The 277815-nt window shown below is 54.5% G+C and overlaps 8 protein-coding genes, 1 long non-coding RNA gene, 1 other non-coding gene and 1 pseudogene across 64 annotated transcripts in view; 4 read left to right on the plus strand and 7 right to left on the minus strand.

The window, feature by feature from the left end:
* Positions 1-2058: 2058 nt before the first annotated feature.
* Positions 2059-26784, minus strand: MATK (megakaryocyte-associated tyrosine kinase). Of its 10 annotated transcripts, none has more exons than XM_074025368.1 (15): positions 26517-26784; positions 13045-13176; positions 9140-9362; positions 8887-8946; positions 8398-8511; positions 8185-8300; positions 7876-8095; positions 7212-7305; positions 5680-5745; positions 3790-3889; positions 3625-3709; positions 3467-3540; positions 3082-3277; positions 2603-2689; positions 2059-2515 (listed from the first exon to the last, which is right to left on the minus strand). In XM_074025368.1, the coding sequence occupies exons 3-15, from the start codon at positions 9209-9211 to the stop codon at positions 2276-2278; spliced, it is 1524 nt and encodes a 507-aa protein (XP_073881469.1). In that variant the 5' UTR covers positions 9212-9362; positions 13045-13176; positions 26517-26784; the 3' UTR covers positions 2059-2275. The 10 variants fall into 10 exon arrangements, with proteins under 10 accessions (XP_073881469.1, XP_073881468.1, XP_073881474.1 ...); XM_074025367.1 differs by lacking the exons at positions 13045-13176; positions 26517-26784 and adding exons at positions 9686-9768; positions 10241-10460; XM_074025373.1 differs by lacking the exon at positions 9140-9362 and having other exon boundaries at positions 13045-13113.
* Positions 26785-28997: 2213 nt separating this feature from the next.
* On the minus strand, positions 28998-89382 carry ZFR2 (zinc finger RNA binding protein 2). Of its 19 annotated transcripts, none has more exons than XM_074025378.1 (20): positions 89304-89382; positions 88538-88618; positions 59522-59732; positions 58439-58553; positions 56463-56681; positions 56105-56358; positions 53065-53247; positions 50848-51025; positions 48852-49009; positions 47729-47848; positions 46999-47135; positions 45807-45903; positions 44361-44551; positions 41413-41584; positions 39348-39486; positions 35854-35951; positions 35354-35449; positions 33283-33394; positions 32118-32215; positions 28998-31081 (listed from the first exon to the last, which is right to left on the minus strand). In XM_074025378.1, the coding sequence occupies exons 3-20, from the start codon at positions 59663-59665 to the stop codon at positions 30905-30907; spliced, it is 2688 nt and encodes an 895-aa protein (XP_073881479.1). In that variant the 5' UTR covers positions 59666-59732; positions 88538-88618; positions 89304-89382; the 3' UTR covers positions 28998-30904. The 19 variants fall into 19 exon arrangements, with proteins under 19 accessions (XP_073881479.1, XP_073881486.1, XP_065391450.1 ...); XM_074025385.1 differs by having other exon boundaries at positions 33254-33394; positions 35854-35948; positions 46999-47138; XM_065535378.1 differs by having other exon boundaries at positions 46999-47138.
* Positions 89383-89579: 197 nt separating this feature from the next.
* LOC102135272 (uncharacterized) lies at positions 89580-95974 on the plus strand (annotated as a pseudogene).
* A 4487-nt stretch (positions 95975-100461) lies between these two features.
* Positions 100462-143263, plus strand: ATCAY (ATCAY kinesin light chain interacting caytaxin). Of its 2 annotated transcripts, XM_045378909.3 has the most exons (13): positions 100462-100785; positions 105555-105672; positions 119722-119780; positions 120878-121099; positions 123288-123473; positions 123906-124008; positions 125449-125580; positions 126763-126849; positions 131227-131325; positions 133741-133776; positions 134797-134868; positions 136491-136523; positions 141598-143263. In XM_045378909.3, the coding sequence occupies exons 2-13, from the start codon at positions 105596-105598 to the stop codon at positions 141605-141607; spliced, it is 1116 nt and encodes a 371-aa protein (XP_045234844.1). In that variant the 5' UTR covers positions 100462-100785; positions 105555-105595; the 3' UTR covers positions 141608-143263. The 2 variants fall into 2 exon arrangements, with proteins under 2 accessions (XP_045234844.1, XP_073881499.1); XM_074025398.1 differs by lacking the exon at positions 119722-119780.
* LOC135968468 (uncharacterized) lies at positions 116185-213463 on the minus strand. The gene is made up of 2 exons (XR_010583299.2): positions 213329-213463; positions 116185-116347 (listed from the first exon to the last, which is right to left on the minus strand). It is a non-coding gene; the product is annotated as an uncharacterized lncRNA (long non-coding RNA).
* Positions 152535-161773, plus strand: NMRK2 (nicotinamide riboside kinase 2). 8 transcript variants are annotated; one of them, XM_045379865.2, is made up of 7 exons: positions 152535-152766; positions 157493-157583; positions 158165-158213; positions 158465-158636; positions 159756-159827; positions 160836-160942; positions 161440-161773. In XM_045379865.2, exons 2-7 carry the CDS (start codon positions 157494-157496, stop codon positions 161628-161630), a joined length of 681 nt encoding a protein of 226 aa, XP_045235800.2. In that variant the 5' UTR covers positions 152535-152766; position 157493; the 3' UTR covers positions 161631-161773. The 8 variants fall into 8 exon arrangements, with proteins under 8 accessions (XP_045235800.2, XP_073881500.1, XP_045235798.2 ...); XM_074025399.1 differs by having other exon boundaries at positions 158480-158636; XM_045379863.2 differs by having other exon boundaries at positions 152535-152643.
* DAPK3 (death associated protein kinase 3) lies at positions 176148-193954 on the minus strand. 7 transcript variants are annotated; one of them, XM_065535383.1, is made up of 10 exons: positions 193875-193954; positions 193073-193257; positions 192533-192688; positions 181199-181559; positions 180784-180913; positions 180415-180463; positions 180163-180189; positions 178700-178852; positions 177737-177782; positions 176148-177317 (listed from the first exon to the last, which is right to left on the minus strand). In XM_065535383.1, the coding sequence occupies exons 3-10, from the start codon at positions 192592-192594 to the stop codon at positions 176781-176783; spliced, it is 1365 nt and encodes a 454-aa protein (XP_065391455.1). In that variant the 5' UTR covers positions 192595-192688; positions 193073-193257; positions 193875-193954; the 3' UTR covers positions 176148-176780. The 7 variants fall into 7 exon arrangements, with proteins under 7 accessions (XP_065391455.1, XP_005587595.3, XP_073881496.1 ...); XM_005587538.4 differs by lacking the exon at positions 193073-193257; XM_074025395.1 differs by lacking the exon at positions 177737-177782.
* On the minus strand, positions 197463-206938 carry EEF2 (eukaryotic translation elongation factor 2). The gene is made up of 15 exons (XM_005587540.4): positions 206853-206938; positions 205619-205833; positions 204543-204724; positions 204240-204451; positions 203676-203854; positions 203361-203466; positions 202763-202876; positions 202270-202408; positions 201950-202145; positions 201241-201499; positions 200708-200815; positions 199194-199547; positions 198803-198985; positions 198590-198722; positions 197463-198136 (listed from the first exon to the last, which is right to left on the minus strand). The coding sequence occupies exons 1-15, from the start codon at positions 206853-206855 to the stop codon at positions 197943-197945; spliced, it is 2577 nt and encodes an 858-aa protein (XP_005587597.1). The 5' UTR covers positions 206856-206938; the 3' UTR covers positions 197463-197942.
* Positions 203940-204005, minus strand: LOC123570428 (small nucleolar RNA SNORD37). Its single transcript, XR_006694607.1, has one exon. It is a non-coding gene; the product is annotated as a small nucleolar RNA SNORD37 (small nucleolar RNA).
* Positions 213464-238221: 24758 nt separating the features above from the next.
* PIAS4 (protein inhibitor of activated STAT 4) lies at positions 238222-268509 on the plus strand. Of its 13 annotated transcripts, none has more exons than XM_074025386.1 (13): positions 238222-238287; positions 240713-241001; positions 242973-243399; positions 244270-244365; positions 253925-254009; positions 257306-257347; positions 257665-257815; positions 257955-258083; positions 258166-258271; positions 262370-262443; positions 262685-262845; positions 266503-266633; positions 266746-268509. In XM_074025386.1, exons 2-13 carry the CDS (start codon positions 240918-240920, stop codon positions 267003-267005), a joined length of 1746 nt encoding a protein of 581 aa, XP_073881487.1. In that variant the 5' UTR covers positions 238222-238287; positions 240713-240917; the 3' UTR covers positions 267006-268509. The 13 variants fall into 13 exon arrangements, with proteins under 13 accessions (XP_073881487.1, XP_073881488.1, XP_045234344.2 ...); XM_074025387.1 differs by having other exon boundaries at positions 257725-257815; XM_045378409.2 differs by having other exon boundaries at positions 240896-241001.
* An 8730-nt stretch (positions 268510-277239) lies between these two features.
* Positions 277240-277815, minus strand: part of ZBTB7A (zinc finger and BTB domain containing 7A) — a 19059-nt gene continuing 18483 nt past the window's right edge. For both annotated transcript variants that reach the window (XM_065535380.2, XM_065535379.2), the window contains exon 3: positions 277240-277815. This exon is cut by the window's right edge and continues 17 nt beyond it. In XM_065535380.2, the coding sequence (XP_065391452.1) occupies positions 277340-277815 (476 nt within the window). In that variant the 3' untranslated portion in view covers positions 277240-277339.

Here is a 277815-nt window from a genome sequence, read left to right on the forward strand (position 1 = left end):
GGATGAGTGGATGATGGGTGGATGGATGGATGGATGCGTGGATGGGTGGATGGTAGATGTATGATTGGTCGGTGGATGGGTAGGTGGATGGGTGGATACATGGGTGGATGGATAAATAGGTGGGTGCACAGGTGGATGGGTGGGTGTATGGATGGATGGATGGATGGGTGGGTGTATGGATGGATGGATGGATGGGTGGATGGATGCATGGATGGATGATAGGTATGTGGGTGGATGGATGATTGGTGGGTGGATGGATGGATGGGTGAATGGATGAGCAGATGGGTAGATGTGTAGGTGGATGGATGGATGGGTGTATGGTTGGGTAGATGGGTGGGTGGATGGATGGGGGAGTGGGTGGATGGACACATGGATGAATGAATAGGGTGGGTGCATGGGTGGATGGTGGGTGGATGGATGAATGAGTGGATGGTGGGTGGGTGGATGGATGGATGAGTGGATAGTGGATGGATGGATGAGTGGATGATGGGTGGATGGATGAGTGGATGGTGGGTGGATGGATGATGTGTGGGTGGATGGATAGGTGGGTGGATGTATGGATGGGTGACTGGGTGGGTGGATGTATGGATGAGTAGATGGTGGGTGGATGGATGGATGAGTGGATGGTGGGTAGATGGATGGATGGGTGATTGGGTGGATGGATGAATGAGTAGATGGTGGGTGGGTGGATGGATGATGTGTGGGTGGATGGATAGGTGGGTGGATGGATGGATGAGTGGATGGTGGGTGGGTGGATGGTGGGTGGGTGGGTGGATGGATGAGTGGATGGTGGGTGGGTGGGTGGATGGATGGATGAGTAGATGGTGGGTGGGTGAATGGATGGGTGGATGTTGGGTGGATGGATGGATGAGTAGATGGTGGGTGGGTGAATGGATGGGTGGATGGATGGATGAGTAGATGGTGGGTGGGTGAATGGATGGGTGGATGGTGGGTGGGTGGATGGATGGATGAGTGCATGGTGGGTGGTGGGTGGATGCATGAGTGGATGGTGATTGAGTGGATGGATGGATGAGTGGATGGTGATTGGATGGATGGATGAGTAGATACTGGGTGGATGGGTGGGTGATGGGTGAGATTTTCATGATTGGTTCAGACCATGAAGAAAGAAGCAGAAGTGAGGGACATGCAGAAGTGGGAGAGGCTGGAGCGGGAAGAGAGGGGAACGAAACCTGGGCTGTGGACCCAGACAGGCCCAGATTCAAATCCAGGCTCTACCATATCTTCTTGTGGCAACCCAGCGTGAGCGACCTGCCCTCTCTGGGCTTCAGTGTCCGCGTCTGTGAAATCGGTGTAAACTTGGCACTCACCTCCAGCGGCATTTTGGGGATTTGACCTGAAAGTGCTCAACATGGTGGCTGCCCATGAATGGGGGAGGCAGGAGGAGGAGGGTGGCCTCCCCAGGCCATCCCTAAACAGGGCAGCTGCCACACACACAGACCTTCCTGGGGCTCCCATCATGGGGGCTCCCATAGGGATGTAGACGGCTGGGGCCTGAGAAAGGCATGTGGTGGGAGGGGAGACTTGGACCTTGAGGGCTGCTGGCGGCCTCCCGAGATCCCACGGGTTGGGACGGGGTCCCCACCACTGAATACAGCATCCCCTGGGGGACTGCAGTGGGGAACCCACGGGTAATGGCAAGTGGGTCTCCTGCCCAGAATTCCCCGGGGAACGATGTCCCCACAGTGGCCAGCGGGCAGGTTCCAGCTGGGTGGATCCTCCATGGGCAAAGATGCGGAGGCCCCGTGTGCGGGCACATGGCTGCAGGAGGCAGGGGCTTGGGGCTGGTGGGTGCCAAAGACAAGGCCAAGGATCAGTGGGGTCCCAATTAATCGATCCCATCATGTGGGCTGCAGTGGGTTCCACAGAGGAGGGAGGTGACTGCTGGGGCCAGGGCACACAGGGCATCCGGGTGGGGGGGTGGACCTCTACGGGAGGACCCAGGATGCCTGGCGCCTGGGGGTGTCCGAGAGCAGATCGCCGAAAGCGGCCTCCGGGAAAGAGGGCCTGGGGACAGAGAGAGAGACACAGGCGTCTACAGTCCTTGGAATCCGTCTTTATCGGGGCGATCATCCTTCGCCTTCGCAGGTCTGGGGTGTTCACGGGCCGCCCAGAGCCCCTTACGCGGGCCAGCCCCTGCCGTGGGCACCAGGACGATGCCTTGCCGACCTGGACCCTCCTTGGGCTTGGCCGGTGTCCCCACGCCGCACTGCCCACTCTCTTGGTCCTCTGGGGCCAAGGGCCCCACTGGGTGGGGTCAGGGCTCCTGGCTTCGGGGCGAGGTGGAGCCGTCAGTATCCTGCCCTGAGACGGAGGCGGGGGCACCCGCGCTGCGCAGCTCCCGGGCCAGCTTCTCAGCCAGCTTGCGGAAGGGTGGCCGGCGGGCGGGCTCTGCCTCCCAGCAGCTGCTCATGAGGACGTGCACGGGGCCTGGACAGCCCTCAGGGGGCTCCATGCGATACCCCTTCTCCACGGCTTCCGACACCTCCTTCAGTGACTGTGGACAGCAGGCGTGGGCAGGGGTCAGGGCCACAGCCTCTGGACCTGCCCGGAACCCAGTGCCTCCCTGGGGCCCCCTGCTCACCATTTTAGGGTACGGAGCCCGTCCATATGAGAAGACCTCCCAGAGCAGCACCCCAAAACTCCAGACATCCGACTTGCTGGTGAACTTCTGTGGGGCCCGAGACAGGGGTGAGGAGGGACCCCTCAGGGTTTCTGCTCCAGCCTCTGCTTCCTCCAGGAAGCCCTCCTGGGTTGACCCTCACTCTCCGGTCTCCTAATTGATTCCTCCCCCAACGCCGCCCACAATCGAGTCTAGCTCAGCCTTCATGCATGAAGGAAGTCTGGTCATTCTTCACCTCAGTCCTGAGCCCATGCCTTTTTCAGAGATGGAGAAATTGAGGCCCAGAGGGAAGCTAAAAGGAACAATTACGGGCCAAGAGCTTCCTGGGGAGGCGGAGCCATTGCCCTTGGAGTTTCTGAGAGGCCAAGTGACATAGCCAGGGTCATACAGCAGAGCTGGGGGGACCCCAAAGCCCCAGGGGTGTGTGAAGGAGGGCTCACCCCGTGTTTGAGAGCCTCGGGCGCCGTCCACTTGACGGGCAGCCGGCTCGAGTCCAGCCCTTTCCGCTCTGCTTTGGCCAGGCCAAAGTCGCTGACCTTGGCCACCAGGTCCTCGGAGACCAGGATGTTGCGGGCGGCCAGGTCGCGGTGCACCAGCTTCTTGCTCTCCAGGTACTCCATGCCCTCGGCCACGTGCCTGGGGGGAGCAGGGGGCAGTGGGGGCTCAGGTGCCGGGACGCCTGCATTCACGGCTCAGAAAGCTCTGGGTGCCTGGGCCACAAGCTCAGAAAGCCTCCCTGCCCCGTGCCTCAGTTTCCCCTTGATGGATCTTGGAATCTGCCCCCCGACGACCCCCACGCCCCGGCACCCTGAGAGCCCCACTTACAGGGAAAACTGCAGGAGCTGAGCGGTGTTCACGAGGGCTCGGCCCCGGGTCCGCAGAAAGTTCACCAGGTTGCCCTGTTGGGGGTGGGAGACAGCCGTGGGGGATGTTAGGGCTGCTCTGCCGTGTGGGACCCCCTCCCCGCCTGAGCCCCGCCCCACCTTGCTCACGTGCTCCATGACAATGTACAGCCCCTGGTGCAGGATCACGCCCAGGAGACGCACCAGGTTCTTGTGTTGCATCTTCCTGGGGGCGGTGGGGTGGGCGTGAGGGCGGGGCTGGGACCCCCCCATCCCAGGGTCCCCAGCCCCCACCCCGGGACTCACGTCATGACGGCCGTCTCATCCAGGAAGGCCTGGGCCGTCACGTCGCACTTGATATTCTTCACGGCTACCTTTTGCCCCAGGTACTCACCCTGCAGGACGGCTTGGGGGTGGGGGCAGGGAACGGGGTGAGATCAGGACCCCCAACAAACAGCGACAGAGAGACAAACGGACAGGCCCACTCACACCGGTGCCCATGTAACACTCACACAGCTGCGGGTCCCCACGCTCCCCATCCCCCCCACCCTCACAAGCTCCAGACCCAAGATCAAAGAGAACCGTCTGGTCCTCACGCGGTGGCTCACGCCTGTATTCCCAGCACTCTGGAAGGCTGAGGCAGGCAGATCACCTGAGGTCAGGAGTTCAAGACCAGGCTGACTAACATGGAGAAATCCCGTCTCTACTAAAAATACAAAACTAGCCGGACGTGGTGGCACATGCCTGTAGTCCCAGCTACTCGGGAGGCCGAGGCAGGAGAATCGCTTGAACCCTGGAGGCGGAGGTTGCAGTGAGCCAAGATCGCGCCATTGCACTACAGCCCGGGCAACAGAGCGAAATTCCATCTCAAGAAAAACCAGAAAAAAACAAAACAAAACAAAAAAAACCAAAAACAAAAACAAAGAGAGAACCATCTAAGCCAGGGGTCTGTGAACCTCCACCCCCCAGGGGCCAAATCTACCCTGTCAATTCTTTTTGCAAGACCTTTGAGCTCAAAATGTTTTTTGCATTTTTATTTTTAAAATATTGATACAGGGTCTCACTCTCTCACCCAGGTGAAGTGCAGTGGCATGATCACAGCTCAGTGTAGGTTCAAATTCCTGGGCTCAAGGGATCCTCCCATCCCAGCCTCCTGAATAGCTGGGACTACAGGCATGCTCCACTGTGCCTGGTTATTTTTTTTTTTTTGTACAGATGGGGGTCTTGCTATGTTGCCCAGGCTGGACTTGAACTCCTGAGCTCAAGGGATCCTTCTGCCTCGACCTCCCAAAGTGCTGGGATTTCAGGCATGAGACACCACGCCTGGCTGGTTTTTGGGTTTTTTGTTTTTTTTTTGAGATGGAGTCTCGCTCTGTCGCCCAGGCTGGAGTGCAGTGGCGCTATCTCGGCTCACTGCAAGCTCTGCCTCCTGGGTTCACGCCATTCTCCTGCCTCAGCCTCCCGAGTAGCTGGGACTACAGGCACCCACCACCACGCCCAGCTAATTTTTTTGTATTTTTTTTTAGTAGAGACGGGGTTTCACCATGTTAGCCAGGATGGTCTTGATTTCCTGACCTTGTGATCCACCTGCCTCGGCCTCCCAAGGTGCTGGGATTACAGGCGTGAGCCACGGCGCCTGTCTGGTTTTTGCATTTTTAAATGGTTGTAAAAACAAATCAAAAGATGAGTACTGTTTCAGGACATGTGAGCATTATACAAAATTCAAATTTCTGGCCCATAGTTTTCATGGCCATGCCCATATGTTTACATATTGTCTGTGGTTGCTTTCACTCCACAAGGGCAGGATTCAGCAGCTGTGACAGCAGCTCCCTGACACATGAAGCAAAAAATATTATTACAGAGAGTCTGCTGACCCCTGATCTAAACCCCAGAGTCTTCCAGAATAATAATTTCAGGGAATGGTGTTCCAAACATTCCAAACAGAGGGACTGACCATACAAGACCCTGGCAGTGTGAAGTCACTAACATTGACTGCTTGAGTTCATTGACCCCTCATGACAGCTGCCATTACCCCGTGTTCCAGAGGGGGAAACTGAGGCTCAGAGGATTTGCATGTCTTCAGTTGCACAACTAGTAGGTTGTTAAGTATGGGTTTGAATTCAGCTCTGTGACTGCAAAGCCTCAATATGCACCTCCCACCTTCCTTCAGCACCCCCAACCCGGTCCGCCACTCACCTCCAAATTCTCCCTCTCCGATCTGCGCTCCCAATGTCAAATGCTGCAGGTTCAGTAACCAGCCCGCTGTGGAGTGAAGACCCAGTCAGAGGGGTAATGGGCCCCCCAAACCCTCCCATTGGGGGTTCTACTTGGTGAGAGACTAGGTGAAGTCTCTCACAGTGCTGCAGCTGTGGATACACATTTGAATGGCTGCTGGACCTGGCAATGCCCCTAGGACGTATCAGAGACACCCCACTCCTGGTACCAATTACTGTTGTCGCAACAGAACTATCTCAGGTTGACCTGAGCAAAAACGGGCTTATAGGAGGGATAGTGGTGTGAATGGTCAAAGCTGGGGGCCTGCCTGGCTGAGACCCTCAGATTCCACATTTGCCTTCCAGGAACTCCCTGTCAGGCTCAGGGAGCAGTGCCAGGAAACACTTCAGGTCTCAGGTCTCAAGAGAGAAGAGCTGCCCTTTTCTCTTTGGCTCTCTTGTCCCTCCAAATACCTGCTGGGCTCTTCCCTACACAGTTCTTTACCTCTGACCACTCAGAAACACACACAGAGCAAAAAAAAAGAAAAAACAAACAAACAAACAAACAAACATGGAGACCCATAAAGGTTCCAGAATATTCCAGGGCTCTGGCCTCCCTGACCCTTCTCCCAAGCACTCCTGTGTTGTCCCCTCCACTGTCCTCTGGTTGGTTCTGCAGGCGTTCTCTTCTCCCTCCAGAAAGTAACCCCTCCAAATGCCATGGTCTTAAGGGATCATTGGTCAGGGTGATGCTAGTGTCCACCTGGGTGCCATCCCTGATGGATACAGATTTCCCTGGGAGAGATGTACTTTCGAGGAGACAGACATGGGGTGGGAAGAGGCATTTGCTTTTAACCTTAAACACTGAGGATTTCACTACTCAGGGGCTGGAAAAGCATTTCAGGTGAAGGGAACAGAATAAACAATGGCTCAGAGGCATGAAGGAAAGGATGATCACAGTTGACCTGGGAGGGGTGGATGCGTGGAGGAAGGGCTTTGCAGATGAGGCTGGAAAGGTGGCTCAGGCCATGCGGGCAGGTTCTGGAAGGTAGTGGAGCTGCCGGGCCTCTCTCCCTGGAGGCACGATTTCATGACAGAAAGATAACCTTGAGGCCGCACTCAAGGCCTGGGCTGGAAGGGGGACTCGCCCTCTGGGAAGGAGGCAATCTAATGGGAGGGCCTGAGGCTGGACTGTGGGGAGGGGAGGGGAGCAGATTCACCAGGTGTTGGTAACCTGGCCAAGGAGGGAATGCTGGAGGGTGGGGTGGGTGGAGGTTCAGGGCCAGGTTTCTGGCTCAGATGGTGGATGATGGCAAAGCTGGGGACCTATCAAAAAAAGGACTGATCTGTGTCTGTGGGTACCCCCAAGGCAGCCCACGTCTTCTATCCCATAGTTGGGCATGGAGACAGGCTTGGGTGATCTGGCCTCAGAGGCGCGGGGGCCCCAGGGCCTTTCCTCCCGGGCTGGGCTAATGCGGTCAGGGAAGGGGGTCTGCCCTCCTGGGCGTCCCCTACCCCTGGCCAGCTCCTCCTCGGCAGACTTGGTCCCGTGTTTCCGCTTTGGTCTCACCAGCTTGGTGCAGATAGCGCCCTTGTCCTTGCTGTAATGCTGCAGGATGTGGGGACAGCCATGAGCCCAGCCCCAGGGCGGGGAACCCCGGCATCCTGTCCCCTTCCTGGGTGGCCTCTGGGGAGGGTGGGTGGGACCGGGGAGGAGGAGAAAGGCTGGTTTCCATAGGAACGGGAAAGGAGGCAAGCTAAAAGGAGGCGGAGTCCTCTGGATTGGTATCAACTTGGGGGGGTCCTGGGGGTCCCCAGAGGAGTCACCCTAGTCCCTGGAGGTAGAACCAGACTGACTCAGACCACCTGTAGGATGGGCGGTCCATAGGGATCAACCCCCTGCCCATTTCTGCATTAAGGAGAATCCTACTGTGAGGTCCTCCTGTCTGCCTATCTGAGATGGGATGGGGGCCTGGGGGGCCCCAGGGACTACCCCCTTCATCTCCACATTGGGGAAGCACAGAGCTCAGGGGGATCCCGGGCGATCAGCACAGAGGCAGGGATGGTGCCTGCCCAGCTGCTGGGGAAGGGATAGAAGTCAGGTGACCGGCCCCTCCATCTCTACATAGGGGAGTCTCCAGGGCTGCAGGGATGGGGTGGGGCCTCTGGATGGCAGCACCTCCACCATGTCCATGAGGTTGCAGAAGAACACGGCCTCATCGATGGTGAGGTGGCCGTCGCGGTGCAGCACGCGGTAGTGGATGACGTCACGGCCAAAGCTCACGCACAGGACGTAGTCGCCAGGATGGCGCGCGGACTCCCGCACCAGGAACAGCCCATCCTCAGGTGGCTGCAGCTGCTGGACAGCCTCCTGACCCGAGATCTTCCCGTGGAACCACCTGGGGCCACAAAAGGGGTGGGTTGGACCAGGCTGTGGGGGGCGATCACCTACTGCCCCCCACTCCAGGCCCCTGTCCCGCCCACTCACGGCATGAGGCTGAGCTTGGGGTCCGTGGAGAGGGCCTCCCGCTCCCGCAGCGCCCCAGCTGCCAGCAGCCCCTCCTGCCCGCTGGTGTGGTGCTTGACGCGGTACCAGCTCTTGTTCTGCCAGGGAGGAAGCACAAGGTTGATGTGGGGGGTGTGAGGGTGGTCCTGGTGGAGCCCCCAGCCCCCACGCACCCACACCCTGGCCGCCTCTCACCTCGCAGGCCTCCAGGATGGTGACCACGTCGCCCTTGCGGAAGGCCAGCTCCCCTGGCTTGGGGCGGGTGTGCTCGCATTTGGTGATGCACTGGGTACCCGGGGCCCAGCGCCTCTGCAGAGAGGGCCAGGAGAGGGGCGAAGGGAGGACATCACGGAGATGTGGGGAGCAGAGGCATGGGAGGGGAAAGAGGACAGGAGGGAGAAAGACATAGAGATTGGAGAAGAGCAGAGAGGCAGAGAAAACAGATGCAGACATCTGGGAAGGAGCGAAACGGGGTGAACAGCGCTCAAAGAGAGAAATCGTAAAGTCACAAAGAGAGGACAGGGACAGAAGGTCAGGAAGCCAAGATGACTGAGAAAGGCCAGGCAGAGCCCAGCAGAAGCGGGTAGAGGGCAGAGAGTACAGCCGTCCAGGAAGGGGGCTGAGGGTGTGGCTGGAGTTGAAGAAGGACCCGGGGGATAGAGGAACCAGGCTAGACACACTCACCGTTGGCATCCTGGCTGAGACAGGCGGGGGGTGCCAGGCTCGGAGGAAGCGGGGGCTCACCTGGGGAGGGGGCAGAGTCCAGGTGGGAGTTGGGCTGGGACCCAGGGTCCAGTTCCCACCACTTCCAGCCCAGGCCAGGTGGGGGCAATGGCCAGGTAGGGGCAATGACCAGGCAGGCAGAGAGCCCCCGAGAGGCATCCTGGGTGGGACCCAGAGCTGGCTCCCCAAGTCCCTTTGGGGAAGTGATCTTTACCCGGGGAAGTTCTTTAGCAGAATCACAGCCATGAAATGCCCGCCAGGAAAGCAGGGAGCCTCGCCCCGCCATCGCCCCCAGAGGGAAACTGAGGCAGGGGAGAGGAGCACTGAGCAAGTGGCCACAGTCGGGGACGCTGGGAATGGCCTGCCACAGTCCGGGCGGCTGGCACGGGAGGTAGGGAGCTGGGTGCCACTGGACCGAGCCTGGTTCTTCCTCTTTTCTGGTAAGTAGGCAGGGGCAGGGTGGGGAAATAGGGATGAGTCAAGGTCATTCCCAAAATTCTCTGACCGTGGGGTGGACTGGGGGCAGGGGTGGGTCCAGTAGCCCTGCTGGGCTCCTCCGGCCACCCGCTGAGCCTCTCTGATCCCCCCAAACCCAGGACAGACACACAAAGTCGCTCACTGCTGCAGGGGTGGGGGACCCTCCCTGCCTCCCCCATCTCCAGGACCGCTGGTGGCTGGGAAGTGGGCGGTGCTGGGGGGTGAGTCTCAGCCCCTCCAATATGCACCTCCCCTGAAATCCTCCAGTCCCACGTGTACTCACACGCATACGGATGCATGTACACGCACAGAAACACACGGGGCTCGGACACAGGTGCGCGCAGACAAGCAAATGACCACGTCCACCTGGAAACAGGTGTGCGCACACGTCCCCGCGCGTCCGCGCGCATAAGCGCTCCACACCTGGGAACGTGCGCACCTGTCCCCAGCCCCCGGCACACACACAGCCGCCCCACACTGAAACACCTGGGCGCCAGCACCGGGCCACTCCGGCACGCAGGGCGCTACGCAGGGCCGCGCACACGCTTCTCGGCCACACGCGCACAGCCCTCCACGTGGACGCGCGGGTACACACGCCCGGGGCTCGTAGCCGCGCACACTCGCACCCAGGAAACCCCCGCCGCCACCACGCCGGGTCCGATCTTCTCTGAGCACCCTCCGCCCCAGCCGCGCAACCGCCGCGCGCCCGGGTCGCGCACACTCGCGCGCACACCGGCCCTTCCTGCGCACGTCCCGGACCCACCCCCGCCCAGAGCCCTCGGGGTTTCCCCCACCCCGGCCTCGGGGTCTCTCCACCTCTCCCCGCCGAGGTGCTCACCTGCTTAGGGGGCGCCCCCGGGCCGCGCCCCGCGCCCGCCCCCAGGAGGGCCTCCGCGAGCCGGCTGCGCACACCGAGGCGGTCCCGGCTGCACAACTTGGAGCGAGTTGCTCCGTTTCCTCATTTTGGGGGCGAAGGAGGGTCGGGGAGTGGGGGGAAGCGGGAGGCGCCGCGGCCTGGGAGGCCCCCGCGGGTCCTAGCGCCGGCCGCACTGCAGTCTGCTCCGCGCGCCGCCGCCGCCGCCGGCCCCTCCCCGCCCCGCCCCCGCGGCCCCCGGCGCCTCCCGCGCTCCCCGGGCGGGGTCCCGGGGCGCGCGCGGGCGCCACGCCTGGCCTTGACCCGGCCCTGTCGGGCGTGCACCCCCCCACACACCCTGGGAAGCGGGGTTCTTGGAGCGTGGAATGGGTGCCGCCAGCGCGCGTGGCGGGGGCCGGGGGTGAGGGAGAGTGAGCTGCCCGTCCGGGGAGGTAAGCAAGGCGCCAAGCCCGGACACCCAGAGGATCCTTCGTACTCTGCAATTCCAACTCCCTCAGTGCCGCCCATTTTAGCACCCACCGTCTCAAGGGCTATTGGTGGTTGTCAAAAAGCCTTCAAAAATGTCACTCACTATCTATATCCTTATCATAATCATCAACATTAAGGGAAAATTGGGGTAACAGAATCATCGGGAACTGTAATCATCCGGATGCAAATTTCTTAGAGCTGCCCTCCTCGGAGGGTAAAAGGGGGGCCTGAGAGTTGGGGAGACCTGGCTCTGCCCAGAGGTAGGCGCTACCGCTTTTCCAGCAGGGATTTCCTCCCCCATAGGGAGGGTGGGGGCCCCACCCACTTTCACCTCACAGAACAGTTTGATCTCACTTGGTCTTGGTGGACAGGACCCTGGGCCCCACCGATGGCTTTGTGGTTGGGGTGACCAAACCGCCCAATCCGCTTTCACCCAATGCAGGCCTTTATTTTTATTTTTTATTTATTATTATTATTATTATTATTATTTTTTTTTTTTTTTTGAGACGGAGTCTCGCTCTGTCACCCAGGCTGGAGTGCAGTGGCCGGATCTCAGCTCACTGCAAGCTCCGCCTCCCGGGTTCACGCCATTCTCCTGCCTCAGCCTCCCGAGTACAGGCGCCCGCCACCTTGCCCGGCTAGTTTTTTGTATTTTTTAGTAGAGACAGGGTTTCACCGGGTTAGCCAGGATGGTCTCGATCTGCTGACCTCGTGATCCGCCCATCTCGGCCTCCCAAAGTGCTGGGATTACAGGCTTGAGCCACCGCGCCCGGCCTATTTATTATTATTTTTTTTTTTTTTGAGACGGAGTCTTGCTCTGTCGCCCAGGCTGGAGTGCAGTGGCCGGATCTCAGCTCACTGCAAGCTCTGCCTTCCGGGTATACGCCATTCTCCTGCCTCAGCCTCCCGAGTAGCTGGGACTACAGGCACCCGCCACCGCGCCGGGCTAGATTTTTGTATTTTTTTTTTTAGTAGAGATGGGGTTTCATCGTGTTAGCCAGGATGGTCTCGATCTCCTGACCTCGTGATCCACCCGTCTCGGCCTCCCAAAGTGCTGGGATTACAGGCTTGAGCCACCGCGCCCAGCCATATTATATATTATTATATTATATTATATTATGTTATGTTATGTTATGTTATGTTATGTTATGTTATATTATATTATATTATATTATATTATATTATATTATATTATATTTCCCAGGCCATCCAGGATGCTCTCTCATCTCACTAGCATCAATTTAATCCCAGCTGCAGGCTGGGCCCAGTGGCTCACGCCTGCAATCCCAGCACTTTGGGAGGCCTAGGTGGGCAGATCACCTGAGGTCAGGAGTCCTAGACCAGCCTGGCCCACATGATGAAACCCCGTCTCTATTAAAACTACAAAAATTAGCCGGGCACGGTGGCACACACCTGCAATCCCAGCACTTTGGGAGGCTGAGGTGGGTGGATCACAAGGTCAAGAGTTCAAGACCGGCCTGGCCAAGATGGTGAAACCCTGTCCACTAAAAATGCAAAAATTAGCCTGGTGTGGTGGTGGGCGCCTGTAATCCCAGCTACTTGGGAGGCCGAAGCAGAGAATTGCTTGAACCTGGGAGGTGAAGGTTGCCATGAGCCGAGATTGCACCACTGCACCCCAGCCTGGGCAACACAGTGAGACTCTGTCTCAAAAAAAAAAAAAAAAAAAATAGAGGTGGGATCTGGCTATGTTGCCCAGGCTGGTCTCAAACTCCTGCACTCAAATGATCCTCCAACCCGGGCCTCCCAAAGTGCTGGGATTCCAGGTGTGAGCCACCACGCGATCTCAGCTCACTGCAACCTCTGCCTCCTGGGTTCAAGCAATTCTCCTGTCTCAGCCTCCTGAGTAGCTGGGATTACAGGCACGTGCCACCACACGCAGCTAATTTTTGTACTTTTAGTAGAAATGGGGTTTCACCTGGTCAGGCTGGTCTCAAACTCCTGACCTCAGGTGATCCACCCACCTCAGCCTCCCAGAGCGCTGGGATTATAGGCGTGAGCCATGGCGCCTGGCTTACCGGCCTCAACTTTCTTTCATGGGGTTGTAATTTACTATTAGAAGATCTTTGGGGAGGATGCCCCCGTGTCTATGGTTTTAGCAGCACCCACAGCTTCATGGATCTGGCTGTGGGATAGTCTAGGGTGTGGCTCCCCAAAAGGCTGGGGACGCTGCAGCTGTCCTGTCACGGTCACTGCGGGCCCACCATATATGGCAAACCACCATCACTAGAAGTGTCAAAATACCTGCAGCGGAAAACCCAGCCACCTAATGTGCTTCTCACCAGAAGCTGCTGCTGACCACAGGTGCTCCGCCGAGGTCTGCCTTCTCTTCGTTCGCGAGGGAAATGTCCCTGCATGGGAGGGACATTTAAGACGCTCTAGCACCCCATGGAGACTTTCTCCTCTTCCTCTCTCTGCAAATCAATGATATTTAGTGTCAGTCCTCCCAAGGAACCCCAGGGCTCCTGGCAGGAGGCCTCACCCCAGAAGAAATAATAAGAGGAACCAAAAGGGTCTTGAGCCCAGAGAAGGGCGGACTTAAGGAGCTGGTGTTGGGTTTCCAAATCATCAAGGGCTGGCCTGGGGTGCAGGGAGCTCCTCCAGCTGGGTGGGGACATAGACACTGAGCTGTGCCTGACTCTCAGGGATAGATTTGAGCCTGCGGTTTATCTGAATCAGAGCCACAGAAGGGGTAACTTCAGGAGGGGGTGAGCTCTCTGTCCTGGGAGGCATCCAATAATTGGCCACTTTGCTTTTTTTTTTTTTTTTTGAGACGGAGACTTGCTCTGTTACCTGGGCTGCAGTGCAGTGGCGCTATCTCGGCTCACTGCAACCTTCAGCTCCCAGGTTTAAGCGATTCTCCTTCCTCAGCCTCCTGAGTAGCTGGGATTACAGGTGTGCACCACCATGCCCGGCTAACTTTTGTATTTTTATTTTTATTTTTATTTTTTTTGAGATGGAGTCTCACTCCCGTCACGCAGGCTGGAGTGCAGTGGCGCGATCTCGGCTCGCTGCAACTTCCGTCTCCCGGGTTGAAGTGATTCTCCTTCCTCATCCTCCTCAGTAGCTGGGATTACAGGTGCCCGCCACCACACCCAGCTAATTTTTGTATTTTTAGTAGAGTCGGGGTTTCACCATGTTGGCCAGGCTGGTCTGGAACTCCTGACCTCAGGTGATCTACCTGCCTCGGTCTCCCAAAGTGCTGGGATTACAGGTGTGAGCCACTGTGCCTGGTGCAAATAATTGGCCACTTTGAATCACAAAGACTCTAGGTTTCTTTCAGGCCTCAGAGGTGGCCGCACCTGTTTCTAATGCCTCCTGCCGAGGAGCTGGGGGACTCACCCCTCCCTTATGCCAGCCTGAGTGGGTAGACTGGACTCCCAGATTCCCCCAGTCCTGAACTCCCCACCCTCCACCTCTCATCCTTGGTGACCCCCTGTCAACTTGATTTCAGAAGTTCTCTGATCTGCAGATCACCCTCCTGTTGCAGGCTGGTGACAGAGCAGTCCCCTTTCTGGTGTCCTGGCTGCCTCCAGATCTTCACCTTTCCCTGCATAGCTAAGGGATGGAAATGTGATGGTGGCCCTCCCTCACTCTAAATCCTTCCATGGCTCCCCACTGCCTGCAGGCGAGAGCCTAAAATGCTCAGCCTGGCATCCAGGGCTCTTCATGTTTGGCCTCCAACTGATCTCCCAGGTCCCATTTTTTCTTCTCCTCTCACCAGGGAACTAATATTCTAGTGAGTCCGAACTGCAGGAGTTTCCATGCCTTTGTGCTGGCTGTTACCTCTCCCCTGGAATGCCCTTCCCCCGGTGTCCAGCTGGCCTCTCCAAGCTCACCCTCCCATGTGCAACTCACGTGGCAGCATTTGGGGAAAGCCTTCCTCGAGGACATCCCGACACTTCCTAGAGCAAGGTCCCCCTGAAAGGGCCCCTTGCTAGAGGCACTAGTTCTCTTGTCTCACTGTGTGGTGGGTGCGAGCCTGGCTGTCTCTCTTTGGTCTTGTCTCACTGTGTGATGTGTGTCAACCCGGCCGTCTCTCCTTGGTCTTGGTGACTGAGCCCATTAGCTTGCCCGAGAAAGAGGCCAGACTGGAGGAAACACAGCCAAGAAACAGGGAGAGACACTGAATCCCAAGGGAAGGACTGGTTCCATATCCTTGGAACAAGCGATGCCTGGAATTCACGTGACACCTAGTTTTAGCAGCCAGTGTTTCTTTTTTGATTTCTTCCCGAGGGGGTTCCTGCCACTTACAAACAAAGGGATTCTTAATACTCAAAATAGTACCAGAAGTGGGGAGTTGACATTAACAGACTAATGTGGAATTGCTGAGTCAAATTAGATTGCCCTGATCCCAGCTGGGAAGAGGGATGCCTTGAGCTTCTCTTTCCATAAGTCCATAAATCCGTCTTCCATTCCCTGAGTCAGGCGGCAGTAGGCTTCTGTCCTTTGCAGTGGAACAGCCCAGTGGACACAGTAATCTCTCCACCTCCTCCCCTTCTTCTTCTTCTTTTTTTTGAAACAGAGTCTTGCTCTGTTGCCCATACTGGAGTCCAGTGGCACGATCTCGGCTCACTGCAACCTCTGCCTCCCGGGTTCAAGTGATTCTCCTGCCTCAGCCTCCCAAGTAGCTGAGATTACAGGTCCCCGCCACCACGCCTGGCTAATTTTTGTATTTTTAGTAGAGACAGGGTTTCACCATGTTGGCCAGGCTGGTCTCGAACTCCTGACCTCAAGTGATCTGCCCGCCTCGGCCTCGAAAAGTACTGGGATTACAGGCGTGAACCACCACGCCCGGCCTCCACCTCCTCCCCTTCTTGACTGCTTTTCTATTTCTTTCCTATCCCAATCTCACCATTCTTCATATCCCACTCTCCTCCCATAGATCCCCCTCTGGGTGTCATAATCTGCCTAACCCACTACTCTCCAAATTCCTAGAGATCACTGGGACCAGCCTTCTCATTTTAGAAGTGGAACAGCTGAGGCCGGGCATAGTGGCTCACACCTGTAATCCCAGCACTTTGGGAGGCCAAGGCAGGCAGATCACCTGAGGTCAGGAGTTCAAGACCTGCCTGGCCAACGTGGCAAAACCCTGTCTCTACTAAAAATACAAAAATTAGCTGGGAGTGGTGACGGGTGCCTGTAATCCCAAGTACTCGGGAGGCTGAAGTAGGAGAATCGCTTGAATCCGGGAGGTGGAGATTGCAGTGAGCTGAGATCGTACCACTACACTCCAGTCTGGCAACAGAGTGAGACTCCATCTTAAAAAAAAAAAAAAAAAATGTGGAAAGTAGAACAGCTGAGACCCAGAGAGGCGAGACTACCTGTCCTTAGTCACACAGCTGGCCGGGGGCTAAAACTCAGGCCTGTAGACTCCCCCAATTGGATTGCAAACTTCTCTAAGGCACGGCACCATTCTTATTCTTCTCTACAAATACTGTTGGAAATCGTAGTAGGCAATGAACATAGTAGGTGATGAGTCACGTGACAGGCACTTTACATAATTTATCAATCAGGGCTGGGATTGGCTGCCTGGGATGGAGAACTCCAAATGCTAGAGGCTTGAAATGGATAGAAATGCATCATGACTGAGGCAGGCAATGCTGGACAGTGTCAGGGACCCGGGCTCCTGCGTCTTGTTCAGCCTTTTCAGCACATGAATTTCCAACTCTTTTTTTTTTTTTCGAGACGGAGTCTTGCTCTGTCACCCAGGCTAGAGTGTAGTGACACGATCTTGGCTCACTGCAACCTCCACCTCCTGGGTTCAAGCGATCCTCCTACCTCAGCCTCCCGAGTAGGTGGGATTATAGGCACCTGCCAGCCACCACGCCTGGCTAATTTTTGTATTTTTAGTAGAGATGGGGTTTCACCATGTTGGCCAGGCTGGTCTCGAACTCCTGACCTCAGGTGATCCACCCGCCTTGGTCTCCCAAATTGCTGGGATTACAGGCATGAGCCACCATGTGCAGCCTCACAACTGAGCTTTCTGAACCTGGAGGACAGGCCAGGGTTGGGGGGGGCCACTGCAGCCGGACGTGGGGACACCCGAGCCACTGTGGCCTCCGTGGAAGTCGTCCCTTGCCTAGCCAGTCCTTGACTGGAGTCTGCAGTTAGATCACACTGCCCCAATTAGCATGCCTTTAAATTTAGCTTTCTCCCCCCAGCCAGGGGACTCCGGGATTCAGAGGAGGAACGCTGGCTCTTTCGAGGAAAAACGCTGCATCACTCATTCTGCAACCGCAGTCGCTGTCTGCCAGGCCATTCTCGATTCCTTGAGCGAAGGGCCTCTCGGGGCGAGCTGCTTTGGGTGCCTTTGCTGGAAAACCCTTGCCCCGTCTTCCTCGTCCTTAAGATGCAGCCCGGCAGGTTGTTTTCCAGCCATGTTTGCAGGTTTCATCCGTGGAGACTGGGTCTGCGTCACATCCGGCCTTAAAAGCTTCCCGGCCAGGTGCTGTGGCTCATGCCTGTAATCCCAGCACCTTGGGAGGCCGAGGCAGGTGGATCATCTGAGGTCAGGAGTTTGAGACCTGTCTGACCAACATGGTGAAACCCCGTCTCTACTAAAAAAACACAAAAATTAGGCCGGGTGCGGTGGCTCACACCTGTAATCCCAGCACTGTGGGAGGCCGAGGCGGGCGGATCACAAGGTCAGGAGACCGAGACCATCCTGGCTAACACGGTGAAACCCTGTCTCTACTACAAATACAAAATATTAGCCGGGCGTGGTGGCGGCGCCTGTAGTCCCAGCTACTCAGGAGGCTGAGGCAGGAGAATGGCATGAACCGGGGAGGCGGAGCTTGCAGTGAGCTGAGATTGCTCCACTGCACTCCAGCGTGGGTGACAGAGCTCTGTCTCAAAAAATAAAAAATAAAATAAAATAAATAATAGATAAATAAAGTTTAAAAAGAAAACAAAAACTCGGCCAGGCGCGGTGGCTCACACCTGTAATCCCAACACTTCGGGAGGCTGAGGCGGGCGGATCACGAGGTCAGGAGATCGAGACCATCTGGCTAACACGGTGAAACCTCATCTCTACTAAAAATACAAAAAAATTGCCAGGCGTGGTGGCAGGTGCCTGTAGTCCCAGATACTTGGGAGGCTGAGGAAGGAGAATGGTGTGAAGGGAGGCGGAGCTTGCAATGAGTGGAGATCACGCCACTGCACTCCAGCCTAGGTGACAGAGTGAAGACTCCATCTCAAAAACAAAACAAAACAAAAATACAAAAATTAGCTGGGTGTGGTGGCGCATGCCTGTAATCCCAGCTACTTGGGAAGCTAAGGCAGGAGAATCACTTGAGCCCAGGAGGCAGAGGTTGCAGTGAGCTGAGATCAGGCCACTGAACTCCAACCTGGACAATAGAGTGAGACTCTCAAAAAAAGCTTCCTATGGCTCCCACTAAACTCAGCATGCCTCCTAGCACTTCATTACCTGTGCAGTCCAGTGGCTGTCACCTCTCTGCTCCCAGCTTCTCCCTTGTCTCCCAAAAGCTCAGGCATGGGGCAGCCACAGGACCTTTGCACATGCTCTTCCCATCTCCTAGTACTATGTCCTTCCCCCAGCTCTTCTCAAGTCCAACTACTTCTCTGCACTTTCAGCTTCTCTGAGAGACCCTCCCTGGCCACCCCATAGTGGCCACCCTTAGTCACTCTCTATTGTCAAAGCTGGAATCCCCACCTGTTATCCTGTCTCGCTTTTTATTGTCAATCTCCCTCTGTCCTTGCTTCCCACGACAGACTATATGTTCCTAGTGAGGGTAACAACCAGCCCTGGCACCAGCAACCATTTAGGTCTGGAGCCTGGCACATAAAAGACCCTTACAGAACAAATAAACAGAAGCAGATAAGAGGGTAAAGTCTGAGGAAGGAGGCCCGGCATGAAGGCTCACGCCTGCAATCCCAGCACTTTGGGAGGCTGAGGTGGGAGGATTATTTGAGCCCTAGAGGTGGAGACCAGCCTGGCTTATATAGTGAGACCCTGTCTCTACAAAAAGTAAAATAAATTAACTGGGTGTGGTGGTGCATGCCTGTAGTCCCAGCCACTTGGGAGACTGAGGCAGGAGGATCACTTGAGCCTGGGAGGTGGAGGCTGCAGTGAGCTATGAGTATGCCATTGCACTCCAGTCTGGGCAGCAGAGCAAGACCCTGTCTCAAGAAAAGAAAAGAAAAGAGGAGGGCAGGGGAGGGGAGAGGGGAGGGGAGGGGAGGGGAGGAGAGGAGAGGAGATCAAGTAAGGAGAATGGGAGATACACATTATTCCGGAAGACAAGCCATGTCTACTCAAGAGCAGCTCCTAAATCTCTCCTCCAGGATCCCTCTTCATCCTCCCATGACCTCATCCTCTAACTCAGGGCCCAGCAAACTGTCTCTGTCCTGCTGGCCTCTGTCCCAACTGCTCAGCTCTGCCACTGCAGGGATGCCATAGATAACATGGAAGCCAAAGACCATGGCTGATTCCAATAAAACTTTATTTATGGACATGGAAATTTGACTTTTATATTGCTTTTTCCTTTCCTTTCTTTCCTTCCTTTCTTTCCTTTCTTTCTCCCTTCCCTTCTCCCTTCCCTTCTCCCTTCCCTTCCCTTCCCTTCCCTTTCTTTGACAGAGTCTCACTCTATTACCCAGGCTGGAGCACATTAACGTGATCTCGGCTCACTGCAACTTCTGCCTCCTGAGTTCAAGCGATTCTCATGTCTCAACCTCCCAAGTAGCTGGGACTACAGGCATGTGCCACCACACCCGGCTAATTTTTGTGTTTTAGTAGAGACAGGTTTCCTCATGTTGGCCAGGCTGGTCTCGAACTCCTGACCTCAGATGATCTGCCCATCTTGGCCTCCCAAAGTGCTGGGATTACAGACATGAGCCACCATGCCCGGGCTCATATTACTTTTCATATGTCGTATAATATTATGATTCCGTTTTCCTTCAACTATTTACAAATGTAAAAAAACAATTTTAGCTGGAGGAGTTGTGCAGATACAGAGAGCAGGTTGGACTTGGCCCTCAGACTGTAGTTTGCTCTCACAGTCTTTATTTTCTTATAAGTAGGTGCTTTTTTTTTTTTTTTTTGAGATGGAGTCTTGCTCTGTCACACAGGCTGGAGTGCAGTGGCGCGATCTCGGCTCACTGCAAGCTCTGCCTTCCGGGTTCACGCCATTCTCCTGCCTCAGCCTCCCGAGTAGCTGGGACTACAGGTGCCCGCCACCGCGCCTGGCTAATTTTTTGTATTTTTAGTAGAGATGGGGTTTCACCGTGGTCTCGATCTCCTGACCTTGTGATCCGCCCGCCTTGGCCTCCCAAAGTGCTGGGATTACAGGCATGAGCCACCGCGCCCGGCCCTGGTGCTTTTATTTTTTAATGGAGTCTCCCTGTGTCGCCCAGGCTGGAGTGCACAGGCGTGATCTTGGCTCACTACATCCTCTGCCTCCCCGGTTCAAGCTATTCTCCTGCCTCAGCCTCTTGAGTAGCTGGGATTACAGGCACGTGCCATCATACCCGGCTAATTTTTGTATTTTTAGTAGAGACGAGGTTTCACCATGTTGGCCAGGCTGGTCTTGAACTCCTGACCTCAAGTGATCTGCTCGTCTTGGCCTCCCAAAGTGCTGAGATTACACGTGTGAGCCACTGGCTGTATTTTTCAATCTGTTAAATTAAACCTGCTGATACTCATGGCCTGTAATAAGCTCTCAAGAAGTTTTAAAAAAAATAAAACTCTACCGCTTCTCGGCCTTTTGCCTAAGATCAAGTGTAAAAATAAAACCCAAAATATATAAATAAAGCTCCTCAACTCAGCGATGAGTCCCTCAAGGGTAAGTATATTCTTTTTTTTTTTTGAGACGGAGTCTTGCTCTGTCGCCCAGGCTGGAATGCAGTGGCCGGATCTTAGCTCACTGCAAGCTCCGCCTCCCGGGTTCATGCCATTCTCCTGCCTCAGCCTCCCAAGTAGCTGGGACTACAGGCGCCCACCACCTCGTCCGGCTAATTTTTTTTTTGTATTTTTTTAAGTAGAGACGGGGTTTCACCGTGTTAGCCAGGATGGTCTCAATCTCCTGACCTCGTGATCCGCCTGTCTCGGCCTCCCAAAGTGCTGGGATTACAGGCTTGAGCCACCGCGCCCGGCCAGGGTAAGTATATTCTTGTTGGTATGAATAGCAGCTGAGATTTACAGGGTGTTTTACTGTGTGCTGAAGACAAAGCAATATAATGTGCCTCTCCTCAGGGGTTGCTGTTGCTGTTTTCAAGCATTTACCTCCATATTTCAAAATAATGTGTTTTACACATCCCTTGATTTATCAGTTGGATGTTGTCCATTGACTTCCTATTCCTGAAGGTCAAAATTTAGCTCTCTTAGGCATTCTGCGCCCCCAATAGTTAAATCACAATTTTTGCTTAAATGAAAATTCAGTGCTTATACTATATATTAATATAAATATTATTGACAGTGGAGCAATGTATCCTAAGAACGTTATTTTCTGGGACCTGCTTTTTTATTTCCCTGGAGTTAGTCATCGCCTTGGTTTTATGTGTCTGTGACACTTTCTTTCCCCCAGCCCCTCCACCAGAACTGGCGTCTCCACTCAGGACTGGTTGCTCCTACTGCCCAGCTGTGATCCTGGCCCCTCTCTTCTTCAGCACAAGGGGATTCTTGGGATGTAGCTCCTGTTTCTTGGGCGTGGGTCTTCCTGTTTCTTGGTTTGGTCCCTTGTTTTAGGAATGGGCACCCCCTAGGGTTTCCAGAGAAAGTGTTTTCCTCCTACTCTCCTGGGTAATTAGTGGTTTGGCTGACAGTATTGTGGGTGGATAATTTTCTTTTGCCCCATGTTTTCCAGCTTCTAGTCTTGGGCAGCTGAATGATCAGAAGTTGTCCTGTTTCCTCATCCTTTGCCTGTCCCATGGCTATTCTCTCTCTCTCTCTGGAAGCTTGTAGAATCTTCTTGTTCCCTACATCCTGCACTTTCACAGTGGTGGGTTTGGTGTGGGTCTATTTTCAACTATTGTGCTGAGTACTTTGTGGGCTTTTCATGTGTTCTCTTCCTGGGAAACTTTCTTGAATGATATCATTGGTGATTTCTTCCACTTTGGTTTCTCTGGTGTCTTTGTGGAACACGTTATTGTCATAGGGTGGACTTCTTGGATTGATCTTCTCATTTTCTTGCCTACCTTCCTCCCATCCTCCGACTTTCTACTTTTTCTTCCAACCCTTCTATTGACATTTTAATTTTGACTATTTTTTTTTTTTTTTTTTTTTTTTTTTTTGAGACAGGGTCTCACTCTGTTGCTCAGGCTGGAGTGCAGTGGTGCAATCACAGCCCACTGTAGCCTTGACCTCCAGGGCTCAAGCGATCCTCCTGCCTCAGCCTCCCAAGTAGCTGGGACTACACGTGCCTACCACCATGCTGGCTAATATTTTTTATTTTTAGTTTCACTGTGTTTCCCAGGCTGGTCTCAGACTCCTGAACTCAAGCGATCTGCCTGCCTTAACCTCCCAGAGTGTTGGGATTACAGGCATGCACCACCATACCCAGTGACCATCAGAGTTTTCATTTCCAAGAGCTCTTTGTGGTCCTTTTATCATTCCTCTTGGAAAGACAAACTTGGCCGGGTGTGGTGGCTCATGGAGATCAGGAGTTTGAGACCAGCCTGGGCAACATGGTGAGACACCCTCCCCACATCTCCAGATAATATGTAAATAAATAAAATAATTTCTCAGCCAGGTGCGGTGTCTCACGCCTGTAATCCCAGCACTTTATTTTTATTTATTTTTTTTTTTTGAGACGGAGTCTCACTCTGTAGCCCAGGCTGGAGTGCAGTGGCCGGATCTCAGCTCACTGCAAGCTCCGCCTCCCGGGTTCACGCCATTCTCCGGCCTCAGCCTCCCAAGTAGCTGGGACTACAGGCGCCCGCCACCTCGCCCGGCTAGTTTTTTTTTGTATTTCTTAGTAGAGATGGGGTTTCACCGTGTTAGCCAGGATGGTCTCGATCTCCTGACCTCGTGATCCACCCGTCTCGGCCTCCCAAAGTGCTGGGATTACAGGCTTGAGCCACCGTGCCCGGCCAATCCCAGCACTTTAGGAGGCTGAGGCTGGTGGATCACCAGAGGTCAGGAGTTCAAGACCAGGCTGGCCAAAATGGTGAAACCCCATATCTACGAAATATACAAAAATTAGCCAGGTGTGGTGGTACACACCTGTAATCCCAGCTACTCGGGAGGCTATGGCAGGAGAATCACTTGAACTTGGGAGGTGGAGGTTGCAGTGAGCCACGATCACATCACGGCACTCCAGCCTGGGCGACAGAGGGAGACTCCATCTCAAAAATAAAAATAATAATAAATAAATAAATAAATAAATAAATAAATACAGGCAAACTTATACTTGTTTCCTGGCTGTTATATCCTCTATGATCTCTCTGAGGATAAGATGCATACAGGTTTTGTTTTTTTCTGTTCTGTGTTTTTTTTTTTTTTTTTTGGAGACGGAGTCTCGCTCTGTCACCCAGGCTGGAGTGCAGTGGCCGGATCTCAGCTCACTGCAAGCTCCGCCTCCCGGGTTTACGCCATTCTCCCGCCTCAGCCTCCCAAGTAGCTGGGACTACAGGCGCCTGCTACCGCGCCCGACTAGTTTTTTGTATTTTTAGTAGAGACGGGGTTTCACCGTGTTAGCCACGGTGGTCTTGATCTCCTGACCTCGTGATCCGCCCGTCTCGGCCTCCCAAAGTGCTGGGATTACAGGCTTGAGCCACCGCGCCCGGCCTCTGTTCTGTGTTTTAATCAGGAACATAAGGATTTTTCTAGAACTGTTTTCTTCTACCCTCTTTGTCTCTCCTTCAAGTTACTTTTCTTTTCTCTTTGTGGATTTTGGTCTCTCTGTTGACTAACAATTATGACAGAGTGCTACAGAGCTCACGGAAGCCTCCTCACCACGGGGCGGCTTCACTGTGGGGTGGTTGGCGGGTTGGGGGTGGTCACTGGGCGGGAATCCCAAAACATTAGCAGCATCTGGAAGGCTTTTCTCATAGCCTGGCATCCAGCGTTCTAGAAGCCACAAGAGAGTACGCATCTGGGGTCACTATTTTATGTGTGACTTTAATGGCCTAGGTTTTTTGTTTGTTTTTGTGTTTGTGTTTGTTTTTTTGCAATGGCACGGTGTTGGTTCACTGCAATCTCTGCTTCCCAGGTTCAAGTGATTTTCCTGCGTCAGCCTCTCAAGTGGCTGGGATTACAGGCATGTGCCACCAAGCCCGGCTAAGGTTTTTTTTTTGGTGGAGATGGAATTTCACCATGTTGGTCAGGCTGGTCTTGAACTCCTGACCTCAGGTGATGCCCCTGCCTCAGCCTCCCAAAGTGCTGGGATTACAGGCGTGAGCCACCGTGCCCGGCCTGGTTTTTTTTAAAGACAGGGTCTCACTCTGTCGTGCAGGATGGAGTGCAGTGGCATGATCATAGCTCACTGCAGCCTCGACCTCCAGGGCTCAAGTGATCCTCCTGCCTCAGCCTCTCAAGCAGCTGGGACTACAGGCATGGATCGTCATATCTGGCTATTTTTTGTTTTTTTTTTTTTTAGAGATGGTGTCTTGCTGTGTTGCCCAGGCTGGTCTCAAACTCCTGGGCTCAAGTGATCCTCCTGCCTCAGTCTCCTGAAGTGCTGGGATTATAGGCATGAGCCACTGCACTTGGTCTTAATGGCCCATTTGCAGAGCCCCTCCCTCATCCCTGCCCTCCATGGAGCCTGGGTCCCTGTGCCTGAACCTTTCTGTGCAGCAAGCATTTTAAAATGCATTTTCTTACTGAATTCTCACAGCTCCCTGCACGGTTGGTGCTACCAGTTTGTCCCCAGTTTTATGGAAGCTTAAGACGGTAACATGAGCTGTCCCCACGCTCCAAAGCTGATAAGTTAAAGGACCACGCTGTGACTAAAGCCCGGAGCCCAGAGTCCCCCTCACTGCGTGAAGTGACGGCTTCTGGCTCAGCCTTGGCTTCCCCAAGGAAGGCGATGAGTGTTTGTTGATTGTCTACGGAATAAATGTCAACATCCTCAACGGGAGAAATGGAGAAACCACATGAATGGTGGCCCAGCACACATCACAGGCGTTCAACACACATACGGAATGAATGAGCAGCTGAAAGAACAGGAGTTGAGGCCGGGCGCGGCGGCTCATGCCTGTAATCTCAGCACTTTGGGAGGCTGAGGCAGGCAGATCACCTGGGGTCAGGAGTTCGAGACCAGCCTGGGCAACACAGTGAAACCCCGTCTCTACTAAAATACAAAAAAATTAGCTGGGCATGGTGGGAGACGCCTGTGTTCCCAGCTACTTGGGAGGCTGACACAGGAAAATCACTGGAACCCAGGAGGCGGAGGTTGCAGTGAGCCGAGATCATACCATTGCACTTGAGCCTGGGTGACAGAGCGAGACCTTGTCTCAAAGAAAAATAAAATGTGTCTTGTAAGGTCATGAGAAGAATTAAGTTAGATCGTAAGCACACAGTAAACAGGTGATGAATCAATGTCGTTATGATACCCAGTGAAGAAAAGCAGGAAGCAAGATGGTATAAATGATCCACCCATAAACAACCAGGCATTCAAGAATAGAAAGCGGGATGTCTGGGCGCGGTGGCTCAGGCCTGTAATCCCAGCATTTTGGGAGGCCGACGCGGGTGAATCACCTGAGGTCAGGAGTTTGAGACCAGCCTGACCAATGTGGTGAAACCCCATCTCTACTAAAAATGCAAAAATTAGCCGGGCGTGGTTGCACACGTCTGTAATCCCAGCTACTCGGGAGACTGAGTCCAGGAGACTCACCTGAACCCGGGAGGCAGAGGTTGTGGTGAGCCGAGATTGCACCATTGCACTCCAGCCTGGGCAACAGGAGCAAAACTCCGTCTCCAGGAAAAAAAAAAGAAAAGCAGAAGGGAAATGGAGTGTTCACAGTGGCTGATTGTTTTGTGATGGTTTTGTTTTCCTTCTTCCATTTTTCTGGATTGTCCAAGTTTTTCATAATGGGAAAAACCCAATTCACAGTAAAAACATTTATGTGGAAAAAATACATGTAACATTAAATTTGCCATCATCATTTTTTATTTTATTATTTTTATTTATTTTTTTGAGACGGAGTTTTGCTCTCTCATCCAGGCTGGAGTGCAGTGGCACAATCTCGGCTCACTGCAACCTTGGTCTCTGGGTTCAAGCGATTCTCCTGCCTCAGCCTCCCGAGTAGCTGGGATTATAGGCGTGCACCACCACACCCAGCTAATTTTTGTATTTTTAGTAGAGACGGGGTTTCAAACTCCTGACCTCAGGTGATCCGCCCGCCTCAGCCTCTCAAAGTGCTGCGATGACAGGCGTAAGCCATCGCACCTGGCTGATGCTACCTAATGCATTTCATGTGCAAGACTTGGGAGGGACCATTTTCCACCCAGGGTGGCTTCTCCACCTTAATTAAGACCTTAAGTGGGTCTTAATCCGATCACCCGAAACATCTTCTCTGTCCCAGAAGCTAACCCAGGGAGGCATCCCGGGACAAGACCAATCTTTTCCCAAACGCCCCCTGAGCCTGGCCAGGGAGATGCTGCCTGCAAGACTGATTGTGACTGGGCCGGCGGACTCAGGGCATCTTAGCGGCCGCCTCTCCGTCCTGTCCTGTCCCTGACCTTGCAGATGCAGGTGACAGCCTGCCCTTCCGTTTTTGTCTTTCCAGCCCCGCCTGCCGGATTGGGTTCCAGCCCTGCCCACACGCCGGGTATCATCCCGCCCACACTCACCGATGTCGCCTAGCAACCCGGCTCGCCGCCAGCATCCGCAGCCCAGGTCCCCGCGCTCCAGTGCTCTGGCGGGGAGGGAGGGAGGGGTTGCCTCTCCAGCCCCCTGCAGCCCGGTGTCTTCCCGCCACCCGCCGGCCTGCTCCGGGGACCGCGGCCCAGTGGGACGAGGGCTGGGCAGGACGGGTCAGGAGCGACTGCTTTTCAGGCCCGTGGGCTCCGTAGCCCAGACGGTCCCTCCATCTGCACCCAATCCTTTTGCTAACCAACTGCTTGATTTTGCTGTCGCGCCGCCTAAACTTGGTTTTTTGGAGTTGCTAGGAGGGCCGACTTAACTCTTTGTCAGCGGGGCTGGTTTTCAACCACCTGGTGGTGGGAATCCTGTTTGGCTTCCCGGGGAGCCGGGGATGGGAACGGGAACCGTGGGTGGGAGGCTTCCGAGAGCCGCCTCTCCCAGAGCGTAAGGGAGGAAGCAGGCTGCCGGTAAGGCCTGGGGTTCACAGCAGGGGACGAGGTGCCTCCCACCAGGGGCTACTGTGACCGCCAGGCCTGCCAGGGCGTGCCCCTTCCCCTGTCCCTTCCCTCTGTCCCCGCAGCCTTAGCTGTAGTCTCTCTCCGGTAATGAGATGGAGACAAATTTGAGACAGAGTCTCACTGTGTTGCCCAGGCTGGAGTGCAGCGGTGCGATCTCAGCTCACCACAACTTCTGCCTCCCGGGTTCAAGCGATTCTCCTGCCTCAGCTTCCAAGTAACTGGAATTACAGGCGCCCACCACCATGCCCAGCTAATTTTTGATATTTTTAGTAGAGACAGGGTTTCACCATGTTGGCCAGGCTGGTCTCAAACTCCTGACCTCAAGTGATCCTCCTGCCTCGGCCTCCCAAAGTGCTGGGATTACAGGCACAAGCCACTGCTCCTGGCCGACAAATGGTGTTCTGTTAACCACCAGAAAGAGACACGTCTTTTGGTGTCAGAGCGTGGCTCTAAGCACTGAGGTTGACTCAGTTGCTAGTGTCCACCTGGCCTGCCCGAGATCTGGGAATACAATGACGATCCAAGATCTGGGAATACAATGACGATCCAATTGGTGGTAACAGGCTTCCTGACAGGCAGAGAATTCACATTCTAAAGGGGAAGACACATACCAAATCGTTTCAAAGATGCATGGTTTAAACTCAAGGAACAGGCCAGGCGCGGTGGCTCACGCCTGTAATCCCAGCACTTTGGGAGGCTGAGGCAGGCAGATCACCTGAGGTCAGGAGTTTGAGACCAGTCTGGCCAACATAGTGAAACCCTGTCTCTACTAAAAATACAAAAAATTAGCTGGGCGTGGTGATGCAGGCCTGTAGTCCCAGCTACTCGGGAGGCTGAGGTGGGAGGATTGCTGGAACTCAGGAGGCGGAGGTTGCAGTGAGCTAAGATCGAGCTGCTGCACTACAGCCTGGGTGACAGAGTGAGACCCTGTCTCAAAAAAAAAAAAAAAAAAAAAAAAAGTGGAACTGGAATTGACAAGATATCCTCCTCATGGATTGGCCGGGAGCACAGAGGAATCTGGGAGGGCTCCCTGGTGGTGGTGGCCATCATCTTGGGCCCTGAGTAAATGGCCATGCTGCTGCCGCGATGCTGATGAAGAGAGGGGCTGTGTGTGGACGGAGTGTGTAGGAAGGGAGGTGAAGTTCCCAAGAAATTTGGCATAGAGTGGAAAGCAGGAGAGAGGGTGTGAGGTGGAAGAGGCCAGTGGCCTAGAGGCAGCCTGCCCTCCGGGGAGGCTAAACCAGCAATTCCTGTTGCTGATAGATAATCCCTACTAGAAGGGGACCCCTTGGTGGCTCCCCACCCCCTTCCTTTGGTCTAGGCATGAAACAGCAGTCCCTCCACACCCAGCCCCTGCCACTCCTGTCCCGCCGCCCCCACCCTGCATCTGCCTCCTCCCCACTCTGCTCCCCACCTGCCCGGACAAACACTGCCAGGGAAGTCCTGTGGGCCGGAAGCTGTCAGGAAACTCTTCCACTGTGACCAGGCCTTAGCATCTGAACACCCTCCGCCTGCCTTCTGAGGGTTTGGGAACGTGGCGGGGCAAGTACTCTGTGGGCAGAGCCATCTCTTCCAAACTCAGTGTAGTTACCTCCTCCTCCAGGAAGCCCTCGGGGAGCCTCCGGAGCATCTCACTGTGTGTCTCTAGGATGGGGCCAGGGGAACCCTCAAGGACCGAGGCAGAGAGCTGGGTTATGGGAGACATTGGGACGGGTGATTCTCAGCCGGTGTGTCTGTGTTCCCAGGGGACCCTTGTGAGGGGACAGCCTGAGGATGCCCATGCCTTGGGGAGCAGCCACTGAGCGGTGCCAGCCCCTTGGGACCCTCCCAGTCCACATTCAGGCTGCAGTTTCTGGGAGACCCCCACTCAGGGCCCTGAGAAGGAGGTGAAGAGGCCAGCATTTGGGGTCACCTACATCCCACGGGAAGGACGGCACGGCTCACACGGAAGACAAATGATTTCCTTTATTTCCCCCGCCTCCCAGTTTCCAGGTAGCTCTACAAAGACATTGAGAAAGAGCCACACGCAGGCTGTCCTTCAAACACGGAGAAACAAAACCAAGCCAGTGGCTGGAGCCCACATATGCCCAAAGGTGGACTCTTCTCATTCAATGCCACTGGGCAGCTGGCCATAAAAACTGACCAAGCGGGAGGTTTGAACAGGTTGGGGTGGGGGCTCAGAAGGGGGTGCCCTCACATCCATCAGTGCCAGGAGGCGCCTGCCCACCATGGCCAGCATCCATAGGACGGCGGCACCTCCCCGGGTCCCCCAGGCACGGGTCCTGGGCCCTGCTCCCACAAGGGGGTATTTGGGGACCCCCTGCCTCAGGGCCAGCCGAGGCGTACATCAGGGAGGGAGGGAGGAAGGATGAAAGCTAAACTCCAGGCCTCAGCGACACATGGCAGAGCAGGTTTTCTCTGTGAAAGGCACTCAGTGGTACAGGGCTTAGGGCAGGTGGGGGTGCCTCTGGGCTCCGGGTCTGACTGTCGGGCACAGCTGTTCCGGGGGGAGGCCCAGCCAGGATCCTCATCGCCCGTCGGCTGTGTCCACCTGGCCCTGTGGCCCTCCCAACAGGGGACAAGCCTGGCTCAGGCCCTGCTGACACCCCGGTTGTGGAAGTGTCTGTTTGGAGCAGGCTGGGCTGGGGACGCGGGGATGCCAGCTGGGTGCTCCCCTGGGCTTGTCCTGCACACGTGGTAGGGCCCCAGAACAGGGCCTGATTTCAAATCCATGCCGCAGAAGCATCCAAAGAAAGTTTGTTTGTTTGTTTGTTTGTTTGAGAAAGGGTCTCGCTCTGTAACCCAGGCTGGAGTTCAGTAGTGCAATCTCGACTCACTGCAACCTCGACCTCCTGGGCTCAAGGGATCCTACAGCCTCAGCCTCCTGAGTAGCTGGGACTACAGGCTTGGGCCACCACATCTGGCTAATTGTTTGTAAAGATGGGGTGTCACCATATTGCCCAGACTGATCTCAAACTCCTCGGCTCAAGCGATCCACCAAGCTTGGATTCCGAAGTGCTGGGATTGTAGGCATGTGCCACCACGCCCGGCCCAAAGGAGGTATTTTAAATTCACCCCTTCCTAAACAAGGTGAAGTTAGAGTCAGCAAGAAACTCCCCAGTTTAGAATCTGCTTGCTATACTGCTGGCCCACCTGGCAGTGGGGGACCAGGCCCTCCAGGAGGGGGTGCTGCTCCCGGGGCTGGATGGTGTCATTTCTCTAACAATTTAAGCACGAATGTTAAAAAAAATTTCTTTTAAGTGACAAGGTCTTCTTCTGTTCCCCAGGCTGGAGTGCCATGGTGCAATCACAGCTCACTGCCCTCCTGGCCTCAAGGAATCCTCCAGACTCAGCCTCCCTACTAAGTAGCTGGGACTACAGGTACACACCAACACTCCAGGCTAATCTGTGTGTTTTTTTTTTTTTTTTTTTTTTTTTTACTAGAGACAGGGTTTCGCCATGTTGGCCAGGCTGGTCTTCGACTCCTGACCTCAGGTGATCTGCCCACCTCGGCCTCTCAAAGTGCTGGGATTACAGGCATGAATCACTGCGCCTGGCCACCAACCACGCCAAGCTGATTTTTAAAAATATTTTGGAGAGATGGGGGTCTCACTCTGTCATCTAGGCTGGCCTTGAACTCTCAGGCTCAAGCAACTCAGCCTCCCAAAGTGCTGGGATTAAAGGCATGAGCCATGGTGCCCGGCCTGAAGCACAAGTGTTTTAAAAGAAACCTACAGAGCGTTACTCAAAAGGAAATGACCGTCGTCCAACGTCAGGGGTGATGCTGCCATTGGTCAGTGGGCACACGTCCAGGAGTGCAGGGATGCGAAGGCCCGCAGGCTGGGGAGGCAGGTGGCTCACACGAGCCCCTCTCCATCCCGCTTGCCCCGCTTCTTCTCCCCTGGGCCCTCCTCGGCCTCGCCAGGTCCCCGCTGCCTCTTCTGGAAGCGGGCCCCAAGCCGGTGTCTGGGTGGCAGGAGATCCATGCCCAGGACCTTGTGGGTCTGCCGGAAGGCCAGCATTCTCAGGGCGTGCTGCGGGGCACATACAGCCCATCAGGACCCCTGCCCACCCTGCTCCCCGAGTGCTGAGGACACAGAGGGGCTGGCATCTGTAGCCACTAGCAGATGGGCCAGGCCTATCCTGTGTCCCTCGAGACACTCCCCCTACCTTTTTTTTTGGAGACAGAGTTTGCTCTGTTACCCAGGCTGGAGTTCAGTGGCGCAATCTCAGCTCATTGCAACCTCCGCTTCCCGGGTTCAAGTGATTCTCCTGCCTCAGCCTCCCAAGTAGGTGGGATTATAGGCATGTGCCACCACATCTGGCTAATTTTGTATTTTTAGTAGAGACAGGGTTTCACTATGTTGGCCAGGCTGGTCTCGAACTCCTGACCTTGTGATCCGCCCGCCTCGGCCTCCCAAAGTGCTGGGATGACAGGTGCGAGCCACCCGGCCTGGCCGACATGGCTTCTTATGACTGCTGAGCTTGGGCCACCGCAGGGCCTGAGGAATTTTCGCTTGGTGCTAGCTGACTGCAAGGACTGTCCCAGGAGGCCCCCCACTCCACTGACCACCAGCTCTTTCCACCTCACTGCAGGACCCCACATCCTGCACCGCGAGCCATTTCACTGATCCCTTTAAAAGCAAAATTCAGAAACGTCAGACCCGCTGTGGTTTGGTTTTCGTGCTGCTGGGAGATTTTTCTTATAAACAAATTTGCAAACAAGGAAACCACAGGTGAGGGCCGGACAGGCCGAGCTGCCGGCTACAGCTGGGCTTCTAGGACCATGGTCAGCGATGTGGAGGGAGGACAGTCCCTGCCCGTGAGACTTGAGGTCTGGGCCTCGTTGCAGTGGTGGCTTTGGCTCTGAGCTGCCAGCCCCATGCCACCATGCCAGGCTGGCCCTGTCCCCATGCACGGTCCTGCTACCTACAGGCCACCCTCCTGTTCCTGTACATCTCAGTGGGAGGGAGAGAAGGTGGAACCTGGGCCATTTCGGGGAACACTGCACAGCTGCAAGCTGGAGCTGGGACCTGGGTGTCACCCCTGCCGTGGACTTGGCCCTCCTACCTGGGCGCTGGCGGTCACGTCTTCCCGCTCTTGGAGGGTCATGGGCTCAAGGGCGTCTGTCTGGTCTCTCTCGCAGGGATCCTGGAGTCCAGGCCCATCTTTGTGAGGGGGAGTGGGAACAGCAAAGAAGGCAAGAATGCCCTCATGAAAGACGGTGACAGGGCCGTCCCTCGACGCCATGGGGCCCCAGGGGCCCGTGCAGAGGGCTATGCTTGCAGCCTCTGACCCTCAGGCCTCTCTCAGCAGGTCAGGGTTTCACCGGGCTCATGGGGGAGTCCTCCCAGCCCCTCAAAGCCCGTTGGGCTGCCAGCACCTCCTGGGCTTTGTGTGTGTGTGCCTGTGTGCACCCGTGCATATGCACATGTATGCTGATGTGTGTGTCCATGTGGGCCCATGTGCGCCCATGTGCCCACGCGTGTCCATCTGTGCACGTGTGTGCCCACGGGTGTATGTGCATGTGTGCCGCGTGTGCACCTGTGTGCATGCATGTCCGTGTGTCTGTGCATGCATTCATGTCTGTGTGTGCCCGTATGTGCAAGCATGTCCGTGCATGCCTGTATGTGCACTCATGTCCACGTGTGTGCCTGTGCGTGTGCGTGCCTACACGTGTGCTTTACATAATGGCTCAGGCAACGGGCCCAAAGCTTTATGCTCCCTTTTCACTTGATATCCTATGTCACTAAAAATGACTCAAAAACTCCCTTTTCCGTATCTGACCGCCACCCTCTCACACGAGTGTGTCCTGCCGCGTTCTCTTCCCTCTGCTGGTGTAGAACGCACTGTGCTGGGCAACTCTGCGCCCCCTGTCATCTGAGCTCCTGGCTGTTCCCTCTGGATAATCTTTGGAGGACAGGCGCCGGGGTGGCTCTGTGCCGGGGTGGCTCTGTGCCGCCGCCGGCGGGCGTGGCCACCAGATAACATAACCGTTGTCTCCTGGGTGGAGGCTGAGACCTCCCTTCGGGGACCTGTGTGTCTGTGCCCTGCGTGCAGGGTGGTGTCCTCCATGGCCGGGGCCCTGTCTGCCTTCCTGCTGGGAGCATGTGTGTGTCGTGGGCCGCTCTCGTGCCTGGGCTGGACACTTCCTCTGTGTCTGTGACCCCAGCTGTTTGTACCACGGCCATGGGTTTGCTGCCCACCTTCTGGGCCCTCCGGCCCGGCGACTGACCTGTCAGGAGCGTCCCGGTGGCCACGCACTCCAGGACTCGCCTGACCGCGTCCCCAGGGCCCAGGGGCCCCGCCGCACTGCTCACAGCCTTCTCCACCAGCAGCTCCATGGCCTGGTGGGGACAGAAGAGCGGCTGCTGTGCTTTTGGGGGGTGCCGCAGCCCCTGTCTGCCCGGGAGGTCCTGGGGTCCCTGGGATAGGAGGCCCCCTCGGCTCTTTCTCTAACTCCCACCACCCACTGAACTTCCGCCGAGGAGGGCGGCCCGTGGCGTGGCTCTGCCACCTCCTGGCATGGCCACGGGCTGGTTTCTTTCTTTTTTTTTTTTTTTGAGAGCAGAGTCTTGCTCTGTCGCCCAGGCTGGAGTGCAGTGGCGCAGTCTCGGCTCACTGCAACCTCCGCCTCCCGGGTTCAGGTGATTCTCCTGCCTCAGCCTCCCATATGGGCTGGTTTCTCCATCCCTCCGAGTTTCAGTTTCCCCAGTTGGTCCACAGTAACATCACACACCAGTGTCACGCGCACTGTCTGCCGCGTGGGGCCCGCCTCAGCTGAGGGGAAGGAACCGCCCTACCCCACCACGTCCCTGTGTGGCCAGCTCCCGAGGGCAGGAGGGGATGGGGCAATGCTGGCCTCCACGGCACTGTGTGGCCACCTCTTCAGCCACAGCCGGAAAACAGGTCTCAGGGAACACAGGTTTTCTGCACGTCGGGACAGCCGCACGCTGGTCACCCAGCACGGAGCTGGCTGCTGTGACCTCCTCCCAGGAGTGGAGAAGACGTTTCCCCTAAACAATGGGTGTGAAAGGCCGGGCGCGGTGGCTCACGCCTGTAATCCCAGCACTTTGGGAGGCTGAGGCGGGCGCATCACGAGGTCAGGAGTTCATGATCAGCCTGGCCAACATGGCCAAACCCCATCTCTACTAAAAATACAAAAATTATGTAATCCCAGCACTTTGGGAGGCCGAGGCGGGCGGATCACGAGGTCAGGAGATCGAGACCATCCTGGCTAACACGGTGAAACCCCGTCTCTACTAAAAATGCAAAAAATTAGCCGGGCATTGTGGCGGGCGCCTGTAGTCCCAGCTAGTTGGGAGGCTGAGGCAGGAGAATGGTGTGAACCCAGGAGGCGGAGCTTGCAGTGAGCCCAGATCACGCCACTGCACTCCAGCCTGGGCGGCAGAGCGAGACTGTCTCAAAAAAATGACTACAAAAATAAAAGTAAAAAAGAGACTTAATCTCTACCAAAACAAACAGCCTCTGTACCACGCTGTATTCTGGACGCTGGGCAGTGGGTGGGTGTGGATGAAGGACACGGGCCCAGTGGCGGGGACCACAGGCAAGACATCACTGCAGTGTGGGATGGGGGACACCACTGCAGCGTGGCATGGGGGACACCACTCCAGTGTGGGATGGGGGGACACCACTGCAGCACAGGATGGGGGACGCCACTGCAGGGTGGGATGGGGGACACCCACAGGGCAGGGGAGGAGGCTGGGTGTGGCTGGCTGGCTTGTGGCTGGTGGAGAAGGTCTGGGGACTGGATGGGTTCCTGGGGTCTCTGTGGGGGGCATGGGCTTGGGGCCTGCTCCATGAACCTTGTGTGGGGGGGGTTCTGCTGCTTCTTCTCCCTCCTCTTTCTACCAGGATAGGCGGGGGGTGGTGTTAGAGCCACAGGGGGTCTCCTCTCCAAAGCAGGTGGGTCTGGGCTGGGTCACCCAGAGGCCGGTGTGCAGCCAGTATGGGGAGTCCGGCTTCCGCCCCTCTGCCTGGGCCCCTCTGCCTGGGCCCCTCTGCCCTGGTGCCACGAAGTCGGGCAGACACCGCACATTTCCCTGGCTGGTCCCGCATTTTCATGCGAGGTTCTGGGTTTTGAATAATGGTAGTCAAATGAGGCTGTGGAGAGGGCCGTCTCCCCTGCCCAGGGGACCTCAGGGACTCCCACGGCCTCTCTTGAGTGCTACGTCTCCCGCCGGCTCCTTCACGGGAAAGCGTTTGTCTCTCGACCTGGGCCTGTCACGGCCATGGAGCCCCTCGGGGGTCCCAGTGGAGGGCTGGGCCGCCAGGCACTGCCTTACCCAGGCTGGCAGGGCTGCCCAGGTGGGCACACGCCGGCAGAGGTCCCTCAGGACCCTGATGACGATCACGCATGGCTGCAGGCTGCTGGCTCGAGCCTTCAGGGGAGAAGCACACGGTTCACTTTCGGGGGCTCACACAGCCACATGGTGTGGCGTCGTGAGCATGAACCCCGGGGAGGACAATGGGGAGCCCTGGCGGCCTCGAAGGTGGCAAGTGGAAGCAGAGTCCACTTCCAGATGAGTCCGGTGCCACCAGGCCATTGAGTGGCCACGGGACGGCAGCGTCCCTACCCCCAGGACAGCACCCACTCCTTCCACGTTTCCTGACCCCATCAGCCAGGAGCCAGCGTTGGTTGTCAGCCAGGAAGCTGATGGAGGGCGTCCTGGTCTGCGCTGGGAGCCCATGAGGCTGAGGCGGCCACGCTGGCTCAGGCTGGTGCCTCTGAGACACGTTCCTCAAAGTCACCCCTCTCCCCCTGCTCCACCCCTGCCCCCCTGACCTGAAACCACCGGGCATGACGGAGGGCGGCCAGGGACTCGAGGCACTTCTCGGAGCTCAGGACATCACCTGGGTCAGCCTGAGGCTTCTCCACGCCTTCTAGAAGAAAAACCTCAAGGTGTGCGGGGAAAGCACCTTATCCCGCTCTGCTGCCGACGGGGTGAGGGGCTCGGTTTGGGCCCCTCAATCCTTTCTGAGACACAGTTTCACTCTGTCACCCAGGCTGGAGTGCAGTGGCACGATCTTGGCTCACTGCAACCTCCATTTCCTGGGTTCAAGTGATTCTCCTGCCTCAGCCTCCCAAGTAGCTGAGATTACAGGTGCCCGCCACCACATCTGGCTAATTGTTGCATTTTTAGTAGAAATGGGGTTTCACCATGTTGGCCAGGCTGGTCTTGAACTCTTGACCTCAGGTGATCCTCCCACCTCAGCCTTCCAGAGTGCTGGGATTACAGGCGTGAGCCACTGCGCCCGGTCTCAATCCTTTAGGCCTCGTTTTATCCATCTGGGGAATGAGGGTTCCTCCCAGATTGTCCTGCTAAGACACAGTGAGGACCAGACAAACCGTTCCTGGAAAAGCTCATCATCTGGGAAGTTCTGAGCTTACCTGTTGCTACTGAGGGATTTCAGCCCTGACGCTCTCGCTTAGCCGATGAGGGTGAAGATGGGAAACTAGGAATTAAGCCAGATTTCTAGAAACTTCCACATGCATCATGAAAAAGGAGAAAGTGGGTCAGATTTCAACACGTCCTGTTGTTGACGACAATGGCCCCAGAGTCTGGGAGAGATGTGGGTCCCTTTTCCGTCCCGGGTTATTATTTTCCTTCAAGAATATTTTTCTCAGTTGGGCGTGGTGGCTCACACCTGTAATCCCAGCAACTTTGGGAGGCCAAGGGGGGGCGGATCATGAGGTCAGGAGTTCAAGACCAGGCTGGTCAACATGTCGAAACCCTGCCTCTACTAAAAATACAAAGATTAGCTGGGCATGGTGGCGCACGCCTGTAATCCCAGCTCCTCGGGAGGCTGAGGCAGGAGAATAGCTTGGACTCAGGAGGTGGAAGTTGCAGTGAGCCAATATCGTGCCACTGCACTCCAGCCTGTGCAACAGAGTGAGACTGTATCTCAAAAAAAAAAAAAAGAAAGAAAAAAAAGAATATTTTTCTCAACTGGAAAACAGTAGTTCATTCCTAGAATCCCAGCACTTTGGGAGGCTGAGGCAAGAGGACTGTTTGAGCCCAGGAGTTTGAGATCAGCCTGGGCAACATGGCGAGACCCTGTCTCCACAAAAAATAAAATTAGCCGGGCATGATGGCACACACCTGTGGTCCCAGCCAATGGGGAGGCTGAGGCGGGAGGACTGCTGGAGCCCGGGAGGTCGAGGCTGCAGTGAGCTATGACTGCACCACTGCGCTCCAGCCTGGACTACAGTGACACACCAAAAACCAAAACAGGATATTTTTCTTATTTCATTATATACAACACTGTGGGAGGGCCTGGTTCATTTAGGTCAGGGGATGGTGCCCAGGTTTCCCACTGGTTCACAGCCATCCCCGCTGATCCGTCAGGGATATGACTCCTTTGGGGCAGAGAGGGAAATGGCAGAGGTGTATATGAGGAACGGTTTTGGGTTTTTTTGTTTTTTTTTTTGACGGAGTCTTGCTCTGTCTCCCAGGCTAGAGTGCAGTGGTGCAATCTTGGCTCACTGCAACCTCCGCCTCTTGGATTCAAGCAATTCTGCCTCAACCTCCTGAGTAGCTGGGACTACAGGCATGTGCTACCATGCCCAGCTAAGTTTTGTAATTTTAGTAGTGATAGGGTTTCACCATGTTGGTCAGGCTGGTCTCGAACCCCTGACCTCAGGTGATCTGCCAGCGTCGGCCTCCTAAAGTGCTGGGATTACAGGTGTGAGCCACTGCGCCTGGCCAAATTTTTTTTTTTTTTAGAAATGGGGTCTCACTACGCTGCCCAGGCTGGTCTCGAGTTTCTGGGCTCAAGCGATCCTCCCACTTCGACCTCCAAAAGTGCTGGGATTAGAGAGGTGGGCCGCTGTGCCCGACCTAGAAAGGGAGTTTTAGAAGCTCACCTCCCACCCACCACGCTGGGCCTGGGGAGGGGAAGCGGGGGCAGGAAAAGGCCGACAGGAAGTGGTTTCCTGGGGGGTGGCTCACGGGTCTTCGGTCGCTGATCGGTCCTCACAGGATTTCCGCTCACTTCATCACCCACCCAAGCCAGGAAAGAGCCGCTGTCTAATGGCCGCCCACCCTTAACCCGCCCCCACCACGGCGCCACTCCCCAGCCTCCGCATTTGTGTCAGAGCCTTCCGCTAGCGCTGAAAGCCACTCTCTTCCCCACACTGTACTTAGTTTTCAGATGACTATTTGCGAGGACCAATCGTGGCTTTCCATTTAATGATTCAAAGGCTCTTCTTAAAAAAAAAAACAAACAAAAAATTGAAGCTTTAAAAAACAAATTAGGCCAGGCGCGGTGGCTCACGCCTGTAATCCCAGCACTTTGGGAGGCTGAGGTGGGCGGATCACCTGAGGTCAGGAGTTCGAGACCAACCTGGCCAACCTGGTGAAACCCCATCTCTACTAAAAATACAAAAAAATTAACTGGGTGTGGGGGCGCACACCGGTAGTCCCAGCTACTTGGAGGCTGAGGCAGGAGAGTCGCTGGAACCCAGGTGGCGGAGCTTGCAGTGAGCCAAGATCACGCCACTGCACTCCAGCCTGGGCGACAGAGCAAGACTCTGTTTCAAAAAACAAACCAACAAAAAATACCAAATCGATGGAAAGAGAAACCTCGGTAGGTCACGGCCCTCAGTTATGACCAAAAAAGATTATAAAGGGGGTGAAAGATGATAGAGTTTGGAAAACTGCCCTAGAGACTGTTCTGGAAGATTCCACAGCTGGCTGAGACTTCGGGAGCAAAGACGTGCAGTGTGTTACCAATGGCTGCCTCCGCTGTGGCTGCTGGCCAAGACCCTCGCTGCCCCCAGCCTGGCCCAGCCCCTCACCCACCCTCCCAGGCCTGGCAGGTCTGCCTTTAAGCCCCCCGATCCTCCAGGTTCCTAATCAGTGGTACTGGGACCTCGGTGACTGACGGACAGAGTCAAACTGAGCTTCTACTGTGACCCGGGGGAAATGGCTCAGACCTGTCTATTGCCGCTGGGGCTGGTGTCGCCAGGGCCGGAGAAGCAGGTGCCAGCCCTGGGTCAGGGCAAGGGAGGGGACACGGTGTCACTCGCCCGAGCACGGCCCCTGCAGCCAGGCTCTAAGCCCGTCTGACGCTGTCACCGACTTGCCTCCTCTGCTGCCCGGAGACCCAGCTCTTGTGTGACCCATGGAATCATCGGGGGGACAGCAGTGCTGGAGTGTGGCTGCTGTGGCATTTTCTGCTCAGCGCAGAGGCGGACACTGCCCCAGGCCTGGGTATGGGGAGCGCCCTCGGGAAGCGTGTGGGGGACAGTGGTTGGAAGGAAGGGCTGGGCCGCACCTGGGTCTGTGGAGGGGTCCTCTCGCATCAGGGGTGAGGTGATGGATACAGTGACCTGCATCCTGGGCTCCTCGCAGGAGGAGATGACAATGTTGGCTTCAGGGTCAGAAGAGACCTCATACTCATCCTCGGTCACCATCTGGGAGGGATAAATACAACACAAGGCCACCTTACTGCAGCCCAGATTCATGTGTAAATCAGCCAGGATGTGGTTGGTGTGTGTAAGTTAATCCTGTCGGGTCTCCCACACTTGCTGCCTGGGTGCCAGGCCCTGTGCCCTGTGTCTGAAACCTCCAAGTGACCAAGACACAGCTGCAGCCCTCCAGGAGCACACACATGTAGAGATATGTACAGACAACAGACCCTGTGATATAAGGAGCCTCCATATGTAAAGAACACCTATAATTCAATAACAAGAAGATCAGCAATCCAATAAAACATTGGTGAGTGAAGTAACAGATACTTGGCAGAAAAAGAAACACAAATGGCCCTTTTTACACAATGACACACATTACCCCATAGTCAGGGAGGAGTAAATTAAAACTAATGAGATGCCACCATCTCCTGTCGGAAGGACATAGTTCAAGAGGTCTGTGTCACAGTCTGCTCTTCCTGTCCATGGTCATCACCCTCCATGCGGCCTGTGCTCACACCTGAGCCTGGCCTCCCACCTGAAACCCACCTCTCTCCCCTCTCTCCCCGATCTTCCATCCCTTCCATTCTCAGGGCCTCCCTGCTGCAAGTCAGCCCCCAGGGGCTCTGTTGACATGACTGGGGTGGAGGCTGCCAGCTTCCCCACAGCCTTAGCCATTCTCATGGTACTCAGTTATTGTCTCTGCCACCGGGCTGCAAGTCTTCCAGAAAGCAGGGGCTGTATCTGTCACGTTGTAGCCACTGACATGTTGTAGGTGTGCAGGAAATGTGAGATGCCATCATGGAAGTCAGAGCATGTCACTCCCCTGCCCAAAACCCTCCAGCCTCCCCACTTCCCTGAGAATGCAATCCTAGCTCCTGGTATGGCCTTCAGGCCCAGCTTGATCCAGGCGCCCCCTCATTCCCTCATGCCCACCCCTCCTTGCTCTGGGCCTCCTGCTTTTGGCCTCTGCAGGTGCTGGTCCTTCTATGGGGAACACTGTCTCCCCGACCAGGCGCTGCCCATCCCCTGGGCATCCAGTGTCCACTGGAAAACTCAAAGGAGTAAGGCTGAGTTATCCCAGGGATGGTGACAGACGCTCAGGAAGAAGGAACGACTCTGGGGACCAATTTTTCATTTTTCTTTCTTTTCTTTCTCCTGAGTAGCTGGGATTACAGGTGCCCACCACCATGCCCGGCTAATTTTTCTATTTTCAGTAGAGACACGGTTTTACTATGATGGCCAGGTTGGTCTTGAACTCCTGACCTCAGGTGATCCAACCGCCTCAGCCTCCCAAAGTGTTGGGATTACAGGCATGAACCACCATTCCCAGCCCGATTTTTCTTTTTAAACCTAAGATGATCAATTTAAATCCTCCAGTGTGAGAAGAGTATATGAAAATTCTCTAGAGGAAAAAGTTCAGCTGACATCTCACAGCCCTAAAATTGAAATTGGGTTTTTGCCTTTTCTTACGGCTTCCTAGTCATCATCGCTGCAAATGTTTTCTGTGCAGCTTTAATCATCATTTACTTTTTTTTTTTTTTTGAGACGGAGTCTCGCTCTGTCGCCCAGGCTGCAGTGCAGCAGCGCAATCTCAACTCAGTACAACCTCCGCCTCCTGGGTTCACGTGATTCTCTCACTTCAGCCTCCCGCGTAGCTGGGATTACAGGCGTGAGCCACCAGGCCTGGCTGATTTCTGTATTTTTAGTAGAGATGGGGTTTCACCATGTTGGGCAGGCTGGTTTCAAACTCCTGACTTCAAGTGATCCACCCCCCTCAGCCTCCCTAAGTGCTGGGATTATGGACGTGAGCCGCTGTGCCTGGCTTAATGCTTCTTGTATCTTAAAGTCGTTTAGTAACAGAGGTTCCCTGTGGGGAGAGGGCTGGCAGCCAGACGCCTGGAGCAGCGATGGGCGGGGTCCTGACCTTACCTGGAGCTGCCGGGGCAGCTGCTGGGCGATCCTCCGCAGCAGGCTGTGCGTGGGCTTCTTGGAACAGAGCAGAGCGAGGCGCACGTTCCTGTCCCCGCGCAGGAGGAGGCCTTTCGCCAGGATGCCCACCCGCATGACGCCTTTCAGGACCCGAGCCGGGGGGGCAACGCTGCTGTGGGGACAAAACCACAGACGTGAGCCTTCAGTGGAGAGACGCGGGGTACCCCAGCTGCCTCGCTCCTGAGCGACAGGGACCCTGCCATTTGCAGAGCCCCTCTGTGCCTCGGCATCCTCATCCATGAAATGGGACCAGGCGACTCTGTGGGAGGCGCTTGCGGGATGAAATGAGACACTGTGAGATCGATCTCGGAGGTGCTGTCACCAGGCATGCCTCGGAGTAGCCGGGACGAGTGGCCACACCCATGTTTTCCTTCCCCATGAGCAAACGCTAAGCCCCAGGCCCGCCCTGTGAGGTCTGATGGCTCCAGCGTTCACGGACTCTGTCACCCTGTTGTTTCGGCTCCACATGGTTCAAGAGAGGACAGAAAGCAAGGCTGCATTCTGCCTTTGCTTCACAGGGGTTAAGAAAATTCACAAACTGGCCGGGCGCGGTGGCTCACGCCTGTAATCCCAGCATTTTGGGAGGCCGAGGCGGGCAGATCACTTGAGGTCAGGAGTTTGAGACCAGCCTGGCCAACATGGCGAAAACCCATCTCTACTAAAAATACAAAAATTAGCCGGGCATGGTGGCGGGTGCCTGCAGTCTTAGCTACACGGGAGGCTGAGGCAGGAGAATCGCTTGAACCCGGGAGATGGAGATTGCAGTGAGCCGAGATTATCTCACTGAACTCTAGTCTGGGAGACACAGCAAGACTCCGTCTCAAAATAATTAATAATAATAATAATAATAATAATTAGCTCGGTGTGGTGGTATATTCCTGTAGTTCCAGTACTTGGAAGGCTGAGGCAGGAGAATGGCGTGAACCTGGGAGGCAGAGGTTGCTGTGAGCCGAGATCACGCCGCCATACTCCAGCCTGGGCGACAGAGTGAGACTTGGTCTCCAAAAAAAAAAAAAAAAAAAAAAAAGGCCGGGCACGGTGGCTCACGCCTGTAATCCCAGCACTTTGGGAGGCCGAGGCAGGCGGATCACAAGGTCAGGAGATCGAGACCATCCTGGCTAACACGCTGAAACCCCGTCTCTACTAAAAATACAAAAAAGCCGGGCGTGGTGGCAGGGGCCTGTAGTCCCAGCTACTCGGGAGGCTGAGGCAGGAGAACAGCGTGAACCCGGAAGGCGGAGCTTGCAGTGAGCCGAGATCGCGCCACTGCACTCCAGCCTGGGCGACACAGCGAGACTCTGTCTCAAAAAATAAAATGAAAAAAAAAAAGCAGAGGGCAGGTCCCTGGGTGCTCGTTGTACTGGGACACTTTGCAACCCACAGGTGCGAGGCTCAAATTTCCTATATGGAGTCAGTACTCTATGCTCCAGCAAAAGGAAGCCCTCAGGCCGAGTGGATCAGCCAGACACAAAAGGTCACACGGTGTGCGACTCCGTTTCTGTGAACTGTCCAGCACAGGCCAATCCACAGAGACAGGGCGGGCACGCGTGGGTGCATGAAACAAAATGAGGAGTTTGCTTAATCGGGACAGTTTCTGTCTGGGAAGATGAGACAGCTCTGGAGATGACAGGGGTGTTGTTGGCACAACTGTGTGAACGTGCTGCGTGCCCCTGAACTGTGCACTTAGACAGGTTAACATGCTCGGTGTTGTGTGATGTGGATTTTACCACAATAGAAAAGCATTCAAAGATTAGAGTGAACCTGTAATCACGGCACTTTGGGGGGCTGAGGTGGGAGGATCACTTGAACCCAGGAGTTCAAGACCAGCCTGGCCAACATAGCGAGACCCCTCATTGCTACAAAAAGTTAACAATTAGCTGGGTGTGGTGGTGGGCGCCTGTAGTCCCAGCTACTCGGGAGGCTGAGACGGGAGGATAGCTTGGGCCCAGGGGTCTGAGGGTCAGTGAGCTCCGATCACACCACTGCACTCCAGCCTGGGTAACAGAGCGAGATCTGTTTCTTAAAAAACAAAAAGCGGCCGGGCGCGGTGGCTCAAGCTTGTAATCCCGGCACTTTGGGAGGCCGAGACGGGCGGATCACGAGGTCAGGAGATCGAGACCATCCTGGCTAACATGGTGAAACCCCGTCTCTACTAAAAAATATTTTTAAAAAACTAGCCGGGCGTGGTGGCGGGCGCCTGTAGTCCCAGCTACTCAGGAGGCTGAGGCAGGAGAATGGCGTAAGCCTGGGAGGCGGAGCTTGCAGTGAGCTGAGATACGGCCACTGGACTCCAGCCTGGGCGACACAGCGAGACTCCGTCTCAAAAAAAAAAAAAAAAAGAAAAGCAACAAAAACCAGCAGCTGCCAGAGCAGGAAGGACTTCAACAAAAGGTAACTCCCGCCCGGATGAGTTAACTCCATGGCAATTACTTAGACGTAGGGACCTTCTCGCTTCCTAAGAGTCACAAGGGTTTGGAGCTGATTCACACCGGTGCTCAGTGACACAAACCACTCTGATTACTCAACTACTCCCTAAGGCGGAGAAGTCCGTTCAGAATCACGCTCAGCTTCCTTCTGCCCATGAGGAAACTGAGGTTTACAGAGACTGTCAGTCCCTCGTGAACGACATTTTTAGATGCGCCTTCAACAGCAAAAGGGAACGCTGAGGCATTAGAACCGCGTGGACCACCCGCTGCAAACCAGCCTCGTTCGGTGCCAAGAAGCTCTGAGACCTGGGGAACTTCCCCCTCCCAGGGCTGGAAAGCTGCCGCGGGCCACCGAGGGCTGCGGGCCCATCAGAGCTGGGGGTTCCTGCAAGGTCTCGTCCCGAGGAGCTGACCTTTGTACTGGCTGAGAGCTGGGCCCCGGGGAAGGGGATCTCCAATGACCTGCGCTTGCCGCCCTCTTCCTCTCCACCGCCCTGGTCCTCCTCGGCCAGCGTGTCAGACACCAGCTTGAGGGCCCGCTCCGCGTGGGACACGGCCCTCTGCACGGCGAGGAGCTCCTGCTCCGTGGGGTAGATGGTGGCGTGCTTGCACATGACGTGCCGGTCGTCGCTGGATGCCGGCCGCCGCCCGGGCTGTGGGGAGAGGCCGCACGTGTCAAGGCTGGGCTGTGGGGTCCCTTGGGGAGTGCTGGGCAGGCAGGCAGGTGGGGGCAGGTGGCCGTGGCCAGCCGGGTTACCAGGCAGCAGCACCGCCAGGTGAGAATCCAGTACACACAGAGAGCCCCGGGGTGGGGAACAGGGAAGTGCCTGGGGCTGCCCCTGATGGCTACAGGAAGCTTGGGTCTGAGCGAAGGAATAGGAGGGGAACCTCCGACACCTTTGGCCATACTTTTAAATTTCCAGACCAGAGGCTTTTGAGTCAGCCTGGAAACCCCTTTCTCACAGCAAGGTGCAAATCTGAGGTTCCCATTTAGGCTGGGCGCGGTGGCTCATGCCTATAATCCTAGCACTTAGGGAGGCTGAGGATCACCTGAGGCCAGGAGTTCCAGACCAGCCTGGGCAACATGGTGAAACCCCATCTCTACTAAAAATACAAGAGAGCCCGGCATAGTGGCAGGTGCCCACAGTCCCAGTTACTTGGGAGGCTGAGGCATAAGAATTGCTTAAACCGGCCGGGCGCGGTGGCTCACGCCTGTAATCCCAGCACTTTGGGAGGCCAAGACGGGCGGATCACGAGGTCAGGAGATCGAGACCATCCTGGCTAACACGGTGAAACCCCGTCTCTACTAAAAAATACAAAAAACTAGCCGGGCGAGGTGGCAGGCGCCTGTAGTCCCAGCTACTCGGGAGGCTGAGGCAGGAGAATGGCGTGAACCCGGGAGGCGGAGCTTGCAGTGAGCTGAGATCCGGCCACCGCACTCCAGCCTGGGTGACAGAGCGAGACTCCGTCTCAAAAAAAAAAAAAAAAAAAAAGAATTGCTTAAACCCGGGAGGCAGAGGTTGTAGTGAGCCAAGATTGTACCACTACACTCCAGCCTGGGTGACAAGTGAGACTCTGTCTCAAAAAAAGAGGTTCCCATTGAACCTGGACACTCAGGCTGCAGGGACAGGTTCCTCTGGGAAGAGACAGTAGCAGCCACAGAGGCACGAGGCTCCCCAAGGGAGGCGACCCCCCGGGGCTCCAGGAAGCAGGTTCTCTGTGGCCCAACGGTAGGGGCTGGGGCGCTGGGGCTCCCACCTGTGGAGTGAGGCAGTCCGGGCCGTGGAGCCCCATCCCCTGAGTACTATATGGGAGTTGGCGGGGAGGTCAGGTCCTCCTAAGGAGGTGTCCGCTGCCCTGGGGGGTGTGAGGTTGCCCGCATTTGCACACAGAGGAAGCTGTACCTACCTGGAGTTGGGTGCTGGTGGGTGGCTCCGGCCTGCCCATGAGCAGAGAGTGGGCCCAGTCGGATGGTGCATCCTGGGAAGGCTCCTCCTCCAGCCGCCTGCAGGACCGACACAGGACAGAGCGTGGTCAGGCCAGCAGCGGCCCTGAGCTGGGGGCACATCGGAGACGCTGGGGACTCATGCTCCCAGCAAGGAAGGCAGGGCCGAAGCTTTTGCTGGGGCTCCGCTGCACTGCATGGGCGCCTGCTGTATGCACAGAAGACTGAGGCTGGGAAGGCTGGTGCGGGGGGGAACCAAACACCCCTTAGGCAAAAGAGGCTCAGCCTGGGCAGCCGTAGCCTTCAGGAAGTCCTGGTCCCCTTCCCAATGCAGACCTGCTGCTGCTGGACACACCAGAGTGACATGTTACATCAGAAAATGCTCTGGGACGGACACAGGGGACTCCAGAGGTCAGGGACACTGGGACACCGGGGGTTAAGGGGACACAGGAGACACTGGGGATGAGGGGACACTAGGAGATCAGGGGGACACAGGGGACTCCAGGGGTCAAGGGGACTCAGGGGATACCAAGGGTCAGGAGACACAGAGACACCGGGGTCAGGGGACACCAGGGTTCAGGGAACGCAGGGGCATCAGGGGTCAGGGGGTCACAGGGCACACCAGGGGTCAGGGGGACACCAGGGGTCAGGAAAACACAGGGGACTCCAGGGGTCAGGGGTCACAAGGCACACCAGAGGTCGGGGATACAGGGGACACAAAGGTCAGGGGACACAGAGGACACCAGGGGTCGGGGGACCCAGGGGACACCGGGGGTAAGGGGTCACAGAGGACACGAGGTGTCAGGGTACATAGGGGCACTAGGAGTCAGGGGACACAGGGGTCAGGGGGACACAGGTCACCAGGTGCCTCTGCAGCCGTGCGGTCCAGTGAGTTGGCAGGCAGTGTCCCTGCGCCTGCAGAGGCGCCTGGCACCCACGTGTCAGGTCTGCACACCACCGTGCCTTTGCCCGTCTGCTCTGGAACCCTCTCTCGCTCCCACACCAGGACGTGCCCACTGCCCGGGCACCCGACTCCCCCCACTGCCTGAGAGCTCACACGGGGGATCCCCATAATCTGCAGCGGCGGGCGTCTGGTTCCATGCTGGACCTGCCCTCCCTCGCCAGGCCCCCTTGCCAAGACCCGCAGCCGGGCACCTCCTCTCCACGTGCCAGCGCCGCAGTTGCTCCAGCCGCTCCTCCGCCAGGCGCCGCTGCTTCCTCATCCGCTCCTCCAGGAGCTTCCGAGCCCGGCTGCTGGGCTCCATGGCAATGGGAAGGTCCGGGTTCACTTTCTTCTGGAAAGGAGAGGCAAGGCTCTGAGAGTAGGGACCTTGGTTTAGACAGGGATGCCGGGAGGGTCTTGGGGTGCAGGGAGAGACCCAGAGACTAGAACTGTTGGGCTGAAATCTCCCAAAGCCTTTTTTTTTTTTTTTTGGAGACGGAGTCTCGCTCTTGTCTCCCAGGCCCGTGTGCAGTGGTGTGGTCTTGGCTCATTACAACCTCCGCCTCCCGGGTTCATGCCATTCTCCTGCCTCCGCCTCCCGAGTAGCTGGGATAACAGGTGCGTGCCACCACATCTGGCTAATGTTTGTATTTTTAGTAAAGATTTCACTATGTTGGCCAGGCTGATCTCTAACTTCTGACCTCAAATGATCCGCCCACCTTGGCCTCCCAAAGTTCTGGGATGACAGGTGTGCGCCACCGCACCGGACCCAAGATACACTGTTGAGACGTGGAGCAAGACTTTGAAAACACAGAAAATCACCCCACCCTCTTAAGTTCATGAGATTACACGGGCAGAAGAGGCCAGACCAGAGGCCTCCCAGCGCCCGCCCGGGCCGAGCACACCCCGGACGGGTGTCGGGGCTCCCCCTGCTGGACGCACCCGGTACTGCAGCCGGTGCCGCCGTCCCCTCACGTGCAGGTCCTTGGCGTTAAGGTCGTTGAAACTGCACTCGCACAGCTTACACTGGAAGCGAAGCACTCGCCCTTCCTCGCTGCACACCTGAGACACAAAACAGCTGCACGCACACCAGGCACGAGGCCGGGGGGATGTGAGATGCTACCGACGCCGGGTCGCTGCGGAGCCTTCCTCATTGCTGGTCATTTTGTGTTATGTATGTATTTTCAGAGACACGGTCTTGCTGTGTTACCCAGGCTGGACGGCAGTGGCTCGATCTCGGCTCACTGCAGCCTCAAACTCCTGAGCTCAAGCGATCCTCCCACCTCAGCCTCCCGAGTAGCTGGGACCACAGGCATGCACCACCATGGGAGACGGGAGGATTGCTTGAGCCCAAGAGTTCAAGACCAGCCTGGTCAACATAGCGAGACCCCGTCTCTACAAAAAATAAAAATAAAAAAATTAGCTGGGAGTGGTGGCTCACACCTGTAGTCCCAGCTACTCAGGAGACTGAGGTGGGAGGATTGATTGAGCCATGACGGCATCACTGCACTGCAGCCTCAGTGACAGAGCAAGACCCTGTCTCTTAAAGAATCCCAGGACTGCAGTCAAGGCAGAGGAAACCCAGCCCTGCCTCTTTGGCACGCACAAGACCAACCAGGGTCTGAACTGCCGCTGGCCCGGGAACTGGCAGACCTGGCCCAGGAGCTTGGCTCCACTGCTCAGTAGCCTAGCTTTGGCAAGTCCCAAGATCCCCCAGACCCAGGAAAGGAGCTGGACGGAAGGGCCTCCAACCTCCCGGGGAGCTTTCTCCTGCCCGGAGCCCTTCCATCTTCCAGACAGATGGCTCCAGGGGGCCCCCTGTTGGGACTGCCTCGGCCTGTCTCTGGCCCTCACGAGGCCATATTCATTTCCTGTTGGTATCCGAAATCTGGCACCCAAAGTGTCAAGCGGGTCTTGCACGGGGTTTGGTCTATGGAGGTCTGGCCTGTGCAGCTCGGGAATGGGGATGGGTCTGTAAATCCCACTGGGAGAAGCCGGGTGAGGTCTCGAAGCCTGACCCATGGGAAAGTCCTTCCCTGACCAGGGCTTGACAGCCTCGGCTTACCTCCTCCACATATTCTGGGCCCACCGGCTGCGCATCAGAGCAGCCCAGGGGAGCTTCCTCCGAGCCTCCTTGGGTGGGTGTTCCAGGACCCTCTGACTTGGGTTGGGCCGGTCTCCCCCTCTGGGGTCTGCAGCCTGCTATCTGCGGCTCAGGAGGCCCTGAGGGGAAAAACCATGTCACTGACACCCTGTTCCAGGAGAAAGCACTGTGGCTGCGAACCAGCCAGGTGGCATGGGGTGGAGAGCCACCCAGACCCCAGGCTCGCCTCCTGTGATGTCGGGGGGAACGGCCCCGGGCAGCGACCTCGCTCTCCCTTTCATGCCTGCGTGTGACCCAGCCGAGAAACCGAGGCCAGTTTCAATCCGTCAGTGGGGACGTCCTGGATTTAGATCCTCGCTTGAGGAACCCACTGACAGCACAAAATCCACAGTTAATAGACGATGAAGTATCAGGCGGACCAAGGCTCGTACTTAACCTACCCCCGTTAGGCAAAATTATGGAGCCTCGGGTGAAGTATCAGGCGGACCAAGGCTTGTACTTAACCTACCCCCGTTAGGCAAAATTATGGAGCCTCGGGTGAGACAAGTATCTTTGTTATCAGAATGACTTGATGGTTTGATCTTCAAAATCATGTTGCTATTCAAGAATCAAGGCTGCTGAGGTTAAAAACAGAATGCGGCTCCCTCAGCCCCTGCCCACGCACAGCACGGTGGTCCAGGGCAGAGACTCTTAGACAGACCCAGGTTCCAATCCCACCTCCACCGTTTACGGCTTTTCCATCTACACATTGGGACTGGTGACAACATTGACTTAAATGGGTTGTGGGCTGGGCACAGTGGCTCATGCCTGTAAACCCAGGGCTGTGGGAGGCCGAGGCGGGAGGATCACTTAAGCCTAGGAGTTTCCGACCAGCCTGAGCAACATAGCAGAACCCCATCGCTACAAAAAAAAAAAAAAAAATACAAAAAGTAGTGGGATGTGGTGGTACACACCTGTAGTCCTAGCTACTCAGGAGGCTGAGCTGGGAGGATTGCTTGAGCCCAGGGGTGGGGGCTGCAGTGAGCTATGATCGCACCTCTGCACGGCAGCCCGGGTGACACAGTGAGACCGTCTCAGAAACAAAGCAAACCACGAAAAAAGATTTGTCATGGAGGTAAAGTGAAGCAATGCACACAAAGCAGTGAGCGGATGCCTGGCATTGAATCCTGGTTAATGCGGGCCACCTCTGACAGCTGGGGCTTTGCACGCAGGGAAGGTAGGGTCACAGGCAGAGGGGCGCAAGGAATCCACCTTCATTTCCCGGTACCCACGTAACTCTGGTTCTGAGCCCAGTTTGTTCACTGTGACCACCAGGGTGCGCAGGGGAGCAGAGTCGAGGTGGCAGCCCAGGGAACCCGCTAGGTGCAGGGCGAGGGCTTCCAGTGAACCCCAGCACCCAGCACCAGCCCAAATTCTGCTGGAAGAGGCCAGGCACGGTGGCTTATGCCTGTGATCCCAGCACTTTGGGAGGCCGAGGATAGTGGATCACTTGAGGTCAGGAGTTCGAGACCAGCCTGGCCAACATGGTGAGACCCTGTCTCTACGAAAAATACAAAAATTCGCCGGGTGTGGTGGCGGGCGCCTGTAGTCCCAGCTACTCGGGAGGCTGAGACAGGAGAATCGCTTGAACCCGGGGGGCAGACGTTGCAGGGAGCCGAGATCGCACCACTGCACTCCAGTCTGGATGACAGAGCGAGGCTCCATCTCAAACCAAACCAAAACAAAAAAACTCTACAGGAAGAAATGGCATTACCATTGTATCGGTTCTGCCAGCACTCTCTGGAAACGGTCTCAGAGGGTCCAGGGCGGTGTCGGTCAGTGGGAGGCCCTCTCGCTCCGCTGGACCCGGAGGACGTGACGAAAACCAACTGGATGGTCGATTTTCTCACGAAATGTTCACCGGGCAGGGTGGCCAGGGCTCCTGTGGGTAGGCGAACACGCATGCAGACACACATACCCTCGCGTGAGGCCTTCAAGGCCACAGGTCTCTTGGCCAGTGCTGGCCTGCTCGGGGCACACACGCTGGGGCCGGTGGCGGATGTGGGCTTGGCCTCCACCCTGGGGGTGCTCTCTGCGGCCGGTGCAGGCTCCAGGGTGGGAATGGGCTTCCCCAGTTTGGTGTGCAGCTTGAAGACCTGCAACAGACAGAGCCGGGCTCCTGTGGGAGGGCCGCTCCCAGCCTGATGGCCTTTTCAAGAGGCAGGAAGGGCCTCCACGGGCGGGCAGCGGGTGTGTGGGCGGGCTGGTCCCGGGGACCCCGCCTCTTGTCTCCTCCTGCTCTCTGGATATCACCCACTCCAGAAGGCCCTTCCCAGGTGGCCTCCTGCCTTGCACACGTGCTTATGAGTCCTCTAGCGCGGTGACACTCCTCTGACGTGTGAGCACGTGGCTCACCAGCTCACATGGACGCTCTTCCTCCTCTTCCACCACGTGGGCTGCCAGATGGGGCCTCTCAACCTCCCAAGCCCTATCCTAGTGCCCCCGACTGCCCGGGATTCAGCGTGTGTGGACGGATGGTGGACGTGCATGTGTCCCTGGACGGACACCCACGTTCTGCACGCGCGTGTGCACGTGGTCACATCTGTATTCTGGCCGTGCCCTATTCTCAGCACCTCCGGGTGCAAGGTGCTTCTGGCAAAGGTGTCGTGTGCACAGGGCCGCGGTGTGTGTGCTGGGGACCATCTCAGACACATTTCCAGCTCCGAGTCTCTGACACGCGCTGCACAAGACCTGCCCTGTAACCCCCGACCCCACAATGGGTGGCAGGGCCTGCCTGACCCCCAGACCAAGCCCCAGCCTGTGGGGGTGATGCCAGCCCCTAGCTCTCCGGTCCCCAGGCCAGTGAGTCTCCTTCCCCCGTTTCTCTGCCCCCCTCCTTCCCTCCTCCATGCCTCCCTGCGCATTCCTCTTTCCCCCGTGGCTTCACACAGGCCCTCAGCAAGCTGTCCTGAGCCGAGCCAGGGAATGAGGCCCTGGATGAGCCTTCAGGCAGCTGAGGGAAAGAAGCCAGGTCCTCGGCCAGGCCTCCCAGGGTGGCTCAGCCTGACAGCCCGGGCTACAGCACAAGCCAGCTGTTCCCCTCCCTGCCCTCAGGTGGGGACTCCATCCCCTCCCGGCCGAACTTGACATAACCCAGGCCTTTTTTCTTTTTTTTTTTTTTTTTGAGACCGAGCCTTGCTCTGTCGCACAGGCTGGAGTGCAGTGGCGAGATCTCAGCTCACTGCAACCTCCACCTACCGGGTTCAAGCAATTCTCCTGCCTCAGCCTCCTGAATAGCTGAGGTTACAGGCGTGCACCCCCACGCCCAGCTAATTTTTGTATTTTTTAGTAGAGACGGAGTTTCACCATGTTGGCCAGGCTGGTCTCAGACTCCCGACCTCACGTGATCCACTCGCCTCGGCCTCCCAAAGTGCTGGGATTACAGGCATGAGCCACCGTGCCCGGCCTAACCCAGGCCTTTTTAAGGCCACAGGAGAACAGTGATTATTACAGCAGGGAGTGTGAAGAGCAAGACCCCAAAGGGAACACAGCGTTGGATCTCAAGGCAAACCCTGTCCATCGCCAGGCCTGAACGCCAAGCTTTCTTGGAAGTCTGGGTGTGAGTGTCTCGGCCACTTCATGTTTTTGTGCAATAAGGAGGAACCCCTTTTATAAGCTGAAAGGAGTCCAGGTGCAGTGGCTCACGCCTGTAATCCCAGCACTTTGGGGGGCTGAGGCAGACGGATCACTTGAGCTCAAGAGTTCCAGACCAGCCTGGCCAACAAGGTGAAACCCCGTCTCTACTAAAAGTACAAAAATTAGCCGGGTGCGGTGGTGGGTGCCTGTAATCCCAGCTACTCGAGAGGCTGAGGCATGAGAATTGCTTGAACCCAGGAAGCAGAGTTTGCAGTGAGCCGAGGTCACGCCACTGCACTCCAGCCTGGGGGACAGAGTGAGATTTTGTCTCATGTAAAAACATAATAAAATGAAAAATAAGATAAAATGACTGGAAAGGAGTTTGGATCCTTGAAGATGAGGATGCATGGGCCTGGGCAGCCGGCGCTTGGGCGCGCTCCACTTGGAGAAGCTTCTCCGGGCTCCCTTTGATCTCCGCAGGCATCTCTGTGGGTCCTAAGTGCTGACCTGGGTGCCTCCTCCCCAGGGGTGGCAGAGCCTGGGATGGGTGGGGCCGTACCTTCTGGTGCTTGGCTCCCCGGATGTGGGCCGTGTAGGCGTCTGCCCCAGTGCAGGACACGGCGCACAGGTTACAATGTAGCTGCGCCTGCACCCCGCGCGGGCTCCCGTTGGGCTGCACGCCTGTCTTCTGGGCCGCCTCCTTCTTTCTGTGCTTCTGCCCTCCCAGATGTTCCCGGTAGGTCTGCAGTAAGGGGTGAGAGGCAGCCTGAGTGGGGGTGTGCACACTGGCCACGCCCCCTCCCCTGCAGGCCCCCAGCTTAGCACGCAGGAACTCGGTGGTAACAGACGCCCACTGTCCCCAGCCCTCCATCCCCTGGTGCCACGGAGGTTCAAGTGTCCCTTTATTCTTCTTATTTTTATTTTTTATTTTTTGAGACAGTCTCGCTCTGTTGCCCAGGCTGGAGTGCAGTGGCGCAATCTCAGCTCACTGCAACCTCCGCCTCCTGGGTTCAAGTGATTCTCCGTCCTCAGCCTCCCAAGTAGGTGGGACTACAGGCGCGTGCTACCATGCCCGACTAATTTTTGTATTTTTAGTAGAGACGGGGTTTCACTATGTTGGCCAAGCTGGTCTTGAACTCCTGACCTCAAGTATCCACCTGCTTTGGCCCCCCAAAGTGCTGGGATGACAGGAGCACACCACCGCGCCCAGCCTATCTTCTTACTATAGACTTCTCGAATTTTTTTTTTTTTTTTTTTTGAGACAAGGTTATGCCCTGTCACCCAGGCTGGAGTGCAGTGGCGCTATCTCAGCTCACTGCAACCTCTACCTCCTGGGTTCAAGCGATTCTCCTGCCTCAGCCTCCCAAGTAGCTGGGACTACAGGTGCCCGCCACCACGCCTGGCTAATTCAAGCATCCCTTTATGAAGCCCACGTAACAAACCCACAGGCTCAGACTGCTAGACATAAGGCTTCTCCCTTCTTCTGAAACTCAAGGAGTTTCTTAGGAAAGCATGCTCCACGCATCACGTGTTCCTTTCAGGGGCTGCTGTATACAGAAAATTCTGACTTTTCAGAATTCAACCTCGGAAACCAAGCAAGGGCACCTGCTGCCCGAAGGACAGTCATGTACACTTCCGTCTTAGGAAACTGCTAATAGACACAGGGGCTCCACCCGGGGGAAGCTACCGTGAGTCACAGGCCTACGCATCCGGTACTCCTGGGCCCAAAATATCTGATTGCATCTGGGGAAGCGACAGCCAAGCCCTCAGGCAGAATCCTGGGTGTGCTCCTTAAAATCCTGAAACGAAGCCCACCACAGAGAAGACGCGGCAGGTGGGCCACGAAACCCACACGCCCTGACAATGCCAAGAATGAACGTTCTGCAGACTGAAAAGTGCCCCTGAAAATACTGGGGCACACTGGACACTGCCCGCTCCCCTGAAGGCCACCGGCTTAGCGCTCAGGAACTCAGTGACATCGTCTGGTTTTAGGGAAGAAACATAGGATGTGGGAGAGGCACACATTTTACTGTATGTATGCTCTCTAGAACTTAGGAATCTTTCTTTTTTAGATGGAGTCTCACTGTCACCCAGGTTGGAGTGCAGTGGGGCAATCTCAGTTCACTGCAACCTCCGCCTCCCAGGTTCACGCCATTCTCCTGCCTTAGCCTCCCAAGTAGCTGGGACTACAGGTGCCCGCCACCACGCCCGGCTAATTTTTGTATTTTAGTCGAGACGGGTTTTCACCATGTTGGCCAGGCTGGTGTCGAACTCCTGACCCCAGGCAATCCTCCTGCCTCGGCCTCGCAAAGTGCTGGGATTACAGGCATGAGCCGCCGCGTCCGGCCAATAGGCTGTCTGCGTGCACTTTTGGCGTATTCTGGAATAAGTAGCCACATGGGCTTCAACACATCTTGGTTTGATTTTTGCCTGGGTCACTAAAACTGACTCTGAGTTCCCCAAAGTACTGACCCTTTCTGAACCTCTGGGATTTTGTCTGCCACACAGAGATGGTAGCCACAAGGCAGACATAAGGATTAAATAACCCACATGCGTCTGGTGCAGGGACTCAGCTTGTCATCCTGGCACGATGGGAGGCTGAGGCAGGAGGATGCCTTGAGCTTAGGAGTTCGAGACCAGCCTGGGCAACATAGTGAGACCCCATCTCTACTGAAAATAAAAAAAGTTAGCTGGGCATGGTGGTTCGTACCTGTCTCAGCTACTTGGAAGGCTGAGAGGAGGACCTGAACCCAGGAGGTGGAGGCTGTAGTGAGCTGTGATTGCACCACTGCACTCCAGCCTCAGCAACAGAGCGAGACCCCTTGTCTCCAAACAAAACAAAACAAAACCTCAAACTTGTATCCGAGCACTCTGCAAAGAGGGCCAGGGTCTCTCCTAGCATGAGATGCAGTGGAGAGCTGCCGGGGCAAAGAGCCTGAGACAGGGAAAGGGTGATCTGTGGCGGGAGGGGTCCCGAGCAGGGTCGGGCCCCCCATCCCCAGCTGGGTCAGGGGTCCTGATAGGGTGTCCTGAGCGGTCTCACACCTCTCCAGAGACTCCGCGTCTCTCGCAGTCCAGAGCTTGCTTTCAGAGCATTCAAAACAAAAGATCAGGGTGTGTGTTTTGCAAAGATAGAGCTCTAGGGTCTGATTATCTTTCCAGGAAACGAGCCCACGATCTCTGCGGGGTGATCTGCGAGCTTTAAAACCTCAAGCGGCTGTGTTTGGTAAAGAGTCTTTCACGTGTGTCCCAGACAAGCACTGCCACACACAAGCACACGTGCACCCACACACAGGCGCAGGCACACACATACACACGCAGGCACACATGCGCACACATACACGCACACTCACGTTTGCACACACATATGCACACATATACACATGCATAAGCACACACGCACTTGCACACATACGCACCCTTGCACTCACACACGCACACACACACAAGCGCTTGCACACACAGGCACATGCATACACCATGCAAGTTTAACACCAGACCTTTTTTCAGCAGGCAGCGACCCTGACCCCCCGGCGCTCACATTCGGGTTCAGACCTTAGGAACAGAGAGGTCCCGCCCACGGCGGGAGGGCGACTGACCTGGGGGCCCGCGCAGCTGATCTTGCAGATGTCGCAGTAGTGAAGCTGGAGCTGCCTGGGCCCGGCCTTGGGTCTCGGCAGTTTGCTGGGAAGCGGTGGCTTCGAGTCGGCCCTGGGGCTGCTTCCTGAGCCTGCGGGCGTGGGCGGCGGGGGCAGCTGCTGTGGGGGTCCCGGGGGAGGCGGGGGCTGCGCTGGAGGATAGAAAGGGCTGGCGGCGGAGTACACCGACGCGTCATAGCTCGGGTAGCTTGGTGCTAAGGAGCAGAGAAAACAGTGAGTCGCGGGGAGATGCTGATTCCACTCGAGTTGAAGCGGGGGCCGACCGAGTGACCGCCTGGGCAAGGAACGCTGGTCTTACCCGTGTAGGCGGTGCAGGTGGGATCGTAGGAGGGCGGGGGGTAGGAGGTCACGATGGACGCCGAGGACTCGGGCTGGACGCCTGTCGCCGTGGGATAGGTGTATCCCGAGGACAGGGCGCTGGCTGGCTGTCCGGCCTCCACTCTGGGCGCCTGTTGTGGGGGCTGAGCGCAGCTGTGACCGCCATGGGGGCTGGGCTGCCTGCAGGCCTCTTGGGTCCCTAGGGGACAGGCACAGGCCCTCTGCAGAGCCAGCCCCCACCCCACTGCCCCTCACCTGCGGATGGACCCCGGGCTCAACTGGCTGGAAACGCTAGATGCTTAAGCCGGGACCAGAGGTCAGAGCCTAGGGCCAGGTCCCGGCAGCGACTCGCAGGTGACCTTGTGCCCACCTGTCCTTTCCAGAGCCCAGCTTCTCCCTCCTGCCGTGGGGGAGGAGGGCTCCTCCGCGTCTCCGGCTCCTTCACCCACAGAGCTCACCTCCTGCCACCCGGGGAAAGCTTCCTTGGAAAAAATGTTAGCTGCATTTTAGGTTCTCACTTTCCCTCATTCATAGGCCCACACCTGGCAGAGATCCCAGGGCCCATCTGAACAGCCAGCCCTGAGGCTCACCTGCAAATCTAGGATGATGATGATGATGATGATGATGATGATGATGATGATGATGATTGAGACAGAGCCTCGCTGTCGCCCAGGCTGGAGTGCAGTGGCGCGATCTCGGCTCACTGCAACCTCCGCTTCCCAGGTTCAAGTGATTCTCCTGCCTCAGCCTCCTGAATAGCTGGGATTACAAGCATGTGCCACCATGCCCGGCTAATTTTTCTATTTTTAGTAGAGATGGGGGTTTCACTGTGTTGGCCAGAATGGTCTCGATCACTTGACCTTGTGATCCGCCCACCTCAGCCTCCCAAAGTGCTGGGATTACAGGTGTGAGCCACTAGCCTTTATTTTGTTTTTTTTTTTTAGAGACAGGGTCTCGCTGTGCTGTCCAGGCTGGAGTGCAGTGGTACGATCACAGCTCACTGCAGCTCAGTTCCTGGGCTCAGGTGAACCTCCTATCTCAGCCTCCCGTGTAGCTGGGACTATAGGTGCACACCACCATGCCTAGCTAACATTTTTGCATTTTTTGTAGAGAGAGGGTCTTACTATGTTGCCCACGCTGGTCTCGAACTCCTAGGCTCAAGCAATTCTAACACCTTGATTGGGCCTCCTAAAGTGTTGGGATTACAGGCATGAACTACCTTGTGCCACCTCTAGGATGGTTAAGATGTAACTTTCACCAGTGCAGTGGCTCACACCTGTAATCCCAGCACTTTGGGAGGCTGAGGCAGGCAGATCACCTGAGGTGAGGAGTTCGATACCAACCTAACATGGTGAAACCCTGTTTCTACTGAAAATACAAAAAATTAGCCAGGCATGGTGACACGCACCTCTAGTCCCAGCTACTTGGGAGGCTGAGGCAGGAGGATCATTTGAACCCAGGAGGCAGAGGGTGCAGTGAGCTGAGATCACGCCACTGTACTCCAGCCTGGGCAACAGAGCGAGACTCCATCTCAAAAAAAAAAAAAAAAAAAGAAAGAAAGAAAAGATGTAACTTTCAGGCCGGGCATGGTGGCTCACGCCTGTAATCCCAGCACTTTGGGAGGACAAGGCGGGCGGATCACGAGGTCAGGAGATCGAGACCATCCTGGCTAATACTGTGAAACCCCGTCTCTACTAAAAATACAAAAAATTAGCCGGGCATGGTTGCGGGCACCTGTAGTCCCAGCTACTTGGGAGACTGAGGCAGGAGAATGGCGTAAACCCGGGAGGCAGAGATTGCAGTGAGCCGAGATTGCGCCACTGCACTCCAGCCTGGGCAACAGAGCAAGACTCCGTCTCAAAAAAAAAAAAAAAAAAATAGGTAACTTTCCCAAGGTTTTCCTGTGCTGCAGGGAATGTCTCCTCGTCCGCAGCCCCGACCCTGCAGATGGCTCACCTGGCTGGCAGGAGTCTGTGGCTGTCATGCGCCCAGGCTGGAGGGCAGGAGGCTGGAAGTACGGCCTGTCCTCGTAGCTCCTGGCAGCCACCGACTGTCCGTAGCTGTAACTGTCCTAAGTGGGGGTTTCCGTAGGAGAGCAGCTCAGGCGGCAGGTGCAACGCACCCTGGCCACACTGCACTCTGCATTTAGTCCTTCCCGCAGCGCTGGCTCCTAAGCATCTGCCCAAGACCAGGCCCTGGCCCGGGGGCAGGGGGCACGGGATGTGGCTGACACAGCAGCTCTCATGGAGCTGACACTAATTTCCAAGAGTCCGACTGCGATTTACAGGAGGACTGCGATTTACAGGAGGACGCTGGGTGTGGCAGGAGAGGGTGGGTTTGCAGGGAGAAGCCCCCGAGGCCTTAGCAAGGAAATGGAGAAGGGAGGAAGAGGGTGGGGTCAGGTGGGTGCTGAGCTCGGGTGACAGGTGGCCTCTGATGCCGTTGACCGACACGACCTGGGGACGAGGTGCAGGCGGCAGGGCTGGGGAGTTGGAGCATGGTCATGGGGGACATCTTTGCGACACCAAGTGGGAACACAGTGGCTGGGTCTGCAGCCTGAGTGCCTCGGTTGGGAAGGTGGGATTGTCACCACCCAGCTGTGCCCCACATGCCACAGACACCCTCTTAGAGGCAGGAACCCGGAGCGTGGGGAAGGGGGGGTGAGTCCTGGTCTCTCTGGGGCCAGGAGACTGAGGCCATCTGTCCTGGCCAGGGAGGGGTCCTCCAACCCAGGTGACCCTCGTCCTCTTTCATAGTCACTGCTGAGGCTGGGACAAAGCTCTGTGCTGTCACTGTCCCCACTGCCCCGATGTGGAGGTATGCGTGGGGCCTGTCCCCGAGAGCAGTGGATTCTTTTGGAAGCGGCTCTGCCCTGATTTCTCCCCACTGCAGGTACGTAATGCCAGCAGAAGGGTCCCGAAGGAAGGATCACGGTTAAGAGGCCTGGGAGAAGGAGTAGCTGCGGGGAGCCCACCGCTCTCACCCACGCAAGGCGATCCACATTTCCCGGCAATGCTGGTCAAAGAAAGGACTGGATACCTGGTAGGTAGCCATGGTGGTGGTCGTGGGGACGGGCTCCTGGGGTCGGCAGCCGTAGGTGAACTCCGGGCTGGAGTGGGGCTGGTATCCACCGTACCCTGCTGGGGCAGCTGGGGGAAAGGCCGGGTTCGCGGCGGGGTCCATCCCAGGAGTGGGTTGTGCAGTATAGCTGGCCCCCGTGGTGAGCAGGGGAAGAGTTGGAGTCTGGGCGCTAGAACCACAAACACACACACAAGCCCCACGGGGTTAGAGCGAGTTCTAACCCCACCGGACCTGAGCTGCCCTGCTTGGTGGAGACCCTCCTAGGAGCCCAGGCACAGCTGGAAGCACTTTCCACAAATTAACACCATCTCACAAGAACGCTGTAATGCTGGGACTATCACTGCACCCAATTTACAGATGAAGAAACCGAGGCACTGTCAGTGGCAGAGGTGGGACTCGAACCCATCTGAGTTCCGCTTTGTGGATGATCTACTTACGTGGCAGGGCTTTTTCTGGATTCTTCAAAGAAAACTGAATTTTTTTTTTTTTTTGAGACGGAGTCTGGCTCTGTCGCCCAGGCTGGAGTGCAGTGGCCGGATCTCAGCTCACTGCAAGCTCCGCCTCCCAGGTTCACGCCATTCTCCTGCCTCAGCCTCCTGAGTAGCTGGGACTATAGGCACCCGCCACCTCACCCGGCTAGTTTTTTTGCATTTTTTAGTAGAGACGGGGTTTCACCGTTAGCCAGGATGGTCTCGATCTCCTGACCTCGTGATCCGCCCGTCTCGGCCTCCCAAAGTGCTGGGATTACAGGCTTGAGCCACTGCGCCCGGCCTGAACTTTTTTTTTTTGGAGACAGAGTCTTGCTCTGTCACCCAGGCTGGAATGCAGTGGCGCGATCTTGGTTCACTGCAAGCTCCGCCTTCCGGGTTCAAGCGATTCTCCTGCCTTAGCCTCCTGAGTAGCTGGGACTACAGGTACCCACCACCACACCCAGCTAATTTTTTTTTTATATATATTTTTAGTAGAGATGGGGTTTTACCATGTTAACCAGGATGGTCTCAATCTCCTGACCTTGTGATCTGCCCGCCTCAGCCTTCCAAAATGCTGAGATTACAGGAGTGAGCCACTGCGCCCAGCCAGAAAATTGAACTTTAACAGTATAGTGTCTGGCCGGGTGTGGTGGCTCACGCCTGTAATCCCAGTATCTTGGGAGGCTGAGGTGGGAGGATCGCTTGAGCTCAGGAGTTTGAGACCAGCCTGGACAACATAGCGAGACGTTGTCTCTTCTAAAATAAAAATAAAATTAAAAAAAATTAGCGAGTGTGATGCTACACGCCTGTAGTGCCAGCTAGTCAGGAGGCTGAGGTGGGAGGATGGCTTGAGCCCAGGAAGTAGAGGCTGCAGTGAGCTATGATCTCACCACTGCACTCCAGCCTGAGCAACAGAGTAAGACTCTGTCTCAAAACAAACCAAACGAAAAACAGTACAGCTGTGATCAGTAGCTCTCTTAACCTCCTTGGGGTTGAGACTTCTTTTTTATGACAAAATATTTCAAACAAAGAACCACCAAACAAACGCACATCACTGAGACGGATAAGTGTTAATGTTTGGCTGTATTTGTGTCAGAGCTTATTGCTTAAATAAATAGAATTGAAGCCCACCTGGATCCTATTCCTCTCTCTTCCTCCCTAGGGTTGGTGGCTGTCTTTTGTCCGCTCATGATTCTTAGACTTTTACTATGTATGTATGAAGGTTTTGTTTGTTTGTTTGTTTTAGAGATGGCAGGGCTCGCTTTGTTGCCCAGGCTGGATGGAGCGCAATGGTGTGATCATGGTTCACTGCAGCCTCTTAACTCCTGGGCTCCATGTGAATCTTTATTTCTTTTTTTTTTTTTTGAGACGGAGTCTCGCTCTGTCGCCCAGGCTGGAGTGCAGTGGCCGGATCTCGGCTCACTGCAAATTCCGCCTCCTGGGTTTATGCCATTCTCCTGCCTCAGCCTCCCGAGTAGCTGGGACTACAGGTGCCCGCCACCTCGCCCGGCTAGTTTTTTTGTATTTTTTAGTAGAGAGGGGGTTTCACCGTGTTAGCCAGAATGGTCTCGATCTCCTGACCTCGTGATCCGCCCGTCTTGGCCTCCCAAAGTGCTGGGATTACAGACATGAGTCACCACGCCCGGCCCCGTGTGAATCTTTATACAACACGGTGTTGTGCTTTTCAGTAACGTGTGCAAAATTATGTTCTTATTGTGCATCTCACACTGCAACTTGCTTCTCCAATGGCTGGCAAAAAAAGGACAGAATGCCCAGACATGCACAAAAATACTGTCACCCCTGAATGTCCGTGGGAGATGAGTTCCAGGACTCCCCAGTGGGTGCCAAAATCTTCGGATGCTCAAGACCCTGATATAGAAAGGTGTAGCAGCCGGGCGTGGTGGCTCACACCTGTAATCCCAGCACTTTGGGAGGCCAAGGCTGGTGGATCACCTGAGGTCAAGAGTTTGAGACCAGCCTGACCAACATGGTGAAACCCCATCTCTACTAAAATAGATAAACACAAGATACAAAAAGGTGTAGAATTTGCACATAGCTTCCTGTATACATTAAATCATCTCTAGATTACTTGCCACCTAACGCAGTGCCTGCACATTACTTCATTTGTGTGGATTCAACATGGTACTTGGCATGTGGCAAATTGAAGTTTTGCTTTTTGAAACTTTGTGGAGTTTTTCCAAGTATTTTAGTTTATTTTATATTTCTAGAGACAGGTTCTCACCCCAGACGCCCAGCTAGAGGGCAGCAGCATGATCATAGCTCACTGCAGCCTCAAATTGCTGGGCTCAAGCAATCCTCCCATCTGAGCCTCCTGAGTAGTTGAGACTATAGGGACATGTGACTATGTCCAGCAGATTTTTAAAAAATTTTTAGTAGAGACGAAGTCTTGCTCTTTTGCCTAGGTTGGTCTCAAACTCCTGGGCTCAGGTGATCCTCCCACCTCAGCCTCTCCAGTAGCTGCAACTACAGGTGTGCACCCATACCTGACCATTTTTCCATATATATATATGAGACAGAGTCTCCCTCTGTCACCCAGGCTGGAGTGCAATGGCATGATCTCGGCTCACTGCAACCTCCGCCTCCCGGGTTCAAGCGATTTTCCTTCCTCAAGTAGCTGGGATTACAGGTCCCCGCCACCATGCCCAGCCTAATTTTTGTATTTTTAGTAGAGACAGGGTTTCACCATGTTGGCCAGGCTGTTCTTGAATGCCTGACCTTAGTGATCCACCCGCCTCAGCCTCCCACAGTGCTGATTACAGGCGTGAGCCACCACGCCTGGCCCGTTTTTCCAAATATTTTTGTTCGGCAGTTGGTTGAATCCACAGATGCGGAACCCATGGTCAGGGAGGGCTGGCTAATTAAATCCAGTCATCTTTGATGTTCTGCTGACTCGAAAAACCACAGCACCACACAGTTTTTGTGCATGTTGTTAGAAAGGTGTGTTTGTCATGGTGAGCGGGACAGAACATACTGTATTTAGCTTTAGCCAGCTTGGTTGATAATGTTAAAATATGTAGACATATGGTAGGCAGGCTTCCATCTGTACTTCTGCCCTGGGCCTCCCAAATGTAAAGACTGATTAGTTACATACGCAGAACACGCATCTAAAAAAAAAACAGTTTACTTGTTTGAAACTGTCACGATTCATTCACCTTTTCCCTATTTTCCTTACTACATAAGCGGAATGTGCTTCCAAAAGAAGAATAATTGTTTACTTGTTTGAAAAATATCACAATTCATTCACCTGTTTTCCTTAATTATGTAAGCAGAATATGCTTCTAAAAAAGACTTGTTTACTTGTCTGAAAATATCACGATTCGGGCCGGGCGCGGTGGCTCAAGCCTGTAATCCCAGCATTTTGGGAGGCCGAGACGGGCGGATCACGAGGTCAGGAGATCGAGACCATCCTGGCGAACACCGTGAAACCCCGTCTCTACTAAAAAATACAAAAAACTAGCCGGGCGAGGTGGCGGGCGCCTGTAGTCCCAGCTACTCGGGAGGCTGAGGCAGGAGAATGGCGTAAACCTGGGAGGCGGAGCTTGCAGTGAGCTGAGATCCGGCCATTGCACTCCAGCCCGGGCTACAGAGCGAGACTCCGTCTCAAAAAAAAAAAAAAAAAAAAAAAAAGAAAATATCACGGTTCATTCACCTGTTTTCCTTAATTACATAAGCAGACTAGGCTTCTATAGAAAAGACTGTTTACTTTGAAAATATCATGATTCATTCACCTATTATCCTATTGGTGGACATTGATACTATGTATTATTTATCTCCTGCCGAGTGATAGACTAACCCCACAGAACAACGTAGCTTTAAACACTGTGTCTGTGGATCAGGAATTTGGGACCGGCTCCTCGGGGTTCTGGTTTGGGGTCTTTTATGAGGTTGCCAATAAGAAAGAGGTCAGCGGCGGGCAGCAGGATCTGCCTCCAAGATGCCTTCCTCCCAGGGTTGGCAAGTTGGTGCCGACTGTTGGTGGCAGTCCTTGTTCCTCCCATGCGGGCCTTTCCTCGGGTGGATTGAGTGTCCTCACAACATGGCGGCCGGCTTCCCCCAGAGCAAGGGATATGAGGGAGAGCAGGGGAGAGGGAGGCACACACACCAGGTGGAAGTTGTCCTTGTTATGATGCAGCTTCAGGAATCATTTCATAGAGACGAGTGGCTCACACCTGTAATCACAACTACTCGGGAGATGGAGGCGGGAGGATCACTTAAGCCTAGGGGTTCTAGACCAGCCTGGCCAACACGGTGAAAGCCTATCTCTACTAAAAACACAAAAATTAGCCCAGCGTGGTGGCCCATGCCTGTAATCCCAGCTACTCGGGAGGCTGAGGCAGGAGAATCACTTGAACCCGGGAGGTGGAGGTTGCAGGGAGCTGAGATTGCACTACTGCACTCCAGCCTGGGCGACAGAGCGAGACTCCTTCTTAAAAAAAATATATATATTTTTCGAAAATAAAAAATGTGTAAAAAGGAATCATCTAGCATAACTTCTGCCACATTCCATTAATTAGAAGCGAATCACTGAATCCGACCCGCGCACATGGTGAGAGGCTCCGGCCGCACCTTTGGAGGAAGGCATAGGGAGCAATTTGCAGATGTATTTCTAGACCGCCTCGCATTGTTTCCAACCTTTCGCCATTAAAGCATGCTCCAAGGTTTACTCTCGAGTGGCTTCTTGTCCTGCCTGAGCCCTACACCACCCACAAGCCACTAAGAGTCAACGGCAAAGAGGCCGGGAGAGCTGATTTAGAATCATCAAGATCTACTCCTGGAGCTGGGACCACCCTCTCCTGAGACACCCAGGAGAGGGGTGGAGTCCAAACCAAGCTGGCCAGGAGAAAGGATGGGATGGAGACTGGAAGGACACCCACAGGCCCTCTCTTTGGTTTTGTATGATATACAAGGCTCAACAAGAGGGTATGATCGGCCCAAGCTACAGTGCAGGGGCAGGGAAATCCACGTACGATCGCGGCTCTAGAGCCCTTTGGACTGAGACCTGATGCCTCTTTTGTATAAAAAGCTTTCATGGCCGGGCACAGTGGCTCACCCCTGTAATCCCAGTACTCTGGGAGGCCGAGGCAGGCGGATCACCTGAGGTCAGGAGTTCGAGACCCGACTAGCCAACATGGTGAAACCCCATCTCTACTAAAAGTGCAAAAATTAGCCGAGCATGGTGGCAGGCACCTGTAATCCCAGCTACTTGGGAGGCTGAGACAGGAGGATCACTTGAACCGGGGAGGTGGAGGTTGCAGTGACCTGAGACTGTGCCATTGCACTCCAACCTGGGCAATAAGAGTGAAACTCTGTCTGAAAAAAAAGCTTTCATGGCCAGGTGTGTTGTCTCACGCCTGTAATCCCAGTATTTTTGGAGGCCAAGATGGGAGGATCGCTTGAGCCCAGGAGTTTGAGACCAGCCTGGGCAACACAGCAAGACCCCATCTCTACAAAACAGAAAAATTAGGCATGGTGGTGCATGCCTGCAGTCCCAGCTCTTCAGGAGGCTGAGGCAGGAGGATTTCTTGAGCCCAGTAGGTTGAGATCACACCACTGCACTCCAGCCTGGGCCACAAAGCAAGACCCCATCTCTTAAAATCACAAAGCGTTAGGCCGGGCACGGTGGCTCACGCCTATAATCCCAGCACTTTGGGAGGCCAAGGCAGGCGGATCACGAGGTCAGGAAATCGAGACCATCCTGGCTAACACAGTGAAACCTTGTCTCTACTCAAAATACAAAAAAATTAGCCAGGTGTGGTGGCGGGCGCCTGTAGTCCCAGCTACCCGGGAGACTGAGGCAGGAGAATGGCGTGAACCCGGGAGGCGGAGCTTGCAGTGAGCCGAGATCGCACCACTGCACTCCAGCCTGGGTGACAGAGCGAGACTCCATCTCAAAAAAAACCCAAAAAAAACCCAAAAAAACAAAAAAACCCACAAAGCATTCAGTACTAGGTAGCAAATCGTGAGTCGCTTTCTGGGGAGGAAGCTCCATTCTTCTCTGGCTTCCCTGGGTCCTGAGACCTTGCCCCTCAAACCTGGAGGCCCAGGCGTGCCAAGTAGCACCAGCAGAGGGCTGTGGGCACAAGTGAACCTCAGGTGGAAGGCTGAGCGGAGTCCTTCAGCCCAGGACCGCAAGGAAGGAGCGGGAACCTGTGGAGCTTTCTCTGCCTGCTCCCGCTGTGCCTCCGCACACAGCTTTGTCTCCACCTGGTGGACGCCCCACCTAAGAGGACAGTGGAGGCGGCTGGTTGGCGAACTGGCTCCATGGCGGAGATCAGACAGCCCATGCCGCAGAAGGTAGAGTTTTCCAACTCAGGCACTGCAGACATTTGGGACAACATTCTTCTCTGGGGTGGGTCCTGCAGGGTGCTGAGCAGCGTCCCCAGCCTCCACCCACTTCATGCCAGGAGCTCCCCCAAGTCGTGACAATGACAAATGTTCCCAGTTAAGAACCGATGGTCTAGGACAAGCTCGATGCCAGGGCGTAGCCTTGTGCAGGTGGACAGAGCCGAAGGCTGCTTCCTGCCTGGTCCAGCCCCTACTCTGGAAGGATTCCCAGGACGTTGTGGGCTGGCCTCTGACTTGGAGTCAGGCTTGAGTCAGCACCATGAAGACAGTGAATGAAAAAGAACACGCTCTTCTTGTAGACCACCCTGAACAGCAACGCTCAGGCCTGCTACAGTTTGGAATCCACTGAGCCAGGGTGCAGGGAGGATGGAAGCGTGACCAGCGTGCAGATGGCTGGACATCCGCTGGCTGAGGACGGGTCTCAGCATCCCTGCTGGCCTGCAGGGCAACTCCCGCTGGTTTCAGTGTTACACCCTGTGAACGTCACAGCTGTGAGCAGACTGAGGACTACAAGGTCAGGGTGACGTCAGTCGAGATACCCTTGACCTCGCCGGAGGTCACTGCCCTGTCCCGCCACTCTGTTGTCTGATGGCGGGAATGGAGCGCCTCTCCTGCATAGATAGCAGAGATGCAGGGGGGAGAGGCAGGGAGACCCAGGCACCCTCTGGGAGAAGGAAGGGCATGCCAACTGCTCTGAAGACCCCGGAGGCTCCCCCAGAGGCTGGAAAAGGCCCAGGGAGCCCTGGGAAGGGTACCTGGGATTTCAAAGAGGAGGGGCTCAATGGAGTGTGCTGAGAGAAGCATGGGAGAAATGGGGAGGGCGGGTGGGGCGACTGTCCTGGGTGCTGAGGGACAGAGGCTATGGGGAGTGAGGGGTGGCAGGAGGCAGCTCAGCGCTCTCCACTGCCAGGCAGAACCTGGGTTTTATCCTCAGCCACGAGGAGTCACCTGGACATCTCATGACAAACTTTGGCCTGACTTACGTCCCCCCACTCCCAATTCTTATGTTGAAGCCCTAACCCCCATTTGACTGTATCTGGAGATTAGGTCTTCAGGGAGGGAATGAAGGTTATATGATGTCATCAGGTGGGACTGATCTGAATAGAACTGGGGTCCTTATAAGAAAAGGAAGAGGCCAGGCACAGTGGCTCACGCCTCTAATCCCAGCACTTTGGGAGGCTGAGGCAGGAGGATCACTTGAGCCCAGGAGTTCAACACCAGCCTGGGCAACATACTGAGATCCCATCTCTACAGAAAAAACGACAAAAACAAAAAGGCTGGGCATGGTGGCTCATACCTGTAATCCCAGCACTTTGGGAGGCCAAGACAGGCGGATCACATGGTCAGGAGATCGAGACCATCCTGGCTAACACGGTGAAACCCTGTCTCTACTAAAAATACAAAAAATTAGCTGGGCGTGGTGGCGGGCACCTGTAGTCCCAGCTACTTGGGAGGCTGAGGCAGGAGAATGGTGTGAACCCGGGAGGCGGAGCTTGCAGTGAGCCGAGATCACGCCACTGCACTCCAGCCTGGGCAACAGAGCAAGACTCCATTTCAAAAAAAAAAAAAATGTGCTCGTGGATACTTGGGAGGCTGAGGTGGGAGGCTCGATTAAGCCCATGAGATTGAGGCTGCAGTGAGCTGTGACCTCACCACTGCACTCCAACCTGGATGACAGGGCAGTCTCTTTAAAAAAACAAACAAAAAAAAAAAGAAGGGAAAGAGACACCAGGGGTGCACATGGACAGAGAAAAAGCCACAGGAGGACACTGTGAGGAGGTGGCCATCTGCAAGCCAAGGAGAGAGGCCTCACCAGAAACTACCCCCTGCTGGCACCTTGACCTCACACTTCTGGCCTCCAGAACAGGGAGAAAATAAATTTTGTTTACGTCCCAGTCTGTGGTATTGTTAGGGCAGCCCCAGCCAACCAAGACAGATGGTGATGGTTAGAGAGGGGAGCAGTTAGAGGGAAGGCTGGTTAAGGACACGAGATACACAGGGGCCAGAACTAGAGAGGGTGATGGACAGGGGGACAGAACACATGCGCCATCATGTCACCTGCAGGAAAGCACAGTCAAAGCCAGCTCTCAGCAGTGTAGGGCTTTACAAACACCTAAAACAGGGCCTGGGAACAGCCAAGGGTAATACGTGTCTGGTGACTGTGACCAACACAGTGACCATGACTCAGGAAGGGAACACTTGGCCTGCCTCAAGTCATTGCTTGTGACCCCAGAAGCCACCAACACATGCACATGCATGCACACGCATGCGCACACATGTGCATGCACACACTGCTGGTTATATTCCACTAAGCACGCTTACACGAGGAAGTGGAGCATGGGGTTTGTCTCCAATGGGGCAGCCCGCATCTTCATGGGTCTCACACCCACTCTCAGGGGAGACCATGGCCTGGCAGAGCCCAGAATTTAAGGGAGGAAGGGAGGCAAAGAAGAGTTTTTAAGATGGAGTCAGCCACGTGTAGCCAAATCTGGCCTGCCTGTTTTTGTACAGTGGCAAGCTAAGAATGGTTTTTATACTTTTAAGTGACTGGAAAAAGTTAAAGGGGTAATAATATTTCATGGCATGTGAAAAATTACATGAAATTCACATTTCAGTGTCCAAAAAAAATAAAGTTTTATTGGCACACAGCCAAGCCCATCAGATGACGCATTGTCCGTGGCTCATCTTGCAATACAATGGCAGGGTTCACTAATGTGACAGACATGGTGTGGCTCACAAAGCCAAAGATATTCACTATGTGGCCCTTTACAGAAAAGGTCCGCTGACCTCTCGCTCAAAGCAACGATCATGTATGTCACTTGTGATTCTACAGGCAGGGCTCAGCTGGGCAGCTCTCCTGGCCAGGCACGGCTCAGCTGGGTGGCTCTTCTAGCCAGGCATGGCTCAGCTCGGTGACTCTCCTGGCTGAGGCACGGCTCAGCTGGGTGGCTCTCCTGGCTGAGGCGGGGTTCAACTGGGTGACAATCCTGGTGGAGGTGGGGCTCAGTTGGGTGGCTCTCCTGGCCAGCTGGGCGGCAATCCTGGTGGAGGTGGGCCTCAGCTGGGCGGCTCTCCTGACCATGGCTGGGCTTCTCTGCCCCTGGAAGGCAGCTACCTGTTGGATGGGGCACTGTGGTTCTTCTTCTTGTATCTCCTCCTCCGGCAGGCCTGCCTTGGGTCCTTCACCACGCAGGGTCCCACAAGATGGAGCAGATGCAGGCAAGGTCTCTTAAGCTTGGGCTCAGGGCAGTCACAGCGTCACTTGCACTGCACCCTGTCCAAGGCAGGGCACAAGGAAGTCCAGATGCAAGGGCCAGGGGGGGGCGGTCTCCACTTCTGGACTGGAAGAGTAGCAAGGACATGGTGGGAATGGCATGGATATAAGGGGGATGAAGGATGAGGGCATTTTGGCAACAATCTGCCACATCGTGGTTTCAGGAGCAGAGCCAGCAAAAACACAGCTCCTGGGAAGAACACCCCACAGCATCACTCATACAGACACCAAAACCCAGGCAGCCCAGGGCAGCGGTTCTCAGAGAGGGTAGATTTTGCCCCCAGGAGACACTGGGTGATGTCTGAGGACATTCGTGGTTGTCACCATTTGGGGGAGCTCCTGGCATGGAGTGGGTGGAGGCCAGGGATGCTGCTAAGCACCCTGCAGTGCCAAGAATGACTCCACTACAGAGAATAATCCAGCCCCAAATGTCAAAAGTGCAGCTGTTGGCCAGGTGCAGTGGCTCGCACCTGTAATCCCAGCACTTTGGGAGGATCACTTGAGCCCAGGAGTTGGAGACCAGCCTGGGCAATACAGTGAGACCCCGTCTCTTAAAAACTGCTGCTGTTGGGCCGGGCGCGGTGGCTCAAGCCTGTAATCCCAGCACTTTGGGAGGCCGAGACGGGCGGATCACGAGGTCAGGAGATCGAGATCATCCTGGCTAACACGGTGAAACCCCATCTCTACTAAAAAAATACAAAAAAACTAGCCGGGCGCGGTGGCAGGCGCCTGTAGTCCCAGCTACTCGGGAGGCTGAGGCAGGAGAATGGCGTGAACCCGGGAGGCGGAGCTTGCAGTGAGCTGAGATCCGGCCACTGCACTCCAGCCTGGGCGGCAGAGCGAGACTCCGTCTCAAAAAAAAAAAAAAAAAAAAAAACTGCTGCTGTTGAGAAGCTCAGATCTGGGAGGGACAGGCTAGGGTCCCTGGGGCTGGGGACTAGGGATTAGAACCTGGCTCTGCAGATGGTCGGCAGCCAACACTGCTGCTTCTGCCAGGTCTCAGGTGTGACAGGGCGAGGCCCACAGCCCTCCCCAGGTTCCCAGGGTGGGTGGTCACGCTGATCCCCTCTTGCCTTCTCACAATTTAGAGTCAGATGAAAGCTGTGGCCTCCCGCCCTGCCTTGATCCCCTGAAAATGACAGAGACAGATGTGCCTGTAGTTACCTTACGTTTCCCAGACCCCGGCTTGAGAATCCCTGCTGTCACGGGTGGATCAAAAGGCATTTGTTAAGGTTAAATGGAAAATTTTAGGTTATATATATTTTGCCATCAAAAGAAAAAAAAAAAAAGGCACTCCAGCACACGCTGCATGGATGAACCTTGAGGACATCACACTGCGTGAGAGAAGCCGGACACAGTATGTGATTCCATTTCTATAGAATGTCCAGGAGAGGCCAATTCACAGAGGCAGGAAGGGGATTTGTGGGTGCCAGACCCTGAAGGAGGGGGTGAAAGTGATGGTTAATGGAGATGGAATTTCCTTTTGGGCTAAAGAGAATGTTCTGGAATTTGAAGTAATGGTCACACAGTTCTGTTAATATACTAAAAACCAGGCTGGGTGTGGTGGCTCACGTCTGTTAATACCAGCACTTTGGGAGGCTGAGGCAGGAGGATAGCTTGAGCCCAGAAGCACAGTTCAAGACCAGCCTGGGCAACACAGTGAGACCCTGCCTCTACAAAGTCTCTACAAACTACAAAAATTGGCCTGGCACAGTGGTGTGCACCTGTAGTCCCAGTTACTTGGGAGGTGGAGGTGGGAGGACTGTTTCAGCCCTGGAGTTTCAGGCTGCAGTGAGCTTTGATTGCACCACTGCACTCCAGCCTGGGCAACAGAGTGAGATCCTGTCTCAAAAAAAAAAAAAAAAAAAAAAACACTGTGCCCTGAGGCACAGTAGCCCACACCTGTGATCCCAGCACTTTGGGAGGCCGAGGTGGGCAGATCACTTGAGGTCAGGGTTCAAGACCAGCCTGGCCAACATGGTGAAACCCCATCTCTACTAAAAATACAAAAAAATTAGCCAGGTGTGGTAGGTAGCAGGCTTGTGTAATCCCCGGCTACTCTGGAGGCTGAGGTAGGAGAATTGCTTGAACCTAGGAGGTGGAAGTTGCAGTGAGCTGAGACTGTACCACTGCACTCCAGGCTGGGTGACAGAGTGAGACTCTGTCTAAAAAAAAAAAAAAAAAAAAAAGTCTCGTTCTTTCTAGCCTTTTCTAGCAACTACCACATAACAGGCGCTTCAAAGCCATCTGCAGAGTCTGATTCAGAGACACCGGTGGTAGCTGAGACCAGCGATCACGTGAACACACCAACTCCGGACCAAAACCTAAAGTTGATTATTCCAAAAATGGTCAGAGCTCAGATTCCTACATCCCAGAGAGAAACCACTCAGGGGCTGACATAGATGGCACTAGACAGTCAGGGCAGAGGTCCTGATGTAGAGCCAGTGCCCGTAAACTCTGCAATAAACTCACAGGACAGGAAGCAGCCCTTTTAAATTCTTGCAGAGCAAAAGAGCTGGGCAGAAAACAAGAGCTCTGCTAAACTACATCATGAAGAGGGTTTTTGTTTTTGTTTCTGTTTTCAGGGTCTCGCTCTGTCCCCCTGGCTGGAGTGCAGTGATGCAACCACAGCTCACTGCAGCCTCCAACTCCTGGGCTCAAGTGATCCACCTCAGCCTCCCAAGTAGCTGGGACGACAGGTGTGCACCGCCACATCCAGATGATTTTTCAATTTTTTGTAAAGTCAGGGCCTTGCTTTGTTGCCCAGGTTGGTCTTGAACTCCTGGCCTCAAGCAGTGTTCCCGCCTCAGCCTCCCAAAGTGCTGGGATTACAGGTGTGAGTCACTGCGCCTGGCGAATTTTTTAAATTTTTAGTAGAGATGGGGTCTCACTATGTTGCCCAGACTGGTCTCGAACTCCTGGGCTCAAGCCATCCTCCTGCCTTGACCTCCCAAAGTGCTGGGATTACTGGCATAAGCCAATGTGCCCAGCCAAATTTTTCTTTTTTTAATGTGAATTTTTTACTTCTACTTGAAATTCCAACTTAGCATGAAAAATCATTTGCATTTTCAGAACAAAGGAGGCCATCTTCTGGCTAAGCTGAAAAAAAAAGTCATTATAGGCCTGAGGCACCATTTTAAACATGATGTTGCTTTTTCGGGTTGCACTATGAGGAATTCTGTGTGTACAAAATACCTCAACAGAAAGTGAAAGCAGCCCTGGGCGATCCGGGGACAAATTCATTGAGTAACTGGATAAATACTTCCTGTGTGATTCTGGGGGCCAGCTGCTGTCACGGGCGCTGTCACAGCAGCGGGGAATAACCAAAGTCCTGTCCTCCAGGAGGGCGCTGCACGATAGTCCACGGAGACACGGGGTAAGCAAAATAACTCAACGCGATCTGATGGTTCTCATGCCGTTGGGAAGAATAGGGCAGGCGGTGAGAGCAGGGGATTGCACTTTCTCACGGGCTGGTCATGGCCAGCCTGGTGGGTGAGGAGGATGGTGAAGACACAAAGCTGGGGAAACAGGGAAGCGCATTTGAGCAGAGGGAACTGCATGGGAAGGGCCTGAGGGTGGAATGCCCAGAATCTGGAATGGTCCAGAAGGCAGTGCGACTAGAGCGGAAGGAATGAAGGGAGATGGGGTCACAGAATAAAGGGGGTGGAACAGGGGGTAGAGGACACCATGATGGACTTCACAGGCCATCGCAGGGCAGAGAATAAAGGGAGTGGAACAGGGGACACCGTGATGGATGTCACAGGCCATCGCAGGGGCTCCGGCTTGTCCTGAGACCCCACGGGGGTTTCCAGCGGAGGAGGGACACGGGCTACATTGTGATAGGGCCTCTTTGGCGCTGTGCGCGGATGGAAATGGGGGCGAGAGCAGAAGGAATCGTGCAGGTCCAAAATACAGACGAGGCAGGCTGGCGCACGGTAGAGGCGGTGCGCGTGCAGGGGCGTGCGCTCAAGGTCAGAAGAAGGAGAGGAGACTGGGCTGGCTCCTCAGTTTGGGATCCTGACGAGGGACTGCAGGCAGCCCTGCCTGCCGTGGGGAAGTCAGCAGGATGAAAGGGTTTTGGAGAAGCGCGCAGGTGTTTGGACTTGGATATGATCAATCTTTGAAATGCCAGTCAGACATCCACAGAGCGTGCTGCACCGGCCGCTGTATGCAGGGGACAAGACTAGAGCTCCAGGGAGAGGCCTGAGCCGGAGTCAGAAACTGGGTGTCATCGATAGATAATATTTTTTAAAGATTGAGATAAGTCCACACTGTAACATCTCCGCTTTAAAGTGCACCGTTCGGTGGCTTCTAGCACATTTACAAGGCTGTGCAAACATGCCCTCTACCTAATTTCAGAACGTTTCCACCACCCCAAAAAGAAACCCATCCACTTCAGCATTCTCTCCATCCCTCCCCAGCCCCCAGAACCACTAATCCATGTCCTGTCTCTGTGGATTTGCCTGTTCTGGAAATTTCATAGGAAAGAATCATGCACTATACAGCCTTTTGTTTTATTTATATTTTAGAGGCAGGGTCTTGCATCTCAGGCCATCTGTGTGGCTGCAACAGAAGACCCCAGCCTGGGTGATGTACAGAGAGCAGTATTTCATTTTCTCATAGTTCCACAGACTGGGAAGTCCAAGATCAAGGCGCTGGCACCTGGTGTCTGGTGAGGGCCTTCCTCCTGCACCCTCACACGGCAAAAGAGCAAGTGAACCAGCCAGCCTCCCCCTGCCCTGCGTGATGCCCCTTCATGAGGGCCCAGATCCCATTCACAAGGAGCCCTCATGGCCTAACCACATCTCTTTTTTCAGGTAGTGTTTTGCTCTGTCTCCCAGGCTGGAATGCAGTGGCATGATCATAGCTCACTGCAGCCTTGACCTCCTGGGCTCAAGCGATCCTCCTGCCTTGGACTCTCAAAGCACTGGGATTACAGGTGTGAGCCACTGGTCCAGCCCCAAGCATGCCTCTTAATGGCCCCATCTCTTAATACTGAATTTTGGAGGGGACACAAACCACAGGTACCAGGTGACCAGAGACCACCCCTGTAGCCTGAAGCCCCCTGGAATGAGCTAGCCAATCCCCAGGTGTGCCCTGCCCCACCGTGCCTGGAAACTCCAATAAAGGCCATGGCCTCAGCCTGCCCTTGCTCCTGCTCCTGCCCAACCCGTGTTCCCCCGGTGTGGTGTGGCGAGCCCCTTCTCCTGCAGCAAGCATCGGTGATAAATTCCTCTTTCAACAGCACGGGCCTCCTGTGTCACCACTTAGTCACTCCATAAATGACAACCCCATGGTTACCAAATGAGCCATTCTCCATGAACAAGAAGGTGAAGGAGAGAGGTTGAGAGTGTGAGGGATCATGGGCGGGGACTGGGAGGACACCCATAAAAACTGGCGCCAACTGGCCGGCTTCCAGACCTGGCTCTGCCCACTACGGGGCTCTGAGTCCCTTATTCTTAGACTCAGTTTACTCACCTGTAAAATGGGAATAGCTAATTTGCTATGGGGATGGTGTGATGATTAAACAAGAACTCACAGGCTACGGGGCCCACCATGTGGCAGGAGCTTCGGATGTAGCCCAGGGTGGCCAGAGTTTCCTTTTTTTTTTTTTTTTGGAGACGGCATCTTGCTCTGTCACCCAGGCTGGAGTGCAACGGCACCATCTCAGCTCACTGCAACCTCCACCTCCCTGGTTCAAGAGATTCTCCTGCCTCAGCCTCCCCAGTAGCTGGGAATACAGGCACCTGCCACCACACCCAGTTAATTTTGTATTTTTAGTGGAGACAGGGTTTCACCATGTTGGTCAGGCTGGGTCAAACTCCTCACCTCAAGTGATCTGTCCACCTCGGCCTTCCAAAGTACTGGGATTACAGGCGGGAGTCACTGTGCCTGGCCCCAGAGTTTCCAATTTTAAGTGATGCTAGGAACCAGAGGTTTTGTGAAATCTTTTTTTTCTTTTTTAAGACGGAGTCTCACTCTATTGCCCAGGCTGGAGTGCAGTGGCATGATCTTGACTCACTGCAACCTCTGCTCCTGGGCTCAGGTGATTCTCCTGCCTCAGCCTCCCAAGTAGCTGGGACTATAGGTGCACCCCACCATGCCCAGCCGAATCTCCCACTTTTAAATGCTGGCAACTAATTCAAATAAAGCAAGCAGAAAGCTGACTGCACAGGGGTGAGAACCAAACATGGCCTGCAGGCTGTCAATTTTCAAAGTCTGACCCAGACTGAGGAGGTGAGAGTGAGAGTTGAGAAACAGGTATAAAAAGTCACAACTTTGGGAGGCCGAGGTGGGCGGATCACAAGTCAGGAGATCGAGACCATCCTGGCTAACACGGTGAAACCCCATCTCTACCGAAAATACAAAAAATTAGGCCGGGTGCAATGGCTCAAGCCTGTAATCCCAGCACTTTGGGAGGCCGAGACGGGCGGATCACGAGGTCAGGAGATCAAGACCATCCTGGCTAACACGGTGAAACCCCGTCTCTACTAAAAAAATACAAAAAACTAGCCAGGCGAGGTGGCAGGCACCTGTAGTCCCAGCTACTCGGGAGGCTGAGGCAGGAGAATGGCGTAAACCCGGGAGGCGGAGCTTGCAGTGAGCTGAGATCTGGCCACTGTACTCCAGCCTGGGCAACAGAGCAAGACTCCATCTCAAAAAAAAAAAAAAAAAAGTCACAAACTGGCCAGGCGCAGTGGCTCACACCTGTGATCCCAGTACTTTGGGAGGCTGAGGTGGGCGGATCACTTGAGGTCAGGAATTCGAGACCAGTCTGGTCAACACAGCAAGCCCTCATCTCTACTGAAAATACAAAAATTAGCTGGGCACAGTGGCTCACACCTGTAATCCCAGCACTTTGGGAGGCCGAGGCAGGAGGATCATTGGAGATCAGTTCAAGACCAGCCTGACCAACATGGTGTATACAAAAAAAAAAAAAAAAAAGCCAGGCATGGTGGTGCATGCCTGTAATCCCAGCTACTCAGGAGGCTGAGGTATGAGAATCGCTTGAACCCGAGAGGCACAGGTTGCAGTGAGCCAAGATTGCGCCACTGCACTCCAGCCTGGGCAACGGAGTGAGACCCTTTCTCAAAAAAAAAAAGAAAAAAAGTCATGAATTTACTCTCAGTAAAGCCTGCCCGTAACCCATGAGCCCAGGCTGTTTGCTGCTGCTGCTGCTGTTTGGAGTCACCTTTTCCTGGAAGGAAGCGTGCCACTGTACCACGCCAGAGATGGCTGCCGTCTCCATGACAACAAGCACGCGCCGGTGCTGCCTGCCTGGGAGGGGAGAACAGCGCGGGCGGGAAATGGAGAGCCTGGGCTAACCTGGGCTTACAAACTGTGGTGACAAACGTCTACAAGTCCTGCCTGGCACTCCCACCTTCAGGCCCCAGGCTAATGTCTTTTGATGGCTTTCTGGTCAGAGAGTTTGTTTTGGGAAGTCAAGCTTTTTCAGGTGCATCCTTCTAAGCTGAATTTTGGGATGCAAAGCTGGCGAGCCCCACTGATCTCATTCTGTTCATGTGGCCGCCAAGTTCAAGGGGACGTCGAGGCCTAGGGGATGGAATGGACCCATCTGAGCCACCCACGTCCCCAGGCCCAGAGCTCTTTCCGTGGGGCCATGCTCTCGTTTGCTCCGAAGGGACGGAGTAGGCTTGGGTGTGGTCCACACTTCAGACGGACACGGGTGGGATCTACAGGTAGAGGCAGGTGGCGAAATGTCTTAGGGACAGCCAGGAAGATGGGTCATTCTCTCTCTGTGTATAATGATTTCTACTGAACACTGCATTGAATAACTCAATGGGAACACACACACACAGAACCCAAAAAACATTTAGAGTCCAAGGAAAAACTCAAGTGGAAATAAAGATTTTCCTAGAATCACAGGCTGAGAAATGTCATCGTTCGTTCTTTCTAAAAACAAGGACTTGGCCAGGCGCAGTGGCTCACACCTATCATCCCAGTGCTCTGGGAGGCCAAGGCAAGAGGATCACCTGAGGTCAGGAGTTCAAGACCAGTCTGGCCAACATGGTGAAACACTGTCTCTACTAAAAATACAAAAATCAGCCAGGCACGGTGGTGTGTGCCTGTAATCCCAGCTACTCGGGAGGCTGAGGGATGGGAATCACTTGAACTCGGGAGGCAGAGGTTGCAGTGAGCCAAGATCACGCCACTGCACTCCAGCCTGGGCGACAGAGTGAGACTCCATCTCAAAAAAAAAAAAAAAAAAAGCCACATAATTAAAAACAAGGACTCTTTCTTCCTGAACACAGCTCATCACCTATTTCTCTATCACCCCCATGGCAGACGGAGATGAAGGCTGAGGCCACCCAGCTGGAAACGGAAATATCATAGGCCCTGTGATGGTTAATACTGAGTGTCAATCTGATTGGACTGAGGGATGCAAAGTATTGTCCTGGGTGTGTCTGTGAGGGGGCTGCCAAAGGAGAGTCACATTTGAGTCAGTGGACGGGGAGAGGCAGCCCCGCCCTCACTCTGGGTGGCCACCATCTAATCAGCTGCCAGTGCGGCCAGGGTAAAAGCAGGCAGAGGAACGTGGAAGGACTGGACTGGCTCAGTCTTCTGGCCTCCATCTTTCTCCCGTGCTGGGTGCTTCCTGCCCTCGAACATCAGACTCCAAGTTCCTCAGTTTTTGGACTCTTGGGCTTACACCAGCAGCTGGCCAGGGACTCTCAGGCCTCTGGTCACAGACTGAAGGCTGCTCTGTTGGCTTCCAGACTTTTGAGGTTTGGGGACTCGGACTGACCCACCCCTGGCGTCCTTGCTCCTCAGCCTGCAGACGGCCTAGCTGGGACTTTACCTTGTGACTGTGCAAGTCACTTCTCCTGGATAAGCTCCCTTTCATGGAGACCTGTATCCTGTGAGTCCCGTCCCTCCAGAGACCCTGACTCATCCAGCCACCAACTTCCGTGACCCTGGAGAACACCCGCACTCCAGCGTTCTGGCCTTGGCGCACCCAGGTGGAGGGCGCAGTGCCTCAGGGGCCAGAGAGACAACGTGCCCTGCCACACCAGATGCTGATGCACCCAGTCAAGTCCTTCATCAGGGAGAGTATTTTCAAGTCTGTTTTACTGGCAGTAAGATGATGTTTCAATTGCTGTGTGTACACACACCACACACACACACACACCCCAGAATTTCATTTTTTGGCACTTCTGTTCACAGGGGTTTTATATTCAAAATGCATCTTACACATTCATACCCATAACAGTTCTGATTGTAACCAGTTTTTTTCTTTCTCTTTTTTCTGACCATGAAACCCTTAGGTGCAGTCTCCACGTTAAATGCCCATTTCAGATCCAGAAACCCCCAAGATGTCCCAACGTATCAGAAAGGAGTTCTGTTAACTCAATCCTTGGGAAGATACCAAAAGGACTTTTTTGCTTTTTGAGTCAGGGTCTTGCTCTGTCTCCCAGGCTGGAGAGCAGCAGCACAATCATAGCTCCCTGTGGCCTCAAACTCCTGGGTTCAAGTGACGCTCCCGCCTCATCCTCCCGAGCAGCTGGAACTACAGGTGTGCACCACCATGCTTGGCTAATTTTTTTTTTTTTTTTTTTTTTTAGAGATGGGGGTCTCACTATGTTGCTCAGGCTGGTCACAAACTCCAGAGCTCAAGCGATCCTCCTGCCTCGGCCTCCCAAAATGCTGGGATAACAGGCGTGAGCCACTGCACCCAGCCCGAAAGGATTTTATTATCCCAGGCTCACTTTCAAACCGTCTTCTTTTGAATGGAGTCAAGAAGCCAGCTCCAAACCGGGACCCGCCTGGTTCCTCAGGACGGAGCCACCATAGGGCGTCAGGTTCTTGAGGTGGGAACTGGATTCCAGAGCCTGGGCGTCAAGTTTCCCGAGCCTCAGGGGCGAGCCAGGCTGTGCAGCAGTGGGACTGATGGGCTTGTCCTCTGCTCTGAGAAGGAACATGGTCCCATGTGGAGGCGGCTGCGTGGTGAGCCCCACCAGGCAGGTGGGGTTTTGAGAACACCATCCTGACAATACCATGCCGATCACGCCAGAGAAAGCATTAGCTACGTGCCCTCCCAGAAGCAGCAGCGGCTCACTATAGCAACAGCTTTTTACTCTTGTGCACCAAACTGGCCCACATCTCAGGAACAAGGAGGGGTCGTCTCCTGTTCCAGCCCTCTCCTGCTGCTTTAAGAAACCGAATGGCCTGCAGAGCCCCGTCTGTGCTGGCTCATGAGCCGCTCATGTCAAGGGCAGGACAAGATGGCAAACCCCAGGTTCTAATGAGCAACTACAACCGGCCTCGAACCACCAACCTGGACTCAACCAACGACTCAAAACAACAGACACCACTGGCTCTTTATACATCCACGGCCAAACGACACTTAAAACAATAGACACTCCTGGCTCTTTAGACATCCACAGCCCAGTGACACTCAAAACAACAGACACCCCCGGCTGTTTATACATCCATGGCCCAACGACACTCAAAACAACAGACATCCCCAGCTCTTTATACATCCATGGCAAGGGCCTGGGGACATTACAGGTCACTCTGCTCCCGAGGGACAGAGCTCACCACAGACTTCACCTCCTGAAGCAGGACTGGCCTTCCCAGATCCACAATGACGCAGAATCAAAGCCATGCCGCCTCTCCACTCTCCACCAACCGCGACAAGTAAATGACTTGCCGTAGGTCCATTTAAAAAGGCAAATGGAACTTACCTTAGGGGAGAAAAACCTGCCCAAAGCAACATATCCACCAAAAAAAGAAGTGTCATTCCCCAAAATATTTACAAATTAACTTTCTAGCTAAAAGAAATCTGGCAACTTTAAAATTAAAGTTGAGCCGGGCGCGGTGGCTCAAGCCTGTAATCCCAGCACTTTGGGAGGCCGAGACGGGCGGATCACGAGGTCAGGAGATCGAGACCATCCTGGCTAATACGGTGAAACCCCGTCTCTACTAAAAATACAAAAAACTAGCCAGGCGAGGTGGCGGGCACCTGTAGTCCCAGCTACTCGGGAGGCTGAGGCAGGAGAATGGCGTAAACCCGGGAGGCGGAGCTTGCAGTGAGCTGAGATCCGGCCACTGCACTCCAGCCTGGGCGACAGAGCGAGACTCCGTCTCAAAAAAAAAAAAAAAAAAAAAAAATTAATTAATTAAATTAAATTAAATTAAATTAAAGTTGAACAGAGCACGGTGGCTCACCTGTAATCCCAGCACTTTGGGAGGCCGACGCAGGTGGATCACTTAAGCTCAGAAGTTTGAGACCAGCCTGGCCAATGGCAAAACCCCGTCTCTACAAAAAATTCATTTCGCCTGGTGTGGTGGTGTGTACCTGAAATCCCAACTACTTAGGAGGCCAAGGAGGGAGGACTGCTTGAGGCCAGGAGGTTGAGGCTGCATTAAGTTATGATCGCACCACTGTGCTCCAGCCTGGGTGACACAGTGAGACCCTACCTCAAAAAATAACTGAAATAGGGCTGGGCACGGTGGCTCACGCCTGTAAGCCCAGCACTTTGGGAGGCTGAGGCAGGCAGATCACCTGAGATCAGGGGTTTGAGACCAGCCTGGCCAACATCGTGAAACCTTCTCTCTACTAAAATACAAAAATTAGCCGGGTCTGGTGGCATGCGCCTGTAATCCCAGCTACTGGGGAGGCTGTTTGATTGCCTGAACTCGTGAGCCAAATGTTGCAGTGAGCCGAGATCGCGCCACTGCACTCCAGCCTGGGCAACAGAGTGAGACCCTGTCTAAATAATAATAATAATAAAATACAAAGAGTATGAACACAAGGTTTACAAGTCCCCTTTCTAAGTGTTTTCCTTATTTTTCTAGGGCTGCCTATTTATCTTGATCAGGGCCTTTGTCCCATGACCCCCAGAGCCCCAGGAAAGAACCCCGATATTCATTACACTCACGTGAAAAGACTGTTTTCCAGGGCCATTCGAAAATGCTTTTAAATCTGATGTATTTGTTCTGATCATTCTAAATACACATGTTGGTAGACCCAGACAAGAGACAAATACAAAATAAAACTATTAAAAATCCAGAAACAGAGAATATGTTTAGGGGAGGAAAAAAGTCTCCTAGGAATTTACTTCTGCCCCAGTGTGTATGAGCTAATTTTCGGTTCTTTTTTTTATTTTCTTTTTTTTTTCTTTTTTGAGGCGGAGTCTCGCTCTGCTGCCCAGGCTGGAGTGCAGTGGCCAGATCTCAGCTCACTGCAAGCTCCGCCTCCCGGGTTCACGCCATTCTCCTGCCTCAGCCTCCTGAGTAGCTGGGATTACAGGCGCCGCCACCTCACCCGGCTAGTTTTTCGTATTTTTTACTAGAGACGGGGTTTCACCGTGTTAGCCAGGATGGTCTCGATCTCCTGACCTTGTGATCCGCCCGTCTCGGCCTCCCAAAGTGCTGGGATTACAGGCTTGAGCCACCGCGCCCGGCCTGGTTCTTTTTTTTATTTTGAGATGGAGTCTCACTCGGTTGTCCAGGCTGGAGTGCAATGGCGCAATCTCAGCTCACTGCAACCTCCACCTCCCAGGTTCAAGCGATTCTCTTGCCTCAGCCTCCCAAGTAGCTGGGATTACAGGCACCCACCACCACACCCAGGTAATTTTTGTATTTTCAGTAGAGATGGGGTTTCACCACGTTGGCCAGGCTGGTCTGGAACTCTTGAGCTCAGGTGATCTGCCTGCCTCAGCCTCCCCAAATGCTGGGATTACAAGTGTGAGCCACCACACCTGGCCTAACTTTTGGTTCTAAAACAAGATGAAAAAACAAAATCCACACTTCAAAAATATTCAATCTACCTAATTTCTTGTATAGGAGCTCAGACCCCAAGTCCTATTATTTGAAAAGGTTTCCAAAAAATATACTTCAATCCAAGTTTTTACCTGCAGCCAGCAGCTGCCTCTCAGATTCTCTTCTGAGGAGTTCAGCCTCTAACTCAGATTCTCTTCTGAGGAGTTCGGCCTCTAACTCAGATTCTCTTCTGAGGAGTTCGGCCTCTAACTCAGATTCTCTTCTGAGGAGTTCGGCCTCTAACTCAGATTCTCTTCTAAGGAGTTCAGCCTCTAACTCAGATTCTCTTCTGAGGAGTTCGGCATCTAACTCGTATCTCAGCCTTGCTGAGAAGGGCTTGAAAAAGACCACAGCGGCACTGGAAGGGGCAAGTCCCCCTCGCTCCTGCAGGGTCGTGCGCCCTGAAAGAACAGGTGCAGCGGAGGCGCAGTGACTGATTAGGATGTGCAAACAGCTTGAGGGGTCCACGGTCTCACTTTCCTGGGGCTTTCTGGACCTAGTGGTAGGAGTCCATTCAGGGGCATGCGCCCCGGCCCCCATGGTGGTGACATCGGATTCTCCAGGGCAGCCTGTGCTCCTTGGACCTAAGCTCAAAGGGACGGGGCTGGCCTTGGCGGGTGGGGTTTCCACTGGAAGGACCTGGAGGCCTGCAGGAGGGTGAACGTGGCGTCTGGGCTGGGTATGACCAGGTTGGCTTCCTTCTGAAGCCAGTCGCAGCCACACCTGGCAGACAGGGGCTCCCATCGGAGGTATTAGCAGGTTCTGTCACCGGCACTGGGCTGCCAAGCTGCTCCCACGGTCAGCATGGGCTCCGGGTCTTTCTCAAGCTACCTGCTGCCCAGGACACATTTCTGAGAGAGATGGGTTGGGTCACCATTACTTTCCCAGTGACACGGGGCCATGTGCTATCTCAATGTCCCCACTGCGGGGAGGGGCTCTTGTTTTTTTGTTTTTTTTAGACAGGGTGTCGCACTGTCGCCCAGGCTGGAGTGCAGTGGTGCGATCATAGCTCAATGCAGCCTCAACTTCCTGGCCTCAAGCAATCCTCCCTCCTTGGCCTCCCAAAGTGCTGGGACTACAGGTGTGCACTGCCATGCCCGGCCATGTCTTTTTTAATGTTTGAAGGATGTAGCCCTAAACTACTATCTGACCGGGCCCGAACTAGCAGAGCAGGGTGCAGGTGACAGCATAAAGGATGGCAATAACACAGTCTACCACAGGTGCCACTGCTAAGCTGACATGGTCAGGGCTGGGTTCGACACCATGGCTGCCTCTCTAGGCTCCGGCAGCCCTGACTGTGAGTGAGGCACTGGCCTGGGCTGATTCCTAGCCGAGGCGACCACTGGGCCCCCACATCAGTCCAGTGACTTCCCCCAAGCCTCAGTTTCCTTATCAGCAAAATGGGCTTCACAACACCAATCCCAAGGATCACGTGAGGGCTCAGTCAGTATCAGGTGCCCGGGACTCACCTCACACGGAGAATCAATAACCAGCAGCGAGCATCCTGCCCATGACTAATAGAGTGTGATGGCATTCCAACCCTGCCTCCCACTTCCTGAAGTTCTCCAGGGGAAGGAGTCCAGCTTATAATGTATGCTAACAGTGTCAGAATTTAATTGCAGGGAGGAAGTGCCTGTAATCCCAGCACTTTAGGAGGGAAAGGCGGGAGGTCCCTTCAGGCCAGTTCAAGACCAGCCTGGGCAAAATAGCAAGACCCTATCTCTACAAAAATAAAAATCGCCAGGCATGGTGGTGTGCACCTGTAGTCCCAGCCACTCCAGGAAGCTGAGGTGGGAAAACTGCCTGAGCCCAGAAGTTACAGGCTGGAGTGAGCCGAGCCTGTGCTACTGCACTCCAGCCTGGGCAACAGAGTGAGACCCTGTCTCACAAACAAACAGACAAACAGACAGACAGAGATTCTCTGGACAGGACATTACATTTTGGTGTAAGAATTACACCAAATTTCTTACATTTTGGTGTAAGAATTACACCAAAAGCCAGTAGTCCTCTAACTTAGATTTAACAAGAATGCAAAGGCACAGCTAGCCGACTGTGTAATACTGGTGGAACTATGACAAAACCGCTAAACGAAGAGAAAGGTAACGGCAGAGGCCGCCGCCCGTCACCTCCCACCACTCTGCATTTCTAACACGCCGCTTTGAGCTCTCACTGCTTCATGACCAGTGTGACTTAAACATTACAGACCCTGTTGGAGCTCCTCAGCTATTCTCAGCTAAAAAACTGTGCTCGGTGCTAATTTTTTTTTTTTTTTTTTTTTTTTTTTTTTTTGAGACAGAGTCTCCCACTCTGTCACCCAGGCTGGAGTGCAGTGGTGCAATCTTGGCTCACTACGACCTCCGCCTCTCAGGTTCAAGCGATTCTCCTGCCTCAGCCTCCCGAGTAGCTGGGATTACAAGTGCCTACCACTACATCTGGCTAATTTTTTGTATTTTTAGTAGAAACGGGGTTTCAACATGTTGGTCAGGCTGGTCTCGAACTCCTGACCTCAGGTGATCCGCCCGCCTCAGGCTCCCAAAGTGCTAGGATTACAAGTGTGAGCCACCGCGCCTGGCCTGAGCTCAGTGCTAATTAAAAGCACTGCTGCATTCACTTTTCCACATGGGATTAATGTTTCATTCTGAATACTTGCAGCACTAATTCAACTTCTAAAAAAACTATGAGATTCATAAGACCATATAAAATAAAATAAAGATAATCAACATTATCAACAGGTAACTGTAAACTTTTCTCATACCTTCAAGAGTGAATGTGCATCCCATTCTCACTGACCAACAACTAAGCAGCTCAGATACCAACCCTATTTATGGATGAAAATGTCAAGGAAATTCCTACCCAGGGCTATGATTATCATTTTTTGTTCATTTGTTTTAGAGACAGTGTCTTGCTCTGTTGCCCAGGCTGAAGGCCGGTGTCACAATCCCAACTCACTATAGCCTCAAACTCCTGGGCTCAGGTGATCCTCTTCCCTCTGCCTCCCAAGCAGCTGGGGACTATAGGTGCACACCACCACATCTAGCTAATTGTTAATTTTTTTATAGAGATGGGGGGAAAGGTCTCATCATTTTGCCCAGGCTAATCTCAAACTCCTGGGCTCAAGGTGGAGGTGGCGCGATCTCGGCTCACCGCAAGCTCTGCCTCCCGGGTTCATGCCATTCTCCTGCCTCAGCCTCCCGAGTAACTGGGACTACAGGCGCCCACCACCACGCCCAGCCAATTTTCTGTATTTTTAGTAGAGACGGGGTTTCACCATGCTGGCCGGGCTGGTCTTGAACTCCTGACCTCATGATTCGCCTGCCTCGGCCTCCCAAAGTGCTGGGATTACAGCATGAGCCACCGCGCCCTGCCTGGTTATCAATTTTATAAGCTAAGAAAACCTACCCAGCCGGGCACGGTGGCTCACGCCTGTAATCTCAGCACTTTGGGAGGCCGAGGCGGGCAGATCACAAGGTCAGGAGATCAAGATCACGGTGAAACCCCGTCTCTACTAAAAATCAAAAAATTAGCCGGGCACAGTGGCGGGTGCCTGTAGTCCCAGCTACTCAGGAGGCTGAGGCAGGAGAATGGCGTGAACCCGGGAGGCGGAGCTTGCAGTGAGCCGAGATCGCGCCACTGCATTCCAGCCTGGGCAACAGAGCAAGACTCCACCTCAAAAAAAAAAAAAGGAAAACCTACCCAAAACTCCTAAAAAATAAATTGCCATCTTTGTTTTGGCAATTCTTGAAACAGGCTTTTGTAAATACTGCTGTCCAAATGCTGCCATAAAATTGGTACACAAAATCTGTTATCTGATCAGTTTTCTCATGGCAGGTTATATAAAACATAGGTACTTTTTTGTTTGTTTGAGACAGTCTCACCCTGTCGCCCAGGCTGGAGTGCAGTAACGCAATGATCTCAGCTCACAGCAACCTCCACCTCCCAGGTTCAAGCGATTCTTCTGCCTCAGCCTCCCAAGTAGCTGGGATTACAGGCGTGCGACAACCTGCCTGGCTAATTTTTGTATTTTTAGGAGAGACAGGGTTTCACCATGTTGGCCAGGCTGGTCTCGAACGCCTGACCTCAAGTGATCCGCCTGCCTCAGCCTCCCAAAGTGCTGGGATTACAGTCATGAGTCACCACGCCCGGCCAAAACTTATATACTTTAAAAGCAGCCAATGTTTCTAAACAAAAGTCATTTCCTGCAAGAAAGAATGTCTAGTTAACCTAAAGTCATTCAAATAATGCATATCATCTTGTTTCAAGGTTTTATGAGACTGAAATGCATTTTGCTATGATTCCAGTGTTATTTTGAGTTTTAGTTCATAGCTTACTCTTTTCTTAAGGAAGAACACATTCTCCCTGGAGCAATTCTAAGGAGGGACTAACTCAACAACTCAACACCGGGTTCGTGGCAGTTTCACACCCTTGGTTATGTGTGTACTATATCACCTAGGCCATCAGAACACAGAAGGTAGCTGCACTAAAATGCTAAAACGTATAAGCACATTAATTCAAATCAAGACAGAAGCGGCTACTGAAGTTTAGCAATTACCTATTTGAACAACGTAAATATTCAATTTCTCCTGTGGAAGGTAATTTTAATAGCAAGCATAATATTCAAGTGATTTTCCACGTCTGATGGAAGAATGCGAGGGAGAAAGAAAGAAGAGAAAGAGAAAAGAAGGAAGAGCTAGCAGGCAGAGGGGTGGAATGTGTCCAGAAGTTTCTACCAGCCTGGAGTGCTAGCCGAGTCAAGCCACTTTAACTGAGCACCGGCCAGCAAAACACCACTGAGGATGAAGAAAGCAAAAGAGAAGATCAAAGAAAAATTAAACGTTCCGTTCTGGGAAATCAGCAGGTCATAGATTCTTTCCCTAATAGGAAATCCATTACTAGCCAAGTACTCCATCGGAGAAACCACTCCAAGCGCAGGCAACAGGTGCACTCCTCATTCCCACAGCCCTAGTTTCCAAGCCCTGGGTGGTTTCTCTTTGTGATTCCACTGGAAAGGGCACAGCAATATCACAGCCACTGGTGGAAGGATCGGCACTGCCGCTCCACCGCTGGAGGCTGAAACACCAGCCTGGATCTCTCTTCCACGTGCTGAAATGGAGTAGGAACACCGAGGGGGAGCAAAGACCCCGGAGCTCAGCAGACGCCCCTCTATGAGGTGCCCAAGGGGTGGTTTGTATCTGTGGGGGCTCAGCAGGGGCTGTGACCCACAAGGTTATAGCAAGCTAGCAGCTGGAAACCGACACAAGGGTGACACGCAGAAATCATCAACTGTTGTGGGGGGGATCTGCTCCCTCCAGAGATGCCAGCCCTGGCTTTCAGACTGGGACTCTAGTCTTGGGGGCAGACGGAAGGGCTGAAGATAGCAGAGATGCTCCGAGGAGCAGGCCTGGGAGAAGAGTGTAGAGTGTGTGTTTGTACATTCAGGGTACAAACTTACCCTGTGTCCCTACCCACTGAGCCCTCCTGCCCCTGGCCAGTTCCCAGTGTGTCCCCATCCCCTGCCATCTCTCCTCCAGGATCCTTTCTCTCTCTCCCCTCCCAAACGACTAGATATTTAAGACCTAGAAAAGGATCATAAATACCCAAACACTCAGTGCCCTTTCTCCCACCTCACTGTCCCAGAAGGGTCCCAGTTCCCTGGAAACCCAGGTGCCCACCCTCTTATTTGACCTCAGGACCTCCTCCCACATCTTACTGGCTTCCCGCCAAGTCTCTGTCCCCGTTCCCCAATCAGGCCTCAGTTCCCCACACCAACCTCTGTTTCTGCCCCTGCCTGGGGTACCCTCCCAGGTCTCTGCCTTCTCCCCTACCCCCATCATCAGGGTCAGTGAACCCTACAATCGAATGTGGCTGTCCCCTGCCCAGCCGGGAACCCTCCCAGCTCTCTGCCTTCTCCTCCTCCAGCAATCGGGGGTTAACACCCCTTTGCCCTTCCCCTCCTCCTGCCCAGCCGGACACCCTCCCAGGTCTGTATTCTCTTTCCCTACCAGCAATCAGGGGTCAGCTCCGCTCTAGCCCTCCCCTGTTCAGTCAGGCACCCTCCCAGGTTTCTGTCTTCTCTCTTACCCCCATCAGCGGCCAGTTCACCCTCGACTGTGGCTTCCTCCTGCCCAGCTGGGAATCCTCGCTGATCTGTTTTCTCCTCCCCTACCAATAATCAGGGGTCAGCTCCCCTCTGTCCATCCCCCTGCCCCGCCAGGCACCCTCCCAGGTCTGTGTCTTCTCCTACCCCGGCAATCGGGGGTCAATGCCCCTCTGCCCTTCCCCTCCTCCTGCCCAGCCAGACACCCTCCTAGGTCTGTGTCTTCTCTTCCCCTACCAGCAATCAGGGGTCAGCTCCTCTCTGCCCATCCCCACCCCCTCCCCGGCCAGGCACCTCCCAGGTCTCCTCTCTGCATTGGGTCAGTTCCCGTCCCCTCCCCCTCCTCTACTCTGTCCCTCCCCCTCCCCGGCCAGGCACCCTCCCGAGTCTGTTCCCTCTCGCTGCCCCCTCCTCGGGGCGTCCCCATCAGGGGCTGACCCCCTCACCCCGCAGAGGCCCAGGCCCCCTCCCACTTCAGAAGCCCCCTCCCGCTCCCGCCGATAGACACCGTCGGCTGCAGAGACGTCTCAGCCGGAGCCCCGGAGCCCGCGTCCCGCCCGGTGCCGAACCTGAGGCAGCCCTGCCGGCTCCTCCCGGCGCCGCGGCTCTCCACAGGCCAGGGGTCCAGGTTGGGGCTGGGGCTGGGGCTGGGGCCGGGACTGGGGCTGGGGCCTGGCCCGGGCCAGGTGCGCGGGACGGGAGGAGGGGCAGGCGGGGTCCTGGCCAGGCTGCAGGAGCCGGGACTGTTACCTGTACTGCAGGCCGCTGCCCTGCGCGAAGCCGAAATAGTGACTTGCAGCCATCTTGGCGTCTTCCCCGAGCCCGGCGTGCCCCCTGACGTCACCGGCCCCGCCCCCGAGCCGCGTGCCGCTCGCGCCCAGCCACGCGCCCCAAGCCCCGCCCCCTGCGCGAAGCCCGCACCTTCTCGCTTCCTTCTCTTAGGTTGGGGAGACACCGCCTCGTGACCCGCCCGGCAACGAGGCCCCGCCTTCTACCCAGAGCCCCGCCCTCCTCTTGACTACCGAAATGTGGAGGTCTCTGCTCAAGCCCCGCCCATTCTAGAAGCCCCGCTTCTTTTTTGGAGCCCCACATTCCCTTTAACCACTCACATATGGAGGTATCTGATCAAGTCCTGCCCATGCTACAAGCCCCGCCTCTTACTCAGAGCCCTGCCTTCCGTTTACTCACTCATAGGTGGTCTCTGCTCAACCCCCACCCATGCCACAAGCCCCGCCTTTTTCTTGGAACTCTGCCTTCCCTTTAACCACTCAGATGTGGATGTCTCTGCTCCAGCCCCATCCATGCCACAAGCTCCGCCTCTTTCTCGAAGCCCCGCCTTCCCTTTAACCACTCAGATGTAGAGGTCTTTGCTCAAGCCCCACCCATGCCACAGGCCCCGCCTCTTACTTGGAGCCCGGCCTTCCCTTTACCCGCTCAATTACGGTCTCTGCACAAACCCTGCCTCTGTTTCCGAGCCCCACCTTCCCTTTAACCACTCAGATGTGGAGGTTTCTTCTCAAGCCCCACCCATGCCACAAGCCCCACCACCACCACAGCCAGCTAGTTTTTTAATTTTTTGCATCTAGCCTCAGAATGATTCTTCAGGAGGCCCCATGGTTTCTGCCTCCTGTGTTCACAACCTGATATAAATAAATGATAGGCCAGGCACAGTGGCTCACATCTGTAATCCCAACATTTTAAGAGGCTGAAGCAGGAGGATCTTGAGTCTTAGGAGTTTGAGACTAGCCTGGACAACATAGCAAGACCTCGTCTTTACAATTTTTTTTTTTTAAATTAGCTGGACGTGATGGTACATGCCTGTGGTCCCAGCTATTCAGGAGGCTAAGGTAGGAGGATCACTTGAGCCTGGGCGGTCAAGGCTGCAGTAAGCTGTGATTGTACCACTGCACTCCAGAGTGAGACCTTGTCTCTAAAAAGAGAAAAGAAAGGGCTGGGCGTGGTGGCTCACGCCTGTAATCCCAGCACTTTGGGAAGCCAAGGTGGGCAGATCACCTGAGGTCAGGAATTCAAGACCAGCCTGGCCAACGTGGCAAAACACTGTGCCTACTAAAAATACAAAAAAAAAAAAAAAAATTAGCCAGGCCTGGTGGTGCACACCTGTAATCCCAGCTACTTGGGAGGCCAAGGCAGGAGAATCACCTGAACCTGGGAATCAGGATGCAGTGAGCCGAGATCACACCACTGTTCTCCAGCCTGGGCAACAGAGTAATACACTGACTCAAAAAAAAAAAAAAAAAGAAAAGAAAAAAGGAAAAGAGAGGAGAGGAGAGGGGAAGGGAGGGAGAGGAGAGGGAAAGGAGAGGAGGAGAGGAAAGGGAAGGGGAGGGGAGGGGCAGGGAGGGAGGGAAAGGTAGGAAGGCAGGGAGGGAGGGGAAAGAAAAGAAAAAAGAAAAAAGAGAGAGAAATAATTGAATGAATAAATAAATAAATGGAGGCAAACAGACAAATGTCTTATGTAGAAGAATTCCTAATTTGTGTAGCTACACTGCCCTTAAGGAGATAAAGAGTAACTCTACACCTCTTGAGTGTGGGCTGTGCATAGTGACTTCCTTCCCAAGAGTGCAGCGTGGAAGGAGGGGGAGGGAGAGTCACTTGACAATATTGAAACCTGACAAGCAGCAGAGCGTTTGGCGGTCCCACAGATCTGTCTCCTGCTTCAACAGTGTTTGGACGGAACAGATCCGGGAACTCTCTTCCAGCCTCCGACCACCCTCCGATTTCCTCTCTACTTCCAACCTCCAGGACCATCTTCTCAGTCCTCTCCTGCTTCTCGGACCAGCCAACACCGTTTCTGTGGTTAGCTCCTTCTTGCCGACCAACCGTGTGCTCCCAGATTCGTCAGAATTATTCCATCGCCTGGTCAATTTGCACCTGCGGGCCTCCTACACCTCCTCCCTCCGCGCTTCTATTTCCACCACCATGATGTGGCTCCGGAAGGCGGGGGCCACTTCTTCCATGAACTGGCCAAGGAGAAGCGCAAGGGCATTGAGCGCCTCCTGAAGATGCAAAACCAGCGTGGTGGCCCTGCTCTCTTCCAGGACTTCCAGAAGCCAGGTCAAGATGAGTGGGGTAAAACCCTGGAAGCCATGGAAGCCGCCATGGCCCCGGGAACGGCATGGCGACCAGGGTCTTTTGGATCTTCATGCCCTGGGTTCTGCCCCCACAGACCCTCATCTCTGTGACGTCCTGGAGAGTCACTTCCTAGATGAGGAAGTGGGCGGCACGCGGTGGCTCACACCTGTAATCCCCGCACTTTGGGAGGCCGAGGCGGGCGGATCACCCTAGGTCAGGAGTTTGAGACCAGCCTGGCCAACATGGCAAAACCCCAACTCTACTAAAAACACAAACATTAGCCGGGCGTGGTGGCGCACGCCTGTAATCCCGGCTATTCAGGAGGCTGAGGCATGAGAATCGCTTGAACCCTAGAGGCCGGGGTTGCAGTGAGCCGAGATCACGCTACTGCACTCCAGCCTGGGAAATAGAGTGGGGGGTCTTTGAACGTTAGACTCCAAAAAGCATCATAAAAAAAAGAAGAAGAAGAAGGTGGGTGACCCCCTGACCAGCCTCTGCAGGCTGGCCGGCCCGGAGGCTGGGCTTCGTATCTCTTCGAAAGGCTCACTCTCTTTTTTTTTTTTTTTTTTTTTTTTTGGAGACGGAGTCTTGCTCTGTCGCCCAGGCTGGGGTGCAGTGGCCGGATCTCAGCTCACTGCAAGCTCCGCCTCCCGGATTTACACCATTCTCCTACCTCAGCCTCCCGAGTAGCTGGGACTACAGGTGCCCGCCAACCCGCCCGGCTAGTTTTTTTGCATTTTTTAGTAGAGACGGGGTTTCACTGTGTTAGCCAGGATGGTCTTGATCTCCTGACCTTGTGATCCGCCCGTCTCGGCCTCCCAAAGTGCTGGGATTACAGGCTTGAGCCACCGCGCCCGGCCAAGGCTCACTCTCAAACACAACTAGGAACCTACTGAGCCCAGCAACTTCTGAAGGGCCCCTCATAAAGTAACAGGGCTTCTGCCTAAGCCTTTCCCTCCAGCCACTAGGCAGTTTTTTTGTTTATTTGTTTGTTTGTTTTGTTTTGTTTTGAGATGGAATCTTGCTCTGTCGCCCAGGCTGGAGTGCAATAGCACAATCTCAGCTCACTGCAACTTCCGCCTCCCAGGCTTTGGTGATCCTCTGACCTCAGCCTCCGGAGTAGCTGGGTTTATAGGCACACGCCAGCACACCCAGCTAATTTTTGCATTTTTAGTAGAGACGGGGTTTCACCATGTTGGCCAGGCTGGTGTCAAACTCCTGAGCTCAGGTGATCCACCTGCCTCTGTCTCCCAAAGTGCTGAGATTATAGGCGTGAGCCACCACGCCCGGCCCAGTCTATGGTATTTTGTTGTAGCACCCTGAACAGACTAAGATGCCCACTTTGAACACTAGACTCCAAAAAGCATCATAGAAGTCATGGGCTTCTGTTAGATGGGTGTGGTGGCAGGTGCCTCAGGAAGTTGAGGTGGGAGGATCACTTGAGCCCAGGAGGCAGAAGTTGCAGTGAGCCAAGATCACACCACTGCACTCCAGCCTGGGTGACAGAGCCAGACCCCCTGTCTCCAAAAACAAAAACAAAAACAAAAAACAAAACAAAAAAAAGGGATCGGGCGCATGCCTGTAATCCCAGCACTTTGGGAGGCAGGCGGATCACCTGAGGTCACGAGTTCAAGACCAGCCTGGTCAGCATGGTGAAATCCTGTCTCTATTAAAAAATACAAAAATTAGCCAGGCGAGGTGGTGGGTGACTGTAGTTCCAGCTACTCAGGAGGCCAAGGCAGGAGAATTGCTTGAACCTGGGAGGCAGATGTTGCAGTGAGCTGAGATCGTGCCATTGCACTCCAGCCCAGGTGAGAGAGTGAGACTCGGTCTCAAAACAAAACAAAACAAACAAAAAGGAAGTCTTGGGTCTTGGGCATCTATGAACTTTTGCTTTGCTGAAGTCTTTCAAATCAGTTGGCTTTTTGACAATGGAGTATTACGAGAGCATTAAAGTAAGAAGTGCATTCAGCAGGTACAGGACTACTAATTCTTGGACAGGCTCCATGGAGAGCCCAGGGTGCTGCAGGAAGCCACATTTGATGATTTAGCGGATGGCACTCTTCCATCTGTATCTCCATGACCATGTGTGGCCACCAGGAATGGTCTGGTGGGTCTGGCCAATGCAGCTCCCCCTGCCATGCCCTGGCTAAAGTCCAACAAGGTAATTAATTGCACATGGCCTCTCTCCAAGTCCCTGCCATTCTAATTAGGTAACGAAGGCTGCATCTCTTTACAAAGGATCTGTTGTAGTGTTTTCTCAGGCTTGCATTTTTTCTCTTATGTACTACAAGGATTGTGCCAAATGCTTTCCATGCAAAATGTAATCTAGTTCCCATAATAGCCTTCAGAAGGCACTGGCTCATGCCTGTAATCCCAGCACTTTGGGAGACCGAGGTCGGGAGTTCGAGACCAGCCTGGCTAACATGGTGAAACCCCATCTCTACTAAAAATACAAAAAAATTAGCTGGGCATGGTGGTAGGTGCCTATAATCCCAGCTGCTCAGGAGGCTGAGGCAGGAGAACCGCTTCAATCCAGAGGGCGGAGGTTGCAGTGAGCTGAGATCAAGCCACTGCTCTCCAACCTGGGTGAAAGTGTGAAACTCTGTCTCAAAAAATAAAACAAAACAAAAGAAACAAAAAAACAGCTTTCAGAAGTAGACACGGGCCAGGCATAGTGGCTCAAAGCAGTAACCCCAGCTACTTCGGAGGCCAAGGCAGGAGGATCGCTTGAGCCCAGGAGTTTGAGACCAGTCTGGGCAACACAGGGAGACCCCATCTCTACAAAAAATACAAAAGTTAGCCAGGTGTGGTGGCATGTGCCTGTAGTCCCAGCCACTTAGGAGTTTTTTTTGAGATGGAGTCTCACTCTGTCGCCCAGACTGGAGTGCAGTGGCGCGATCTCAGCTCACTGTAGCCTCCACCTCCCAGGCGCAAGCGATTCTCCTGCCTCAGCTTCCCAAGTAGCTGGGACCACAGGCGCGTGCCAGCATACCCAGCTAATTTTTGTATTTTTAGTAGAGATGGGGTTTCACCATGTTGACCAGGCTGGTCTCGAACTTCTGACCTCTGACCACCCACTTTGGCCTCCCAAAGTGCTGAGATTATAGGCGTGAGCCACCCCGCCCGGCCTGTATCAGGCATTCTTTTAGGGCAGAATTTTTCCTGCTCAGTACTGTGGACATTGGGACCAGATTGTTCTGTGGATTGGGGCCTTCCTGGGCACTGCAGGGTGCTGAGCAGCGTCCCTGGCCTCCACCCATTCCATAACAGCAGTATCCCCCAGTCGCAACAATCACAAATGTCCCCAGAAATCGCCCGGTGTCTGCTGGGGGCAGAATCAACCCCCCCGCTCCCGCCAGGTGAGAGCCACAGGTCTAGAGGTTAAAGATACAAAATTGTGGATCTCTCATCTCACATGAAGCTTACATTACAGGTGACAAAGGGACAGATAAACAAAAACATATGCAAAGCAACACATGGTGCCAAGTACTATATATGTTTGCTATAATTTTATTGAAGATTTTTTTATGGCTAGGCACTGTGGCTCACACCTGCAATCACAGAACTTTGGGAGGCCAAGATAGGAGGCTTATTTGGGCCTGGGAGTTTAAGAGTAGCATAAGCAACATAGGGAGAATCCATCTCGAAACAAAGAAGGAAGGAAGGAAGGAAGGAAGGAAGGAAGGAAGGAAGGAAGGAAGGAAGGAAGGAAGGAAGAAAGGAAGGAAGGAAGGAAGGAAGGCCGGCTCTTCCCGCCATCTTGGCTCCTGTGGAGACCTGTTGGGAACGGGACTTCCAAAAGGAACTATATCTGGAAGGCTGTGGTCCAAGGCCATTTTTGCCAGCTATAAGCGGGGTCTCCAAAACCAAAGGGACACACAGCTCTTCTTAAAATTGAAGGTGTTTATGCCCGAGATGAAACAGAATTCTATTTGGGCAAGAGATGCGCTTATGTATACAAAGCAAAGAACAACACAGTGATTCCTGGTGGCAAACCAAATAAAACCAGAGTCATCTGGGGAAAGGTAACTCGGGCCCATGGAAACAGTGGTATGGTTCGTGCCAAATTCCGAAGCAATCTTCCTGCTAAGGCCATTGGACACAGAGTCCGAGTGATGCTGTACCCCTCAAGGATTTAAACTAATGAAAAATCAATAAATAAACGTGGATTTGTGCTCTTGTAAAAAAAAGGAAGGAAGGAAGAAAGAAAGAAAGAAAAGAAAAGAAAAGAAAGAAAGGAAAGAGAGAGAGAAAGAAAGAAAAAGAAAGAAAGAAAAAAGAAAAGAAAAAAGAAAAGAAAAGAAAGAAAAGAAAAGAAAAGAAAATTAGCTAGGTATGGTGGTGTGCGCCTGTGGTCCCAGCTACATGGGAGGCTGAGGTGGGAGGATCACTTAAACCCCAGAGGCTGAGGCTCCAGTGAGTTGGGATTGTGCCGCTGCACTCCAGCCTGGGCAATAAAGCAAGACCTTGTCTCAAACAAACAAACAAACAAACAAAAACGAAAACTAAGGCCAGCTTCAGTGGCTCATGCCTGTAATCACAGCATTTTGGGAGGCCAAGGTGGGAGGATTGCTTGAGGCCAAGAGTTTTGAGACAAGCCTAGGCAACATCGTGAGACTCTATCTTAAAAACAAAGTAAAAAACAAGTCTGGAAACGTCACAAATTCCACCCATAAGATGGGCTGGTTGAAGAAACTGTAGAATTTAGTATATGCAGCTGTAAAACAGAATCAAGATTAGCTTTAGATGCTGGTTGAAGTGATCTCCAGGATGTATTAATAACTAGGTAAAGAAAAGTGTGTAGTGTGTGAGTGTGTGCAGGTGGGTGGCTGTGGGGGTATATGTGGGCGTTGTTATAAAAGTATTATATATATAATATATATATAGTTATGTTAAAAGAATGAAAAGAAAGAGCCAAGACTGCAGATTTTATGTGTGTGTGTGTGTGTGTGTGTGTGTGTGTATATGTTTGTGGGGTTTTTTGTTTTTTGTTTTTTTTAGATTGAGACAGAGTCTTGCTCTGTCACCCAGACTGGATTGCAGTGGCGCGATCTCGGCTCACTGCAACCTCTGCCTCCCGGGTTCAAGTGATTCTCCTGCCTCAGCCTACCGAGTAGCTGGGATTATAGGGACCACCACCCCGCCTAGCTAATTTTTGTATTTTTAGTAGAAACGGGCTTTCGCCGTGTTGGCCAGGCTGGTCTCAAACTGCTGGCCTCAAGTGATCCACCCGCCTCAGCTTCCCAAAGTGCTGGGATTACAGGTGTGAGTCACTGCACCCAGCCCACAAGAACATTTTCTACATGCTCACCTTCAGAAAAGTTTCGAGATCCTACAAAATCTAGCCCTTTGTGCCTTTCCAAACTAATTCCTCAGGGGTGGCCAGCACAATAATGGCTCCTAAAGATATCCACACCCACTGGGTGTGGTACGTATGCCTGGGCAAAATAGCAAGACCCATCTCTACAAAAATTTTAAAAATTAACCAGGCGTGATGGCATATACCTGTAGTCCCAACTACCAGGGAGGCTGAGGTAGGAGGATCGCTTGAGCCCAGGAGGTTGAGGCTGCAGTAAGCCATGATCACACTCCTGTACTCCAGCCTGGGCTACAGAGCAAGACCCTGTCTCAAAAAAATTAAACTAAATTAAAAATTTTCCATTTTTAAATTAAATGAAAACAGACAGGGTCAGGTGCAGTGGCTCACACCTGTAATCCTAGCACTTTGGGAGACCAAGGTAGGCATATCACCTGAGGTCAGGAGTTCGAGACCAGGCTGGCCAATATGGTGAAACCCCATTTCTACTAAAAATACAAAAATTAGCCTGGCGTAGTGGTGGGTGCCTGTAATCCCAGCTACTCGGGAGACTGAGGCGGAAGAATCGCTTGAACCCGGGAGGCGAAGGTTGCAGTGAGCCGAGATTGCACCACTGTACTCCAGCCCGGGTGATAGAGCGAGACTGTGTCTCAAAGGAAAAAAAAAAGAAAAAGAAAAACAGACGGGGAACCGAGCTCAGGTCACACGCTGTGGCTTCTTGGTGTTGGCTCTAGCACCACGGACAGCTCCCGGGGCCTTGGTGGACTGGGGAGGAGCTGTGGCTCTTTAAATGCCAGTCTGGGCAGGCCTGTCTGTCCAGAATACGCCGTCCTCCCTCTTTTTTATTCATCTAACTCCACTCACTCCTCAGGGGTCTCACTCATACAGTCACCATCCCTGTGCCCCACCAGGAAACCTCCCCAAGGGTCCCCCAACCTGCACCACTCCAAAGATGTCTCTAGATGGGCCCAGACTCTTGTCCACCTGTTTCTCTCAACTGAATGGGAATTCTTTTGTTTTGTTTTGTTTTGTTTTTTGAGATAGAGTCTCACTCTGTCACCCCACCTGGAGTGCTGTGGCTTGATCTGGGCTCACTGCAACCTCCACCTATCGGGTTCAAGCGATTCTCCTGCCTCAGTCTCTCAAGTAGCTGGAATTACAGGTGCCCACCACCACGTCCGACCAAGTTTTGTATTTTTAGTAGAGACGGGGTTTCAGCATGTTGTCCAGGCTGGTCTCAAACTCCCAATGTCAAGTTATCCTTGGCCTCCCAAAATGCTGGGATTACAGGTGTGAGTGGCCTCCCAAAGTGCTGGGATTACCTGCCTGGCCTCAACTGAATGGGCATTCTAAGAGAATTCCCAATCCTGCACACAAAAACAGCATGAATTAACTGTCTTAGGGAAGCTGCGCCTTTGCCGGCCGTGAGCTGAGAAGAAGCAGATACCTCAGAGGGAGGGCGCACAGGCGGGTGATGACAAGAGGGGCCACAGCCGCAGCCCCGCGCAGGGGAGCCCATCACTAACTCCGCACCCCACCCATGCACAAAAGAGGTGGCAGGCACTTGCAACCTTCCTCAGAGGCAGAATCCACCCCTAGCAGCATCCTCTTCCACCGATGCTCTGGAGGCCTGGGGAGCCTGAGAGATGCCCGCTGCACCCGGGCAGGGCTTGCTTTGTTTGCCAGCAAGGAGAGGACCATGAGTAATGGGAATTACTCACATCTTGTGCCCAGTGCCCAGCACAGGGACTAACCGAATCCACCCCTCAGTTAACACAAGTGTCTCTTACAAGACCTCTGCTTTCTCCAGCCAGGAGATGTGAAGCCCAGCTGTGTGCCGAAGTCTCTGGGGTCTCTGTTTCCCCATCTGGGCTTTCTGCCTCTGCTGTGGGCAGGTTGCCTTCATGCCTTGGAGGGGTGCAGACCCCCATGCAGTGGGTGAGGCTGACAGCCTAGGTGGGGTGTCATTGAATGTCATGGAGGGAGCCAGCCTTCATGCACTCTGCCTGCGTTTCCTGAACAGCTTTGCACCAGGAGTTGCTACTTTGTGCGGAGAATGTGCGATGAATAAGACCAACTGAGCCTCTGCTCTTCGAAAATGTATATTCTGGCCGGGCGCGGTGGCTCACGCCTGTAATCCCAACCGTTTGGGAGGCCGAGGTGGGCAGATCACCTGAGGTCAGGAGTTCAAGACCAGCCTGGCAAACATGGTGAAACCCCGTCTCTGCTAAAAATACAAAAATTAGCCAGGCGTGGTGGTGTGCACCTGTAATCCCAGCTACTTTGGAGGCTGAGGCAGGAGAATCACTTGAACCTGGGAGTCGGAGGTTGCAGTGAGCCAAGGTCGCACCACTGTACTCCAGCCTGGGCAATAGAGCGAAACAAACACATAAACAGCTTTTCTTGTGCCCCAGCACTATGTTTAATGCTGTCTATGCATTATCTCATAACGTGAAAAAGCCATAGCGGCTCCATTTCACAGATGAGGAAAACTGAGACCCGCAGGTAAGATCATTCACATCCCCTGGTCCACCAGCTGGAGAGTGGCTGGGCTAGAGTTTAAACTCACTTCCAGTCTGACTGCAGGGCCTGCACGCTCCACCCTACCATCTTCACTGTGTCCTTGAATTCCTCCAGGGTGAGGTCACACCGGTGCACAACTGCAGGGGGCGCCGTTCCCACAGCAGCCTTGCAGAGCGAGTGTGCCTGATAAACTTCTGCCTCCCCTGCACCCAGCCCTGTTTAGGGCATGAGGCTCCATCCACTGTAAATGACCATCTAATAGACCCACAACATGGTGACCTGGGCACAGTCATTTCTTTCTTTCTTTTTTTTTTTTTTGAGACAGAGTCTCCCTCTGCCTCCCAGGCTGGAGTGCAGTGGCACCATCTCGGCTCACTGCAACCTCCGCCTCCCGGGTTCAAGCGATTCTCCTGCCTCAGCCTCCCGAGTAGCTGGAATTACAGGCGTCCGCCACCACGCCCGGCTAATTTTTATCTTTTTAGTAGAGACGGGGCTTCATCACGTTGGCCAGTCTGGTATCGAACTCCTGTCCTCAGGTGATCCTCCCTCCTCGGCCTCCCAAAGTGCTGGGATTACAGACGTGAGCCATGGCACCCGGCCTGGGGACAGTCATTTCTTTGCCTGCACAGACTTTTTGGGGGGATGCCACCCCTCACCCCTGCTCCCTTTGCAAGGAGAAGTGCCAAGAGGACCTTCCTCAGCCCTCCCCACCCCCGTTCTCTAAGGAATGAGGCCATCTCGCCATTTATTTATTTATTTGTCCGTTGTTTTGTTTTTAAATCTGTGATGCGCCATCAGAAAATGATTTCTGCCTCTGCCCCTGGCGTGGCTTTAGGAGATGCTTGTCTGTCAGCCAATGGAGAGGACCGGATTCTGGCAGGGGGCTGTGCCTTTCGGTCAGGCCGCCACCCCCCACCCCCTCCTCCCTGCACACAAAAGCAGCATAAATTAACTGTCTTCGGGAAGCCGAGCCTCTGCCAGCCGTGAGCTGGGAAGAAGCAGCTACCTCCGAGGCAGGGCGCGCAGGCGGGTGGCGATGAGAGCGGGCGCAGCCGCAGCCCCGCGAGGGGGAGCCCACCGCTAACCCTGCACCCCACCCACCCCTGCACAAAAGAGCTGGCGGGCGCTGGCCACGTCGCCCTGGGTGACCTTCCTCGGATGCAGAAGCCGCCCCTGCGAGCATCCTCTTCCTCCCAGGCTCTGAAGGCCTGGGGAGCGTGAGCGATGCCCAGCTGCACCCGGGCAGGGCTCGCCTTTGTTTGCCAGTAAGGAGGAGAGGCTGTCTCAGCTGCAGAGGTGAGTGCGCGCATCTCCCCTTCGCCCAGGATAAACCGTCTCCCTGGAAGGTTTATCCGGCAGCCTTTTGCCGCCTCTAAATCCCTTTCCAGCAGATGGGGCGGGTGGGAGCAGAGAGCCACGGTCTTGTGACTCCGTGAAGGCCCTCACATCCGTGTTCCCGGTAGCAGGGGAAACCGTTCCCCGAGCTGCGCCCGGCAACACAGTTTACCTTCCGCGCGCACCGTTCCCCTGGAAGGCAGATAAGTGCACCATTTTCAGGACACGCTGAGAGCTTGGGCGGATGAAAACCTCGGCTTCTCTCTGGGACGCTGAAATAGACCCATCCTAGCCCTGTGTATTTCCTATTTATAACGCTGGGAAGGCCACCAGCTGCCGATTTGGGGGAAAAAAAAAAATTAAGTATGTCGATAAAGGCTTGCCTGTGAGGTGGGGAGGAAGGGGGTGGCTTATGGTTTAAGACCCAGATGCCTCCTCCTTATCGGAACTCGTTTGTGATTTGCTAATAATCAGACCTCAGGGCTCAAATGAGCGCTTCACTCTGGTTCCTTGATGTCACTGTCTTCTTTTGGCCGTCCCCAAATGCGAAGCCAGGATCTGAGTGCAGGAGCGTCCGGGGCCCACTGAGGACCCACCACACCCCATCCTTAGAAGACTGTGGAGTCAACGCCTGTGGCTGCAGCTGGCAGGGGGTGGGGGTCGGGGGCGGGGCTGGGGGAAGTGTTCCTGGGGGCTGAGGTCACACCCAGCTCTGTATAAGGAAGGCAGAGGCGAAGACCCGCTTCCTCCGGAAAGCAAACGCGTTTCTACTGCCGACGAGAACTTACCGTCGCGGGAAGGGCCTGGCTGGCAGCTGCCACCCCCGCCCCTCACCCCATAGCATCCAGGAGGGATTTTTTTTTTTTTTTCCATGCTGCGTGTTACTGTCCCTCCTCCAAGAATGAATGACGACATTGAGGACAGAGAATCGAGTGAGAAATGCTCACCCTGTACGGGGGAGGGTCTAGTTTTAGCCGTCCCCTCCCCCACTTCCTCATCTGACTGAGGCTGCCTCTGGGTCCTTCCTTGGTAATCCACCGTCCCCGATGTAAAGCCGATATCTAAGGCTGGGGGGCTGCAGGTAACCTACTCCGCAGAGAGGCAGTCAGGACGCCATGCGAGTTGGGGGCCTTAGATGCTTTATGTATTTGTTTTTTTGAGACAGGGTCTTGCTATCTTGCCCCGGCTGGTCTTGACCTCCTGTGCGCAAGCGATCCTCCCGAAGTGCTGGGATTACACGTGTGAGCCACTGCCCCCAGCCAGATGCTTTATTTATTTATTTATTTTTTTGAAATAGGGTCTCTGTTGCTCAGGCTGGAATGCAGCAACACGATCAAAGCTCACTGCAGCCTCGACCTCCTGGGCTCAAGCAGTCCTCTCACCTCAACCTCCTGAATAGCTAGGACCTCAGGCACCAGGCACCCAGCACCATGTTTGGTTTTTGTATTATTATTATTTTTTTTAGAGATGGAGTCTTGCTATGTTGCCCAGGCTGGTCTTGACCATCTGGGCTGAAGCGATCCTCCTATCTTAGCCTCCTAAAGTGCTGGGGATTACAGGTGTGAGCCACTGCACCAGCCAGATGCCTTATTTTATTTTATTGTTTGAAATAGAACCTTGCTCTGTTGCTCAGGCTGGAATGCAGCAGCACGATCAAAGCTCACTGCAGCCTTGACCTCCTGGGCTCAAGCAGTCCTCTCACCTCAGCCTCCTGAATAGCTAGGAGCTCAGGCACCAGGCACCCAGCACCATGTTTGGTTAATTTTTGTATTTTTTTTTTTTTAGAGATGGGGTCTTGCTATGTTGCCCAGACTGGTCTTGACCTTCTGGGCTCAAGCAATCCCCCTATCTCAGCCTCCCAAAGTGCTGGAGATTACAGGTGTGAGCCACTGCACCCGCCAGATGCCTTATATTTTATTTTATTATTTTATTTTTTGAAATAGAACTTCACTCTGTTGCTCAGGCTGGAATGCAGTGGCATGATCATACCTCACTGCAGCCTCGACCTCCTGGGCTCCAGCAATCCTCCCACCTCAGCCTCCTGAATAGCTGGGACCTCAGGCACCCACCATCATGCTTGGTTAGTTTTTGTAAATTTTTTGAGAGATGGGGTCTTGCTATGTTGCCCAGGCTGGTCTTGAACCCCTGATCTCAAGCGATCTGCCCAAAGTGCTGAGATTCCAGGCATGCACCACTGCACCCAGCCCCCAGATTATTTAAAAAGTGGATCTAGCGGCCAGGCGCAATGGCTCACGCCTGTAATCCCAGCACTTTGGGAGGCAGGCGGATCACTAGGTCAGGAGTTCGAGACCTGCCTGGCCAATATAGTGAAATCCCGCCTCTACTAAAAATACAAAAATTAACTGGGCATGGTGGCACGCACCTGTAGTCCCAGCTACTCAGGAGGCGGAGGTTGCAGTGAGCCGAGATCGCACCACTGCACTCCAGCCTGGGTGACAGAGCGACTCCGTCTCAAAAAAAAAAAAAAAGAAAGTGTATCTTGCTACTCAGGAACTGTTGAGAGGACACACGGAGGTAATGGAGTGTACCATGCTCTGTAATGACTGCCGGACACGGACCTGAAATCCTTTTGCAAACACGGGAATGCACACAGAAATGACTATTGCCTTTAAGACGAGATTTCTCCACCTTGGATCTATGGATATTTGGGGCCCAGTCATTCTTGGTCATGGGAGGCCATCCTGGGCACTGTAGGGTACTGAGCAGCACCCCTGGCGTGCCCCAGGGGGCACTCCTTTCCCTCAGTTGTGAGAAAAGTGCCTCTAGATGATGCCAAGTGTCCCCTTGCAGGAGGGGTGGCAGAAATGCCCACAGGTGCAAAGCACTGGTTTCAAAGCACAAAACAGATGGGGTTGGTTGAGTCATAAAATGCCGGTATGTTATATCCAAAAGGTATCATAGAGGTCATCTCTAATTCAACTCTTGTTCACAGAAGGGGAAACTGAGACCCAGAGAGGGAGATGGTCTGAGAGTCCATCATGCCCCAGAGCAGACCAGAACTCAGTCTCACCTGGCAGCTCTGATCCTGGCCCCCACCTAGACTGCTTCCCCCTGCCCACTGAGCTCCTTAGAACAAGAAAAACAAAGCTGGTGTGGGGGGTGGGGTGGTGCAGTGGCTCACGCCTGTAATCCCAGTGCTTTGGGAGGCTGAGGTAGGAGGATCACCTGAGCCCATAAGTTCAAGACCAGCCTGGGTGACATAGCAAGATCAGAAAAATTAGCCAGACATGGTGGCACATGCCCATGGTCTCAGCTACTTGGGAGGCTAAGGCAGGACGATCGCTTGATCACAGGAGTTGGAGGCTGTAGTGAACCGGGATCACACCACTGCACTCCAGCCTCGGTGACAGAGCAAGACCCCATCTCTAAATAAATAAATAAATAAAGTGACATTTTGTGGTTAGTAAAGATGAGGGTCTTCTTTCTAACCCCAGTCTCTTTCCACACTGTCTTTGTGAGCCCTGGGATCAGAAGGTCACTTGGACTTGCTTGAGGGAGGACAGAGGGGCAGGACAGGTAGCCTGGTAGAGATGGCAGATAGTGATGGGTTAAGCCTACTGGATTCTCTTTGAACTTGGCATTCCCAGCAGGGCAGCTGAAGTATATCAGCCATTCACACTTTAGTATGAATGATGGTTCGGATTTCTTGCTTTCTAGTTGAGGTCCAAAGTACAAGAGGGAGGATAAGTCTATTTGGGTCATGGCTTACCCTGGAGAAGGTGGATTTCAGAGTTTCCAAGGGAGCAGGACTTGTATCCGAAGGCTCAGCCTCTCGCCCACGTTCAAACTCTGAACCCCACTGTGCATCCTAAGCTTTCTGTGCCTCCGTTTTCTCATCTGTAAAACAGGGGAACCTCATGGGACTGGGTGACGGTTCAATAAGAAGTGTTGGCCGGGCGCAGTGGTTCACCCTTGTAATATCAGCGCTTTGGGAGGCCGAGGCAGGAGGATTGCTTGAGCCCAAGAGTTTGAGACCAGCCTGGGCAACATAGCAAGACCCAATCTCTTAAAAAATATTTTAAAAAATTGCCCAGGCATGGTGGTACACACCTGTGGTCATAGCCACTGGTGGGGGGGCTGAGGCAGGAGGATTGCTTAAGCCGAGGAGTTCAAGGCTGCCATGAGCTATGATTGTGTCCCTGCACTCCAGCCCAGGCAACAGAGCAAGAGCATGTTTAAAAAAAAAAACAAAGAGCCAGGCTCAGTGGCTCACCGCTGTAATTCCAGCACTTTGGGAGGCTGAGACGGGCAGACCACTTGAGCTCAGGAGTTTGAGACCAGCCTGGCCAACATAGTGAAACCCCGTCTCTATTAAAAATACAAAATTTAGCTGGGCATGATGGCTCACACCTGTGATCCCAGCACTTTGGGAGGCGAAGGCAGGAGGATCACCTGAGGACAGGAGTTCGAGACCAGCCTGGACAACATGGCGAAACCCTGTCTCTGCAAAAATACAAGAATTAATCAGGCATGGTAGCAGGTGCCTGTAATCCCAGCTACTTGGGAGGCTGAAGCGGGAGAATCACTTGAGCCCAGAAGGTGGAGGTTGCAATAAGCTGAGATTGCACCATTGCACTCCAGCCTGGGCAACAGAGCAAGACTCTGTCTCAAGAAGAAGGAGAAGGGAGGGAGAGGGGGAGGGGGGAAGAGCTGCATGGGGTAGGGCACTGTCATTAGGATTATTGTCCAGTAAAACCCATTCTTTTCAGGGGTCACCCCTGCTTCAAGCCGGTGCCTCTTTCCGGCTCCTATGGGGACCACAGAAGCCACGCTCCGGATGGAAAACGTGGATGTGAAGGAGGAATGGCAGGACGAAGACCTTCCCAGGTAGGACTTCCACACGCCTGAGTCAGCCGTCGGGGGAGCAGGTGTCTCTCCCAGGTGGGACGCAGGAGCCAGGCCGTCTCTAAGTGGGAACGGCCCGGGGCTGGCCTGGTTCCATCTCCGTGTCCTCATCTCCCGCACACTCTGGGAGGGCTGAGGCCCTGTGTGTGAGTGTTCTCTGTGGTTTCACAGTGGAGTAGTCCAGGCCAGGCACATAATGGGTATTTGCTCATTCATTTAAGATTCATTTCTGTCCTCCCTGCCCCAAGGCTCCAAAGGAGCCCCCACCTCTACACCATTTTAAGAGTTCTTAACATTCTGGCCGGGTGCAGTGGCTCATGCCTGTAATCCCAACACTTTGGGAAGCCGAGGCGGGTGGATCACTTGAGGTCAGGAGTTCGAGACCAGCCCAGCCAACATGGCAAAATCACGCCTCTACTAAAACTACAAAAATTAGCTGGGCATACCGGGAGTGGTGGCTCACGCCTGTAATCCTAGCACTTTGGGAGGCTGAGGTGGGAGGATCACAAGGTCAGGAGATTGAGACCATCCTGGCTAACACGTTGAAACCCCATCTCTACTAAAAATACACAAATTAGCCGGGCCTGGTGGTGGGCGTCTGTAGTCCCAGCTACTCCAGAGGCTGAGGTGGGAGAATGGTATGAACCCGGGAGGCGGAGCTTGCAGTGAGCTGAGATCTTGCCACTGCACTCCAGCCTGGGTGACAGAGTGAGACTCCATCTCTAAAAAAAAGAAAAAAAATTAGCTGGACATGGTGGCAGGCGCCTGTAATTCCAGGTCGAGGCAACATGGTGATTTATTAGCAGCTTTTAGGAGACACCTAACTCCCCTAACATGCTGAATTTTTTTTTTTTTTTTTTTTTTTTTTTTTTTTTTGAGTCTCGCTCTGTCCCACAGGCTGGAGTGCAGTGGCACGATCTTAGATCACTGCAACCTCCGCCTCCTGGGTCCAAGTGATTTTCCTGCCTCATCCCCCCCGGGGAGCTGGGATTATAGGCGCCTGCCACCACGCCTGGCTGATTTTTGTATTTTTAGTGTAAATAAATAGTAGATACCGGGTTTCACCATTGTTGGCCAGGCTGGTCTCGGACTCCCAAAGTGCTGGGATTCCAGGTGAGAGCCACCAAGCCCGGCCCCTATGCTGAACGTTTTGCAGAGATAGCTTGTCTACACTCCGTTTCCCCACCACAAGGAGCCCCACAAGAGCACAGGTCTTTGTTTAGCTCACTGCTGTATCCCAACATAAGGATAGTGCCTGGCATACAGTCGGCGCTTAACAAATATTGGGTGACAGGTGCTGATCACTAATCAGAATAAGAAATCACAGGGGCTGGGTGCGGTGGCTCACGCCTATGATCCCAGCACTTGCAGAGGCTGAGGCTGGGGAAATGCTTGAGCTCAAGAGTTCGAAACCAGCCTGGGCAAGTTAGTGAGACCCCATTTCTACTAAAAAAAAAAAAATAGCTGGGCATGGTGGTGTGCACCTGCAGTCTCAGCTACTTGGAAGGCTGAGGCAGGAGGATCACTTGAGCCCAGAAGGTGGAGGTTGCAGTGAGCCATGATTGCACCACTGCACTCCAGTTTGGGTGACAGAGCAAGACCCTGTCTCTATTTATTTATTATTTATTTGTTATTTTTTTTTGAGATGGAGTCTTGCTCTGTTGCCCAGGCTAGAGAGCAGTGGCGCGATCTCTGCTTGCTGCAAGCTCTGCCTCCCGGGTTCACGCCCTTCTCCTGCCTCAGCCTCCCAAGTAGCTGGGACTACAGGCACCCGCCACCACGCCCGACTAATTTTTTTGTATTTTTAGTATTTATTTCACAGTGTTAGCCAGAATGGTCTCGATCTCCTGACCTCGTGATCCACCCACCTCAGCCTCCCAAAGTGCTGGGATTACAGACGTGAGCCACCACGTCCAGCCGCCTATTTCTATCTAAAAAGAAAGAAAGAAAAAAAAAAAAAAGGCCAGTCGCAGTGACTCAGGCCTGTAATCCTAGCACTTTGGAAGGCCGAGGTGGGCGGATCACAAGGTCAGGAGTTTGAGACCAGCCTGGCCAACATAGTGAAACCCTGTCTCTACTAAAAATAAAAAAATAATAAAAAATTAGCTGGGCATGATGGCAGGCGCCTGTAATCCCAGCTACTCAGGAGGCTGAGGCAGGAGAATCACTTGAACCCGGGAGGAGGAGGTTGCAGTGAGCCGAGATGTACCACTGCATTCCAGCCCAGGTGACAGTGCGAGACTCTGTCTCAAAAAAAAAACTACGTGGAAAGGAAGCTGTGCGAATTTGCTGTTGAGATGTGTGACTCCGATTTGCTGGCTAGAGATAGCCGCTCATCCCCCTTCCCTTTCAGAGCCAGGAATTCATCCATCCGCCAGACACAATGCCTGCGGGTCAGTTATAGAAACTACTGGGTGAGGTTCAGTCAAAAAAACCAGGTGTGTTCCGCCTGAAAAAGAGAATTTGAAAAGAATCTCCAGGCCGCCCACAGTGGCTCACGTCTGCAGTCCCAGCAGTTTGGGAGGCCGAGGCGGGCAAATCACTTGAGGTCAGGAGTTTGCGGCCAGCCTGGACAATATGGCGAAACCCCATCTCTACTAAAAATACAAAAATTAGTTGGGCGTGGTGGCAGGCACCTGTAATCCCAGCTACTCAGGAGGCTGAGGCAGAAGAACTGCTCGAACTCGGGAGGCAGAGGTTGCAGTGAGCCAAGATCGCACCACTGAACTCCAGCCTGGGCGACAGAGTGAGACTCTGACTCAAAATAAATAAATAAAATAAAATAAAATAAAAATAGTCAGGTATGCTGGTGTGCACCTGTAGTTCCAGCTTCTCAGGAGGCTGAGGCAGGAGGATTGTTTGGACCTGGGAGATTGCAGCAATGAGCTATGATCACACCACGGCACTGCAGCCTGGACAACAGAGCAAGACTGCATCTCTAAGAAAAATAATAAAAATTTTAAAATAATGTCATTTCAAGCAGCACAGCATAAACAAAGGCACATAAGCTTTGGGATCAGACACCCATGGTTCAAATCCCAATTCCCCAGCAAGTTTGCTCTGCCATCTGGGCTACCTCTTTGGGCGTCTCAGTGCCTCTGTTTTCTGATCTGTAAAATGGGACAATAATCTCCCGCACACCAGGTGGTTGTGGAATTTCGATGAAACAGCCGACATGGGCTGTGCAAATGACGAAGGCAGCACAAATAAATAATCATCTCCAGTGTTACTATTATTATTAGCTCCCTTTCCCCCTACTGATGTTTTTTTCTTTTTTTTTTTTTTTTTTTTTTTTTGAGACAGAGTCTCACTCTGTCACCCAGGCTGGAGTGCAGTGTGCGATCTCAGCTCACTGCAACCTCCGCCTCCCGGGTTCAATTGATTCTCCTGCCTCAGCCTCCCAAGTAGCTGGATTACAGGCACCCGCCACCACGCCTAGCTCATTTTTGTATTTTTAGTAGAGACGAGGGCTCACCATGTTGGCCAGGCTGGTCTCGAACTCTCAACCTCAGGTGATCTGCCCACCTCAGCCTCTCAAAGTGCTGGGATTATAAGCATGAGCCATTAGGCCCAGCTCCACTGATAATTTTTTTGTTTGTTTGTTTTGAGACAGTCTTGCTCTGTCACCTAAGCTGGAGTGCAGTGGCACAATCTCGGCTCACTGCAACCTCCACCTCCCGGGTTCAAGCAATTCTCCCACCTCAGCCTCCCGAGTAGCTGGGATTACAGGCACCCACCACCACACCCAGCTATTTTTGTATTTTTGGTAGAGACGGAGTTTCAACATGTTGGCCAGGCTGGTCTCGAACTCGCAACCTCAAGTGATCTGCCTGCCTCGGTCTCCCAAAGTGCTGGGATTACAGGCGTGAGCCACCCCACCCGGCCTCTGCCGATAAGTTTAAAAGCTCTTGTCTCACCCAAGGCTTCTTGAGACAAAGACCGAGGCTGAGCGCAGCTGCAAATGTGAGCTGGAGGCCGTTCTGGAAGGGGTGAGGCCAGCGGGAGCGGGAGGAGGGAGTGCTTCTGGTGGATTTCTTACAGCTGCAAGGCTGCTCGCCCCCCCCCCCCCCCCCCCCCCCCCCGCTGCAGCAGCTCTGCGTTTGCAGGACAGCGGCCTCGCTGTGCCAGCCTGGGCCCCACAAGCTACGCCTTTGCCAACAGGGCACTTCCTCCACGAGGCTCTGTCTTCCTCGTCTCCGGAGGGACTGAGTGCAGCTCCTCGGTGCAGGTCCAGCTGCGGCCACACATAACCACCTCTGTCTGCTGCAAAACAGCTCACAATTCTATTTCTTCCAGCCCAGCCATCCCCTCCCCTGGGGACTGCAGAAATGGTCTTTGTACTTCCCCTAAGGATGTCGGACAGAGCTCTGCATGGCCTCTGTCCTTCAAGCCCTTTTTTTTTTTTTTTTTTTTTTTGAGACAGAGTCTCACTCCATCACCCAGGCTGGAGAGCAGTGGTGCAGTCTCGGCTCACTGCAACCTCCGCTTCCCGGTTTCAAGCAATTCTCATGCCTCAGCCTCCCAAGTAGCTGGGGTTACAGGTACGCACCACCACGCCTGACTCATTTTTGTATTTTCGTTAGAGACAGGGTTTCACCATGCTGGTCAGGCTGGTCTTGAACTCCTTACCTCAAGTGATTTGCCTGCCTCGGCCTCCCAAAGTGCTGGGATTACAAGTGTGAGCCACCGCGCCTGGCCTCCTTCTAGCATCTTCCTTCACTCTCACCCTTCTGCAGCCTGCTACGGAGCTAGCGCTGAAGGCAGTCCAGAGATTGCTTGCTGCCTCGATTTCTCCATTCATTCATTCTGATGCTATGCACTGACTGTATACCAGTCCCTTATAGCCTCATAACCCAATGCAAGGTGGCAGCTGGGTTCATGGTGCTTCTGACCAGGTCAGGGAGGGAAGGGGAGCTGTGATTCCTGGCTGTGAAGGGTGAGGAGGGATGAGCCGGGGAAGGAGGTGGGGTGTAGGGGCCCCGCATTCCAAGCAGAGAGGACAGCATGTGCAAAGGCCCTGGGCTCAGTGGAAGCAGGTTGAGGGACTGAAGAAGGCTGTGTGGGGAAACTGAGGACTGGGGGAGGAGCTTGCCCAGGGCATCATAGCCGAGGAGTGTCAGGTGCAGTATGAGTTGCCTCACAGCTCCCTCTGCTCTCTTCCCCTCACAACTGAGTGGCTGCCGGTTTTGTTTGCTTGCTCGTAACTTTTTGTTTTTCGTTTTGGGTTTTTGGGGGGTTTTGTTTATTTATTTGAGACAGAATCTCGCTGTAACGCCCAGGCTGGAGTGCAATGACGTGACCTCGGCTCGCTGCAACCTCCACTTTCCAGGTTCAAGCAATTCTCCTGCCTCAGCCTCCCGAGTAGCTGGGATTACAGGTGCCCACCACCATGCCCAGCTAATTTTTATATCTTTAGCAGAGATGGGGTTTCACCACATTGGTCAGGTTGGTCTCGAACTCCTGACTTCAAGTGATCCACCCACCTCAGCTTCCCAAAGTGCTGTGATTACAGGTGTGAGTCACCATGCCTGGCTGCTTGTAACTTTTTTTTTTTTTTTTGAGACGGAGTCTCGCTCAGTTGCCCAGGCTGGGGTGCAGTGGCCGGATCTCAGCTCACTGCAAGCTCCGCCTCCCGGGTTCATGCCGTTCTCCTGCCTCAGCCTCCCATGTAGCTGGGACTACAGGCGCCTGCCACCACGCCCAGCTAAGTTTTGTATTTTTAGTAGAGACGGGGTTTCACCGTGTTAGTCAGGATGGTCTCGATCTCCTGACCTCGTGATCTGCCCATCTCGGCCTCCCAAAGTGCTGGGATTACAGGCGTGAGCCACCGCGCCCGGCCAACTTTTTAATTAATTTTTTTTTTTTTTTTTTCGAGACAGGGTCTTGTTCTGTCACCCAGGCTGGAGTGCGGTGATATAATCATAGCTCACTATAGCCTCCATGTCTCAGGCTGAGGCGTTCCTCCCACTGAAGCCTCCTGAATATCTGGGACCACAGGCATATGCCACCACACCCAACTATTTTTTATTTTCTGTAGAGACGGGGTCTCACTGTGTTGCCCAGGCTGGTCTCAAACTCCTGGGTTCAAATGATCCTCCCACCTCGGCCTCCCAAAATGCTGGGATTACAGGCATGAGCCCCTGTGCCTGGCCTGTTTTGAAATACTTCCAAACTTGGAAAAAAATTACAACAATGATATAAAGAATATCTGCACACCTTTAGAAGGATTATACAATTGTTAACATTTTGCTCCTTTTATATCAAAGTCAGCCCTTGGGGCTGGGCACAGTGACTCACATCTGTAATCCCAGCACTTTGGGAGACCAAGGCAGGCAGATCACCTGAGGTCGGGAGTTTGAGACCAGCCTGGCCAACATGGTGCAACCCCGTCTCTACTAAAAATACAAAAATCAGCTGGGTGTGGTGGCGGGCGCCTGTAATCCCAGCTACTGGGGAGGCTGAGGCAGGAGAATCGCTTGAACTCGGGAAGTGGAGGTTGCAGTGAGCCGAGATTGTGCTGCTGCACTCCGGCCTGGGTGACAGAGCAACTCTATCTCAAAAAAAAAGAAAAAGTATCCTCAATTGTCCCAATAATGTCCCATGTCCCTGTTTAGCTAATGCCCCACTCCAAACCCCAGATCCAAGACCCAGTCTGGGACGACTCGTTGCATCAGATTGAGTATACTGGGTTGTGTGTCTACTGGGGCGTGCGTCTCACCAGGCACTGGGACTTAAACTTCTGTCTTCTGGGGGAATACCATCCAACCCACCTCAGCAGGACGAAGCCACGCTGTGCATCTTGCATATGGTGGGACCCCCACATTCTTTTTTTTTTTTTTTTTTTGAGACAGAGTCTTGCTGTCGCCCAGGCTGGAGTACAGTGGCACGATCTCAGCTCACTGCAACCTCCACCTCCCCGGATCAAGCAATTCTCCTGCCTCAGCCTCCCTAGTAGCTGGGATTACAGGCACGCGCCACCACGCCTGGCTAATTTTAGTATTTTTAGTAGAGACGGGGTTTCGCCATGTTGGCCAGGCTGGTCTCGATCGCTTTACCTCGTGATCCGCCCGCCTCAGCCTCCCAAAGTGCTGGGATTACAGGTGTGAGCCACCACGCCCGGCTGGGACCTCCACTTTTTACCTGTGTTGCCCATCACGGAATTTGAAAGCCGACTCTGCAGAGGGCTAAGTGGATGTATTATACCCCGGGGCCATGGAGAGGATCTCCAGGTCTGGAGAGTCTGAGGTTTTCCTGGAGCTTGTGGAAGTAACAGGATCTCACCTGATCTTGGAAACTGCAGCTCCATGAACAAGCGGGGAGAGCTTGCTCCACCCATGTTTGGGAGCAGCGGGTCCTCCTTTAGGGAGCCTGGAGCCCTGCCAGGTCGGCTTCTCCAGTTCCGCCTGATCTTAAACCTTTCCTGAACATCCACTGCAATGGGCGGCTCAGCCTCAGGACCTCATCCCATCCCTGCCACACCGCCTCCCCCTGGCCCTCCCTCCCTCCTTTTTTTTTTTTTTTTTTTGAGACGGAGTCTTGCTCTGTCGCCTGGGCTGGAGTGCAGTGGCCGGATCTCAGCTCACTGCAAGCTCCGCCTCCCGGGTTCACGCCATTCTCCTGCCTCAGCCTCCCGAGTAGATAGGACTACAGGCGCCCGCCACCTCGCCCGGCTAGTTTTTTGTATTTTTTAGTAGAGACGGGGTTTCACGGTGTTAGCCAGGATGGTCTCGATCTCCTGACCTCGTGATCCGCCCGTGTCGGCCTCCCAAAGTGCTGGGATTACAGGCTTGAGCCACCGCGCCCGGCCCTCCCTCCCTCCTTACCCTCCATCCTCCAACCACTCCCTCCTCTCCCACTGCTCTCTCTGCGCCAGGCATCCTGTGTCTGCTTTCTGATGTGCCCTGGAACTTGGCAAGCTTATTCCGGTCCCAGAGCCTGGAACTCTGCACTGCCTTCCATCTGGAGTGCTCTTGCCTGGTCTCTGCAGGATGCCAACGTCATGCTTAAAAGTCTACACTTAAAAGTCACTTCCAGACAGGCACAGTGGCTCACTCCTGTAATCCCAGTGCTTTGGGAGGCGGAGGCGGGAGGATCACTTGAGCCCAGGAGTTCAAGACCAGCCTGCAAGACCCCATCTGCAGAAAAATATAAAAAGTATGTTTTTTATTATATTAGCTGGGTGGCCGGGCGCGGTGGCTCACACCTGTAATCCCAGCACTTTGGGAGGCCGAGGCGGGCGGATTACAAGGTCAGGAGATTGAGACCATCATAGCTAACACGGTGAAACCCCGTCTCTCCTAAAAATACAAAAAGTCAGCCGGGCGTGGCGGCAGGCGCCTGTAGTCCCAGCTACTTGGGAGGCTGAGGCAGGAGAATGGCGTGAACCCAGGGGGCGGAGCTTGCAGTGAGCCAAGATCATGCCACTGCACTCCAGCCTGGGCGACAGAGCGAGACTCCGTCTCAAAAAAAAAAAAAATTGCCAGGCGCGGTGGCTCACACCTGTAATCCCAGCACATTGGGAGGCTGAGACGGGCGGATCACAAGGTCAGGAGATTGAGACCATCCTGGCTAACAGGGTGAAACCCCGTTTCTACTAAAAAATAGAAAAAATTAGCCGGGTGTGGTGGCGGGCGCCTGTGGTCCCAGCTACTCGGGAGGCTGAGGCATAATGGTGTGAACCTGGGAGGCGGAGCTTGCAGTGAGCTGAGATCTGGCCACTGCACCCCAGCCTGGGCAACAGAGTGAGACTCCGTCTCAAAAAAAAAAAAAATTAAAAATTGATCGTTTTAAAGCTCATGATTCAGTGGCAGAGTCCATTCATAATGTTCTGCAACCCCACATCTATCTAATTTGAAGACATTTTCATCACCGTGAGAGGAAATCCTACTCCATTAAGTCAACCCCCATTTTCATCCCTCTCCCCCAACCCCTGGTGACCACATATCTACGTCCTGTGAAAATTTACGTGTTCTAAACATCTCTCTCTCTTTTTTTTTTCCTTTTCTTTTTTGAGCAGGGTGTCATTCTTTCACCTAGGTAGAGTGCAGTGGTACAATCATAGCTCACTGCAGCCTTGACCTCCCAAGTTTGAGCAATCCTCCTGCCTCAGCCTCCTGAGTACTTGGAACTAGACATGTACCACCACACCCAGCTAATTGTTTTGTATTTTTAGTAGAGATGGGCTTTCGTCATGTTGCCCAGACTGGTCTCAAACTCCTGGGCTCAATGAACCTGCCCGCCTCAGCCTTTCAAAGTGCTGGGATTACAGGCATGAGCCACCACACCCAGCCAACATTTCATGTAACTGGAATCACACACTGTGTGGCCTTTTGTGTCTGGCATCTCTCACTGAGCATGATGTCTTCAAGGTGCATCCATGCTGTGGTCTGTGTCAGAGCCTCATTCCTTTTCAGGGCTAAATAGTATTCCATTGAATGGGTATACCACATTTATTGATTCAGTCAGCTGTTAATGGACTGGTTGGTTGTTTTTGAGATGGAGTCTCACTGTGTCCCCAGCCTGGAGTGTAGTGGTGCGATTTCGGCTCACTGCAAACTTCGCCTCCTGGGTTCAGGCGATTCTCTTGCCTCAGCCTCCCGAGTAGCTAGGATTATAGGCATGCGCCACCACGTCCAGCTAATTTTTGTATTTTTAGTAGAGACAGGTTTCACCATGTTGGCCAGGATGATCTCGATCTCTTGACCTCATGATCTGCCCACCTCGGCCTCCCAAAGCGCCAGGATGACAGGCGTGAGCTACTGCGCCTGGCCGTCAATGGACTCTTGAATTGTTTCCACTTTTTGTTTTTTATGAATTATGCTCCTATGAACATTCAAGTATGAGTTTTCGTGTGAACAGATGTTTTCATTTCCTTTGGGAATCCGCTCCATTTTGATCTTTGCCATGAACAGGAGGAGGGTGACATCTGATTCCTCCTTTACCTCCAAGCCCCGTAGATGCACTGGAGACGCAGTGGTTACGCAAAAACATTTGATGAATGGAGAAAAGACAGAGGGAGGAAAAGAGAGAGGGAAAAAAACATTTGATGCATGGGTGAATGGGCAAAAGAGAGGGAGGGAAAGGGAGAGGGAAAAAGCGTAAATAGGTTTATGCCCCAAAAAGGTTACCAGCTCGTGCCCTAAGTGGAACAGAAACGAGGGGAATAAATCTTTTTTTTTTTGAGACAGAGTCTCACTTTGTTGCCCAGGCTGCAGTGCGATGGTGCGATCTCGGCTCACTGCAACCTCCACCTCCAGGGTTCAAACGACTCTCGTGCCTTAGCCTCCCGAGTGGCTGAGACTGCAAGCACGCACCACCACGCCCAGATAATTTTTGTATTTTTTAGTAGAGACTGGGTTTCACCATTTTGGCCAGGCTGGTCTTGAACTCCTGACCTCAGGTGATCTGCCCGCCTCAGCCTCCCAAAGTGCCAGGATTACAGACATGAGCCACCACGCCCGGCCAATAAATCTTTTTTATTTTTATTTTTATTTATTTATTTTATTTTATTTTTTTTTTTTTGAGACGGAGTCTTGCTCTGTCACCCAGGCTGGAGTGCAGTGGCCGGATCTCAGCTCACTGCAAGCTCCGCCTCCCGGGTTCACGCCATTCTCCTGCCTCAGCCTCCCGAGTAGCTGGGACTACAGGCGCCCGCCACCTCGCCCGGCTATTTTTTTTGTATTTTTTAGTAGAGACGGGGTTTCACCGTGTTAGCCGGGATCGTCTCTCGATCTCCTGACCTCGTGATCCGCCCGTCTCGGCCTCCCAAAGTGCTGGGATTACAGGCTTGAGCCACCGCGCCCGGCCAATAAATCATTTTTTTAAAGGAAAGGAACACGCATTCCACCGCCCTTCCTGTCTAAACAGCTTGCCTTGCAGCTGAGCCAGGAATGTTGAGTTACAGAGATGAATTAAGCTGTAGCCTGGCTTCCCTGAGTCAGCACGCCCTGCCGCTAGGACCTCTGGCAGCTCCGTGCAAAATGTTCTGCCCGGAATGGAATATTTCCCAGGGTAGCCAAAGAGCCAGAGCTCCTGGGTCAAACTCGGGCGGCAAGGGCTGTGGCTTCAAGAAGTGGTCCGGGGCCAGGTGCAGTGGCTCACCCCTATAATCCCAGCATTTCCGTCTCATAAAAAAAAAGAAAAAGTTGCAAAGTTAGTACAAGAATTCCTGCAGACTGGGCACCTGTTTTCTCCCATAATTAACATCTTATATTAGCTGTGTATATTTTATATTTGTCACAATTGATGAATCAATATTGATACTATTGGTTATTGATAACCAACACTGATCAATAACGATATTGATCAATGTTGGTTATTAGTTGCCAAAGTCCACGCTTTTTTAGATTTTCATAGTTTTTCCTAATGTCCTCTTTTGCTTTTTTCTTTTCTCTCGTTTTTTTTTTTTTTTTTTTTTTTTAAGAGACAGGGTCTCACTCTGTCATCCAGGCTGGAGTGCAGTGGTGCGATCATACCTCACTGTAGCCTCCACCTCCCGGGCTGAAGCAGCCCTGCCACCTCAGCCTCCAGCGTAGCTGGGACTACAGGCACCACCATGTCCAGCTAATCTTTGTATTTTTTGTAGAGACGGAGTTTTGCCATGTTGCCCAGGCTGGCCTACTGTCCTTTTCCTTCTGCCCCACAACCCCATCCAGGATCCCAGATGACATTTAGTTAACACATCTCCTGACACTCCTCTGGACTGTGGCGGTCTCCCTGTCTTTCTTGTTTTGATGCCCTTGATATTTTTCTTTGTTTGCTTGTTTGTTTTGAGATGTAATCTCGCTCTGTCACCCAGCCTGGAGTGCAGTGGCACGATCTCGGCTCACTGCAACCTCCGCCTCCTGGGTTCAAGCAATTCTCCTGCCTCAGCCTCCTGAGTAGCTGGGATTACAGGTGTCCTCCACCACGCCTGGCTAATTTTTGTATTTTTAGTAGAGACGGGGTTTCACCATGTTGTCCAGGATGGTCTCGAACTCCTGAGCGCAAGTGATCCTCCCACTTCAGCCTCCCAAAGTGCTAGGATTACAGGCGTGAGTCACTGCGCCCGGCCCATCCTGTATTTTTTGGAATGACATCACTACACACAGCCTACAGAGAGTTATCCTTCATATTCTTCTTTTTTTTTCAGATGGGGTCATGCTCTGTTGCCCAGGCTGGAGTGCAGTGGCACAATCTCAGCTCACTGCAAGCTCCGCCTGCCGGGTTCACGCCATTCTCCTGCCTCAGCCTCCCGAGTAGCCGGGACTACAGGCGCCGCCACCAGGCCTGGCTAATTTTTTGTATTTTTTAGTAGAGACGGGGTTTCACCGTGTTAGCCAGGATGGTCTCGATCTCCTGACCTCGTGATCTGCCCGCCTCGGCCTCCCAAAGTGCTGGGATTACAAGCGTGAACCACCCACCGTGCCCAGCCTATCCCTCGTCTTCTTGAGGGCAGATCTGTACATAAACTATTTTCAGTTCTTCTGCACAAGAAATGTGTCTCTTGTCTGCTGTTTATTTGTTCAGTGACTTATTATATCCGTATGGACTCGTAGACATGTATTTCCTCTCTTGGGTGATATCAATATTGCATTATGTATTTGGTTGCACAAACTGGTTCACCATTGACACAGATCTCTTCTGGTTGACTCAGGTTTTTGTGGGGTTTTTTATTTATTTATTTTTAACACTTTTTGCTGCATTTGAGAGTCAACAGCTCATCAGAGACCAAATCTCGCAGGGTTGCCCTAGAGAGAATTCAACTTCTTAACATATTTCCAAGTTTTTGAAGTCATGTGCTCTCTGGGGAAAACCTTCATTCTCCTCAAGCCATCCAAAAATCTCCAAAAATCTTAATATTAATTTGATGATTAAAAGGAGCCCTTCAGGCCGGGCGCGGTGGCTCAAGCCTGTAATCCCAGCACTTTGGGAGGCCGAGATGGGCGGATCACGAGGTCAGGAGATCGAGAGACGATCCCGGCTAACACAGTGAAACCCCGTCTCTACTAAAAAATACAAAAAAATAGCCGGGCGAGGTGGCGGGCGCCTGTAGTCCCAGCTACTCGGGAGGCTGAGGCAGGAGAATGGCGTAAACCCGGGAGGCGGAGCTTGCAGTGAGCTGAGATCCGGCCACTGCACTCCAGCCTGGGTGACAGAGCAAGACTCCGTCTCAAAAAAAAAAAAAAAAAAAAAAAAAAAAGGAGCCCTTCAGCCCTGATGCATTATAATTTTCTTCCTCTGCTAAAGAAAAAACATGCTGGCCAGGCGCAGTGGCCATCACGCCTGTAATCCCAGCACTTTGAGGCCGAGGTGGGTGAATCACAAGGTCATGAGTTCGAGACCAGCTTGGCCAATATGGTGAAACTCCGTCCCTACTAAAAATACAAAAATTAGCCGGGCATGGTGGCGGGCACCTGTAGTCCCAGCCACTTGGGAGGCTGAGGCAAAAGAATTGCTTGAACCCGGGAGACGGAGGTTGCAGTGAGCCGAGATTGCGCCATCGTACTCCATCCAGCCTGGGTGACACAGCGAGACTCTGTCTCAAAAAAAAAAAAAAAAAAAAAGAAGAACGAATGAACGAACAAAAAGAAAAAGAAAAAACGTGCTGCTTGTGGTGGCTCACGCCCGTAATCCCAGCCCTTTGGGAGGCCAAGGTGGGAAGATAGCTTGAACCCAGGAGTTCAAGAGCAGCGTGGGAAACATAGCGAGATCCCATCTCTACAAAAAACTACAAAATTAGCTAGCCATGGTGGTGTGTGCCTGCAGTCCCAGCTACTCAGGAGGCTGAGGCAGGAGGATCTCTTGAGCATAGGAAGTTGAGGCTGTAGTGAGCCATGATCACGCTACTGCACACCAGCCTGGGTGACAGAGTGAGGCTCTGTCTCCAAAAAAAATGTATATATTTAAGTCCAGTGATTCTCCAGAACTAACTGCGTTTTGCTTTTGTTCTTGTCTGACTTGCCTGGCTGGACCTGTCTGGGCAACTCCACTGTCCTCTGACTGAATCTCTGGTGCCCGGCGACTGATGCCCATTCCTGGATGGGTCCGTAGGCCGCTCCCAGAAGAGACGGGGGTGGAATTGCTTGGCAGCCCGGTAGAAGACACATCCTGTAAGTTTCCACGTCCACAGAAGGGCAGAAATGAGCTCAGTGCTTCTGGGTTTCAGCCCTGCCTGGGGCTGTAACTGTAGAAATGTCACAGGCCACACCGTGGGCAGAATGTTCCGTCCTGGGGTCTACGGTGGAAGTGGCTGTGGTGGGTGAGAGACACAGTGGACAATGGCGCTGTCGTGAAGCCAGCACGCCGTGTTGCTGTGTGTCCCTGTGCTAGTCACTCAGCTTCTCTGTGCCTCCAATGCCTCATCTACTAAATGTAGGTAGTGAGCTTCTCGCAGAGGGGGCATGTAAGGATTAAATGAGGTGATGCCAAGCGCCCTGGAGGCACAAAGTCAGCACAGCCAAGGGCACCCTGGGAGGCTCTGCTATCCAGAGCTCTAAACATATACATTTTAAGGTATAATACATTATATTGGACCCAAATATATACATTTTTTAGGAGACCAGGTCATAACTCTGTCATCCAGGCTGGAGTGCAGTGGCGTGATCCTTCCTTTATTTATTTATTTATTTATTTATTTTTGAGATAGAGTTTCGCTCTGTCACCCAGGCTGGAGTGCAATGCTATGATCTCAGCTCACTGTAACCTCTGCCTCCTGGGCTCAAGTGATTCTCCTGCCTCAGCCTCCCAAGTAGCTGGGATTACAGGTGCCCACCACCACAACTGGCTAATTTTTGTATTTTTAGTAGAGACGGGGTTTCGTCATGTTGGCCAGGCTGGTCTCGAACTCCTGACCTCAGGTGATCCGCCCGCCTTGGCCTCCCAAAGTGCTGGGATTACAGGCGTGAGCCACCGCGCCAGGCCAAAGTCAGGCTTTGAACTCATGTCTACCCAATGTCCAAGCATCCATCTTTAATCTCTGAGGCAAGTGCCCCGCCCCTGCCCACAGGACAGTGGTTATAACATTCACCCCGTCAGGATGATGCCTGCTTAATTCTGCCCGCCCCCAACAATGGCATGGACACAGAAGGAAGCCTACCCTCTCTTCCCCATTCCTGTATGATAAAACAGCTTCCACCAGGTAGGAAAACGGGGAGGAGGTAAAAGAGAGAAAGCAAAGATTTTTTCCGTGTTTCTCATTTCCCTGCAGCTCCTCCCAACACGCTAAACTTCAACGGAGCGCATCGTAAGAGGAAGACGCTGGTGGCCCCAGATATCAACATTTCTCTGGATCAGAGTGAGGGATCCCTGCTGTCCGATGACTTCTTGGATACCCCTGATGACCTGGATATTAACGTGGATGACATCGAGACCCCCGATGAGACTGACTCGCTGGAGTTCCTGGGGAATGGCAACGAACTGGAGTGGGAAGGTAAAGTTCGGGGTCTCTCGGGGGCCTGCGGGAGGGCCCCCACCTTTCTGTCTCTGGATTCCTATAGGCTCAGAGTCACAAGTGGGGCAGGGGCTCTAAGCTGTCTAGCCTTAAATCCAGGAGATCAAGGCTGCAGTGAGACGTGATCATGCCACTGCACTCTAGCCTGGACAACAGAATGGGACCCTGTCTTAAAAATAACATTTTTGCTGGGCGCGGTGGCTCATGCCTATAATCCCAGCACTTTGGGAGGCCGAGGCGGGTGGATCATAAGGTCAGGAGATCGACCTCATGATCACCGTGGCTAACACGGTAACACCCTGTCTCTACTAAAAATACAAAAAATTAGCCAGGCATGGTAGTGGGCACCTGTAGTCCCAGTGACTCGGGAGGCTGAGGCAGGAGAATGGCGTGAACCTGGGAGGCGGAGCTTGCACTGAGCCGAGATCATGCCACTGCAGTCCAGCCTGGGCGACAGAGCGAGACTCCATCTCAAAAAAATAAAATAAAATAAAATAATAAAATAAAATAAATAAAATAAAATAAAATATTTTAAAAAGAGTGAGACCCTGTCTCAAAAATAAAATTTTTTTTTTTTTTTTTTTTTGAGACGGAGTCTCGCTCTGTCGCCCAGGCTGGAGTGCAGTGGCGCGATCTCGGCTCACTGCAAGCTCCGCCTCCCGGGTTCACGCCATTCTCCTGCCTCAGCCTCCGAGTAGCTGGGACTACAGGCGCCCGCCACCACGCCCAGCTAGTTTTTTGTATTTTTAGTAGAGACGGGGTTTCACCGTGTTAGCCAGGATGGTCTCGATCTCCTGACCTCGTGATCCACCCGCCTCGGCCTCCCAAAGTGCTGGGATTATAGGCTTGAGCCACCGCGCCCGGCCTAAAAATAAAATTTTTTAAAAAGAGAGCGAGGTGGGCCTGGGCGCCATGGCTCACGCCTGTAATCCCAGCACTTTGGGAGGCTAAGGCAGGCAGATCGCGAGGTCAGGAGATCGAGACCATCCTGGCTAACACGGTGACACCCCGTCTCTACTAAAAATACAAAAAGTTAGCCGGGCGTGGTGGCAGGTGCCTGTAATCCCAGCTACTCGGGAGGCTGAGGCAGGAGAATGGCGTGAACCCGGGAGGTGGAGTTTGCAGTGAGCCGATATCACACCACTGCACTCCAGCCTGGGCGACAGAATGAGACTCTGTCTCAAAAACAAAAAAAAGAAAAAAAAAGAAAGGGAAGGAGGGAGGGAGAGAGAGAGAAAGAAAGAAGGAAAGGAAGGAAAGAGAGAGAAAAAGAAAGAAAAGAATTAAGGACCGGCCAGCACGGTGGCTCAAGCCTGTAATCTCAGCACTTTGGAAGGCCAAGACGGGTGGATCACGAGGTCAGGAGATCGAGACCATCCTGGCTAACACGGTGAAACCCCGTCTCTACTAAAAAATACAAAAAACTAGCCGGGCGAGGTGGCGGGCGCCTGTAGTCCCAGCTACTCGGGAGGCTGAGGCAGGAGAATGTCGTAAACCCGGGAGGCGGAGCTTGCAGTGAGCTGAGAACTGGCCACTGCAGTCCAGCCTGGGCGACAGAGCGAGACTCCGTCTCAAAAAAAAAAAAAAAAAAGGAATTCAGGACAATGCAGTGTCTCATGCCTGTAATCCCAGAGCTTCGGGAGGCCAGGGTAGGAGGATTGCTTAAGGCCACGAGTTTGAGACCAGCCTGGGCAACATATCGAAACCTTATCTCTACAAAAATACAAAAATTAGCTGGGTGTGGTGGTGCCCAACTGTAGTCCCAGGTATCTGGGAGGCTGAGGCATGAGGACCGCTCTCTGTGTGCCAGGCTCCTGGGAGAGTAGAACCCAGGCACGCATGTCCCGAGTGCCCTCGTGGTTTGATGAAGCAGATGCGTTCACCAGCTCTGAGAAGCTCCAGGACACAGGTCCTTAACCAACAGAGCACCCTGGGAGGCCAGCAAAGGGAATGTCCAGAAAGGCTTCCTGGAGGAGGCGGCATTTGAGCCAGGCCTTGAAGCGGGAGTGGGAGAGGAAAATGGGTCAGCAGGGCAGCCAGGTGGGGAGAAGAGAAGGACGTGTGGGTTCCGGCACCAAGGGACACGGGAGAGGGGAAGGAAGGCTGAGTGGGAGGGCGGGAGGTATCTGGACTCGCATCCATGCGACTCTTCCCCTCCTGCTTCTAGATGACACCCCCGTGGCCACCGCCAAGAACATGCCCGGGGACAGCGCAGATCTATTTGGGGACGGCACGACGGAGGACGGCGGTGCCGCCAACGGGCGCCTGTGGCGGACGGTGATCATCGGGGAGCAAGAACACCGTATAGACCTGCACATGATCCGGCCTTACATGAAAGTGGTCACCCACGGAGGTGAGACCTGCCCCTTGGCGCCCCCTTGGGGCTCCAGCCCGGCCCGTGGGGCATCAGGAGGCTCGTCAGTGCCCCTCTCTGAACCTCAGTCTCTTTGCCTGATGCACTGGGATGTTAAGCCGTCAACTCGCTTGGGGTGGACGGACTATGGGCAAGGTGTGCATGGCCAGGCAGGCGCAGTGAGGGCTCCTGATGGTCACTGTCACTCCCCAACAAAGGCAGAGACTGGCTGAGGGGTCACTGGCTACTGTGGCTCAGAGCCTTGCCCTCCGGAGCGTGTGGGCACCGACTGGCTGAGGGGTCACTGGCTATTGTGGCTTAGCGCCTTGCCCTCCCGAGCGTGTGGGCACCGGGACGTGGTGGGTGGTGCGCAGGAGGCAGCTCAGGGCTGGGAGAGGAGTCTGACGTTGCCGACCAGCTGCCTCTCCGCAGGGTACTATGGCGAAGGCCTCAACGCCATCATCGTCTTCGCAGCCTGCTTCCTTCCAGACAGCAGCCTCCCCGACTACCACTACATCATGGAGAACCTCTTCCTGTGAGTCCCCGCCCGCGTGGGCAGCCTTGGGCCAGCTCTGACGCCTCCCTGGACGCAGGGGCACCAGGTTGCAAGGATTGCATTGTGGGCCTAGGAAGCCTGCCTGGCACCAAGGAAGAGCGTGGCGGCCACAGACCTTGATCTGAGTCCCTGCTGGCCCTGAGGCTCACAGTGGCTTTCCTTCTGGGCCACCCTGTTCTCCTCACCGTCCTCCTCCTCTTCCTCCTCCTCCCCTTCTTCCTTCCCCCTCCTCCCCTTTCTTCTCCTCCTCCTCCCCCTCCCTCTTCCTCCTCCCCCTCCCCTTCCTCCCTCTCCTCTTCCTTTTCCTCCTCCCCTTCCTCTCTCTTCTTTTCTCCTCTTCCTCCTTTTCGTCCTCTTGTCTATCATTTACTGAGCAGTTACTCTGTGGCAGCCGTGGGCTAAGGGGTTCCCATCTGCTAACACATCCCACCCTGACCACAGCCCTGTAAGGCAGACGCCATTCCCTCCATTCTACGGGTGAGCACCCTGAGCACAGAGAGGCTGAGTCACTTGCCCAAAGACACACAGGTGTCATTTTATGATGACAGATACAGGCAATACGCACACAGCACCTGATAGCTGATATGAAGAGCTCATCAATCATGACAACTCTTATCATTGTTATTAGTAAGATTTCCATCTTCAAGCCGGGCACAAGGCCTCACGTCTGTAATCCCTACAGTTTGGGAGGCTGAGGTGGGAGGATCGCTTGAGTCCAGGAATTTGAGACCAACCTGGCCAACATGGTGAAACCCCATCTCTACTAAAAATACAAAAATTAGCCAGGCATATTAGCGGGCGCCTGTGGTCCCAGCTACTTGGGAGGCTGAGGCAGGAGAATCGCTTGAACCCGGGAGGCGGGGGTTGCAGTGAGCCAAGATGGCACCACTGTATTCCAGCCTGGGTAACAGTACGAGACTCCGTCTCAAAAAAAAAAAAAAAAAAAAAAAAAGCAAGGTCTAGAGACCAGCCTGGCCAACATAGTGAAACCCTGTCTCTACTAAAAATACAACAACTTAGCTGGGCTTGGTGGCAGGTGCCTTTAATCCCAGCTACTAGGGAGGCTGCGGCAGGAGAATCGCTTGAACCCGGGAAGCGGAGGTTGCAGCGAGCCAAGATCGCACCACTGCTCTCCAGCCTGGGCGACAAGAACGAAACTTCATCTCAAAAAAAAAAAAAAGCAAGACTCAATAAAAGGGTAACTGCCCTAGGAGGCTGCCCGCTGACACTCATGTGGAGTGTGCTGGGATCATCCATGTCCGCTCCCACCCTGCAGTCCGCCAGGACAGCAGACAACACCAGGACCAGTGCGGCTGGCCCAGCCAGGGCAGGGGTGGAGGCACGCGGGGTCGGCACCACAGGTGTCCTGACGCTGGACCCCTCCATGTTGGGTCCCTGCCTTCTGTGCCCCGTGAGCAGGTACGTCATCAGCAGCTTAGAGCTCCTGGTGGCTGAGGACTACATGATCGTGTACCTGAACGGCGCCACGCCCCGGCGAAGGATGCCGGGGATCGGCTGGCTGAAGAAGTGCTACCAGATGATCGATCGGAGGTGAGGTGGGGATGCCTCAGGAAGCACAGCGGGGGCATGAAAATCACACAGGGGGCCGGCCTTGGTGGCTCACACCTGGAATCCCAGCATTTCGAGAGGCTGAGGTGGGAGGGTCCCTTGAGCCCAGGAGTTTGAGACGAGCCTGGGCAACAGAGCAAAACCCTGTCTCTACAGAAACACTTATAGGCTGGGCGAGGGGGATCACACCTGTAATCCCAGCACTTTGGGAAGCCAAGGTGGGCGGATCACCTGAGGTCAGGAGTTCAAGACCAGCCTGGCCAACATATAGTGAAATCCTATCTCTACTAAAAACATTCAAAAATTAGCTGGCCGTGGTGATGAATGCCTGTAGTCCCAGCTGCTTGGGAAGCTGAGGCAGGAGAATCACTTGAACCCAAGAGATGGAGTATGCAGTGAGCCAAGATCATGCCATTGCACTCCAGCCTGGGCGACAGAGCAAGTCTCTGTCCCCATGAAACAGTCACTCCCAATTCCTTCTCCCCAGGCCCTGGCACCCCCCATCCTACGTTCTGTCTCAGTGAATCTGATGACTCTAGGGACCTCCTAGGACTGGAATCACACAGGATTTGCCCTTTTGTATCTGGCTTTCCTCACTGAGTGTGACGTCCTCAGGGTGCATCCACATTGTAGGCTGTGTCAGAGCCTCCTTCCTTTTCATGGCTGCATAATATTCCATTGCATGGACGTACCACATATGGTTTGTCCATTCCATTCATCTTGATGGGCAAGGGCTGCTTCCACCCGGGGTTATCGTAAATAGCCTCAGAGTGACATTAAAATTGAGCCAGCAAATCCGTCCTTGCACCCAGGTTAGTGGAGGGAGGCTCCAAGGACAGGCTGGTCCCTCCTAGGGCATTAGGTGGTGAAAATACAATCTTGGCTGCTCAAATAACTGCCAGCCTGGTTCACCTGCTCTGCACCATGAGGTCTCTATCTACCTCATCCACCTTGGGGTCTTAGGGACTCAAAGGGTGTGTCTTTATCCCACCATGGGACCCCCATGTCTTGGATGGGGGCAGGGATTTGACAGGTACCTGGAGACCACATGTGAAATGAGCAAAGTGACGAATGCTTGCCTGTGGCTCTCCCGTCCCACCCAACTCCTCCCTCCCGAGGGCTCGCCCCAGGAGCCCATCTTGCTTCCTTTGCGGCCCCACACAGATTGCGGAAAAACCTGAAGTCCTTGATCATCGTCCACCCCTCGTGGTTCATTCGGACTGTGCTGGCCATCTCTCGCCCTTTCATCAGGTAAGATGAGGAGGCTACAACCCGAGTCTGGTGGCCTGAGTGTGTGTGAGTGTGTGTGTGTGTGTATGCATGCATTTGTGTGTGCATCTGTGTGTGCACATGTGTACGTGTGTGTGCATCTGTGTGTGTGTGCATCCATGTGTGTGTTTGATCTGCATGTTCCAGCTTCTCTATGATGATACGTATTATTGCTTTAAACAGTTTTAAATTGCACACAGCCAGGCACCGTGGCTCACACCTGTAATCCCAGCTACTCAGAAGGCTGAGGTGGGAGGATCGTTTAAGGCCAGCCTGAGCAACATAGCAAAACCCCCATCTCTACAAAAAATACAAAAATTAGCAGGACATGGTGGTGTGCACCTGTAGTTTCAGCTACTTGGGAGGCTCATGTGGGAGGATGGCTTGAGCCCAGGAGGTCAAGGCTGCAATGAGCCGTGATCAAGCCACTGTACTCCAGCCTGGGTGACCGAGTGAGACCCTGTCTCAAAAGAAAATCAGCCATGCATGGCATCACACGCCTGTAGTCCCAGCTACTCAGGAGGCTGAGGCAGGAGGATCACTTGAGCCCAGGAGGTAGAGGCTGCAGTGAGCTATGATCGCTGCACTGCACTCCAGCCTGGGAGACAGAGCAAAACCCTGTCTCTAAAAATAAAAAATATATATACATAAATAAATAATATGATTAATTAACAACAAATTTAAAATGTAAAACTATATATATTCTATAATGTGTATCATAGTTAACTACGTTAAGCATAGAGTAAAACAGATCAAGGGAAATAAAATTAGGCATGTTAAATGCCTTATTCAATCCAATAAAATGTCATGCAAATTTAATTTAATCTGATGCAAAACACTGAATTGAATAAAGATTCCTAATGTTCATGTTCCCAGTTACAAATCTGGGATGAGTGAAAGAGACGACAGGACACATTCACAGCAGGCACGATTTTCAAGGCAGACTCTTTGAACATGCTGTTTTCAAGGACTGCTAAGTACCCTGAAGGGGTTTATTTACATATTAGCAAAATGAGATGAGGAATACACTAATTATGGATCATTTGCACTAATAATGAATCACGCAGGCAAAATGGCAAACACGCATTTCAGTCTAAGAGAATTGCACTTTCTCCTCTATATTCCAGAATTCAGAAACATAGATTGCCTTTGCCTTTTTTTTTTTTTTTTTTTTTTGAGACAGAGTCTCGCTCTGTCGCCCAGGCTGGAGTGCAGTGGCCGGATCTCAGATCACTGCAAGCTCCACCTCCCGGGTTTACGCCATTCTCCTGCCTCAGCCTCCCGAGTAGATGGGACTACAGGCGCCCGCCACCTCGCCCGGCTAGTTTTTTGTATTTTTAGTAGAGATGGGGTTTCACCGTGTTCGCCAGGATGATCTCGATCTCCTGACCTCGTGATCCGCCCGTCTTGGCCTCCCAAAGTGCTGGGATTACAGGCTTGAGCCACCGCGCCCAGCCCACCTTTGCCTTTAATGCAGATATTGGGTTGGTGCAAAAATAATGGGAGTTCTTGCCACACATTTCATTACAAAAACTACAATCACTCTTGCACCAACCCAATAATTCTATTCTTCACAGGGCGCCATGGCTCATGCCTGTAATCCCAACACTTTGGAAGGTCGAAATGAGAGAATCGCTTGAGCCCGGGAGTTCAAGACCAGCCTGGGCAACATAGCAATACCCTGTCTCTACAAAAAAAAAAATTTTTTTTAATACGGCCGGGTGTGGTGACTCAGGCCTGTAATCCTAGCATTTTGGGAGGCTGAGGCAGGTGGATCACTTGAGGTCAGGAGTTCCAGACCAGCCTGGCCAACACAGCAAAACCCCATCTCTACTAAAAATGACAAAAATTAGTGGTGGCTCACGCCTGTAGTCCTAGCTACTCGGGAGGCTGAGGCACAAGAATTGCTTGAGCCTGGGAGACAGAGGTTGCAGTGAGCTGAGATCAGGCCACTGCACTCCAGTCTAGGTAACAGAGCAAGACTCTGTCTCCAAAATAAATAAATAAATAAATAATAAAAGAATTAAATTCTATCACTTTTGTTTTATTTGGCCATGGAGAATGTTGAAGATGTAATTTTTTTTTTTTTTTTTTTTTTTGAGACGGAGTCTGGCTCTGTCGCCCAGGCTGGAGTGCAGTGGCCGGATCTCAGCTCACTGCAAGCTCCGCCTCCCAGGTTCACACCACTCTCCTACCTCAGCCTCCCAAGTAGCTGGGACTACAGGCGCCCGCCACCTCGCCCGGCTAGTTTTTTGTATTTTTTTTAGTAGAGACGGGGTTTCACCGTGTTAGCCAGGATGGTCTCGATCTCCTGACCTCGTGATCCGCCCGTCTCGGCCTCCCAAAGTGCTGGGATTACAGGCTTGAGCCACCGCGCCCGGCGAAGATGTAATTTTTGACTCTACAAAGGGGGAAGGAGCTGTAAGCTATCCCCATTTAAAAGCCAACAAGACTGGAGGCTGATTATGGGCTCCTATACAACCCTGAGGTTTCATGATTATATAAATGAAAAGGAAATTTCTGGCCGGGCGCGGTGGCTCAAGCCTGTAATCCCAGCACTTTGGGAGGCCGAGACGGGCGGATCACGAGGTCAGGAGATCAAGACCATCCTGGCTAACACGGTGAAACCCCGTCTCTACTAAAAAATACAAAAAAAACTGGCCAGGCGAGGTGGCGGGCGCCTGTAGTCCCACCTACTCGGGAGGCTGAGGCAGGAGAATGGCGTGAACCCGGGAGGCGGAGCTTGCAGTGAGCTGAGATCCGGCCACTGCACTCCAGCCTGGGCGACAGAGCGAGACTCCGTCTCAAAAAAAAAAAAAAAGAAAAGGAAATTTCTATTTGTGCCACGATGATCTAAACATTCGGCACGTGGCCGGGCGCGATGGCTCAGCCTATAATCCCAGCACTTTGGGAGGCCAAGATGGGTGGATCACCTGAGGTCAGGAGTTCGAGACCAGCCTGGCCAACATGGTGAAACCCCATCTCTACTAAAAATACAAAAATCAGCCAGGCATGGTGGCGCATGCCTGCAATCCCAGCTACTCGGGAGGCTGAGGCAGGAGAATCGCTTGAACCCTGGAGGCAGAGGTTGCAGTGAGTTGAGATTGCGCCATTGCACTCCAGTCTGGGCTACAGGATAAGACTCTGTCTCAAAAATAAATAAATAAATAATTTAAATAAATCTTTAACCTCTAAAAATACACATAAAACACCAGGCACGGTGGCTCACACCTCTAATCTCAGCACTTTGAGAGGCTAAGGCAGGAGGATCGCTTGAGGCCAGGAGTTGAAGACGAGTCTGGGCAACAGAGCGAGACCTCCATCTCTACAGAAAAATTTTTTTTAATTAGCCAGGCCTGGTGACACGCACCTGTGATCCCAGCTACTCGGAGACTGAGGGAGGAGGATCACTTGAGCCCAGGAGGCCAAGACTGCAGTGAGCCATGATTGCACCACTGCACTCCAACCTGGGTGACAGAGTGAGACTCTGTCTCTAAAAAAAAAAAAAAAAGAATACCATGATGTGCTGGTGACGAAACACCAGGTGGTACCAGATGGCCAGAGCTCAGGGCTGGACAGGAAAGAACCATTCATCCCTAAAGAACAGAGAATTGGGCCAGGCGGGGTGGCTCATGACTGCACTTTGGGAGGTAGAAGCGGGCAGATCATGTGAGGTTAGGAGTTGGAGACCAGCCTGGCCAACATGATGAAACCCCATCTCCACTAAAAATACAACATTGGCCGGGAGTGGTGGTATATGCCTGTAGTCCCAGCTACTCCGGAGGCTGAGGCAGGGGAAATCGCTTGAACCTGGGAGGCGGAGGTTGCAGTGAGCCGAGATAGCACCGCTGCACTCCAGCCTGGGTGACAGAACGAGACTCTGTCTCAAGAAAAAAAAAAACAAAACGAGAATCAATTGGCAGCCCCACGTGCCCCCTTCTTGTGCCCAACTGAGTGTTGGCTGTGCCGTCCTGTGCAGTGACATGGAGGGAAAGCATTCTTGGGGAAAAGTAACACAGACGAGCAACTTTTAGATGATGGTAAAACAGCCTGTAGAGCCTAAGACCATCTCCCTGCCTCCTGACTTCCTTCCAACAAGATCCTCATTGCAAGAACCCATGTCGAGTGCATGGCCCTGCTTGCAAGGGCCTCGGGGCAGACCCGGGGTCTCCACCCCATTCATGGGGTGCAGGAGAATTAAGGCTGTCATCGGGCGCAAGGGAGGTATCGTCATCTGCCCTGGGGCATCCTGGAGTGGGGTCCTGTGGGCATCCCTGTCGCCACGGCTCTGTCTGGACCTAGGTAACCCCCACCCCACGGGTTGCATTTCAGACCTCTCTCTCCTTCTCCCCTTGCCAGTGTCAAGTTCATCAACAAGATCCAGTACGTGCACAGCTTGGAAGACCTGGAGCAACTCATCCCCATGGAACACGTCCAGATCCCAGACTGCGTCCTGCAGTAAGTGGCCCCACAGTCCTCCCCGCCGTATTAGTCCATTTTCGTGCTGCTGATAAAGACCTACCTGAGACAGGGCAATTTACAAAAGAGGTTTAAGGGGCCGGGCTCGGTGGCTCACGCCTGTAATCCCAGCACTTTGGGAGGCCGAGACGGGCGGATCACGAGGTCAGGAGATGGAGACCATCCTGGCTAACACTGTGAAACCCCGTCTCTACTAAAAATACCAAAAAACTAGCCGGGCGAGGTGGCGGCGCCTGTAGTCCCAGCTACTCGCGAGGCTGAGGCAGGAGAATGGCGTGAACCCGGGAGGCGGAGCTTGCAGTGAGCCGAGATCGCCCCACTGCACCCCAGCCTGGGCGACAGAGCGAGACTCCGTCTCAAAAAAATAAATTAATTAAAAAAAGAGGTTTAAGGTAAGGGACTCACAGTTCCATAAGGCTTGGGGGAGGTGTAGCTCCCAGTCATGGTGGAAGGCGCATATCTCCCACGGCGGCAGACAAGAGAAGGCAATTTGTGCAGGGAAATTCCCCTTTATAAAACCATCAGATCTCGTGAGATTTACTCACTATCACGAGAATAGCACAGGAAAGACCTGCCCCCGTGATTCAGTGACCTCCCACCAGGTCCCTCCCACAACACGAGGGAATTATGGGAGCTACAATTCAAGATGAGGTTCAGGTGGAGAGACCAGGCAAGGTGGCTCACGCCTGTAATCCCAGCACTTTGAGAGTCTGAGACGGGCAGATCACCTGAGGTCAGGAGTTCGAGACTAGCCTGGCCAAGATGGTGAAACCCCGTCTCTCCTAAAAATACAAAAATTAGCCACGTGTGGTGGCGCACGCCTGTAATCCCAGCTACTCAGGAGGCTGAGACAGGAGAATCGCTTGAACCCGGGAGGCAGAGGTTGCGGTGAGCCAATATCGCACCATTGCATTCCAACCTGGGTAACAAGAGTGAAACTCCATCTCAAAAAAAAAAAAAAAAGATTTGGGTGGAGATACAGTCAAACAATAGCACTCCAACACCCCCCTACTGGGTCCCCCTGGCTGCCAGGAGCCAGCAATGAGGGGAAACGCAGACTTGGAATGGGGGGACTGGAACCCACCAATTTATTTCCTGGAGCCCCTCAGGGACCTGGAGCTTGGGGAAGGGATGGGCAGTATCAAGTCCCGTTCTTTTTTCACTGAACGTTACATCATCAATACCTCCTCTAGGTTCATGCTGCAAAAATCTCCTTAAACATACATTTTTTTTATTGTGGTAAAATACACGTAACATTGAACTTGCCATGTTAGCCATTTCTTTTTTTAATTTTATTTATTTATTTATTTGAGAAGGAGTTTTGCTTTTGTTGCCCAGGCTGGAGTGCAATGGTGCCATCTCGGCTCACCACGACCTCGCCCTCCCAGGTTCAAGCAATTCTCTTGCCTCAACCTCCCAAGTGGCTGGGATTATAGGCATGCACCACCATGCCCGGCTATTTTTTATTTTTATTTTTTGTATTTTTAGTAAAGACAGGGTTTCTCCATGTTCACCAGGCTAGTCTTGAACTCCTGACCTCAGGTGATCTGCCCACCTCAGCCTCCCAAAGTGCTGGGATTACAGGCATGAGCCACTGTGCCCGGCCTGTTTTTTGTTGTTGCTTGTTTGTTTTGAGACGGAGTCTTGCTCTGTCACCCAGGCTGGAGTGCAATGGCGCAGTCTCGGCTCACCATGTCCTCCGGCTTCTAGGTTCAAGCAATTCTTGTGCCTCAGCCTCCCAAGTAGCTGGGATTACAGGCGCCTGCCACCATGCCCAGCTAATTTTTGTATTTTTAGTAGAGATAACGTTTCACCATGTTGGTCACGCTGGTCTCAAACTCCTGAGCTCAGATGATCCACCCGCTTCAGCCTCCCAAAGTGCTGGGATTACAGGAGTAAGGCACCGTGCCCGGCCAACACATAAACATTTATAATAAAAAATGCACCTATGGGCCAGGTGCAGTGGCTCATGCCTGTAATCCCAGCACTTTGGGAGGCCGAGGTGGGTGGATCACAAGGTCAGGAGTTTGAGACCGGCCAGGCCAACATAGTCAAACCCCATCCCTACTAAAAATACAAAAAATTAGCTGGGCATGGTAGCAGGTGCCTGTAGTCCCAGCTACTTGGGAGGCTCAGGCAGGAGAATCACTCAAACCGAGGAGATGGAGGTTGCAGTGAGCCAAATCGCGCCACTGCATTCCAGTCTGGGCGACAGTGCAAGACTCCATCTCAAAAAAAAAAAAAAAGAAGAAGAAGAAAATAAAAAAGAAGAAGAAGAAAAGAAAGAAAAAAGAGAGCTTGTTTCTCTGCTTGAAAAGGAAAAGGAATTCCCCCAGAAAGTGTATCTCAGGGGAAAAAGGAAGGTCGTCTCTGACATATTTTTCTTTCTTTCAGATACGAAGAGGAAAGACTGAAGGCCAGGAGGGAGAGGTGTGTGCAGAGTGGCGTCTGCTGGGGCTGGGTCGGGGCAGTGGGGGGCTGAGCTGGACTCTCAGTTAGGAAAACCCAGTGACTTCCAGGCAGCAGGGACCGTTGTCCTGTGCAGGGCGTAAGATGCTACCCCTCTGGCAAGGACGTTAAACTCAGACCTGGGTTCAAATCCTAGCTCCCACATTTAGCTGCAAGGTTACATTAAGCAAATAAAATGCTAACAACCACCTTGGAGGTTATTGTGCAAGATGAGGGACCCTTGGCAAAAAAAGGTTGAGCACAGACTTCACCCTCCATAAAGCATAAAAGTCAGGACGGCCTCAGCGGCTCACCCAGCCCTTTGGGAGGCTGTAATCCCAGCACTTTGGGAGGCTGAGGCAGGAGGATCATGTGAGGGCAGGAGTTGGAGACCAGCCTGGGCAACATGGAATAACCCCATCTCTACCAAAAATACAAAAATTAGCCAGGCGTGGTGGTGCGTGCCTGAAATCCCAGCTACTTGGGAGGCTGAGACAGGAGAAGAACTTGAACCCAGCGGCGGAGGTTGCAGTGAGCCGAGATCGTGCCATGGCACTCCAGCGTGGGTGACAGAGCAAGACTCTGTCTCAAAAAAAATAAATAAATAAAAATTAGCCAGGTGTGGTGGCATGCGCCTGTAGTTCAGCTACTTGTAGGAAGACTGAATTGGGAGGACTGCTTGAGCCCAGGAAGTGGAGGCTGCAGTGAGCCATGATTGTACCATTGCACTACAGCCTGGGCAACAGAGCAAGACCCTGTTTCAAAGCAAAAAAAAACAGCCTTTATCATGCTAGATCCGATGTCAGCTTTGAAGGGAAACAGAGGCAAATAAGACAGAGTCTTGGTCCCAGAAGTTTTCTCAAATAGCAAAGGTGGGGAACGTCTCACTGGTTCGGAAAACAGGTCCCAGGGACAGGAAAATCAGAGAGGCCAGTACTAGCTGAGAGCCCCTTGGCCTGGCCAGGCTGGTCACCCTCATCACCTCGTTCTCTCTGTCCACAGCGCGAGGCCCCAGCCGGAGTTTGTGATGCCTAGATCTGAAGAGAAGCCAGAGGTGGCACCAGTGGAAAACAGGTAGGTGTGCAGGGGACTATGGGCAGAGAGCTGACAGTCACGGGAGGCTGCCTAGTCCCTTGGGGGAGGCTAAGTAGGAGGCGGGTCCTTGTTCAGGGACAGAAAATGGAACTAAGTGGCTGGGCGTGGTGGCTCACGCCTGTAATCCCAGCACTTTGGAAGGCCAAGGCAGGCGGATCACATGAGGTCAGGAGTTCGAGACCAGCCTGGCCAGCATGGTGAAACCTCATCTCTACTAAAAATACAAAAATTAGCTGGGTGTGGTGGTGGGTGTCTGTAATCCCAGCTACTTGGGAGGCTGAGGCAGGAGATTCACTTGAATCCAGGAGACAGAGGTTGCAGTGAGCCGAGATAGCACCACTGCACTCAGTGACAAAGTGAGACTCCATCTCAAAAAAATAAATAAGGCCGGGCGCAGTGGCTCAAGCCTGTAATCCCAGCACTTTGGGAGGCTGAGTCGGGCGGATCATGAGATCAGGCAATTGAGACCATCCTGGCTAACACGGTGAAACCCCGTCTCTACTAAAAAATATAAAAAACTAGCCGGGCGAGGTGGCGGACACCTGTAGTCCCAGCTACTTGGGAGGCTGAGGCAGGAGAATGGCATAAACACAGGAGGCGGAGCTTGCAGTGAGCTGAGATCCAGCCACTGCACTCCAGCCTGGGCAACAGAGTGAGACTCCGTCTCAAAAAAAATAAAATAAATATAATTAATTAATTAATTAATTAAAAATAAAAATTATCAGGCGGGCGCAGTGGCTCATGCCTGTAATCCCAGTATTTTGGGAGGCCGAGGCGGGAGGATCACAAGGTCAAGAGATCGAGACCATCCTGGCTAACACGGTGAAACCCCATCTCTTCTAAAAATACAAAAATTAGCTGGGTGTCGTGGCTCACGCCTATAGTCCCAGCTACCCGGAAGGCTGAGGCAGGAGAATCACTTGAACCCGGGAAGCGGAGCTTGCAGTGAGCCTAGATCATACCACTGCACTCCAGCCTGGCGACAGAGCAAGACTCCATCTCATAAATAAATAAACAAATTAATTAAAAAAATAAATATCGAGGTGTGGTGATGTACACCTATAGTCCCAGCTACTCAGAAGGGTGAGGCAGGCAGATGGCTAGAGCCCAGGAGTTCAAGGCTACAGCAAGCTATGATTGCACTCCAGCCTGGGCAACATCACAAGACCCTGTATCTCTTTTTTTTTTTTTTTCTTTTTTAAGACAGATTTTCACTCTTGTCGCCCAGGGGCTGGAGTGCAATGGTGCGATCTCGGCTCACTGCAACCTCCACCTCCTGGGTTCAAGTGATTCTCCTGCCTCAGCCTCCCGAGTAGCCGGGATTACAGGCACCTGCCACCATGCCCAGCTACTTTTTGTATTTTTAGTAGAGACAGGGTTTTACCATGTTGGCCAGGCTGGTGTCGAACTCCTGACCTCGAGTGATCCGCCCGCCTCAGCCTCCCAAAGTGCTGGGATTACAGATATGAGCCACTGCACCCAGCCAAGACCCTGTTATCTTAAAAAAAAAAAAAAAAAAAAATCAAGTTAAAAAAAAAAATGGAAAATGCCCAGGCTCCCAAATAAGCAAATAATGCCCAGTCTCCGTCTCTTCTCCACAGGTCTGCTCCGGTCACAGAAGATCAGGAAACAAGGTGGGTGTCACGCAGGGTGGTCTTCGTGCTGTTTTCAGAACGTCCTGCATGGACCTGTATTAGTCAGAGTTCTCCAGAGGGACAGAAAATCGAATCAGCTGCCAGCGAATATAAAGCAGGCAGGGAGCCTAATCCCAGGAAAACTGCCCCATGACTTATTGGGAGTGGGGGATACGGCACCGGGGAGGCAGGGAGGTAGTGGTTCCCTTAACCAGTCAGGCCGTCCTTGCACAACTCCAGGGGGCGCCATTACCCAGACCAGGATGCAAATGAGGCCCCAGAGTTATGCAGTGGAGCGGCCCTCAAGGAAAAACCCACACAGAGCCAGGCTCCCCGAAGCCCAGGATATGATGCCACAAAAGGGCAGACGGTCCACACTGTGCCTCCGATTCTCCACTTGGTTCTGGATGCCAAGAAAAGCCTCCCTGTGGCCGGGCGCAGTGGCTCACGCCTGTAATCCCAGCACTTTGGGAGGCCGAGGCAGGCGGATCATTTGAGATCAGGAGTTCAAGACCAGCCCGGGCAAGATGGCAAGACCCCGTCCCTACAAAAAATACAAAAATTAGCCAGGTGAGCCAAGATTGTACCACTGCACTCCACAGCCTGGGCAATAGAGTTAGACTTTGTCTCAAAAAAGGAAAAAAAAAAAAAAAAAAAAAAGGAAAGAAAAGAAAGCCTCCCTGTGTGTTAGTTTCCAAGACCCTCAGATGCAATGGTTTGCCAGAGGGACTCACAGAGCTCAGTAAAGCTGTCATACTCACGGTTATGGTTTATCACAGTGGAATGGTTTATTACAGTACAGTTAAAAATCAGCAAAAAGCCGGGCATGGTGGTTCATGCCTGTAATCCCAGCACTTTGGGAGGCTAAGGCAGGTGGATCACTTGAAATCAGGAGTTCAAGACCAGCCTGGCCAAACGGGGTAAAACCCCATCTCTACTAAAAATACAAAATTAGCTGGGTGTGGTGGCACAGACCTGGAGTCCCAGCTACTCAGGAGGCTGAGGCAAGAGAATCGCTTGAACCTGGGAGGCAGAGGTTGCAGTGAGCTGAGATTGCACCATTGCATTCCAGCCTGGGCAACAGAGCGAGACTCCGTTTCAAAAAAAATATATATCAACAAAAGGAAGAGGTGCATAGGGCAGGATCCAGGAGAGATCGGGTGGAAGCCTCCAAGTGTCCTCTCCCAGTGGGGTTGTGTGGACATCCTTTATTTCTCCCAGCAGGGATGTGTGGCAAAACACACAAAGTGCTGCCAATTAGAGAAGCTGACCCAAGCCTTAGTGGCCAGGGTGTTCATTAAGAGTCAACTACATACACCTGGCTGACTTCTGCATGGCTGTTCTTAGCCTCCAGCCCCTGCACAGATCGAGCTGATGCCACACGGCCCAAGTTTCCACCCTAAGTCACGTTGTGAGTGTATTAGTCCGTTCTCTTGCTGCTATGAAGAAATACTCGAGACTAGGTAATTTATAAAGAAAAGAGGTATAATTAACTCACAGTTCTGCATGGCTGGGGAGGCCCCAGGAAATTTACAATCCTGGCGGGAGGCACCTCTTCACTGCACAGCAGGAGAGAGAAGTGCTGAGCAAAGGGGGAAAGCCCCTTACAAAACCATCAGATCTTGTGAGAACTCACTATCACGAGAATAGCATGGGGGTAACCGCCCCCATGGCTCAGTTACCTCCCACTGAGTACCTCCCACCACAAGTGGGGTTACAGGAACTACAATTCAAGATGAGATTTGGGTGAGGACACAGCCCAACCATATCAGTTAGCATAGACTATCTGGCATGACCCACATAGACACTCCAGGCAGGATGCTCTAAGAGTTTAGAGGTTACTCACAGGAGCCAGGGAAGGACCAAACTTTTCTTTAAAATGTGTGGGATTTATCCTTGACCATACCGTTGTGTTGTTGTTGTTGTTGTTGTTGTTGTTGTTGTTGTTGCGACGGAGTCTCACTCTGTCATCCAGGCTGGAGTGTGGTCGCGCAATCTTGGCTCACTGCAAGCTCTGCCTTCCGAGTTCACTCCATTCTCCTGCCTCGGCTTCCCAAGTAACTGGGACTACAGGCATCCGCCACTACGCCCAGCTAATTTTTTGTATTTTTTAGTAGCAACGGAGTTTCACCATGTTAGCCAGGATGATCTCGATCTCCTGACCTCGTCGTGATCCTCCCGCCTCGGCCTCCCAAAGTGCTGGGATTACAGGCATGAGCCACTGTGCTCAGCCGACCACAGAGTTTTATACAAATCTATAAATCTCTATGCCTTACTATCCATGTGACCCAGGAAGCTCCAAGCTAAGAAATAAGCATCAAAAAGGGCCTTAGAACAGTGCTGCTTCAGGGGCACTGAGTAAAAGCAAGTTCTCAATGCATTTCTGAAAAGACCACCTCAACCCAGGCTCTCTGGAGATGAGTTCACATATACAGACAGGAAACACAAGGAAATCATCCACATGAGCAAAAGATAGCAGAGAAAACAAACAGAAGAATTAGATCCTGTCTGGAGATCCTTAGGTGGAGAAGATATAATACGCATGTTTTAAAAGATTAAAAACACAAAAGAAGGAATTTTAAGAAGCAATAGATGAATGGATGAATGGATAGGTGGATGGATGGATGGATGGATGGATGAGTGGGCAGATGGATAAATGGATGGATGAGTGGGTGAATGGAAGGATGGATGGATGATGATGGATAGATGAATGAATGAGTGGATGGATGGATGGATGGATGCGTGGAGGTTGATTCTGTGGATGGATGGGTGGATGAATGGATGGGTGGAGGGATGGAAAGATGGATTGATGGATACATGGATGGGTAGGCAGATGGATGGGTAAATGGGTAGATGAATGGTTGGTTGGATGAATGGTTGGGTAGATGAATGGGTGGGTGGATGGATGGATGGATAGATGGACGAGTGAGTGGCTGGATGGGTGGGTAGATGGATGAATGGATGAGTGGGTGGGTGTGTGGATGGATGGATGGATGGATGGCCGGATGGATGGATAGATGGATGGGTGAGTGGGTGGGTGGGTGGATGGATGACTGAGTGGCTGGATGGGTGGGCAGATGGATGAATGGATGGGTGGGTGGGTGGACGGATGGATGGATGAATGGATGGATGGATGGATGGAAGGATGGATGAATGGATGGATGGTTGGATGGAAGGATGGATGAGTGGATAGATATGTGGGTGGCTGTATGGTTGGGTGGATGGATAGATGGATGAGTGGGTGGGTGGATGGATGGATGGATAGTTGGATGGGTGAGTGGGTGGGTGGGTGGATGAGTGGCGGGATGGGTGGGCAGATGGATGAATGGATGGGTGGGTGGGTGGATGGATGGATGGATGAGTGGATGGATGGATGGATGGATGAGTGGATGGATGGATGAGTGGATGGATGGATGGATGGATGGATGAATGGATGGATGGTTGGATGGAAGGATGGATGAGTGGATAGATATGTGGGTGGCTGTATGGTTGGGTGGATGGATAGATGGATGAGTGGGTGGGTGGATGGATGGATGGATAGTTGGATGGGTGAGTGGGTGGGTGGGTGGATGAGTGGCGGGATGGGTGGGCAGATGGATGAATGGATGGGTGGGTGGGTGGATGGATGGATGGATGAGTGGATGGATGGATGGATGGATGAGTGGATGGATGGATAGATGGATGGATGAGTGGATGGATGGATGGATGAGTGGATAGATGTATGGTTGGTTGGATGGATGGGTGGATGGATAGATGGATGAGTCAGTGGGTGGGTGGGTGAATGGATGGATGGATGGATGAGTGGATGGATGGATGGATGGATGGATGGATGGATGGGTGGATGGATATATGGATGAGTGGGTGGATGGATGGATGGATGGATGAGTGGGTGGATGGATGGGTGGGCAGATGGATGAATGGATGGGTGGGTGGATGGATGAATGGATGAATGGGTGGATGGATGGATGGATGAGTGGATGGATGGATGGATGAGTGGATAGATGTGTGGGTGGTTGTATGGTTGGTTGGATGGATGGGTGGATGGATAAATGGATGAGTCAGTGGGTGGGTGGGTGGATGGATGGATGGATGGATGGATGGATGGATGGATGGATGGATGAGTGGGTGGATGGATGGGTGGGCAGATGGATGGATGGGTGGGCAGATGGATGAATGGATGGTTGGATGAATGGATGGATGGATGGATGAGTGGATGGATGGATGGATGGATGAGTGGGTGGATGGATGAATGGATGGATGGTTGGATAGATGGATGAGTGGATGGGTGGGTGGATGGATGGATGGATGGATGTGTGGGTGGGTGGGTGGATGGGTGGATGGATGGATGATTGAGTGGCTGGATGGGTGCACAGATGGATGAATGGATGGGTGGGTGGGTGGATGGATGGATGGATGGTTGGATAGATGGATGAGTGGATGGGTGGGTGGATGGATGGATGGATGGATGGATGGATGGATGGATGGATGGATGGATGGATGGATGAGTGAGTGGTTGGATGGATGATTGAGTGGCTGGATGGGTGTACAGACGGATGAATGGATGGGTGGGTGGATGGATGGATGGCTGGATGGGTTGGCAGATGGATGGTTGGATGTGTGGGTGGACGGGTGGATGGATGGAGGAGTGAGTGGCTGGATGGGTGGGCAGATGGATGAATGGATGGGTGGGTGAGTGTGTGGATGGATGGATGGATGGATGGATGGATGGATGGATGGATGGATGGATGGATGGATGGATAGATGTGTGGGTGGTTGTATGGTTGGTTGGATGGATGAGTGAATGGGTAGGTGGGTTGAAACCTCCCTCCGGGCTGATTGAGGGTGCCAGTCTCCAGGGCCTGTTCTGCTGAGGTACCAGGAAGGAGGCCCTCAGAGCCACACTTAGAAAGTGCATGGCAGGAGCCAGGCCCTGAAGGTCATGTGCCACTCTTGCTGCTGGGAGCTCACCCATGCCGGGTGGGGTTATTATTTTGGATTACATACATGTGGAAGAGAGCACTTTGCACTTTTAACATTAACAGTAATAACTCGGCCTGTGTCTTTCCCTCCCTAGCATGTCCTGAGGCGACGTGAGCATAACGAAGGACATGAAAGAAGATTCCAGATGCCAGGAAACCTCTGTCAGACGCCCACTGGCCCCAGATCTCATCCTGCCTCATCCTGAGTCCCAGTCTTCCAAGGGTGCCAGCCCCTCCGTTCATCTCTGAAACCCAGCATCCTTTTCAGCTGCTTGAAAACATTGTATTTTTTTTTAACGATGCAGTATTCGTGCGTTCCAGAAAAGGGCCCAGCTCTGAGCCCCTCACCCTTCCACACTCACAAACTCTCAGCCGAGGAAGGCAAGAAGCACAGGGGGTGGCCCGTGTGGCGTCGGTGGCCTCCGCTTCTGCTCGCAGCCGCCGTGGTCAGAGCTGGATACAAGATTCAAGACCCTTCTCTTGCTTGTCACCCGCTCTGGGTTGGAGCCACAGACGCCCACCACCACCCCGGCTGGGTCTGCGTCCTTTCCTGTGCCTTTCCCCCCAGAACGCGGCCCTGGACCTAGAAGCTCAACCCCCCAGGAGGGCCACGTCCTGAGGTACCTCCTGGCCTCTGACCTTACGTCCAAAATTCACACCCGTGGTTTTTCATTTGACCCGCCCCCTTCTCGCTCATAATGACACCCAGCTCCTTTGAGAGGATCAGAGCCCATTGCACAAGAAGAGCTGCTGCCAACCATCCTTGTCCTCTGATTGCAAAACGACACCCCGGTAATCTAGAACATTCTCAAGCCCCTTTAACTCAGATGCCAAGCCACAGGGCAAACCCAGTCAATACCTCCCACCAAGGAATGAGATATGTGGACCTCACTGCTCCCCCAACCCGGCATCAGGCTGGGACACGCCAACGCTGTTCTGGGTTGGAACAGCAGAGGCTCAGAAGCTGGCTCTGAAATAGACCTAGCAAAAGGAAGATACAGGGTATCCAGCGGGTTCTTGTTCGGGAGGCAAATTTCCCTTGGAAAAAGAAGACAGACTTTTCTAATGTGGTCCAAATGCCGGTCACTGGTCAGATGGACTCTAGAAGCAGTGAGCTCCCTGTCTCTGGAAGCATTTAAGAAAAGGCTAGGCCGGGCACGATGACTCACGCCTGTAATCCTGGCACTTTGGGAGGCCGAGGTGGGCGGATCCCCTGAAGTCAAGAGTTCGAGACCAGCCTGGCCAACATGGTGAAACCTCATCTCTACTAAAAATACAAAAATTAGCCAGGCATGGTGGCAGGTGTCTGTAATCTCAGCTACTTGGGAGGCTAAGGCACGAGAATCACTTAAACCTGAGAGGCAGAGGTTGCAGTGAGCCAAGATCGTGCCACTGCACTCCAGCCTGGGTGACAGAGCAAGACTCTGTCTCAAAAAAAAAAAAAAAAAAAAACTAGTCAGGGCACAGTGGCTCATGCCTGTAATCCCAGCACTCTGGGAGGCTGAGGTGGATGGATCACCTGAGGTCAGGAGTTCGAGACCAGTCTGGTCAACATGGGGAAACCCCGTCTCTAAAAAAAAATACAAAAATTAGCTGGGCATGATGGTGCACGCCTGTAATCCCAGCTACTCGGGAGGCTGAGGCAGGAGAATTGCTTGAACCCGGGAGGCGGAGGTTGCAGTGAGCCGAGATCACGCCGCTGCACTCTAGCCTGGGCAAGAAGAGCAAAACTCTGTCTCAAAATAAAAAGCAAAGAATGGACAGTGTTTGCAGAGAGTTGCTCATGAAGTTCCCCCTAATCGTAAATGTCTTCATGTCTATCAACCTGAGCAGACAGCGAGTAGAGCGGGCACATTCTCCAGGCCCTTCTTCCTGGCTCTGTGGTTGGCCTCTCAGCAAGTGCTGTCCAGGCTGGGCCAACCAGACCCACAATTGACTGAGCCTCAGTGAAAGCGTCCAGTGCATCTCTACCTGAGACAGCAAGGAAGTGCATTCTGGGCTATTCCAACAACGATGGCAGGGGACTGGTGGTGCTTAGTGCTGAGGGGCAGCGGTACAGAAAAATGTGCCCTGTGGGACGGGGTCCTGCGCAAGCCCCGCCCCCAAAACCCAGCAGCTTCTGCCATGAGGAAGGTGGGGTTTCTGAGCGGGCTTAGGCCTGCAGGTTCCCATGGAGCCCCCGGCTGTGATGGGACACTTCTGGGTCTCAGCATTGCCCTGGGGAGGCTGGGACATTTAGGGACGTGGTAGGGTTTTAACATTTGTTTCCCAAATGTCAAATCTCGGCCGGGTGCAGGGGCTCACACCTGTCATCCGAGCACTTTGGGAGGCCGAGGTGGGTGGATCATTTGAGGTCAGGAGTTTGAGACCAGCCTGGCCAACATGGTGAAACCCCGTCTCTACTAAAAACACAAAAATTAGCCAGGCGTGGTGGCGCATGCCTGCAATCCCAGCTACTTGGGAGGCTGAGGCAGGAGAATCACTTGAACCCGGTAGGTGGAGGTTGCAGTGAGCTGAGATCAAGCCACTGCACTCCAGCCTGGGCGACAGAACAAGATTCCATCTCAAAAACAAAAAAAAAAGAAAAAGAAAAAAAAATCGTGTCCTGGAACCAGCTGTGTCACGTGGAGCCTGAGAAGCAGAGGCTGATGGATGGGCCTCTCCCCACTGCTCTCCAGCAGACCCTGCTGCCCTGGGCCTGCCTCTCCCCTGCGCCCGCTCAGGGCACCTCCTTTTATAAAAGGTGTTCTGAGAATCTGCCCAAGTTCCAGGCTCTGGAGCCGGCCCTGCAGAACTGAGATCCATGCATGGCTCAGAAGGTCCCAAACTCAGCCAGGTGTGGTGGCTCACATCCGTTACCCAGCAGTTTGGGAGACCAGCCTGGGCAGTAGAGCAAGACCCCATGGCTACAAAAAAAAAAAAATCAAAATTAGCTGGATATGTTGGAGTGCACCTGTCATCCCAGCTACTTGGGAGGCTAAGGCGGGAGGATTGCTTGAGCACAGGAGGTGGAGGCTGCAGTGAGCCGAGATCAAGTCACTGCACTCCAGCGTGGGTGACAGAGCGAGACCCTGTCCCGAATTCCCACCCCAGTGAATGGTGCCACTGCCAAAGCCAACACAAGATAACAGAAGTGGCCAGGCATCGTGGCTCACGCCTATAATCCCAGCACTTTGGGAGACCAACTCAAGCAGATCACCTGAGGTCAGGAGTTCGAGACCAGCTTGGCCAACATGGTGAAACCCCGTCTCTCCTAAAAACACAAAAATTAGCTGGGTGTGGTGGCAGGTGCCTGTAATCCCAGCTACTCGGGAGGCTGAGGCAGGAGAATCGCTGGAACCCGGGAGGCGGAACTTGCAGTGAGCCCAGATTGTGCCACTGTATTCCAGCCTAGGAGACAGAGCGAGACTCTGACTCAAAAAAAAAAGACAGAAGCCTGCTTATCAGACTGCCCTGAGGAGAGAGGCTCCAGTAGAGAGATGCCAGCCGGGCCCAGCTGCCACGATGTGTCCCCGGTGACCAAAGGCACATGGCTCCAGCATGAATCGTTCTAACCCGACAGTGACAAGAACTCCTGGGCCTTAATCTTCGTGGAAGACTGCAGGGTGGAGGGGGGCCGCTTCCAAGTCACAGACAGGAGACACGGACAGGAAAGAACTCGTTCCACCCAATCGGACACCGAATAATTGAGTGTCTACAGCAGCAGCCAAGTGACAAGTGAGGCTCGACCTGACCCAGAAGGTGCCTGCCGGCTGAACATTCTGCCCCCACCAGAACCTCCGGGGGGTACCGCCCGTCATGCCGTGGTTCACCCACGCCCCTTTGGATCACCAGCAGTCACAGACAACAGGCAGGCGAAACTAAAGACCCCAACTCAGCCCCAGCGGACCCTCCCGAGCAAAAGAGACCCCCGGCGAGGCCAGCTGTCGGCAGGCATGCCAAGGTGGAACAGCCAGGCCCACCGTTCCCAGCTGGGCTGCAAACTGCACCACCCACAGATGGGCTTTGAGATGGATTGGTATCAGGGTGGGGGGTGTGGTTTAGGCTAAAATGTGATGGACCCCTACCCCTCCTCGTAAAAGGACGCTGGGTTTCCCTCTGGTGACACGTGGGATGCGTCAATCATAAGCCCTCCCCCAAAGTCCTGGCCAGCACGCCCATCCTTCGAACGATGAGTTTTGCGGTTTTTCAGAACAGAAATGATCATTATGATTGATGATGGTCGTGAGGTTAAGGCGTCGTCTCCGTGAGCTTTGGGGGGATTTTTATGTGGAATAAAGAAATTATCACTGAGAAGGGAGGTTTGTTCCTTTTCAATACTAGTAACAGGCAGGGCCCAGTGGCTCATGCCTGTAATCCCAGCACATTGGGAGGCGGAGGCAGGAGGATCACCTGAGGTCAGGAGTTCCAGACCAGCCTGGTCAACATGGTGAAACACTCGTCTCTACCAAAAATACAAAAATTAGCCAGTCGCGGTGGCGGGCGCCTGTAGTCCAAGCTACTCGGGAGGCTGAGGCGGGAGAATCACCTGAACCCAGGAGGCAGAGGCTGCAGTGAGCTGAGAAGGCACCACTGCACTCCAGCCTGCGCGACAGAGTGAGACTCGGTCTCAAAATAATAATAATAATAATAATAATAGCCTCTGCCAACCTAGTACAGTTGCCATGTTACTGAGAGGGAAACTGAGGCACAAAACGATGACATGGCTCCCCCAGGGTCACACGGGCACTGAGTGAGGGTTCTGACGCCTGATCCTGAGCCCTATAGCTACAGTCACCCCATCCCACAGCTGGGGGTACCTGTGGCCCTCTGACGGCTGCAGAGAACTGGGGGACCGTGCTTCTCAAAGGGTTGCAGTTGGACCTCCAGCTCCAGGTGCAAGAGGAGTTGCACCATCGTCCATGCCTGGGACTTTGGGACCTGCTGGTGACACAGACATCAAGGTGGGTATGACATGGCCACCGCACAATGTCCCACTGGGTGGACGGAGGGAACTGGCAGGTGTGAGGCCACCTGGGCATATCACCCTCTGTCCTGTGACGTCAGACCAGGGGCCCTTCCTGGAGGGGCTGGCTTGGGAGAGGTGTTTATGTCAGCAGGTGCCATTTAGGGGAAAAGGTAGGGTCTTCGTGGGTGGATGGAGGGGATAAAGAGGGTGGAGCTGGTGCTGGGATCCTGGGGAGCCACTCCCAGTTTGGAGGTGACAGCCCCCTCCTTTATCCCACTGCACGGAGTCTCTGATTACCCTGAGTAGTTTCTTGAACATTTCATTCACAGCCATGCTCGGTGGCTCATGCCTGTAATCCCAGCACTTTGGAAGGCCGAGGCAGGTGGATCACTTGAGGTCAGGAGTTTGAGGCCAGCCTGGACAGCGTGGCGAAACCCCATCTCTACTAAAAATACTAAAATTAGCCGGGCGTGGTGGTGCGTGTCTGTAATCCCAGCTACTCAGGAGGCTGAGCCAGGAGAATCGCTTGAACCCGGGGGGGCGGAGGTTTCAGTGAGCAGAGATCGTGCCACTGCACTCCAGCCTGGACAACAGAGACTCCGAACCCCCCACCAAAAAAACAGAGAAGGAAACCTCACTCCTTCATGCATTTCGGGGCACGGGGGGTCCAGTCCCTCACGCCACTCCCAGCCCAAGGGGCGGGCTCAACCCAGGGACATGGGGCCTTCCTGGGAACCAGGAGGAAGGGACCTTTCTGATCAGAGAACCAACACACAAGCAGCTGTCAGCCAAGCCAGCAGGAGGAGGGATGTCCCCGGCAGAGTGACCCATGGGGACCAAGGCCTGGGGCAGGCAGAGCTGGGGCAGCCAGAGAGGGGTCCGAGGGCAGGATCAGCTGTCACCAGTGTTTCAGAAAAACCCAAGACTAAATTAAAGCCTTCATCGTTTGGTCACTTTCTTTTTATTATCATTACTACTTTTTTTTTTTTTTTTTTTTGAGTCTCACTCTGTCGCCCAGGCTGGAGCGCAGTAGCACAATTTCAGCTCATTGCAACCTCTGCCTCCTAGGTTCAAGCAATTCTCTTGCCTCAGCCTCCCGAGTAGCTGGGATTACAGATGCCTGCCACCATGCCTGGCTAATTTTTGTATTAAGTAGAGACAGGGTTTCGCCATGTTGGCCAGGCTGGTCTCGAACTCCTGTCCTCAAATGGTTCTCCCACTTTGGCTTCCCAAAGTGCTAGGATTACAGGTGTGAGCTATTGTGCCCAGCATTTTTTTTTTTTTAAATCAGTCAGGGTTTTCCTCTGTTGCCCAGGCTAGAGTGAAGTGGTGCAATCACAGCTCGCCGCAGCCTCGACTTCCTGGGCTCAAGGGATGGATCCTCCTGCCTCAGCCTCCCAAGTAGCTGGTACTACAGAAGCACACCACCACACCCAGCTAATAGTTTTTATTTTTGGGTGGAGACGGTGGGGGGCAAGGAGGCGGAGGTCTCACGAGGTTGCCCAGACTGGTCTTGAACTCCTGCTCCTGGTCTCAAGCGATCCTCCCACCTTGGCCTCCTAAAGTGCTGGGATTACAGTAGTGAGCCACGGCAAACACTTTTTTTTTTTTTTTTTGAGACGGAGTCTCGCTGTGTCGCCCAGGGTGGAGTGCAGTGGCCGGATCTCAGCTCACTGCAAGCTTCGCCTCCTGGGTTTTTACGCCATTCTCCTGCCTCAGCCTCCCGAGTAGCCGGGACTACAGGCGCCCACCACCTCGCCTGGCTAGTTTTTTGTATTTTTTAGTAGAGACGGGGTTTCACCGTGTTAGCCAGAATGGTCTCGATCTCCTGACCTCGTGATCCGCCCGTCTCGGCCTCCCAAAGTGCTGGGATTACAGGCTTGAGCCACCGCGCCCGGCCACTTTTTTAATAAATCAAGGTGAGAGTCACTTAACATAAAATTCATCTTTTTTTTTTTTTTTTTTTTTTTGAGAGACAGAGTCTCGCTCTGTCACCCAAGCTGGAGTGCAGTGGCGCGATCTCAGCTCACTGCAAGCTCCGCCTCCCAGGTTCATGCCTTTCTCCTGCCTCAGCCTCCCGAGTAGCTGGGACTACAGGCGCCCACCACCACGCTCGGCTAATTTTTTTTTTTTTGTATTTTCAGCAGAGACGGGGTTTCACCGTGTTAGCCAGGATGGTCTCCACCTCCGGACCTCGTGATCCGCCCACCTCGGCCTCCCAAAGTGCTGGGATTACAAGCATGAGCCACCGCACACAGCCAAAATTAACCATTTTTAAGAGTACATTCTGCAGTACTCAGTACCTTCACAATGTTTTGCAAATACCACCTCTATCAAATTCCAGAACATTCCATTACCCCAAAAGCAAATCCGTCCCCAGCAGCCACAGTCATCCCCACCCACCTCCCCCAGCCCCTGGCACCCACGCCTCCCCTTCCTGTCCCTGTGGATTGGCATGTCCTGGGCACTTCATGTAAATGGGATCACGCGCCGTGTGGCAGTGACGTTGCTAATCAATACCCTGGGATCTGAGATTGCTTGGGGACTGGCAGGCATTTGTAGCTCCTGTGACACCTCCCTCTCCTTCCTGCCGGGGTGGGCTGCCACAGGGAGGCCTCCCAGAGGTGCCCTGCCAGGGCCTTTATCTGGGCATGTCACTGTCACCTGAGGCCCCAGGCCACGTGACCCACCAAGAGGCTGCCAGGAACTGCTTGCCACCGAAACTGGGCCAGAGGTGAAGCCCAGGAGCCGGGCTTTCCTGGGTGTCTATCTGAGCACCTGGAGGAGCTCAGGCCACAAACACAGCCACCCTGCCACACTTCTACAGATCCTGTGGCTGAGGGACTGCTTTTCTGAGCTTTCCTCATGAATACCCCAAGATTTCCAGTCCATTTTGCAAGAGCTCTTGAAGCCCAGGCTCACAATTTTGTTAACAGGACTCATAAAATACATCACTGGTCGGGCATGGTGCCTTGAGGCTGTCATTCCAACACTTTGGGAGGCTGAGGAGGAAGGATCACTTGAGGCCAGGAGTTCGAGACAGGCCTAGGTAATGTTACAAGATCTCATCTCTTAAAAATTCTCTCTCTCTGTGGTGTATTGATCTCTTTTTTTTTTTTTTTTGAGACGGAGTCTCACGCTGTTGCCCAGGCTGGAGTGCAGTGGCGCGATCTCGGCTCACTGCAAGCTCCGCCTCCCGGGTTCCGGCCATTCTCCTGCCTCAGCCTCCTGAGTAGCTGGGACTACAGGCGCCCGCCACCGCGCCCGGCTAATTTTTTGTATTTTTAGTAGAGACGGGGTTTCACTGTGGTCTCGATCTCCTGACCTTGTGATCCGCCCGCCTCGGCCTCCCAAAGTGCTGGGATTACAGGCTTGAGCCACCGCGCCCGGCCGTGTATTGATCTCTTACTGCATACAGGCATACACACCTGGCCGTCCTGTCACCCCACCTTCCTAGTCACTTCCCATCCTCTGATCACCCCCTGCTCCTGGGCTACAATTCTCCACTTTTCCTTGCATTGGTGGAAGGGGAGAAGATTGAATCCAATCTCCCTCCCATACTACAAAGCCCCATGGTAGTAGTCCCCCACCCCCCTCAATAAAGTCAGCCTTACTGTTTTAAGAAGCATCAGAGGCCGGGCGCGGTGGCTCACGCCTGTAATCCCAGCACTTTGGGAGGCTGAGACGGGCAGATCATGAGGTCAGGAGATCGAGACCATCCTGGCTAACACAGTGAAACCCCGTCTCTACTAAAAATACAAAAAAAATTAGCTGGGCGTGGTGGCGGGCGCCTGTAGTCCCAGCTACTCGGGAGGCTGAGGCAGGAGAATGTAGTGAACCTGGGAGGAGGAGCTTGCAGTGAGCCGAGATCGCACCACTGCACTTCAGCCTGGGCGACAGAGCGAGACTCTGTCTCAAAAAAAAAAAAAGAAGCATCAGAAAAATTATTTTCTGGCTGGGAGAGGCATCCCATGCCTATAATCCCAGCACTTTGGGAGGCCGAGGCGGAGGAATCATCACTTGAGGCCAGGAGTTCAAGACCAACCTGGGCAACACAGCAAGACCCCATCTCTACAAAAAATTAAAAAGTTAGGTGTGGTGGTGCGAACCAGTCGTCTCAGCTGCTCGGGAGGCTGAAGCAGAAAGATCGCTCCAGTCTGAGAGTTTGAGGCTGCAGTGAGCCGTGATCACATCACCACACTCCAGCTTGGGCCACAGAGTGAGACCCTGTCTCAAAAAATTAAAAAATGTAGGCCGGACGTGGTGGCTCACACCTGCAATCCCAGCACTTTGGGAGGCCTGAGGCAGGCGGATCAACTGAGGTCAGGAGATCGAGACCAGCCTGGCTAACACAGTGAAACCCCATCTCTACTAAAGAATACAAAAAATTAGCCGGGCGTAGTGGCGAGCGCCTATAGTCCCAGCTACTCGGGAGGCTGAGGGAGGAGAATGGCGTGAACCCAGGAGGTGGAGGTTGCAGTGAGCTGAGATTGTGCCACTGCACCCCAGCCTGGGCGACAGACCAAGACTCCATCTCAAAAAAAAAAAAAAAAATTAAAAAATTAAAAAATGTTGGCCGGGCGTGGTGGTTCACACCTGTAATCCCAGCACTTTGGGAGGCCTGAGGCAGGTGGATCAACTGAGGTCAAGAGTTTGAGATCAGCCTGGCCAACATGGTGAAACCCTGTCTCTACTAAAAATACAAAAATTATCTGGGTGTGGTGGTGCACGCCTATAATCCTAGCTACTCGGGAGGTTGAGGCAGGAGAATCGTTTGAACCCGGGAGGCAGAGGTTACAGTGAACCGAGATGGCACAACTGCACTCCAGCCTGGATGACAGGACAAAACTCCATCTCAAATTTATTTTTTTATTTTTTATTTTTTATTTTATTTATTTTTTTTTTGAGACGGAGTCTCGCTCTATCGCCCAGACTGGAGTGCAGTGGCGTGATCTCGGCTCACTGCAAGCTCCGCCTTCCGGGTTCACAACATTCTCCTGCCTCAGCCTCTCAAGTAGCTGGTACTACAAGCGCCCGCCACCACACCCGGCTAATTTTTTGTATTTTTAGTAGAGACGGGGTTTCACCATGTTAGCCAGGATGGTCTCGATCACCTGACCTCGTGATCCGCCTGCCTTGGCCTCCCAAAGTGCTGGGATTACAGGCGTGAGTCACTGTGCACGGCCTAATTTTTTTTGTATTTTTAGTAGAAACGGGGTTTCACCATGTTGGCCAGGCTGGTCTCGAACTCCTGACCTCGTGATCTGCCCGCCTCGGCCTCCCAAAGTGCTGGGATTACAGGCGCCCGGCCCCATCTCAAATTAAAAAAAAAAAAAAAAAATTAAAACATTAATAAGAGAATGCTTTTTCCCTTTACCAGTAGAAGAGAGGAGCGACAGAATGTCATTCCTCCCCATTACCCCCCTCCCCGCCCCGCCGGCCCCCAGTCAAAGGACTCCAGCCACACGGCAGGTGCTGGATGAATGGTGCCTGGTGTCACGCTGAGATCTTGTGGCTGAGCACCCCCCCGCCCCCGGTCACCAGGGCAAGGCTATCTCGTGATTCACTGCTAAGGATCTGAAGCCCACCTTGGCCTTGACCTCGTTGGAAAAGGAGGCTCCCCACAGGGCCCCGGCTTCTAGGGCTGCTGTGCGGGCGGGGGTGGGTGAGTTCGCTTCCTTGACGCCCGGAGAACCAGTCTTAATGTCAGGGTCAGGCCACAGGACACACAGAGTGGGATATTTTTAGGGAGAGAAAAGTGTGGGGTTGCTCATCTGAGCTCTGGCCAGGAGGAGGGAAGTGGGTGGAGGTGCAGAGGAGGGAGGAGGGAGGAAGAAGGGGAGGAGAGGGGAGAGGAGGGGAGGAGAGGAGGGAGTGGAGAGAGGGCAGGGAGGAGGAGGGAAGAGGCAGCCCCCTGCCCGGCCAGCTCGTGACTAATTTAGGCAAAAAGCAGCCTGAAGCTATTTCCATTCGGCGGCGGGAACAGGTGCCGGCGCCTCCGCCCCACCCCCACGGGCCACCTCCCCCGGGGCGGCCTCCAGGTTGCCGAGACCTATAAAGGCCCCCGGTTTTCTCAATGAAGCCGGGACGCGCTCCGGAGCGCACTGCGTGGTCGCGCCCTGCCCGGGCTGCTTTGGAAGTCGTCCCCGCCGCCCTTCCGCGCCGGCATGAAGCTCATCGTGGGCATCGGAGGGTGAGCGCCGGGGGACCTGGCGGGCGGCCCTGCGGAGCAGAGCCCCCTGTGCGCGCAGAGGGGGAGGCCCGGGAATGAATGGAGGGATGCCCGGCGCCTGAGGTCGCCGACTCGCCGCCTGAGGTCTGAGTGCAGGGAGGATTTTCTGCTCGGGGGGTCTCGGTGTCCCCAGTGGGGAGGGGGGGCTGGACACTGAGCCCCGTATTTCGTTTTTTAAATGGAAATGATTCCCGCCACCTTCCAATTATACTCAGCATGGAAAAAAAAAAAAAAAAAAAAAGACCAGGCACGGTGGCTCAGGCCTGGAATCCTAGCACTTTGGGAGGCTGAGGTGGGTGGATCACCTGAGGTCAGGAATTTGAGAACAGCCTGGCCAACATGGTGAAACCCCATCTCTACTACAAATACAAAACTTAGCCGGGCACGGTGGTGCATGCCTGTAATCCCAGTTACTGGGGAGGCTGAGGTGAGAGAATTGCTTAAATCCGGGAGATGGAGGTTGCAGTGAGGCGAGATAATGCCACTTCGCTCCAGCCTGGGCGACAGAGTGAGACTGCGTCTCAAAAAAAATCGGTAGGAATAGAAAATCAACTAAAGCTCCGGTGAACCCTGCTCCGGCCTCGGGGCTGTCCTGGCTAAATCGGGGACTGACACGCAGCCAGGTGGGGCGGGGTCCTCAAAGCGTCATTCCACATGACTGTGCCTTTGGAGCCTCTCTCAGGTGACCTCAGGCTAGAGGAGATTAAAACGCTCTGTAACCTGCAGGGCTGGTTTTGTGGTGCTCATACCCCCGCCTTGGAAGGGACTGGAGCTTGGTCTGATGCTGGCCGGCCTCCCTCTTGAATTTCCTATTTTTTGCTTTTGGAGTGTTTTTTTTTTTTTTTTTTTTTTTTTTTTTTTTTTTTTTTGGTGGGGGGGTTGTTGTTGCTGCTGTTGTTTGAGACAGAGTCTCGCTCTGTTCGCCCAGGCTGGAGTGCAGTGGCGTGATCTCGGCTCACTGCAACCTCCGCCTCCCGGGTTCAAGCGATTCTCCTGCCTCAGCCTCCCGTGTAGCTGGGATTACAGGCGTTCACCACACACCTGTCTAAATTTTGTGTTTTTAGTAGAGATGGGGTTTCACCATGTTGGCCAGGCTGGTCTCAAACTCCTGACCTCAAGTGATCCAACCCTCTTGGCCTCCCAAAGTGCTGGGATTACAGGCATGAGCCACTGTGCCCAGCCCCTAATATTTTTCTTTTTTTTTTTTTTTTTTTTTTTTTTGAGACGGAGTCTCGCTCTGTCGCCCAGGCTAGAGTGCAGTGGCCGGATCTCAGCTCACTGCAAGCTCCGCCTCCCAGGTTTATGCCATTCTCCTGCCTCAGCCTCCCGAGTAGCTGGGACTACAGGCGCCCGCCACCTCGCCCGGCTAGTTTTTTGTATTTTTTAGTAGAGATGGGGTTTCACCGTGCTAGCCAGGATGGTCTCGATCTCCTGACCTCGTGATCCGCCCGTCTCGGCCTCCCAAAGTGCTGGGATTACAGGCGTGAGCCACCGCGCCCGGCCCCCTAATATTTTTCAAATAAGAGGCCTTGAATTTTCATTTTGCACTCAGCAAAATTAAATGCAAATGTCACAGCCCACCCGGGGCACAAGTTAACTTGGATTCATGTGAAGCACTTTCTTTTTATTAATTTTTATTTAAAAAATTATTAATACCTCGAGACCATCCTGGCTAACGCGGTGAAACCCCGTCTCTTCTAAAAATACAAAAAATTAGCCGGGCGTGGTGGGGGGCGCCTGTAGTCCCAGCTACTCGGGTGGCTGAGGCAGGAGAATGGCGTGAACCCGGGAGGCGGAGCTTGCAGTGAGCTGAGATCCGGCCACTGCACTCCAGCCTGGGCGACAGAGTGAGACTCTGTCTCAAAAAAAAAAAAAAAAAAAAAAAAAAAAAATTATTAATACCCGGGGGCTTACATTTTAAAAATTGGTTTTTAAATTTTATAATAGAGATGGGAGTCTCACTATGTTACCCAGGCTGGTCTGAAACTCCTGGGATCAAGTAATCCTCCAGCCTCAGCCTCCTGTACAACTGGGACTACAGGTGAACGCCACTATGCCTAACTAATTTTTTAATTTTTTGTAGAGACAGGGTCTTGCTATATTGCCCAGGCTGGTTTCAAACTCCTGGGCTCAAGCAATCATCCTGCCTCAGCCTCCCGAAGTTCTAGGATTACAGGCAGGAGTCACCACACCTGACCAACATCAGGCATTTTTCTTTTTCTTTTCCTTTTTTTTTTTTTTTGAGACAAAATTTGCTCTGTCACCCAGGTTGGAGTAGAGTGGCACAGTATCAGCTCACTGCAACCTCCGACTCCCAAGTTCAAGTGATTCTCCTGCCTCAGCCTCCCTAGTAGCTTGGATTACAGGTGCCCACCACCACACCCAGCTAATTTTTGTATTTTTACCAGAGATGGGGCTTCACCAGGTTGGCCAGGCTGATCTCGAACTCCTGACGTCAGGTAATCTGCCTGCCTCGGCCTCCCAAAGTGCTGAGATTACAGGCATGACCCACCGCACCTTCCTAAAATTGTTTATGTTATTTGTTTATTTATTTAAAGACAGGGTTTCACTCTCACCCAGGCTGGACTACAGTGGGGTGATCACAGCTCACTGCAGCCTCGAATTCCCAGGCTCAGGCGATCCTCCCATCTTAACCTCTGGAGTAGCTAGGACTATAGGCATGCACCACCACAACTGGCTAGTTTTTAATTTTTTGTAAAGATGGGGTCTTACTATGTTGCCCAGCCTAGTCCTGAGCTCAAGCGATCCTCCTGCCTTGGCCTCCCAAAGTGCTGGCATTAGAGGCGTAAGCCACTGTGCTGTTTTATTTTTTTTTTAAGCCCTGCTGAGACAAAATCAGGCATGGACCTCAGTTTCCTTATCTGTAAAGATAGGTGGGCTGGGCCCAGTGGTTCACACCTGTAATCTCAGCACTTTGGGAGGCCAAGGCGGGTGGATCATCTGAGGTTAGGAGTTCGAGACCAGGCTGGCCGACATGGCAAAACCCCATCTCTACTAAAAACACAAAAATTAGCTGGGTGTGGTGGCGGATGCCTGCAATCCCAGCTACTTGGGAGGCTGAAGCAGGAGACTCTCTTGAACCCAGGAGGCGGAAGTTGCAGTGAGCTGAGATCGCATCATTGCACTCCAGCCTGGATGACACAGTGAGACGCTGACTCAAAAAAAAAAAAAAATAGGTGAATGGTCCCACCTCCTGTGTTTTGGTAAGGATGACATGAGCCCACACATCAGAGGAGGACATAGAATATTCTGGGTGCACGCCACGTCTGTGTACATTAGTGTTTGTGTGTTTGTGCTTTCTGCCTCTTTTCTTTGCCCAGAAAGCCTCCGTGAACACAAATGTTCTGTCTTCACTACAGTTTTACAGTTTTGTGTTTTATATTTAAGTCTAATCCTAGGACTGGGTGTGGTGGCTCACACCTATAATCCCAGCACTTTGGGAGGCAGAGGTGGGAGGATCACTTGAGCCCAGGAGTTTGAGACCAGCCTGGGCAACATGGCGAGACCCCATCTCCACAAAGAATAAAAAATTCCCCGGGTGTGGTGGCAGGCGCCTGTAGTCCCAGCTACTAGGGAGGCTGAGATGGGAGGATCACCTGAGCCCAGGAGTTCAAGGCTGCAGTGAGCTACAATGGTGCCACTGCACTCCAGCCTGGACAACAGAGTGAAACTCTGTCTCTAAAAAAAAAATAGAAAAAGAGGGGCCGGGCGCGGTGGCTCAAGCCTGTAATCCCAGCACTTTGGGAGGCCGAGACGGGCGGATCACGAGGTCAGGAGATCGAGACCATCCTGGCTGACACGGTGAAACCCCGTCTCTACTAAAAAATACAAAAAAACTAGCCGGGCGAGGTGGCAGGCGCCTGTAGTCCCAGCTACTCGGGAGGCTGAGGCAGGAGAATGGCGTGAACCCGGGAGGCGGAGCTTGCAGTGAGCCAAGATCACGCCACTGCACTCTAGCCTGGGCGGCAGAGCGAGACTCTGTCTCAAAAAAAAAAAAAAAAAATAGAAAAAGAAAAAAAAGAAAAATTGCCAGGCATGGTGGCTCATGTCTATAATCCCAGCACTTTGGGAGGCTGAGGATGCCGGATCTCCTGAGGTCGGGAGTTCGAGACCAGCCTGGCCAACATAGTGAAACCCCATCTTGCCGGGTGCGGTGGCTCACACCTGTAATTCCAACACTTTGGGAGGCCAAGGCGGGCAGATCACCTGAGGTTAGGAGTTCGAGACTAGCCCGGCCAACATGACAAAACCCCGTCTCTACTAAAAACACAAAAATTAGCTGGGTGTGGTGGTACACGCCTGTAATCCCAGCTACTTGGGAGGCTGAGGCAAAATAATTGCTTGAACCTAGGAGACAGAGGTTGCAGTGAGCCAAGATCATACCACTGTACTCCGGCCTTGGCAACAGAGTAAGACTCCGTCTCAGGGAAAAAAAAAAGAAAGAAAGAAACCCCGTCTCTGCTAAAAATACAAAAATTAGCCGGGTGTGGCAACATGCACCTGCAGTCCCAGCTACTTGGGAGGCTGAGGCAAGAGAATCGCTTGAACCTGGGAGGCGGAGGTTGCAATGAGCTGAGATCACACCACTGTACTCCGGCCTGGGCAACAGAGCGAGACATGGTCTCAAAAAAAAAAAAAGATAAAGAGAAATCCTGGGAGCTCATTTGCAGGAAGACCCTGAGACTTGGACAGGCCCCGGGGAGCCCAGGCTATACCTCAGGCCCCTTTCTGAGCACCCTGACCTTCTAGGGGGTGCCCAGGCAGTCTCACGCACACGATCTCTCCCCAGCATGACCAACGGCGGCAAGACCACGCTGACCAACAGCCTGCTCAGAGCCCTGCCCAACTGCTGCGTGATCCACCAGGATGACTTCTTCAAGGTGCCCGCCCTCGCCCAGGGAGGTGGAGCCGGGAGGGGACACAGGGCGGGCAGCCAGGCCCCGGCCAGCCCCGCCCTCCGCTGCCCAGTGCCCATGTGGGCTGGGCACCGGCTCTGCTCCCTGCCTGACCCCTCCCGGGGTCTCTGGGATAAACTGGGCCAGGAGAGCTAGGGATGGGTGTCGTGTTCCCATTTCCTGAGCACCTGTTTCGTACCCAGCCCATTCCCACTGGACATCCCTACAGTGGGGACCCCGATTAGACGGACGGGAAAATCACCATTCCTCAACAGGACCAGCCGGCTGTGGCTTTCTGGGCGAACACCCTTTATCCTCCCCACTTCCCCTTTCCCATCTGCAAAATGGACTCTGAGCCCAGCTCGCTGCGTGGGTGGGGGTGAGGGCTAATGAGGTGATTGATGGTCTGGGGAGAATCTGAGGGTCAGCCAGAGCCCCCACCCCTCAGGGACCTCGGACCCTGTCAGCAGCAGCTCCAGCGAGGGACCCCGTAAGACTCCATCACCCAGGGCAGGGGTTAGCCAGGACTGGGCACTGGGCCTGAGATTCAGGCTCCTCTGTTTCAGCCCCAAGACCAAATAGCAGTTGGGGAAGACGGCTTCAAACAGTGGGATGGTAAGGACAATGGCAGCCCCTGCATCACCTCCAAGCCCCACTGTCTCCCGGGGTCCGCCTTCCCGCAATGCCTGCTCCCGTCCACTGTCCCCCGGGGTCCGCCCTCCCGCAATGCCTGCTCCCGTCCACTGTCCCCCGGGGTCTGCCCTCCCGCAATGCCTGCTCCTGTCCACTGTCCCCCGGGGTCCGCCCTCCCGCAATGCCTGCTCCCCCTCCATTGTCCCCCGGGGTCCGCCCTCCTGCAATGCCAGCTCCCCTGTCCCCAGTGCTGGAGTCCCTGGACATGGAGGCCATGCTGGACACCGTGCAGGCCTGGCTGAGCAGCCCACAGAAGTTTGCCCGTGCCCACGGAGTCAGCGTCCAGCCAGAGGCCTCGGACACCCACATCCTCCTCCTGGAAGGCTTCCTGCTCTACAGCTACAAGTGAGCGTCTGCAGGCTCTGGCCCCAGGCATGGCCCTCCTTGGGCGGGTATAGCCATCTCTTGTTTGTTTGTTTGAAACAGAGTTTTGCTCTTGTTGCCCAGGCTGGAGTGCAGTGGTGAGATCTTGGCTCACTGCAACCTCCACCTCCCAGTCCAAGCAATTTTCCTGCCTCAGCCTCCCAAGTATCTGGGATTACAGGCCTGCGCCACCACACCTGGCTAATTTTTGTATTTTTAGTAGAGATGGGGTTTCACCCTGTTGGACCAGGCTGTTCTCAAACTCCTGACCTCAAGCCATCCACCCACCCCGGCCTCCAAAAGTACCGGGATTACAGGCGTGAGCCACCACGCCTGGCTCACATCTCGATTTTAATAGGCAGGAGACCCAGGAGCAGAGCCACCATGAGAAGTCAGGAGTTAGGGGCACAGCTGGGATCAACCCAAGCCTGGAGCCTGGCGTGGTGGCTCACGCCTGTAATGCCAGCACTTTGGGAGGCCAAGGTGGATCGATCACCTGAGGTCAGGAGTTCTAGACCAGCCTGGTCAACATGGTGAAACCCCGTCTCTACTAAAAATACAAAAAATTAGCTGGGCGTGGTGGCGGGCACCTGTAATCCCAGCTACCTAGGAGGCTGAGGCAAGAGAATCGCTTGAACCTGGGAGGTGGAGGTTGCAGTGAGCTGAGACAGCGCCACTGCACTCCAGCCTGGGCGACAGAGAGAGACTCCGTCTCAAAAACAAAGTTAAATTAAAAAACTCAAGTCTGCGGTAAACAGCCACCCTTCTTGGGGAAACTGAGTCTTTCTTCTGGAACCTCAGCCTTCTCGGGCAGACCAGTAACCTAGGCTGCGCCCTCCAGCCTCACTGTGTGGCCCTGAGCAAGACATTCTGTCTCTGTGTGCCCGTCCAAGTTGGAGAAGAGGCATGATTCAATTTTGTGGGGGGCAGCTGCAGGGATGTTGGTCAATTCAGCTTCCCTCCCTGACCCCTAAACTCACTGGCCCAGACCACCCCTTGCCCTCGCCACCCTCTGAGAGCCAAGGCTAGGGGGCTGGATATTTTGACCGCAGTTGAAGGAAAGCTCACAGGTGCTGACCGTGTCTCCCCCGCCCCTCCCAGGCCCCTGGTGGACTTGTACAGCCGCCGGTACTTCCTGACCGTCCCGTATGAAGAGTGCAAGTGGAGGAGAAGGTGCGCTTGGTGTCTGGGGTGTGGTGGGCTCCCGAGGGCCCTGTCTTGAATTCCCAGGTGGGACCAGCAGTAACTTAGAAAATGCCACTAGGGGCCAGGCGCGGTAGCTCCAGGCTGTAATCTCAGCACTTCCGGAGGCCGAGGCTGGCGGATCACCTGAGGTCAGGGGTTCGAGACCAGCCTGGCCAACATGGTGAAACCCTGTCTCTACTAAAAATACAAAAATTAGCTGGGCGTGGTAGCACACACCTGTAATCCCAGCTACTTGGGAGACTTGGGAGGCTGAGGCAGGAGAATCGCTTGAACCCGGGAGGCAGAGCTGAGATTGGGTCACTGCACTTCAGCCTGGGTAGCAGAGGGAGACTCTGTCTCAAAAAAAAAAGGGGGCGGCCAGGCACGATGGCTCACGCCTGTAATCCCAGCACTTTGGGAGGCCGAGGTGGGCGGATCACCTGAAGTCAGGAGTTCGAGACCAGCCTGGCCAACATAGTGAAACCCCGTCTCTACTAAAAATTTAAAAATTAGCCCGGCATATTGGCGGGTGCCTGTAATCCCACCTACTCGGGAGGCTGAGGCAAGAGAATGGCTTGAACCCACGAGGCGGAGGTTGCAGTGAGCCAAGATCGGGCTACTGCACTCCAGCCTGGGCAACAGAACGAGACTCTGTCTCAAAAAAAAACAAAAAAGAAGAAAACACCACTGGACACAGGCCACATCCCAAAGCCACAGGCACCGGGCACTTAGCTGGCTAGAGCTCTGTGCCAGGCGCCCAGAGCCCGAGGCCTGAATAGCACGGCCCACCCCAACCCTGTCCAGAGCATTTCCTGGGCCTGTAGGGGGAACATGCTGGAGGTTGGAGCCTGCAGCCCAGGACTTCTGACTGAGGGTCCCCTTGCTCAGAGGTTCTGTCCCTGACTGTGACAGCTTTCAGGTTCCCCCAACCCCGGGGATATATTCTTGGCATCACCCTTCTGTGCTCTAAGCCATCCTTGCCTTCTCCCTCTGCAGTACCCGCAACTACACCGTCCCTGATCCCCCTGGCCTCTTCGACGGCCACGTGTGGCCCATGTACCAGAAGTATAGGCAGGAGATGGAGGCCAACGGTGTGGAAGTGGGTAAGCCCCTGAGCATGACCAGGCCTTGCCCTGGGGAGGACCCTGAGCCCAGTCCCTCTCCATCTTTTTTTTTCCAAGACAGGGTCTCGCTCCGTCACCCAGGCTGGAGTGCAGTGGCGCGATCTTGGCTCACTGCAACCTTGCCTCCCAGGTTCAAGCCATTCTCCTGCCTCAGCCTCCCACATAGCTGGGATTACAGGTGTGCGCCACCACGCCCAGCTAATTTTTGTATTTTTAGTAGACATGGGGGTTCGCCATTTTGGCCAGGCTGGTCTTGAACCCCTGACCTTGTGATCTGCCTGCCTTGGCCTCCCAAAGTGCTAGGATTACAGGTGTAAGCCGCCGCGCCCGGTCCCTTCTTGCTGTTGGTCCAGGAAACGGACTCCAGCAGCCCGACTCTGCAGGTCTCCTTGCTCCCGACCCAACCGTCCACTCCTCCCCCTGTGCTCTGGCCCCCTTCCTCCTGGCGGCCCTGACCGCGGCCTTTCTGATTTCAGTCTACCTAGACGGCACGAAGTCCCGAGAGGAGCTCTTCCGTGAAGTCCTGGAAGATATTCAGAACTCGCTGCTGAACTGCTCCCAGGAATCAGCCCCCTCCTCGGCTTGCCCAGCCAGGCCACAGGGACCCGGACGCGGATGCGGCCACAGAACAGCCAGGCCTGCGGCGTCCCAGCCGGACATTGTGTGACTGTTTCCCTAAGCGGGAGGTCTGTACGTTGGAGAATGGAGGCCCCACTCCCAGTTGGGTGTCCCAGAGCTCAGGGACTGAGCCCCAAGGTGCCTCTGTAACTCGCTGCAGCTTAAATATTAAACTGGGTCCTGTTTTTTTAACTGTTGGTGTCTACTGTGTTCTGTTTAAGATCCTGTCAGGCCAGGTGCGGTGATTCATGCCTGTAATCCCAGCACTTTGGGTGGCCGAAGGGGGCAGATTACCTGAGGTCAGGAGTTCGAGACCAGCCTGGCCAAAAAGGCGAAACCCTGTCACTACTGAAAATATAAAAATCGCCAGGCGCGGTGGCTCAAGCCTGTAATCCCAGCACTTTGGGAGGCCGAGACGGGCGGATCACGAGGTCAGGAGATCGAGACCATCCTGGCTAACACGGTGAAACCCCGTCTCTACTAAAAAATACAAAAAACTAGCCGGGCGAGGCGGTGGGCGCCTGTAGTCCCAGCTACTCGGGAGGCTGAGGCAGGAGAATGGCGTGAACCCGGGAGGCGGAGCTTGCAGTGAGCTGAGATCCGGCCACTGCACTCCAGTCTGGGCGACAAAGCGAGACTCTGTCTCAACAAAAAAAAAAAAAAAAAAAGAAAATATAAAAATCAGCCAGGCATAGTGGCGCATGCCTATAATCCCAGCTACTTGGGAGGCCAAGGCAGGAGAATCGCTTGAACCCAGGAGACAGAGCTTGCAGTGAGCCAAAATTGCACAACTGCACTGCAGCCTGGGTGACAGAGCGAGAGCTGTCTCAGAAAAAAAATTTAAAATTAGCTGGACATGGTGGTACACCTGTGTAGCCCCAGCTACACAGGAGGCTGAGACAGGAGGACTGCTTCAGCCCAAGAGGTTGAGGCTGCAGTGAGCTATGATCAGGCCACTGCACTCCAGCCTAGGTGACAAAGCGAGACCCTGTCTCAAAAAAAATTTTTTTCTCAATGTCTATAAATAAAGTTTTATTGGCACCTGGCCCCTGCCATTTGCATGCGTCAGCCCTGTGGCTGCTTTAGTACTACAATAGCACGTTGAGTCACCCCGACAGAGGAAGTCTGTCTGCAAAGCCTGCAAAGCCAAAAATATTTACTATCTGCCCCTCTGTGCAAAACGTGTGCTGAACAGTGTGGCGTACGGCAGGTCGAGTCCAGGGCCACAGGGAAGGTCTGAGGTCTGTGTGCTGGAGGGGAGGCAGGAGTGGACATGGAATGACAGGATGACGTGGAAGAGGGGGCTTGCCAAGGCTTGTCCTTCACCATAAGCACGGAGTGTGGTAAGGATGATCTGCCAGTCACTGCGCCCAAAATAGTCCAGGACAGGACAGAGATGTAAGAGAGAGAGGTGGCTCCAGGACAGCAGAAGCCCTGCCTGGCAGCCCAGACACCTTGGGCATTATTGTTTAAAAAAAAGAAAGGTTCATGCCTGTAATCCCAGCACTCTGGGAGGTTGAGGTGGGAGGATCAATTGAGCCCTGGAGTTCCAGACCAGCCTGGGCAACATAGTGAGACCCCCGTCTCTACAAAAAAATGATAAAATATTAGCCGGGCGTGGTAGCTCATGCCCGTAATCCCAGCACTTTGGGAGGCCGAGGCAGGTGGATTGCTTGAGCCCAGGAGTTTGAAACCAGCCTGGGCAACATACTGAGACCCCGTTTCTGTTTTTGTTTTTATTTATTTATTTATTTTTGAGACGGAGTCTCGCTCTGTCGCCCAGGCTAGAGTGAAGTGCCATGATCTCGGCTCACTGCAAGCTCCACTTCCCAGGTTCAAGCGATTCTCCTGCCTCAGCCTCCCAAGCAGCTGAGATCATAGGCATGCACCACCATGCCCAGCTAATTTTTTTATTTTTAGTAAAGACGGGATTTCGCCATGTTGACCAGGCTGGTCTCGAACTCCTGATTTTAGGTGATTCACCCGCCTAGGCCTCCCAAAGTGCTGGGATTACAGGCACGAGCCACCACGCCCAGCTGTGAGACCCTGTTTCTGCAAAAAATTAGCCAGGCATGATGGCACACGTCTGTAGTACCAGGTACTTGGGAGGCTGATGTGTGAGGATCCCTTGAGCCCAGGAATTCGATGCTGCAATGAGTTACGATTGCATGAGTGCACTCCAGGCTGGGCAACAGGGCAAGACCCTATCTCGAAAAACAAAAAAACCAAAAACAACAACAAAAAAACCCAACAACAACAACAACAACAACAAAATAAAAACAAGAAGGGGAACAGCAGCCATAGGGTAACCAAGGTAACCAACTGAAAAACGGAAGATGATAAGGGTTGGCGAGGATGTGGAGAGAGCAAAACCCTTGTGCTCTGCAGTGGGAAATGGAACACGGTGATCATGGGGAGAAACAGTCTGGCCATTTCTCAGAATTAAACATGGAATTATAGGCGGGGCCCGGTGACTCATGCCTGTAATCCCAGCACTTTGGGAGGCCGAGGCAGGTGAATCACCTGAGGTCAGGAGTTCGAGGCCAGCCTGGCCAACATGGAGAAACTCCATCTTTACTAAAAACACAAAATTAGCCAGGCGTAGTAGCACATGCCTGTCATCCCAGCTACTTGGGAGGCTGAGGCAGGAGAATCACTTGAACCCGGCAGGCGGAGGTTGTGGTGAGCGGAGATTGCGCCACTGCCCTCCAGCCTGGGCAACAAGAGTGAAACTCCACCTCAAAAAAAAACAAAAAAGGCTGGGCGCGGTGGCTCAAGCCTGTAATCCCAGCACTTTGGGAGGCTGAGACGGGTGGATCATGAGGTCAGGAGATTCAGACCATCCTGGCTAACAAGGTGAAACCCCGTCTCTACTAAAAAATACAAAAACAATTAGCCGGGCGCGGTGGCGGCGCCTGTAGTCCCAGCCACTCGGGAGGCTGAGGCAGGAGAATGGCGTAAACCCGGGAGGCGGAGCTTGCAGTGAGCTGAGATCCGGCCACTGCACTCCAGGAGCCTGGGTGACAGAGCGAGACTCCATCTCAAAAAAAAAAAAACAAAACAAAACCTGGAATTACCGTAGGGACCAGCAATCCTGCTCCTGGGCAAGGCCCCAAGGAACTCACAGCAGGGACCCAAAGAGGTCCTTGCACAGCCACGTTCATGGGAGCATGACTCACAACAGCCAAAATGCAGAGGCAACTCAAGTGTCCATGGACGGAGCAATGAATGAACACAACGTACTCCATCCACACAATGGACTATTACCCAGCCATGAAAAGGAAGGAAATCTGGATACAGGGTACAACAGCATGACCCTTGAAGATGTCGCACTCGTGAAATAAGCCAAGGTCAGGCATGGTGACTCACGCCTGTAATTCCAACACTTTGAGAGGCAGAGAGGGGTGGATCACCTGACATCAGGAGTTCAAGACCGGCCTGGCCAACATGGCGAAACCCCATCTCTACTAAAAATATAAAAATTAGGCCGGGCGCGGTGGCTCAAGCCTGTAATCCCAGCACTTTGGGAGGCCGAGACGGGCGGATCACAAGGTCAGGAGATCGAGACTATCCTGGCTAACACGGTGAAACCCCGTCTCTACTAAAAATACAAAAAACTAGCCAGGCGAGGTGGCGAGCGCCTGTAGTCCCAGCTACTTGGGAGGTTGAGGCGGGAGAATGGCGTGAACCCGGGAGGCAGAGCTTGCAGTGAGCTGAGATCACACCACTGCACTCCAGCCTGGGTGACAGAGCGAGACTCCGTCTCAAAAAAAAAAAAAAAAAAAAAAAAAAAAAAAAAAAAATTAGCCGGGCATGGTGGTGGCACGCCTATAGTCCCAGCTACTCTAGAGGCTGAGGCAGGAGAATTGCTTGAACCCGGGAAGTAAAGGTTGCAGTGACCTGAGATCGTGCCATTGCACTCCAGCCTGGGCAACAGAGCAAGACTCCATCTCAAAACAAGAGAGAGAGAGAGAGAGAGAAAGAGGGAAAGAGAGAGAGAAAAGAGAGACAGAGAGAAAGCAAACAAGCAAAGAGGCAGGCTGGGCGTAGTCGCTCACACCTGTGCATCCCAGAACTTTGGGAGGCTGAGACAGGAGGGACCAAGGAGTTTGAGGTCAGCCTGGACAACATAGCAAGACCCTGTCTCTACTTAAAAAAAAAAAAATTGGGGGGCCGGAGCAGTGGCTCATGCCTATAATCCCAGCACTTCGAGAAGCCAAGGCAGGAGGATCGCTTGAGCCCAGGAGTTTGAGACCAGACTAAGCAACATAGTGAGACCCTGTTTCTTTTTTTAATTTAAAATTTTATTCTTGGCCGGGCACAGCAGCTCATGCCTGTAATCTCAGCACTTTGGGAGACTGAGGCGGCCAGATCGCTTGAGGTCAGGAGTTTGAGATCAGCCTGGCCAACATGGGGAAACCCCATCTCTGCTAAAAATACAAAAATTAGCCGGGTGTGGTGGGGGCACCTGTAATTCCAGCTACTTGGGAGGCTGAGGCAGGAGAATCGCTTGAACCTGGGAGGCAGAAGTTGCAGTGAGCCGAGATCACACCACTGCACTCCAGCCTGGGTGACAGAGTGAGATTCCATCTCACACACACACAAAAAAAATTAAATTTAAAAAGTAAAATAAAATGAAATATTTTATGGCCGGGCATGGTGGCTCACGCCTGTAATCCCAGCACTTTGGGGGGCTGAGGCAGGCAGATCACGAGGTCAGGAGTTTGAGACCAGCCTGGCCAACATGGTGAAATCCCGTCTCCACTAAAAATACAAAAATTAACCGGGCATGGTGGCACACGCCTGTAATCCTAGCTACTTGGGAGGCTGAAACAGGAGACTAGCTTGAACCAGGGAGGCAGAGGTTGCTGTGAGTTGAGATCACGCCACTGCACTCCAGCCTGGGTGACAGAGCAAGACTATGTCTCGGGGGGAAAAAAAAAAGTAATAATTAAGATGGCAAATTTTGCTATGACAAATTTTGCTCTGTGTGTTTTGCTAAAAGTTAAAAAAATAGGAACAGGAGGCCGGGCGCAGTGGCTCAGGCCTATAATCCCAGCACTTTGGGAGGCTGAGGCGGGCAGATCACGAGGTCAGGAGATCAAGACCATCCTGGCTAACATGGTGAAACCCGTCTCTACTAAAAATACAAAGAATTAGCCGGGCGTGGTGGCGGCGCCTGTGGTCCCAGCTACTTGGGAGGCTGAGGCAGGAGAATGGCGTGAACCCGGGAGGCGGAGCTTGCAGTGAGCCGGATCGTGCCACTGCACTCCAGCCTGGGCGATAGAGGAGACTCCGTCTCAAAAAAAAACAAAAACAATAGGAACAGGAGCACTAGGGTAGCTAGTTCATGCCAGTTTGCCCAGAACTTTCCCGGTGTTAGCACTCAAAGTTCTGTGTTCCTGGGAGAAATAGGAGGATTAGTCACTCTTATGGGGGCCAACCAGCTCAGTCAGATCATTCCATGACCCCATTCCTATACGGCTCAGAGAGGGAAAGAAACTTGCCCAAGGTCACTCAGCAGAGCTGAATTTTTTTTTTTTTTTTTTGAGGCGGAGTCTCGCTCCTCAGGAATCCTTGTTCCACCAGAGGAGACATCTCCTGCTCCTGTGTGGGACCCCCCTCCACCACCTCCAACTTCCTGGAATCCCCTCTGGGTCCCACCAATCCTCCAGGGCTTTCTGGTCCCCTCAGCAGAGGCCCCAGCCCCCAGCAACCACCCCGTTGGCTGGATCCTTCTAAAGTCCCTCATTCTCCTCCTGCACTCACGATGGGGCCACAGACACCCCTACACACAAGTTTGTGTATTTACTTTCTTTCTTTCTTTCTTTTGAGACAGAGTCTTGCTCTGTCGTCCGAGCTGGAGTACAGTGGCACAATCTCGGCTCCCTGCCTGTAACCTCTGCCTCCCGGGTTCAAGTGATTCTCCTGCCTCAGCCTCCCGAGTAGCCGGGATCACAGGCGTGCACCACCACGTCCGGCTAATTTTTGTATTTTTTAGTAGAGATGGGGGTTTCACCATGCTGGCCAGGCTGGTCTCAAACTCCTGATCTCAGGTGATCCTGCCTCGGCCTCCCAAAGTGTTAGGATTACAGGCGTGAGCCACCGCGGCTGGCCTGTATTTACTTTACAAGTCCCACTTATTTTATTTATTTATTTATTTATGTTTATTTTTTTGAGATGGAGTCTCACTCTGTCGCCCAGACTGGAGTGCCGTGGCAGGATCTCGGCTCACTGCAAGCTCTGCCTCCCGGGTTCACGCCATTCTCCTGCCTCAGCCTCCTGAGTAGCTGGGACTACAGGTGCCCGCCACCACGCCGGGCTAATTTTTTGTATTTTTAGTGGAGACAGGGTTTCACCCTGTTGGCCATGATGGTCTCGATCTCCTGACTTCATTATGCGCCCGCCTCGGCCTCCCAAAGTGCTGGGATTACAGGCTTGAGCCACCGCGCCTGGCCTGTTTTATTGATTTTTAACTAAATTCCTCTGAAGAGGAAACTTTCTGACATGATATGAGGAAAACTGGATTTTCTGACACATGTTAAAATAAACACAGAGGAGCTCAGTGGCTCATGCCTGGAATCCCAACAGTTTGGGAGGTCGAGGCTGGAGGATCACTTGAGCCCAGGAGTTCAAGACCAGCCTGGGCAACATAGCAAGACCCTGTCTCTACAAAAAACATTAAAAATCAGCTGGGCTTGGGGGTGCACGCCTGTGGTCCCAGCTACTAGGGAAGCTGAGGTGTGAGGATTTCTTGAGCACAAGAGGTGGAGGCTTCAGTGAGCTATGATCACGCCACTGCACTCCCGCCTGGGTGACAGAGCAAGACCCTGTCTCAAAAACAGTGCAAAAAGCCACAGAACTTGTACCACCTAAAATCATCCTTGCCTTCACCTTCCTGAAATGCTCCCGGCCAAGAGCAATCTCAGGCCAGTGGTTCTCACCCGGGGGTGATTCTGCACCCCCCAACCAGGGGACACTGGATGGTGTCTGGAGACATTTGTGGTCCTCACGTCTTGGGAAGGTGTGAGTGGAGGCCAAGGATGCTGCTCAACCCCTGCAATGCCCAGGACGGCCCCACCCAGAGAACAGTCCAACCCCAAATATACACAATGCCCCAGGGAAGAAAACTATTCTAAGAGCAGAGAATGGACTCCAATCCTATCCTGGGCCGGGCGCGGTGGCTCACACCTGTCAACCCAGTACTTTGGGAGGCCGAGGCGGGCAGATCACTTGAGGTCAGGAGTTCGAGACCAGCCTGGCCAACATGGTGAAACCCTGTCTCTACTAAAAATACAAAAATTAGCTGGGCGTGGTGGTGGGTGTCTGTAATCCCATGTACTCAGGAGGCTGAGCAGGAGAATCACTTGAACCTGGGAGGAAGAGGTTGTGGTGAGCCGAGATCGCACCGCTGCATTCCAGCCTGGGCGACACAGCCAGACACTGCCTCAAAAAAAAAAAAAAAAAAAAATCCTACCCCGCTCCCTTAAGGTACCCATCGTGGGCCCAGGAAGGGACTGAGAGTCCAGGGCGGGCGCCAGCCCTCACACACAGGCCCCCATGCTGTCCCGTGGCTGACACTTCTCTGGGCCAAGTCATTTCTGGGGTGTGAGGAACTTGGCTGAGGGAAGCCTAGCTCTGGTGAAAGTCCCCTGCCTGGGGGCCTTCCTCCTTGACCCCTGCAGGACCCCGGGTGACAGGCAGCGCACGGAGTCTGCGGAGGGCAGAGGACCTCGTTGGAAGCTGGCCTTCTGAGCTCCCATGTGAGGGTGGGAGTCTCAGGCCCACACTGGGGAACTTGGTTCAGGGCTTCTGAGGGCTCTCCCTGTGAGGGGCTGGGGAGGGGTGTCTCAGGGTCCCCAGGGTCTGGGGCGGACAGGCAGGACCCCGCTGTGCCCCTGACTCAGTGGCTTCTCCAGCTGGGAAGGCAATCTTTAGGGGGTTTTTTTTGAGGCAGGGTCTCACTCTGTCACCCAGGCTGGAGTGCACTGGCACCATCGTGGCTCACGGCAACCTCAACCTCTTGAGCTCAAGCGATCCTCCCGCTTCAGCCTCCCAAGTAGCTGGGACTACAGGGCATACCACGGCGCCCAGCTAGTTTTTTTATTTTATGTAGAGACGGGATCTACGTTTCCGAGGCTGGTCTCCTGGGCTCAAGGGAGACTCCCACCTCAGCCTCTCAAAGTGCTGGGATTACAGGTATGAACCACCTGGGTCATTAGGAAGCCAGTCTGCAGCCCCCTCCCTGTCTGGGAGGCGCTGGAGGGTGTGTGCGCAGACAGATGGACAGTCCCTTCCATGGAGAACCGGAATGCGCTGCCCTGCCCTGCCCGCTCCCCTGGGACCGCCCAGTCCTCGGACTCTGCCCTCGGGCCCTTCCCCAGAAGTCCTGCCCGCCACGGGAAGAGAGAGGCTGAGACCCACCCCGATGGAAGCAGAGAGGCCCTGGAAGGTGGGGGAATGCGCCTTTGGTGCCGGCCTCCCCCCAACTCTATTTCAGGCACCCCCACCCCACTCCCAGCATCTGCCACTCACATCAGGTAGCAGTCAGCCGGCCTCTTAATCAGCAGTTACTCTGTTGGCACCGCCCCTGCCCCCCACCCCAGGGCCCTACCGGAGCCAAAGCTGTCACTTCCAAGGCCACCGAGCTTGGGCGCCCCGGACTCCCCGCTACCAGAGCCTTAAGGGGGTGTCCTTGGGGCCAGCTGGGGACCCAGCCAGGGCCTGGGGGAGAAGCAGGCTGAAGGGCCCAGGCAGGATCCACCCTGCACATTCTGGGGGAGCTGCGGGCTCCCGAGAATTGGCCTTGTCTCCTCTCTGCCCCCATTAAGCTTCTGCAGCATTCAAAGAGGTGGAGAAAGCGCTGAGCTTCAGGGAGGACCACGGCCCAGCCCCCTCCAAGGTAGGGGAGGGGGTGACAAGGTGGGGGTCCGGCCGGCTCTCCAAGCAGGGAACCCGTGAGGTGCAGTCAGTCCAAACAGGGCTCATTGAAGACACGGCCTGTAAGTTCTCCCCTAAAGGGTCCCTGAAACTGTGAAACCCCAGAGAGGGGCAGGAGACCCCGGAATGGCCAGGGGCGGGCGTAGGGACGGGGCCGGAAGGAGGGAGCCCCCACCTCCGTCCTCACCATTCACCTTCCCCACTGAGGGAGCCATGGCCGTGGCCACATCATCACAAGACACACATGCATTGTTGGGGTCGCCCGGCCTGCGGCGGGATCCCCAGCTCCGTCCCCTCTTAGATAAGGAGAAGCAGTGAGCAGGCCCAGCCTCCAAACAGCTCAGCCACTGCCACCGCTGCCTCCTCCTCCTCATCCTCCTCCTCCTCCTCCCCACAGCCATCTTCCCTGCTCCTTAGGCAGGGACGGGCCTGGGCTGTCCTGGAGGCCACCAAACCGCCTGGGACAATAGGTACCACCCCGGATCTGTGCTTCGGACGTCCTTTGAGGGGATCTCGTTTCACCATTGTTCTGTGTCTGACTTCTGGCCACCGAACGGGGGCCCGTGTTCTGCACGAGGCTGACCAGGGGGACGGGGGGCGGGAAGAGATGGTTTTGGTACTTACTTTTCTTTTTGTCTCACAACAGGGGGGTTAAGGTTCTCGGGGGCTGAAGGAGCCGCTTGGGGCTGGCAGGCCTGGCTTTATAGCGGCCGTCACCCCGGACCTGGGCAAAGGCGCTGTGGTTATTAATAGTGACTGCAGCTTCATGCCCGTATATGGTCAAGGCCACGGCAGCTGCGGGCTCTGCCGGACTCAGGCCTCCTCCCAACACCTGCTCCGGGCCCTGACCTGGAGGCGCCGGGCAGCACTTGCCCCACCCAATGTGACTTGGCAATGACTACATCAGAGACCCTAGAATCAAACAAGACTCACAGTTGGGGGCCCTCCAGAGGGTGCCGGGCCCCGCTGCACCCCTTCCTTCCGCCCTCACCACCGTCTTGGGAGGCAGATGGAATCCCTGTCCCCGGGGAGGGGGAAATGGCAGAGAGAGAGGCAGCACTGTTTACCAGGAGCGCAGCCAGGATGTGCTTCAACCCAGGACACATTTTTGCAGACGGTGTGTAACTAAATCCAGGCTGCGGCCTGAGGCCTCAAATGGGTGTTGTGTGTCCTGTGCTGCCTTTACTCAGCCTGGGGAAACCGGGAGGACCCATGGCCTCCTCCGCTCCTGCAGGTGGGTCCCCTAGACAAAGAGCTCTCCTTCCTCAGAGGGGGCTGGGCGGGGTCCTGCTTCTCCTTTAGTAGCTAGTTTCTGTCCCCTGCCAGCCCTGGAACTCTTCTCTTTTCCTCTTCTCCGCTTCTCTTCTCCGCTCCTCTTCTTTTTTTTTTGAGACAGAGTCTCACTCTGTTGCCTAGGCTGGAGTGCAGCGGCACAACCTCGGCTCACTACAACCTCTGCTTCCCGGGTTTAGAACAATTCTCCTACCTAAGCCTTCCGAGGAGCTGGGACTACAGGTGCCCACCACCATACCCGGCTAATTTTTTGTATTTTTTTTTTTTTTTTTTGAGACGGAGTCTCGCTCTGTAGCCCAGGCTGGAGTGCAGTGGCCGGATCTCAGCTCACTGCAAGCTCCGCCTCCCGGGTTCACGCCATTCTCCTGCCTCAGCCTCCCGAGTAGCTGGGACTACAGGCGCCTGCCACCTCGACCGGCTAGTTTCTTGTATTTCTTAGTAGAGACGGGGTTTCACCGTGTTAGCCAGGATGGTCTCGATCTCCTGACCTCGTGATCCACCCGTCTCGGCCTCCCAAAGTGCTGGGATTACAGGCTTGAGCCACCGCGCCCGGCCCTAATTTTTTGTATTTTTAGTAGAGACGGGGTTTCACCCTGTTAGCCAGGACGGTCTCGATCTCCTGACCTTGTGATCTGCCCGCCTCGGCCTCCCAATGTGCTAGGATTACAGGCATGAGCCACTGCGTCCAGCCTCTTTCTTTTTTTTTGAAATGGAGTCTCGCTCTGTCGCCCAGACTGGAGTGCGGTGGTGCAACCTCGGCTCACTACAACCTCCGCCTCCTGGGTTCAAGTGATTCTCCTGTCTCAGCCTCTGGAGTTGCCGGGATTATAGGCGCCCACCACCACACCTGGCTAATTTTTTGTATTTTTATTAGAGACAAGAGTTTCACCATGTTGGTCAGGCTGGTCTCGAACTCCTGACCTCAGGTGATCCACCCGCCTCGGCCTCCCAAAGTGCTGGGATTACAGGTGTGAGCCACTGCCCCTGGCCTGCTGTGTGTACTTTAACCACAATAAAAACATACTTGAAGCTGGACATGGTGGCTTATGCCTGTAATCCCAGCACTTTGGGAGGTGGAGGCGAGAGGATCACTTGAGCCCAGGAATTTGAGACCAGCCTGGGAAACATAGTGAGACCTTGTCTCAACAAATAACAATAATAATAATAATAATAGTAATAATAACACATCTAGTACATCCAATCTGGTTGATCGTCACAGCATTCAGCACTTCCTACCAGATCCCCTAGGGCTCCTCATCCCCTGGTGCACAAAGCATCAAGCCCTGGCCTCTTGGAGGCCTCTGGGATCCCACCGGAGGCCGGGACCATCACCCCCTCAGCCGTCAGAAGACCAGGAGGCCCCTCCGGTCAGCCCCTCTGGTCAGACAAGGAAATTGAAGTCCGTGGAAGCGCAGCAGGGCCCCAAACTCACACTCCCAGCCCTTTTCCTGGAACCAGCAGAACGTGAACCCTGCTGAGGTGGGGGGACAGACCAACCACACCAGGAGACCAGGACCCCTGGGGGCTCCCACTGCTAGGAGCATGCGACCACACCTGGCCCAGCCTCCCTCAGCGGGGTGACCCTGAGCCCCTGGCCCCGTCTCTGGCCTTCCTCTGGGCACCTGAGATGGAGCTTGAGTGAGAACCCTCGCCTCAGCCTCCCAAAGTGCTAGGATTACAGGCATGAGCCACTGCACCCGGCGCTGTGTGTGTATGTGTGTTTGAGATAGGGTCTTGCTTTGCTGCCCAGGCTGGAGTCCAGTGGTACAATCATGGCTCACTGCAACCTGAACCTCCTGGGCTCAAGCGTTCCTCCTCCCTCAGCTTCCCTAGAGGCTGGGACCACAGGTATGGGCCATCACGTTAAGCTAATTTTCTCATTTTTCATAGAAGCAGGGGTCTCACTGTGTTGCCCAGGCTTGTCTCAAATTCCTAGACTCAACAATCCTCCTGCCTCAGTCTCCCAAAAGTGGTGGGATTACAGGCGTGAGCCACTGAGTTGGGCCACATTCCTGGAACTTTCTCACCTTCCCAAACTGAAACTCTGTCCCCTGAAACACTCTCCACCCACCTCCCCAGCCCGACACCCCCCATCCTACTTTCTGTCTCTCTGACTCTGACGGCTCTAGGGACCTCCTAGGAGTGGAATCGGTGTTCGTCCTTTTGTGCCAGGCTTCTCAGCAAGCGTGACATCCTCAAGGTGAATCCATGCTGTGGCCCTTGTCAGGGTTCCCTTTTTTCAGGCTGAGTCATGTTCCATCACAGAAGGGACCCTCCATTTCTCCATTGATCTGTGGATGGGCGCCTGGGTTCCCTCCACCCTTTGGCTGTCAAGTTGTGCAGCTGTGAACATGGGTGTGCAAACGCCTGTCTGAGCCACGGGTACTTAAATCCCTCGCCTGGTCCGTCCACACTTGGCTGCCCGGCCCAGCATCATCCTGGACCTCCCAGGCAAGAGTCCAGTTGCAGGGATGGGGCGCTGGACCGATCGGCCTCCTCAGTGCCACCTGGTGGCTGTGTCCCACAAGGTTCCTCCGTGGCCAGGCTGCAGTTCCCAGTGGCTCTGTGGCAGGTGACCGTTGGGAGTTCTAAGGCATCCTTGCTGCCTACGGGACCGGATGAGATGGGCAGGAAGAGGAAGGCACACGTGATCCACTGACTTAACATGCTCACAGCTGGCACCAGGAGACACACTGTGCTTTTTTTTTTTTTTTTTTTTTTGAGACGGAGTCTCGCTCTGTCACCAGGCTGGAGTGCAGAGGTGCTATCTCGGCTCACTGCAAGCTCCGCTTCCCAGGTTCACACCATTCTCCTGCTTCAGCCTCCAGAGTAGCTGGGACTACAGGTGCCCGCCACCACGCCCGGCTAGTTTTTTTACTTTTAGTACAGACGGGGTTTCACCGTGTTAGCCAGGATGGTCTCAATCTCCTGACCTCGTGATCCGCCCACCTCGGCCTCCCAAAGTGCTGGGGATACAGGCGTGAGCCACCATGCCTGGTGCACTGTGCATTTCTTTATGAGACAAGGTGTTGCTCTGTCACCGAGGCTGGAGTACAGTGGCGGGACCACAGCTCACTGCAACCTCCGCCTCCTGAGCTCAAGTGATCCTTTTGTCTCAGCCTCCTGAGTACTGGGGACCACAAGCAGCCCCACGATGCCTGGTTCACATACAATTTTTGTGTGGATGTACATGTTCCTGCCTCTGTGAATATACTAAAACCACTGAATTGTACAGTTAAAAAAATTTTAGGGTGTGTGAATCATAGCTCAATGAAAAAAAATAAAGTAAAAAAAAAATGGCCAGATGCAGTGACTCACGCCTCTAATCCCAGCACTTTGGGAGCCCAAGGAGGGCGGATCACTCGAGGTCAGGAGTTCGAGACCAGCCTGGCCAACAAGGTGAAACCCCGTCTCTATTAAAAATACAAAAATTACAGCTGGGCATGGTGGCTTACGCCTGGAAACCCAGCACTTTGGGAGGCCGAGGTGGGCAGATCACCTGAGGTCAGGAGTTCGTGACTAGCCTGGCCAACATGGTAAAACCCTGCCTCTACTAAAAATACAAAATTAGCCCAGCGTGGTGGCACATGCCTGTAACCCCAGCTACTTGGAAGGCTGGGGCAGGAGAATCGCCTGAACCTGGGAGGTGGAGGTTGCAGTGAGCCAAGATCGTGCCATTGCACTCCAGCCTGGGCAACAAGAGCAAAACTCCATCTCAAACAAAAACAAAAGACAAAAATTAGCCACGTGTGGTGATGCACGCCTGTAATCCCAGCCACTTGGGAGGCTGAGGCAGGAGACCCACTTGCATCCAGGAGGCGGAGGTTACAGTGAGCCGAGATCACACCACTGCACTCCAGCGGGCGACAGGGCGGGACTCCATCTCAAAAAAAAAAAAAAAAAACCTCCTCAGGAAGGCCGAGCAGGGTGGGGCACTCTCTGAAACCACGTGTGAGTGAGACCCAGTGGCTGTGCTGAGCCTGCTCCTCCAAGGCCACTGGCCTGTGGCTCCAGGCGGGGCAGGGGCTCCCACGTGGGACACAGCAGCATCTGGTAAGGCGCAAAAGGACAAGAAATGGCTCTGATCCACCTTGGCAGCCCGGAGCTTCCATCTCATTGCAATCCAAACACCCAGGGGTGCCAGAGACCAAGATGCGGCAGCTCCCAGGACACCGTGAGGGTCTGCGAGGCCACCCAACTTTGTCCCCTTCTTCCCAAGGAGCACAGCGGCAGGCAGGGAACACAGACAAACATGAAAGCCTCGGAGGGCACATCCCCGGAGGCCAAAGGCTGCTTATCCCCTGCCAAGGTCTGAAGCACACAACACGCTGCGTATCTGGAAGCCGGTGTTTTATTTCTCTTGGCTGCACAGGGCCGCTCTTGTCTAGGCCTGCACACGCGCCAGGACGGGGCTCGCAGAGGAGTCCGCAGCAGAAGACCCCACATCCAGGGAACCGACCTCGGCAAGGAGGGCACATGGTAGAAGACCCCACCAAGCCCGGCGCCACCCAGAAGTGTGGGGACTGCCTGTCCGCCGTCCACCCCACCCTCCCTGTCCCACGACCTCCTCCTGGGCCAGTGGCAGCAGCGGGCAGCACCCCGCCGAACTGCCCGCAAACCCTCCCCCAGGCCTGGGCCTGGGCCAGGGCTGCATTCGGACGGCCGCTGTGCCTCGGTAGCCAGTCCCATCCTGGGTCCCAACCCTCACAGCGCCAGAGGCCACGCTGCCTGGAGGGTCCCAGCGTCATTGATGATGCAGGAGCGAAGGTGAAGGCCGGCTTGGAGGCTGTGCAGAGAAACAGCCCCGTCCCACACCCACCCTTGCCCTCCAGCTCTTCCCACTCCGCCTCCAGCCTGGGGGCGGTGTACAAGGGCTGGAACGGGATAGGAGGAGCAGCGTCCAAGTAAGCGCCCCCACCGAAGGCCGAGCTCCAGCTGTCCTGGGGCCTGGCCCATCCCAGTAGGCCTAGCGCAGCCCGCACTCCACGCCCTGCAGCTTCTCCTGCTCCAGGGCGCGCACCAGGTCCTGTACGAAGCGCATCTCGGAGGCCACCTGCTTGGCCAGCGCCTCGTAGCGGTTCTCCAGGCGGCTGAAGCGGCGCTTGAGGCCGCTGGTCCCCAGCAGCGCGCCCTTGGCCTCCTCCTGCGCCTGCCGCTTGAGTGCCTCGGTCTTGAGCAGCTCCTGCCGCAGCCGCCGCAGGTCCTGGCCCAGGCTGTCGCTCTCCTCGCGGTACCAGGCCTCCTTCTCCTCGTAGATGGCGGCCAGCGCCTCCACGTCCTCATGGCAGAGCCGCCGGCTTCGCTCCAGCTCACGCAGGCCCTCCTCGGCCGCCGCCACCTCCTCCAGCACCTTGGAGAAGCGCTCGAAGTTGGCGTAGCTGTTGTTGGGCGGCATGCTGGAGTGCGACTTGATGGTGTACTCCTTCAGACGCGTGGTCTTCAGGCGCCGCCGTTCGGGCTTGCGGCCGCTGTCCTCGCCACGCACGTTCCGCCGCCGGATGGCCTAGGAGGGAGGGAGGCCTGAGGGGGTCCCCGCGACGCCACCCAGCCCTGCCAGCCCCCGCCTGCCAGTGTGAACTGAGGTTCAGGGGCTCATCCGGCAGCCGAGTCAACGCCTCATGACAGAGACTGTCCGGCCCAATGCAAAGCTAAAAGTGCTCCCTCGAGAAAAACGTTGCAGCCCTGGCCCTGGGAGTCTCAGCCCTGCTGGACACACACCAGCCGAGGACGCCACCAGGTCTGTCGGGTGCCACATGTCCCACGCCCAGGACCCGACCCCCACCACCCAGGCCCACTCCTCTGGGGACCCTTCCCAGCCACTGGGGTTTGTCACATCCACAAGCCTTAAATGCTGAAGGCCATCCGGACCCCAGTGAGAAGGCCAAGGCGGGAAGCCCAGGGAACTCCCCCCGCTCCACTTACCTTAATCCAGGAATGTTCCAGGCTCTGGGCAATGGTCATTCTCTGCCTGGAAGACCCCTGCCCTGGTTAGTTACACCTGCACCATCTGTCCCGTCCTCCCGCGGATGACTGACTCCCAGGACCCCCAAAAGCCCTAAAGTCCCCCCCAGCCTCTGCTCAGCCAACCACAGGAGCTGAACAAGGGGACTTCAGGAAGCGCAGGGTTATCTGGGGGATGGTGGAGAGAGCCGAGACTTCAGGCTGGAGTAGCAAACCCAGGTGCCCGAGAGAGAGGCTGGGTGGCCGGGGAGGCCCAGGGAGGGCTGGGGGTCTGGGGAGGCCTGGGGACACCCAGGGAGGCCCGGGGAGGTCAGGGGAGGCCCAGGAAGGCCCTATGAGTGAGGGCTCAGCACTGCCAGGATTCTAAGTGTTTACAGGAAAACAAGTCACCTGGAATTTTACATGGAACCTTATTTTACACACTGGCAACTAAAAGTTTGTTAAATACACGGCAAGCAGCCAGACACAGTGTGTCACGCCTGCAATTCCAGAACTTTGGGAGGCCAAGGCGGGCAAATCACTGGAGGTCAGGAGCTCAAGACCAGCCTGGGCAACACGGTGAAGCCCCGTCTCTACTAAAAATACAACAATTAGCCAGGTGTGGTGGCGGGCACCTGTAATTCCAGCTACTCAGGAGGCTGACATGGGAGAATATCCTGAACCCGGGAGGCGGAGGCTGCAGTGAGCTGAGATCGCACCACTGCACTCCAGCCTAGGTGACAGAGTGAGACTCCGTCTCAAGGAAAAACCATGGCAATGGCCAACCTGCGCCATCAGTTTCCTCTCTCCAGCCCAAGAGGGAAGCCATGTCTGATCCCCAGCCGCAGGGAGGTGGCGCTGGGAGGAGAGTCCCCTGCAGCCTCCATGGGTGGAGTGGGCCCGTGTCCCATGTCCCACCCCGTGCCCTCTGCTGGCCCCTCGTACTTGGGATCTTTGACGAGCAGCCGGCGAATGAAGTCCTTGGCCAGCTCACTGGTGTTGCTGAAGTACTCCTCGTCGAAGTCATAGTTCACGGCTGAGATGTTGGTGAGCGTCTCCTGCTTGGTCTCGCCCAGGAACGGGGATGCACCGCTCAGGCTGTGAGACGGGCACGGGGTTCAGTGGGGTCCTGGGGTCCCACCACAACCGTGCCACCTCCCCGGCTGCCCCCAACTCCGTTCTGCCCACGACAGGCAGAGCACAGACGACAGGCTGACAGCAGGGGCCTGGGCCACTCACATTCCTGAGCCCCTAGAATCTTCCCGCAACGATCCCAGCCACCACCCAATAGGCATTCAAAATCCACCCCCACACCCTGACACTGACAGCAGCAGCAATGAACGGGCAGGGTCTCCTTGGAGATTCGAAGTATCTGTGCAGATGCAGGACCCGAAAGACCCCAGTCCTCAGGAACGCCGAGGGGAGGAGGGTAACTGCAGGGGGGAGCCCAAGCCGACAACACCTTAGCCAAGAGATCAAGGTCAACAGCCCGGCAGCAAGAGGGCCCGACAGCGTCTGCCTCCCAGCCTGATGCTGGGCAACAAGAGCAAAACTCCGTCTCAAAAAAAAAAAAAGAAAAAAAAAAAAATTAGCCAGCCGGGCATGGTGGCTCACACCTGTGATCCCAGCACTTTGGGAGGCCGAGGCAGGCAGATCACCTGAGGTCAGGAGTTCAAAACCAGCCTTGACCAACATGGTGAAACCCCGTCTCTACTAAAAATACAAAAATTAGCTGGGTGTGGTGATGGGCGCCTGTAATCCCAGCTACTCGAGACTGAGGCAGGAGAATCACTTGAACCCGGGAGATGGGGGTTGCAGTCCACAGCCGAGATCGCACCACTGCCCTCCAGCCTAGGCAACAAGAGTGAAACTCCGTTAAAATAAATAAATAAATAAAAGCCGAGCATGGTGGTGTGCACATGTAGTCCCAGGTACTCGGGAGGCTGAGGTGGGAGGACTGCTTAAGCCTGGGAGGTGCAGGCTGCATTGAGCTAGGACAGCACTCCAGCCTGGGCAACAGCTAAGACCCCGTCTCAACAAATAAAAATAATAAACAACGGCAGGCCCATGTGTGGCCCAGGGAGGAGTCAAAACCCAGCCTGGGGCCAGGTCCCTTCCTTGCACTTTGAGGAGGCTGGGCTCCCTAGCAGCAGCAGGGACAGGAGCATACACACCCCCGAACCCGGGGCCTGCTCAGGTGCTCTGTGAGCGTCCTGCCTTCAGAACTCTTCAGAAGCCTCTGGAACAGCAGCCACAGAGAATCACTCATCCGTTCACCCGGTATACCCTGAGCACCCGTGATGGGTCACAGCCAGGCTGCGGAACCCCAGCATCCGCATGAAACACACGGAGCCCGGGACCCGTGCCAGCTGTGCTGCACAGCTGAGGGGCCCCCACCAGGTACTCACAGGATGTAGGTGATGACGCCGATGCTCCTGGGGACAGACAAGAGGAAGAGGTCAGTGCGGTGTGGGGCCGCCTCCCCTCCCAGTGCAGGGCCCCGCCCGCCCTCCTAGGACGAGGGCGTCCAGAGCCCCTGTTCTAGGGCAATGGTCCCCCCATACTCGGGCAGCAGCAAGGCCCCACTTCATCCCCAGCTGCAGCGCTGGCCTGCGCTCCAGGACAGCAGGGAGGCCCGGGGGAGGGGGCGGCACACTCACCACATGTCCGCCTCCAGGCCCAGCGGCTCATAGTTCACAATCTCTGGGGCTGCAGAACAGGGAGATGTGGATCAGGCACTGGGGACACACGGGCCAAGGAAGAGGCTCACGACACAGGCACGGGGTCAAGGCTCAACACATCACAGCCCTTGGGGCAGGAATGCGGCAGAGCTGGCCCTCAGGGCCTGACGGTAGGACAGCTGGGCTGCACCAAACGGAGGCCCTGACCTCCTGCAATGCCGGGCCCAAGAGGGGCAGCCTCAGGGCTATGGAAGCAGCAGCTGGCGCCGGGCATGACCCACCCCATGCCCAGCAGGCAGCCCCAGACCACCCTCCCCAGGCTGGGCTGCCCACTGGGCAGGGCCTCACCCACAAACTCTGGGGTGCCGAAGATGTTCTTGAACTCATTCCCCGCCTCGATTTTGTGCGCGATGCCGAAGTCGATGAGCTTGATGCGTGGGTTGGGCACGTTCTTGTCCAGCAGCATGATGTTTTCCGGCTGGGGCGGGAGGGGGCTCAGCGGGAAAGCACGGGCCTCCCCCAACCTCACCCCGACGCTCCCCCTAACCTCACCCCCATGCAGCCCCCACTCTCACCCCCACGCTCCCCACAACCTCACCCCCACGCTCCCCACCTCACCCCCACGCTCCCCCCAACCTGACCCCCACACACCCCCCACTCTCACCCCCACACTCCCAAGCTCCCCCCACCCTCACCCCCACACGCAAGAGGTGCTCTCCAGGCTCCTCCCCGCCCCCACACTGGCCGGCCCCACGGGGCTCACCTTCAGGTCAAAGTGCGCAATGCGCTTGGAGTGCAGGTAGTGGACGCCGTCCAGGATCTGCTTGAGGAACTGAGTGGCCTCGTCCTCCGTGAGCGACTCCTTCTCCGCCAGGAAGTCGAAGAGCTCCCCGCCAGAGACCAGCTCCAGGATGAGGACCACGTCCGTCTTGTTCTCGAAGATGTCGTGCAGGGTGATGATGTTGGGGTGCCGGATCTCCCGCAGGATGTTCACCTCCCGCTCGATCTCCTCCCGGCTCACCCCGCGCCGGCTGGATGACAGGCGGCGCTTCTTGATGAACTTGGCCGCGTACTCCTTGCCCGTTCCCTTCTGCCGGCACTTCCGCACGATCGCAAACTGGCCGCTGGAGGAAGGGGAGTGAGTGAGTGGGGGTGGCTGGCTCCCCGCCACCTCCACCTGCTCCTCTGGGCGCAGCCCTGCACCAGGCACATCGAAAGACATGAGCCAGTCACTGCAGGGGAGCAGACTCCACGCCTTCTCAAAGAGCAATTCCCCAGAGTCCCGCACCATCAGACGCAGCGTTCCCACCCATCCCAGGGCTATGCCCAGCAGGTGTGCGGAGGCGAGTGCAGAGCCAGCACTCACCATATGGCACCAGCATATTATTGAAAAGTGAAAGAACGAAGAGTTCAATGCATATCAAGAGGGAACTGAGGGGGGACCAGTCACGGTGGCTCAGGCCTGTCGTCCCAGCACTCTGGGAGTTCCAGGCGGGCCGATGACTTGAGCTCAGGAGTTCAAGACCAGCCTGGCCAACATGGTGAAACCCCGCCTCTACCAAAAATACAAAAAATTAGCTGGGCTTGGTGGCGGGCGCCTGTAATCCCAGCTACTCAGAAGGCTGAGGCAGGAGAATCGCTTGAACCCGGGAGGCAGAGGTTGCAGTGAGCTGAGATGGCGCCACTGCACTCCAGCCTGGGCAACACAGCAAGACCCTGTCCCAAAAAAATAAAAGTAAATTTAAAAAATAAAGAGAGAACTGAGCCAGGTGCAGTGGCTCACACCCGTAATTCTATCACTCTGGGAGGCTGACGAGGGAGGATAGCTTGAGCCTAGGAGTTTGAGACCAGCCTGGGCAACACAGTGAGACCCCATCTCTACAAAAAAGAAATACTAAAAAATAAGCAAAGGCCGGGCGCAGTGGCTCAAGCCTGTAATCCCAGCACTTTGGGAGGCTGAGACGGGCGGATCACGAGGTCAGGAGATTGAGACCATCCTGGCTGACACGGTGAAACCCCGTCTCTACTGAAAAAAAAAACACAGAAAACTAGCCGGGCGAGGTGGCGGCGCCTGTAGTCCCAGCTACTCGGGAGGCTGAGGCAGGAGAATGGCGTAAACCCGGGAGGTGGAGCTTGCAGTGAGCTGAGATCTGGCCACTGCACTCCAGCCTGGGCGACAGAGCGAGACTCCGTGTCAAAAAAAAATAAAAATAAAAAAATAAAAATAATAAAAATAAATTTAAAAAAATAAGCAAGGTGACCAGGCACAGTGGCTCATGCTTGTAATCCCAACACTTTGGGAGGTCAAGGTGGGCGGATCACTTGAGGACAGGAGTTCAAGACCAGCCTGGCCAACATGGTGAAACCCTGTCTCTACTATAAAAATACAAAATTAGCCAGGCATGGTGGTGGGCGCCTGTAGTCCCAGTGACTTGGGAAGCTGAGATAGGAGAATTGCTTGAACCCAGGAGGCGGAGGTTACAGTGAGCTGAGATCACGCCATCGCATTCCAGACTAGGCAACAGAGCGAGACTCTGTCTCAAAAAAACAAACAAAGAGCAAGGTGTGTGGTGCACCTGCAGTCCCAGCTGCTCGGCAGGCTGAGACAGAAGCACTTGAGCCCAGGAATTCAAGGCTGTAGTGAGCTGTGATCGCACCACCACCCTTCAGCTTGGGCGACAGAGTGAGACTTTGTCTCTAATAAAAAAAAAAAAAAAAAAAGAGAGGCACTCATTTCCAGACAAATAACTGAAAAGAAATAAACGGGAACTGGGAGAGATTTGGATTAATCCAGGGGAATTTTACTCAGTCACAAGAAAGAATAGGCCAGCTCTTTACGTGTGGACAAGAAGAGACCTTCGTGACGTCACCCACTCCGTGAGGCGGAGAACACGGTCTTTTTCGTCAGAAGGGTCCCGAGGCTACACAGCAGCCTGTCCGCAGCAGGTCCCCCAGGAGGGGGTTGAGGGCGTGCGCACAGAGGGAGGGTTTGCTTTTTATTTGCTGCAGTTCCATCCTGACCAAACTAGTCACCGCAGAATTCATTTCACCATTTTCGTAAATCTACGCCACTGACCTCGAAAGAGCTCCCTACTCAGCGTACAGAGGGAAAGAAACACGCATGTTCACGAGACGAGACCAGAGTGAGGATGTGGGGCCGGAGCCGCACGCGCCCGGGTGGAGCTGTGGAAACAGCCTGGCCCCTCGGAAGCTTCAACACGGAGTTTCCACGTAACCCACAATTCCACTCCCGGGATCTCCACAAGAAACGCACACACACGTCCACGCGGTAACTTCCACAGGGACGCTCACAGCAGCACCGCCACAGCAGTCGCGGGTGGAGACAGCTCAAACGCCCGTCAGCGGAAGCATGGTCAACACAGGGTGGCCCATCCACACACCGGAGCCCGAGCCAGCCACGAACAGGAACAAGCCCCACGACGGGCCACAGCATGGAGGAACCTTGAGGACATCACGCCAGACACAAAAGGCCTAAGCCCTGCTCCAGGCGCTGGAGTCGCTGCCATGGGCTGGGCGTGGGCCTGTCCTTCCGGGCCTCACGTCCCAGCAGCATGGAGGGCCACAGATAAACAATGTGTGCTCACTGCACCTCCAGGAGACCCAGGTCAGGGTGTGCTGGTAACAACTCCCATGGCGGGCCACCAGGGACATGCTCTGCACGCCGGGGGTCAGAGGCAGGGACATTTGAGATGGGCAAGGGGAGGTGCCCAATTATTACTGATCATGGGGGAGACTAAACATAACAGCCCCTTCAAAGACATCATCCACGTGCTAACCCCTGGGACCTGCCAAGATGGCGTCTTAACAGCAGAAGGGGCTCGGCAGATGGGATGAGGTTAAGGATCTGGAGACGGGAGAGCATCCTGGGTAATCCGGCGCCCAGTGTCCTCGTAGCATCCTCGTGAGATGAGAGTCAGAGAGAGACTGGAAGAGGCTGCGCTGTGGCTGTGAAGGGGAAGGAAGGAGTCCCCGAGAGCCAAGCAGGTGCCTCTAGACTCTGGGAAAGGTGGGAACCGAATTCCCCCCTGGAGCCTCCAGGAGGGCCCAGCCCTGTGGGTCCACGGTAGACTCGGAACCCCCGAAGGAAGCCATGGTCATCCAGGGCACTCACTTGTGGGGTTTGTTACAGCGGCTGCAGGAGCCTCACGCTGACAGCCAAGGGCAGAGGTGGGAGGAAAGCGAGGCAGTCCTCATCAGACTCGGCCCACCCGGCCCAGGCTGCGTGCAACACAACGTCCCCTGCATACATTCTGCTCCCTCAGACTCGGCCCACCCGGCCCAGGCCGCCTGCAACACAACATCCCCTGCATACATTCTGCTCCCACCCTGGCGCCGTCCTTGCTGTAGCACTCCCTGCACCTGGAGCTCCTTCCTCCTTCCCCTCTGCCTGCACCCACCAGGCTGACGGTAATACTTCCACCTCCTATCGCAGGAGGACTCCCACGGCCACAGCATCCAAATCCAGTGGTACCCGCGTGCCAGGAACTCGGAATATCTGGATGTGTTGCCTCTTTATTTATTTATTTATTCATTTATTTATTTTTGAGACAGAGTCTCACTCTGTCACCCAGGCTGGGGTGCAGTGGTGCGATCTCGGCTCACTGCAACCTCTGCCTCCTGAGTTCAAGTGATTCTCCTGCCTCAGCCTCTCAAGTAGCTGGGATTACAGGCGCGCACCACCACGCCCGGCTAATTTTTATATTTTTAGTGCAGATGGGGTTTCACCAGGTTGCCCAGGCTGGTCTCAAACTCCTGACCTCAAGTGATCTGCCTGCCTTGACCTCCGAAAGTGCTGGGATTACAGGCATAAGCCACCACGCCTGGCCGGGTTGCCTCCTTTTTAAACACGCAGATTTTATCCCTCTAGTGTTATTCCAACCTGAACTAAAAAATAAAGAGGAGGCTGGGTGCAGAGGCTTATGCCTGTAATCCAAACACTTTGGGAGGCTGAGATGGGAGGATCACTTGAGGTCAGGAGTTCGAGTCCAGACTGGGTGTAACACAGTGAGACCCTATCTCTACAAAACATAATTAGCACACACACACAGGCGCAAAAGAAGCGTGTCCATGCTCCTTCACCCCCAGTGAGTCGGGTCAGCAGTAGCCTGTGGTCCTAAGGTGAGCGGACGTGGCTCTGCTTTGCTCCCAGCCCTGTTAACAGTAGTGATTTCCAGCAGCTAGTCCAAAGTCAATCAACAATAAAAGTCAGGAGACACGAAGTACTGCTCAGAACGGAATCCCAGCTCACTCATGCCTCTGAACCTGAGGGCTTATCACAGTCACCCACGTAAGAGCCCCAGGCTGAGAATATGGGGGAGGCCAGCCTCTGGGCCACCAGGTCCACACTTCCTCCCCACCCCCGGCTGATCCAGTCTACGCTTCCTCCCCCACTACAGGGCGGATCCGGTCCACACTGCCTCCCCACCCACGGCAGATCCAGTCTACACTGCCTCCCCGACTGCAGGGCAGATCCGGTCCACACTGCCCCCCAACCCTGGGCGGATCCAGTTCACACTGTCTCCCCGACTGTAAGGCGGATCCGGTCCACACTGCCTCCCCACCCAGGGCTGATCTGGTCCACGCTTCCTCCCCACCCAGGGCGATCCAGTCCACGCTTCCTCCCCACTGCAGGGAGGATCCAGTCCATGCTTCCTCCCCACCCAGGGCTGATCTGGTACACGCTTCCTCCCCACCCAGGGCGATCCAGTCCACGCTTCCTCCCCCACTGCAGGGCTGATCCGGTCCACGCTTCCTCCCCACCCACGGCTGATCCGGTCCACGCTTCCTCCCCACCCGGGGCTGATCCGGTCCACGCTTCCTCCCCCACTGCAGGGCTGATCCGGTCCACGCTTCCTCCCCACCCACGGCTGATCCGGTCCACGCTTCCTCCCCACCCACGGCTGATCCGGTCCACGCTTCCTCCCCCACTGCAGGGCTGATCCGGTCCACGCTTCCTTCCCAGCCAGGGCTGATCCAGTCCACGCTTCCTCCCCACCCACGGCTGATCCGGTCCACGCTTCCTCCCCCACTGCAGGGCTGATCCGGTCCACGCTTCCTCCCCACCCGGGGCTGATCCGGTCCACGCTTCCCCCCCAACCCAGGGCTGATCTGGTCCACGCTTCCTCCCCACCCGGGGCTGATCACTGGAGGGTCTGAGTTCCAGGCTGTCTCGGTGTCATTTCCATCCATCTCCGAGTTAACCCCACAAAGCAAGGGCCAGACCCACCCTTTTTTTTTGTTTTTTTGAGACAGGGTCTGGTTCTGTTGCTCAGGCTGGAGTGCAGTAGTTCATTCATGGCTCACTGCAGCCTCGACCTCCTGGGCTCGGGCAATCCTCCTGCCTCGGCCTCTCAAGCAGCTTGGACTACAGGCACACACCACCACACCCAGTTAATTTTTTTTTTCTTTTTGTAAAGATGAGGTCTCACTCTGTTGCCCACGCTGGTCTCTAACTCCTGCGCTCAAGCGATCCCTCCCAAGTAGGTGGGACTACAGGCACATGCTGCCACACCTAATTTATTCATTCTATTTTTTGTAGAGACAAGATCTTGCTGTATTGCCCAGGCTGGTTTGGAACTCCTGACCTCAGGAGATCTTCCCACTCCACCCCCCCAAAATGTTGGCATTACAGGTGGAGCCACTGCACCTGGCCACTATTCGCATTTTAAAGAAACTGAGGCTGAGAAAAGGAAAGCAACTAGCCCGAGGACATGCAGTCAGCCAGCGGCGGGAGGATTCAAACCTTCAAAACAGGTGCTGCAGGCTCCAGAGCCCAGGTGCTCTCACAGGAAGCGGGCACCTGGGGCTGGGCACTGGGCTTCTGCCTGCCCAGCTCCCAGCTCCACCCGGTCTCCTAATAGACCCAGCTGTCCCAGGGCAGCCTTTACTGCTCACTCCCAGTCCGTGGGACTCAGTGGTCCAGGAAAGGGGTGGAAGGGGACATGACTGGACCTGGGCAAACAGAAAACCACACCCCCCAGCCCAAAGAGACCGATCCAGTCCACACGGCTCGGAACGCCTGCCCGGAAGAGAGCCTCTCTCTCTCCCTCTGCTGGGCTGGGATTCGGGCTCGCGGCAGGGGCCACCATGTAGAATGCTGCCTAAGAACAGATCAGGCCAGGAGAGGGGAGCCACCAGGCACTGCGGGTGGCACGTAAGCCCTGTCACTCACTCTGCCAGGGCGCCTCCTCCACGCTGGAGTGGACCTCGGCCCGGGGGACACAGGGCACTGCACACACCAGCACCCAGCCGCACCTGCGGCCGCCGCACACCTGGACTCCCCGGTTCCGTAAACCACGCCTTTCCCTGTTTTGCTATTGCCAGCGGGATTTCAGGTTCTGCCACTGAGTCCTCCTACAGCAACACCAGACCACAGCCGCCCACCTCCAACAGCTCCCGGTCTCGCTGGCCACAGACAGACTTGCCCCATAGAGGCAAGGCCACCAGCATGCTCTCAGTTCCTCTACAGGTGGAACTCTACAGGTGCTTGATCTCCCCAACCAGGAAAGAAACTCCGAGAGCCGAGCCCACCTGCTTCGCTTCTCTGTAACTTCCCTGGCCCCCAGCGCAGGTGGGGGACACAGCAAGCCCTCCTCAATGATGGTCTCAGGTATCACTCCCAAACCACTTCTTTTTTTTTTTTTTTTTTTGAGACGGAGTCTCGCTCTGTCGCCCAGGCTGGAGTGCAGTGGCCGGATCTCAGCTCACTGCAAGCTCCGCCTCCTGGGTTTACGCCATTCTCCTGCCTCAGCCTCCCGAGTAGCTGGGACTACAGGCACCCGCCACCTCGCCCGGCTAGTTTTTTGTATTTTTTTTAGTAGAGACGGGGTTTCACCGTGTTAGCCAGGATGGTCTTGATCTCCTGACCTCGTGATCCGCCCGCCTCGGCCTCCCAGAGTGCTGGGATTACAGGCTTGAGCCACCGCGCCTGGCCCCAAACCACTTCTTAAGTGCCTGCCACAACCCAGACACGGCCCAAGCGTGGCCTATACACTGACGATTTCTACTGATAGGGTTTGTGATGTTTAAAAATGTGGGCTGGGAAGCCGGGCACGGTGGCTCACGCCTGAAATCCCAGTACTTTGGGAGGCAAAAGCGGGCAGATCACGAGGTCAGGAGTTTGAGACCAGCCTGGCCAACATAGTGAAAGCCCTTTCTCTACTAAAAATACAAAAAAATTAGCCGGGCGTGCTGGAGGGTGTCTATAATCCCAGCTACTCGGGAGGCTGAGGCAAGGAGAATCGCTTGAACCAAGGAGATGGAGACTGCAGTGAGCTGAGATCGCGCCATTGCACTCCAGCCCGGGCGACACTGCAAGACTCCGTCTCAAAAAATAAATAAATAAAAAATAGTGTGGGCTGGGGCCAGGCACAGTGGCTCATGCCTGTAATCCCAGCACTTTGGGAGGCAGAGGCGGGCAGATCATTTGAGGTCAGGAGTTCGCGACCAGCCTGGCCAACATGGCAAAACCCCATCTCTACCAAAAATACAAAAATTGACCAGGCATGGTGGCAGGCGCCTATAATTCCAGCTGCTTGGAAGGCTGAAGCAGGAGAATTGCTTGAACCTGGGAAGCGGAGGTTGCAGTGAGCCAAGATCGAGTCACTGCATTCCAGCCTGGGCAACAGAGCCAGATTCCGACTCAATTTAAAAAAAAAAAAAATGTGGGCTAGGCACAGTAGCTCACACCTGTAATCCCAGCACTTTGGGAGGCCAAGGTGGGTGGATCAAACTCCTGAGGTCAGGAATTCGAGACAAGCCTGGCCAACATGGTGAAACCCCCTCTGCACAAAAAATACAAAAAAATTACCCAGGCGTGGCATGGTGGCGGGAGCCTGTAGTCCCGGCTACAGCTACTTAGGGGGCTGAGGTAGGAGAATTGCTTGAACCCGTGAGGTCGAGGCTGCAGTAAGCAGAGATCTCACCACTATACTCCAGCCTCGGTGACAAAGTGAGACCCTGTCTCAAAAAAAAAAAAAAAATTAAAATTCCAAACCATTCCTAGCTTGCAGACCATATAAAATCAAGTGTCAGGCCGGGCGCAGTGGCTCAAGCCTATAATCCCAGCACTTTGGGAGGCCGAGACGGGCGGATCACGAGGTCAGGAGATCGAGACCATCCTGGCTAACCCGGTGAAACCCCGTCTCTACTAAAAAAAAAAAAAAAAAACAAAAAACTAGCCGGGCGAGGTGGCGGGCGCCTGTAGTCCTAGCTACTCTGGAGGCTGAGGCAGGAGAATGGCGTAAACCCAGGAGGCGGAGCTTGCAGTGAGCTGAGATCCAGCCACTGCACTCCAGCCTGGGCGACAGAGCGAGACTCCGTCTCAAAAAATAAATAAATAAATAAATAAATAAAATAAAATCAAGTGTCAGGGAAAAAGAAGTGTTTGCCCCAGTTGGGTTTGGCCCACGGGCTGCAGCACACTGACTCCTGAGTAAATGAATCAGGACAGCAGACATGAGGGTGCACAGGCAGTCCGTGCTTGCAGTTTAAAAAAATTAGGCCGGGTGTGGTGGCTCACACCTGTAATCCCAGCACTTTGGGAGGCCAAGACGGGAAGATCACTTGAGGTCAGGAGTTCAAAACCAGCCTGGCCAATATGTTGAAACCCCATCTCTAATAAAAATACAAAAAAATTGGCCAGGCGTGTTGGCAAGCGCCTGTAGTCCCAGATACTCAGGAGGTTGAGGTGTGAGAATCGCTTGAACCCGGGAAGCAGAGGTTGCAATGAGCTGAGATTGCACCATTGCACTCCAGCCTGGGCGACAGAGTGAGACTCCATCTCAAAAAAAAAAAAAAAAAAAAAAAAAAATTACAGCACGTTATGCTGCATTCTGGGCCTTCATCTTGCACTTTATGTGTCTCTGAGAACGTTCCAGACCACTACCTGAAGCAGTGCCCTCAGAACGGCATACACTGGCCACCCAGAGCTGTCAAACCCGTGAGGTGTGGCCAGTCCTGGGAAGAACTGTGACATGAAATACACACCAGACGTCCAAGTCTTCACAGCAAAAACAGAAGGCTAAATATTTTTTTTAATTATGAATTTCTGTTCATTTGAGAGATGGGGTCAATTTATGTTACCCAGGCTAGTCTTGAAGTCCTGGGCTCAAGCGATCCTCCCGCTCTGGCCTCCCAAAGCGCTAGGGTTACAGACGGAAGCCACCACACCGGCCTTGCCTGGTTCTTTTTAAGAGCTGCATCCTATTCCAGTCCTGATGCAGTGGTTTGGGGGGGCCATTTAAGAGGCTGTTGTTCCCAGCAGGGCGCAGTGGCTCACGCCTGTAATCCCAGCACTTTGGGAGGCCAAAGCAAGCAAATCACCTGAGGTCAGGAGTTAGAGACCAGCCTGGCCAACATGGTGAAACCCCGTCTCTACTAAAAATACAAAATTTAGCCGGGGGTGGTGGCAGGCGCCTATAATGCCAGCTACTCAGGAGGCTGAGGCTGGAGAATACCCGGAACCCAGGAGGCCGAGGTTGCAGTGAGCCGAGATCTTATCACTGCACTCCAGCCTAGGCGACAGAATGAAACAGTGTCAAGAAAAAAAAAAAAAAAGGCCGGGTGCGGTGGCTCACACCTGTAATCCCAACACTTTGGGAGGCTGAGGCGGACGCATCATGAGGTCAGGAGATCGAGACCATCCTGGTTAACATGGTGAAATCCCGTCTCTACTAAAAATACAAAAAAATTAGCCGGGCATGGTGGCAGGCGCTTGTAGTCCTAGCTGCTGGGGAGGCTGAGGCAGGAAAATGGCGTGAACCCGGGAGGCAGAGCTTGCAGTGAGCCGAGATCGCGCCACTGCACGCCAGCCTGGGTGATAGAGGGAGACTCCGTCTCAAAAAAAAAAAAAAAAAAAAAAAAAAAAGGCTGTTGTCCTGGTAAACGTTGTTCTAGCAACTACCCCAGTCTTAAGTCATTCCATCCATGTATTTACATTTTTCCAAAGAATTAATTCCTACAGGTGAAATCAGCGGGTTAAAAGAAATAGACATAATCAATTTGGCTGAATTTTGCTGACTTTTGCCAAATGACCCCTAGCAGGAGGTCCTAACACATTTTCAACACTGAAGCAGGAGAAGTCACTATGGGAGGAGGGGGCGTGCCTTCTCTGCCACTAAGGGAAGAAATTCCTGAAGGAGGGACCTCAGGATCCCAAAAGGGCCGCAGCACTCTCCCCAGCCTGACACAGAGCTCAGTTATTTACATTCCCTTCTGGTGACATCATGGGGCGGCTCCAGGGAGGCTGGCCAGCAGCAAACTCACCAAATAAGGTTGGAGGCTCTACAAAAGGAGGCAGGGCCTAGTGGTGTCTGGCTGGTCTGGAGGGGGCGGGGTCTCAGGGGACCCTCCAAGCTCCAGACAGGCAGGAAATCGGCTGCCTCCCTGGAAAAGGAAACCTCTGCTTTTTCCCACAAGAATGTTAAACAATTGACAGAGGTGTGGGCGCAGCTGGGAGACACGCCCCTCCCTCCCCCTCCTTTAAATATCCAAGAGCTAGGAAAAAACTCAAGGGCCTCCCACAAAAGACGATTCACACACGGATAATTTTTTTTTTTTTTTAAATAAATGGGGTTTTACTGTGTTGCCCAGGCCGCAGTGCGGTGGCACAATCATAGCTCACTGCAGCCTCCGACTCCTGGGCTCAAGCCATCCTCCTGTCTCAGCTTCCCTAGTAGCTGGAACTACAGGTATGAGCTACCACACCTGGCTAATTTTTTTCATTTTTATTTTTTGTAGAGATGGAGTCTTGCTATGTTGCCCAGGCAGAAGACACACCTTTTAATAACAAAAGCAGCTGGCATCTGTTGCTCTGGTGCCCCATGCCAGGCACGGTATTGGCTGCTGTAAAGACTCAATTACTTTCCTCCCCACAGGAAACTGACGATTCACAAGCAGGAATTCACAGCCAGGGCTGTCTGACTCCACCGCCCAAATTTGTTCCACCAGCACACGGTACTGACTCATTCCTTCTCAAGATACAGGATAAAGAACAGGAAGGAGAGTTGCTGTTCAGAAAACCCCACAGCGTCTCCCTCCTATCCCTGGAGCCCAGCCGTGGGGGCGGACAGCTCACCTGCCCAGCTCCTCCCCCATCTCATAATGGTCCTCCACGTCCTCCTGCCTGAACGTGGACATGGCGGCCGGTCTGCCTTCCAGCAGCTTCCACTCCAGGGAAAGTGTAGTCACCGCAGCCTGGAGATAGGACCTCAGGAGTCCCCTAATGGTGACCCTGGAGGAGACAGGGAAAGAGAGAAGTGAGGAACTGAGACACCACCCTTTTCTCCTAGATTAATGGACAGACCTGCCTACCAAACACAAGCCTCCTACCTCTCCACTCTGAAGCTCCAGACTCCTCATAGAGGTGCTGTGTTTAGTGGGCTGGGTCCTGTCATGTCACCTCTTTTAAAGCCCCATAACCACTCAAAAGGTTAGTAACAGCCCCACTGGGCCACCTTCACCCCACAAAACTCTCCAGACACATAATTCTGACTTCCCTGACGCTGCCGGCGCCTTTCTTTGCCTCTCCTAGACTTCTCCCAACCTGCTCAGCCAAAATCCCCCACCATTCCTGCACGTTCCCCACGCTCCCCTCAACCTCAAATCCCAGGGCTACCTTACTCCCTGGCCAATGTCTTAACGAAGTTCTCAAGTCTACTTCTTTTTGTTGTTGTTGTTTTGAGAAGGAGTCTCGCTCCGTCGCCCAGGCTGGAGTGCAGTGGTGCAATCGTGTCTCACTGCAGCCTGGAACTCCACGGCTCAAGCGATCGTCCCACCTCGGCCTCCCAAAGTGCTGCCATTCTGGTCAAAATTCTCAAGTTACTACCTTAACCCCTCCCTTGTCCTTGCCCTCGGTAGGTCTCTGAAGAACCTCATCGATGGAACACCCCCGCCCACCCCTAACCATCTCTGACTCCCTCCAATTCTGAATTTTCCAGGAACTGGACGACGCCTTCCACGCTCCTGCAAGCCCACTTTGCCTCCCTCCGGCGCTGACCTCCACCGTCCTCGCAAGATTAACCTCTTCCTCCCCGCTTCATGTATCAAAGTCCCCCAACCACAGTCTCCCCTACCCCCCAAAACGGGCCTCCAAAAAGGACACCATCTGAGTGTCCTCCACCGTCCTCCACCCCCTCTCGCCCCAAATCTCCGCACAAGCCCCTAGGCAGACCCCAATGGCTACCTTTGCAGAACCGCCCCCAAGGCCTTCCCCATCCCTAAGGCTCCGCTCCAGCATCCCTGGTGCCGCCACGCCCCTCGCAGGCCCGGCCGAGCCCCTTCCCCGGCCCAGTCAACCAGATGGGTCCCCAAACCTACCAGCCCCTCAGGTTCTCTCCCTCCCTCGTCCTCCGCGGGCCCCCGGAGCGCCGCTCCGAACCCACCCAGCCCTTCAGTCTCGGCCCGAGTCCGCTCCTCACCCTCCGTCGTCCGGAGTCCACGGCCGGCGCCGCCTCGCTGGCCACCGCCGCCTCCTCCAGAAGCCCCGCGCCCCGGCGCCGCGACGCGCCTGCGTCGACGTCACCACACTCGCCAGTGCCCGCCCCCGGGAAGCAGATCCCGCCGCCTATTGGCCGGTCCTCCCGCCGCCTATTGGCCGATCCGCCCGCCGCTCGCGCCGCACCTCAACGCCCCGCCCCCAGCTGCCTTTTCGGCCCCCGCACCCGGATGCAGCCTCGCCATTGGCTGAGGACTCGCCATCCCTGATTTGATTGGCTGCAGTCGACGCTGGGCCGCGGACGGAAAAAAGGCCGAATTCTGGCCCCTTGATCGCCCCGCCCGCCTCTCCTCTGACCCTGGTGCTGAAGCTAGAGAAGTGAAGCTGAAGCCCTGCATCCCGCTTCCTGCCTTCCCAGAGCACCGGATGCGCGAATGGATGGTTCACCTGTGGCTGAGCGCGCATGGCAGCTCCTGGAGTGGACCCCGGGAATGCTTTAGGCCCTATGTGGCAGTTTCCTCCTCTGAAAACTGTTACCCACATTCTAAATACTTAAAATGCAAATGAGGCCAATCCGGGGTTGTCATTCACAGGGCTCCTGTTCGTCTCAAAATAGAGGATAACAGGACGGGCGCGGTGGCTCACGCCTGTAATCCCAGCACTTTGGGAGGCCGAGAGAGGCGGATCACAAGGTCAGGAGATCGAGACCATCCTGGCTAATACGGTGAAACCCCGTCTCTACTAAAAATACAAAAAAAAATTAGCCGGGCGTGGTGGCGGGCGCCTGTAGTCCCAGCTACTCGGGAGGCTGAGGCAGGAGAATGGCGTGAACCCGGGGGGCGGAGCTTGCAGTGAGCCGAGATCGCGCCACTGCACTCCAGCCTGGGCGACAGAGCGAGACTCCGTCTCAAAAAAAAAAAAAAAAGAGGATAACAGCAAGCATTGTATTGAGACTTAGTATGTGCCAACTGACAACACTGGGAGGTAACTTAATTTTTTGAGACAGAGTGTCACCCTGTCACCCAGGCAAGAGTGCAGTGGAGGTATCCGGCTCACTGCAACCTCCACCGCCCGCGTTCAAACGATTCCCGTGCCTCAGCCTCCCAAGTAGCTGGGATTACAGGTGCCCATCACCAAGCCCGGCTAGTTATCCTATTCTTAGTAGAGACGGGCTTTCACCATGTCACCCAGGCTGGTCTCTCCTGAGCTCAAGCAATCCTTGATCTCTGTGATCCGCCTGCCTCGGTCTCCCAAAATGCTGGGATTACAGGTGTGAGCCACAAGCCGGCCTTTACATTTTTTATTTACGTTTTCAACATATAATGGGTTGGTCAGGTGTGGTGGCTCGCACCCATAATCCCACTTTGAGAAGTCGAGGCCAGTGGATCACGAGGTCAGATGGAGACCATCCTGGCTAACATGGTGAAACCGTCTCCACTAAAAAATACAAAAATTAGCCAGGTGTGGTGGCGAGCACCTGTAGTCCCAGCTACTCGGGAGGCTGAGGTTGGAGAATGGCATGAACCCGGGAGGCGGAGTTTGAAGTGAGCCACATACCACCTTAACTTTTGTACTATTAAAAAAGAACAGAGGCTGGGCGTGGTAGCTCACACCTGTAATCCCAGCACTTCGGGAGGCTGAGGCAGGAGGATCATGAGGTCAGATCGAGACCATCCTGGCTAACACGGTGAAACCCCGTCTCTACTAAAAATACAAAAAATTAGCCAGGTGTGGTGGCGGGCACCTGTAGTCCCAAGTACTCAGGAGGCTGAGGCAGGAGAATGGCGTGAATCCAAGAGGCAGAGCTTGTAGTGAGCAGAGATCGCACCACTGCACTCCAGCCTGGGCGACAGAGCGAAACTCCGTCTCAAAAAAAAAAAAAAAAAAAAAAAAAAAAACAGAACAGGACCCGGTATGGTGGCTCACACCTATAACCCCAGCACTTCGGGAGGCTGAGGCCGCTGCTCTCTTGCAGTCGAGAGTTTGAGACCATCCTGGCCAACACAGTAAAACCCCATCTCAACTAAAAATACAGAAATTAGCCAGACATGGCAACAAGGCACCTGTAATTCCAGCTACTTGGGAGGCTGAAGCCCAAGAATTACTTGAACCCTTGAACCCGGAGGTAAAGGCTATAGTGAGCAGAGATGACGCCACTGCAGTTCAGCCTGGGCGATAGAGCGAGACTCACTCTCAAAACACAGTAATCCAAGCCGCCTACAATTTCCCTGACTGCTGGGAAACATAGTTCAGTTACAGCCCAAATTCAACAGCGAAGCCAAACCTCAGGCATACCTACATGTGGGCAAAGCCTCAGCTGAGGCTTGGCCTTGGCAGTGCGGGGCCAGAGTGCCCCCTGCTTTGCCAGGAACCCCACAGTGCTACTTCACAGTCCCCACCTGCCTTCCTGAGGACACAGAAACACGCAGAAAATGATCATGTTAACTTTCTTACCAGCATTGACAAGATTAGGCCTCCTCACATCTTTGGCACCATTTAGAGAACAAATGAGGTGTGGTGGCTCACACCTGAGATCCCAGCACTTTGGGAGGCTGAGGCAGGAGGATTGCTTGAGTCCAGGAGGGAGACCAGCCTGGGCAACACGCCACAGTGGCTCACACCTGTAATTCCCAGCACTTTGGGAGGCCAAGGCAGGCAGATCACTTGAGGTCAGGAGTTCAAGACCAACCAGGCCACAGCAAAATTCTCAAAATAAAAATTAGCTGGGCATGGTGGCACATGCCTGGAGTCCCAGTTACTTGGCAGTTTGAGGCAGGAGAGTCCAGGAGGTGGAGGATGCAGAGAGCTGATTGCACTACACCCATCTGGAAAACAGCAAGACTCTGCCTCTAAAACGTTGTTTAAAAGGCCGGGCACAGTGGCTCACGCCTATAGTTGGCCAAGGCAGGCAGATCACAAGATCAAGAGATCGAGACCATCCTGGACAACATGGTGAAACCCCCGTCCCTAATAAAAATACTAAAAATACAAAAATTAGCTGGGCGTGGTGGTACACGCCTGTAATCCCAGCTACTCAGGAGCCTGAAGCAGGAGAACTGCTTGAACCCAGGAGATGTAGGTTGCAGTAAGCAGATGGTGCCATTCCACTCCAGCCTAGGAAACAGAGACTCCATCTCACAAAAAAGTTTCAAAGCAAGCAAATGGATTTCTAGCAAACTAGTCAGGACTGGGATGACCACAGAAAATCCTGATGGTGGATAGAACGCGTGAGCTTGTCAGCAATTCAGAGGGCTGCTGAAGTCTGCCAAGTTCAATCTGGTGCCCCTCACTCCACAGGGCCATCCAAATGCATTCAAAGTGACATCTTATAATTCTTTGCCACGCTAATTCCCTGAGCACTTCAAATGCTCAGCAGACCCATGCAGCTGGCAGCTGCTTCTCTGACACAGGGGTAGGGCATTCCAACCATTCCACAACGTTCCACCTAACACACCGAGGCAGCCCCAGGCTGCACCTAACTAGGGCCCGGGTCCCCTTCTAGGCTCTGGTAAGCCCGGTACTGGGCAGCCCTGCTCCCCTAGGAAGACACGGTGAAAAACGCAGAACGGAGTCACCACCATATCAAATTTATTATTCCAATGGCACTAGTACAGCTGGAGGTGCTCATGGTGACACCGCACAGGACTTCCTGCCTGCTAGAAATCATCTACCCGCTTGTTCCTTTCCCCTTTCCGGGGCAAAAGCCACTACGGGCCATTTACCCAAATAAACCTCTTAATGCGTTTGTTAAAATTTGTTTGGACATCTGAGTTTCCCTCTGAAGAAATGGAAAAAGTGTTGGGTGTCCCATCCCACCTCCCCCTCCCCGACCAGCCCAGTAAAAGTCCCTGCTAAGAGGGCGTGTCTGCTGCCTCTGGACTCTGGAAATAAATATCGAAAGAAACGGCATCAAGTGTTAAGGTTGAGTGATGGCACGCAGCGGGCCCCAGAAACCTCTCAGGGGAGCGTCGCTGTGTCGGGACAGTCTCCAGGACGTGGTGCTGTGGGTGCTGCGAGTCCCCAGGGCAGCAGATGCTGCAGGAAGGGCCGCCTACAATTTGTCCAGGAAGTTGTCCAGGGCCGGGATGCCTTCCTTCAGGCCCTTGCGTTTGCGGGTCTCAGCCACCACCTGGCTGGGGCGGCTGCTGTTGTCAAAGGGGTCTCCGGGCAAGATCTGCCAGTGGTCAAACACACACTGCGGGAAGGCCTGGCCGCCTGTGTTGGACCTCAGGTCAGCGGTGAAGCCTGCAGAGGGAAGCAAAAGGCTCACTGGGCTGCCAGGAAGGTGGCAGGACGGAGGAAAGTCCTGTCGGGAGCTCAGGCTAGTTCCTCAGCCCAAGTCACCCTGCAGACCAGACACTCGGCCTGGTGCCCAGCACTCCACCAAGGGCCTGCTCAAAGGCCTCAGTCCCTGCTTGTTCGGGATGACCCTGTGCTATAGCTCAGCTACTCTACTGGCAGGAGGCCTAAGCCTTCAGAGCTCCAGGCCCAGAGCCCTTCTCACACTGGGAATAGGAGAGTCCCTCCCCTGTGAATTCAGTGATTTGGGGTCACAAGCAGTCAGAAGCTGGGCCACCTGCTAAGTCCATCACCTGCTCCCATCAGGACACCTCCTTTAACACCCTGCTAAACTTACTGGGCTTCTGGTCCCCAGACTAGCCTGCCGGGCTCTGCAGGCCACGCTGGGTAAACACTCACCAAAGGACTCGTTGACAGGCAAGTAGGCCTTGACGACAAACATGGGGGTGCCGGCCACTTGGGACTCCTCAAACACATGGCCCCGCTTCCTGTTCAAAACTCCATAGATGCCACCGACCACTTGCTCTGGACACTGCCAGAAGGGAAAGAGAAGCTGTCAGCGGCTGCTGGGCAGGACGGTGGCAGGGTCAGCGGCAGGCAGGCAGACCTCACCTGGATCTCCACAAGGTAGATGGGCTCCATGAGGCGCGGCTGGGCGGTCAGCACGCTGGCGTAGAGGCAGCGCCGCGCTGTGGGGATGATCTGGCCGCCCCCACGGTGGATGGCGTCAGCATGCAGAGTCACGTCGTGGACGTCGAAGCGCACACCCCGCATGTTCTCCTCACACAGCGCACCCTGAGGGAGGGGGAGAGCCGCTGTCAAGGGCCGAATGCATCTCGGCTGCTTGCCTTCCACCTGCCAAGTTCTGCAAGTCTCCACCAAGGGGACCTGGGGCCTTGCCCGCCTTGGCCCCATTAGGGTCCCTGACTCAGCAGGCAGGATCATAAGGTCCCTCTAGAGCCTGGAAATGGGTGTGGTCTGCATGTGCTGAGCTGTGCCTCACCTCCTTGGTGGCCCACTGGAAGCCGGCCACCACACTGTCCTTGATCTCGTTGAGGTACTGCACGCCCTTGGTGATGTCGGTGAGGATGTTGGGGCCGGTGCCGTCAGGCCCAAAGCACCAGATCTTGCGGGCCTCGGCCACGTCCCACTCGTACTTCTCGGCCAGGTAGCGTGCCCGCTGCTTGAGCTCCTGGCGGGCAGACACCTCGCCTTTATCGATGTCCTCGGCCAGGCCATCGGGGAAGGGCCGCGCCTTCATGTACAGTCGGTTGTGCTTGTTGGGGGACTTGGAGAGGCAGAGCACGTTTGACTCTTCACTGACTGTCTCGCGGTACGAGACGACCGGGTCAGATTTCTGCAGAAAGAGGAGGAAGGTCACACACTTGCCTGTCAGAAGAGGGAACCTTACACGCAAAGGCATCCTTAAACGCTTTTCCCAGTAAGGCAGACCTAATACAGTCTGGCAGAGCCACATCAATCAGAACCAAGTGGAATCAGTATTGCACCACCAAGGACATCTCACTCCCCGCAAGGACAAGCAGCAGGGGCTCCACTGAGCTCTCCAGCACAGAAATCACAGGCTTGCGGAATTTTAAGCATTAACAGGAAAGAAACAAGGTCTGGAGCAGGCCTGGCCCGATCCCACCAGAGCAGCTGTGTTTGTGGACAGAAAACAGCAAGATGAGCTGTCTCTGAGTTAACTCAAAAAACAGCCCTGGAGGCTGGGCACGGTGGCTCACACTTGTACTCCCAGCACTTTGGGAGGCCAAGGCGGGTGGAACAAGAGATCAGGAGATCAAGATCATCCTGGCTAATGCGGTGAAACCCAGTCTCTACTAAAAATACAAAAAATTTGCCAGGCATGGTGGGCACCTGTAGTCCCAGCTACTTGGGAGGCTGAGGCAGGAGAATCACTTGAACCCGGGAGGCAGAGCTTGCAGGGAGCTGAGAGCGCGCCACTGCACTCCAGCCTGGACAACAGAGCGAAACTTTGTCACAAAAAAAAGAAAAAAAAATAGCTCGGGCCAGGCACGGTGGCTCACACCTGTAATCCCAGCACTTTGGGAGGCCAAGGTGGGGGACTCACGAGGTCAGGAGATTGAGACCATCCTGGATAACACAGTGAAACCCCGTCTCTACTAAAAATACAAAAAAAATTAACCAGGCGTGGTAGCACGCGCCGCCTATAGTCCCAGTGACTCAGAAAGCTAAGTGAGGCAGGAGAGTGGCGTGAACCCAGAAGGTGGAGGTTCCAGTGAGCTGAGATCACGCCACTGCACTCCAGCCTGGATGACACATCGAGATTCTACCTCCAAAACAAAACAAACACAAAACAGCCCCACATGTTTGGAGAAGACCCTAGAGAGGAGACTTGAGGAACCTAAAATGCTGAGACCAAGGCTAAGATCGAGTCTAGGCGCCTGCACGGAGCCCACTTGGGCTCAGCTTTAAAACAGAGAGCAGGAGTCGGTGCCTGGGGAGGGGTGTGGGGACGGCTGGTCACTGGCGCCTCACCTTGATGGGGATGCAGGCATGGTCCTCCTCCAGGTCCTTCAGGCAGATCTCCAGGTGCAGCTCACCGGCGCCCGCGATGATGTGCTCTCCCGACTCCTCGATGATGCACTGAAAGGGACACGAGTTAGCACCAAAGGGGCAGGGGGCTCGGAACAGGGGGGACACCAGGCTACCAGCTTCCATTTAGCTAGGGAGAAGCTGGACCCCGCCAGGACAAGATTTCAGGGAAAGGTGCCGGGAGCCTGGGACCAGCACAAACTCCTGAAGAAATGTAAGGCCCACAAGCTACAGTGAACATGCACAGGGCAGCCTAGGAGAGGGCGGGGGCCTCCTGGGCGTGAGTCCCCGTTTACACAACTTCCATCTGAGAGGTGTGAGCCCCACGGAAGCAGGGGTTTTTCCCGCAGCTGGGAACCCCTCCTTTCATGACATGTCACCCCAATCTCACCACCACAGCAACCCACACAGCCACAGCTGAGGCCACAAGCCGCCCCCCACAGTGACTGCTCCCAGCGGGTACACTCCGTGCCCACCTGCACCATGGGGTCGGACTTGGCCAGCCGCTTCAGCCCCTCCACCAGCTTGGGTAGGTCAGCCGGGTTCTTGGCCTCCACGGCCACTCTGACGACAGGGCTGACGCTGAACTTCATCACCCGCATGTTGTGTGCGTGCTCGAAGGTGGTGATGGTGCCCGTCTTCACCAGGAACTGGTCCACACCCACCAGGCCCACAATGTTCCCACAAGGCACGTCCTCGATGGGCTCCACATAGCGGCCCATCATCAAGATTGTTCTGGAGAAAGCAAAAGGTGGCAGCAGGCCGCAGGGATGATTCTGCTGGATCCTAGGCTAGGGCAGGTCCCTCCCAGGGTTGGCAGCCCTCCTGCCTGGTCCCAGGGCAGGCTGGGGGCTTCCGCAAGTCCCTGACTGCTGTGTGGGGGCTGCCAGGAAACATACCCTCTTCGGAGTCACTGCCCTCTCCCTGGGTATGGGTCAAGACTGTCACCACCCACCTGGAGCCCAAGGATACAGATGAGCGGGGATCTGCTGTGCCCTAGGACTTGTGGCTTCTCCAGGAACACCCTCACTGGATTCTGAGGATAAAAGCTGTGGCTGGCACTAATATCACCCTACACTCCCTCTACGCTCCTCACTTCTAGCTCCTGACCGAGGCGCCAAAGACCTGGAGCGGGGCAGGGCCCACAACAGTGCCGAGGGGCCAGGCCATCACCCAGCAGCTCACCTCTGGATTGGCTTCAGGTAGAGGTCCTCCTTCTTCCCGGGGGTGTAGTTGGGCCCCATAATCCTGACCTTCAGGCCGGTGGAGACCAGGCCCGAGAAGACCCGTCCAAAGGCGTAGAACCGACCTTTGTCGGAGGTTGGCACCATTTTGGAAATATACATCATAAGGGGGCCTTTGGGGTCACAGCTTTTAATGCCTGAGGGACAGAGAAAACCCGCAACCTTTATTCCAGTGCAGCTCAGCCTTCTGGAACCCTGCAACCCGCAACCTCAGGAAGTCCTCCAGCTGCAACTCAGGACTCAACCACCAGGACCACGTACCCATGGCAGCCTCGTCATCCGGGGGCCCCTCGTACAGGAGCTCGCAGCGGTACTTTTGGGCCGTCACAGGGGAGGGCAGATGGATGGTGATCATCTGCAACAAGGCGTCTCCGGCGGGCAGCCAGCGGCGCATCACAGCCTGCAGGGGCGGAGGGTGGCGCATCAGACACCTGGGGAGCCCAGGAAGGCCCCATACACCCTTCCTCTCTTGAAGCCAAGGAAGCCAAAGTCACGAGTCATGTTCTCCAAAGCATGGCCCCTTTTGGAAGGCGGCAAAGGCCACGCACACTCCTGCCAAGGCCCTTGTCCACACCTGTCTCAGATGGGGCTAGCTGCTAGGATGTGTCTCCAGCAACACCTGAAGACTAAATCGAGAGGGACAGCAGCTGTCCCTGCGCAGCTGCGGACCTCAGCCCCCAGGGCCTGGGCTGTCAAAGCATCCAGAAGCCGCAGCCTGCGTTCCCTCCACCCGCGGGCCGGGCCCAGGCCGCACCTTTAGCAGGGGTTTGCCTTCCTTGTCCTTGTCTTCACTGTCCAGTTTGATGTCCAGTTTCTCTATCAGTTTTGCTGTCTCCTCTTTCTTGAAATTCATGATGGCATCAAACACCTAAATTCACCACGACGAGACAGGAAAGCCCATTTGGGAACGGCAGGAGGAAGCCTTGTGCTTCCTGCTCGGGAGACTAAGGTCAGCGCAGGGGGACGCAATGCGGAGCAGGAGCAGGCCTGACCTGCCTACCAGGGGCCCAGCCGAGCGAATGGGGAGCTGGAGGAAGCCTCGAGATAGAGCAAAGAAAAAGCCCACTCTGACTCATAGACAAGAGCACGAGTTCTGACTTACAAGCACTGAATGGCCACCTGTAGCCAAAACCGCAAGTTACCCAAACCCCTCCTTGCAAGGGAGGTCCCAAGGCTCTGGCTGTGTAGTCCAGGCCTTAAGAGAAGAACCCTGACTCCACCTCCGTTAGGAGCTGCCCTCCTCCCACCTTGCACCTGCCCCACAGGGAGATGGACCCAATCAGCTGACAAGCAACCGGCCAGAACCAGCAGGACCAGGGGCCAATAGGCCCGGCGCAGCCCTCACTCCTCACCTTGAAGATGGGGTCCAGGATCAACTGGCAGAAGGTGCGTGGCAGCTTCTTCCCATCGGGGCTGGTGGCTGACTTGCTGAACTTGCCGTTGGCTGGGTCAAAGTACCTGGCAGGGAGAGGTGAAGCCAAATCAAGTTAGGGCCTCCAAGGCATGCGGCGGGGGGGCGGGAGGATCGCCAAGGGGACGTGCTTGGGCCAGACTCTCTGGGGTGACTGGTGGGCTTGAGCCGTGCTGTGAATATGGCACCACAACCCTGGGCGATGCCACTCCCCCCAGGTGTCAGGAACCCCACAACCATACCCCACAGGGCTCACCTGTCACCCCACAGCTTCTTCATCATGTCCTCCACTTTTTTGGCCCGCTCGGCAGGCCCCAACTGGCCCTCCCCTTTGGCAGCAAACTTGGCCACGTACATCTCCGCAAACTGCTTCAGGGTGAAGGCCCACCCATGGAGACCAGACCCGAAGCCCACGGTACCAAGGACAGGATCGATCTGGAAGTATGAGAAATGGGAAGCGACTGTGAGGAGGGCCCCTGGGCAGAGCCTGCAGTTGCGGACTAGGTGCCTCAGGCATGGGCCTCAGACGCTGGATTTCTTCAGTAGACATCAGGTCAAAGTGAAGAAATGATCAGTCATCACGAACAAGGGGGCCAGCCCCTCCACCACCCACAACACCGTTCCTTGCGCTCGCCACTTCCAGCTGCCCAAAGATCAAGGGCTGGGTCAAGAAGGTTGAGAACATTCCAGCCCCCTTCTCTGTCACCCCAACATTCCTGGCAAAAACACACTTCCAGTCCCCTCAGCTCAACTCCGCTCCCCGCCAGCTCCTGCGGTGCCCACTGCGGCGGGCACACCACCCAGCCAGGGAGGGCCGTACCATGATGTTGCCCATGGGGCCGCTCTCGCCCTCGCCGTAGGTGGAGATGATGACGTTCACGTTCTCCACAATGCGCTGGAAGGTCTGGTAGAGCTCCTCGGGCTCCAGCTGCAGCTCCAGCAGGGCACGGTCCATCTTGTTCATCATCAGCACAGGCTTGATGCGCTCCGCAATGGCCTGCCGCAGCACTGTCTCCGTCTGCACACACACGCCTAGGGATGCAGGGCACGGGGCGGCGCTGTCATCCTCAAACAGGGAAGGCCCCGGGTTCTAGGCCCTGCCTCAGGGGGACCCGCTGCTTACCTGACACGCAGTCCACCACAACCAATGCACCATCAGTGACTCGGAGGGCAGCGGTCACCTCCGAGGAGAAGTCGACGTGCCCGGGGGAGTCGATGAGGTTAATGAGGAAGCCGGCGCCGTCCTTGCTCTGCTTGATGAAGTTCAAGTCATTCTCCGAGAGCTCGTAGAAGAGGGAGATGGCACTGATGGAGGGAGGGATCCATCAGGGGGACAGGATGCACACACCTGGCCCAGGGAGGCTGGGATGCTGTCAGAAGCCAGGCTGCTCCTCCCTCCATGACTCATCCCTTGAGAGGCTCCCACAAGACCCAACCCACCCACAAGACCCAACCCACCCTTGTCCTTTGCCTCCACAATACTCTGTCCGAGACAGGCCCCCCGCCCCCCCGACAGGGAACTCCTGGTACCAGCCCCACAGCCAGCTACTCAGAGCCCTCCTGACCAGACACTCTGCCCCACCGACTTGGTCCCCCCAAGACTCATCACACCTGACTCAAAGTAGCAATGAAAAGACCCCGCAGGACAGCAAAAGCCTTCAGAGACTCTGACCCTTCCCTCCTCACTTCTGCCCCTGCTCCAGTGAAAATGAAGAGCTTTAGCCAGAGACCCTCACTATGGTGCCAACCCAGGACAAAAGGCATTTGGGATCACTGTGCTCTGCGCTCACGTTTTAGACTCTCACCCCACTCACGTCAGGGGCCAGAAACTGTCACGGAATGAACGCCATCCAGTGCAACACAAGAGCTTCCCGCATCCTGAGTGCCAGGAACACCCCCCCTTCCAGGTGTGACAGCAAAACCCCTCCAGATATTGTAGGAGTGGCGGCAAGTCCCCCAGGGAAGGAGAACCACTGAGTGAAGCCCCTTCTCAAGAAAATCTTCCGGCTCGCAGTACCCCCAATCCCTGTGACTCTTGATCCCCGTCTCGCTGGACTGAACCTCACTCATTCTCCCATGAATTAAGAAACCAGGAGAAAGAGACGTTGCCTAGTCTCTCCCCGCCCACCCTGGCCCAGTGGCCTCCAGCTGCCAGGCCAACACCTCCCTGCCTGGGTACAGAGGGCACGGGGAGCTCACGTTGACTTGATGGTGATGCAACGCTCCTGCTCATCCTTCCGGGTGTCAGTGAAGCGTGTCTCCCCGGCCCGGGCCGAGGCGATGATGCCCGCCTTGCACACCAGGGAGTCTGTCAGCGTGGACTTGCCGTGGTCCACGTGGGCGATGACAGACATGTTTCGGATGTTGGCCTTCTTGTCCATGATGGCGCGGATCTGGTCTACCGTGAAGTTCACCTGGGCAAGAAGGGGAGGCTCAGACCAGCTCGAGATTTCCAGGAACACGGCTTGGCATGGAGCGTTCGGTCCAAACGAACCAGCATGCCCAAGGCCAGGAGGGGACTGGTGTTGGGGTACCCGAAGCCCACCCAATCCTGCCAGCCTAACACGCCTTGAGAACTACCCCACAATCTCCAAGGATCCACTGTCAACAGATGTCATCCAGAACGGACAACCCAGAAATAAAAGCGCTCAGAAATAAAACTCAGTGGCAACAGATTTCCTTGATACCGCATATAAACACTGAAGAGTTATTAGAGGCCAAACACGCAAGGGGTGAACCTTCTCCCAAAGCCCCCTCCACGTTGTCATCGGGCCACCCAGGCTTCCCCGACCAAAAACTGTCATAATAAAATGCAAGGTCACCCCTCGGCAAGAGGGATCACACAAGGCCACCCACCCCAGGAGATAACGGGGAGCCGGAACGGCCCTAACAGCCACAAGCCTACACCTCGTGTCTCAAAACGAGTCTTTGCACATTTCGGAGTCACAAGGACAAGCGCCTAGGGCCGACAGTTAACAGCATCAGGAGAAGATATTTGGGAGGAAAAGGGGAACCTTTCAGGTGTCGCTTTGCTGGTTCTGCCATTTCCCTGCCGCCCCTAGTCCCCCGGCAGAAAATCGATCTCAAACTCGCGGCCCGCGAGTTACATAAGGCGCCTCCCCGTCTCCCCGCTTCCACCGCGGTGCCCGCCATTACAACGCCTGCCACATCATCATACCCCACCCCCATCCTCCCTAACACCCCAGCTCCAGCCAGGTCTGGGCAAGGTTACGGCGCCCCCGGAAGCGGAGAAGGGGCTCCGTGAACAGTGCGGCGCACAGACATGGCGGCGACCGCTGCCCCAGCCCCGGCTCCTCCGGCTCTGCCGCCGCTACGTCTCCTCCCGGCACGGGCGACCCCAGCGTCTAGGCAGCGTCGGCCCCGCGGAGGTCCCGCCGCCGTTCCGGGACACCAGCGAGGCAGGGTTACTCACCATGGTGGCGGATGGCGGTGGATTCTCCCAGGTAGAACCGAATGAAGCGAGTCGCGCCGAGGATGGCGACGACGACGGCGGAAGAGAACGCTGACGTCAACACTCAGCACTTTATAGGCGGACGCCGGTTGGGCGGGTCATGTGACTGCGCTGCGGAGGCGGGGCGAAGTGACGCCGCGCAAGCGCACGGAGGCGTTCCCGCACAACTCCCCCGTTAACCCATTCGGCGCTGGCGAGGCTGATTTAGGATACAGTCTGGGCGTCTCGGGGATGGTGGTCGCCCTCGGTGTGCAGTGTTCAGGTGCACAAAGCAAAGAGCGCCGTTTTAGCTGAGAATAAGAACCATAGCAACGATATCAGCTTACAAAATGTCCAGCACTTCTATTAAAGCCACATTGCAAGGTGAATAGAGTCTGTGGATTTTACCCAAGTCAATTTCCCGGTTTGGGCGTTGTTATGTAAGCCGATATCCCTGGGAGAAGCAGAAGGAAAAAGGACACTCGCGACGACTATACTGTTTTTCAACTCCTTACCTGCAATTATTTCAAAATAAAAAGATTTATAAGAAGCAGGCATCGGAATCACTGATCCCACAAATGCATACTGAGCATCTATGCACCAGGCATTGTTAGAGGTTTTGTAGATACAGCAGTGGACAAAACACCTTGCTAGCTTGACCACACTGCGTGCACTTCTACTAACTACTAGGATTTCTCTTTGCCTCAGTTTCCTCGTCTGTAAATCGGAGGTGATCAATACCACTCTATTGTTTGAGGTGGGCTAAAACGAACTAAAGACATCTAAAAGAATTAGCACCGTGCCTGATACCCAACGCTCAATAAACGCTATGTATTTTAATTAGCTAAGATTGCTATTAATAAAACATTTATTTCAGGACTGGTTTGCCATGTCCCAGGCACCCGGCTAAGCGCTTTACTGGCACAATTTCATTTTCTAGTTCATTTCCTCTCCAGGGGGAGGCGCAGGAAGACTGTTTAGCATTTGTGTCCTAATCTGACCCTAAGAAACAGTTGAATGTGTTTCATAGCTCATGAATTGGCATTCAATTGAGTATCTCTATTCCTTATGAAAAGCCCAGCCCGCTGTTTAGCACATAGTAGGTACTCAGTATTTCTTGCATGAATGATGTTCTCGCAGTGCAAATGAACCCCCTGCGGCACGTCTTTCCCTAAACTCACTTTGTGAAACAGAAGAGCCACTGCAGTGCTTTTCCTGGGCTGAGAGAGGGGGAGGTGTGGATCCACAAAAAGCAATGCAAATTCCAGCCTGGACTCTAAAATAAACCTGTACACTCCTCCCCCTCACAAATGCTTCGGGCACTTTGCTTTACAAAGCGCTGTCTCAACCTTGGTTTTCATTTAATGGATGATTGCTATTGCTATCACCATTTAACCCGATGGAAAACGGAAAGTATCTTCTGAAAGAATTGAGGCTCCGAAAGGCAGATGGCATGGCAGGGAGCAGATGTGAGCGCCCGGGGTCCCTAACCACCTACACCTGTGCCGGTGACGCGTTTAATGTTAAGTTACAAGTCAAGCGCATGCGCCATTTGGGGGCTGAGTTTTGAGCAGAGAGGTATTCCGTTTCTCGTTCTTAATAATAAAATTCTTCAAAATCTTTAAATGCACTAAGCACCTACTACGTGTTGGGTTCCCTATTGGGCGCTTCGCAGCCGTTTTTTCCTTGCAAGGTGGGGGCATTTCAGAGATGTAATGGAAAGGTTTTCATTGAAAGAGGGGTTAGGCGAGAGGCGGAGGTTGCAGTTAGCCGAGATCGCGCCACTGCACTCCAGCCTGGTGACAGAGCGAGACTCCGTCTCAAAAAAATTAAAAAATTAAAAAGGGGTTAGGCTGGGTGCAGTGGCTCACGCCTGTAATCCCAGAACTTTGGGAGGCCAAGGCAGGCAGATCACCTGAGGTTGGGAGTTCGAGACCAGCCTACTCAACATGGAGAAACCCCGTCTTTACTAAAAATTAAAAAAAAAAAAAAAAAAAAATAGCCGGGCGTGGTGGTGAACGCCTGAAATCCCAGCTACTTGGGAGGCTGAGTCAGGAGAACCGCTTGAACCCGAGAGGCGGAGGTTGCAGTGAGCCGAGATCAGGCCACTGCACTCCTGCCTGGGCGACAGAGCGAGACTCTGTCTTAAAAAAAAGGGTGGGGGGGCTGTTCACATCTATCCCGGAACTTAATAAAACAGGGGTTGAATTTGTTCTCAAGTGCACGGATTGCTTATTGAAAAATTCTAATATCATGTAATTTAAAGAAGTAGGGGGAGAGCTTAAGGGAAAAAGGGGTATTTTCAACCCCACAGCTGCAGGGATGGAGCCAGGTGTTGGCAGGGAAGGATCTCTCCCACTGTCATCCCCACATCCACGAATAGCAGAATCCTGGAGTACCACAAGCAGCCACAACCAGGTCAGCTGTCATAAGTACAATAATAAATACAGGCTGCGTTTAAAGGGTGGGGACCAAGAAAAAAATTCACCTCTGCAGAGAAGCTCCGTTGCGCATGCGCCTGCTGCGGCGCCAGGAGGGCTCAGAGACCGCAGTAGCGGCCTCTGCTGACCGACAGTCGCCAGTGCAGGCCTCTCGACACTGCCTTTTTTTTGGGGGGACCTAGTCTCGCTCTGTCGCTAGGCTGGAGTGCAGTGATGCGCTCTCGGCTCACTGCAACTTCCGCCTCCCGGGTTCAAGCGATTCACCTACCTCAGCCTCCCGAATAGGTAGGATTACAGGTGCGCGTCACCACGTCCGGCTGATTTTTTGTATTTTTAGTAGAGACGGGGTTTCACCATGTTGGCCGGGTTGGTCTTGAACCCCTGACCTCGTGATCCGCCCGCCTCGGCCTCCCAAAGCTCTGGGATTACCCGCGTGAGCCACCGCGCCCGGCCAACACTGCCTTTTAACGGTTTATTGAGCGTTTACTAGGCCCTGACCTCACGGTCCTTTAAATCAAATACTCCACCTAACCTACCCACACCCTGGGCTTTGGGTGGGCTCCTTTACGCCTGAGAAAATGGAGACTCAGAGATGTTAAGTCATTTACCCACGTTGACAGAGCTAGTAAAGGTGCAGCTGAATCCGACTCTGAGGAGTGGTTTAATCGGGAAGGAGTCCGACCCTGCGACTGTTGCCCAGAGGCATTTCAGATTTGGGAAATGGGCCGGGCATGGTGGCTTATGCCTGTAATCCCAGCACTTTGGGAGGCAGAGGCGGGTGGATCACCTGAGGTTAGGAGTTCGAGACCAGCCTGGCCAACATGGCAAAACCCCATAATACAAAAAATTAGCCGGGCGTGGTGGTGGGCAGCTGTAATCCCAGCTACTCGGGAGGCTGAGGCAAGAGAATCGCTTGAACCGGGGAGGTGGAGGTTGCAGTGAGCCAAGATCAGGTCACTGCACTCCAGCCTGGGTGACAGAGTGAGATTGTCAAAAAAAAAAAAAAAAAAAAAAAGGGAGGGGGGCCCTCTCTGGCTGTGTGACCTTGGACAAGTTACTCAACCTCTCTGAGCCGTGGGTGCTGCATGTAATATATTGAATTACAACAGAATCGGTTTTATAGGGCTCTCGTGAGACTTAAAGAAATGAATAGAAATACGTTAGACATGGTGGCTCACACCTGTAATCCCAACAATTTGGGAGGTCGAAGTGGGAGGACTGCTTGAGCCCAGGAGTTTGACCCCAGCCTGGGCAACATAAGGAGACCCCCATCTCCATTAAAATAATAATAATAATAACAAGCCAGGCGTGGTGGCGCGTGCCTGTAATCCCAGTTACTCAGGAGGCTGAGGCACGAGAATTGCTTGAACCTGGGAGGCAGAGGTTGCCATGAGCCAAGATCTCACCACTGCACTCCAGCCTGGGCAACGGAGCGAGATTCTGTCTCAAAATAAATAAATACATAAATGAGCTTGGCTTGGTGGCATATGCCTGTGGGTTGAGGTGGGGTCACTGCTTGAGCCCAGGAGTTTCGGGCTGCCGTCAGCTATGATTTCACTACTGCACTCCAGCCTGGGGGACACAGCAAGACTCTGTCACACACACAGACAAATAAATATAAATAAAGCACCTAATATTACCAGTACCTGGTATAAGATAATCCATATTAAGAGTTGACTCCGGCCGGGTGTGGTGGCTCACGCCTGTAATCCCAGTACTTTAAGAGGCCGAGGCGGGCGGATCATGAGCTCAGGAGATCGAGACCCCCATGGCCAACACGGTGAAACCCTGTCTCTACTAAAAATACAAAAAGATTAGCTGGGTGTGGTGTAATCCCAGCTACTCGGGAGGCTGAGGCACGAGAATCCCTTGAACCTAGGAGGTGGAGGTTGTAGTGAGCTGAGATTGCACCACTGCACTCCAGCCTGGGTGACAGAGCGAGACTCCGTCTCAAAAAAAAAAAAAAGTGGATTTTCTCTTTTGGGTGATTAAACAAATGGGTTCAGGGAGGCCTGGTGAGTCTGCATAGTAAGAACAGGCACAGTGGCTCGTGTCTGTAATCCCAGCACTTTGGGAGGCAGAGGTGGGTGAGTCACTTGAGGTCAGGAGTTGGAGACCAGCCTGGCCAACATGATGAAAACCCAACTCTACTAAAAATACAAAAATTAGCCGGGCATGGTGGCGGGCGCCTCCTGTGGTCCTAATTACTCAGGAGGCTGAGGCAGGAGAAACACTTGAACCCAGGAGGCTGAGGTTACAGTGGGCAGAGATCACGACACTGCACTCCAGCCTGGGTGATAGTGGGAGACTCCATACCCCCAAAAAAAGAAAAAAGGAAAAAGGCCGAACGCAATGGCTCGCGCCTGCAATCCCAGAACTTTGGGAGGACAAGGCGGGCAGATCACCTAAGGTCAGGAGTTCGAGACCAGCCTGGCCAACATGGTGAAACCCTGTCTCTACTAAAAACACAAAAATTAGCTGGGCCTGGTGGTACGTGCCTGTAATCCCAGCTACTCGGGAGGCTGAGACACGAGAATCGCTTGAACCCGGGAGGCAGAGATTGCAGTGAGCCGAGATTGCACCATTACACTCCGGCCTGGGCAACAAGAGCAAAACTCCATTTCAAAAAGAAAAGAAAGAAAGAACAGAAGCTCCAAGCAAAAGCTGGTACTTCTGACCACAGAGCTATGCAGAGTCTTTATGGTGAATATGGATTTATGCAGCCCCAGATTACTGAGGCTTAAACTGAGGGTCTCGGTCTGGGTCTGTCCAGACTCCCCGTTCTGCTGAGGACCCCAGTGCAACCTTAGGGACGTGCATTAGAGCCTTCAGCTACCTGTTTTGCATTTCTTTGTTTTTTTGGCTGCCCTGGGGGCCTCTAGGCTAGGGGACTTTCCACTGGGCCACACCCACATTGCCCGCAAACACAAGCATCAGTTTTTCCCCTGGTTTTCAACTTCTCCCGAAAGCCAGTTCCTAACATTCCTCAGACCCTGGCACTCGTGTATCCAGCAACCATGGGACCCAGCTTTAAAAGAAACAGAGAGAAATCCTTGCCCTCAGGAGATGGTGGGCTGGAGAGAAAATAGCCAATCAAATATCTGCACAAATGGAAGCTCTCAAATTGCACTAGGAGGGCGAGGGAGACTGAGTAAAGACACGGCATAAGAGAGGAGGGTAGGCCAGGCGTGGTGGCTCATGCCTGTAATCCCAGAACTTTGGGAGGCAGAGGCAGGATATTCACTTGAGGTCAGGAGTTCGAGACCAGCCTGGCCAACATGGCGAAACCATACTTCTACTAAAAATACAAAAATTAGCCGGGTGTGGTGGCGCACGGCTGTAGTCCCAGTTAGTCGGGAGGCTGAGGCAGGAGAATCGCTTGAACCCGGGAAGCAGAGGTTGCAGTGAGCTGAGATTGAGCTACTGTACTCCAGCCTGGGCGACAGAGAGAGACTTCCTCTCAAAAAAAAAAAAAAATGAAAAAACAAAAACAGGAGAGGATTGAGATCTAGCATGGGGAATCAGGGAGGGCATCATGGAGGAGGTGTTTTCTTGTTTGTTTGTTTTTAAGCCGGAGTCTTGCTCTCTCGCCCAGGCTGGAGTGCAGTGGTGCAATCTTGGCTCACTGCAACCTCCACCTCCTGGGTTCAAGCAATTCTCCTGCCCCAGCCTCCCGAGTAGCTGGGATTACAGGTGTACGCCACCACGCACAGCAAATTTTTGTATTTTTAGTAAGGACGGGGTTTTGCCATGTTGGCCAGGCTGGTCTTGAACTCCTGAACTCAGGTATCTGCCCTCCTTGGCCTTCCAAAGTGTTGGGATTACAGGTGTGAGCCACGGCACCCAGCATTTTTTTTTCTTTTTTTTTTTTTTTTTTTTTTGAGACGGAGTCTCGCTCTGTAGCCCAGGCTGGAGTGCAGTGGCCGGATCTCAGCTCACTGCAAGCTCCGCCTCCCGGGTTCACGCCATTCTCCGGCCTCAGCCTCCCCGAGTAGCTGGGACTACAGGCGCTGCCACCTCGCCCGGCTATTTTTTTTTTTGTATTTCTTAGTAGAGACGGGGTTTCACCGTGTTAGCCAGGATGGTCTCGATCTCCTGACCTCGTGATCCGCCCATCTCGGCCTCCCAAAGTGCTGGGATTACAGGCTTGAGCCACCGCGCCCGGCCCATTTTTTTTTCTTTACACGTAGTTTAGCTTTTGTTGCCCAGGCCGGAGTGCAGTGGCGCAACCTCGGCTCACTGCAATCTCCGCCTCCCGGGTTCTGAGCGATTCTCCTGCCTCAGACTCCCAAGTAGCTGAGATGACAGGCGTGCGCCACCACGCCCGGCTAATTTTGTATTTTTAGTAGAGACGGGGTTTTCCATGTTGGTCAGGCTGGTCTCGAACTCCTGACCTCAGGTGATCCATCGCCTCGACCTCTCAAAGTGCTGAGATTACAGGCTTGAGCTACTGCGTCTGGCCAGAGGAGGTAATTTTTAAGCTGTTACCTGAAAGAAGAAAAAGAGCTAATTAAGCAAAAGTACAGAGGGGAACCCAGGGTGAAAGAACAACACAGGTGCAAATCCCTGGGGGTGGGAAGCAGGGTTAAGAAGTTGCACAGAGGCCGGGCGCGGTGGCTCAAGCCTGTAATCCCAGCACTTTGGGAGGCCGAGACGGGCGGATCACGAGGTCAGGAGTTCAAGACCATCCTGGCTAACACGGTGAAACCCCATCTCTACTAAAAAAAATACAAAAAACTAGCCGGGCGAGGTGGTGGGCGCCTGTAGTCCCGGCTACTTGGGAGGCTGAGGCAGGAGAATGGCGTAAAAACCCGGGAGGCGGAGCTTGCAGTGAGCTGAGATCCAGCCACTGCACTCCACCCTGGACGACATAGCGAGACTCCGTCTCAAAAAAAAAAAAAAAAAAAAGAAGTTGCACAGAGGCCAAAAAACAAACAAACAAAAAAAAAACGGCCGGGCATGGTGGTGGGTGCCTGTAGTCCCAGCGACTCAGGAGGCTGAGGCAGGAGAATAGCGTGAACCTGGGAAGCGGAGGTTGCAGTGAGCCAAGATCCAGCCACTGCACTCCAGCCTGGGTGATAGAGCGAGACTCTGTCTCAAAAAAAAAAAAAAAAAAAAAGTTGCACAGAGGCCGGTGCGGTGGCTCATGCCTATAATCCCAGCACTTTGGGACACCAAGGCAGACAGATCACTTGTGGTCGGGAGTTGGAGACCACACTAGCCAACATAGCAAGACCCTGTCTCCACTAAAAGTACAAAAATTAGCTGGGCGTGGTGGCGGGCGTCTGTAATCCCAGCTACTCGGAAGGCTGAGGCAGGAGAATTGCTTGAACCCGGGAGGTGGAGGTTGCAGTGAGTCGAGATCTTGCCACTGTACTCCAGCCTGAGTGACAGAGGGAGAATCTGTCTCAGAAAAAAAACAGAAGTTGCACAGGGCCGACGTAGTGGCTCACGCCTGTGATCCCAGCAGGTTGGGAGCCCAAGGCAGGAGGATCGTTTGAGCCCAGGAGTACCAAGCTGCAGAGAGCTATGATCGTGCCACTGCACTGCAGCCTGGGCAGCAGAGCAAGACTCCCACCCACCACAACATTGTCTCTTGAAAAATAATAATAGGCCAGGCACAGTGCCTCATGCCTGTAATCCCAGCACTTTGGGAGGCTGAAGCAGGCAGATCATGAGGTCTGGAGTTCAACACCAGCCTGGCCCACAGGGTGAAACTCCGTTTCTACTAAAAATATAACAATCTATTGCTTCAAGCCAGGGGGCAGAGGTTGCAGTAAGCCGAGCTCGTGTCACTGCACTCCAGCCTGGTCGACAGAGTAAGACTCCATCTCGGAAAAAAATATGTATATTATAATAATAATAAAATTAGGCCAGGCTTGGTGACTCACATATATAGTCCCAGCACTTTGAGAAGCCAAGGCAGGTGGACCACTTGAGGCCAGGAGTTCGTGACCAGCCTGGCCAACGCAGTAAAACTGTCTCTACTAAAAATACAAAAAATTAGTTGGGTGTGGTGGTGTGCGTGTGTAGTCCCAGCTACTTGGCAGGCTGAGATGGGAGGATGGATCCCTTGAACCCAAGAGGTGGAGGTTGCAGTGAGCTGACATTACACCACTGCACTCCAGCCTGAGTGAGAGAGGGAGACTCTGTCTCAAAAAATATTAAAATAAAGTGTAACCTATATACAGAAAGAACATGAATTGAATGTATAAAGCCTCGTGATTTTCACAAACTGAAAACACTCCAACACCCAGCACCAAGATCAAAAAAACATACAACATGATCAGGCCCCAGAAACACCCTCTTCCCTGTCAAGGGTAACCACCCTATCTCCTGACACAGATTGTTTTGTGTGGCCTATTTTTGAGCTTCTCACACCTTGACAGTGCAGCACGGCCTCTTCTGGATCCAGCCTCTTCTTGCACTCAACATTACCTAGAAGAATTCGTCCACTTTGTGGGTCACTGGCATTTGTGCATCCTCACTGCTGTATTCTCTTTTTTTGAGGCCAAGTCTCACTCTGTGTCCCAGGTTGGAGTGCAATGGCACAAGCTCAGCTCACTGCAACCTCCGCCTTCTGGGCTCAAGCGATTCTCCTGCCTCAACCTCCCAAGTAGCTGGAACTAAAGGCATGCGCCATCATGTCCGGCTAATTTCTGTATTTTTAGTAGAGATGGGGTTTCACCATGTTTCCCAGGCTGGTCTTGAACTCCTGGCCTCCAGTGATTTGTCTGCCTCTGCTTCCCAAAGTGCTAGGATTACAGGCATGAGCCACCGCGCCCAGCCGCCCCAGGGGATTTCTTTTTCCCGCAAGATGTTGCCCAGGCTGGTCTGGAACCATAGGCTCAACCGATTCCCCGCCTCAGATTCCTGAGCACCTGGTGTTACAGGCAGGAACCCGTGCACCTGACTAACCTCCTGTGTGGGTTCTGCTCCAAGGGGACACTTAGCAACCTCTGGGGATATGCATGGTTCTCATGACTTGGGGTGCTCCTGGCATAGAGTGGGTGGGGGCCAGGGATGCCGCTCATTGCCCTGACGGCCCCACCCCAGAGAAGGATCTGGCCCCAAATGTTGATGATGTTGAGGTTGCAATTGAAATCCTGCCTCAATTATTTGGAAAAAACATTAAGACACAAGAAAAGACTCCCGATGGGGTGAACAGCATATATCAGGGAGACCGCAGCTCCCGGATTCTCCTCCTCTCTCCCTCCCCACTCAGGGTGTGGATTTCAATATGTGTGGCCTCCTGGGACCCCAGCAGGGCAGAGGATCAAGAGACACAAGAGTCTCTTGGAGGTCCATGGAATCCCCTAACCCAGGGGGTCTCAGCCAAGGTCGATCCTGCCTCCCCAGGGCACAACGGCAACATCTGGGGACATTTGTGCTTGCCTTGGCAGAGTGGGTGCTGTTCAGCACCCTGCTTTGGACAGCCCCACCCAAGAGAATTATCTAGCCCAATTGTCAATAGTTCTGTGCTTTAGAAGTGCTGGATATAATTGTTTAAAATTATGAAGCCAGGAGCGGTGGCTCACGCCTGTAATGCCAGCACTTTGGGAGGCCAAGGCGGGCGGATCACGAGGCCAGGAGATCGAGACTATCCTGGCTAACACAGTGAAACCCCGTCTCTACTAAAAATACAAAAAAAAAAAATTAGCTGGGCGTGGTGGCGGCGCCTGTAGTCCCAGCTACTCGGGAGGCTGAGGCAGGAGAATGGCGTGAACCTGGGAGGCAGAGCTTGCAGTGAGCTGAGATCGCCCCACTGCACTCCGGCCTGGGTGAGAGCGAGACTCCATCTCAAAAAAAAAAAAAATAAATAAAATAAAATAAAATGAAATGAAATAAAATAAAATAAAGTTATGAAACGCGGCCGGGCGCGGTGGCTCAAGCCTGTAATCCCAGCACTTTGGGAGGCCGAGACGGGCGGATCATGAGGTCAGGAGATCGAGACCATCCTGGCTAATACGGTGAAACCCCGTCTCTACTAAAAAAAAATACAAAAAACTAGCCGGGCGAAGTGGCGGGCGCCTGTAGTCCCAGCTACTCGGGAGGCTGAGGCAGGAGAATGGCGTGAACCCGAGAGGAGGAGCTTGCAGTGAGCTGAGATCCGGCCACTGCACTCCAGCCTGGGTGACAGAGCAAGACTCCGTCTCAAAAAAAAAAAAAAAAAAAAAAAAGTTATGAAACGCAGAAACTATTTCAGAGTTGCTACGCAGGTTGTATTCACTCATTCCACACATACGTACAGGGCACTTTGTATCTGCCAGACATTAACTGAGGGACTGGGGACACAGACCTGGTGGGGCTGGCATTCTAGTGGTGACAGCAGGGAGGTGATGGAGCAGGTTGTGCACGGCCTTGTGGGCCTCAGCAAAGACTGGAGCTTTTATCCCCAGGAAGGTGGGAGCCATAGAGGGCAGTGGGCAGAGGAGGGACAGGGTTTGACTCAGGTGCTCACACACGCCCTCTGCTGGCTGCTGTAGGGAGAACAGACTGTAGGTAGGAAGGGCAGGAGGCTGAGATCCGCCCAAAAAAAGCGGCAGGTTCTCCCAGCTCAGGGTATCTTAGTGCAGTGGAAACCGAACGTGTGAGCAGCTTGCACCCGGGCCCTTTGCACTGCCCCATGGGACTTGGAAGACTTGGGAAACAGATGTCAACATGATATTCATTTGGCCTCCTGTGGTGTGAGTTTGTTTGTTGAGACAGTCTTGCACTGTTGCCAGGCTGGAGTGCAGTGGCACAATCTCGGCTCACTGCAACTTCCGCCTCCTGGTTCAAGTGATTCTCCTGCCTCAGCCTCCTGAGTAGCTGGGATTACAGGCCCACGCCACTATGCCCAGCTAATTTTTGGATTTTTAGTAGAGACCGGGTTTCACCATGTTGGCCAGGATGGTCTCGATCTCTTGACCTTGTGATCCACCCGCCTTGGCCTCCCAAAGTGCTGACATTACAGGTATGAGTCACTGCACCTGGCCCTTTTTTTTATTTCCATAGGTTTTGGGGACACAGGTGGTATTTGGTTAAATGAGTAAGTTCTTTTTTTTTTTTTCTTTTGAGACAGAGTCTCTCTCTATCGCCCAGGCTGGAGTGCAGTGGCGCGATCTCGGCTCACTGCAAGCTCCACCTCCCAGGTTCACGCCATTCTCCTGCCTCAGCCTCCAGAGTAGCTGGGACTACAGGTGCCCTCCAACACGCCCCGCTAACTTTTTTTGTATTTTTTAGTAGAGACAGGGTTTCACCGTGTTAGCCAGGATAGTCTCGATCTCCTGACCTCGTGATCTGCCCGCCTCGGCCTCCCAAAGTGCTGGGATTACAGGCGTGAGGCATCGCAGCCGGCCTCCATGAGTAAGTTCTTTAGAGGTGATTTGTGAGATTTTGGTGCATCCATCACCCGAGCAGTGTACACAGAGCCCTATTTGTAGTCGTTTATCCCTCACCCTTTCCCAAACTTTCCCTCGAGTCCCCAAAGTGCAATGTATCATTCGTATGCCTATGCATCCTCATAGCTTAGCTCCCACTTATGAGAGAGAACATACACTGAGACCACGGTGAAACCCCGTCTCTACTAAAAATACAAAAAAAAAAAAAAAATTAGCTGGGCGCGGTGGCAGGCGCCTGTAGTCCCAGCTACTCAGGAGGCTGAGGCAGGAGAATGGCGAGAACCCAGGAGGCGGAGCTTGCAGTGAGCCAAGATGGCGCCACTGCACTCCAGTCTGGGGGACAGAGCAAGACTCCATCTCAAAAAAAAAAAAAAAGAGAGAGAACATACTGTTTCGTTTTCCACTCGTGAGTTATTTCTCTTAGAATAATAGTACCTAATCCCATTCAGGTTACTGTGAATGCCATTAATTTAATCCCTTTTATGGCTGAGTAGTATTCAATCATATATATATGCCACATTTTCTTTTTCTGTCCTTTTTTTTTTTTTTTTGAGACGAAGTCTCACTCTGTTGCCTAGGCTGAAGTGCAGTGGCAGGATCTCAGCTCACTGCAAACTCTGCCTCCTGGGTTCAAACAATTTTCCTGCCTCAGTCTCCCAAGTAGCTGGGATTACAGGCATGTGCCACCAAACCCAGCTAATTTTTTTTTTTTTGAGACGTAGTTTCACTTTTGTTGCCCAGGCTGGAGTGCAATGGCATGATCTCGGCTCACTGCAACAGCTGGGATTACAGGCATGGGCTACCAAGGCCGGCTAATTTTGTATTTTTAGTAGAGATGGGGTTTCTCCACGTTGGTCAGGCTGGTCTCGAACTCCCCACCTCAGGTTATCTCCCTGCGTCAGCTTCCCAAAGTGCTGGGATTAGAGGATTGAGCCACTGCACCCGGCGGAGTCTATCTTTTCAAATCTCTCGGGTATACACCCAGGAGTGGGATTGCTGCCTTGTTAATGTTTCTCAAACAGCCGGGCGCGGTGGCTCACGCCTGTAATCCCAACACTTTGGGAGGCCGAGGCGGGCGGATCACGAGGTCAGGAGATCGAGACCATCCTGGCGAACACGGTGAAACCCCGTCTTTACTAAAAATACAAAAAAATCAGCCGGGCGAGGTGGCGGGCGCCTGTAGTCTCAGCTTCTAGGGAGGCTGAGGCAGGAGAATGGCGTGAACCCGGAAGGCGGAGCTTGCAGCGAGCGGAGATTGCGCCACTGCACTCCAGCCTGGGCGACACAGCGAGACTCCGTCTCAAAAAAAAAAAAAAAAAAAAGAGACAATTGAAACAATTACCCTCCCAGGTAGAAATTCCCGGCTGATGGGGTGCAGCTGTTCAGCATCGGTGTTGAGAGCGCAAGCTTTTTTTTTTTAACGCTTTGCCTCGCTGTCCCCAAAGTATTCCTTCATCCTCATAGTCCAACGTGTCCACCATCGCATTCACATTTCAGCCAATAGCAAGAAGGAAAGAGAAAAACAGGAAAAGAGTTTACATGCCACTCCTGCTATTGGCCAGAATCGTGTAACGTGACCACATTCAGCTGCAAGGGTCGCTGGGAAATGTAGTCTTTTTTTTTTCTGAGAGGCCACGTGTTCGGCTTAAAATTGTCTTTTCTTTTTCTTTATTTCTTTTTTTTTTTTTTTAGGAGGACTTTTGCTCTTGTTGCCCAGGTTGGAGTGCAGTGGCGCGATCTTGGCTCACTGCAACCTCCGCCTCCCAGGTTCAAGCGATTCTTCTGCCTCAGCCTCCTGAGTAGCTGGGATTACAGGCGCCCGCCACCACACCCAGCTAATTTTTTGTATTTTTAGTAGAGACGGGGTTTTACCATTTTAGCCAGGCTGGTCTCAAACTCCTGACCTCAGGTGATCCACCTGCCTCGGCCTCCCAAATTGCAGGGATTACCAGGGCCTTTTTCTTTATTTCTTTCCTTCCTTCCTTCCCACCTTCCTTTCTTCCTTCCTTCCTTTGTTCCATCCTTCCTATTTTCGTTCCTTCTCCCCCTCCTTCCTTCCTTCTTTTTTTCTTTCCTTACTTCCTTCTTTCTTTTTTCTTTTCTTTTTTATTTTTCTGAGACAGAGTCTTGCTGTGTCACCCAAGCTGCAGGGCGCAGTGTTGCCTTCATAGCTCATTCTGGCCTCAAACTCCTGCGTTCAAGCAATCCTTCTGTCTCAGCCTCCATAGTAGCAGGCATGCACCACCACATCCAGGTAATTTAAAAATATTTTTAGAGTTGGAATCTCACTATGTCGTCGAGGCTGGTTTTGAACTCCTAACCTCCAGGAGCCCTCCTGCCTCTGTCAGTTTATTTTATTTTATTGTTTTGTAGAGATGGGGTCTCGCTGTGTTGCCCAAGCTGGTCTTAAACTCCTGGGTCCAAGGGATCCTCCCACTTCAGCTTCCCAAGGTGCTGGATTACAGGGATGAAACATCACACTCAGCCAGATTTTTTGTTTTCATTTTCACAAAGCACCAAAGAAGCAGCACAGTTGCGTTGTTTGTTTTTTGTTTTTTCGTTTTGTTTTGTTTTTGTTTTTGTTTTGAGATGGAGTTTTGCTCTTGTTGCCCAGGCTGGAGTGCTGTGGCGGGATCTCAGCTCACCACAACCTTTGCTTCCCAGGTTCAAGCGATTCTCCTGGCTCAGTCTCCTGAGTAGCTGGGATTACAGGCATGTGCCACCACGCCCAGCTAATTTTGTATTTTTAGTAGAGATGGGGTTTTTGCATGTTGATCAGGCTGGTCTCAAACTCCGGACCTCAGGTGATCCACCCACTTCAGCCTCCCCAAAGTGCTGGGAATACAGGTGTGAGCCACCGCACCGGGCTTAATTTTTGTATTTTTAGTAGAGATGGGGTTTCCCCATGTTGGCTAGGATGGTCTCCATCTCTTGACCTTATGATTCGCCCGCCTCGGCCTTCCAAAGTGTTAGGATTACAGGTGTCAGCCACCGTGCCCCGCGTATTTATTTATTTTTATTTTATTTTATTTTTTTTTTTAGACAGAGTCTCGCTTTGTCGCCCAGGCTGGAGTGCAGTGGCCGGATCTCAGCTCACTGCAAGCTCTGCCTCCCGGGTTTACGCCATTCTCCTGCCTCAGCCTCCCAAGTAGCTGGGACTACAGGCGCCCGCCACCTCGCCCGGCTAGTTTTTTGTATTTTTAGTAGAGACGGGGTTTCACCATATTAGCCAGGATGGTCTCGATCTCCTGACTTCGTGATCCGCCTGTCTTGGCCTCCCAAAGTGCTGGGATTACAGGCTTGAGCCACCGCGCCCGGCCGTATTTATTTTTTTTTCATTGAGATAGCGCAATCTCAGCTCACCGCAACCTCCCTTTCCCAGGCTCAAGCAATTATCCTGCCTCAGCCTGTTGAGCAGCTGGAATTACAGGTGCCCGCCACCACGCCTGGCTAATTTTTGTATTTTTAGTAGAGATGTGGTTTCGCCATGTTGGCCAGGTGGGCCTTGAACTCCTGACTTCGGGAGATGGGCCCACCTTGGCCTCCCAATATGCTGGGGTTACAGGCATCAGCCACCATACCCAGCCTTTGTATTTTTGTGGTTTTTTTTTTTTTTTTTTTTTGAGATGAAGTCTCACTCTTGTACCCCAGGCTGGGGTGCAATGGCACGATCTCGGCTAACTGCAACCTCTGCCTCCCAGAATCAAGCAATTCTCTTGCCTCAGCCTCCTGAGTAACTGGGATTACAGGCGCCTGCCTCCCCATCCAGCTAATATTTGTATTTTTAGTAGAGACAGGGTTTCACCATGTTGGCTAGGTAGGTCTTGAACTCCTGACCTCCAGTGATCCGCCTGCCTTGGCCTCCCAAAGTATTGGGATTACAGGCGTGAGCCACTGCGCCCGGCCTGTTTTCATTTTAAACTTTTTTTCTTCCTTCAACTTATTTTAAGTTCTGGGGTACATGTGCAGGATGTGCAGGTTTGTCATATACGTAAATGTGTGCCACAGTTGTTTGCTGCACAGATCAACCCATCACCTAGATATTAAACCCAGCATCCCTTAACTGTTCTTCCTGATGCTATCCCTCCCCCCACCCCAAGTCCTAATTTTTTTTTTTTTTTTTTTTTTTTGAGATGGAGTCTCATTCTGTTGCCCAGGCTGGAGTGCAGTGGTGCAATCTCGGCTCACTGCCAGCTCCTCCTCCCGGGTTCACGCCATTCTCCTGCCTCAGCCTCCCAAGTAGCTGGGACTGCAGGTGCCCACCACCATGCCCAGCTAATTTTTTGTATTTTTAGTAGAGACAGGGTTTCACTATGTTAGCCAGGATGGTCTTAATCTCCTGACCTCGTGATCCGCCCGCCTTGGCCTCCCAAAGTGCTGGGATTACAGGCGTGAGCCACCGCGCCTGGCCAAGGTCACACCTTATGTACAACATCAGAACAAGAAATATGACATTAGTACAATGTGTGTATACAGTTCCAAGTTATTGTAGCTGGACACCGTGGCTCATACCTGGAATTCCAGCACTTTGGGAGGCCAAGGAAGGAGGATCCTTTAAAACCAGGAGTTTGAGACCAGCCTGGGCAACATCATGAGACCTTATCTCTAAAAAAAAAGAAAAAAAAATTAGCTGGGGGTAGTGGCACATGCCTGCAGTCTCACCTCCTAGGGAGGCTTGAGCCCAGGAGGTCAGGGCTGCAATGAGCTATGATCATGTCACTGCACTCTAGCCTGGGTGACAGAGTGTGACTCTGTTAAACCAAAAACAGACGCTGGGCACAGTGGCTCACGCCTGTAATCCCAGCACTTCGGGAGGCTGAGGCAGGTGGTTTGAGGTCAGGAGTTTAAGACCAGCCTGGCCAACATAGTGAAATCCCGTCTCTACTAAAAATACAAAAATTGACCACGTGTGGTCATGGGCACCTGTAATCCCAGCTACTCGGAAGGCTGAGGCAGGAGAATCACTTGAACCTGGGAGGCGGAAGTTGTGGTGAGCCGAGATCGCACCACTGCACTCCAACCTGGGCAACAAGAGTGAAAGTTTGTCTCAAAAAATATGTATAAATAAATAAAATAAAAACACACAGAACTATTTCATCACCACAAAGATCGCTGTTCTGTTACCTCCTTATTGTTACAAACTATTCCCCTCCCCGTGGCCCTGCCCTGATCCCTAGAAATGACTGATCCATGTTCCAGCTCTATAATTCTGTCATTTCAAGAATGTTTTTACTGTTGTTGTTTTGAGACGGAGTCTCACTCTGTCACTCAGGCTGGAGTGCAGTGGTGCGATCTTGGCTTACTGCAACGTCTGCCTCCCGGATTCAAGTGATTCTCCTGCCTCAGCCTCCCAAGTAACTGGAATTACAGACACCCACCTCCACACCCAGCTAATTTTTGTATTTTTAGTAGAGACAGGCTTTCATCATGTTGGCCAGGCTAGTTTTGAACTCCTAGCCTCCAGTGATCCACCTGCCTTGGCCTCCCAAAGTGCTGCGATTACAGGCGTGAGCCGCTGTGCCCAGCCCAGATTGGCTTTTACCCCCCACTCAGCAGAATGCCCTTGAGACCCTCTTGTCCTTTCTAAATTAATGGCAATCTAATAATATTTCACAATTCTTGAGGGCGTACCGTGTACCAGACACTGAGCTAAATACTTCGTGGCCCTACAATCACCCTGTAAAATAGATACTATTTGTGGTGCCCAGCCTGCACGATTGTGCCAACAAATCTGCCCTCCTGACATCCAGGTATGACCTGCTCACATTGAACAGGGCTGAGCTTTATGGGGTGTTTTGAAAATGGGAGTGTGCTATTTCAGGCTAGGTTATACAACACATCATGGCAGGTCCCAGTAGCTCACATCTGTAATCCCAGCCCTTTGGAAATGGGGAAGATTGCTTGAGGCTAGCAGTTCAAGACCAGATTTGGCAACCTAGGGAGACCCCGTATCTACCAAAAACCTTTTTTTCTTTCTTTCTTTTTTTTTTTTGAGATGTTGTCTTACTCTGTAGCCAGGCTGGAGTGCAGTGGCACAATCTTGGCTCACTGCAACCTCCGCCTCCCGGGTTCAAGTGATTCTCTTGACTCAGCCTCCCAAATACCTGGGATTACCAGTGCCCGCTATCAAGCCCAGCTAATTTTTTTTTTTTTTTGTACTTTTAGTAGAGACGGGGTTTTACCATGTTGACCAGGATGGTCTCGATCTCTTGACCTCGTGATCCACCCGCCTCAGCCTCCCAAAGTGCTGGGATTACAGGTGTGAGCCACCACGCCCGGCCCTCCAGAAACCTTTTTTAATACGCTGGGCATGATAGTGCACGCCTGTAGTCTCAACTACTTGGGAGGCTGAGGTAGGACGATCACTCAAGTCCAGGAGTTTTTTTGTTTGTTTGTTTTGTTTTGTTTTTTGAGACAGAATCTCGCTGTCGCCAGGCTGGAGTGCAGTGGCATGATCTCAGCTCACTGCAACATCCACCTCAAGCGATTCTCCTCATATCTACAAAAGCTGCAAAAAAAATTAGCTGGGCATGGTGGCATGTGGCTATAAAACCAGCTACTCAGGAGGCTGAGGTGGGAGGATTGCTTGAGCCCAAGAGGCGGAGGTTGCAGTGAGCCAAGATTGTGCCACCGCACTCCAGCCTGGGTGATAGAGTGAGACTCAGTCTCAGAAAGAAAAAAAAATAGTAGGTGGGTGGTTATTTCTATGAAAGAGACTTCTGTGTCCCTGAGAAGATGCCCTGAGGGTGGGGTGGTGGGAGAGAGAACAAATTCCTTAACTCTCAATTCAATTATTTACTTATTTGTTTTTAGACAGCATCTCTCTGTTACCCAGGCTGGAGTGCACTGGTGTGATCATAGCTCACTGCAGCCTCGACTTCCCAGGCTCAAGCAGTTCTCCCACCTCAGCCTCCCGATCAGCTGGGACTACAAGTTCACACCACCATACCTGGGTTTTTTTTTTTTTTTTTTTTTTTTTGAGACGGAGTCTCACGTCTCGCTCTGTTGCCCAGGCTGGAGTGCAGTGGCACAATCTCGGCTCACTGCAAGCTCCGCCTCCCGGGTTCACGCCATTCTCCGGCCTCAGCCTCCCGAGTAGCTGGGACTACAGGCACCCGCCCCCTCGCCCAGCTAGTTTTTTTGTATTTTTTAGTAGAGACGGGGTTTCACCGTGTTAGCCAGGATGGTCTCGATCTCCTGACCTCGTGATCCGCCCGTCTCGGCCTCCCAAAGTGCTGGGATTACAGGCTTGAGCCACCGCGCCCGGCCGCATTATCATCATTTTAAAGACGGAGTCTCCCTCTGTTACCCAGGCTGGAGTGCAGTGTCGTGATCTCGGCTCACTGCAACCTCCGTCTCCCAGGTTCAGGAGATTCTCCTGCCTCAGCATTATAAGTGGCTAGGGTTACAGGTGCGTGCCACCATGCCCCGCTCATTTTTTTTTGTATTTTTAGTACAGACGGGGTTTCACCATGTTGGCCAGGCTGGTCTTGAACTCCTGACCTCGTGATTTGCCCACCTCGGCCTCCTAAAGTGCTGGGATTACAGGCGTGAGCCACCGCGCCTGGCTCATAGGTATTTTTGCCCAGGGAACGACTCCGTTTATTTAAGTGCAAAAAGGGAATAACGCTCTGTATGTATATCTATCTCTCCCCATCTATCTCTATGTATCTTACATAACAGTGGAGGTGGTTTGTGAATTTTGTCAGAATTGCAAAGGATCTGATTTAGAACTGATGAATTTTGTCCTAAAACAGGCTGTAAAGCTTTAAATTGGTCATGCGGGGATTTTCCATAGCTTCCCTCTCCTCTTGTCTGTCTACCTCCCATCAGTGTCTGAACATGTTCTGTATTTAGCCTTTTTTTTTTTTTTAAGATGGAGTCTCCCTCCATCGCCCAGGCTGGAGTACAATGGTGCAATCTTGGATCACTGCAACCTCCATCTCCTGGGTTCAAGCGATTCTCCTGCCTCAGCCTCCCAAGTAGCTGGGATTACAGGTGTGTACCACCACGCCCAGCTAATTTTTGTATTTTTGGTAAAGATGGGTTTTCACCATCTTGGCCAGGCTGGTCTCGAACTCCAGGCCGCAGGTGATCTGCCCGCCTCGGCCCCCTAAAGTGCTGGGATTACAGGTGTGCGCCACCATGCCTGGACCTTCAATTAGCTTTTGATTTTGTTTGTTGTTTATCTCCCTCCTGGAATGTCAATTCCACGAGGACAGGGAATTTTGCCTTTTGTGGTCACCACTGAGTCTAAGCATCTCTAACAAAGATTAGGAAGCTACAGCCCTCAGCCCTAATCTAACTTGACACCTTTGTTATTATTTTATTTATTTATTTATTTATTTATTTATTTATTTATTTATTTTTGAGACGGAGTCTTGTTCTGTCACCCAGGCTGGAGTGCAGTGGCATAATCTCAGCTCACTGCAAGCTCTGTCTCCTGGGCTCACGCCATTCTCCTGCCTCAGCCTCCTGAGTAGCTGAGACTACAGACGCCCGCCACCACGCCCAGCTAGTTTTTTTGGGTGTGTTTTTAGTAGAGACAGGGTTTCACTGTGTTAGCCAGGATGGTTGGTCTCCATCTCCTGACCTCATGATCCGCCCGCCTCAGCCTCCCAAAGTGCTGGGATTACAGGCATGAGCCACCACGCCTGGTCTTTATTTATTATTTTTTGAGATGGAGTCTCATATGTTGCCCGGCCTGTTGCCTAGGCTGGAGTGCAGCGGCACAATCTCAGTAACCTCTGCCTCTCGGGTTAAAGCGATTCTCCCGTCTCAGCCTCCCAAGTAGCTGGAATCGCAGGTGCGCACCACTATGCCCCAGCTAATTTTTGTACTTTTAGTGGAGACGGGGGTTTCACCATGTTGTACGGGCTGGTCTCAAACTCCTGACCTCAGGTGATCCTCCTGCCTCGGCCTCCCAAAGTGCTGGGATTACAGGAGTGAGCCACCATGCCTGGCCTACAATCTGTTTTAGAGCCACAAAATGCAATCAGTAGTGATAATACATTGCACATTGAGCCACCACGCCCAATGTATTATTATTATTATTATTTATTATTATTATTTTTTTTTTTTTTTTTTTTTTTTTTTTTTTTTTGAGACGGAGTCTCGCTCTGTCGCCCAGCCCAGGCTGGAGTGCAGTGGCGCGATCTCGGCTCACTGCAAGCTCCGCCTCCCGGGTTCACGCCATTCTCCTGCCTCAGCCTCCCGAGTAGCTGGGACTACAGGCGCCCACAACCGCGCCCGGCTAATTTTTTGTATTTTTAGTAGAGACGGGGTTTCACCGTGGTCTCGATCTCCTGACCTTGTGATCCGCCCGCCTCGGCCTCCCAAAGTGCTGGGATTACAGGCGTGAGCCACCGCGCCCGGCCTATTATTATTTATTATTATTAGTGAGACAGAGTCTTGCTCTGTCACCCAGGCTGGAGTGCAGTGGCACAATCATGGTTCACTGCAGCCTAGAACTCCTGGGCTCAAGCCATCTACCCGAGTAGGTGAGACTGTAGGTGTGCACCACCATGCCCAGTTAATTTTTTATTTTTTTGCAGAGACAGGATCTCATTATGTTGCTCAATCTGGTGTAGAAGTCCTGTGTTCAAGCAGTCCTCCCACCTAGATCTCCAACAGTGCTGGGATTGCAGGCATAACCCACAGTACACAGCTTTCTTTCTCTTTAAAATGTTCAAACAAAAGCATAATAATAATATAATGACCTGGGAAATACATAAGATTGAACTCTCTGTGTTTATGAAGTTTTACTAGCATATAGACTCAGTGGCTCGCACCCGTAATCCCAGCATTTTGGGGGGCCCAGGCGGGCAGATCACTTGAGGTCAGGAGTTTAAGACCAGCCTGGCTAATATGGTGAAACCCTATCTCTACTAAAAATACAAAAATTAACTGGACGTGGTGGCGCATGCCTGTAGACCCAGCTACTCAGGAGTCTGAGGCAGGAAATCGCTTGAACCCAGGAGGCAGAGGTTGCAATGCGTCAAGGTCAGGCCCCTGCACTCCACCTTGGGCAACAGAGCAAGACTTTGTCTCAAATAAATAAATAAATAAATAGATAAATAAATAAATAAATGAAGTGTTACTAGCGTACAGCCATGCTCACTTGTTTATTTATTTATTTTTATTTTTATTTTTATTTGAGACGGAGTCTCACTCTGTCTCCCAGGCTGGAGTGCAGTGGCACAATCTCGGCTCACTGCAAGCTCTGTCTCCCGGGTTCACGCCATTCTCCTGCCTCAGCCTCCCGAGTAGCTGGGACTACAGGCGCCCGCCACCACACCCGGCTAATTTTTTGTATTTTTTTTTTTTTTTTTTTTGAGACAGAGTCTCGCTCTGTCGCCCAGGCTGGAGTGCAGTGGCCGGATCTCAGCTCACTGCAGGCTCCGCCTCCCGGGTTCACGCAATTCTCCTGCCTCAGCCTCCCCAGTAGCTGGGACTACAGGCGCCCGCCACCTCGCCCGGCTAGTTTTTTGTATTTTTTAGTAGAGACAGGGTTTCACCGTGTCAGCCAGGATGGTCTCGATCTCCTGACCTCGTGATCCGCCCGCCTCGGCCTCCCAAAGTGCTGGGATTACAGGCTTGAGCCACCGCGCCGGGCCAATTTTTTGTATTTTTAGTAGAGACAGGGTTTCACCATGTTAGCCAGGATGGTCTCGATCTCCTGACCTCGTGATCCACCTGCCTCCACCTCCCAAAGTGCTGGGATTACAGGCATGAGCCACCGCGCCCGACCGACTTCTTTATTTATAGTCTACGGTTTCTTTTACCCTTAGATGGCAGAATTGAGTAATTGCTCCAGACATTATATGTGGTCCAGAAGCAGAAAATACTTCCCTGATCTCTACAGAAAATGTTTGCAGATCCCTGAACCAGAAAAGAAGACTGGCTTAGTCAATGCCTGGGCAGGTGTTCCTATCTGATCCTGGCTTTCATCATCAGAGAATGAGGGGTCGATGGGGATGCAGCTAACATGGAAACACCTTATTCTGACAGTTTCTAGGACAGGGCTCAGCAATTTTTTATTTTTTTTATTTTTATTATTTTTTTATTTATTTTTATTTATTTTTTTTGAGATGGAATCTCGCTCTGTCGCCCAGGCTGGAGTGCAGTGGCCGGATCTCAGCTCACTGCAAGCTCTGTCTCCCGGGTTCACGCCATTCTCCTGCCTCAGCCTCCCGAGTAGCTGGGACCACAGGCGGCCGCCACCACGCCCAGCTAATTTTTTGTATTTTTAGTAGAGACGGGGTTTCACCGTGTTAGCCAGGATAGTCTCGATCTCCTCACCTCGCGATCCGCCCGCCTCGGCCTCCCAAAGTGCTGGGATTACAGGCGTGAGCCACCGCACCCGGCTGCAATTTTTTATTTTTTTAATTTATTTTTTATTTATTTATTTATTTTTTTTGAGACGGAGTCTGGCTCTGTCGCCCAGGTTGGAGTGCAGTGGCATGATCTCCACTCACTGCAAGCTCCGCCGCCTCCCGGGTTCATGCCATTCTCCTGCCTCAGCCTCCCGAGAAGCTGGGACTAAAGGCGCCCGCCACCATGCCTGGCTAATTTTTTTGTATTTTTTAGTAGAGACGGGGTTTCACTGCATTTGCCAGGATGGTCTCAATGTACTGACCTCGTGATCTGCCCACCTCGGCCTCCCAAAGTGCTGGGATTACAGGCGTGAGCCACCACGCCCGGCCTTTTTTATTTTTTTGAGACAGAGTCTCACTCTGTCGCCCAGGCTGGAGTGCAGTGGTTCGATTTCAGCTCACTGTAACCTCTGCGTCCCGGGTTCAAGCAATTCTCCTGCCTCACCCTCTTGAGTAGCTGGGATTACAGGTGCCCACCATCATGCCCAGCTAATTTTTGTATTTTTAGTAGAAACCGGGTTTCACCACGTTGGGCAGGCTGGTCTCAAACTTCTGGCCTCAAGCAATCTGTCTGCCTCGGCCTCCCAAAGTGCTGGGATTACAGGTATGAGCCACTGCACCGGGCTACGGCTCAGCAATTTTAGGTACAGAACGTCCTGAGTCCCTCCTCATCCATCCTTCAGGTTCAACAATTGGCAGCACAGGCTGGGCGCGGTGGCTCACGCCTGTAATCCCAGCACTTTGGGAGGTCGAGATGGGCGGATCACGAGGTCAGGAGATCAAGACCATCCTGGCTAACACAGTGAAACCCCGTCTCTACTAAAAAAATACAAAAAACTAGCCGGGCGAGGTGGCGGGCGCCTGTAGTCCTAGCTATTCGGGAGGCTGAGGTGGGAGAATGGCGTAAACCCGGGAGGCGGAGCTTGCAGTGAGCTGAGATCCGGCCACTGCACTCCAGCCTGGGCGACAGAGCGAGACTCCGTCTCAAAAAAAAAACAAAAAAAACAATTGGCAACACAAAATCCATTTTTTTTTTTTTTTTTTTTTTTTTTTTTTGAGACGGAGTCTCGCTGTGTCGCCCAGGCTGGAGTGCAGTGGCGCGATCTCGGCTCACTGCAAGCTCCGCCTCCCGGGTTCACGCCATTCTCCTGCCTCAGCCTCCCGAGTAGCTGGGACTACAGGCGCCCACAACCGCGCCCGGCTAATTTTTTGTATTTTTAGTAGAGACGGGGTTTCACTGTGGTCTCGATCTCCTGACCTTGTGATCCGCCCGCCTCGGCCTCCCAAAGTGCTGGGATTACAGGCGTGAGCCACCGCGCCCGGCCAGAATCCATTTTGTTTTATTTTTCTCCCTCAATACTCTTCCCATTCCCATTATTTGTTCTCTTCTTTTTTTTTTTTTTTTTTTGAGACCGAGTTTTGCTCTTGTTGCCCAGGCTGGAGTGCAGTGGTGCTATCTAAGCTCACCACAACCTCTGCCTCCCAGGTTCAAGTGATTCTCCTGCCTCAGCCTCCTGAGTAGCTGGTATTACAGGCCTGTGCCACTACACCCGGATAATTTTGTATTTTTAGTAGAGACAGGGTTTCTCCACGTTGGTCAGGCTGGTCTCGAACTCCCAACCTCGGGTGATCTGCCTGCCTCGGGCTCCCAAAGTTGCTGGGATTACAGGCGTGAGCCACAGTGGCCGGCCTCTTCCAATTATTTCATTGCAAATCCTATACCATTTTTTCTGTAAATATGCTTGGCAGTTGTTTGTTTGTAACTGATAAAGACTCTTTTTTTTTTTTTTTTTTTTTTGAGACGGAGTCTCGCTGTGTCGCCCAGGCTGGAGTGCAGTGGCCGGATCTCAGCTCAAGCTCCGCCTCCCGGGTTTACGCCATTCTCCTGCCTCAGCCTCCCGAGTAGCTGGGACTACAGGCGCCCGCCACCGCGCCTGGCTAGTTTTTTGTATTTTTTAGTAGAGACGGGGTTTCACCGTGTTAGCCAGGATGGTCTCGATCTCCTAACCTTGTGATCCGCCCGTCTCGGCCTCCCAAAGTGCTGGGATTACAGGCGTGAGCCACCGCGCCCGGCCGATAAAGACTCTTTATTGATTTATTATAGTTACTTTTGAGACAGGGTCTGGCTGTCACTCAGGCCGGAGTACAGTGGTGCTATGACAGCTCACTGCAGCCTCAAAGTCCTGGGCTCCAGTGATCCTCCTGCCTCAGTCTCTGGAGTAGCTGGCACTAAAGGTATGTGCCTCCATGGCCAGCTAATTTAAAAAAAAAATTGGCGGGGGCCAGGCACAGTGGCTCACACCTGTTATCCCAGCAGTTTGGGAGGCCGAGGCGGGCAGATCACCTGAGGTTCAGAGTTCAAGACCAGCCTGGCCAACATGCTGAAACCCCGTTTCTACTAAAAATACAAAAATTAGCCGGGTGCGGTAGCACGCAGCTGTAGTCCCAGTTAGTCGGGGCGCTGAGGCAGAAGAATTGCTGGAACCCAGGAGGCGGAAGCTGCAGTAAGCTGAGATCACGCCATTGCACTGCAGCCTAGGCAACAGACCCAGACTCCATCGCAAAAAAATAAAAAATAAAAATAAAATAAAATAAATTTTTTTGTAGAAATGGGGATCTTGCGTTACGTTTCCTGGCTGGTCCCAAACTCCTGGGCTTAAGTGATCCTCCTCCCTCAGCCTCCCAGAGGGCTGGGATTACAGGCTTGAACCAGGCACCCAGCCCAAAACATATTTTAAAACACAGACACAGTACCATGATTACACAGAACCTTCAAACCACAAGGGTTGCAGGAATCTACAAGTGAGACAAAATTTCACAGAACTGCCAGGCACACTGTCTCATGCCTGTAATCCCAGCCCTTTGAGAGATTGAGGCAGGTGGATCACTTAAGTTCAGGAGTTCAAGACCAGCCTGGGCAACATGGCAAAACCCCGTTCTCTAGTAAAATTATAAAAATTAACTGAGTGTGGTGGTGCCTACCTGTAATTGCAGCTACTCGGGAGGCTGAGGCACGAGAGTTGCTTGAACCTGGGAAGCGGAAGTTGCAGTGAGCCGAGATCACACCCTGCACTCCAGCCTGGGCAACAGAGTGAGATTCTGTCTCAAAAGAAAAAAAAATAAAAAATTCATAGACCCAAACACACAGAGGAAAGTGCACGTAAAAATGGGTGAAATCCAAATAATGTCTGCACTTGAGTTGATTCCATTATACTAACATTAACACCCAGGTTTTGACAACACAACATGGTTTGTTTGTTTGTTTGTTTGTTTTTTTGAGACTCTGTCACCCAGGCTGGAGTGCAGTGGCTCGATCTCAGCTCACTGCAACCTCCACCTCTCAGGTTCAAGCAATTCTCCTGCCTCAGCCTCCTGAGTAGCTTGTATTACAGGCGTGTGCCACCACGCCTGGCTAATTTTTGTATTTTTAGTAGAGGGGGTTTCACCGTGTTGGACCAGGCTGGTCTAGAACTCCTCAGGTGATCTACCTGCCTTGGCCTCCCAAAGTGCTGAGATTACAGGTGGATCCACCATGCTCTGCCCATTCTTTTTTTTTTTTTTTTTTTGATCTGGAGTCTCACTCTGTCGCCCAGCTGGAGTGCAATGGCACAATCTTGGCTTACTGCAACCTCCGCCTTCTGGGTTCAAGCGATTCTCCTGCCTCAGCCTCCCGAGTAGCTGGGATTACAGGCACATGCCACCATGCCCGGCTAATTTTTGTATTTTTAGTACAGGGTTTCTCCTTGTTGGCCAGGCTGGTCTCGAACTCCTGACCTCTGCCTTGGCCTCCCAAAGTGCTTGGAATACAGGTGCGAACCACTGTGCTTGGAATACAGGCACAAGCCACCCCGCCTGGCTTTTTTTTTTTTTTAACACGGAGCGTGGCTCTTGTCTGGGCTGGAGTGCAATGGTGCAATCTCAGCTCACTGCCACTTCTGTCTCCCGGGGTCAAGCGATTCCCCTGCCTCAGCCTCCTGAGTAGCTGGGATTACAGGCGCATGCCATCACGCCCGGCTAATTTTTGTATTTTTAGTAGAGACAGGGGTTTCACCATGTTGGCCAGGATGGTCTCGAACTCCTGACCTCAGGTGATCCACCCGCCTTGGCCTCCCAAAGTGCAGGGATTACAGGTGTGAGCCACCACGCCCAGCCAGTTATATAAAATGTTATCACTGGGGAAAGCTGGGAGAAAAGTGCACAAATCTCTCTGTACTGTTTTTGCAACTTCTTGTAATCTGGATCTTCACCAAAACAAATATAAATTATACTTAAAAAAAAAAAAAAAAAAAACCTGGCCAGGCATGGTGGCTCACACCTGTAATCCTAGCACTTTGGGAGTCTGAGGCCAGCAGATCACTGAAGGTCAGGAGTTCGAGACCAGCCTGGCCAACATGGTCAAACCTTGTTTCTACTAAAAATACCAAAAATTAGCCGGTGTGGTGGTGCACACCTGTAATCCCCACTGCCTGGGAGGCTGAGGCAGGAGAATCTCTTGATCCTGAGAGGTGGAGGTTGAAGTGAGCCAACATCCCACCACTGCACTCCAGCCTGAGTGACAGAGAGAGACCCTGTCTCAAGAAAATAAAAATAAAGCCGGGCGCAGTTGCTCAAGCCTGTAATCCCAGCACTTTGGGAGGCCGAGACGGGCGGATCACGAGGTCAGGAGATCGAGACCATCCTGGCTAACACAGTGAAACCCCGTCTCTACTAAAAATACAAAAAAATAAGCCAGGTGAGGTGGTGGGCGCCTGTAGTCCCAGCTGCTCGGGAGGCTGAGGCAGGAGAATTGCGCGAACCCGGGAGGCGGAGCTTGCAGTGAGCGGAGATCTGGCCACTGCACTCCAGCCTGGGCGACAGAGCGAGACTCCGTCTCAAAAAAAACAAAAAACAAAAAACAAAAAAATAAAATAAAAATAAAATAAAATAACATTACAAAAATTAGCCTGGTGTGGTGGCACACGCCTGTAATCCCAGTTATTTGGGAGGCTGAAGCATGAGAATCACTTGAACATGAGAGGCGGACATTGCACTGAGCCGAGATCGCACCACTGTACTGCAGCCTGGGTGACTCAGCAAGATCCTGTCTAAAAAAACAAAACAAAACAAAAACAAAAACAAAAACCCATCCCCAGCAGAATCAGCAGGGCTGGAATGAAGGTGAGGTCAGACTCATACGTGCAATGGCAGAGCTGGGTTCTGTTGTCAATGGACAACATTTTAACACATTTAAGGACATTAACTGGCTTCACTGCAATTTGCTACACTTCATTCCTTAAAATAGGGTAATTGTTCCAATCAGTTGGGCAGAGGAGGTTGACTCTACAGGCAGAGAAGGGTTGTAGAGAGCAAAAGCAAAGAACAGGCTGGGCCGGGTGGCTCATGTCTGTAATCCCAGCACTTTGGGAGGATCCCTTGAGCTCAGGAGTTGACAGCAGCCTGGGCAACTTGTCAAAATCCCATCTCGACAACAAATACAAAAATTAGCCAGGCGTGGTGGTGTGCATCTGTAGTCCCAGCTACTCAGGAGGCTGAGGTAGGAGGATCACCTGAGCCTGGGCAGTTGAGGCTGCAGTGAACCATGATTAAACCACTGCACGACAACCTGGGAAACAGAAACCCTATCTCAAAAACAAACAAACAAAAAACCCAACAGCAAAGAATGTGTTAAGTCATTAGTTACCATTAGGTTGTTTCAGGCTAGTTTTTTGGTATAAGGATTAAAGCAATCAAGCAGAGGGAACTTCAGAGCATTGCCCACTGAAGACTGAAACTGGCCTGTTTGGAAAATTGACTGGCCGGGCAGTGGGGGCTGACGCCTGTAATCCCAGCATTTGGGAGGCCAAGGCGGGTGGATCATCTGAGGTCAGGAGTTCGTGACCAGCCTGGCCAACATGGCAAAAACCCATCTCTACTAAAAATACAAAAAAATTAGCCGGGTGTGGTGGCAGGTACCTATAATTCCAGCTACTCAGGAGGCTGAGGCAGGAGAATCGCTTGAACCTGGGAGGCAGAGGTTCCAGTGAGCCGAGATTGCGCCATTGCATCCCAGCCTAGGCGACAAATGCGAGACTCCTCCAAAAAAGAAAAGAAAAGAAAAGAAAAGAAAATTGGCTGATAGGGCTCCCTCCTGATTTCCCCAAAGGTCAGATAACAACTTAGTTTTGTCGTGGTGACTTAGAATCTGAGTGTGAGTAGCTGTGTTTTGTTTATTCCAGTCTGTTGGTGCCTAGTGCAAGAGCTTAGTCCAAAACAACCGTGTCCGATAATTTTGTCGCCCAGTGACATGATCAAAGCTCACTGCAGCCTCGAACTCCTGGGCTCAAGCAATCCTCCTGCCTCAGCCTCCTGAGTAGCTGAGACTACAGGCGCACACTCCTATGTCTGGCTCTTTACTTCAAATTTTGGTATTTCAGGCCGGGCGCGGTGGCTAACACCCGTAATCCCTGCACTTTGGGAGGCCGAGGCAGGTGGGTCACCTGAGGTCAGGAGTTCGTAGACCAGTCTGGCCAACATAGCGAAACTCCATCTCTACTAAAAATACAAAAATTAGCTGGGTGTGATGGTGCCCATCTGTAGTCCCAGCTACTCAGGAGGCTGAGACAGGAGAATCACTTGAACCTGGAAGGCAAAGGATGCAGTGAGCTGAGATGGCACCACTGCACTCCAGCCTGGTGAAAGTGAGACTCCATCTCAAAAAAAACCAAAACAAAACAAAAATTAGCTGGGTACGGTGGTGCACACCTGTAATCCCAGCTACTAGGGAGGTTGAGGCAGGGGAATCGCTTGAACCCAGGAGGCAGAGGTTGCAGTGACCGGAGATTGCTCCACTGCACTCCAGCCTGGGCGACAGAGCAAGACTCTCAAAAAACAAAACAAAACAAAACAGGCCGGGCATGATGGCTCATGCCTGTAATCCCAGCACTTCGGGAGGTTGAAGCGGGCAGATCACTTGAGGTCAGGGGTTTGAGACCAGCCTGGCCAAAAAAAAAATTAGCTGGGCGTGGTGGCAGTCACCTGTAATCCCAGCTACTTGAGAGGCTGAGGCAGGGCAATCCCTTGAATCCGGGAGATGGAAGTTGCAGTGAGCTAAGATCGTGCCATTGCACTCCAGCTTGGGCAACAAAAGTAAAACTCTGTCTCGAAAATAAATAAATAAATAACAATTTGGTATTTCATCCATCATGGACTCTTTTGCATTGGTTTTTCTAAGTTTAAAATGTTGGACTAGCCGGGTGTGGTGACTCATACCTGTATTCCCAGCACTTTGGGAGGTCCAGCCAGGAGGATCATTTAAACCCAGACATTCGAGACCAGCCTGGACAACCTAATGAGATTCTCGTCTCTACAAAAATAAAAATAAAAAATAAATGCACTAAAATACTTCACTACTGAAGTTTGGACTCCACTTCTACGGGCACTAAGCCACTCGGCTCCAAAGCCAACCAAGGAGCGCTTTGGAGCAGGAGAGGTCCCAGCTGGTGCAGATCCAAGGTTTCCCATGGGTGGGGAGGCAGGATGGGAGGGTGCAAAGACGTGAGGGCTGCACGATCTCCGAAGAATTTGGAAGCAGGTGTCTCGCTTTTCTCCCCCTGGCGCCCCCAGCCAACTGGGTGCCGAGCCCACGCCCCATCTGCACACCAGGACCCGGATGTGCAGCGCGCGGGGCGTCGGGGCCCGTGGAGCGTGCACCACGCGGCGCTGCAAGGCGTCGCACTGCACGCACTGGCGACTGCTGCGGCGGAGCAACCATTCCCTGCCCGACGCCGCCGGGAGTCTGGACACGCACCTGGCGGCCGCCGCGCGCAGGAAGCCACGGCACCTGGTCGCATTGTTGTCACTGCCACCGCCCCCTCCCGCCCTCCCTCCCTCCCTAGAGGCAACCCAGCACCCGTCCCCACCTGCGCAGGGCTCGTACCCCTTTAAGGAGTCAGACGCCGCCAAGGGTGGGCGTGGTCGCCGCGAGCGAGAGAAGAAGGGTGGAGGGGAGGGGCCGGTGTAGGGCAGACCTGATTGGCCCGAGGCCCGGGCGGCGGCCGCGCGCGCCTGCGCAGGACGCAACAGCGCGCACGGGCGGCGGGAGGAGCGCGCGCGGGTGCTAATTGGCTCGGGTGGCGGCCCCGCCCGCGAGTGGTGGGCGGTCACGTGACGCGACGGCTGGGGGCTCCCGGCGCGGGGGACGCTGGTGGCCAAGATGGCGGCGGAGCTGGTGGAGGCCAAAGTGAGTGAGCGGCGGCGGAACCGGCCGGGGCAAGTGGGCGAGAGGGCGGGGGCCGGGCCGCAGGTCGAGGTCTGCGCCTTCTGTCCGGGGCCCCACAGCGCGGCCGGCCCGCGGCTCGCGGTCCCGGCCCCCAGACCCCGACCCCGGGTCTCAGGGTGAGGGCGGGGGGCGGGGGGCGGGGAGGCCGGGGGCGGGGCCCTCCTGCCTCACCCGGGTCTTCGCTCCGGGGGTCGCTTCCCCGGCTTCAGGCAGGCTCCCCCCCACCCAGCCCGAGCCCTTGGAGTCCCGGTCCCTAAGCGCCAGGCCAGGGCCGCGCCTCCCGGTTGAGGCACCGTTCTCCCGGGCTGCGGGACGTGTTGAGCTTCTCGTTGCTCTCTTGGTTCCGAGCCGGGGTCTTTGCTCTTTGGCTGGTGTGTAGGGGGGAGTGTCTGCGCCTCCCCGCCCGCAGGGCTCCCAAGAATGGTATCTGGGTCTCGTCCCCGCCCAACAGGCCAGACTGGGGTTTGCGAGTCTCCTGCTTGGAAGGGTCCCCTGAGTCCCGGAGAGTGTCCTGCCACAGTCCAGGTAGAGGAGTCAGGGCCCTGAGGCCACCTCCAAGACACAGCACGTCCTCTTGGGGTCTGGAGTCCAGGCTCGGGCTTGAGCCCCTCTGCAGCTCCTGCATTGGTCCCAGAACCCCGCCCCCTTCCCGACACCGTCTCTCACACGCTGGAGTGGGCGCTGGGGAAGACTGGGCCCCCTCTTTCCCTCCCCATAGAATGGAGTCCTGACCACTTTTCTTGGTCAAAGACTTTCCTTATTCTCCTTTTTTTTAATCTTAAATCCTGGACTGTGCTTTGGTCCTACCTCATTCCCGTTGGGACAGAATCTAAGGCTACTAATTCTGCTTCAGGGGCCTCTAAATCTTACCTGTGCAGCATCAGATACTGTCTTCAAACCTTGGGTGCTTCTCTTATTTTCTGTTCTTGAGCGAGTCTACTTTTTAGGTCAGACACCCTGCCTCCCTACACAGCCCCCAGAATCTTTATGCACCCCAGCTTTGGTTTTTAAGGTCTCCTGTCTTTCTGCCTATTCTCTTATGTTGATCTCTGGAGGGTCCCCACTGGGTCCAAGATTGGCCTCTTTAGAATAACTTCTGCTGCTAGTCTTTTATACTACGGATCCTGTGCAGGTCCCATGTCCCATAGATACCATCTCCTAACTTGGAACCCATTTTAATCCTAGGATTGAGCTCCGAGTATCCGCATTCCAGGGGATGTACCTTCTTGTAGGTGCCTGCCTAAAGCTGAGGGTCTAAAACCCTTAGAAGTGCCCGCAAAACCACGGCTTCCAGGGAGGTTAGGGGACCTCTCCCTCCCCCATCCCTCTTCACGTCTTCCCTCCCCACAGTCCTGACCTGTACATATTTTCTTCTCAGTCCTCTCACATTACCCACTGGGATCTGAAAACACAGCACTCAGGGCTATGTGATTACAGCATACACCTCTCTTCGCCTCCCAACCCTGCCCCTCTCCCCCGCCCCGCACACACTTCTGTCCCTCTCTAGAGTTTTGAAAAGTGGAGACTCGCCCTGGAGATGTGGAGGCCTAAACTCTGTAAACCCGAGGTGGCAGGCTCTGGGCTTGAAGTGCCCTGGAGTCCTGAAATGTAACCTCCTTTCTGGACTTGGAGCTGTGACCCTGGACTCCCCACCCCCACCCTGGCTGAGGGCAGGGTCTGCACTCTTTTGTACCATCCAGGCCTTGAAATATGATCTGATGAACTTTCCTTGACCCTCTGGTGACTAGGTCCCCCCACCTCAATTAAATCAAGTTGATCCTTCTTTCAGGTTCTCTAAACCGTGAGCTTCCATTCAAGGGGGCCTGGACCCCGGGGAGCCTTCTTTCTTCTTGAGTCCATTGCTACCCCTCTAAGTACCTTAAATGTCATTGAAACATCCCCCTTTTTTACAGGGGCCTTCTCCAGCCTGTCATATTCATGGCTGCAGATTCTGTCTTTTGGGGTGCATCACAGACTGCTCGGAGGGACGAATGTTGGGGGCTTGTTGGTGAACTTTGAAATCTGAGACTCTCAGCTTGAGACCTGGAGGCAGGTTTGGGGCAGGGGTGTCTGTGAGCTCCCTGAAATAGTCCGCAGCACACATCTCCACTTTCCTGGAAAGAGGCGCCTTCCTGAGCTTCCCCCAGTGCTCCGAGGGGCCTGTGCTAGAGGAGAGGTTCAGCGCAGCTGCTGTGTCTCGGCTGATGTCTCCCCACGCGACTTCCAGGCAAGCCTGGAGTTGAAACTCTGGAAGCTGCCGGGGCCTGGCGCTGTTTATAAACACAGCTCTGACGGCAGGCAGGTCAGCTCAGAGCCAGGGCAGGAAGTGATCCTGGGGCATTTGGGGCTTCTTCCTGAATGCTTGTCCCCCCCGCATTCCCTCCAGTGTCAAGGGCAGGCTCCTCTGAGGTGGCAGCTGCCGGGAAATCTGAGTCGTGAACATATGGCCGCCTAAGGGGTGTGCTCCGGGAAGTGGGAGCTGGGGCTCCACTGTCCAGCCTGGGCGGGGCGGAGGCTCCCGGGGTGCCAGGATGTCAGCAGGTTCCTGAGCCCACCTGCCTTCGACCAGGCTGCCAGTGTGAAGTGTCCACATGACATCGTCTCTCCCTGCTAAGGCCTTGGGCCACTTCCAGAAGAAACATCTTGTCCGCAAGCCTTTGTGTTTTCTGCACAAGGTAGGAAGTCAGGCCAAGGGAGGTGAGGCATTTTTGTTTTCAAAGCATCACTGACTCTGAGGCCCAGCAGACCACGCAGGTCCCCATAGCCAGTGTGCTGGTGAGTGAGGGTCCCCGGCAGCGGACGGGAACACCCTGGGGAGCCCAGGGGCCGAGGGGCTGATGCCAGTCCCATGCATGTACTAGGGAGGCTCTGGGCCAGCCACTTCTCTCTGTGAGCCTCGGTTTCCTCACCTACACGATGGGTGTGGTCATTGTGAAATTAGCGACATAGGCCTCGCTGGTGCCTGGCAGGGAGCAGACGCTGGCATCCCGGTTCTTCACGGTCACGGGGCCGCGCAACCCTGATACGGGAAGAGGCTTCTCCCGAGGCTCTTAGGGCAGGACTGGGCCACCCACACGTGCGTCCCTGTCGTTTTGAGCCGGGACAGCCTCTTCGTCTCCAGCAGGATCCTGGCCTGGTACAGCTGGAAGGAATCAGAGTTGACAGATGAGGACCCCGCCAGCGGCCCCGGCTGCTGCAGCCTTGGTGTTGAAATGGGCGGCTAGGCTCCTGGCCTCACCCTGGGGCAGCCGGGAGCTGGAAACCCCAGCACTTCCTGGCACGGAGGCCGCAGTGTAGACACTCCAGTGGGACTGCCTCTGGCTTTGACCCTCAGGGTCTTTCGAGTGGAGTTTGGATGACTTATTGGTTTCTTCGGGTGCCTGCCAGCTTTGCTTACCACCCTTGACACTTGAGCTTTTTCTCCATTCCTCCTGGAAGTTTCTCTTTCCCACCACATCTCATTCATCCCAGGCCAGCTTCAGGGCTGAGGGTGGGTGGCCCCGAAACCCTGCCAGCCCATCCCTCGAGGACACCTGGCTTCTGCAGCCTGTTGAGCCCTCTTTCCCTTTCATGGTCCTACCCCTCATGGAGGGGAGGCCACTGCCAGGCTACCCCACATCAAACACTAGGGTCAGCTGGGCTCTGTTGTTTGGTTTGATTTTGCTGGAGAGGTACTGTCGGGGGATGAGGGCCAGGTCCTGCCAAGCCTCATTCGTCACTTTGGCCCAGGTCCCGCAACAGCCCCTGTGGCTGCTGCCTTCCCCTCGGACCAGTCCCCCAGGGACTCAGGGCGATGTCTGGAGATGTATTTGGTTGTCATGAACTGTGGGTGTTTAGCACCCCACAGTGCCCGGGACGGCCCCAGCGTCCACAGGGCCGAGGGGACGAAACCCTGCTGGAATGATGGGTAGACGTTTCGGAGGCCCCCACAGGCCCGGCCCTGTGTTGCTGTCCGGAGGAGAGTGTGGCAGCAGGGACCGCCCCTGGCTTCAGAGCCAGGTCTGGGTTTGAATCTTGGCACTGCCACCTCTGAGCCTACAGTTCTTTTGTGACAGAGCTCACACACCAGCCTAGCAGGGGTGTTTTAAGGATCAGAGTTAAATATATAATCACATGACCGACTTGGTTCCCGGCAGGTGATTAGTGCTAAGTAAACTGTGGCTACCGTTGGCGAGACCGAAGGGAAAACATGTCTGTGGCTGACAAGGGTTGAGCGCCCGCCCAGCCAGTGCTTTATGTCATTATCCTCCCGACGAAGAGACTGAGGGTCAGAGAGGCACTTGGTGTTTGTCGGCAAGGCACTGGCAGAGGCCGTTTACAAGTAAAGCACGATTCCCAGTTCCTGCCCTGGGGATGCTTTCAGGCTGAAGACAGGGAAAGAGAACCTAAAATAGAAGGGGGGCCTAGTCAGAGGCGCTTTTGCTGCGTTGGCGATGCTGGGGAAAGTTTGATGAGGAGGAGGGAGGGGGCAGGGCTTTGCTGGGAGGGGGCACCGTAGGGGCAGGGCACTCCACCAGCCCCAGCCAAGGCTGGCGCTTCCTGGCGAGTGGGTGTCTCTCACGGCCCCCGCCTCAGGGCCTGGCCTCTGCGGAGTCCCCTGCCTCGCAGCTCTGCCTTCTGAGTTGTGTGTGCTTGCTCCTCCTCAGAACATGGTGATGAGTTTTCGAGTCTCCGACCTTCAGATGCTCCTGGGTTTCGTGGGCCGGAGTAAGAGCGGACTGAAGCACGAGCTCGTCACCAGGGCCCTCCAGCTGGTGCAGTTTGACTGTAGCCCCGAGTTGTTCAAAAAGATCAAGGAGCTGTACGAGACCCGCTACGCCAAGAAGAACTCGGAGCCTGCCCAGCAGCCGCACCGGCCCCTGGACCCCCTGACCATGCACTCCACCTACGACCGGGCCGGCGCTGTGCCCAGGACTCCGCTGGCAGGCCCCAATATTGACTACCCCGTGCTCTACGGGAAGTACTTAAACGGACTGGGACGGTTACCCGCCAAGACCCTTAAGCCAGAAGTCCGCCTGGTGAAGCTGCCCTTCTTTAACATGCTGGACGAGCTGCTGAAGCCCACCGAGTTAGGTGAGTGGCCGCCCCGGGGAGGCTGCGACGGGAGGCCTCACCTAGGCCCTGTCGCCCAGCCCAGCCACGCAGCCCACCTTTGGTGATGTTCTCTGGCGCGGCCAGGGTGGGAGCCACGGTGGCCAGGGCTGTCCTTCCCTGGAAGCAAAGGGACCATCTTTGATATTGGTCACCCCTTGCTGTGGTACAAGTTACCCTGAAATGGAGCAGTGGGCGTCTGTTAGCTCTCAGGAACCAGCGAGCCGCGTTGCGGGGCGTTGGGGCTCGGGGGCTCTCATGAGGCTCAGTCAGGCCGGAGCCACCTCATCCGGAGGCTCGACCAGGGCTGGAGCAGCCACTTCCTCGTGTGGTGGCTGGCAGGCTGCAGCTCCTCACCGGCTTTTGGCCGTCGTCCCCAGGTCCTCACTGTGCGGCCTCCTGCACGGGCTGCCCGGGCTTCCTCAGCCTGGTGGCTCCCTCACCCTAGGGTAGCGAGCGTGCACGTCCAGCTGGGAGCTGGAGCCCTTTTTATGACCCAGCCTCGGACACGCCTTGCCGTCTCCCCCATGGAGTCCATTGCTCACAGACTCTGTGGCACAGGCAGGGACCACACCAGGCTGTGACTGCCAGGGCCAAGGGTGACCAGGGTCACCTGGGAACCTGGTTTCCCTGCTTATTCCCCATGGAAAGGGGGCTGGCCAGTGGCATCGGCCTTCCCTCCTTCCCCCAGGCTCTGGTTCCTCGCTGGCAGCCTGCAGGTATGGCCTTGGTCAGCGGGCTCAGGTCACTGCCAGGCTGTGCGCACCAGGCGTGCTGGGGGCTCAGGGCGATCCCAGGCAGAGGAGAGGTGCTGGGCTCCACGCTTCTCTCTCTCATGTCTTTGTCTGCAAGCACTGACTGAGCAGGAGTGTGTCAGGACCTCGCAGCCCGCAGCAGTGTGGACAGGCCCCTGGCGCCTCCCAGCAGCCGTGACCATTCAGGCTGCAGGTGGGTATCAAGCCCGGTCTCTGCCTCAACCATAGCCCTGAGCTCAGGGCCAGGGAGGCCAGAGCAGCCCCAGCCCCCAGGGCAGGGAGAGTGTGCAGCCTCTGGGACTCCCAGTTAGGGAGCGGAACATCCTGGGCCTTTTGCGGACCTGTGCCCCAAGGCGCTCAGATTTTACCAGGTCCTCTGTGTGCCTGGAGGTCTCTTCTTCCTGCCTCCCTTCCCCTGCCCCCACTCTTTCCTTCACAGTAAACGTCGCGCAGTAGACGTCGGAGTGCAGTAAACGTGGGAGTGCCTGCTGGGTGGGTGCGTGATGGGCACCAGGCATGGACCCGCAGCAGGGAACGGGACCAAGGCCGCGAGGTTCAGGAAGCCTCTGCACGCCCCCTCCCACCCTGCTGACCCAGCGACCTGCCTGGTCCCTGCTGTGGCCTGAGGGCTCCTCTCTGGCACGCTTCAGTCCACTGGGTGCCAGCTGGCCCCACTCCCCTGCCCCGGGAGGCAGGGTCAATGGGGGTGTGGGGAAGGGGAACTGGCCGCCATTCCTCTCCCACCTACAGCCCTGGGACTTTGTGAGGTTAGGTTGGAGGGGCTGGGCTTCCAAGTGAGGTTGGAGGAGGTGGAGGAGGTGGAGGAGGTAGGAAGATGCTGCTGGTTGTTCCTGAGACAGTGAGGCTCCTCCCTCCAGCCTGAGGCTCCGCCTTCCAAGTGAGGCTCCGCCTCCACCTTTTTTCTTTTGCAGGAGGTGTCTAGCGGCAGCCTCCTGGGGAGCAGGTTGGCCCAGCAGCACCTGTCCTGGGAGACTCGGGGCCTTGGCCTGACTTTCCCGGCCTTTGCTGCCTCACGAGGGAAGCGGTTCCCCCGGCGGGTTCTTGGGCAGAGCTGGCTATCTCTGAAGCTTGGGCCTTGGGAAGGACCTGCATCACAGGGAGGCTGGGCTTTCCCGGGAGCGGCAGGGCAGGCTTGGTCCAGGGCGGGGGACGGGGCTGACTGTCTTCCTTCCTGCACGGGGACCAGTAGCTCCATCCCACAATGCATCACTGTGCCCTGAGCCCCCAGGGACCCCGGTCACCTGATCTCCGGGAGAGCCAGCTCCCCTGTCTACACCAGTATGACTCTGCTGGCGGCTCAGAACAAAGAGGCCAACCCCACCCTGCCTCTCCTTCCCACTGGCCCCCTCTCCATCCTAGGCCACCAGGTGAACCTCCTTTCCTGGATTCCCATGCTCTTCGGGGACCCCCCCGGGGAATGCCTGGGTCCTCAGAGGTTTCCTGGAGCATAGACCCTGGCCCCAAAGCAGTGCTCCCCTTGGTTTCAGGGCCTGAGATGCCATTCCTCCACCCCGACCCTGGGCTGTGTCCCTCCCCAGGGTGCACTCTGTGGTGCTGGCCTTGCGGGGGACCGCCTCAGGAGGACCCGGTTCCACCGGCTTCCCCCTTGCCTCCGCCTCTGGCTGTGACCCACCGGCCAGCGTGAGGCCCACTGCTCTGGTCTGTTTCCCCGGAATAGCTGCCGGCCGGCTCCAGGATGGAGACTGCGCCAGGCGGACAGGAGCCATAAATCACGTGGCGCGGAATGCTGGGCTGGGGGAGGGGGTGACAGAGCTGCAGAGCAGGCTACGGGGGCCTCGGGCCACAGATGATCGGCTCCAGTGGGAGGTACCATGTGTGGGGACGGGGCTGGCGCCCAGAACAGTGCGGAGAATGGCCCAAGGTCACACAGCGGCCTGCCTTCCCTTATTCTGAGCCGACTGGGTCCTGCCTCTGAGCAGAGGCTCTGGCCTGGACCTCGCGAAGGCTGGGGCCCCTGTCCTGCCTCTCAGCAGGGAAGCCCGCCCCACCGCTTCCCAGCCTGCAGCACCTGGGGAGTCCGGCTAGGGGCCTGACCCTCCTGTCAGGGCACATGGGAAGAGAGGCTGTCAGGAGATGCGGGGCGGAAGGAAGGACACACGCTGGCCGGGCACAGAGCTGCTTCTCCAGGGCCTCGGCCCACAGCGGGCACCCCGAGGAATCTGCCTGCTTGCCCGCCTGCTGTGCAGAGTGGAGCCCCTGTCGCCACGGCTTCAGACGCCCCCAGAGGCAGGAAGCCCTGGCACTAGCCAAGAGCCGCCAGTCGGGCATGTGCTGTGCTGTGCTGTGTGTAGGCACATGTGCCCTTCAGTCTCTGAAGCCCTTGGGTGAGCATTGCCCAGGCCACAGCAAGGTAGCATGGTCCCTGCTCAGGTGCCACACAGAAGTGCCAGGTGATGAGTGTCTCGTGGCTGGCAGAGGGCTTTCAGGGGCAGCTGTCAGTAGCGGGAGCCATTCACTGTACATTTGGGAGGAGGTAGCAGTCAGGAAGGCTTCCTGGAGGCAGCAGCTTCCAGTCCAGACCTGAGGGTGATTCCCAAGAAGCCAGGCAGCGAGGAGGGGGCAGAGGAGTGTACTCCAGGCAGAGATGGGGGGCAGGGGAGTGTACTCTGGGCAGAGGGGAGGGGGCAGAGGAGTGTACTCCAGGCAGAGGGCAGTGAGGGCAGAGGCCGATGGCCAGAGAGGGCTCATTCACAGGGCTGAATGGAGTCCATTGTGGCCAGAGTGTGGTGTGCCCAGGAGGAGGGACGCAGCAGCCTGGGTGCAGGCGGCAGAGTCTGGAACCCGAGAATGGTGGGTCCAGGGAAGGTTGGAAGCTACCCTGCTTTCCCCGAGGGCTGCAGCGCCCCTGAGATTCTGGTGTGATTTTGGGGGTCAGTGAGGAAACTGAGAGGTGCAGGAGGCAAGTGGCCACCTGCCTTCCACAGCCAGGCCTGCTGCCCGCCCAGGCCCACCATCTGTCTGTCTGCACACTGGGAGCCTGGGGGGCACGGGGCATCCTGTGTCACTGTCCCGTGTGTAGGGTAGTCTGACCCACTCGGCCCGCTGGCACTTCCCGTGCCTATGATTGGGGAACAAGGGGACTCCGCCAGCTCTGCCCCAGGTCCGGGCCTTCTGGTTGAGGAGGAGGGATGGGCCCACCGCTACCAACTGGGGGACTGCTGGCAGCCACCCCCACATCCCACTGGTCCTTCTCCTGTCCCCTGTGGCCCCTGCCCTGCCCAGCCCAGTTCCCCACCTGCCCGCCGGCCACAGCCTCCTGCTCTGCTTCCTGCCCACTGGTCCCCCTCCCATGGCAGCCTGTGAATGTTCTCACTGATGGGTGGAGCTGTCAGCACCGCCCCTTGTGCCTAGCCAGGGGCACCTGTTCCCCACCCCTCCAGGACAGTGCTCCCTGTGTCCCTCATACCTGACTGTGCTGCCTCTACTCTTGATCTGGGGGACCTGGGGTGGGGAATTGATGCTGGTAGCTCTTAGCTGGACAGGGCGGGGCTGGGAGTTAGAGAACTTGTATGTGCTGGGGAGGGGACAGCCTGGAGGAGGGGGCCAGCACATGGGCCAGCTGGAGGCAGAATGGTCCCATCCGATCAGCTTTTTTTTAATTTTTTTATTTTTGAGATGGAGTCTTGCTCTGTCGCCCAGCCTGGAGTGCAGTGGCCGGATCTCGGCTCACTGCAAGCTCCGCCTCCCGGGTTCACATCATTCTCCTGCCTCAGCCTCCCTAGTAGCTGGGACTACAGGCGCCGCCACCGCGCCCGGCTAGTTTTTTGTATTTTTTAGTAGAGACGGGGTTTCGCCGTGTTAGCCAGGATGATCTCGATCTCCTGACCTCGTGATCCGCCCGCCTCGGCCTCCCAGAAGTGCTGGGATTACAGGCGTGAGCCACCGCACCCGGCCCCGATCAGCCTTTTAAAATCTCCCCGTGTTTCATTTCTATTTACACTTGCACAATGATGCGCCTGTCCCAGAAAACTGGAGTCAACAGCAGAGCAGCCCGGCTGGCGCCCTGCTGCCCGAGCGGGCCGCCTCAGCGCAGCGGGCCGTGCTTGCCGCCTTCCCCCTTTGCCTGTGTGATTGTAGGAGTCCTGGCTGCTGTTTTATAACCACCCCCCATGCTGTGAGCATCTGCTCCTGGCGTTAAATATTCATGTCAGCAGCATCTCGCGAGGCTCCCTGGCAGCCTTGGGTGGAGCCAGCGACTGGGCCCCTCTTGTTGGGCTCTCGGATTGGGCCCATGGGCTGCTTTGCATGCCCGGGCTGGAGGGCCTGGCTGGGCACCTCATCCCAGAACCGGCTCTGCCTGGCAGGGCCCAGCCTCGCACCTGGCCGCAAAGGTGCATCTGGTTCAGCAGCGCCTGTGCCTTGGTCCTGTGGCCCGTGGGTGCCGGGCAGTCCACGAAACCGTCTCCCCCTCGGGGAACTTCATGCTTCAATGGCCCAACAAGAAGGAGCAGCAGAGTGATGCAGGGAAACTGAGTCGATCCTTGGAGGGAGAAGGTTTGGAGAAAAGCGGGGCGGGGGGTGCAGTTTTTAAATGAGGTGCTCAGGGAAGCCTTTCCTTCTGGTTACATTTGTGCAAAGACAAATATAGGGCCATGAGGCTGGTCGGGAGAGGAAGGTTCCAGAAGAGGGAATGGCGTGTGCAGAGTCCCCGAGGCAGCATGGCTGGTAGGGCCCAGGCAGGAGGCCAGGGTGGGTGTGGCCCTGAACAGGGGTGCTGAGGGCCAGGGGTCTCCTGCAGAGCCAGCCCAGGGAGCAGGCTCTGGCTGCTGAGACCAGCAGAGCTGGGGGCAGGTGGCCGCGTCGGGTGGCATTTGAAAGCAGAACTGACAGGACTGGCTGGGGGAGGGGATGTTTGCAGGACAGCAGAGGCGGGGGCTGCGTGGATGCCACCTGGGTTTCTGGCCCCAAACAGCTGACCCCGAGGGCAGAAGAGGAGGTTTGTGGTAGCCCCTCTTCCCGAGGGCCAGCCACAGCCCCTTCCCCAGCAGAGGGGGGCCAGGTGTTTGGGGGGATCCGTGAGCGGCCTGGGGCGAGTAGCACAGCAGAGCAGTCAGAGCACAGGGCATCTCCCGGGTCCCCAGCAGAGAAGCACAGCCTGGCCTCCCCCAGAGGGAGCCTCCCGGGGCAAGGACCCCAGAGTTTTGGTCTTCAATGACTGGGCCCTTTCTGCCCCAGGCATGGACTTGCTGCTTACTGGGGACCCACCCTCCTCCCCTAATTCCTCCTGAGACACTGAGGGGTGGAGTGTCCGTGTTTTCACCTCTGACCCAGCCTGGAAGCTCAAGGCCCAGCTCAGGTGTCGGCTCCTGTGAGGCCTCCCTGCCCCGAACCATTGCTCCCCGGCGCTTGGGGCAGATCTGGGCGCGTCTACAGGTGGCCTGTGTGCCCCACCCTCCCAATTAGGCGGCCTTCCTCAGGGGCCCAGCTGGGCATCCACAGCCCATCACCTCTGCAGAGACTGGCTGTGCCCTCAGCACATAAACGGGAACAGGCTGTGGCACTGTGGCCCTTGTGGCAACGCCACTGCTGTGGTAGCAACCTCTTCCTGAGGGCCAGCCACAGACCCGGCACTGGTTCCCGCAGAAACGGGTCAGCATGGGCCGGACATGCAGGCTCAGGCCACAAAGGCCCTGGCAGGGCTGGGATCCCAGCCCAGGCAGTCTGGCTTCTTTTTTTTTTGAGACAGAGTCTTGCTCTGTGGCCCAGGCTGGAGTGCAGTGGCACAACCTCGGCTCACTGCAAGCTCCACCTCCTGGGTTCACGCCATTCTGCCTTAGCTTCCCGAGTAGCTGGGCTTCCCGTGAGCCACCACACCCAGCCGGCAGTCTGAGCTTCTGAGCCTAAAGCAGATGTACTTTTTACATCGTTACCCGTTCTCATGGGTTTTAATTGAGAAAGTTCCAAGACGGTGCTGGCAGTTGAGGTCCGATGCCACGGCTCCGGTTCTTGTAAAGGCCCTTGTCATAGGTGCAGGCCACACTGCTGTGTGCACTGCCGTCCTGGGAGCACCTTTCCAGGACCGGGCAGTCTCTGCTCATAACACAGACAGTGTGGCCTGCGAAGCTGATGAACTCCAGCCTTTACCAGGGCAGTTCGCCGTCCTTGTTCTGAAGGGCTTGCCCGTCATCTTGTCTCCCGGCCACTCCAAGGCTGCCATTGTGGCCAGATTCTCTCTCCCCCACGCTCCTCCGATATTTTTTTACACTTATAGACAAATAGGCATTTACTCAGATTCCTTCCCTCCGTTTTCGTTACACAAGCGATGGCAGGGCATACATGCCGCTCAGTGTTTTTGATTTACGTCTAAATATATTTTTTAACGTAGACACAGTCTTGCTGTGTTGCCCAGGCTGGTCTCACACTTCTGAACCCAAGCAATCTTCCCGCCTCAGCCTCCTGCGCCGCAGGGATGACAGCTGCACACCAGCACACCTGGCTCAGGCTCATTTAAAAATGGTTTTTTAGAGACAAGGTCTCACTATGTTACCCAGGCTAGTCTCCAACTACTGTGCTAAAGCGATCCTCCTACCTTGGCCTCCTAAAGTGCTGGGATTACAGGCATGAGCTGCCGTACCCGGCCTGCAAGTCTCTGAATGCATGTTTCCATTTACTTTGTTTTTTTTTTTTTTTTTTTGAGACGGAGTCTCGCTCTGTCACCCAGGCTGGAGTGCAGTGGCCGGATATCAGCTCACTGCAAGCTCCGCCTCCTGGGTTCACGCCATTCTCCTGCCTCAGCCTCCTGAGTAGCTGGGACTACAGGCGCCTGCCACCTCGCCCGGCTAAGTTTTTGTATCTTTAGTAGAGACGGGGTTTCACTGTGTTAGCCAGGATGGTCTCGATCTCCTGACCTCGTGATCCGCCCGTCTCGGCCTCCCAAAGTGCTGGGATTACAGGCTTGAGCCACCGCGCCCGGCCGCATGTTTCCATTTACTGAAGGAAAATACTTTGAGTGGGATTCCTGGGTGCTGGGGTAGGTCTGTGCTTACCTTTATAAGGGCAGTTTCCCAAAGTGATTGTACTGTCTTATAACCCCACCAGCAGAGAGTTTGCTCTACACCCTCGCCACCTCGTAGAGTTGCCAGTCTTTTCATTTTAGCCATGCTAGTGGATGTGTAGAGAGATATTTTACTTTATTTTACCTCATTTTATTTTATTGATACGGAGCCGCACTCTGTCACCCAGGCTGGAGTGCAGTGACCCAGTCTCGGTTCACTGCAACCTCCGCCTCCTGGGTTTAAGCAATTCTCCTTAGCCTCCCGAGTAGCTGGGATTACAGGCGTGTGTCACCATGCCTGGCTAATTTTTGTATTTTTAGTAGAGATGGGGTTACCATATTGTCCAGGCTGGTCTTGAACTCCTGACCTCAAGCGATCCACCTGCCTTGGCCTCCACAGTGCTGGGATTCCAGGCATGAGCCACCGCGCCTGGCCTGTGTGTGTAGAGAGGATTTATACCAGTCTTAGATTTCTCACACAAATCGCAGGGGCCTGAAATACTGGCTGATATTTTGTGGAGGATTTTACATCTGTGTTCGTGAGGGGCATTTATTGGTAATTTTCCTTCCTTGACGCCGTGTTGTGAGGTTTTGGTATCAGAGTTATGCTGGCCTTGTAAAATAGGTAGTATTCTTTCCTTCTCTGTTGTTTGAAAGAGTTTACGTACAGTTTATGTGGTTTCTTTCCAAAATGTTTTATAGAATTCACCAATATGGACCTGCAGTTTTCTTTTTCTTTTTCTTTTTCTTTTCTTTTTTTTTTTTTTTTTGAGATGGGGTCTGGTTCTGTTGCCCAGGCTGGAGTGCGGTGGTGCGATCACGGCTCACTGCAGCCTCCACCTCCTGGGCTCAAGCGATCCTCCTGCCTCAGCCTCCAAGGTAGCTGGGACTACAGGTGGTGCGCGCCTCCACACCTGGCTAATTTAAAAAATTTTTGTAGAGACAGGGTCTCACTGTGTTGCCCAGGCTGGCCTCAAACTCCTGGGCTCAAGCGATCCGCCCACCTCAGCCCCCAAAGTGCTGGGATTACAGGCGTGAGCCACCGTGCCCGACCTGGACCTGCAGTTTTCAGAAAAGGTTTTAATTATGGATCCAAATTCCTTAACAGGTAACAAACTTTTCAAACTTCCTGTATCTTTTGGTACCCGTTCTGGTAATGTGCATCTTTGGAAGAATTTGTCACTGAGTTGTCAGATCCGTTGGCATGAAGGTACACCTTTTCTTCCCCTGTTGGACCAGAAAGCGGTGGGGTCTGTACTGTGGTTCTCTTTCATTTCTGATATGGGTAGTTTGTGTTCTCACTGTCTTTTTGTTGTTCAGCTAGAGTTTCGTTCGTTTGTTTTTGTTTTTGTGTTTTGGGGGTTTTTTTGGAAACAGTCTCGCTCTGTCGCCCAGGCAGTGGTGTGATCTCCACTCACTGCAACCTCCACCTCCCAGCTTCAAGCAGTTCTCCTGCCTCAGCCTCCCAAGTAGCTGGGATTACAGGTGCCTGAACCACGCCTGGCTAATTTTTTTTTTTTTTTCGAGACGCCACACCATGCTGTTTTTTTTTTAAGAGATGGGGCAGCCAGGTGCAGTGGCTCATGCCTGTAATCCCAGCACTTTGGGAGACCAAGGCGGGCGGATCACCTGAGGTTGGGAGTTCAAGACCAGCCTGACCAACATGGAGAAACCCTGTCTCTGCTAAAAATACAAAATTAGCTGGGCGTGGTGGCACATGCCTGTAATCCCAGCTGCTTTGGGAGGCTGAGGCAAGAGGATCGTTTGAACCCACGAAGCGGAGGTTGTGGTGAGCCGAGATGATGCCATTGCACTCCAGCCTGGGTGACAAGGGTGAAACAAAGTCTCAAAAAAAAAAAAAAAGATGGGGCTGGCTGAGCGCAATGGCTCACGTCTGTAATCCCAGCATTTTGAGAGGTTGAGGTGGGCAGATCACCTGAAGTCACGACTTTGAAACGAGCCTGGCCAACATGGTAAAATCCGATTTCTACTAAAAATACAATAATTAGCCAGGCGTGGTGGCTATTTGGGAGGCTGAGGCAGGAGAATTGCTTGAACCTGGGAGACGGAGGTTGCAGTGAGCCGAGATCGTGCCATTGTACTCCAGCCTGGGCGACAGGGTAAGACTCCATCTCAAAAACAAAACAAACAAACACAAAGAACAGTGTTTTCTGACTGCGCCTCTGCTCGTCAGTCCAGTTGTAAGTAATAGGGTAGGGCCCAGGCTTGTGAGCGCCATGGCCTTCATCCCGTCAGTACCTCTGGCGCCACCTCTGTCCATGTGACGCCATGGCCACCTTGCAGGCACGAGGAGAGCAAGGGCCGGGTCCATTTTGTACTTAGGAGGGAGGAGGGATGGCAGGTCCTGCAGGCCTGGCTGGGTCCAGCTCTCCCCCCAGGCAGCTGGGCATTTTTCAGCCTTCCTAAATAGACGCCTGCATCCCATGGGCTGCAAAGGGCACTGGCTCTCTGAGTGGCCCTCAACAGGACACGGGCCGTGGTGAATGGCCCCGAGAAGGGGATGGGCGGGAGTCCTCCCTCATTCTCCTCCCTCATCCTCCTCCCTGGGCGGCCCCCACCTCTGCCCCACATATCTGTCCCGCCAGCTTCCCATTTCCTGTTTCCTGATCTAAAGAGGAGAAGGCTGGGAAAAGCGACTGGGCTCGGGGGACCTGCCAGGGACCAGACATGCCCATGACCCTGTGTTTGTCTTCAGTCCCACAGAACAACGAGAAGCTTCAGGAGAGCCCGTGCATCTTCGCATTGACGCCAAGACAGGTGGAGTTGATCCGGAACTCCAGGTGCGCGGCTCCCCCCCAGCCCCGTGCCCTGCCGCCCGCCCGCTTTCTCCTGGGCTCACTGGAAGAGCCGGCAGCCACGCCCACTGCAGGCCCGGCTCGGGCTCAGTCCAGAACCGTGCTGCGAGGCAGTGGCCGGGTTCGCTGCCTTCCAGAAAACCCCGTCCTGAGTGTCACCTGCTGGGCTGTGTGCCCACTGCCTGTACCCTGCAGCCCGCTAGGGAGAGGCGGCTGACTGTCCCCTTTTAACACGGTCTTGCCCTCTGCGTGTGGGACCATCCTGGGCGCTGCAGGGTGCTGAGTAGCATTCCTCGCCTCCACCCACTCCATGCCGAGAACACACCCATGTTGTGACAGCCACAGATGTCCCCAGACGTTGTCCAGTGTCCCCTGGGGCAGGATAACGCGGGTGAGACCTCCCTGGGTTATTGGATTCCACGTACCCCCAAGAGACTCTGCGTCCCCTAATCCTCTGCCCTGCTGAGGTCCCAGAAGGCTGCACACATTGAAATCCACACCCTGAGTTGGAGGGGGAGAGAGGAAGAGAATCCCGGGAGCTGGGGTCCCTGGTTTACACCGCCCGCCTTATCCGGAATTTATTCTGGTGTCCAGCATGAGCAGGAAGTTAGGTGTTTTGTTTTGTTTGTTTGTTTTTGAGACTGAGTTTCACTCTTGTTGCCCAGGCTGGAGTGCAGTGGCACGATCTTGGCTTCCTGCAACTTCCACCTCCCGTATTCAAGCGATTCTCCTGCCTCAACCTCCCAGGTAGCTGGGATTACAGGCGCCCGCTACCACGCCCGGCTGTTCTTGTATTTTTAGTAGAAATGGGGTTTTGCCATGTTGGTCAGGCTGGTCTCGAACTCCTGACTCAGGTGATTCACCCACCTCAGCCTCCCAGAGTGCTGGAATTACAGGCGTGAACCACCGCGCCCGGCCAAAGTCAGGTTTTTTCCCAGATAATGAACGCAGGGTTTACCCCTGTGCACCGTGGATAGTGAGGTGGGATCGTTCCCTCGGATGTCCCCAGACACTGCCCTCAGATGAGGACGGTTGAACTCTAGCAGGTGAGGGGCCAGTGTGGCTGCCCGGTGCTCTGCTCCTCCCTCAGTCTCTCTCAGGCTGTCCTGCCTCCAGCTGAGACAGATTCTTGCCGGGGCAGCCTCATGGTGGGTGCTGGACCCTCAGGACAGGGGAGGCCTTTTGCCCAGGTCACCGCTGAGTCCGTGGCAGGGCTGGGCTGGGCGCCCCCATTTGATGCCCAGCTTCTCATGCTCAGCTGCTTCAGACCCACCGCCTCTACTTGCTGTGGGGCCAGGTTCCCGGGGCCTCCCAGCCTGGCCCTCACACCTAGTAAGGGTTCAGAACCAGCTGAGCCAGGCTTGGCCACGGAGGCCTCTCTGCCTGGGTGACCCAAGGTGGTGACGTCACCTTCCTCCTCTTCCTTGTCTATGAACCTGGGTCCACACAGCTCCACCCGCACTGCGTCCCTGCTGCGGGGTGCTTGAGCCAGCCACACAGTATAAAAAAATCAGTTTGGGTTTCTCCTCAGAAAGCTTCTGGACATTTCCTTTTCTTTTTTTTTCTTTTTTTGAGACGGAGTCGCTCTGTCACCGGGCTGGAGTGCAGTGGCGCCATCTCGGCTCACTGCAAGCTCCGCCCCCTGGGTTCAAGCGATATTCTTCTCCTGACTCCGCCTCGCGAGTAGCTGGGACTACAGGCATGCGCCACCACGCCTGGCTAATTTTTGTATTTTTAGTAGAGACAGGGTTTCACCATGTTGGCCAGGATGATCTTGATCTCTTGACCTCGTGATCCACCCGCCTCTGCCTCCCAAAGTGCTGGGATTACAGGCGTGAACCACCGTGCCCAACCCGCATTTGTATTTCTTACGTTGAGATATGATTTGCATGCCATAGAATACGCAGTTTTTAAGTGTGTCATTGAGTGGGTTCTCGTGGATCAATAGGTAGTGCAGCTCCCACCACTGCCTAGTCTCGGAGCAATTGTGTCCATCCCCATCAGCCACCACCCTTCATCCGCTGGCCCCCACGCATCCCCTCCTATCTCCGTAAATGGGCTTGTCCTAGACATTTCGTAGAAGTGGAGTCACACACTGTGGCTTTTTTAAATGATTATTATTTGAGACGGAATCTCACTCTGTTGTCCAGGCTGGAGTGCAGTGTCGCGATCTCAGCTCACTGCAACCTCCGCCTCCCAGGTTCAAGTGATTCTCTTGCCTCAGACTCCTGAGTAGCTAGGATTACAGGCGTGTACCACCGCATTCAGCTGATGTTTGTATTTTTAGTAAAAACGAGGTTTCATCATGTTGCCCAGGTTGGTCTGGAACCCCTGACCTCAGCTGACCCACCCACCTCCGCCCCCCAAAGTGTTGGGGTTACTGGCGTGAGCCACCTGCCCTGTGTGTCCTTTTGTGTCTGGCATCTCTCACTGGGCGGGACGTCCTCACGGTGCACCTGTGCTGAGGCCCGGGTCAGCCTGGCTCCTTTCCGTGGCTGGGTCACGTGCCGTGTGTATTGGTCCTTCCGTCTGTGGAAGGACACTCAGGCTGCCGCTACTTTGTGGCTGTCGTGGTCATTTCTGCTGTGAACATCCACGGATGCGTCTTTGGGTAGAGAGACTTTTTCCTCTTCTCCTGGTGATGTTTCTTATTAAAGTTTATTCTCAGGTGTTAACTGGGTTTTTTTTTTTTTTTTTTTTAATGTGGAGAGTGTTTCTCTTTGTTACCCAGGCTGGTGTGCAGTGGTGCAATCATAGCTCACTGCAGCCTCCGCCTCCACGGGTTCAGACGATCCTCCTGCCTCAGCCTCCAAGCAGCCGGGACCACAGGTGTGCACCACCATGCCCGGATAATTTTTTGTATTTTTTGTAGAGATAGTTTCACCATGTTGCCCAGGCTGGTCTCAAATTCCTGGGCTCAAGAGCTCCGCCGGCCTCGGCCTCGCAGACTGGGCATTTTCTTGCCATTGTGAGCTGGCTGCTACATTCCAGCATGCACGTTTTAGCTGTTTCCTCGCAGTGAGAGGCACCTGGCTGCCCACTCTGGTTCAGGGTTTTGCGGTCGATTCTCTTGCATTTTCCAGGGAGGCCAGCCCCTCTCCTGACCCCACAGCCACTCCTGTCTCACCTGGCCTGCACAAAAGAGTCCTGGGCCTCAGTTTCCCAGCTCTAGGGGAGGGAGCCTTGTCGGGTGGCGGTCTCCACCTTGTGGGGCAGGCTGAGGTTGCGCCTTCCTCACTCCGCTCTCCTTTCCTTTCCTCTGGTTTGCTCCACACCCACAGAGAACTGCAGCCCGGAGTTAAAGCCGTGCAGGTCGTCCTGAGGTATGCCCAGGTGTGCCCACGACCCCAGGGCTGGACCCCCGGCCACCTGCCCCTCCTCCCCCCCGCCCCCCAGTCCTGGTCCAGGCTCTTCTCAGTCTCCCCTGCCAACAGCAGAGCCCAGCTCCCCCCAGCCTGCCATCTGTCCCTGTCTGGGGATACGCCACCATCCCACCACCTGCTCAGGCCACACCCGGGGGCCCCGATACCCCCCATGTCACCTCCAGTGCCCCCATCACCGCCACTTGACTCCCACTTGTGTACCCCCGCAGCGGCCCAGCCCCTCCTGTGCGCCTCATGGTCCCCATTGTTCCCCACAGCGGCCTAGCCCCTCCTGTGCGCCCACTCCTGCCGCCCCATGGTCCCTGTTGTCGTTGCAGAATCTGTTACTCAGACACCAGCTGCCCTCAGGAGGACCAGTACCCGCCCAACATCGCTGTGAAGGTCAACCACAGCTACTGCTCAGTCCCGGTGAGCACGGCCCGCCCCGTATCTGCTACACGGGTTTGGGGGGGCGTGGAGGGAGGGTGGGGGGCGTGGAGGGAGGGTGGGGGCCGTTGGATTTTCCAGCCATTCTTGGCTCGAGGCTGAGCGGTCTGTCTGCTTGCAGGGCTACTACCCCTCCAATAAGCCTGGGGTGGAACCCAAGAGGCCGTGCCGCCCCATCAACCTCACCCACCTCATGTACCTGTCCTCGGCCACCAACCGCATCACCGTCACCTGGGGGAACTACGGCAAGGTGAGTGCATGCTCGGTGCCCACCCTGCCCCCCTGCCCCGGCCCCCGCCCTGCCAGCCCTGACCCCGCCCCTCTGTCCCCAGAGCTACTCCGTGGCCCTGTACCTGGTTCGGCAGTTGACCTCGTCAGAGCTGCTGCAGAGGCTGAAGACCATTGGGGTGAAGCACCCGGAGCTGTGCAAGGCACTGGGTGAGCAGCTCAGGGCCACCTCGGCCGAGGGGCAGGCCAAGTCCCCCCTGGAAACCTTCCCTGTACTGGGCGAGGGTGGGGGGGCCTGCACCCGAAGGAGATGGGTAAGGGGCTGCCTGTCACTCTAGGGGTCCATGGCCTCCCCGCTGTGGCTGAGGAGGTCTGTGGAGGATACGGATGGCAGAGGGGGCACTTGGCAGTGGGAGCTGCTGTGCAGAAGCCTGTGGGGTCACACCCCGTGTTGCTGGCCCCAGGCGCCCCAGCCTACAGGGGTCCAAGCAGCAGAAGAGCTGGGGCCTTGTTCCTCATTCTGGGGCAGCACAGAGGCCGGGAGGGGTGAGAGGAGTCCAGAGGGAGCTGCGCTCTAAGCAGGCTCTTCTGGTTGCCTCAGCGGGGTCAAGGGTGCTGCGGGGCCTGGCGGGGCACGGACAGCGATGGCCATGGAGGCAGTTGCTATGGGAGGAAGGTGAACAGCGGCGGTCTGACCTCACGTGGTGAGGCCCCATTTTATCTTTTTTTTTTTTTTTTTTTTTTTTTAAGAGAGTCAGGGTTTCCAGGAGGTGGAGGTTGCAGTGAGCTGAGATTGCACCGCTAGACTCCAGCCTTGGCTGCAGAGCGAGACTCCACCTCAAAAAAGGAAAAAAGAGGGTCTCACTGTATCGCCCAGGCTACAGTGCAATGGTGTGCTCGTGGCTCACTGCAGCCTCTGACTCAGGCTCCAGCCATCCTCCTGCCTTAGCCTCCTGAGTAGCTTGGGACCGCATGTGTTTACCACCACACCCAACTAATTTTTTTTTTTTTTTTTTTTTTTTTTTTGTGAGACAGAGTCTCACTGTCACCCAGGCTGGAGTGCAATGGCATGAGCTTGGCTCACTACAACCTCCGCTTCCTGGGTTCAAGCAATTCTCCTGCCTCAGCCTCCGGAGTAGCTGGGACTACAGGTGCCCGCCACCACACTCAGCTAAATTTTTGTATTTTTAGTAAAGACAGGGTTTCACTGTGTTAACCAGGATAGTCTCGAACTCCTGACCTCGTGATCCGCCCACCTCCGCGTCCCACAGTGCTGGGATTACAGGCGTGAGCCTCCGCACCCGGCCCCAACTAATTTTTTAATGTTTCCTAGAGACAGGTTCTTGCTGTGTTGCCCAGGCTGGTCTTAAACTCCTGGGTTCAAGCGGTGCACCTGCCCCAACCTCCCAGAGTGCTGGGATGACAGTCTTGGCCTCTTTTGCACCTGTTCTCTTTTGTACTTGTAACAATGAAAACAATATTTTTTAAGTGAAACGCAGAGCAATTTTAAAAGAAAGCCTACTGGCCAGGCGCAGTGGCTCACGCCTGTAATCCCAGCACTTTGTGAGGCCGAGGCGGGCGGATCACGAGGTCAGGAGATCAAGACCATCCTGGCTAACACGGTGAAACCCCGTCTCTACTAAAAATACAAAAAAATAGCCGGGCGAGGTGGCGGGTGCCTGTAGTCCCAGCTACTCGGGAGGCTGAGGCAGGAGAACGGCGTGAACCCAGGAGGCGGAGCTTACAGTGAGCCGAGATCGCGCCACTGCACTCCAGCCTGGGAGAGTGAGACTCCGTCTCAAAAAAAAAAAAAAAAAAAAAAAGCCTGCCAAGCTGGGCAGGTGAATGAGTCCCCCCGTGCAGCCGCACAGCACAAAGCCAGCGTACATTTAGCCTTGCTTGGTGGCTGTGTGGCCTTGGAAAGTCACTGGCTTTCTCTGGTGGCCACTGTCTTCAGGAGAATAGATCTGAGCCATCTTGAGGGCACCTGGGCCTCTCTCTGGACCCCACATGCTTGGGGCTCAGGCCTCAGTGGGCTCCACAGGCCTGTTCTATGGAGAGGCTAGGCCTAACCTGGAGTCCTTTGGAGCTGGGAGTGGGAGTTGGGCAGGTGGGCGAGGACTGGGACCACCTGCCAGACTGAGAAGAGGGTGGTTCTGGGCCAACCGGGTTAGCTCGTGCCCCCTTCCAGAATGCTCGCTGTTTTCAGGTGGAATCTGGGCACCACCCCAGCCCCTTGGCAGAATGGGGGCCAGAGGGTCTCCCAGCTGCCCTTCCTAGCTGCCCAGGGCTCCTGTGCCCAGGCCTGAGAGTTCCCCATGAGCACTGCCCTCCTGGCACAGCCAGGCCCGGGCCTCTGGCCCCTGTTCCTGACCACCAAAGGGCTCCTACTAGCCTGGGTGTCCAGAAGCCTGGAGCGGTGGTGGGACTGCCAGGGGCCTGCGAGCCCCATCGTGTTGAAGCTTCCTGCACACTCCGGTCCCCCAAGTCAGGAAGGATAGCCGGCAGCACCCCCTCTGCAGAGCAGGATGTGCAGGGGTGAGGGTGCCCACCGCAGAGTCCCGCATCCCCCGCCAGCCTCCTCCAGGCTCGGGGAGGGAGGGCCTGGCGATGTCCCCATGGGACCAGTGGGGACACTGAGGCACAGATTGGCAAAGTTAGGGTTCTGTGACCTGGGTTTCCCCGCCCTGCCTCCCTCTTCCCTCAAAGGGCCCTTTCTTCAACCCCCCCCCACCTTCCTTTCCTTTGGGGACAATGGCCAACTTGAGGGAGGAGGCTGGGGCCGGGCAGGCCTCTTCTAGGCCCATGGGGTGGGGGCCGGCCTTAACTCCTCAGTGACCAGAGCCCTGCAGTGCTGGGGGCTGCAGGGTCAGATTTCCTCTCTGAAGGGGTCTCCTGCCGCTTCCCACAGCTGGCCCCAGCCTTAGCCTCTTTGTCACTGGATTTTTTTCTCGTTGCACCTAGGAAGTCCTCACGTTTGCCTCACTTGAACCCTTCCTGCTGCACATGTCTTTCTGTACATGGAGAAGGGAGAGCTTGCTTTAAAATCAGATGGGCACCTGCATCCCCTCCTAGCTGCCCAGGGCCCCTTTGCCAGGCGTGAGGGTCCACGTGGGCACCAGGTAGCCAGAGCTGGGTCCCAGGGGTGGAAACTCAGCCAAGGAGTGAGCGACTAGGGCAGCCTTGGCTCAAGCAGGAGAGCTGCTGGGAGCCTGCGAGGGGGCCAGACCATGCTGGCCAGCTTGTGGCTGCCACTGCGTCCCTACGGGAGAAGGAAGAACCCACTGCTGCACACACAGGCCGGGGGGCTGGGTGGAGGTCAGGAAGGAGGAAGTGGCTTCCAAGCGGCCAGAGATAAGTGGTGTTTCAGGCCGACAAGGGGTGGTAGGAGCATTTCCAGACAGAGAAACGTCAGGACAGCTGGGGGAAGCGGGGAGACAGGCTGGCACCATCACTCTGAACCCCAAGTCGGTTGGGCAGGTGGCTTCCTAGAGGAAGCAAAACTGGTCCACTAGGCAGCTGAGGGCCGGGTGGTGGATGGAGAGGCCCCGTGGACTGTGGGCCAGGGTGGTCTGCCCTGCAGGGCCCAGGGCTGGGGGCTGTCCTGAGCTAGCTGAGGATGGAGTTCAGCCGCATCCCAGAAGTGTCAGGAGGCAGCCGGGGTCCCCGCGTGAGTTCCTTCTGGCTGTGGGCCTGCTGCCTGTGGAGGGGAGGGCGTGCCTGCCCCGAGCCTTCATGTTTCACGTGTTTGCCCGTGTTCCGTGCAGCTTGCTGGTGGGCACCGTCTTTTCCTTTAAAGAAGCGGCTACACTCCTGGGTGTGCGGGCTGCCTCGGCGTGGTGTCCGGGGCTAGGCGGCGGCCGCTTCCTGGCTCACAGCCTGGAGGCCCCCGGGTCCATCTCCCAAAGGAATCCCTGCCTCATTCCCCACTGTGGCCTTGGGGATGGTGCGTCAGTGACGGAATTAAGTCACAGCAATGACCCCGTCGGTGGCTGTGTTGCATGAAACTTTCCAGAAAAGTCCCGTGGGTCACAGCCCACGCGGGGTAGGGGAGGCCACATAGGCCACCTGCGTGTGGGGGCTTCGGCTGGGTCTGTGGTGTGCCCAGGTTGTGGTCAAATCTAATGGTGGTCGCCGCCTGACTTCCTCTGGTGCCTCGTGGCCCTGAGCCACACAGCGAGGCTCAAGGCTCGTTTTGGGGGCATCCGTTCTGGGAGGTGGTCATGGGTGCTGGAGAGAACCCGAATCCCAGTCCTGTGCCCCACTGTGCCCACCTCTCTGACGGCGTCCTCCGTTCCCTCCCCACAGTCAAGGAGAAGCTGCGCCTGGATCCCGACAGCGAGATCGCCACCACTGGTGTGCGGGTGTCCCTCATCTGCCCGGTGAGTTGGGGCAGCCTCCTCCTTGGGGCCTCTCCTGCGGCTGTACTTCCTCCCTGGTGGCCCTGGGCCCAGGGCATCTTGGCTGGACCGTGAGCCTGCGGGGGCAAGGCTGGTCTTGGTCCCCCCGTGTTCCTGAGGCATGAGCGTTGGAACAAGCCACAGGATGGAGCTGGGGGTGAGGGGTGCCGGGTGGGCGGGCACAGCAGACGGGTGCCATGCTCACGCAGCCCCTCCCCCGCAGCTGGTGAAGATGCGGCTCTCTGTGCCCTGCCGGGCAGAGACCTGCGCCCACCTGCAGTGCTTCGACGCCGTCTTCTACCTGCAGATGAATGAGAAGAAGCCCACCTGGATGTGCCCCGTGTGCGACAAGCCAGCCCCCTACGACCAGCTCATCATCGATGGGTGAGCCTGGGGCCCCGGGAGGGCGGCCGGAGCCGGGCGGCCGTGGAGATCTCGGCGGCACCCTGCTTCCTGCAGACCCCGTGCTGCCCCAGCAAGACACAGCAGTGGGGACACGCGGTCCCGGAGCTTTGGAAGCCCCGGGCTGTGAGAAGAGCCCGTTTCTTCCTCGCGGAACTTTTCAGAGCCTTTGCTGTGCAGGCGATAGGCATGTAGCTTAGGCTGCAGAAGGCGGGCTCAGGTCCACCCCGCTCCCACATGACCTCAGGCAGGTGTGACCTTGAGCTCCAGGAGTGTGGTTTTTGCCCCAAAAAACCAAGCCGGACTCTGCTTTCACACGGCGTTCGCCCCAGGACGCGCAGCAATGGGGGTGGCTCCTCACAGAGAGGCGAAGGAGGTGGTGCCCCTGGAGTGCTCTGGCCACGCCATACCCTTCCCTTCCTGGGTGGCACAGCTGTGGCCAGGCATTCCCCAGGCACCAGGGGACAGGAGGACAAGACCTTTCTCCCTGGAGGGAGGCTCTGCCCAGGGCTTAAGTTTCCAGAAACTGAGCCCTGTTGTCTGTGGCACCTGATGCGGCTCCTGCATGGCGCCGGCCACGCCCACCTCTCGTCCCCAGAGCCTCTGGCAGGGCGTGAGGCCACAGCGGCACGAGCTGGTGCCCTCACAGGCGGGAGCAGGCCCTGCCTGGGGGGGTGAGCTGGGCCCCCAGCCCTCGGATGCACGGCCTCAGTGGACCGTGCAGGTGAAGGCAGGGCTGGCCTGCCTCTGGGGTCATAGATTTGGTCCCTAAGTAGACCTCCGGTTTGTGCAGTTGTCCCCATCCTGGGAGGCAGACCTGTGAGCTTCCCCATTTTACAGACGAGGAAACAGGCTCAGAGGAGGCAGCCAGCAGGCGGAGCCCCCCTCGGCTCACAGGGGGCCAGACTGGGACTTGAACTTGGCCTGAGTCTGGGTCCCCTCTGTGGAGGGCTGGGTGGCCACCCCCTTGCATCCCAGCTTCGGGTAGAGAGAGGAGACCCTGGGGCCGGGCACGTGGACTGCCTGAATGGCTGCTCTGTTCCCAGCTTGACAGCTGTGCAGCCGGGTACCCGCCTTCCCCCACAGGCCCGGAGTGGGGCGTGGGCTTGGGGTGGCGGCAGCTCTTACAGCTCTCACAGCTCCAGGGCCACCAGGGCTGGGGCAGACAGCTGTATCCCACACAGGCCTTGGCCTCAGCAGCCCATGGGACTCAGTGTAGCCAGGGAGGCTTCCCGGAGGAGAGGTCCTTGATTCATACTTTGTTCCATGAGCCCTGTCGTCTCTCTGTCCCTGGCTCTGAGTGGGTGACCCCAGGGTCCCCAAAAGAGTCCTGTTCCAGACCCTGCCTACAGGGAGCCTTGTTCTTGGCGGGGGGAGCGGATAGAGGAGCAGAGCCAGACATAAACTGCTGTGTCTGTCTTGGAGAGGAGGAAGAGAAGCTGTGGGGTGGGACTTTGGAGGGTGAGAAGGAGTTTTGCAAACAGGGCAGTGAGCAGGCAGAGCTGTGCTATGCCTGGGGTGGCCCCCCGGCACAGGGGGCTCTGAGCATTGCCTCAGAGAGACCTCGGTGGGGCGGGCGGGGGACTGGCCTGGGTGAGAGGAGTCCCATCAGCCTCAGAAAGTGTCGCCCAGAAGGCTGGGTATGGTGGCTCACGCCTGTAATCCCAGCACTTTGGGAGGCCGAGGCGGGTGGATCACGAGGTCAGGAGATCAAGACCACAGTGAAACCCCGTCTCCACTAAAAATACAAAAAATTAGCCGGCGCGGTGGTGGGCGTCTGTAGCCCCAGCTCCTCGGGAGGCTGAGGCAGGAGAATGGCGTGAACCCGGGAGGCGGAGCTTGCAGTGAGCCGAGATCACGCCACTGCACCCCAGCCTGGGGGACAGAGCGAGACTCCGTCTCAAAAAAAAAAAAAAAAGAAAATGTCGCCCAGAGCGGGACGAGGGCTGTCCTGTGTGATGAGAACGACACCACTGCAGGCGCCTGGGAGCAGCTGTAGCCTTGACAGTAACAGGCCAGCCTGGGCCCTGCATGGACCCATGAGGCATGGGGCCTCTCCCCAGACGCCCCCCAGCCACTGCGCCCTTCCCATCCTGCGGGTGGGGAGACCGAGGCCCTTTGGCCAGGACGGGGTCGGGGAGCAGAACCAGTGCCTGCCTCCAGTTGGCCCTGTGGCCTCAGGGAACTCATCCCCTTCCTGAGCCTCTGTTTCTGCGTTTGTGAAATGGGACTGGCGGGACCTCCAAGGAAGAAGGCCGTACGCAGCGGGGGCGCTCTGGAGAGGCTGTGGCTGGGATGGGCATGGGGAGCCCTGGCTCTGCTTCCAGTGCTGCCCTCACAGCCTCTGCAGCAGCTTTGAGCAGCCTTCACTGCAGGCCGTTTCCTGATCTGGGGGGTACACAGTGCAGTATGAAAGCAGATGTGGGCGCACACCCGCATGCCCACACATGGATGTGGTCCACACCGTCTCACACACCCCCACACCCATACAGTCCACACCGTAACCCACACCCACATCCCTACAGTCCACACCGTCACACACACCCCCACACATCCATAGTCCACACCCTCATGCGAACACACCCACACATCCATACGGTCCACACCATCACACATACACCTATACAGTCCACACCATCACACATACACAATCAATACTGTCCACATCACACATGCACACACCTATACAGTCCACACCATCATATACACACACATCCGTACAGTCCACACCATATACACACCCATACAGTCCACACCGTCACAAATACACACAAATACATCCATACATTCCACACCATCACATACACACCCATCCATACAGTCCACACTGTCACACATACAAACACATCCATACAGTCCACACCATCACACACACACCTATACGGTCCACACCATCACACATACATTCATACAGTCCACACTGACACACACAGTCGATACAGTCCACACTGTCACACACACAATCGATACCACACGTCACACACACAAATTGATACAGACCACAGTGACACACACACACAATCGATACCACACCGTCACACACAGTCTACAGTACACAGTCACACACACAATCTATATAGTCTACACTATCACACATCCATACAGTCCACACGGTCACACATCCATACAGTCCACACGGTCACACATACACACACACATCCATACAGTCCACATTCACGTATGCCCACATGCATCCACACATGGATGCACACATACACTCACGTGCACGCTTGTACACATGCATCCATGCACACGTGTGCACACATGCACAGATACACTCACATCCCCACACAAACATGCATGCACACCTGGAGGTGCCCAGAGGGGCAGGGAGGGCCGGACCCCTGCAGCCCCCACACCCCCTGCTCTTGTGGGTGGTTGGGGGCCACTGGTTTTGTGCATCCTTGCCCCACCACCCCTGGCGGTGCCGTGCGCATGACCTGCCGGGGATCAGCAGCTGCAGGAGCCTGAGGCCAGGGGAGGGAATTCAGGGCCCCTGGACCCTGTAGTAGGGGCGTGAAGCTGCTCTTGCAGAGAGCAGTGGGAAGTGCCTGGCGGCATCCAGGAGGAATGGAAGGCTGGGGAGTTGGGGGGGCGGGGCACCCCCAGCCGCATCATCAGCTGTCCGCCTCGCCCCAGGCTCCTCTCGAAGATCCTGAGCGAGTGTGAGGACGCCGACGAGATCGAGTACCTGGTGGACGGTTCGTGGTGCCCAATCCGCGCCGAAAAGGAGCGCAGCTGCAGCCCGCAGGGCGCCATCCTCGTGCTGGGTGAGTGCCTCGCCACCACCAACCGCGCAGTCCCCAGCCAGGGCCGCCTCAGTTTCCCCATTTATCAGTGGTTGCATCCTAAGTACCTGCACCCTGTCGCTGTCACCCGCAGGCCCCTCGGATGCCAATGGGCTCCTGCCTGCCCCCAGCGTCAACGGGAGCGGTGCCCTGGGCAGCACGGGTGGCGGCGGCCTGGTGAGCGGCGTGGAGAATGGAAAGCCGGGCGCCGACGTGGTGGACCTCACGCTGGACAGCTCATCGTCCTCAGAGGATGAGGAGGAAGAGGAAGAGGAGGAGGAGGAGGACGACGAAGAGGGCCCCCGGCCCAAGCGCCGCTGCCCCTTCCAGAAGGGCCTGGTGCCGGCCTGCTGACCCCGGCCGCACACTCGACTTTCCTGGTGCTCACCACGCAGAGGGGCGCGGGCCAGCCTCAGGCACAGAGGGAGGAGTGACCTTTCTTGTTCTTTTTCTTGTCGTTCCTTTTGTTTTTCCACCCCTTTGCCTGGCTCCTGGCACCTGTACCTCTGGACTCTCCTATGGGGGATTAAAAAAAAAGTAAAATGACAAAAAAAGATACAAAAAAGAAAAATGAAACAAAAAAGTCAAACTCTTCAAAACAAGGCCGGCCACCCACACAGCCGCCTCCCCGGCTGGAGTCCGAGCCGGGAAGGGGTAGTGGGCGGGAGGGACCAGGACGCTGCCCCGCGCCCTCCCCTCCGGATGCCCAGCTGCCCGCCACCCTCTTCCCACGACCATTCCAGCCGGTGCGCAGGGCCCCGGGCGGCGGGCGGCGGGGCACAGCCCCTCTCTGGCGACCACTTTGATGTTTGTCTCTTCCTTTGCTTTTTCTCTGCAAACACATCCTCACCCAGAGACCCTCATGCACCGAGCAACGAGCGTTGTAGCCAAGAAGCCATGGAGTGGGTTGGGGCTGGGAGGGGCAGTGGGGCGGGGGGATGGGCGGGCAGGATTGGGGGACGGTGGGCGGCTGGGGAGGGTTTAGCCACAGATGTGTTGTATTTTTTGAAAGTGCAATAATTTGGTATTTTGAAGACCCGGCGTGTGGCCAGGAACCCCCGGGGAAGGCGGGGGCCCAGGGTGCGGCACCGTGTGGCGTGGGGGGGTCTCAGTTTTCTAGCCAGCTACCTCGGTAACTCCAATTCAGGTTAACTTCCCTACGGAACAGCACAGATGTCCACAGATGTCCACAGCTGCCGCCGCCGCTGCCGCCACCATACCCCAGTCCTTGGGGCACGGAGGGGTGGTCGCTTCCCAAGGGGCAGCAGGGACTCCGGCCACCCCAGCTCTTGTTTGGGTTGATTCCTCTCCTTTTTGCTCTTGGTTTTCCGACGGGTACGAGGCTGGCACCCTGTCCCCCGGGAGCCTTGCTTTTCCAGCAGGACCAGACCAGAGGCCTCCCTCCTGTCCCCAGGGGTTCCCGGCCCCTCGCAGGCCCCACCCATGCCCTTGGCCTCAGGGTCCAACAACCGGGGGCGCTTCCGGGGCTCTGCCTCCAGGATCCCGCAGCTGGGCACCCCCCTCGCCCCCCAGGAGACCGGGGCACAGGCAGGGCACCGACCTTACCTGGTTCTCCAGACCTGCTGCCTGCGGTCTGTTTTGCATTTATCCTCCCCAGCCCAGAATTTTCCTTTGTATAAACAGAACTCCTAGTCAGGAAGCAATATCATTTCAGGTCTAAAGAAAGGGACGTGCATCTGGCCGAGGGCAGTTCAGTCTCGCTGCAGAGCCCGCAGCCCGCTGCGCAGCTCGGCCCCTCCCGCCCGCACGGGCAGCTGAAGGCCGCTGTTTTCTAATATTTGTATTCTAATTTAATTGTTTTTAAAAAATGCAAATAAAAAAGGTCGAGGTGAAGCCACCCAGGCGTCCGCTTTTGTGTGCCCTGTGTCTCTCTCAGTGTGTACCCTGTAGTGGGGGGTGGGGTTGTGGGAAGGACAGAAACAGCCCCACCCACATCTCTCTGTCATGGTTATTGCTGAGTTTCAGAATTCAAAAGGTGCTGCTCGTGGTTAAATGAGGCAGATTTTTATTATTTATTTATTTTTAATAGACATGGGAGTGTCTCGCTATGTTGCCCAGGCTGGTCTTGAACTCTGGGCCTCAAGTGATCCTCCTTCCTCAGCCTCCAGAAGTCCTAGGATTACAGGCATGAGCTACCATGCCCGACCTGAATCAGGCCAGTTTTACTGTGTACTGTACTGCCTGGGCCCGGTGTCCACCAAGCTGGGAGACTGGGTGAAGGGGCTTGGGCCATACATGGAGTTCAGGTCCCAAGATTGTCCATGGCTCTCTGGGTGGCCAAGAAGATACACAAACGTTTTGCTTTTGTCAGAGAAAAAAAAAAAGGCCAGGCGCAGTGGCTCATGCCTGTAATCCCAGCACCTTGGGAGGCCAGGGCGGGCGGATCACCTGAGGTCAGGAGATCGAGACCATCCTGGCTAACACAGTGAAACCCCATCTCTAGTAAAAAAAAAAATACAAAAAGTGGCCGGGCGCAGTGGCTCAAGCCTGTAATCCCAGCACTTTGGGAGGCCGAGACGGGCGGATCATGAGGTCAGGAGATCGAGACCATCCTGGCTAACACGGTGAAACCCCGTCTCTACTAAAAAATACAAAAAATTAGCCGGGCGATGTGGCGTACGCCTGTAGTCCCAGCTACTCGGGAGGCTGAGGCAGGAGAATGGCGTGAACTCGGGAGGCGGAGCTTGCAGTGAGCTGAGATCCGGCCACTGCACTCCAGCCTGGGTGACAGAGCGAGACTCCGTCTCAAAAAAAAAAAAAGTACAAAAAGCTGGGCGTGGTGGTGGGCCCCTGTAGTTTCACCTACTGGGGAGACTGAGGCAAGAGAGTTGCTTGAACCCAGGAGGTGGAGCTTGCCGTGAGAGAAGATCACACCACTGCACTCTAGCCTGGGTGACAGAGCGAGACTCCATCTCAAAAAATAAAAAGAAAGACAACCATGGAGCACATGAGATGTTAGGGGTGTGAGATACCTGTCACCCTCACCAGGACAGCAGCAAGGGTCAGGGAAGCTGCAGTCCACACAGCTGGGGAGGACAACGCAGTGCAGCCCCTTGGAAACAGCTGGACATTTGTTCAAAAGGCTAAACGTGGAGTTAGCGTGGGACCTGCAACGCCAGCCCAGACATGGCCCCGAGGTAAGTGAACACATCCGTCCACATTGAAATGTGTTCATGGATATGCACAGCAGCCAAATGTGGCCACGACCCTTGTCCAACCAGGGAGTGAATCAGCGCAGCGTGGCCATCCACACCGCGGTATGACAGCCATGGAAAGGAGCGAGGCTCTGACACAGGCCCCAGCACAGACGAACCCTGAGGATGCCAGGTAAGCTTAGTGAGAGACACCAAAGGCCACGTGGCATGTGGTCCCGTTTCTATGAAATGTCCAGGACAGGCCAATCCACAGAGACAGGAAGGGGATTCACGGGTGCTAGAAGGTAGAGAAGGGGATGGAGAGTGATCACAAATGGATATGGGGCATCCTTTGGGCTGGATAGAATGTTCTGGAATTAGTGGTGATGGGTGCATAATTTTTTGAAGGAAATTTTTTTTTTTTTTTTGAGACAGAGTCTCACTCTGTCTCCCAGGCTGGAGTGCAGCGGCGGAATCTCGGCTCACTGCAAGCTCCGCCTCCCGGGTTCACGCCATTCTCCTGCCTCAGCCTCCCTAGTAGCTGGGATTACAGGCACCCGTCACCATGCCCGGCTAATTTTTCGTATTTTTAGTAGAGACAGGGTTTCACAATGTTAGCCAGGATGGTCTCAATCTCCCGACCTCGTGATCCACCCACCTCCGCCTCCCAAAGTGTTGGGATTACAGGCGTGAGCCACTGCACCCAGCCTAAGTTTTTGTACTTTTTTTTTTTTTTTTATGAGACGGAGTCTCCCTCTGTCGCCCAGGCTGGAGTGCAGTGGCCAGATCTCAGCTCACTGCAAGCTCCGCCTCCCGGGTTTACGCCATTCTCCTGCCTCAGCCTCCCGAGTAGCTGAGACTACAGGTGCTCGCCACCTCGCACGGCTAGTTTTTTGTATTTTTTTTTAGTAGAGACAGGGTTTCACCACGTTAGCCAGGAGGGTCTCGATCTCCTGACCTCGTGATCCGCCTGTCTCGGCCTCCCAAAGTGCTAGGATTACAGGCTTGAGCCACCGCGCCCGGCCAATTTTTTGTACTTTTAGTAGAGACAGGGTTTCACTGTGTTAGCCAGGATGGTCTCAATCTCCTGACCTCGTGATCTGCTCGCCTTGGCCTCCCAAAGTGTTGGGATTACAGGTGTAAGCCACTGTGCCCAGCCTTTTTTTTTTTTTTTTTTTTTTTTTTGACACGGAGACTTGCTCTGTCGCCCAGGCTGGAATGCAACGGCACCATCTCGGCTCACTGCAACCTTCACCTCCCAGGTTCAAGTGATTCTCCTGCCACAGCTTCCTGAGACTACAGGCATGTGCCACCACGCATGGCTAATTTTTGTATTTTTACTAGAGATGGTGTTTCACCATGTTGGCCAGGATGGTCTCAATCTCCTGACCTCGTGATCCATCTGCCTTGGCCTCCCAAAATGCTGGGATTACAAGCATGAGCCGCCACACCCGGCTTTGAAGAGAATTTATGTGGTGTGTGAATTACACTTATTTTTATTTTTGAGAAAGGGTCTCACTCTGTCGCCCAGGCTGGAGTGCAGCAGTGCCGTCATAGCTCACTGCAGCCTCAACCTCCTGGGCTCAAGCAATACTTCCGCCTCAGCCTCCAGAGTAGCTGGGACCACAGGTGTGCACCACCACACCCAGCTAATTTTTGTATTTTTTGCATAGACGTGGTTTCACCTTGTTTTTCTGGCTGGTTTCGAACTCCTGGGCTCCAGCGATCCTCCCTCCTCAGCCTCCCAAAGTGCTGGGATTACAGGCATGAGCCACCACGCCTGGTCATCCCTGAAGCACAGAGGTTAAGGAAGCACCTAACCCTGGCTTATGGTCCTGAGGCTGCGGCTCCTTCAGCTTCCCGACGCTGTGGGACCTCTGAGCAGAGGCCTCAGTGTGCCCTGAGGGTCCAAGGCACAGGGGGCTCAGGACATGGCTGTAGAACCACTGACCCCCCACCCTGCCCCAGCCCGTGTTGGGGACTTGGGCACAAATCCTGGCTGCAGCAGGTTCACGGGTGGCCTCGCACAGGTATGGGGCTTTGCCATGGGGTCCACACAAGGACCCGGAGGCCCTCAGGCTTCATGCTGTGGCCTCTGTAGTGTTCCCTGGCAAGGGCTGGGCCAGGCTTTGTCGACTTCCTGTGGCTACTAGGAAGAGCTCAATCCACAGAGGAGGAGCTGGGGGTCTGAGTGGACCCAGTGCCCGGCTCAGTGCGGCCACCGGTGCCTGACTGTACCATCTGCTTCCATGAGTGCCTCATCCATCCCTTGGGGCTGGCCCCATCCCCACCCTTACTGGCCTGGACAGATTCCTTGGACATGGGCCGAGTCTGGTTGGAGGACAGGAGGTAGGAGGAGGCTCTCCCTCAAAGACCCTACCCAGAGGTAAGGGCTGCAGCTAGCTGAGGCTTCCAGCTCCAGATCCTGGCTCCTGGCCCTGGGGCAGCACCCTGGGGTCTTCTAGCAGAGTCGGGTGGCCCCCAGGTGAGGCTACCCCGCCTGGGGCCTCGGGGAAGCCTGGAGTCAGCGGTGCCCAGGGCCCAGCCCTGGATTCTGCTGACAACCCGCCCGGCCGGTTCTCCCTGCTGCCCCTCTGGCCTTATCCTGTGCCAGCTGCCTGCCCACACCAGGGGCTGTGGGTCACCTTCCTCGCAAGAGGGGCCTCTGGGCCTGGGCACTCCTCGGACACTCACCCCCCACTCCGGTGCTCTGGGTCACTGTCCACACCCGGCCTCCCCGCCATGCAACAGATGGACCCCAGAGAGACGGGCCTGGCTTCTGAGGCCGGATAGGAAGAGCAGGAAGGGTCGGGGACCTGGAGCTTCTCTCCTTGAGACCCAGGATCCAGTCACCCTGGGCCCGAAGGTGTGGTGTGGACGAGGCGCTCAACCCACCCAGTCTCTTCAGGGCCAAAAGGGGAAAAGGGGACCCCCCCAAGCCCCCCCTGCCCGCTCCCCAGCCTCCCCCGAACAAAACACAGAGAACATCAAATGAGGCGACTGAGGCGGCAGCGGTCGTAACAGGCTGCGTTTAGTGGTTTTTTTTTTTATGTACAAGAAAAATGAATTTTTTTGTTTTTTCATCTTTTGTGTTTTTGTGTTTTTTTATTACTTTTAAAGCTTCTCCCTCCCCACTCCCAAAAAGTGCATTTTTATCAGTTTTTTTGTTGTTTTGTTTTAAATCTCCCACACTTTATAAAGACTCTCAAATACAGTCTCTGGAATGTCTATCTGTGCTTTGTACCCTGAGGGCGCTGCCCCGCCCCCCATTCAACCAGGCCTGGCCCCTCCAAAGTCCAAGGCACCTCGATTCTGGGCCTGGGGTGGGGTGGGGGGCGGGACCTGGGCATCAGACCCTCGTCCACAGCCTCCAGGCAGCCCCGGCGAGGAATGGGGGTCTCCCCAGCCCCCTCCACCTCCTGGCCCCAGTCCCCCCACCCCCCCATTGTAAATCTATGTATTTAATGCGAGCTAGTCTTAACTCTGAGGTTGTAGCTCCTGGGGCACCCCCCAGCCTCCAGGCCCCTGACCCGTCCTGCGCCAGCCACCCACCCCCCCACCTCCGGGAAGGCTACTTCAACTTAAATAACTTTTTAAAATAAAACTGCAAATATAAATATCTTTCTTTCTCAAAAAATAGGATTTTTGCTTTTTTTTGTTGATTTTTAATATTTTTTTTTCTTCTGTTTTTCCTTTCATTCTCTCTGTCTCGCCTCCAACCACTCTGGCTGCCTGGACTGTCCCCGTCCAGGGAGGGGGCACCCTGAGGCCCCTGCCTCAGTGTCACCGCCTGTGAGATGACCGCTCCTGCCACGGCCCCGGGGACTGAATTGTGCAAAGGACCCCGTCCCCCACCTTCCCCGCTGCCGCCCACTTCCAGGGGAAGACCTTGGAAGAGGCTGGGGGACCCCCACTTGGAAGGAAGCAAAAAGACAGTGACAGGACTCCACAGCCACAATGGTGGGGGGTCTCCTGAGCGGACCACCCCGTGGGGGCGGACTTTGGTATCGCCCGCTCGAGTCTGGCTGGCTGCAGGCCCACACCCGTGCCAGGCTGGGCCTGCTCTGGCATTTTACATTCACTGGTTTATAATTTTTTTTTTTCCTTTTTAAAAACTTTTTTGCCTTTTTTTTTTGTTTTTTTTGTTTGTTTGTTTGTTTCCTTAATCTCAAAAGGCAGGGGGGCGTCGTGGGGCAGAGGCAGGTAGCAGCAACAGCTAGTAGCAGAGGTGCTTCTCTCTCTCTCCTGGGCCCGGCAGGCTGGGGGCCGCTGCAGACGGGGGCTCCGGCCTGGCCACCTCCCCGGCCCCCCGGGCGCCCCCACCTGAAGCCCCGCCCCCAGCCTGGACCTCACTCCCGCTCTCTTGCACACACGCACACACACGTCCACGCAACTTCACCATGAGAATGGAAATAACAATTTCGCATTGTTTTTCTTTTTTTTCTTTTTTTTTTTTTTTTGTACCAGGCAGTTAAAAAAAAAAAAAACACCCCAAAAAAAGAAAACACAAAAAAACCCCAAACAACCAAACAAAAAAGCTTTTAGCTGTGTCTTTTCTTATGGAGTCAACACGACCCTCCTCAAATATTTCATTATTTTTTGTTTGTTTGTTTCCTGAAACGCGAGAATTCAGCAGGTATCTTTGGCAACACTTTATCACGACCTTAATTTAAAGAATAAAAATAAAATCGATTCACGTCTATATACAGTATGTGATTGCGCGGAGTCTGGGGAGGGCGGGGCGGGGCTGGGCTGGGGGGTCCCGGCTCTGGGCCCATGCAGAGGCTGTGGCCCCCAGGACGGGCGGGCAGTTAAGGCAAAGTGGGCGGGCAGGACAGGCGAAGCTGAGTGCGGAGCTAGGAACGAGGGTTTAGTGCAATCCCCGAGGTCTGTGTAAGTGTCGCGGTGGGCCGCAGCCCTTGTTCCTACGGAAGTCCCAGACCCCCCAAGTCCGGTCGCCCCCACTGGCCAGGACGACAGCTGTGATTTTAGAGTTGGTTTTATTGCGAGGGGGTGCATGGATAGGGGAACGTGGAAAGAGGGGTCCCCGCTCAGGGGCCTCTCTGGGAGCTGGGGAGGGGTGTCCCTGGCCTGGGTGTTCAAGCTCCCTGCTCAGCCACGACAGATGGTTTTCTCTCCAGAACAGCTCGCCCTGTGACACTGGGGTGTGAACGCAGCCGGGGTGCTGTCACCCAGCCCCAGGGGAGAGGGGGGATCCTGAGACATTTGGAGGGGGCTGACAGGCTTAAGGGGGGGTGGGAAGGGAACCAAAACCATCCTGTAGAAACAACATGAAAATTGCCTTCTTAAAAAGCTTCCCTTTAAAAACGAAAGAAAAAGAGACGAGAAGATGTGTGTGTCACAGAGAAGGGGTATGGGGAGGTCGGGGGCAGGGAGACACCCCCCTTGGTCGGGCATTGACAAGAAGTCTCAGTGCAGTAGAGCGTCTATTTTCAGGGTCCCATGCTAGGCATTGCATATGCAAAAGGGGTGAGGGCATCCTGGCATCTGGCGACATCGTCTCCCCAACCCCGGCCCCTGTCCGTGGCCTGTGGCTCGGTCAACACCGGGCCTTATAGGAGCCAGAGGTTGGGGGGAGGCAGGTCCCAGCCCCCCTGGATTACAGTCAGTGCCTTTGAGTAAAAAGAGGGGTGCCTGGGGTGGGGAGGGGGGCGGTGGTTCTAAGGCCCTGGAGGTGGGGGGCCCCTGTCACCCACCTCTACAGGGCAGGCGCATCCAAGGTCCAGCTCCTTGGTGGCCATGTGGGAGGATAGGCGTGTTGGAGGATTGGGGGGTGCCGGTTGGGGATCGGGGTGCTCCGGCTGGAAGGCCCATCCCTGAGCTAGGGAGGAGGAAGGAGAGACCCCGTGGACAGACGGCCCTTTGTAGGTCTAGCGGGCACTAACACCTCTTCACGTCAGAACCAAAAAAGGGGACAGAAAGGGGGAGCGGGGGAAACAGCACAAACACCCCACAGTCCTGCCTTCAAGGCTGACGTCCGGGGGTGAAGCACAAACACCTCGGGGCGTCTCCCAGGTCCCCTGCGATGGCTTCCTCCTGAACCCCCCTTCTCGCTTTTTGGGGAACAGAAGTGGATTCTACGTTTGTGGTGGGTTTTTTTTTTTATTATTTTGTACAAAAATAAATCGACTTTTAGGAATTTCTTCTGCTCTCGCTCTCTCTCTCGCTCTCTCTCTCTCGCTCGCTTTTTTTTTTTTTTTTTTGTCTTTTCAACTTTTCATAGAAGTTGGTTGTAACTTGTAAACATGTTTTTAAATTAAGAATTAAGATAAAGTGTAGTACCCGTTCCGTTACAAAGTGCCAAGACTTCTAATGTGGTTGGTTGCCTTTTTTTTTCCTTCCTTTCGTTTTGTAAAATCTTTTTTTTTTTTTTTTTTTCTAGTTTGTTTTATTGCTTTTGTGACATTGGAATTTGTGGATTTTCTCTCTCTCCCCCTGTCCCTGCCATCACCAGACCCTGGGGTTCCTCTGATCATAACTCTGTTTATCCCACACTGTTGCCTGCTCCTCTGAGGAAAAGTATATTATTTATATATATATATATATCTCTATATATAAATTTTGTTTTTAAGGAGGAAAGAGAAAAAAAAATCAAAAAAGTGCTTTAAAAATTTGGGAGACGGGGCTCGGGGGAGAGGACGAAGACAGAAGTTTTGAATCTCCAAACGTGGGGGTCTAGGTGGACCGGGCTGGGGTGGGGGGCGCCCTGAGGGGTGGTCCCTGGGGGTCCCGCCGGTTGTAAGTGCCGTGAAGGAAGGCGGCGGGAGCCCCCCCAGGAGCCATCCTGGTGCCCCACCGGGAACCCCAGTCCGATCTCCTTTCTCCAGGCCTAGAAATAAATAGGTTTGTGTCTCAGTGGCCAGGAGATGTGGGGCGGGCAGGGGGCGGCAGGCAGGGTTGGAGGCAGGGAGGCCATTGGGGAGATGGAGAGGGAGACCCCTCCCTTAGTAAGTGCCCTGAGGAAGGAGGGTACGGATCGGGGACGGGGGCCCATTTTAACGTCCGCTCAGAGCAGACAGAAATCATTTAAGGTCTTGTCTGAAAGACTCATAGAAACCAGCGAGGGGAGGAAATTAAAAGCCCACCCCAGTAACCCCCCCAGCCCCCCCACGTCTACCCTCACCCCAGCCCAGGGCCTCGGATCGGGCCCCAGGCCCCATGCCGGGTGCCCAGGGGGCTGTGCGGGGTCTCGGATTCCTTGTGTCCTACAAAAAACCCCAAACCAAGCCCCGAAACCCAGCGATGGGGTGGTGGGGGGGAAGGGGAGCCAGGGAGGGCCGGGGCCCCTGTGGAGGGAGAAAAACGTCAGAAAGGAGGGAAATCTGAGAAAGCGCTACCCTAGATTCTGTGACGCGTCATATATATATATCTGTATATATATATATAGATATAGATATCTGTATATAGATAGATTTTCTTTTTTTGTGTTTTTGGGGGGGTGGTAGGTGATTTTTTTTCTCTCTCTCTGTCTCTCTCTCTCTCTCTCGGGTTTCTGTTTTCTCTTTTTGGTTTTTAGGCGAGTCCGGCTGTGAAGTTACCGTCGGTGGCGGCCCCGGGGCCACCTCCGCTGTCACCTCCTCCACCGGCGCCCGCTACATTCAACCGGCCCAAGCCGTCGGGGCTGGCCACGTCCTCGTCCTCGTCCTCGTCCTTAAAGTGCTTCTCCTGGCCGTTGCGCCGGGCGTCGGGGGAGCTGGGCTGGGCGGGGGCGCCGGGGGTCGCGGTGGCCCCCGGGCTGGGGTCGGGCCCCCCGCCCCGGACGCGGGGCTTGCGGCCGCGGCGCGAGGGGACGCCGTTGCAGCCGTCTTTCTTGAGGTGTCTGTGCAGGTGGTCGGAGCGGACGAAGGTCTTGCAGCAGCTGTCGCACTGGTAGGGGCGCAGGCCCGTGTGCACGCGCATGTGGTTCTTCAGGTCGTAGTTGTGGGCAAAGGCGGCGCCGCACTGCTGGCACAGGTACGGCTTCTCGCCCGTGTGCTTCCGCATGTGCA

This window comes from Macaca fascicularis, chromosome 19 (genome assembly GCF_037993035.2).
Source record: "Macaca fascicularis isolate 582-1 chromosome 19, T2T-MFA8v1.1".
NCBI classification, from domain to species: domain Eukaryota; kingdom Metazoa; phylum Chordata; class Mammalia; order Primates; family Cercopithecidae; genus Macaca; species Macaca fascicularis.

What these genes read in the sequence shown, in the direction of transcription:
- MATK (XM_015440786.3), bottom strand. Translation starts at nt 13,119, where the DNA reads ATGCAGGGACATTTCCCTCGCGAACGAAGAGAAGGCAGACCTCGGCGG. An exon ending in CCCAAGCTCAGCCTCATGCC is followed by an intron (nt 8,096 to 8,184) that starts GTGAGTGGGCGG and finishes TTGTGGCCCCAG; the next exon opens with GTGGTTCCACGGGAAGATCT. An exon ending in CCGAGGCTCTCAAACACGGG is followed by an intron (nt 2,690 to 3,081) that starts GTGAGCCCTCCT and finishes CGGGCCCCACAG; the next exon opens with AAGTTCACCAGCAAGTCGGA.
- ZFR2 (XM_015440787.3), bottom strand. Translation starts at nt 89,356, where the DNA reads ATGGCTGCAAGTCACTATTTCGGCTTCGCGCAGGGCAGCGGCCTGCAG. An exon ending in GGCAGCGGCCTGCAGTACAG is followed by an intron (nt 59,733 to 89,303) that starts GTAACAGTCCCG and finishes TTGTGGTTCTAG; the next exon opens with CGCCCAGACTCCAACTCTTC. An exon ending in CACCTGCACCGCCTACACGG is followed by an intron (nt 56,359 to 56,462) that starts GTAAGACCAGCG and finishes TCTGCTCCTTAG; the next exon opens with CACCAAGCTACCCGAGCTAT.
- ATCAY (XM_045378909.3), top strand. Translation starts at nt 105,596, where the DNA reads ATGGGGACCACAGAAGCCACGCTCCGGATGGAAAACGTGGATGTGAAG. An exon ending in CAGGACGAAGACCTTCCCAG is followed by an intron (nt 105,673 to 119,721) that starts GTAGGACTTCCA and finishes ATGGGTCCGTAG; the next exon opens with GCCGCTCCCAGAAGAGACGG. An exon ending in GAAAGTGGTCACCCACGGAG is followed by an intron (nt 123,474 to 123,905) that starts GTGAGACCTGCC and finishes GCCTCTCCGCAG; the next exon opens with GGTACTATGGCGAAGGCCTC.
- NMRK2 (XM_045379863.2), top strand. Translation starts at nt 152,618, where the DNA reads ATGAAGCTCATCGTGGGCATCGGAGG. An exon ending in ACCAGGATGACTTCTTCAAG is followed by an intron (nt 157,584 to 158,164) that starts GTGCCCGCCCTC and finishes CCTCTGTTTCAG; the next exon opens with CCCCAAGACCAAATAGCAGT. An exon ending in CGGCTTCAAACAGTGGGATG is followed by an intron (nt 158,214 to 158,464) that starts GTAAGGACAATG and finishes CTGCAATGCCAG; the next exon opens with CTCCCCTGTCCCCAGTGCTG.
- DAPK3 (XM_005587538.4), bottom strand. Translation starts at nt 192,594, where the DNA reads ATGTCCACGTTCAGGCAGGAGGACGTGGAGGACCATTATGAGATGGGG. An exon ending in CGGCACCCCAGAGTTTGTGG is followed by an intron (nt 180,464 to 180,783) that starts GTGAGGCCCTGC and finishes CCTGTTCTGCAG; the next exon opens with CCCCAGAGATTGTGAACTAT. An exon ending in CTGCTCGTCAAAGATCCCAA is followed by an intron (nt 177,783 to 178,699) that starts GTACGAGGGGCC and finishes GGGGTCTTCCAG; the next exon opens with GCAGAGAATGACCATTGCCC.
- EEF2 (XM_005587540.4), bottom strand. An exon ending in TACCTGAAGCCAATCCAGAG is followed by an intron (nt 201,500 to 201,949) that starts GTGAGCTGCTGG and finishes TGCTTTCTCCAG; the next exon opens with AACAATCTTGATGATGGGCC. An exon ending in ATGCCTGCATCCCCATCAAG is followed by an intron (nt 199,548 to 200,707) that starts GTGAGGCGCCAG and finishes CTCTTTCTGCAG; the next exon opens with AAATCTGACCCGGTCGTCTC.
- PIAS4 (XM_074025386.1), top strand. Translation starts at nt 240,918, where the DNA reads ATGACATCGTCTCTCCCTGCTAAGGCCTTGGGCCACTTCCAGAAGAAA. An exon ending in GGGTGTCCCTCATCTGCCCG is followed by an intron (nt 262,444 to 262,684) that starts GTGAGTTGGGGC and finishes CCTCCCCCGCAG; the next exon opens with CTGGTGAAGATGCGGCTCTC. An exon ending in GGGCGCCATCCTCGTGCTGG is followed by an intron (nt 266,634 to 266,745) that starts GTGAGTGCCTCG and finishes TGTCACCCGCAG; the next exon opens with GCCCCTCGGATGCCAATGGG.